General features: G+C 44.7%; 2 protein-coding genes, 1 long non-coding RNA gene and 1 other non-coding gene across 6 annotated transcripts; 1 reads left to right on the top strand and 3 right to left on the bottom strand.

Annotated features, from left to right (window-relative positions):
- Positions 1–23,425: 23,425 nt before the first annotated feature.
- LOC139413815 (vitamin D3 receptor B) lies at positions 23,426–153,450 on the bottom strand. 3 transcript variants are annotated; one of them, XM_071161599.1, is made up of 12 exons: positions 153,175–153,426; positions 152,833–152,890; positions 152,508–152,587; positions 79,102–79,249; positions 55,352–55,482; positions 53,659–53,855; positions 52,445–52,544; positions 45,044–45,227; positions 38,819–38,970; positions 35,425–35,541; positions 34,337–34,581; positions 23,426–25,323 (listed from the first exon to the last, which is right to left on the bottom strand). In XM_071161599.1, the coding sequence occupies exons 3-12, from the start codon at positions 152,569–152,571 to the stop codon at positions 25,300–25,302; spliced, it is 1,362 nt and encodes a 453-aa protein (XP_071017700.1). In that variant the 5' UTR covers positions 152,572–152,587; positions 152,833–152,890; positions 153,175–153,426; the 3' UTR covers positions 23,426–25,299. The 3 variants fall into 3 exon arrangements, with proteins under 3 accessions (XP_071017700.1, XP_071017699.1, XP_071017701.1); XM_071161598.1 differs by having other exon boundaries at positions 152,833–153,450; XM_071161600.1 differs by lacking the exon at positions 23,426–25,323 and having other exon boundaries at positions 34,268–34,581; positions 152,833–153,419.
- An 11,278-nt stretch (positions 153,451–164,728) lies between these two features.
- On the bottom strand, positions 164,729–174,812 carry LOC139414444 (uncharacterized). Its single transcript, XR_011634879.1, has 6 exons — positions 174,412–174,812; positions 172,148–172,230; positions 166,818–167,003; positions 166,679–166,701; positions 166,484–166,614; positions 164,729–165,876 (listed from the first exon to the last, which is right to left on the bottom strand). It is a non-coding gene; the product is annotated as an uncharacterized lncRNA (long non-coding RNA).
- Positions 174,813–183,126: 8,314 nt separating this feature from the next.
- On the top strand, positions 183,127–183,198 carry trnaq-uug (transfer RNA glutamine (anticodon UUG)). Its single transcript has one exon. It is a non-coding gene; the product is annotated as a tRNA-Gln (tRNA).
- Positions 183,199–184,496: 1,298 nt separating this feature from the next.
- LOC139412677 (tensin-2-like) lies at positions 184,497–226,654 on the bottom strand. The gene is made up of 23 exons (XM_071159336.1): positions 226,610–226,654; positions 223,681–223,858; positions 222,618–222,668; positions 213,827–213,949; positions 213,619–213,683; positions 213,455–213,538; positions 213,205–213,320; positions 212,761–212,821; positions 212,409–212,484; positions 208,790–208,919; positions 207,643–207,708; positions 207,348–207,464; positions 203,332–204,735; positions 193,268–194,063; positions 193,014–193,231; positions 192,472–192,600; positions 187,901–187,993; positions 187,539–187,616; positions 187,119–187,187; positions 186,611–186,779; positions 186,387–186,455; positions 185,974–186,003; positions 184,497–185,661 (listed from the first exon to the last, which is right to left on the bottom strand). Exons 2-23 carry the CDS (start codon positions 223,840–223,842, stop codon positions 185,511–185,513), a joined length of 4,257 nt encoding a protein of 1,418 aa, XP_071015437.1. The 5' UTR covers positions 223,843–223,858; positions 226,610–226,654; the 3' UTR covers positions 184,497–185,510.
- Between the last annotated feature and the right edge of the window lie 940 nt (positions 226,655–227,594).

Raw genomic sequence — 227,594 nt, 5'->3', positions numbered from 1 at the left:
GAAGCTTACAAGAAATCCTGCTATGCCCTGTGACGAACCATCAAACAGGCAAAGCGTCAATACAGGACTAAGATTGAATCATACTACACCGGCTCCGACGCTCGTCTTATGTGGCAGGGCTTGCAAACTATTACAGACTACAAAGGGAAGCACAGCCGCGAGCTGCCCAGTGACACGAGCCTACCAGACGAGCTAAATCACTTCTATGCTCGCTTAGAGGCAAGCAACACTGAGGCATGCATGAGAGCGTCAGCTGTTTCGGACGACTGTGTGATCCCACTCTCCGTAGCCAACGTGAGTAAGACCTTTAAATGGGTCAACATACACAAGGCTGCGGGGCCAGATGGATTACCAGGACGTGTGCTCTGGGCATGTGCTGACCAACTGGCAGGTGTCTTCACTGACATTTTCAACATGTCCTTGATTGAGTCTGTAATACCAACATGTTTCAAGCAGACCACCATAGTCCCTGTGAACACAAAGAACACCGGCCTAAATGACTACAGACCCGTAGCACTCACGTCTGTAGCTATGAAGTGATTTGAAAGGCTGGTAATGGCACATATCAACACCATTATCCCAGAAACCCTAGACCCACTCCAATTTGCATACCACCCAAACAGATCCACAGATGATGCAATCTCTATTGCACTCCACACTGCCCTTTCCCACCTGGACAAAAGGAACACCTATGTGAGAATGCTATTCATTGACTACAGCTCAGCGTTCAACACAATAGTACCCTCAAAACTCATCACTAAGCTAAGGATCCTGGGACTAAACACCTCCCTCTGCAACTGGATCCTGGACTTCCTGACAGGCCGCCCCCAGGTGCTGAGGGTAGGTAGCAACACATCTGCCACGCTGATCCTAAACACTGGAGCCCCCCAGGGGTGCGTATTCAGTCCCCTCCTGTACTCCTTGTTCACCCACGACTGCATTGCCAGGCACGACTCCAACACCATCATTAAGTTTGCAGACGACACAACACTGGTAGGCCTGATCACTGACAACAACGAGGCAGCCTATAGGGAGGAGGTCAGAGACCTGGCCGGGTGGTGCCAGAATAACAACCTATCCCTCAACGTAACCAAGGCTAAGGTGATGATTGTGGACTACAGGAAAAGGAGGTCCCCATTCTCGTCAACGGGGCTGTAGTGGAGCAGGTTGAGAGCTTCAAGTTTCTTGGTGTCCACATCACCAACAAACTAGATTGGTCCAAACACACCAAGACAGTCGTGAAGAGGGCACGACAAAGCCTATTCCCCCTCAGGAAACTAAAAAGATTTGGCATGGGTCCTGAGATCCTCAAAAGGTTCTACAGCTGCAACATCGAGACAGGATGGTCTGGTTGCATCACTGCCTGGTACGGCAATTGCTCGGCCTCCGTCCGCAAGGCACTACTAAGGTTAGTGCATACAGCCCAGTACATCACTGGGGCTAAGCTGCCTGCCATCCAGGACCTCTACACCAGGCAGTGTCAGAGGAAGGCCCTAAAAATTGTCAAAGACCCCAGCAACCCCAGTCATAGACTGTTCTCCCTACTATCGCATGGCAAGCGGTACCGGAGTGCCAAGTCTAGGACAAAAACGCTTCTCAACAGTTTTTACCCCCAAGCCATAAGACTGCTGATCAGGTAATCAAATGGCTACTCTGACTATTTGCATTGTGTGCCCCCCCAACCCCTCTTTTACGCTGCTGCTACTCTCTACTCTCTACTCTGCTACTCTCATATATGCATAGTCACTTTAACTATGCATTCATGTACATAGTACCTCAATTGGCCCAACCAACCAGTGCTCCCGCACATTGGCTAACCGGGCTATCTGCATTGCGTCACGCCACCCACCACCCGCCAACCCTTCTTTTACGCTACTGCTACTCTCTGTTCATCATATATGTATAGTCACTTTAACCATATCTACATGTACATACTACCTCAATCAGCCTGACTAACCGGTGTCTGTATGTAGCCTCGCTACTTTTATAGCCTCGCTCTGTATATAGCCTGTCTTTTTACTGTTGTTTTATTTCTTTACTTACCTATTGTTCACCTAATACCTCTTTTGCACTATTGGTTAGAGCCTGTAAGTAAGCATTTCACTGTAAGGTCTCCCTACACCTGTTGTATTCGGCGCACGTTACAAATAAACTTTGATTTGATTTGACTTGGTGCTGCCTATCTTGGCCAGGACACTCTTGAAAAAGACATTTAAAATCTCAGTGAGCCCTTCCTGGTTAAATAAAGGTTAAATAAACAATTTTTAAAACTCTGCGTCGTGCCTAAGGACAGCCCTTAGCAGTGGTATATAAAATAAAACAATTTATAAATAAAGTTCTTATTTATTTATAATCAGTTGCTCAGGGAGGATATCTCATAAACCATGATCAATAAGTTAACCAGATAACTTTTTCTTACATTTCTGAAAAGCATGATCTGTCCTAGTTCATTGTGAAAGATTAACTTAAAATGGTCATGGCAACTTTTTCTGGCTAACTTATTGATGCTGCTTTCTGAAATGCAACCCAGGAATGTAACTATGACAGTGTAAAGACACAAATGGGCCATTCTGTGTAATCACAACCACGAGGCAACATCTTTCACTTTGCTAATTACATTTCAGCATGAGTGAAAGTGAACAATAGGGAAAGTTGTGTGGGTGATAGGGAGAAAACGATGGCGTCAGGAGTTAGAGGTAGTGATCAGACAAGGAAATATATTTTTTGGTTCTAGGAATTGTTGAAATTATGTGGTTTACTTGTTTATAAAGAAATATTTGCCTTAAAGTCACTGTAAAATACTTTTAGAGTGGCAATTGAGGAAATGTTGGAAGTACATGCAGCAATAGTCCTTTCTCGATTGGGTTACTGCTGTAGATAATCCTCAAAATGTTATTAATATACATAATCCTCAAAGGTGCTCTGGTTATGGATTATGAAGGACAAAGATCGACTCAGTCGCACACATGTGCACACATACACACAGTAATACAATCTTGCATTGAGAAACACTGCACACCAAGGACATGTAGGCTACAACACCCCAGAAGTAAACTAGGCCACCTGTATTTTTAATAAATCAACATTATGCTTTCATCTCACCTATCAAACAACTCTATCCAGACATAACTCAAGGACAGTGACAGCCAAAACAAGTCAACAACAACTGCCATGCTAAGGCTACACTAGACAATGCTAGGCTAATTAAAGGCAGGCACGTAGCTAATGCTAACATTAGCCGTGTTATTGTGTTTTTTGGAAGGGAGCACGTGACCTTGAACTTGCTCTGTCAGTCGATTAAAACAGCAAACGCTCCCCTGGATAGGTGAGCAGTGGTGAATGTCGAGAACTGGCCTGAGCCTCTGTGTGGTCTGGCTCTCTGCGCTAAGGCACTAGCCACTGTTGATTAAATGTAATGCTTTGGGAAAAAATGAAGGCAACCGGTGTTTGTGGGTTCTGACGTTTTGTCCTCTTGGCGAAGCGAAAGGATTCTTGGTTAGGCTTCCACCTGGTTTTAAATTCTCCCAAAACAAACAAGTTTGAAACAGCAGAATGTTGACTACAGTAGAAAATTGTCCAGGGTGAGCTATAAAATAATACATTTTAGGTTTAAAGTTCAAATTAAACTTAGTTTCAAAGAAGGTTTACATTTAACTAGAATTAATTTAAAACTAGGTTTAGGGGCCTCCCGAGTTGCACAGGGGTCTTAGGCACTGCATCGCAGATCGGTCGCGGATCCAGGAGACCCGTGAGGCGCCGTACAATTGGACCAGCGTCACCTGGGTTAGGGGAGGGTTTGGCCGGCCGGCCGGGATGTCCTTGTCCCATCGCACTCTAGTGACTCCTTGTGGTGGGCCGGTGTTTCCTCCACATTGGTGTGGCTGGCTTCCGGGTTAAGAAGCAGTGTGGCTTGGCAGGGTTGTGTTTTGGAGGTCACATGGCTCTCGGCTTTCACTTCTCCCGAGTCCGTACAGGATTTGCAGCGATTGGACAAGACTGTAACTACCAATTGGATATCACAAAATTTGGGAGAAAAAGGGGTAAAGAGTACACTCAATCTTTTTTTTAAAATAAATTGTTTTAAAGTTTGGTGCAACAAGATTTATAGATAAACCTTGATTTAACCTAGTTTAAAAGTTAATCGATTTTGGTGAAACTAATTCATTAAGAAATAATTGTACTTCAGAACAAATAATGTTAAACTATAGCCTACAACATAGACCAATCGTAATAAGGATGAACTATTACTATTAATACCGAAGCATGGGTGTTTACACAGTGGAAAAACCTGCCCCAGTTACTGGTGAAATGTGTGAACATTGGTGAGGATATGGTTAATGTGGCTAGTTGAGTTAAAGCAGCTGTGTTCTGAATACCCATAACCACATGCACAAGATTACTGTAAGTGTGCCAGCATGGTGAAATTAACTCTACCATACTGTGCCTGCACCATACTGTACCAGTATCATACTGTACCTGCACCATACTGTACCAGCACCGTACTCTACCTGTACCATACTATACCTGCACCGTACTGTAACTATACCATACAGTACCATATTGTACCATGATCTACATACACCATACTCCATCATACTCTACCCGTACCATACCATACACTACCTACTGTACACCATACTGTACGTGTACCATACTGTACCATAAACTACTTGCAGCATACTGCACCATACACTACCTACTGTACACCATACTGTACTTGTACCATACTGTACCATAAACTACTTGCAGCATACTGCACCATACTCTACCTATGCCATACTGTACCATACTCTCCTATACTGCACCATACTGTACCGTACTCTACTGTATTGCGCCATACATCCTACTCTACTATCCTGCACCATACTGTGCCATACTCTGCTTGTGCCATACTCTACCTAAACCATATTGTACACGTACCATACTGCACCGTACTGTACCTGCACCATACTGGACCATAATGTACTATACTGTACCATACTCTACCATACTGCACCATATTGCACCATACTGTACCATACTCTGGCTTCACCATATTGTCCCATACTGTACCTGCGCCATACTCTATCTGCATCATACTGCACTATAATTTACCTGCACCATACTATACCTGCACCATACTCTAGCTACACCATACTATCCTGCACCATACTCAACCTGCACCACACTATACCTGCAACATACTCTACCTGCACCATACTATACCAGCACCATACTCTACCTGCACCATAATCTACCTGCACCATACTGCACCACACTCTACCTGCATCATACTGCACCATTCTCTACCTCCACCATACTCTACCTGCACTATACTTTGGTTGAGCATCACTGATAGTCTGTCTAAATTTGTTGTCATGGTCAAATTACCTGCTGGGAAGGCTCCATTGATTTTGTCAGTCAGTCTCACTCAGATATAATATAAAAAACTGCAAACATTTCTCTCCACCCTATGAAATAATGTCTAGAATTGCAGGAAATTATCTGTAAATTAGCTGCAAAACAGCTCATTTTCATCTCCGCCCCATGTCAAAATGAGTAAAATTGAGTGAATTGAGTTATAAAATTGCAAATCTTCTCTCAGCCTCATGCCAAAATGTGTAGAATTGCACGGAATACACTCAAAAATGTTAAAAACAATTCTCCGCTGTCAAGGACGGGAGCCATTCAAATATTTTGTTTGCAATGTGGGGGTAGAATGATGAGTAGAATCAGTTGACTGGAGACTGATGAGTTGATGAGTAGAAACAGTTGACTGGAGACTGATTAGTTGATGAGTGAAATCGGTTGACTGGAGACTGATGAGTTGATGAGTAGAAACAATTGTGCTACTGTCTGGCTGGAACAAAAGCCTGGAGCAATGCTTCTTGCAGGGTATTGCCAACCCCTGCCCTAAACTATAGCCCAAATAAACAAAAATGAAATTTCAACACTAAAGTTTGGGGCACATTGGAAAAATGTTTCAAGGCCTAATGGAAAATAATAATAATAATGAGACTTATATTGACAGATAGATGTAAAAGTACAAAGGAGTTTACTACTAGGTGCATTTACACTGCCTTCGAAAGTATTCAGACCCTTCGACTTTTTCCAAATGTTGTTACGTTACAGCCTTATTCTAAAATGTATTAACTTGTATTATTTCCTCAGCAATCTACACACAATACCCCATAAAGACAAAGCGAAATCAGGTTTTTAGAAATGTTTGCAAATGTATTACAAATGAATATCAGAAATACCTTATTTACATTAGAATTCAGACCATTAGCTATGAGTTTCGAAATTGAGCTCAGGTGCATCTTGTTTCCATTAATCATCCTTGAGATGTCACTACAACTTGATTGGAGTCCACCTGTGGTAAATTCCATTGATTGAACATGATACCAGTATCGCCATACTTGTTAGTATCGTGTCAAGGAAACAAAACTTCTTTAGGAAAACAGCCTTAGTGTTGGAAACACAATATTTTACATATAGCAGGTTTTTAAAGGGCCAAAGAGTTTTTGGTGTGCTTTGTGTATAAATCACAGCCCAAGTTTAAAGTGAAAGAGAAATAGAGAGCGAAAGAGAGAGAGAGCGAGAGAGAGAGAGAGAGAGGGGGGGGGGGGGGGAGAGAGGAAGTGTTGGGGACTTTATGAACATTGTCAGACAGAGGGAAAGCCTGAGGGAGGTGAAAGTATTTTAAACAGCCTGGAGAACAAAACAACACACACACATACACACACACACGCACGTATGCATATGCACGACAAACCACAGTTCCCTATGTGGGTGGGTGGGCTGGGAAAAAAATGATGGCATCATGGTAAGGTGGCATTACAAGCATTTTGGGGCCATGATCAATGTACTACATGTGTTCATACTGTAACCTGGAAAAACTGATCAATGTGCTACATGTGATCAATCCGCCTGTTACCAACCCTAAGTAAACTTCTGGAAAAAATTGTGATTGAGCAGATACAATGCTATTTCACAGTAAACAAACTAATAACAGAATTTCAGCATGCTTATAGGGAAGGACACTCAACAAGCACAGTACTGATGATTGGCTGAGAGAAATTGAGAAATTGATGATAAAATTATTGTGGGGCTGTCTTGTTAGACTTCAGTGCAGCTTTTGACATTAATGATCATAGTCTGCTGCTGGAAAAACTGATGTGTTATGGCGTTACACCCCCTGCTATAATGTGGATAAAGAGTTACTTGTCTAACAGAACACAGAGTGTTTTTTAATGGAAGCCTCTCAAATATAATCCAGTTAGAATCAGGAATTCTCCAGGGTAGCTGTTTAGGCCCCTTGCTTTTTTCAATTTTTACGAACAACATGCCACTGACTTTGAGTAAAGCCAGAGTGTCTATGTAAGTGGATGACTCAACACTATACACGTTTGTCACGTTTGTCATAACGAGGAGACCAAGGCGCAGCATGAGATGAATACATTCTTCTTTTATTAAAATGAAGAACACTGAAGAACACTAAACAAACTAACAAAATAACTAAACGAACGTGAAGCTATAAACACGAGTGCTGACATGCAACTACACATAGACAATAACCTACAAAAAAAACAAAATGGAAAATGGCAACCTAAATAGGATCCCCAATCAGAGACAACAATAAACAGCTGTCTCTGATTGGGAACCAATTCAGGTCACCATAGACCTACATTTACCTAGACATACTAAAACCCCATAGATATACAAAAACCCTAGACAGGACAAAAACACCTAGACAATTTTTATTTTTTATTTATTTCACCTTTATTTAACCAGGTAGGCTAGTTGAGAACAAGTTCTAATTTGCAACTGCGACCTAGCCGAGATAAAGCAAAGCAGTGTGACACAGACAACAACACAGTTACACATGGAGTAAACAATAAACAAGCCAATAACACAATAAACAAATCAAAAAATAAAGTCTATATACAGTGTGTGCAAAAGGCATGAGGAGGTAGGCAATAAATAGGCCATGGGAGTGAATAGTTACAATTTAACAGATTAACACTGGAGTGATACATGAGCAGATGATGATGTGCAAGTAGATACTGGTGTGCAAAAGAGCTGAAAAGTAAATAAAATTAAAACAGTATGGGGATGAGGTAGATAGATTAGGTGGGCTATTTACAGATGGACTGTGTACAGCTGCAGCGATCGGTTAGCTGCTCAGATAGTTGATGTTTAAAGTTGGTGAGGGAAATAAAAGTCTCCAACTTCAGCAATTTTTGCAATTCGTTCCAGTCACTGGCAGCAGAAAGCTGGAAGGAAAGGTGGCCAAATGAGGTGTTGGCTTTAGGGATGATCAGTGAGATACACCTGCTGGAGCATGTGCTACGGGTGGGTGTTGTTATCGTGATCAGTGAACTGAGATAAGGCGGAGCTTTACCTAGCATAGACTTATAGATGACCTGGATGGCCAGTGGGTCTGGCGACGAATAGCGAGGGCTAGCCGAATAGAGCATACAGGTCGCAGTGGTGGGTGGTATACGGTGACTGCATCCAGTTTTCTGAGTAGAGTGTTGGAAGCTATTTTGTAGATGACATCGCCGAAGTCGAGGATCGGTAGGATAGTCAGTTTTACTAGGGTAAGTTTGGCGGCGTGAGTGAAGGAGGCTTTGTTGCGAAATAGAAAGCCGATTCTAAATTAGATTTTTGATTGGAGATGTTTAATATGAGTCTGGAAGGAGAGTTTACAGCCTAGCCAGACACCTAGGTATTTATAGTTGTCCACATATTCTAGGTTGGAACTGTCCGTGGTGGTGATGTTAGTCGGGCGGGCAGGTGCAGGCAGCGAATGGTTGAAAAGCATGCATTTGGTTTTACTAGCGTTTAAGAGCAGTTGGAGGCCACGGAAGGAGTGTTGTATGGCATTGAAACTCGTTTGGAGGTTAGTTAGCACAGTGTCCAAGGAAGGGCCAGAAGTATACAGAATGGTGTCGTCTGCGTAGAGGTGGATCAGGGAATCGCCCGCAGCAAGAGCGACATCATTGATGTATACAGAGAAAAGAGTCGTCCTGAGAATGGAACCCTGTGGTACCCCCATAGAGACTGCCAGAGGTCCGGACAACATGCCCTCCGATTTGACACACTGAACTCTGTCTGCAAAGTAGTTGGTGAACCAGGCGAGGCAGTCATTAGAAAAACCAAGGCTATTGAGTCTGCCGATAAGAATACGGTGATTGACAGAGTCAAATGCCTTGGCCAGGTCGATGAACACAGTACTGTCTTTTATCGATGGCGGTTATGATATTGCTTAGTACCTTGACCGTGGCTGAGGTGCACCCTTGACCGGCTCGGAAGCCGGATTGCAAAGCGGAGAAGGTACGGTGGGATACGAAATGGTCAGTGATCTGTTTATTAACTTGGCTTTCGAAGACTTTAGATATGCAGGGCAGGATGGATATAGGTCTGTAACAGTTTGGGTCTAGGGTGTCACCCCCTTTGACAATACAAAAACTAAACCAACCACCCTTGTCACACCCTGACCTAACCAAAATAATAAAGAAAACAAAAATAACTAAGGTCAGGGCGTGACAACGTCAGCTACTACTGAGACTGCAGTTAGTTTCAGAGTGGTTGGCAAGGAATAAGTTAGCCTTAAATATTTCTAAAACTAAAAGCATTCTATTTGGAACAAAACACTCACTAAACCCTAAACCTCAACTAAATCTTGTAATAAATCATGTGGAAATTGAGCAAGTTGAGATGACTAAACTGCTTGGAGTAACCCTAGACTGTAAACTGTCATGATCAAAACATAGTGATGCATTAGTAGCTAAGATGGGGAGAAGTCTGTCTATACTAAAGCGATGCTCTGCCTTCTTAACAACACCATCAACAAGGCAGGTCCTACAGAACCTAGTTTTATCGCACCTTGACTACTGTTCACAGGAAATGGCGCCGGAGGAGGAGACGGCCGCCGTTTTACAGTCTCCTAACCAATTGTGCTATTATGTGTTTTTTTCGCAATATTTGTAAATTATTTTGTACATAATGTTTCTGCAACCGTATCTTATGGAAGAAAAGAGCTTTTGGAAATCAGGACAGCGATCACTCACCTCGGATTAAGACAAAGATTTCTTCAACAACAACAACAACAAGCAGGACTCACACGATATTCTCCAAACACCCCACAGGGCAGACATCCCAATTATTCGCAAAAGGAAAAGACGCAGAGGACGAAGAGCCGGATGCCTCGTCCGGACCTGCAGTAGGCAACTAGGAAAGCTACCGTTACCGTCAATATTACTCGCCAACGTGCAATCATTGGACAATAAACTAGACGAGGTACGATCACGAATATCCTACCAACGGGACATCAAAAACTGTAATATCCTATGTTTCACGGAATCGTGGCTGAATGACGACATGGATATTCAGCTAGCGGGATACAGGCTGCACCGGCAAGATAGAACATCACACTCCGGTAAGACGAGGGGGGGGGGGGGGGTCTGTGCATATTTGTAAACAACAGCTGGTGCACGAAATCTAAGGAAGTCTATAGATTTTGCTCGCCTGAAGTAGAGTATATTGTGATAAAATGCAGGCCACACTAATTGCCTAGAGAGTTCTCAGTTATACTTTTCGTGTCTGTTTATTTACCACCACAGACAGATGCTGGAACTAAGACCGCACTCAGTCAGCTGTATAAGGAAATAAGCAAACAGGAAACCACTCACCCAGAGGCGGCGCTCCTAGTGGCCGGAGACTTTAATGCAGGGAAACTTAAATCAGTTCTACCAAATCTCTATCAACATGTTAAAGGTGCAACCAGGGGGAAAAAAATTCTAGATCACCTGTACTCCACACACAGAGACGCGTACAAAGCTCTTCCTCGCCCTCCATTTGGTAAATCCGACCACAACTCTATCCTCCTGATTCCTGCTTACAAGCAACAATTAAAGCAGGAAGCAACAGTGACTCGGTCTATACAAAAATGGTCAGATGAAGCAGATGCTAAACTAGAGGACTGCACTTACTTATTTACCTTTATTTAACTAGGCAAGTCAGTTAAGAATAAATTCTTATTTTCAATGACGACCTAGGAACAGTGGATTAACTGCCTGTTCAGGGGCAGAACGATAGATTTGTACCTTGTCAGCTCGAGGATTTGAACTTGCAACTTTCTGGTTACTAGTCCAACGCTCTAACCACTAGGTTACCCTGCCGCCCCATTGCTGTCACAGACTGGAACATGTTCCGGGATTCTTCCGATGGCATTGAGGAATACACCACATCAGTCACTGGCTTTATCAATAAGTGCATTAAGGCTTGCAAACTATTACAGACTATAAAGGGAAGCACAGCCGCGAGCTGCCCAGTGACATGAGCCTACCAGACGAGCTAAATCACTTCTATGCTCGTTTCGAGGCAAGCAACACTGAGGCATGCATGAGAGCGTCAGCTGTTCCGGACGACTGTGTGATCACGCTCTCTGTAGCCGACGTGAGTAAGACCTTTAAACAGGTCAACATACACAAGGCTGCGCGGCCAGACGGATTACCAGGAAGTGTGCTCCGGGCATGTGCTGACCAACTGGCAGGTGTCTTTATTGACATTTTCAACATGTCCCATTGAGTCTGTAATACCAACATGCTTCAAGCAGACCACCATAGTCCCTGTGCCCTAGAACACAAAGACAACCTGCCTAAAGACTACAGACCCGTAGCACTCACGTCAGTAGCCATGAAGTGTTTTGAAATGCTGGTAATGGCTCACATCAACACCATTATCCGAGAAACCCTAGACCCACTCCAATTTGCATACCGCCCAAACAGATCCACAGATGATGCAATCTCTCTTACACTCCACACTGCCTTTCCCACCTGGACAAAAGGAACACCTATGTGAGAATGCTGTTCATTGACCACAGCTCAGCGTTCAACACCATAGTATCCTCAAAGCTCATCACCAAGCTAAGGAACCTGGGACTAAACATCTCCCTCTGCAACTGGTTCCTGGACTTCCTGACAGACCGTCCCCAGGTGCTGAGGGTAGGTAGCAGCACATCTGCCAGGTGGTGCCAGAATAACAACCTATTCCTCAACGTAACCAAGACTAAGGAGATTGTGGGGCAACTGTAGATTGTGGACTACAGGAAAAGGAGCACCGAGCACGTGCCCATTCTCATCGACGGGGCTGTAGTGGAGCAGGTTGAGAGCTTCATATTCCTTGGTGTCCACATCAACAACAAACTAGATTGGTCCAAACACACCAAGACAGTCGTGAAGAGGGCACGACAAAGCCTATTCCCTCTCAGGAAACTAAAAAGATTTGGCATGGGTCCTGAAATCCTCAAAAGGTTCTACAGCTGCAACATCGAGAGTATCCTGACCGGTTGCAGGCACTTCAGAGGGTAGAGCGTACGGCCCAGTACATCACTGGGGCTAAGCTGCCATCCAGGACCTCTACACCAGGCGGTGTCAGAGGAAGGCCCTACTCATCACTTGATTTGTCTTTACTTGGACAACAGATTTAGCAGCAGAAAGTACTTTGTAGCTACATGTACTAACATGTTGCATGCAGTGTTACATAATTTGTTCCCATACAATTGCCCTGGCATAATGCCTATGTACAGTAGTACAGTTTACATCATTTGATCCCATACAGTTGCCCTGGCATAATGCCTATGTACAGTAGTACAGTGTTACATCATTTGTTCCCATACAGTTGCCCTGGCATAATGCCTATGTACAGTAGTACAGTTTACATCATTTGTTCCCATACAGTTGCCCTGGCATAATGCCTATGTACAGTAGTACAGTTTACATCATTTGTTCCCATACAGTTGCCCTGGCATAATGCCTATGTACAGTAGTACAGTTTACATAATTTGTTCCCATACAGTTACCCTGGCATAATGCCTGTGTACAGTAGTACAGTGTTGCCTCATTTTTCTATCAAACCCCTCCCTTCTAACGATTTCAGTCACTTGGAGCTCGTTTTCCTGACTTCTGGGTTGCTTTGCCTTTTCCTGTCGTAGTGGAGATAAGCAGTAGAGAGCACCTGTATGTCTGCGGTTGACACGCTAACTCTTAGCAACATTACCAAGAAAGCAGCACACACGCACCGAGCCATCAAAAGAGGTTTTGGTTTTGAGACCTCTGTGAAATCCCCCCTGTGGTTGTTCTACTGAACCATGTACACTAGTGTTGCCTACAGTGGTAGCTGTGACTTTTTCTCAGTTAGTGTGTGTGTGTGTGTGTGTGTGTGTGTGTGTGTGTGTGTGTGTGTGTGTGTGTGTGTGTGTGTGTGTGTGTGTGTGTGTGTGTGTGTTTGTGTTTGTGTGTGTAGTTGAGGGGGAACAGGGGCGACACATTGACACACCTGCATACTGCCGGAAATGCAACCCCCACCTTACCAGACACACACACACACACACACACACACACACACACACACACACACACACACACACACACACACACACACACACACACTTTCTCTCTCTCTCTCTCTCTCTCTCTCTCAAATTATGGAAAATGAAACTATAACTAACTTATAACTAAATAACGGTTATCTTCTCCTTTATATCAGTACTACAACTACCATCATCATTACTACGACTACTACTACCATCACTAAACTGTTATCACTACCATTACCACCCATATTTGGAATGATAAACAGCAATGATAATAGTAATAACAATAATAGTAATAATAAGTAAGTTACTGCTTACTATGCAGATGTTATTATTCAGTGTCCCTCAGGCTATGGCAGGCAAATACATATTTGGCTGCAAGAGGAGCCATTGCTCCTTCGCCCATGAGTATTTTTAGTTTTTCCTCTGGGTTCAATTTGTAAAAATTTGGAATAAATGTAGTCATTTCTGTGAATAATGAATCTCTTTGTGAGAAATATTTATCACAGTAAAGGAGAAAGTACATCTCTGTCTCTACCTCCCCTGTCATGCAGTGACCACATACACGCTCCTCTTTGGGTAGCCATGTCTTTTTATGTCTGCCGGTTTCTATTGCCAATCGGTGGTCACTCAGCCTGTACTTGGTAAGGATCTGTCTCTGCTTCTTATCTCTGACAGAGTAGAGATAATCAGCCAATTCATATTCTCTGTTTAGGGTCAGATAGCAATTTAGTCGGTTTTGGGATTTTGTTTCGTTTTTACAATGTTGTAAATATGATTCCTTTGATTTGTTCATGATTTTGCTTATTGGAATTCTTTCTTTTGAAGCAGGTTGGTGAGGTCCAACACCAGCTGACTGAGAGGGCTCGTTTCTGGGCTCAGCTCTTGGGTTTGAAGTGCTATAAATTGCAGACTTGAATTTGGACTTGAATTTAGATGTAGCCAAAATGTTTATGATATTTTCTGCATTTTCATTATTACTGGAAAACGGCCCAATTCTGCCCTACATGCATTAGTTGGTGTATTTCTCTGGACTTGTAGGATTTTCCGACAGAATTGTGCATGTAGGGCTTCAATTGGATGTTTGTCCCACATTTTAAAGTCCAGTTTATTGAGTGGCCCCCAAACCTCACTTCCATAAAGAGCTATTGGTAGGATTACACTGTCTAATATTTTAGTCCAATGTTAAATAATTTCATTTCTATTGCATACATTGCTCTGCGGGCTTTCTCTCTCTCTCTCTCTCTCTCTCTCTCTCTCTCTCTCTCTCTCTCTCTCTCTCTCTCTGTCTCTGTCTCTGTCTCTGTCTCTCTCTGTCTCTCTCTGTCTCTCTCTGTCTCTGTTAAGTCTATGTAGGTCGTGTAGCCACAGGGCTGGAGTGGATCTCTACAGGTGTCCTGGTCCAGAGCTGTGAAGCACAGGGGGGCCTGTGGTTTTTATACAGAAAACACCCTGCCACAAGGCCCATATCACACAGCCAATACACACATACATATGCATATACAGGCACACACAAACACATTCATGCGCACACACACACACACGTGTGCAAAGGCCTTCCCCTCTCAGTCACAGTCCTGTTGCAGGGAAAACCTCATTACATCCTGGACACACACAGACACACACATAAACAAACACACAGAAACACACACACACCACGCGTACACAGAGAGAGAGAGACACACACAGACACACACAGACACACACATAAACAAACATACAGAAACACACACACACCACGCGTACACAGAGAGAGAGAGAGAGTGCGTGAGAGGTAGACACACACACACACATGCTTAGTTCACACACTAGAACACAAACATCCATGGCTTACTGTAATGCTCTGGGGTTTTCTAGGTCCTGCCTAGGACTTCTGGAAATTTTTGCAGTAACATTCACAGGCCTGGGTGCACTTGCTACACATCTTCTACATCTTTCGCTTCATCCCATCCCGCTTCCTTCACTATCTTACATTCAGAGATTATCTGCCATAATAGCATCGCTATCCCAACGAAAGGTAACATAGAACAACATTTTAAAACCACACACAAAACCCAGGAAAGAATTACGAAGAAGAAAGGTACAAGAACTAAAAAAATCAACTGGCAGCGCAGCAGTCAATTTTCACAAGGCCTGTGACCAAAGGGAAGGTGGCAACCATAGCATCTTATTGTGTGAGTCGCGTTCTTGCTAAGCATAAAAAGTCATTCAAAGATGTGGAGATTATCAAGGAAGCATTTATTGAGGCTGCTGACTCGCTGTTTGTAGATGTTTTGAATAGGACAAATTATGGCTGCCATCAATGACATTCAGTTGTCCAGAAATACGGTGACAAGAAGATGTGAGGGAATAGCGGAGAACCTCGAAGATCAACTGAAGAAGGATATCGACAACTGCGAGTGTTATTCCCTCCAGTTTGACGAGTCCACAGATATGGTAGATGAGGCACAGTTATGTATTTTCATCAGAATGATATTTGACAACATGAGTACAAAGGAGGAACTACTCATCATTTTGCCACTGCAAGCACATACAAGGGGCAAATAAATTTTTTCAAGCTTTTATGGAGTTTGCTAACATATTCCAACTGCCCTTTTGTAAGCTTGTTTCCATTACAACCGATAGGGCACCCGCTATGGTAGGCCGCATTAGTGGGTTCGTTGCATTGTGCAAACGAGATGATTCTTTCCCGGACTTTCTTAGTTATCACTGCGTAATTCATCAGCAAGCTTTGTGCATGAAGATGTTAAACATGAAAGAGGTGATGGATGTTGCGATGAAGATTGTGTGTTCTATTTGCTCAAGAAGCCTACAGCCGAGGCTATTTCACGCTCACTTAGGAGAGACTGAAGCTGAGCACACAGACCTGCTACTGCACAACGATGTGCGGTGGCTGAGCAGAGGGACATTTTTAGGAAGATTCAGTGAGTTGTTGCCTGAAATCAAGGAGTTTCTCAAGGTCAGACATGCAGAATATGCACAGCTAGAGGACACACAGTGGATTTAGCTTTTCTCACTGACATAACTTACATGTTTAATGAACTGAATGTAGAGCTGCAAGGAGAAGGCAAACATGTAATGGACATGATCAGCTCTGTGAGCTGCAAACTACATAATCTGCTCTAAAGAACGATGCAATGTAAGGAGCTGCACTTCTTTCAATACATGCATTCAGAACCTGAACGTCAGGCCAAGGACACAGCACAGCTTGATAGTGGACGTTAGATGGAGCAAGTCCAGAGCATCTCATCTGAGTTCGACAGTCGTTTCACTGACTTTGCACCACTTGAGCCTATTACCACTTATATGTGCTTTCTGTTTGGCACAGACATAAATGTGGAAGCCATTGCCTCCAAAATGGGATCCCTTTTTCAGTTGGACACACAACTACAGCAGAAACCGAAATTCTCCCCCTTCAAAATGACACTCAGCTGAGATGAAGCAGGAGTTCTGGGAGCTACTGCTAGAGAAGTATCCCAACATAAGAAGATGTGCTCTCAATTTATCAACCCTTTTTGAGTCTGTATTTTCTCACATTAAGATAATGAAGTCCAGGCACAGATCTACTATGACTGATGACCACCTTGTGGCCTGCATGAGACTGGAAACAAGCTGCTACCGACCTGACTCTGAAAAACTACTTGCCTCCACCAATGATAAAAGTCACACTAAGGTAGGAAATGGAATTAGTTGCACTTATTTGTGTGAAAACATGTTATTGGTCCACATATTTGGGTGTCATAGCAACAGGTCCAGTGGTGTGTTGCGTTTCATACATTTTGTTGATTAGTTTAGGTTTAGACTGGTAGACTGGTAGATCTCATCAGGCTGGCAAATGAAAAAGTAGATCTCCTGTCAAAGAAGGTTGGGCACACCTGCTATACAGGTTTCCTTCTTTTCACTCTGTCAATTAGGTTAGTATTGTGGAGTAACTACAATGTTGTTGATCCATCCTTACTTTTGAAATCCCTGAATGGTTTCATTCCTCTCCGGTAACTGAGTTGGGAAGGACGCCTGTATCTTTGTAGTGACTGGGTGTATTGATACACCATCCAAAGTGTAGTTAATAACTTCACCATGCACAAAGGGATATTCAATGTCTTCTTTATGGGTCATTGGAAAACCTCCTTGGTCTTTGTGGTTGAATCTGTTTTTGAAATTCACTGCTCGACTGATTGATCTTACAGATAATTGTATGTGTAGGGTACAGAGATGATGTAGTCATTACGAAATTATGTTAAACACTATTATTGTACACAGAGTGAGTCCATGCAACCTATTATGTGACTTGTTCAGCAAATTTGTACTTATTTAGGCTTGCCTTAACAAAGCTGTTGAATACTGATTGACTCCAGACATTTCAGCTTTTCATTTGTATTTATTTATTTTAATTAAAAATAAAATTTAAATAAAAAATAAAAACATAATTCTACTTTGACATGATTGGGTATTGTGTGTAGGCCAGTGAGACAAAATATCAATTGAATCCATTTTAAATTCAGGTTGTAACACAACAAAATGCAGAAAAAGTCAAGGGGTGTGAAAAGGTAACATTTTTATGATACAGTATTAACCAACTGGAAAGAGAGACTACTTACTACAGGATATCCTCTTAAGTTGACATAACATGTAGCCTACAGTTAAATCTCATCACCATCCTGATTGATTCCTCTTGTATAAGTTTTATTTAACTTTTCTTTACAAGTTAAAAATAATTTTAAAAGTGTAAAATGGCAATATGACAAATTAGCAGATCATTTTGCCACATCTACTTACACTTATACAATTATTTTGTGTAGCTTACTTTATTTATAGGGTTACTAATCAGGTGTTTACTAAGAAATTACATGGCAAAAACTGTATTATACATTATCGGTAACAAACTATTAATGACTTTCTTTGGGATGTATTAAATCAATCAGCATTAGGCAACATTTGGTACCCCTAGTAATGTACCAGCAAGTCAGCAAATGTGTTTAAACTCATATTGAATTCATTTATATATTGTTACAACATAATTTACTATTACATACTTTCCCGTGGAAAGAAGTACCATAAAAACTTCCTGACTTGGATTATGTTTTAGTCTGTCTGTCTTGAGTAGTCTTATCTGTTTGGTTTCTCATAAAAGAGTAGCTTACTTAGAATTCGTCAGGTGTCTATTGATGGTGTAGCTCAATGAAGTCACTTTAAACTGATTTGGACATGCTAATATTGGGGATATTGACTTACATTAGTTTTGTACCACAAATGTTAGAAAGTTAGCATTTGGAGACAGTGGCCAGGTACACAAAACCAAAGCATAGTTTGCTGTCTTTAATATTTAATATGTATTAGCATCCCCATTAGTTCTTTCCCTGGGTCCAAATGTAATTAAAACAATTACATTGCACAAATGGCAATAGCCTAAATCTGAAATAAAACAGAACATTATACAATAGATTATTACATCATTACTCTAATATGAAACATTTACAACATATGTACAATACTACAATACAACAATATTACAATGTGTGTGTGTATGCGTGTGTGTGTGTGTTCGTGTGTCTCTTCACATTATGCATTGTGCCGTAAGGTGCTGTTTTATCTGTTTTTAAAATCAGATTTTACTGCTCGAGTTCCATGTACTCATGGTTCTATGTAGTACTGTGCGTTTCCCGTAGTCTGTTCTGAACTTGGGGACTGTGAAGAGTCTCCTGGTGGTATGTCTTGTGGGGTATGTATGGGTGTCTGAGCTGTGTGTTAGCTCTTTGAACAGACAGTTTGGTTCTTTCAACACATCAATACCTCTCACAAAGACAAGTAGTGATGAGGTCAATCTCTCCTCTACTTTGAGCCAGGAGAGATTGACAGGCATGTTATTGATATTTAGCCCCCCGTGGACATTTAAGGGCCATATCTTGCTGCTCTGTTCTAGGCCAACGTCCTTCTTTGTGGCACTTGGCCATATAACTGGGCAATAGTCCATGTGTGATAAAGCTAAAGCCTGTAGGGCTTGTTCAGTTGATTGTGACGTCAAGATAGCAGAGCAGCACTTTATCACGGATAGACCTCTCCTCATTTTAGCTACCATTGCATCAATATCTCTTACTTTGTGCATAGACTGCGTACAGGGTAAGGAAACCAATATTACTATTCTTTATGTGGGTGAACTATCCCTTTACGGCAGTGGTCACCAAACTTTTTGGAGTCAAGATCACTTACGCAGTCAAAAAGCAAGCCAACATCTAAAACTCAGATTTGTTTTAAACATGACCTAAAAAAATGTAACATTAAACTAATAAAAGCAGTTGTGCAGGAATGAGGTTTGTGCAGTATGCCTAACACATTATCACAGCACATTGGCTATATGCCTGGCCTGACAATATTGTTCTTCTCTATTTCAAAATTCAAGCTTTGATAAGAAAATAGATGTTGGTGTAGCACTTGCGAGGCAAAGTTGAGCATTAAATGAAATCATTTGCAAATATTTTGCTTTTAAATTTTACTGAACTGTTGGTACCTGTACATGATGATCATGTTGCTTTCAAGACAACTGAGAACTCAGAGAAAACAAGGTTAAATCATCCACAGGAGACATTGATGCAGCTTAAGCCCCACACTCTTCAACATATATATCAATGAATTGGCAAGGGCACTAGAACAATCTGCAGCACCCGGACTCACCCGACTAGAATCTGAAGTCAAATGTCTACTGTTTGCTGATGATCTGGTTCTTCTGTCCCCAACCAAGGAGGGCCTACAGCAGCACCTAGGGCCCTGACAGTTAATCTCAGTAAGACAAAAATGATGGTGTTCCAAAAACGTCCAGGTGCCAGGAGAACGAATACAAATTGCATCTAGACACCGTTGACCTGGAGCACACAGGCAGCTTGGCCCCAGTGATGTACTGGGCCGTTCGCACTACAGAAGGCCAAGCAGTTTGTTAGTGGTGTATTGGAGGCAAAGTCAGGTGCAGGAGAGCAGAATATAATGAACAGGCACATTTTTATTATAGTTCCAAAAACGAGAGCACTACATAAATCAAACGCGCTTAAAAAACGGAACATAAAAGTAAAGCGCGTAAACTAACACCACATAACATGAAACAGTTACACATAAAACATGATGGGGAAACAGAGGGTTAAATACAAGTAGATTGATTGGGGAAATGAAAACCAGGTGTGTATGGAAACAAGACAAGACAAATGGACATATGAAAAATGGAGCGGTCATGGCTAGAAAGCCTGTGACGTTGATCGCTGAACGCTGCCCGAACAAGGAGAGGAGCCGACTTCGGCGGAAGTCGTGACACAGTTGCCGTACCAGGCAGAGATGGAACCAGAGGATGCTCTCGATGGTGCAGCTGTAGAACCTTTTGAGGATCTGAGGACCCACGCCAAATCTTTTCAGTCTTCTGAGGGGGAATACATTTTGTCGTGCCCTCTTCACCCCTGTCTTGGTTGTTGTCTGTGTCACACTTCTTTGCTTTATCTTGGCCAGGCCGCAGTTGCAAATGAGAACTTGTTCTTAACTAGCCTACCTGGTTAAATAACAGTCATTTCAGTCTCTGCAGTAGCTGACATACATAGACAAGCCATGTCATACGTAAAGATTTTACATAAGGGGCCTACACAGCTGCCCTGGAGAATTCCTGATTCTACCTGGATTGTGTTGGAGAGGCTTCCATTAAAGAACACCCTCTGTGTTCTATTAGACAGGTAACTCTTTATCCACAATATAACAAGGGATGTAAAGCCATAACACATATGTTTTTCCAGCATCAGACCATGATTGATAAAAAATATATTTTAAATTTGAGATACTTCAAAGTAACCACCCTTTACCTTAATGACAGCTTGCCACACACTTGGCATTCTGTCAACCAGCTTCATGAGGTAGTCACCTGGAGTGCATTTCAATTAACAGGTGTGCCTTTTAAGTTAATTTGTGGAATTAAAGAGAAACGACAGTCCAGTATTACTTTAAGAGGGATCATCAAATAGATTCAGCCGCGGGGAGATTTTTTTCTTGAGCGGATGGTCATAGGGGTAGGAACATTATTGCAAATAATTTGTAGACTGCAAATTGACCCCAAAAATCCCAAACAGATATAATATTTGATACAAATATAATCATTTCAAACAGTGCATACATTTGTGAAAACAAATCACCAGTTGGGAACCCTGGTCCATACTAACAGTACTGATGTTGCATGGTTGTGGTGTCACTATATGACAGATTTCATGGTCAATTTCCCAACAGATGGCGGATGAGCACCACAGCACAAAATACAGTGAGCTCCAAAAGTATTGGGATAGTGACACATTTATTGTTGTTTTGGCTCTGAAATTATTCTGCAAAAATATCATACCACACCCAATATGTTAATGTCCCCTGTTATTGTAATGGTGAGAGGTTAGTATGTCTTGGGGGTATGATATAAAATGCTAACCTCCCCTGTTATTGTAATGGTGAGAGATTAGCATGTCTTGGGTATATGATGTGTCTGTAACTTTCTCAGGTGTAGGCCTAGATAGCTCATACTGTCTGTAGGCCTATGCTCAGAAACACACTGTACAAAAGCACAGTGGGTAAGAATGCTTCACTAGGAAAATACCGTTTTAAGATAATGCCTCGCCTAGAAGATGGTCGCCTCATCCAACCCTTATAGAGGTATAACGGTTCACCCTCCAACAAACCGCACATACTCGGCCTTCTCAGTGCACAAACAAGTGCCACCCCTTGATTAAAACACTGACAATTAACCGACACAACGCTGACTGGATGCTCGGACAAACTTGTATTTTTTCTCTTCTCAACGTACTTGAAATCACACAGCAGTGTGCAAGGCCTAACTGAAAACCCACAAGGGGCCTTATTTAGACTGAATGGAAGCACCTTGGAATCAGAACAGCCCTGGAATTTGTATAATGCTTTGAAAGGGGAGCCATCCAGTGTGATTTAGTTTAACCACCAAATTATAGCTAAGTGGGCACACTATTAACACAGTATACACACCTATTCCTCTGTTGAACTCAAAGCTGAAAAAGAAGGGTCATAGGGTTAATGTATTTATTAAAACGTTAAACAGTTAACAGTAGGACTGCCCTCTGCTGGACAATAGATGAAATGATACAGAGTGCAGACGGTGATAGATTCAGTGAAAACACCTCAGCAATGGAGGTAGTTTTGAACACAGAAATGTTTGCAAGTTAACTCTCACCAAAGCTTTAAAGGGCCAATCTGCAGTTGAAACAATAACAAAGTGTCACCCCACCTATTGTTTGGTAAAAAGCTGAGGGATGGGCCTGGATAAATGTAACCACTCTCAAATTCATTGGCAGAGCTGTGGATGTCAGGACTGACCATCCATGATATACAAATGATAGTTGAACCCTGTTTTGAGGCTATACAGTGTTGGTTTGCATTTACTTTGTTTTCAAAGCTTATATTAAGCTTATATTTTGCGTTTTGATTGGGCACAAGAGTTGAACTAAGTGTATGAGGAATTTATAAGTAATATTCTTCAATAATCAATAACTAATTTAGAAGTCCAAAAATGGATGAAGCAATTTAAAAAATGTCAGATGTCTTTTTTAAGTATTCAGATAAGTAGTCTGTACAGTAATTCTGCCACCTTGCAGTCTTCCCCATTAATCTTCGCTAAATCAAACACACATTTCATCTATTCCAATAATACTTTACAGTATGGTTCTCAACTGAAATGTGTATGAAGACTATTAAATAGGAGTTCCCCACATTGGTGTGATTTCACTAAAACACTGGATAAAGTTGCCACCACAATAGTTTGGTACACTGCTTGTATACTATTTCACCACATGAGATGTTATTTTCATACTTTTTTATATAACTTTTTTGTGTTTGATAAATCATGTTTCGACACCACCCATTCAGTTGATAGTCATCTCTGTGTTTCTACTGTAATTGTATTTTAGTTGTACTGACCAGACTATTCACTCATGTAGCACTGTGTGTTGAAACAATTGAACATGGGTGTTTAATTTATATTAAATCCATCAAATATATGTCATGCATACAGTAAACATCAAACAGACACACAACACTACACAGTTGTTTATTATTTGATTTGCAAAACATCTGACAAAAATAACATTACATAAACACCAATTTATAATGTCTGTTGTAATAGAAAGAAAAAAATATCTTAAATGAAATAAAAACACAAATATACATTGCAAGAAATTAGATGAATTACTTTGATAATTGCAGCCACATAATGCTGAAATGGACAGGCATTCATGTAGAGCATATTCATCCAAATGTATGCATTGTGTTACAAACAATACCTTAAGTGCTTCTGTTGTTTCTGGCTTTCCATGTGAAGTGGTGCAGTGTGTTAAAAACAGGATTATTCACTTAACAATCTAACATTTTAGTTTAACAATTCTTCTTCAACTAGATTTTCTTGCCCACAAAGATCGGTAAAGTAGAATCGCAGTTAGCTGCAAGAATAATAGGTAAGGAAGTACTATTGACCAATCTTTGAAATTAGCTGTCTCGAGAATCAAGAACAAATTTGAGTTGTTTTACGATACTTGGAAAAGATACTTGGAAAAGCTAGTTTGCTAACTTTCTAATTTTGCTTTGCGAAACACTCTCCAGTCGTTACAAGGTTCATATAGGCACTCAATTCAGGCTCCGAGGGACCACAGTGTCTGCTGGCTGTCAATATCTATAGCTAATACATAGGTAACACAAAGCTAGCTAATCTGAACTCCTTTCACTCCCTGCCCTGTACTCCAAAGTGTAGCTTGATGAGTACATGGGAGCCAATTCCCCCATTTTCATTGTGAAAAAGGAATTATTTGTGCATGCAGGTCACTTTGGTACTCTTATTTGCATTAGTTTATATCGACTTGATGTCTAGTGAGGTACCTCCAATAGCTAGCCTCCAATAGCTAGCACGACAACTGATTATCAATCTGACTGCTTTTGCTGGACACATTTTTATTTTTTAAAGTTCTGTTTGAATACAAACTGTCAAAGTCGAGACAGTTAGTTGGAAAGATAGTACGAAGCATTGTCAAAAACTATTCAAAAACTGTATTCACAGATATTAGTAGCATCTTAAAGTGGTACTTACTGAGCAATGTCAACCAAATGGTGCACATCCAGTTCACCAGAGGGAGTATGCTCAAAGACTTAGAGTGTCTGGTCAAAAAAAGAAGAAAAGTGCCTTCAAGTTGGAAAGTGGAGTAGCTGGTGATTAATATTACACAATACTTGCCGCCTCATTGATAGATTCAAGTGGTTTAATCAAAGTCAATAAATGGACATCAACCTCCTCAAGTCTACATTGTTCAAATAGGAATTTGCTTTTCTAGAACCAGCTTCCTATAGCTTTATACCAACCTAAACTACTTGGCTTTAAAAAACTACATAACACGACAGACACTGTGGCCTCACATGTCCTGGTTAGCATATATCTGCTGGGCGATACCCAACCGTGCCAATGTTAGTAAGAATAACAACACACTGATCGATCTGTGATGCTCTTGATAAAAGCAGCATTAAATGGATACTGATCTTTGTCCTGTCAGAACTTCTGCCCTTTCCTGAAAATAAGATCTATACAGAAGAGTTTACTCTAAAAAGGTGGGTTGGGGGATATGAGAGTGGAGAAAACTTAGTAGCTGATAGAGGGAAAGAAGGAAAGAGAGATGGATAGGGGACAGAGTGAGAAACATCTAGTAAGGGCAAAGACCATGCCAACTGTACCAAGAGGAGCAGACGCATCAACTCTCCGACCGAAACCATACGACTCATGACCCCTCTATACAGAGGTCACAATTAAGTCTCTCGTAGCGTTTCATTCCAGGAAGTTGCTCCCTCCCTTCTGTCCTTGTTCACTGTAAGCTGAATATGGCGGAAACCAGGTGGAGGTATTCCTTACATACAACTACCCAGTTGTATCAGATGGGCGAAACGCGAGTGAACTAAGAGAAAAAGGGAGGAAACCACGTATTAGAATGAAACACAACCCCGGTCGACCAGAACCCAGCCTGGACCCCCATTGGTCAGAATGCAGGCACAATTAAAACACAACCTCTGGTGGGTGTTTGTTCGTTACTTTTAAAAAAGGCAATGTTTTTAGTAAAAAAATATTGTACAAAAAAAACTACCAATGACTTCATTAGCTGTATAGTCTCCCAGTCTGCATGGTGAGACATCTTTGAGGTAATCATTGATTCATTAGACAGCAATAAATACCAACACATATTACAAAAGTAAAAACAGAGGAAACTCCTTTAATGCTAAAGCATAATCTGTAGCTAAAAGAGGTAGATCATTGTTGTGTACATCCATTGTGGACACTCCTTTTAATGTTTGAAGAAAAACAACCTACACGTGAATATCAACAGTACTGTACAGTATATCGATCCCTTTCACATTCTGAAACTGTATTGAAAGGCAAATCTCACTCGATCAAAAAAATGTATATTCTTTTTTTGTGAGTTACAGTTCAATTCATTTCTCAAACTGGATTCGTAATTGCTTTGTGCAACCTTTATACAAGAACACACTCTAAAACAAAAAAATGAGACCGTTATGCTAGCTGATGCTAGTGCACCACACACACCCTGTATTCTAGGTATTCGCCCCGTTTGATATAGATAAATAAACAAGTAAGGAAAAGAGACAGCCAACTGTAAAAACTCTAAATGATCCAAGTTCTAGTTTAATTTAATTTCATTAATGGTTCCTACGTTCCAGTTGGGAGTTCGATCAAAATGTCACAAAAATGTAGACGTTCTAAATCGATGAATGAAAAGAAAAAATGCTTAACCAAGACTAATGACATAACATGGATTTAAATAAAAATCTGATTTTGCTTTTGTTCTTCAACTCATAATTACTGCTATTGAACAGCTTTTGAAATGTCTGGAGTTGAAATCAACTGACTGTAGGTCATGAAGCCACATTATGCCTTTTCTTCATAAAGCGTTTTGGAAAATCCACTACATTTGACTGAATATTGAGCAGCTATAACTGTACAAAACCAGACCTGAGAGAGAGAGAGAGAGAGAGACCTCTCCTTACCCTGTACTTCTCTAAAGGGAGATTTGTGACAACATCCTGCCCTGTGGCACTTACATGATAACCAAGTCTTATACATACAGTGCCTTAGGGAAAGTATTCAGACCCCTTGAATTTGTCTACATTTGGTTACATTACAGCCTTATTCTAAAAGTAATTAAAAAAAAGAAAATCCTCAGCAATCTACACACAACACACCATAATGACAAAGTGAAAACAGGTTTTTAGAAATGTGTGCAGATGCATTAAAAATAACAAACAGACATACCTTATTCACATAAATATTCAGACCCTTTGCTATGAGGAACGAAATTGAGCTCAGGTGCATCCAGTTCCCATTGATCATACTTGAGATGTTTCTACAACTTGTTTGGAGTCCACCTGTGGTAAATTCAATTGATTGGACATGATTTGGAAAGGCACATAACCGTCTATATAAGGTCCCACAGTTTACAATGTATGTAAGAGCAAAAACCAAGCTGTGAGGTTGAAGAAGTTGTTGGTAGAGCTCTGAGACAGGATTGTGTTGAGGCACAGATCTGGGCTGGGAAAGGGGACCAAAAAATGTCTGCAGCATTGAAGGTCCCTAAGAACACGGTGGCCTCCAACATTCTTAAATGGAAGAAGTTTGGAACCACAAAGATTCTTCTTAGAGCTGGCCACCCGGCCAAACTGAGCAATCGGGGGAGAAGGGCCTTGGTCAGGGAGGTGAACAAGAACCCGATGGTCACTCTGATAGAGCTTTAGAGTTCTCCTGTGGAGATGGGAGAACCTTCCAGAAGGACAAGCATCTCTGCAGCACTCCACCAATCAGGCCTTTATGGTAGAGTGTCCAGACGGAAGCCACTCCTCAGTAAAATGCATATGACAGCCCGTTTGGGAGTTTGGCAAAAGGCACCTAAAGACTCTCAGACCATGAGAAACAAGATTCTCTGGTCTGATGAAACCAAGATTGAACTCTTTGGCCTGAATGCCAAGCGTGACGTCTGGAGGAAACCTGGCAACATCCCTACGGTGAAGCATGGCGGTGACAGCATCATGTTCTGGGGATGTTTTTCAGCAGCAGGGACTGGGAGACTAGTCAGGATAGAGGCAAAGATGAATGGAGCAAATTACAGAGAGATCCTTGATGAAAACCTGATACAGAGCATTCAGAACCTCAGACTGGGTCAAAGGTTTACCTTCCAACAGGACAACGGACCTAAGCACACAGCCAAGACAAGGCAGGAGTGGCTTCGGGACAAGTCTCTGAATGTCCTTGAGAGGCCCAGCCAGAGCCCAGAGTTGAACCCGATCGAACATCTCTGGAGAAACCTGAAAACAACGCTCCCTGTCCAACCTGACAGAGCTTGAGAGGGTCTGCAGAGAAGAATGCGAGAAACTCCCCAAATACAGGTGTGCCAAGTTTGTAGCGTCATACAAAAGAAGACACAAGACTGTAATCGCTGCAAAAGGTGCTCCAACAAAGTACTGAGTAAATGGTCTGAATACTTATGCAAATGTTATATTTTCAGTGATTTATTTTTAAGAAATTTGTTAACATTTCTAAAAACCTGTTTTTGCTTTGTCATTATGGGGTATTGTGTGTAAATTGATGAGGGGAAAAAACTATTTAATCAATTCTATGTGGTAAATGGTACGTGTGTATATATAGATTGTGTATAGGCTTGTCTCCCACATGAATCTCCTCTTTGTGCCAGACTGGGTTCAAATGCATTCTGTTTACTTTTTTCTATATTCATTGATCTGTACACGTTATGTATGCGTGTGTGTGTGTGTGTGTGTGTGTGTGTGTGTGTGTGTGTGTGTGTGTGTGTGTGTGTGTGTGTGTGTGTTTGCATGTATGCATGTATATATAGTATGTGTGTATGTACAGTTAAAGTCGGAAGTTTACATACACTTAGGTTGGAGTCATTAAAAGTCGGTTAGGACATCTACTTAGCGCATGACACAAGTAATTTTCCCAACAATTGTTTACAGACAGATTATTTCACTTACAATTCACTATATCACAATTCCAGTGGGTCAGAAGTTTACATACACTAAGTTGACTGTGCCTTTAAACAGAATGGAAAATTCCCGAAAATTATGTCATGGCTTTAGAAGCTTCTGATAGGCTAAGTGACATCATTTGAGTCAATTGGAGGTGTACCTGTGGATGAATTTCAAGGCCTACCTTTAAACTCAGTGCTTATTTCCTTGACATCATCGGAAAATCAAAAGAAATCAATCAAGACCTCAGAAAAAAAATTATCGACCTCCACAAGTCTGGTTTGTCCTTGGGAGCAATTTCCAAACACCTGAAGCTACCACGTTCATCTGTACAAACAATAGTACGCAAGTACAAACCCCATGGGACCACGCAGCCGTCATACCGCTCAGGAGGGGGACGCGTTTTGTCTCCTATAGATGAACGTACTTTGGTGCGAAAAGTGTAAATCAATCCCAGAACAACTGCAAAGGACCTTGTGAAGATGCTGGAGGAAACGGGTACAAAAGTATCTATATCCACAGTAAAACAAGTCCTATATCGACATTACCTGAAAGGCCGCTCAGCAAGGAAGAAGCCACTGCTCCAAAACCGCCATAAAAAAAGCCAGACTACGGTTTGCAACTGCAAAGTTGTGGCAAAATGGCCTAAGGACAAAAAAGGCAAGCCATTGGAGGGGCCATCACAAAGCCCTGACCTCAATCATATAGAACATTTGTGGGCAGAACTGAAAAAGCGTGTGTGAGCAAGGAGGCCTACAAACTTGACTCAGTTACACCAGCTCTGTCAGGAGGAATGGGCAAAATTCACCCAATTTGGAAGCTTGTGGAAGTCTACCCAAAATTTTTGACCCAAGTTAAACAATTTAAAGGCAATGCTACCAAATACTAATTGAGTGTATGTAAACTTCTGACGCACTGGGAATGTGATGAAAGAAATAAAAGCTGAAATAAGTAATTCTCTCTACTATTATTCTGACATTTCACATTCTTAAATGTCAGGAATAGTGAAAAACTAAGTTTAAATGTATTTGGCTAAGGTGTATGTAAACTTCCGACTTCAACTGTATGTATGTATGTATGTATGTATGTATGTGTCTTCTTTTACTGCTCTAGGGATATAATTATTGTTTGGACAACCATATTTACTATTATGTATTGATTTTTACCTTACATTTTTTCATTCTTTATGCGATGCGCAATGCAGAGAACACCGGAAGAAGAATTATAATTTAATTACATGAGTGAATTATTGTAATGTTTGTTTATGTGTCAATTAATCTCATATGGGATGGGTTGCCAATAGGCGATTTGACACCCCAACATTTTTTTCATTCTTTAATTTAGAGTAAGGATGTAACCTAACAAAATGTTGAAAAAGGCAAGGGGTCTTTCCAAAGGCACTGTACATAATGAAAATCAATACACAAAGAGCTACAGTGGGGAGAACAAGTATTTGATACACTGACGAGTTTGCAGGTTTTCCTACTTACAAAGCATGCAGAGGTCTGTAATTGTTATCATAGGTACACTTCAACTGTGAGAGACGGAATCAAAAATCCAGAAAATCACATTGTATGATTTTTAAGTAATTAATTTGCATTTTATTGCATGACATAAGTATTTGATCACCTACCAACCAGTAAGAATTCTGGCTCTCACAGACCTGTTAATTTTTCTTTAAGAAGCCCTCCTGTTCTTTACTCGTTACCTGTATTAACTGCACCTGTTTGAACTCGTTACCTGTATAAAAGACACCTGTCCACACACTCAATCAAACAGACTCCAACCTCTCCACAATGGCCAAGACCAGAGAGCTGTGTAAGGACGGAGTAGGTTACATTTAGAAAGTAGCCCCATCAGTACGAGGGACATTTCTTTAGAACAGGTAATAGGACATTCATTGTGGTCAACAGGTTCCCCGTAAAGACTATCGTATCCATGACGGCCTTTAAGTACTCTGTAGAGTAGACTAAATAGTTAATAATAACGGATTGGATTTAAGCGCAGCCAACATGTTGCACCCACTTCGGTGTCCTTATCACACAAGGCTCTTGTACGGACAAGGGAATGAGATGATTGAAAGCATAGGAGTCGGTTCTACTCTATACATGTCTAATAGAATATCTGAGCCATAGAAATACACGTTCTAAATATATAAACTGTGTATCTCCATCCCCATCAATACGAAGGACATTTCTTTAAACTAGCTTTGTTTGTTTTTCTCTCCCTCCATATGGCTTATATTAGAGAGCAGCACTGTATATTTAGCTTGTAGAACATCCTCATTCTCCCAAATGATTAACCAACGATGTCAAACGTCCATCAACGACACAACTTTAGTCAATAGGTTAATTCATTTGATTTGGAGATTAGACCACTAGGCATTGCCAATCACTCACTCGTCCCCACCTAAACATATATAGATCCATCTTTATATACTTAACAAAAATATAAAAACAACGTGTTAAAGTGTTGGTCCCATGTTTTATGAGTAAAATAAATAATCCCAGAAATGTTCCATATGCAGAAAAAGCTTATTTCTCTCAAATTCTGTGTACAAATTTGTTTACATTTCTCCCTTGCCAAGATAATCCATCCACCTGACAGGTGTGGCACATGAAGAAGCTAATTAAACAGCATGATGAGGAGTATTTCTGTCTGTAATAAAGCCATTTTGTGGCTGGGCCTGGCTCCCTAGTGTGTGGGCTTGTCTTCCAGGTGGGCGGGCCTATGCCCTCCCAGGCCCACCCATGACTGCACCAATGCCCAGTCAGTTGAAAAGCATATTTCCTTATATGTAACTCAGTCAAATCTTAGAAATTGTTGCATGTTGCATGCGTTTATATTTTAGTTCAGTATATATAGAAAGTTGAGAAAGTGTTTCAGAGAGAGAAAGTGAAAATAAGTCGGTCATCAATATCATGTTGTTTGCATATATAATCCAAGAATTTCCTTACTAAGAGTTAGTAGTAATAATATCTACACTCACCGGCTAATTTATTAGGTACACCACCTAGCTCCCACAGACAGTGGTCACATGGCCGTGGCTTGCTATATAAAGCTGGCAGACAGGCATCGAGGCATTCAGTTACTGTTCCATTGAATGTTAAAATGTTAAAATGAGTGACCTAAGTGACTTTGAGCGTGGTATTGTTTAACTTTATTTAACTAGGCAAGTCAGTTAAGAACATATTTTTATTTTCAATGATGGCCTAGGAACAGCGGGTTAACTGCCTGTTCAGGGGCAGAACGGCAGATTTGTACCTTGTCAGCTCGGGGGTTTGAACTTGCAACCTTTCGGTTACTAGTCCAACGCTCTAACCACTAGGCTACCCTGCCGTTGGCTACCCTGATCGTTGGAGCCAGGCACGCCGGATCCAGTATCTCAGAAATTGCCACCCTCCTGGGCTTTTCATGCACGACAGTGTCTAGGCTTTTACAGAGAATGGTGTGACAAACATAAAACATCCAGTCATCAGCAGTCCCGTTGGCAAAAACAACTCAGTCGAAAGACAGGTTGAAAGAGAATGGCAAGAATCGTGCAAGCTAACAGGCGGGCCACAAACAGACAAATAACAGTGCAGTACAACAGTGGTGTGCAGAACGGCATCGCGGAAAGCACAACTCGACAATCCTTGTCACAGATGAGCTATTGCAGCAGTCGACCACACCGGGTTCCACTCCTATCAGCTAAGAACAAGAAGAAGCGGCTCCAGTGGGCACACGGTCACCAACACTGGACAATTGAAGAGTGGAAAAAGATCGCTAGGAACATGACAGCGAGTTGGCCTGCACAGCCCCCAGACCTCAACCCAATAGAGCATCTTTGGAACGGGCTGCTCTCACTAATCTGCAGCAACTGCGTGATGCCATCGCGTCAGCATGGACCAACATCGCTGTGGAACGTTTCCGACAACTTGTAGCATGCCCCAAATAATTCAAACTGTTCTGGAGGCAAAGAGGGGTACTAGATGGGTGTACCTAATAAACGGTGTATGTAGCCCTATGTACAGCTGCGGTTATTGTATTGATACATAGTATTTACAGGATGCAGCCACTGGAGGGCTGCGCAGCATACAACATCAAACCGGAGGACTCGGACATGTCAAAAAACTAAACAGAAAACGGTCCATCTGAGTCCTCAAGACATTCTTTTCAAATAATTCCACATCGCAGTCGGAAATTAAAGGAGTGAAATATGCGGAGAGATTAAGAACAAGCAGCTTTGAAACACTCCACGTACTAAAAACTGTAGTCTACATATGAGGGAAAAAATGAACAATTCATGTAATTGTTTTAAGATGCTGTCCAGATTACTCGCAGGGATTGTGGCTATAAGACGTAGCCAGTAGAGTAACCGGCCTAACTATGCATTTCCAATCACATTTTGGCATTGTAGCCCTTTGAAAACGGTGATAAAACTTAAACATAGACATACTTTAATAGATACACTTGAGTACAGGTGGTCTAATAGTGTTTGGGATACATAGAATTTGCAGCTACATTTATTTGCAGCTATCATAATTCTTCCCCCGCCCCTTCTCCAAGAAACAAAGAAACTAACCAACCAGAGCTCTGGCTTGGTTTGATTGACAGCTTGCTTTAGTGGCTAAACAACCACAGCCACCCACACACTACTCCACAACCAAACTACTTCCGGGTTACAGAAAATATTCTGTATGCTGTATAGTGTATACGTTTCCTTCATCAATTCCTAGATGATAGCACAAATGGTGAAAAGTGTGCTCATAGAAGGCGTCACAAGGCGACACTCGAAGCAGACCGGAAACTTTGAGAACACAGACAATGGGCGCGTTCGACATTGCAGCCGTCTTCAAATGAAGTCATGATCGACTGATCTACAAATCACCTTGCGTCATAAATAACTACTCAATATTATTTGTAGATCAGTCAGTCACAATTGACCCATGTTCACTCTTTTGATGCTCTCGAACACGGCCAATACCTTTGGCAGAGATTAATGGGAGCGTGTTTTGTGGCGTATACGTACCCACACACACACTTGCCCTTGAGGAAAGCGACTGAGCAGAATAACAAGAGGATGAGAGAAACAAATGGAAATGCTTTACTGGTACTGTTCTTGCCCTTGTGACGCTCTAGCATCAAATAGCTATCCCGGATTTAAATGTCCTCATGCATTTTTAAGGTTCTATGCTGTGTATTTGTGAACAGAAAGGTATTTGTGAATACAAAAACAAAACAAAATCAGAGGTAGCTCCAACGTAATGACTGACTGTATTAGTGAGTGAGTAGGCTTGTGTGACTGTGTGTAATCATACACTGCCATGCATAAAGCAGCACTTGCATGACACGCACAAAAAGCACACAATGCACTGTATATACCGGTATACAAGATGCAATACTGTTTTTCAATATACTGTCCCTTCAATACGAAGGTAAGCGTACATGTCAAATATAAGCAGAATTTCCATGTATGTATGGTTCTGAAGTAAATTCTGCTGTTTGTATCATTCAATTGCCATCACTTTGCATGTGCCAGTCAACAGCTGGAACATGTACCCAGTCTCAGGTCGCTGCGTCTGACCTACCGAAGGCACACACACACACACACACACACACACACACACACACACACACACACACACACACACACACACACACACACACACACACACACACAGGGCAGGGGAATTCCTAACACACACACTTCCATATCCCCCCTTGCACCCAACCACCCCCCCCAACCCCCGACCCCCACACCATCTCCCTCCCTCAATCTCTCCTCACAAACTAACACTCACACCATCCATAACACGTCTAACCACGTTCCTATAGCTCCCACCTCATACCCTCCTCCCACCCCTCCTATGACCTTTCGTCCACCTCTCCACCTCCATGAAAGGTCAAAGATCACCAAAATGTGTTAATTTAGGAGACCTCGCTGCCGAACACCTCCAGCACCAGCGGGGTGAGCTGCATGCTGTGCTCTGGCTGGAAGGACAGCGAGCGGTACTGCTTGGAGTGCTCTTCGTTCAGGCTGCGCAGGTCCGCCAGCTTCTGGATCATCCTGGCGTACACCAGGCGGCCGCCTGGGTGGTGCAGCCGGATGTAGGCCTGCAGCGTCTCCGACAGACGGTCCTGCAGTGCCTCGATGCGCCCGTGGTCCTGCACGCCAGGACGGTCTGCAGGGAGGGAGACACAGATGTTAAAACTTTATGTCTCATCTCCAGCACCACAGTGTCTATTATGTGAATGGAGGGAGGACATAGGCGGTAAGACTTCAAAGGGACACTTCATCCCTTTTGAACGTCATATTCATCATCTCCAGCACCATACAAGACAGTGTTTACATTTGAAGGAAGGGAGTAGACATGGCTGGTAAGACTTGACAAGACAGTGTTTACATTTGAAGGAAGGGAGTAGACATGGCTGGTAAGACTTGACAAGACAGTGTTTACATTTGAAGGAAGGGAGTAGACATGGCTGGTAAGACTTGACAAGACAGTGTTTACATTTGAAGGAAGGGAGTAGACATGGCTGGTAAGACTTGACAAGACAGTGTTTACATTTGAAGGAAGGGAGTAGACATGGCTGGTAAGACTTTAAAGCCAATAGCCATGAGAAAAAGTGTGTGTTATCCTTATACCTAAAACTAAGCATATGTGTGGTTTCATGACAAAATATATCAATTAGGCTAATATTATGTCACGTACAAAAACAGGCATACTTGAATGTAGATTTTAGCCAACGGTAAATGGGAAATCTACATACACACAAATGTTCAAAATCGATTCATACAATGTCATGTGCAAACACAGGCACGCCATGCATGTATACGCACACGTTATCATCAACCCCACTGACGAAAATAAATGGACAAGATACACACTCACACACACATGCGTAAGCAGCCACTGAGACTGGAGTGTGTTGACTTCAGCACAGACACACAAGAACACCCACCACAAGAGAACTGATCCTCACATAAACAATTCATGACACACACACACACACACAGTGTGTACCTGGGGAGAGGAGGCAGATGGCCATGAGTAGCACATGTTCCTCCTCGTGGAGGTTGAGTTTCTTAAGGCCCACCTGGAATTTAACCAGGGGCTCCAGCAGCTCCAGAGTGTGGCCCGCTGCAGGAGGCAACCCATACATACACACACACAAATACACGTTGATCAGATCAGATAGCAATCACAATATATATCTTTATATACTTGCCTAAACCTAAGGATGTGTGGTTTCACGAGATAAGACATGTATTCACATTATACTATGTACTGTACAGTGCCTTCAGAAAGAATTCAGACCCCTTGACTTTTTCCATATTTTGTTACGTTACAGCCTTATTCTAACATTTATTAAATAAATAAAAATACTCAGCATTTATACACAACACCCCATGATGGCAAAGCGGGAAAAAGGTTTATAGATATACCTTATTTACATAAGTATTCAGACCCTTTGCCATGAGAGTCGAAATTGAGCTCAGGTGCATCCTTGTTTCCATTGATCATCCTTGAAATGTTTCTTGATTGGAGTCCATCTCTAGTAAATTAAATTGATTGGACATGATTTGGAAAGGCACACACCTGTCTATATAAGGTCCCACAGTTGACAGTGCATGTCAGAGTACAAACCAAGCCATGAGGTCCAAGGAATTGTCAGTAGAGCTCCGAGACAGAAAAACATTTCTGCAGCATTGAAGGTCCCCAAGAACACAGTGGCCTCCCACATTCTTAAATGGAAGAAGTTTGGAACCACCAAGACTCTTCCTAGAGCTGGCCCCCAGGCCAAACTGAGCAATCGGGGGAGAAGGGCCTTGGTCAGGGAGGTGAACAAGAACCCGATGGTCACTCTAACAGAGCTCTAGAGTTCCTCTGTGGAGATGGGAGAACCTTCCAGATGAAAAACAATCTCTGCAGCACTCCACCAATCAGGCTTTTATGGTAGAGTGGTCAGACGGAAGCCACTCCTCAGTAAAAGGCTCAAGACAGCCCGCTTGGAATTTGCCAAAAGGCACCTCAGACCATGAGATACAAGATTTTCTGGCCTGAATGCCAAGCGTCACGTATGGAGGAAACATGGCACCATCCCTACTGTGAAACATGGTGGTGGCAGCATCATACTGTGGGGATGTTTTTCAGTGGGAGGGACTGGGAGACTAGTCAGGATTGAGGCAAAGATTAATGGAGCAAAGTACAGAGAGATCCTGCTCCAGAGTGCTCAGGACCTCAGACTGGGGCGAAGGTTCACCTTCCAACAGGACAACGAACCTAAGCACACAGCCAAGACAAAGGAGGAGTGGCTTCAGGAAAAGCCTCTGAATATCCTTGAGTGGGCCAGCCAGAGCCCGGACTTGAACACGATCGAACATCTCTGGAGAGACCTCAAAATAGCTGTGCATCAGCGCTCCCCATCCAACCTGACAGAGCTTGAGAGGATCTGCAGAGAAGAATGGGAGCAACTCCCCAAATACAGGTGTCCAAACTTGTAGCGTCATACCCAAGAAGACTAATCTGTAATCGCTGCCAAAGGTGCTTCAAGAAAGTACTGAGTAAAGGGTCTGAATACTTATGTAAATGTGATATTGCGGGGGGGGGGGGGGTTCATACATTTTCTAAAAACCTGTTTTTGTTTTGTCATTATGGGTATTGTGTGTAGATTGATGAGGGAAAAAACTATTTAATCCATTTTAGAATAAGGCTGTAACGTAACAACATGTGGAAAAAGTCAAGGGGTCTGAATACTTTCTGAAGGCACTGTATATCATGTGTGTGATATATCATATGTCTATGTATACGAACAGTGATTATTTTAAGCTAGCAGTGATTGTTATCAGCTAACAGTGATTATTTTAAGCTAACAGTGATTGTTATCAGCTAACAGTGATTATTTTAAGCTAACAGTGATTGTTATCAGCTAACAGTGATTGTTATCAGCTAACAGTGATTATTTTAAGCTAACAGTGATTGTTATCAGCTAACAGTGATTATTTTAAGCTAACAGTGATTATTTTAAGCTAACAGTGATTGTTATCAGCTAACAGTGATTATTTTAAGCTAACAGTGATTATTTTAAGCTAACAGTGATTGTTATCAGCTAACAGTGATTATTTTAAGCTAACAGTGATTGTTATCAGCTAACAGTGATTATTTTAAGCTAACAGTGATTGTTATTAGCTATCAGTGATTGTTATCAGCTAACAGTGATTATTTTCAGCAAACAGTGATTGTCATCTCAGAGTAGGATCCAGGATCAGCTCTCTCATTCATTATGATTTAAACTGATCCTAAATCAGCACTCCTAGATAATGGCAGTTAGGCTAGTGGTTAAGAAATTGGGTCAGTAACCCTAATTGCTCCTGTAAGTCTCTCTGGATAAGAGGGCCTGCTAAATGACTGTAATGCGAATGTGAATATAACAAGGGCCCAGCTAATTAATCACTGTTGATATATGGTTTCCCTAACTAAGCATTTGTGTGGTTTCATGAGATGAGAAATGTATTAACAGGAAATCATACATGATATAGCGTTATGGATGGAAACATATAGTTCACTTTAGTTAGGTGTTAATTGATAGATAAAGAAACAGGCCTCCTGTTTGTAATTTCTGGATCATAAACACCTTTTTTCATTTGTTATGATCCAGAAACTGGAAAGGAGGCTGCTAACTTCACAACCAAAAGGTATGCTTATGTGTTATCAATTGTTTAATTGGTAACTATTGATCACCTCTATTTGAAGAGTTTATTTCCAAAACCCTATATATACATTTTCTGAAATGTTTGTAATTTAGCTTTTATTGTTTAAAGAACTTATGAAAGAGATTGGAGTGTTTTTGCATCATATGATGCAAAACGCAGTGGCTGTATTTCTTTATTCTGAAAGTTATATATCATGAAAACTTGATTGCTGACATACAAAACATTTTGGGAATATATCAACAATGGACTAACGAAACAAATACCAAAAGATAATAAAATAATAATAATTAATATTGATTTCACATAATCAACTAATCATCAAGCTTTGATCATTTGAATCAGCTGTGAAGTGTTAGGGCAAAAAACAAAAGTCGCACACATTGGGGTCCCCAGGACTGAGATTGGGGAACGCTGCACTAGATGCTTTGTGAGAGAGTCTAGGTCAGGAGTGATATTCTTTGGTTGATCTGTAAAAATACCCTGGGCTTGTTTGAAAAGCAAATGAAAGCCTTGGGGGTCTGTGGATGGGTCCGACTGGCTCTGCTGCCCAAGTGTCTTAGCTTTTTAGAGTACGTACTCCTAGTTGGAAAAGGTGTATCTGTGTGTGTTGTGTGTATGCACCTGTATGTGTTATCCTTTTCCACTCACCTACAGCAACATCGATGGTTGGAAAGGGTGTGTGTGTTAGCCTGCCTCAGTCTTACCTTTAGTGACGTCGTTGACGCAGTACTTGAAGTCGGGCCCACCACAGCTCCAGGACATATCCTCCAGGTTGAAGGACTGGTTTGAGCGCAGCATGATCACCTCGATAGCGCTTGACTTGAGCAGGGCGATCTGGTCCTCAGCCGTCAGCTCCCTGGAAGGATTACAACCAATGGTGTATTCATTAGTGTACACCGTAGCAAACAAAGCTAAACAAATGTTTCTCATTGGACAAGTTCAGGTAGTCCCCCTCCCTGTTTCAGTCCGTTTCTTCTGTTTGGTACTTAATGAACGTGGCCCAGAAAGATGGCACCTATGAAAAGAAATAAATCCCGTTTGACAGTGGCCATAAACAGTGGGCTTACGGTCCGGTTATGATCAGACAAAGGTTTAAAGGATGGGGTTGTAGATTTTTTAATTTAGGAGACTGTTCAGTTACTGTTTGATTGAACATTAGAATGGGCAAAACTAGTGACCTAAGCAACTTTGAGTGTGGTATGATCGTAGGTGCCAAGCGCCCCTGTTCCAGTATCTTAGAAATGTCGAGCCTGCTGGGATTTTCACGCACAACGGTGTCTAGGATTTACCGATAATGGTGCGACAAACAAAAAACATCCAGTCAGCGGCAGTCCTAGGGGCGAAAACAGTTAGTTGATGAAAGCGGTTGAAGGAGAATTGCAAGAATCGTGCAAGCTAACAGGTGGGCCACAAAATACAGGAGCAGTACAAAAATGGTGTGCAGAATTGCATCTCGGAACACACAACTCGTCGGTCATTGTCAGGGATGGGCTTTTGCAGCAGACGACCACACCCTGTTCAATTCCTATCAGCTAAAAACAAGAAGAAGCGGCTCCAGTGGGCACATTGAGGAGGGGAAACACATTGCCTAGTCCGACGAATCCCGGTACCTGTTGCGTCATGCTGATGGAGCAAGCAGCATGAGTCCATGACGCTATCCTGCCTGGTGTCAACAGTACAAGCTGGTGGTGGTGTAATGGTGTGGGGAGTGTGTTCCTGGCACAAGTTAGGTCCCTTGATCCCAAATGAGCAATGTTTGAATGCCACACCTAGTAGAATCCATGCCCCGAAGAATTCAGGTTCTTCTGTATGATGTCCGACCTGCTACTAGATGGTTGTACCTTATAAACTGGATACTGAGTGCATGTCGATTGGTTTGAGCGCTTGTGTTGTGCAATCGAGATAAATAGTTGTCTGGGCTTTGTAAGGCACTGTATCTCACGCATGTACAGTCGTGGCCAAAAGTTTTGAGAATGACACAAATATTAATTTTCACAAAGTCTGCTGCCTCAGTTTGTATGATGGCAATTTGCATATACTCCAGAATGTTATGAAGAGTGATCTGATGAATTGCAATTAATTGCAAAGTCCCTCTTTGCCATGCAAATGAACTGAATCCCCCAAAAACATTTCCACTGCATTTCAGCCCTGCCACAAAAGGACCAGCTGACATCATGTCAGTGATTCTCTCGTTAACACAGACGTGAGTGTTGACGAAGACGAGGCTGGAGATCACTCTGTCATGCTGATTGAGTTCTAATAACAGACTGGTAGCTTCAAAAGGAGGGTGGTGCTTGGAATCATTGTTCTTCCTCTGTCAATCATGGTTACCTGCAAGGTTACCTGAAACACGTGCCATCATCATTGCTTTGCACAAAAAGAGCTTCACAGGCAAGGATACTGCTGCCAGTAAGATTGCACCTAAATCAACCCTTTATCGGATCATCAAGAACTTCAAGGAGAGCGGTTCAATTGTTGTGAAGAAGGCTTCACAATGTCTCCTAAAGTTGATTCAGCTGCGGGATCGGGGCACCACCAGTACAGAGCTTGCTCAGGAATGGCAGTAGGCAGGTGTGAGTGCATCTGCACGCACTGTGAGGCGAAGACTTTTGGAGGATGGCCTGGTGTCAAGAAGGGCAGCAAAGAAGCCACTTCTCTCCAGGAAAAACATCAGGGACAGACTGATATTCTGCAAAAGTTACAGGGATTGGACTGCTGAGGACTGGGGTAAAGTCATTTTCTCTGATGAATCCCCTTTCCGATTGTTTGGGGCATCCGGAAAAAAGCTTGTCCGGAGAAGACAAGGTGAGCGCTACCATCAGTCCTGTGTCATGCCAACAGTAAAGCATCCTGAGACCATTCATGTGTGGGGTTGCTTCTCAGCCAAGGGAGTGGGCTCACTCACAATTTTGCCTAAGAACACAGCCATGAATAAAGAATGGTACCAACACATCCTCCGAGAGCAACTTCTCCCAACCATCCAGGAACAGTTTGGTGATGAACAATGCCTTTTCCAGCATGATGGAGCACCTTGCCATAAGGCAAAAGTGATAACTAAGTGGCTCAGGGAACAAAACATCGATATTTTGGGTCCATGGTCAGGAAACTCCCCAAACCTTAATCCCTTTGAGAACTTGTGGTCAATCCTCAAGAGGCGGGTAGACAAACAAAAACCCACAAATTCTGACAAACTCCAAGCATTGATTATGACACTTATGAAATGCTTGTAATTATACTTCAGTATTCCATAGTAACATCTGACAAAAATATCTAAAGACACTGAAGCAGCAGACTTTGTGAAAATGTATATTTGTGTCATTCTCAAAACTTCTGGCCACGACTGTACACCCTCACACACACATACAATATTATGCACACACACAAGCACACCACACACACACTTTGGGTGGTTTCAAAGCTTAGATATCAGATCATACATGTGTAAACACTCCAGAGTTATTCCGGTAGCATCCGTCATCATCATCCCAAGAGAGAGGAGAGAAGGGAATGGTGATGGTCTGGAAAGACAAGCCATAGCTAGTCTGGACGTGCCCTATCCCTGGCCTCTGTGACACTGAGTGATGGCCCCCGTCGACAAACTCCACAAGAGTAAACACTGTACAACAACAGAGCCCTTACGTCGTGGGGCAAAAGAAAGCAATCAAAGAAGTTTCCCAAGAAACCTATGACATATCCAGCATGGCAAAAGTTACGAGTTTCCAAGAAACTCTGTCATATCCCCACGGCAGGATTTACATGTCATACTGGTTACGGCTGATGTGGTGTGTTCAGTGGCCTTCCCTTCAGTGGCCTTCCCTTCAGTGTCCTTCCCTTCTGTGGCCTTCCCTTCAGTGGCCTTCCCTTCAGTGGCCTTCCCTTCTGAAGAGATATTATAGCCCCTCAAGGGATAAAATACAGTTGTTTTGACAACATTGAATTGAAACATTTTGTTGTATTACTTCAGGGTAAACGTAATTCTTTAATGACATACGACCTCGTCAACCAATCACATATTCGGTGTGATGTTAAAGGCACAAGCTTTAATTGCAGACTGCCTCTGCCACTTGGTACTGGAGAAACATAACCACTCTCAAATGCATAAACGTAGCTATGGATGCAAGGACTAGTTTTAAACATATTTTGAAGCACGACAAAAACAGCAAAAACATAAACAATGAAGTAATACAACTGAAGAATCAGTTGTAGTAAGACATTCATTATGTATATTTATTCTGAGAGAAGCAATTACTATATAATGGCTATATAATTGTGCAGCACTGACAAGCCTCAATGCTCTTCTTCGATCAGAAGACCTACATGAACATTACTAACAATGCCTGACCGTATCCTCGACCTTACTTTGCCACTTTACTCTGTCAAACATCAATCTTTATGACATATCATCTGATGATAACAAAAGATAACAGAAATAATTGCATGTGTAGGCACACTTGTCCTTCTGTGAAGGAACACTCAGACTCTTAACACTTAAACTGCTGGGCCTCGCTACCCCCCTGTACTCCATTAATAAGCAGCCATTTTGACTGCAACATAAATGTATTTCAAAGAACACAATAACATTTTCATTAGTGTACGTTACTGTAATCCATCTGCTGCCGTGTGCTCAGGTTATTCTGCCGTGTGCTCAGGTTATTCTGCCGTGTGCTCAGGTTATTCTGCCGTGTGCTCAGGTTATTCTGCCGTGTGCTCAGGTTATTCTGCCGTGTGCTCAGGTTATTCTGCCGTGTGCTCAGATTATTCTGCTGTGTGCTCAGGTTATTCTGTCGTGTGCTCAGGTTATTCTGCCGTGTGCAAAGGTTATTCTGCCGTGTGCTCAGGTTATTCTGCCGTGTGCTCAGGTTATTCTGCCGTGTGCTCAGGTTATTCTGCCGTGTGCTCAGGTTATTCTGCCGTGTGCTCAGGTTATTCTGCCGTGTGCTCAGGTTATTCTGCCGTGTGCAAAGGTTATTCTGCCGTGTGCTCAGGTTATTCTGCCGTGTGCAAAGGTTATTCTTGGAAACGGTGTACTTTGAAAGTTATTTGGTAAAGGAAAGAGTTTTGGAGACCTCAGAATCTGCTCTTTCTGAAACTATATAGAAATCAAAACATCGTACCTGCATGTGACTCTGCAGGATTATTTGAAAAGGTCACTTTTTGGAGCACTGAGAGAAATGACACATCCTCCTAAATCTGCATATACAGTTGAAGTCAGAAGTTTAGTCAAATACATTTAAACTCAGTTTTTCACAATTCCTGACATTTAATCCTCTTAAAAATGTCCTATCTTAGGTCAGTTAGGATCACCACTTTATTTTAAGAATGTGAAATGTCAGAATAGTAGAGAGAATGACTTATTTCAGCATCTTCACAAGGTCCTTTGCAGTTGTTCTGAGATTGATTTGCACTTTTCACGCCAAAATATGTTCATCTCTAGGAGACAGAACACGTCTCCTTCCTGAGCGGTATGATGGTTGCGTGGTCCCATGGTGTTTATACTTGCGTACTATTGTTTGTACAGATGAACGTAGTGCCTTCAGACGTTTGGAAATTGCTCCCAAGGATGAACCAGACTTGTGGAGGTCTACAATTTTCTTTCTGAGGTCTTGGCTGATTTCTTTTGATTTTCCCATGATGTCAAGCAAAGAGGCACTGAGTTTGAAGGTAGGCCTTGAAATACATCCACAGGTACACCTCCAATTGACTCATATGATGTAAATTAGCCTATCAGAAGCTTCTAAAGCCATGACATAATTTTCTGGAATTTTCCAAGCTGTTTAAAGGCACAGTCAACTTAGTGTATGTACACTTCTGACCCACTGGAATTGTGATACAGTGAATTATAAGTGAAATAATCTGTCTTTAAACAGTTGTTGGAAAAATTACTTGTGTCATGTACAAAGTAGATGTCCTAACCGACTTGCATAAACTATAGTTTGTTAACAAGAAATTGGTGGAGTGGTTGAAAAACAAGTTTTAATGACTCCAACCTAAGTGCATGTAAACTTCCGACTTCAACTGTAACACAAATTCTATTTGTGATACCAAATTTCTAACAGCATACCTCTGTTAAATAGACTTATTCAGGAAAAGTCAAGAACGGAGAGGGCATGACTTAAAAAATTGCTGAGATATTTCAATTTGAACCTGCAAATGCAGTCAAAATGTCTGCCTCGGCACTTCTAGTGTTAAACGAGTAAACCCACAAATAAGACCTTATTTATATTCGTGACAAATAGACTTCATGAATCGATTATTGGAAATCCTGTAATTCAGGGAAACTTCATACATGCACTAACACACACACACACACACACACACACACACACACACACACACACACACACACACACACACACACATACGCACACGCACATGCACAAACACACCAGCAGGCACATACAAACACACACACAGGCCCGCACAAACACACACACACACATATGCAGGCACACACAACCACACACACACACACGCAGGCACGCACAAACACACACACACACATGCAGGCACGCACACACACATACACACATGCAGGCACGCACAAACACACACATGCAGGCCCGCACAAACACACACACATGCAGGCCCGCATAAACACACACACGCAGGCACGCACAAACACACACACACACACATGCAGGCCCGCACAAACACACACACATGCAGGCCCGCACAAACACACACACACACACACGCAGGCCCACACAAACACACACACACACACACACACACACATACACATGCAGGCCTACACAAACACACAAACATACACACACACGCATGCACACATTTTTGGTATTTAAATGTGCTGTAAATTCAGTTCAACACATTTAAAAAATCACATACTTTAACTAAACACACACATACACCCTTTACCCTCCTCAGCCCACCCATCCACACAAACCACCCATTAACCCACACACACTCACCTGAAACCGGGGATCATCTTAGCGAAACCAATGACCTTCTGGATGCTGTAGCTGACCAGGTCGGCCAGGTGGGGCAACATGGAGAGCTTGGAGCCGTCATCGTCGTTAGAGTCCGGGCTGCTACCCTGGTCCTGGTACATCATCAGCAGGTTACTGAAGTTCATCAGCTTAGTGTCCACAGACTCTATATGGAGGGAGGGAGGGAGGGAGGGAGGGAGGGAGGGAGGGAGGGAGCAGGAGGGAGGGAGGGAGGGAGGGAGCAGGAGAGAGGGAGAGGGAGAGAGTTAGAAACTCATAGGAGAAAAACAACATTCCCGTCAGATTAGTATCCATTGATTCTTCTGAAAAAGGGGAAAAGGAATGGAACACGGACAGAGAAGGCTAGGGAGTGAAAACATGGAGAGAGAGAAAAGGCTAGGGAGTGAAAACATGGAGAGAGAAAAGGCTAGGGAGTGAAAACATGGAGAGACAGAGAAGGCTAGGGAGTGAAAACATGGAGACAGAGAAGGCTAGGGAGTGAAAACATGGAGAGACAGAGAAGGCTAGGGAGTGAAAACATGGAGAGACAGAGAAGGCTGGGGAGTGAAAACATGGAGAGAGAGAGAAGGCTGGGGAGTGAAAACATGGAGAGAGAGAAAAGGCTAGGGAGTGAACACATGGAGAGACAGAGAAGGCTAGGGAGTGAAAACATGGAGAGACAGAGAAGGCTGGGGTGTGAAAACATGGAGCGAGAGAGAATGCTGGGGAGTGAAAACATGGAGAGAGAGAAAAGGCTAGGGAGTGAAAACATGAAAACACAAGAAAGACATCCCTTTCGGTCAGAGACAAACTTACATGTGGTAAACCACACACACACACACACACACACACACACACACACACACACACACACACACACACACACACACACACACACACACACACACACACACACACACTTAAATCTAATGAATGAGCAAGGTTTGTTCATGGAGGAAGAGATCACGATGACCGTCGAAAACAACTTAGATGAGAGAGAGAAATAAATAGTGAGAGAGAAAGAGAGGGAGAGAAAGAAAGAATGATAGAGAGACATGACGCAGGCTGGGAGGGCCGTGCCTCTCTGTGTGTTGGCTCCATTATGACTGGTTGTCTTAATGATCTCTTGTTAACTCCTGGCAGACAGTGGTCTGAAAGGTCTGCAGGGGGTCCAGAGAAACCTCTGGGGATTCTGAGTAAAACAGCATGAAGGATTGATACACACACACACACAATCACACATACGAGTACACAGGAAGCAGTCACTGATGGCAAATAACACCAATAAGTGTGAGATCTCCTTCATCCCCTCTCCTCTCTATGAGATCTCCTTCATCCCCTCTCTGTGAGATCTCCTTCATTCCCTCTCATCTCTGTGAGATTTCCTTTATCCCGTCTCTGTGAGATCTCCTTCATCCCCCCTCGTGAGATCTCCTTCATCCCCTCTCTGTGAGATCTCCTCCATCCCCCCTCTGTGAGATCTCCCTCATCCCCCCTCTGTGAGATCTCCTTCACCCCCCCTCTGTGAGATCTCCTTCATCCCCCCCTCTGTGAGATCTCCTTTCCCCCTCTGTGAGATCTCCTTCACCCCCCACTCTGTGAGATCTCCTTCATACCCTCTCTGTGAGATCTCCTTCATCTCCCTCTGTGAGATCTCCTTCATCCCCTGTGAGATCTCCTTCATCTCCCCTCTGTGAGATCTCCTTCATCCTCCCTCTGTGAGATCTCCTTCATACCCTCTCTGTGAGATCTCCTTCATCCCCCTCTGTGAGATCTCCTTCATCCCCTCTCTGTGAGATCTCCTTCATCCCCTCTCTGTGTGAGCTCCTTCATCCCCTCTCTTTGAGATCTCCTTCATCCCATCTCTGTGTGATCTCCTTCATCCCTTCTCTGTGAGATTTCCTTCATCCCCTCAATGTGAGATCTCCTTCATTCCCTCTCATCTCTGTGATATTTCCTTCATCCCCTCTCTGTGAGATCTCCTTCATTCCCTCTCTGTGTGAGCTCCTTCATCCCGTCTCTGTGAGATCTCCTTCATCCCCCCTCGTGAGATCTCCTTCATCCCCTCTCATCTCTGTGAGATTTCCTTCATCTCCTCTCTGTGAGATCTCCTTCATTCCCTCTCATCTCTGTGAGATTTCCTTAATCCCCTCTCTGTGAGATCTCCATCATTCCCTCTCTGTGTGAGCTCCTTCATCCCCTCTCTGTGAGATCTCCTTCATCCCCTCTCTGTGTGAGCTCCTTCATCCCTTCTCTGTGAGATTTCCTTCATCCCCTCTCTGTGAGATCTCCTTCATTCCCTCTCATCTCTGTGAGATTTCCTTCATCTCCTCTCTGTGAGAACTCCTTCATTCCCTCTCTGTGTGAGCTCCTTCATCCCATCTCTGTGAGATCTCCTTCATCCCCCCTCGTGAGATCTCCTTCATCCCCTCTCTGTGAGATCTCCTCCATCCCCCCTCTGTGAGATCTCCTTCATCCCCCCTCTGTGAGATCTCATGCATCCCCCTCTATGAGTTCTCCTTCATCCCCCCTCTGTGAGATCTCCTTCATCACCCCTCTGTGAGATCTCCTTCATCCCCTCTCTGTGAGATCTCCTTCATCCCCTCTATGAGATCTCCTTCATCCCCATCTGTGAGATCTCCTTCATCCCCTTTCTGTGAGATCTCCTTCATCCCCTCTCTGTGAGATCACCTTCATACCTTCTCTGTGTGAGCTCCTTCATCCCCTCTCTGTGAGATCTCCTTCATACCCTTTCTGTGAGATCTCCTTCATCTCCTCTCTGTGAGATCTCCTTCATTCCCTCTCATCTCTGTGAGATTTCCTTCATCCCCTCTCTGTGAGATCTCTATCATCCCCCCTCAGTGAGATCTCCTTCATTCCCTCTCTGTGAGATCTCCTTCATCCCCTCTCTTTGAGATCTCCTTAACCCCTCTCTGTGTGAGCTCCTTCACCCCTTCTCTGTGAGATTTCCTTCATCCCCTCTCTGTGAGATCTCCTTCAGTCCATCTCATCTCTGTGAGATTTCTTTCATCTCCTCTCTGTGAGATCTCCTTCATTCCCTCTCATCTCTGTGAGATTTCCTTCATCCCCTCTCTGTGAGATCTCCTTCATCCCCCCTCTGTGTGAGCTCCTTCATCCCGTCTCTGTGAGATCTCCTTCATCCCCCCTCTGTGAGATCTCCTTCTTCCCCTCTCTTTGAGATCACCTTCATCCCCTCTCTGTGTGAGCTCCTTCACCCCCTCTCTGTGAGATCTCCTTCATCCCCTCTCTTTGAGATCTCCTTCATCCCCTCTCTGTGTGAGCTCCTTCACCCCTTCTCTGTGAGATTTCCTTCATCCCCTCTCTGTGAGATCTCCTTCATTCCCTCTCATCTCTGTGAGATTTCCTTCATCCCCTCTCTGTGAGATCTCCTTCATTCCCTCTCATCTCTGTGAGATTTCTTTCATCTCCTCTCTGTGAGATCTCCTTCATTCCCTCTCATCTCTGTGAGATTTCCTTCATCCCCTCTCTGTGAGATCTCCTTCATCCCCCCTCTGTGTGAGCTCCTTCATCCAGTCTCTGTGAGATCTCCTTCATCCCCCCCTCGTGAGATCTCCTTCATCCCCTCTCTGTGAGATCTCCCTCATCCCCTCTCTGTGTGAGCTTCTTCATCCCTTCTCTGTGAGATTTCCTTCATCCCATCTCTGTGAGATCTCCTTCATTCCCTCTCATCTCTGTGAGATTTCCTTAATCTCCTCTCTGTGAGAACTCCTTCATTCCCTCTCTGTGTGAGCTCCTTCATCCCATCGCTGTGAGATCTCCTTCATCCCCTCTCTGTGAGATCTCCTCCATCCCCCCTCTGTGAGATCTCCTTCATCCCCCCTCTGTGAGATCTCATGCATCCCCCCTCTGTGAGATCTCCTTCATCCCCCCTCTGTGAGATCTCCTTCATCCTCCCTCTGTGAGATCTCTTTCACCCCCCCCTCTGTGAGATCTCCTTCATCCCCCCTCTGTGAGTTCTCCTTCATCCCCCCTCTGTGAGATCTCCTTCATCGCCCCTCTGTGAGATTTCCTTCATCCCATCTCTGTGAGATCTCCTTCATTCCCTCTCATCTCTGTGAGATTTCCTTAATCTCCTCTCTGTGAGAACTCCTTCATTCCCTCTCTGTGTGAGCTCCTTCATCCCATCGCTGTGAGATCTCCTTCATCCCCCCTCGTGAGATCTCCTTCATCCCCTCTCTGTGAGATCTCCTCCATCCCCCCTCTGTGAGATCTCATGCATCCCCCCTCTGTGAGATCTCCTTCATCCCCCCTCTGTGAGATCTCCTTCATCCCCTCTCTGTGAGATCGCCTTCATCCCCCCTCTGTGAGATCTCCTTCATCCTCCCTCTGTGAGATCTCTTTCACCCCCCCCTCTGTGAGATCTCCTTCATCCCCCCTCTGTGAGTTCTCCTTCATCCCCCCTCTGTGAGATCTCCTTCATCGCCCCTCTGTGAGATCTCCTTCATCCCCTCTCTGTGAGATCTCCTTCATCCCCCTCTATGAGATCTCCTACATCCCCCTCTGTGAGATCTCCTTCATCCCCTTTCTGTGAGATCTCCTTCATCCCCTCTCTGTGAGATCTCCTCCATCCCCCCTCTGTGAGATCTCCTTCATCCCCCCTATGTGAGATCTCATGCATCCCCCCTCTGTGAGATCTCCTTCATCCCCCCTCTGTGAGATCTCCTTCATCCCCTCTCTGTGAGATCGCCTTCATCCCCCCTCTGTGAGATCTCCTTCATCCTCCCTCTGTGAGATCTCTTTCACCCCCCCTCTGTGAGATCTCCTTCATCCCCCCTCTGTGAGTTCTCCTTCATCCCCCCTCTGTGAGATCTCCTTCATCGCCCCTCTGTGAGATCTCCTTCATCCCCTCTCTGTGAGATCTCCTTCATCCCCCTCTATGAGATCTCCTACATCCCCCTCTGTGAGATCCTCTTCATCCCCTTTCTGTGAGATCTCCTTCATCCCCTCTCTGTGTGAGCTCCTTCATCCCCTCTCTGTTAGATCTCATTCATCCCCTCTCTTTGTGAGCTCCTTCATCCCTTCTCTGTGAGATTTCCTTCATCCCCTCTGTGAGAACTCCTTCATTCCCTCTCATCTCTGTGAGATTTCGTTCATCCCCTCTCTGTGAGATCTCCTTCATTCCCTCTCTGTGAGATCTCCTCCATCCCCCCTCAGTGAGATCTCCTTCATCCCCCCTCTGTGAGATCTCCTTCATCCCCTCTCTGTGAGATCTCCTTCATCCCCTCTCTTTGAGATCTCCTTCATCCCCTCTCTGTGTGAGCTCCTTCATCCCTTCTCTGTGAGATTTCCTTCATCTCCTCTCTGTGAGATCTCCTTCATTCCCTCTCATCTCTGTGAGATTTCCTTCATCCCCTCTCTGTGAGATCTCTATCATCCCCCCTCAGTGAGATCTCCTTCATCCCCCCTCTGTGAGATCTCCTTCATTCCCTCTCTGTGAGATCTCCTTCATCCCCTCTCTTTGAGATCTCCTTAACCCCTCTCTGTGTGAGCTCCTTCACCCCTTCTCTGTGAGATTTCCTTCATCCCCTCTCTGTGAGATCTCCTTCATTCCCTCTCATCTCTGTGAGATTTCCTTCATCCCCTCTCTGTGAGATCTCCTTCATTCCATCTCATCTCTGTGAGATTTCTTTCATCTCCTTTCTGTGAGATCTCCTTCATTCCCTCTCATCTCTGTGAGATTTCCTTCATCCCCTCTCTGTGAGATCTCCTTCATCCCCCCTCTGTGTGAGCTCCTTCATCCCGTCTCTGTGAGATCTCCTTCATCCCCCCTCTGTGAGATCTCCTTCTTCCCCTCTTTTTGAGATCTCCTTCATCCCCTCTCTGTGTGAGCTCCTTCACCCCCTCTCTGTGAGATCTCCTTCATCCCCTCTCTTTGAGATCTCCTTCATCCCCTCTCTGTGTGAGCTCCTTCACCCCTTCTCTGTGAGATTTCCTTCATCCCCTCTCTGTGAGATCTCCTTCATTCCCTCTCATCTGTGAGATTTCCTTCATCCCCTCTCTGTGAGATCTCCTTCATTCCCTCTCATCTCTGTGAGATTTCCTTCATCCCCTCTCTGTGAGATCTCCTTCATTCCCTTTCATCTCTGTGAGATTTCTTTCATCTCCTCTCTGTGAGATCTCCTTCATTCCCTCTCATCTCTGTGAGATTTCCTTAATCTCCTCTCTGTGAGAACTCCTTCATTCCCTCTCTGTGTGAGCTCCTTCATCCCATCGCTGTGAGATCTCCTTCATCCCCCCTCGTGAGATCTCCTCCATCCCCCCTCTGTGAGATCTCCTTCATCCCCCCTCTGTGAGATCTCCTTCATCCCCCCTCTGTGAGATCTCATGCATCCCCCCTCTGTGAGATCTCCTTCATCCCCCCTCTGTGAGATCTCCTTCATCCCCTCTCTGTGAGATCTCCTTCATCCCCTCTCTGTGAGATCGCCTTCATCCCCTCTCTGTGAGATCGCCTTCATCCCCCCTCTGTGAGATCTCCTTCATCCCCCCTCTGTGAGATATCCTTCATCCCCTCTGTGAGATCTCCTTCATCCCCCTCTGTGAGATCTCCTTCATCCCATCTCTGTGAGATCTCCTTCATCCCCCCTCTGTGAGATCTCCTTCATCCCCCTCTGTGAGATCTCCTTCATCCCCCCTCTGTGAGATCTCCTTCATCCCCCCTCTGTGAGATCTCCTTCATCCCCCCTCTGTGAGATCTCCTTCATCCCCCCTCTGTGAGATCTCCTTCATCCCCTCTCTGTGAGATCTCCTTCATCCCCTCTATGTGAGAGCTCCTTCATCCCCCCTCTGTGAGATCTCCTTCATCCCCTCTCTGTGAGATCTCCTTCATCCCCCCTCTGTGAGATCTCCTTCATCCCCTCTCTGTGAGATCTCCTTCATCCCCACTCTGTGAGATCTCCTTCATCCCCACTCTGTGAGATCTCCTTCATCCCCCCTCTGTGAGATCTCCTTCATCCCCCCTCTGTGAGATCTCCTTCATCCCCCCTCTGTGAGATCTCCTTCATCCCCTCTCTGTGAGATCTCCTTCATCCCCTCTATGTGTGTCAGCTTTACCAGTCGATTCTTCATTTTTTGCACATTTTTCTGTCTGTCTGTGTGTGCGTGTGTGTGTAACAGAAGTAAGAATGTGCCATAAAACTCACTCCACAGCTAGCTTGAAATGGCGCTATCGAATTGGATACTTTCCTATAAAACAACTATCGGTATGTTGTCAAGGAGGGCGGTCACCTGTGTTTGCGATCAGAGGACCACCGGCTTCGAGCCTAGTAAGGGGACAGGGACATTGGAGGAAGAGGAGCTGTTAGCAGCACACTGACGTCGGTTTCACTTGTGAGTGTGGTTTACCTGGAGAGTGGCTGAAGGAGTCAGATGAGGCATCAGACAGAGAGTGGAGAGAAGCAGCTCTGCTTGCACTGCGTGTCACTGGGCCTTCACGGACCGGAGGCTAAAGGAAAACACACATGTAATATAATATATATGGTAATATATGCCATTTACAGATGTGGGATCTTAATTTGTTTGTTGGTAAGAATTGTCCTGCACAGCGGAAATGCAAACTTATAGTGTATTTGAGTACTAAAAAGGCTTATAAAGCTTGAAATGCCAGACTTGATTTGCCCTAATGAAAATTGTATCAACCCCTACAAAAAGAATCCTGGTGTTGCAAGCGCCATGCTATATCTACTGAGCCAATATAGTCTACATCATTACCATCAGACAATTAAATCCAGTGCTTCACACTTTGGGAGGAGTGTCACATCAGGGCCTATCACCACTAGGAACAACTGTCCTCCTTTAGGTGTCGGTGTGGGGAACTATTCATGTCTGACTCTTACTATTGTTTGTTTACTGCTGTGTTTGACTTGTGGTTTGTGTATGTAATGTATAAGGTGTGCTAAGATGTTCCTGTTCTAGGACAATAAACTTAAATCTAACTTTATGTACAGTACATACTTTAACTTCAAGATCAGATATCCCATTGGACAAAGTGCACACACGTTAGGTGACAACGCAATCCAGTCTAAATTTAAACTAAAAGTTGAACTGATGCCTGTGCCCAGTTGGATTGAGTGGAGTATGTTACGGGCTTGGCACTGGTGTTACAGGGTGGAGACTGGTGTTACACAGTGAATACTGGTGTAACGGAGTAGAGACTGGTGTTACACAGTGAATACTGGTGTAACGGAGTAGAGACTGGTGTCACACAGTGAATACTGGTGTAACGGAGTAGAGACTGGTGTTACACAGTGAATACTGGTGTAACGGAGTGGAGACTGGTGTTAGAGGGTGGAGACTGGTGTTACACAGTGAATACTGGTGTAACGGAGTAGAGACTGGTGTCACACAGTGAATACTGGTGTAACGGAGTAGAGACTGGTGTTACACAGTGAATACTGGTGTAACGGAGTGGAGACTGGTGTTAGAGGGTGGAGACTGGTGTTACACAGTGAATACTGGTGTAACGAAGTGGAGACTGGTGTTACACAGTGAATACTGGTGTAACGGAGTGGAGACCGGTGTTACTGAGTGGAAACTTGTGTAACGGAGTGGACACGGACCCTGAAGCGGTTGAAGTCGGAGTAGGAGTCGTCGTAGGTCTTGTGGTGTGCCTCCACCAGTGTGGCGATGACCTGGCTCTGGTCCTCGCTCAGCCGGGGTCGCTGCGCCTCCCTCTGCGCCTCCCGCTGCGCCTCCTCATCCTTCCTCCGTTGGATCAGATCTTTCTTCCGCTGCACCTCCTCATCTGTCAGAATGACTGGGAGGGAGCGAGAGAGAGAGAGAGAGAGAGAGAGAGAGAGAGAGAGAGAGAGAGAGAGAGAGAGAGAGAGAGGGAGGGAGGGAGTAGGATGAGAGAGAGGGGTTTAGAAAGAGAGTGATGAAAGAGAGTGAAGAGTGAGGAAAGAGATACGGAAAGACAAATATCAGGGTTAGAAAAAGGAGTAGAAAGAGAGAGGGTTAAAGAAAGAGAAAATGTTTTATTGAATGAGCAGAAAGAAGGCTTCAGAGGAGGGAGAAACGCTTAAGAAAGAAGTGGTGCGACAGAGAGAAATGCAGATACCCCACCCTGACTATTTCAGACTGAAATGATTGGAACATAGGCAAAATAGAGATGTTAATGCTGATGCTGTGTGTGTGTTTGAACTAGCATATGTAAGTGTGTGTGGGTGTTTAAGAAAATTAGCATATTTAAGTTGTGTGTGTGTGTTTGAGAAAGTGAGTGTATTTAAGTTGTGTGTGTGTGTGTGTGTTTGAGAAAGTGAGCGTATTTAAATGTGTGTGTGTCAGTGTGTGTACACAAGCGCGAGCCAGCGTGTGTTCTACAACGTGACTAGGTTGCGCTGCGCATGCATCGTCCTGTCGTCAACACACAAAGCATTATCTCCACTCCGTTCCCCCTGTTGTTGTTCCAGCCACTGAATTAGCTCACACTCTTCCACACTAAAACAGATTGTTGTCATAGCAGCAGCAGCATAAGTGCACTGGCTCCTATTCATGTACGGTGTTGGGAGCACTGTGAATTCACTCTCTGGGAATTCACTGCTTCAAATACAAATTTCATGGGGAAAACAAAAGAACAACTAAACCTTCTATTAACAGACTGAAAACAGAGTCCATTTGAAGTGTGGCGAAAACATCCGCAGGTCTCTAAAGTTCAAAAGGGAGCATAATGTACAGGCCCTCCCAGAATTGTCTAGTACTCCTGGTGGATGTTATAAACATTCTTATGAGGGAAATGACCTAGAAGGTCTTGACCGGGTCCAAATGCTTCTATAGGTAAATATGGTGTGTGCCTTGCTCTCTATGGGTACAAAAGAAGGGGGCAGGGTTAGATCAGGGGTGTCAAACTAATTTTGCCCCAGATGCCCCATTCGGTCTTCAATGAGATCCGTGGGGCCGCACAAATAATTGGTTAGGTTTCCTCTGCGTTTAGTTTTTAACTCAAACTACCCGGGGGGGCGGGATTAGACCCCCCCGCAGTCCGGATTGGACCCTCCCGCGGGCTGGCAAAAAATGAAATGTGCACCCCTTCGAGTCCCCTGGACCAGGGTTAAAGTAACACTGAATCTAGCCTGCAAGGCTATCCTCTGACAGTCAAAATGAAAAATTATTTCTGACAGAAGAGTTGAGTGGGACGACGTTGCCTCTAGGTACTGATCTAAGGCCAGTTTTGCATTGTTCCCCCTTAGTTGCTGACATTAGGATTTGGGGAAGGGGAACCTAATCCTACATCTGTGCAGAACGGACACTCACACTCCTTCATCATTCCGATGTCCACGCAGCGTTTGAGCCGGCAGGCCTGGCAGTGGCGGCGGTTGTCCTTGGTGATGGTGCAACTGCCGTTGAAGGGGCATGTGAAGCTAGCCTTACGCTTCATACTGCGTCTGTAGAGGGGGAGAGGAAAGAGAGAGAGTGGCGGTGGGGGGAGAGAAGTAGAAAGAGAGAGAGCGGGGGGAGAGAAGTAGAAAGAGAGAGAGCGGGGGGGAGGGAAGTAGAAAGAGAGAGAGCGGGGGGGAGAGAAGTAGAAAGAGAGAGAGCGGGGGGGAGAGAAGTAGAAAGAGAGAGAGCGGGGGGGAGAGAAGTAGAAAGGGAGAGAGCGGCGGCGGCGGGAGGAGAGAAGTAGAAAGAGAGAGAGAGCGGGGGGAGAGAAGTAGAAAGAGAGAGAGCGGGGGGAGAGAAGTAGAAAGAGAGAGAGCGGGGGGGGGGGAGAAGTAGAGAGAGAGAGAGTGGCGGCGGGGGGAGAGAAGTAGAAAAAGAGAGAATGGTGGCAGCGGGGGGAGAGAAGTAGAAAGAGACAGAGCGGGGGGGAGAGAAGTAGAAAGAGAGAGAGCGGGGGGGGAGAGAAGTAGAAAGAAAGAGAGCGGGGGGGGAGAGAAGTAGAAAGAGAGAGAGCGGGGGGAGAGAAGTAGAAAGAGAGAGAATGGTGGCAGCGGGGGGAGAGAAGTAGAAAGAGAGAGAGCGGCGGCGGCGGGGGGAGAGAAGTAGAAAAAGAGAGAGCGGGGGGAGAGGAGTAGAAAGAGAGAGAGCGGGGGGGAGAGAAGTAGAAAGAGAGAGAGCGGGGGGGAGAGAAGTAGAAAGAGAGAGAATGGTGGCAGCGGGGGGAGAGAAGTAGAAAGAGAGAGAATGGTGGCAGCGGGGGGAGAGAAGTAGAAAGAGAGAGAGCGGGGGGGGGGGGAGAAGTAGAAAGAGAGAGAGCGGGGGGGAGAGAAGTAGAAAGAGAGAGAGCGGGGGGAGAGAAGTAGAAAGAGAGAGAATGGTGGCAGCGGGGGGAGAGAAGTAGAAAGAGAGAGAGCGGGGGGAGAGAAGTAGAAAGAGAGAGAGCGGGGGGAGAGAAGTAGAAAGAGAGAGAATGGTGGCAGCGGGGGGAGAGAAATAGAAAGAGAGAGAGCGGGGGGGGGGAGTAGAAAGAGAGAGAGCGGGGGGGAGTAGAAAGAGAGAGAGCGGGGGGGAGTAGAAAGAGAGAGAGCGGCGGCGGGGGGGGAGTAGAAAGAGAGAGCGGGGGGGAGAGAAGTAGAAAGAGAGAGTGGCGGCGGGGGGAGTAGAAAGAGAGAGAGTGGCGGCGGCGGGGGGAGAGAAGTAGAAAGAGAGAGAGCGGGGGGGAGAGAAGTAGAAAGAGAGAGAGCGGGGGGAGAGAAGTAGAAAGAGAGAGAGCGGCGGCGGCGGGGGGAGAGAAGTAGAAAGAGAGAGAGCGGCGGCGGCGGGGGGAGAGAAGTAGAAAAAGAGAGAGCGGGGGGAGAGGAGTAGAAAGAGAGAGAGCGGGGGGGGGGAGAGAAGTAGAAAGAGAGAGAGCGGGGGGGGGAGAAGTAGAAAGAGAGAGAATGGTGGCAGCGGGGGGAGAGAAGTAGAAAGAGAGAGAATGGTGGCAGCGGGGGGAGAGAAGTAGAAAGAGAGAGAGAGCGGGGGGGGAGAAGTAGAAAGAGAGAGAGCGGGGGGGAGAGAAGTAGAAAGAGAGAGAGCGGGGGGGAGAGAAGTAGAAAGAGAGAGAGCGGGGGGGGAGAGAAGTAGAAAGAGAGAGAGCGGGGGGGAGGGAAGTAGAAAGAGAGAGAGCGGGGGGGAGAGAAGTAGAAAGAGAGAGAGCGGGGGGGAGAGAAGTAGAAAGAGAGAGAGCGGGGGGGAGAGAAGTAGAAAGGGAGAGAGCGGCGGCGGCGGGAGGAGAGAAGTAGAAAGAGAGAGAGAGCGGGGGGAGAGAAGTAGAAAGAGAGAGAGCGGGGGGAGAGAAGTAGAAAGAGAGAGAGCGGGGGGGGGGGAGAAGTAGAAAGAGAGAGAGTGGCGGCGGGGGGAGAGAAGTAGAAAAAGAGAGAATGGTGGCAGCGGGGGGAGAGAAGTAGAAAGAGACAGAGCGGGGGGGGAGAGAAGTAGAAAGAGAGAGAGCGGGGGGGGAGAGAAGTAGAAAGAAAGAGAGCGGGGGGGGAGAGAAGTAGAAAGAGAGAGAGCGGGGGGAGAGAAGTAGAAAGAGAGAGAATGGTGGCAGCGGGGGGAGAGAAGTAGAAAGAGAGAGAGCGGCGGAGGCGGGGGGAGAGAAGTAGAAAAAGAGAGAGCGGGGGGAGAGGAGTAGAAAGAGAGAGAGCGGGGGGGGAGAGAAGTAGAAAGAGAGAGAGCGGGGGGGGAGAGAAGTAGAAAGAGAGAGAATGGTGGCAGCGGGGGGAGAGAAGTAGAAAGAGAGAGAATGGTGGCAGCGGGGGGAGAGAAGTAGAAAGAGAGAGAGCGGGGGGGGAGAAGTAGAAAGAGAGAGAGCGGGGGGGAGAGAAGTAGAAAGAGAGAGAGCGGGGGGAGAGAAGTAGAAAGAGAGAGAATGGTGGCAGCGGGGGGAGAGAAGTAGAAAGAGAGAGAGCGGGGGGAGAGAAGTAGAAAGAGAGAGAGCGGGGGAGAGAAGTAGAAAGAGAGAGAGCGGGGGGAGAGAAGTAGAAAGAGAGAGAATGGTGGCAGCGGGGGGAGAGAAGTAGAAAGAGAGAGAGCGGGGGGGGGAGTAGAAAGAGAGAGCGGGGGGGAGTAGAAAGAGAGAGAGCGGGGGGGAGTAGAAAGAGAGAGAGCGGCGGCGGGGGGGGAGTAGAAAGAGAGAGCGGGGGGGAGAGAAGTAGAAAGAGAGAGTGGCGGCGGGGGGAGTAGAAAGAGAGAGCGGGGGGGAGAGAAGTAGAAAGAGAGAGAGCGGCGGCGGCGGGGGGAGAGAAGTAGAAAAAGAGAGAGCGGGGGGAGAGGAGTAGAAAGAGAGAGAGCGGGGGGGGGAGAGAAGTAGAAAGAGAGAGAGCGGGGGGGGGGAAAAAGTAGAAAGAGAGAGAATGGTGGCAGCGGGGGGAGAGAAGTAGAAAGAGAGAGAATGGTGGCAGCGGGGGGAGAGAAGTAGAAAGTGAGAGAGCGGGGGGGGGAGAAGTAGAAAGAGAGAGAGCGGGGGGGAGAGAAGTAGAAAGAGAGAGAGCGGGGGGGAGAGAAGTAGAAAGAGAGAGAGCGGGGGGGGAGAGAAGTAGAAAGAGAGAGAGCGGGGGGAGAGAAGTAGAAAGAGAGAGAATGGTGGCAGCGGGGGGAGAGAAGTAGAAGGAGAGAGAGCGGGGGGAGAGAAGTAGAAAGAGAGAGAGCGGGGGAGAGAAGTAGAAAGAGAGAGAGCAGGGGGAGAGAAGTAGAAAGAGAGAGAATGGTGGCAGCGGGGGGAGAGAAGTAGAAAGAGAGAGAGTGGTGGCAGCGGGGGGAGAGAAGTAGAAAGAGAGAGAGCGGGGGGGGAGTAGAAAGAGAGAGAGCGGGGGGGAGTAGAAAGAGAGAGAGCGGGGGGGGGGAGAGGAGTAGAAAGAGAGAGAGCGGCGGCGGGGGGGGAGTAGAAAGAGAGAGAGCGGGGGGGAGAGAAGTAGAAAGAGAGAGTGGCGGCGGGGGGAGTAGAAAGAGAGAGAGTGGCGGCGGCGGGGGGAGAGAAGTAGAAAGAGACAGAGTGGTGGCAGTGGGGGGAGAGAAGTAGAAAGAGAGAGAGCGGGGGGGGAGAGAAGTAGAAAGAGAGAGAGCGGGGGGAGAGAAGTAGAAAGAGAGAGAATGGTGGCAGCGGGGGGAGAGAAGTAGAAAGAGAGAGAGCGGGGGGGAGAGAAGTAGAAAGAGAGAGAGCGGGGGGAGAGAAGTAGAAAGAGAGAGAATGGTGGCAGCGGGGGGAGAGAAGTAGAAAGAGAGAGAGCGGGGGGAGAGAAGTACAAAGAGAGAGAATGGTGGCAGCGGGAGGAGAGAAGTAGAAAGAAAGAGAGCGGGGGGAGAGAAGTAGAAAGAGAGAGAGCGGGGGGGGGGAGAGAAGTAGAAAGAGAGAGAGCGGCGGCGGGGGGAGTAGAAAGAGAGAGAGCGGGGGGGGGGGAGTAGAAAGAGAGAGAGTGGCGGGGGGGGTAGAGAAGTAGAAAGAGAGAGAGCGGGGGGGGGGAGAGAAGTAGAAAGAGAGAGAGCGGGGGGGGAGGGAAGTAGAAAGAGAGAGAGTGGCGGCGGGGGGAGAGAAGTAGAAAGAAAGAGCGGGGGGAGAGAAGTAGAAAGAGAGAGAGCGGGGGGAGAGAAGTAGAAAGAGAGAGAGCGGGGGGGGGAGAGAAGTAGAAAGAGAGAGAGCGGGGGGGGAGAGAAGTAGAAAGAGAGAGAATGGTGGCAGCGGGGGGAGAGAAGTAGAAAGAGAGAGAGCGGGGGGGGGGGGAGAAGTAGAAAGAGAGAGAGCGGGGGGGGAGAGAAGTAGAAAGAGAGAGAGCGGGGGGAGAGAAGTAGAAAGAGAGAGAATGGTGGCAGCGGGGGGAGAGAAGTAGAAAGAGAGAGAGCGGGGGGGGAGAAGTAGAAAGAGAGAGAGCGGGGGGAGAGAAGTAGAAAGAGAGAGAGCGGTGGCAGCGGGGGGAGAGAAGTAGAAAGAGAGAGAGCGGGGGGGAGAGAAGTAGAAAGAGAGAGAGCGGGGGGGAGAGAAGTAGAAAGAGAGAGAGCGGGGGGGAGAGAAGTAGAAAGAGAGAGAGCGGGGGGAGAGAAGTAGAAAGAGAGAGAATGGTGGCAGCGGGGGGAGAGAAGTAGAAAGAGAGAGAGCGGGGGGAGAGAAGTACAAAGAGAGAGAATGGTGGCAGCGGGGGGAGAGAAGTAGAAAGAGAGAGAGCGGGGGGGGGGGAGAGAAGTAGAAAGAGAGAGAGCGGGGGGGGGGAGAGAAGTAGAAAGAGAGAGAGCGGCGGCGGGGGGAGTAGACAGAGAGAGAGCGGGGGAGAGAAGTAGAAAGAGAGAGAGTGGTGGCAGCGGGGGGAGAGAAGTAGAAAGAGAGAGAGCGGGGGGAGAGGAGTAGAAAGAGAGAGAGCGGCGGCGGCGGGGGGAGAGAAGTAGAAAGAGAGAGAGCGGGGGGAGAGAAGTAGAAAGAGAGAGAGCGGGGGGGAGAGAAGTAGAAAGAGAGAGAGCGGCGGCAGCGGGGGAGAGAAGTAGAAAGAGAGAGAGCGGGGGGGGAGAGAAGTAGAAAGAGAGAGAGCGGCGGCGGGGGGAGTAGAAAGAGAGAGAGTGGCGGCAGCGGGGGGAGAGAAGTAGAAAGAGAGAGAGCGGGGGGGGAGAGAAGTAGAAAGAGAGAATGGTGGCAGCGGGGGGAGAGAAGTAGAAAGAGAGAGAATGGTGGCAGCGGGGGGAGAGAAGTAGAAAGAGAGAGAGTGGTGGCAGCGGGGGGAGAGAAGTAGAAAGAGAGAGAGCGGGGGGGGAGTAGAAAGAGAGAGAGCGGGGGGGAGTAGAAAGAGAGAGAGCGGGGGGGGAGAGGAGTAGAAAGAGAGAGAGCGGCGGCGGGGGGGGAGTAGAAAGAGAGAGAGCGGGGGGGAGAGAAGTAGAAAGAGAGAGTGGCGGCGGGGGGAGTAGAAAGAGAGAGAGTGGCGGCGGCGGGGGGAGAGAAGTAGAAAGAGAGAGAGCGGGGGGGGGAGAAGTAGAAAGAGAGAGAGCGGGGGGAGAGGAGTAGAAAGAGAGAGAGTGGCGGCGGGGGGAGTAGAAAGAGAGAGAGCGGGGGGGGGCGAGTAGAAAGAGAGAGAGTGGCGGCGGCGGGGGGAGAGAAGTAGAAAGAGAGAGAGCGGGGGGGAGAGAAGTAGAAAGAGAGAGAGTGGCGGCGGCGGGGGGAGTAGAAAGAGAGAGAATGGCGGCGGCGGGGGGAGAGAAGTAGAAAGAGAGAGAGCGGGGGGAGAGAAGTAGAAAGAGGGAGAGCGGGGGGAGAGAAGTAGAAAGAGAGAGCGGGGGGGAGAGAAGTAGAAAGAGAGAGAGCGGGGAGGAGAGAAGTAGAAAGAGAGAGAGCGGGGGGGAGAGAAGTAGAAAGAGAGAGAGCGGGGGGGAGAGAAGTAGAAAGAGAGAGAGCGGGGGGGAGAGAAGTAGAGAGAGAGTGGCGGCGGGGGAGAGAAGTAGAAAGAGAGAGAGCGGGGGGGAGAGAAGTAGAAAGAGAGAGAGCGGGGGGAGAGGAGTAGAAAGAGAGAGAGTGGCGGCGGGGGGAGTAGAAAGAGAGAGAGTGGCGGCGGCGGGGGGAGAGAAGTAGAAAGAGACAGTGGTGGCAGCGGGGGGAGAGAAGTAGAAAGAGAGAGAGCGGGGGGGGAGAGAAGTAGAAAGAGAGAGAGCGGGGGGAGAGAAGTAGAAAGAGAGAGAATGGTGGCAGCGGGGGGAGAGAAGTAGAAAGAGAGAGAGCGGGGGGGGAGAGAAGTAGAAAGAGAGAGAGCGGGGGGAGAGAAGTAGAAAGAGAGAGAATGGTGGCAGCGGGGGGAGAGAAGTAGAAAGAGAGAGAGCGGGGGGAGAGAAGTACAAAGAGAGAGAATGGTGGCAGCGGGAGGAGAGAAGTAGAAAGAAAGAGAGCGGGGGGAGAGAAGTAGAAAGAGAGAGAGCGGGGGGGGAGAGAAGTAGAAAGAGAGAGAGCGGCGGCGGGGGGAGTAGAAAGAGAGAGAGCGGGGGGGGGGAGTAGAAAGAGAGAGAGTGGCGGGGGGGGGGGAGAGAAGTAGAAAGAGAGAGAGCGGGGGGGGAGAGAAGTAGAAAGAGAGAGAGCGGGGGGGGAGGGAAGTAGAAAGAGAGAGAGTGGCGGCGGGGGGAGAGAAGTAGAAAGAAAGAGAGCGGGGGGAGAGAAGTAGAAAGAGAGAGAGCGGGGGGAGAGAAGTAGAAAGAGAGAGAGCGGGGGGAGAGAAGTAGAAAGAGAGAGAGCGGGGGGGGGGAGAGAAGTAGAAAGAGAGAGAATGGTGGCAGCGGGGGGAGAGAAGTAGAAAGAGAGAGAGCGGGGGGGGGGGAGAAGTAGAAAGAGAGAGAGCGGGGGGGGAGAGAAGTAGAAAGAGAGAGAGCGGGGGGAGAGAAGTAGAAAGAGAGAGAATGGTGGCAGCGGGGGGAGAGAAGTAGAAAGAGAGAGAGCGGGGGGAGAGAAGTAGAAAGAGAGAGAGCGGGGGGAGAGAAGTAGAAAGAGAGAGAGCGGTGGCAGCGGGGGGAGAGAAGTAGAAAGAGAGAGAGCGGGGGGGAGAGAAGTAGAAAGAGAGAGAGCGGGGGGGAGAGAAGTAGAAAGAGAGAGAGCGGGGGGAGAGAAGTACAAAGAGAGAGAATGGTGGCAGCGGGGGGAGAGAAGTAGAAAGAGAGAGAGAGGGGGGAGAGAAGTACAAAGAGAGAGAATGGTGGCAGCAGGGGGAGAGAAGTAGAAAGAGAGAGAGCGGGGGGGGGGAGAGAAGTAGAAAGAGAGAGAGCGGGGGGGGGGGAGAGAAGTAGAAAAAGAGAGAGCGGCGGCGGGGGGAGTAGACAGAGAGAGAGAGCGGGGGGGGGGGAGTAGAAAGAGAGAGAGTGGCGGGGGGGGAGAGAAGTAGAAAGAGAGAGAGTGGTGGCAGCGGGGGGAGAGAAGTAGAAAGAGAGAGAGCGGGGGGAGAGAAGTAGAAAGAGAGAGAGCGGGGGGAGAGGAGTAGAAAGAGAGAGAGCGGCGGCGGCGGGGGGAGAGAAGTAGAAAGAGAGAGAGCGGGGGGAGAGAAGTAGAAAGAGAGAGAGCGGGGGGGAGAGAAGTAGAAAGAGAGAGAGCGGCGGCAGCGGGGGAGAGAAGTAGAAAGAGAGAGAGCGGGGGGGGGAGAGAAGTAGAAAGAGAGAGAGCGGCGGCGGGGGGAGTAGAAAGAGAGAGAGTGGCGGCAGCGGGGGGAGAGAAGTAGAAAGAGAGAGAGCGGGGGGGGAGAGAAGTAGAAAGAGAGAATGGTGGCAGCGGGGGGAGAGAAGTAGAAAGAGAGAGAGCGGCGGCGGCGGGGGGAGAGAGGTAGAAAGAGAGAGAGTGATGGCAGCGGGGGGAGAGAAGTAGAAAGAGAGAGAGCGGGGGGGAGAGAAGTAGAAAGAGAGAGAGCGGGGGGGGGGGAGTAGAAAGAGAGAGAGTGGCGGTGGGGGGGAGAGAAGTAGAAAGAGAGAGAGTGGTGGCAGCGGGGGGAGAGAAGTAGAAAGAGAGAGAGCGGGGGGGGGGAGTAGAAAGAGAGAGAGTGGGGGGAGAGAAGTAGAAAGAGAGAGAGTGGCGGCGGGGGGGGAGAGAAGTAGAAAGAGAGAGAGTGGCGGCGGGGGGGGAGAGAAGTAGAAAGAGAGAGAGTGGTGGCAGCGGGGGGAGAGAAGTAGAAAGAGAGAGAGTGGTGGCAGCGGGGGGAGAGAAGTAGAAAGAGAGAGAGTGGTGGCGGGGGGAGTAGAAAGAGAGAGAGCGGGGGGGGGGGGGAGTAGAAAGAGAGAGAGCGGCGGCGGGGGGGGAGAAGTAGAAAGAGAGATAGTGGTGGCAGCGGGGGGAGAGAAGTAGAAAGAGACAGAGTGGTGGCAGCGGGGGAGAGAAGTAGAAAGAGAGAGAGCGGGGGAGAGAAGTAGAAAGAGAGAGAGCGGCGGCGGGGGGAGTAGAAAGAGAGAGAGCGGCGGCGGCGGGGGGAGAGAAGTAGAAAGAGAGAGAGCGGCGGCGGGGGGAGTAGAAAGAGAGAGAGTGGCGGCGTGGGGGGAGAGAAGTAGAAAGAGAGAGAGTGGTGGCAGCGGGGGGAGAGAAGTAGAAAGAGAGAGAGCGGGGGGAGAGAAGTAGAAAGAGAGAGCGGCGGCGGGGGGGGGGGAGAGAAGTAGAAAGAGAGAGAGTGGTGGCGGGGGGAGTAGAAAGAGAGAGAGCGGGGGGGGGGGGGGGAGTAGAAAGAGAGAGAGCGGCGGCGGGGGGGGGGGAAGTAGAAAGAGAGAGAGTGGTGGCAGCGGGGGGAGAGAAGTAGAAAGAGAGAGAGTGGTGGCAGCGGGGGAGAGAAGTAGAAAGAGAGAGAGCGGGGGAGAGAAGTAGAAAGAGAGAGAGCGGCGGCGGGGGGAGTAGAAAGAGAGAGAGCGGGGGGGAGAGAAGTAGAAAGAGAGAGAGCGGCGGCGGGGGGAGTAGAAAGAGAGAGAGCGGCGGCGGCGGGGGGAGAGAAGTAGAAAGAGAGAGAGCGGGGGGAGAGAAGTAGAAAGAGAGAGAGCGGGAGGGGAGAGAAGTAGAAAGAGAGAGAGCGGCGGCGGGGGGAGTAGAAAGAGAGAGAGTGGCGGCGTGGGGGGAGAGAAGTAGAAAGAGAGAGAGTGGTGGCAGCGGGGGGAGAGAAGTAGAAAGAGAGAGAGCGGGGGGGGAGAGAAGTAGAAAGAGAGAGAGCGGCGGCGGGGGGAGTAGAAAGAGAGAGAGCGGGGGGGGGGGAGTAGAAAGAGAGAGAGCGGGGGGAGAGAAGTAGAAAGAGAGAGTGGCGGCGGGGGGGGGGGAGAAGTAGAAAGAGAGAGAGTGGTGGCAGCGGGGGGAGAGAAGTAGAAAGAGAGAGAGTGGTGGCAGCGGGGGGAGAGAAGTAGAAAGAGAGAGAGTGGTGGCAGCGGGGGGAGAGAAGTAGAAAGAGAGAGAGCGGGGGAAGAGAAGTAGAAAGAGAGAGAGCGGCGGCGGGGGGAGTAGAAAGAGAGAGAGCGGGGGGGAGAGAAGTAGAAAGAGAGAGAGCGGCGGCGGCGGGGTGAGAGAAGTAGAAAGAGAGAGAGCGGCGGCGGCGGGGTGAGAGAAGTAGAAAGAGAGAGAGCGGGGGGAGAGAAGTAGAAAGAGAGAGCGGGGGGGGAGAGAAGTAGAAAGAGAGAGCGGGGGGGGAGAGAAGTAGAAAGAGAGAGAGCGGCGGCGGGGGGAGTAGAAAGAGAGAGAGTGGCGGCGGGGGGGGAGAGAAGTAGAAAGAGAGAGAGTGGTGGCAGCGGGGGGAGAGAAGTAGAAAGAGAGAGAGCGGGGGGAGAGAAGTAGAAAGAGAGAGAGCGGCGGCGGGGGGAGTAGAAAGAGAGAGAGTGGCGGCGGGGGGGAGAGAGAAGTAGAAAGAGAGAGAGCGGGGGGGGAGAGAAGTAGAAAGAGAGAGAGCGGCGGCGGGGGGAGTAGAAAGAGAGAGAGCGGGGGGGGGGGAGTAGAAAGAGAGAGAGCGGGGGGAGAGAAGTAGAAAGAGAGAGAGTGGCGGCGGGGGGGGGGGAGAAGTAGAAAGAGAGAGAGTGGCGGCGGGGGGAGAGAAGTAGAAAGAGAGAGAGTGGCGGCGGGGGGAGAGAAGTAGAAAGAGAGAGAGTGGCGGCGGGGGGAGAGAAGTAGAAAGAGAGAGTGTGGTGGCAGCGGGGGGAGAGAAGTAGAAAGAGAGAGAGCGGGGGGAGAGAAGTAGAAAGAGAGAGAGCGGGGGGAGAGAAGTAGAAAAAGAGAGAGCGGGGGGAGAGAAGTAGAAAGAGAGAGAGCGGGGGGAGAGAAGTAGAAAGAGAGAGAGTGGTGGCAGCGGGGGGAGAGAAGTAGAAAGAGAGAGAGAGTGGTGGCAGCGGGGGGAGAGAAGTAGAAAGAGAGAGAGCGGGGGGGGGGAGAAGTAGAAAGAGAGAGAGAGCGGGTGGAGAGAAGTAGAAAGAGAGACGGCGGGGGGAGAGAAGTAGAAAGAGAGAGAGCGGGGGGAGAGAAGTAGAAAGAGAGAGAGCGGGTGGAGAGAAGTAGAAAGAGAGAGAGTGGTGGCAGCGGGGGGAGAGAAGTAGAAAGAGAGAGAGCGGGGGGAGAAGTAGAAAGAGAGAGAATGGCGGCAGCGGGGGGAGTAGAAAGAGAGAGAGCGGGGGGAGAGAAGTAGAAAGAGAGAGAGCGGGGGGAGAGAAGTAGAAAGAGAGAGAATGGCGGCGGGGGGAGAGAAGTAGAAAGAGAGAGGCGGAGGAATGTGATGAATGTCCTTAAATATGGTGCTGAAAGCAGCGTGACCCTTTTGCCACACGTTATACTGGATGACCTATGACCTTCCTTGTGACTATCTGAGCTGAATTATTACAATAATGACAAATAGAACAATACGTTTATAACATTCATGTGCATCACAGTTACTTAAAACTCCAACTACTACTTCAATGTTATACCTATCAATTGACAGTAAGCACATACAGTGCCTTGTAAAAGTATGCACCGTGCAGACCAAGGAGCTCTCCAAACAGGTCAGAGACAAAGCTGTGGAGAAGTACAGATCAGGGTTGGGTTATAAAAAAAGATCAGAAACTTTGAACATCCCACGGAGCACCATTAAATACATTATAAAAAAATGGAAAGAATATGGTACTGCAACAAACCTGCCAAGAGAGGGCTGCCCACCTAAAATCACGGACCAGGCAAGGAGGGCTCAGAGAGGCAACAAAGAGACCAATGATAACCCTGAAGGAGCTGCAATGCTCCACAGCGGAGATTGGAGTATCTGTCCATAGGACCACTTTAAGCTGTACACTCCACAGAGCTGGGCTTTACGGAAGAGTGGCCAGAAAAAAAGCCATTGCTTAATTAAAGAAAAAAATAAGCAAACATGTTTGGTGTTCGCCAAAAGGCATGTGGGAGACTCCCCAAACATATGGAAGAAGGTACTCTGGTCAGATGAGACTAAAATGTAGCTTTTTGGCCATCAATGATATAGCTATGTCTGGAGCAAACCCAACACCAACAACATCCCTAGAGTGTAGCATAATGGTGGCAGCATCATGCTGTGGGGATGTTTTTCCATCGGCAGGGACTGGGAAATTGATCAGAATTGAAGAAATGATGGATGGCGCTAAATACAGGGAAATTCTTGAGGGAAACCTGTTTCAGTCTTCCAGAGATTTGAGACTGGGATGGAGGTTCACCTTCCAGCAGGACAAATGACCCTAAGCATACTGCTAAAGCAACACTTGTGTGGTTTAAGGGGATTTGGCCTAGTCAAAGCCCAGACCTCAATCCAACTGAGAATCTGTGGTATCACTTAAAGATGTCTGTACACCAGTGGAACCCATACGACTTAAAGGAGCCGGATCAGTTCTGCCTTGAAGAATGGGCAAAAATCCCAGTGGCTAGATGTGCCAAGCTTATAGAGACATACCCCAAGAGACTTGCAGCTGTAATTGCTGCAAAAGGCGGCTCTACAAAGTCTTGACTTTGGGGGTGAATAGTTATGCAGACTTAAGTTGTCTGTTTTTTTGTCTTATTTCTTGTTTCACAATAAAAAAAAATATTTGAATCTTCAAAGTGGTAGGCATGTTGTGTAAATCAAATCATACAAACCCCCAAAAATCTATTTTAATTCCCGGTTGTAAGGCAACAAAATAGGAGCCAAAGGGGGTGAAAACCTTGCCAAATCACTGTACTAGCAGACGCATTTCATTTCAAACTTCACATTTCTCTAGTATAGGCTACTTATATTTAACTATATCAGCATAAGGTGCTTGATAAGTGGTCTGTTCGGTTGGTGTTGGTCTTTTCCGGTTTATCGTCCCGGCACTACTATCAATCAGTTAGTAGTGACCGAAATGTGTAATCACGGTGTCATTCCATAAATATTGATGTCCTTCACCTCTTCTCTGGTTCCTACTCAAAGAAGCACAAACATGCACACATGCCAGTAGAGGGAAAGAGAGAGAGAGAGGGTCATGCTACAAAGATATTCAGTGCAACACACGCATATTACCGTAAATATGTTAGGACATACAGTGCCTTCAGACAGTATTCATAACCCTTGACTTATTCTACATTTTGTGGTGTTACAGCCTGAAAACAATTAAATACACCTTTTTCCCTCCCATCTACACACAATAACCCTTAACGACAAAGTGAATTGATTTATTTTGAAATTTTTGCACATTTATTGATTGTTCAATGTTTTAATTATTTTCTTCATTTTATTTTTTATTTTTATTTTACCTTTATTTAACCAGGCAAGTCAGTTAAGAACAAATTCTTATTTTCAATGACGGCCTGGGAACAGTGGGTTAACTGCCTGTTCAGGGGCAGAACGACAGATTTGTACCTTGTCAGCTCGGGGGTTTGAACTCGCAACCTTCCGGTTACTAGTCCAACGCTCTAACCACTAGGCTACCCTGCCGCCCCATTCATTGGCAACAAACTGAGAGAGAAGTAGAAAGAGAGAGAGCGGGGGGAGAGAAGTAGAAAGAGAGAGAGCGGCGGCAGCGGGGGAGAGAAGTAGAAAGAGAGAGAGCGGGGGGGGGGGAGAAGTAGAAAGAGAGAGAGCGGCGGCGGGGGGAGTAGAAAGAGAGAGAGTGGCGGCAGCGGGGGGAGAGAAGTAGAAAGAGAGAGAGCGGGGGGGGAGAGAAGTAGAAAGAGAGAATGGTGGCAGCGGGGGGAGAGAAGTAGAAAGAGAGAGAATGGTGGCAGCGGGGGGAGAGAAGTAGAAAGAGAGAGAGTGGTGGCAGCGGGGGGAGAGAAGTAGAAAGAGAGAGAGCGGGGGGGGGAGTAGAAAGAGAGAGAGCGGGGGGGAGTAGAAAGAGAGAGAGCGGGGGGGGAGAGGAGTAGAAAGAGAGAGAGCGGCGGCGGGGGGGGAGTAGAAAGAGAGCGGCGGCGGGGGGGGAGTAGAAAGAGAGAGAGCGGGGGGGAGAGAAGTAGAAAGAGAGAGTGGCGGCGGGGGGAGTAGAAAGAGAGAGAGTGGCGGCGGCGGGGGGAGAGAAGTAGAAAGAGAGAGAGCGGGGGGGGGGGAGAAGTAGAAAGAGAGAGAGCGGGGGGAGAGGAGTAGAAAGAGAGAGAGTGGCGGCGGGGGGAGTAGAAAGAGAGAGAGCGGGGGGGGGCGAGTAGAAAGAGAGAGAGTGGCGGCGGCGGGGGGAGAGAAGTAGAAAGAGAGAGAGCGGGGGGGAGAGAAGTAGAAAGAGAGAGAGTGGCGGCGGCGGGGGGAGTAGAAAGAGAGAGAATGGCGGCGGCGGGGGGAGAGAAGTAGAAAGAGAGAGAGCGGGGGGAGAGAGGTAGAAAGAGGGAGAGCGGGGGGAGAGAAGTAGAAAGAGAGAGAGCGGGGGGGAGAGAAGTAGAAAGAGAGAGAGCGGGGGGGAGAGAAGTAGAAAGAGAGAGAGCGGGGGGGAGAGAAGTAGAAAGAGAGAGAGCGGGGGGGAGAGAAGTAGAAAGAGAGAGAGCGGGGGGGGAGAGAAGTAGAGAGAGAGTGGCGGCGGGGGGAGAGAAGTAGAAAGAAAGAGAGCGGGGGGGAAGAGAAGTAGAAAGAGAGAGAGTGGCGGCGGGGGGAGAGAAGTAGAAAGAGAGAGAGCGGGGGGGGGAGAGAAGTAGAAAGAGAGAGAGCGGCGGCGGCGGGGGGAGAGAAGTAGAAACAGAGAGAGCGGGGGGAGAGAAGTAGAAAGAGAGAGAGCGGGGGGAGAGAAGTAGAAAGAGAGAGAGCGGGGGGGGAGAGAAGTAGAAAGAGAGAGAATGGTGGCAGCGGGGGGAGAGAAGTAGAAAGAGAGAGAGCGGGGGGGAGAGAAGTAGAAAGAGAGAGAGCGGGGGGGAGAGAAGTAGAAAGAGAGAGAGCGGGGGGAGAGAAGTAGAAAGAGAGAGAGCGGGGGGAGAGAAGTAGAAAGAGAGAGAGCGGGGGGGAGAGAAGTAGAAAGAGAGAGAGCGGGGGGAGAGAAGTAGAAAGAGAGAGAGCGGGGGGGAGAGAAGTAGAAAGAGAGAGAGCGGGGGGAGAGGAGTAGAAAGAGAGAGAGTGGCGGCGGGGGGAGTAGAAAGAGAGAGAGTGGCGGCGGCGGGGGGAGAGAAGTAGAAAGAGACAGTGGTGGCAGCGGGGGGAGAGAAGTAGAAAGAGAGAGAGCGGGGGGGGAGAGAAGTAGAAAGAGAGAGAGCGGGGGGAGAGAAGTAGAAAGAGAGAGAATGGTGGCAGCGGGGGGAGAGAAGTAGAAAGCGAGAGAGCGGGGGGGGAGAGAAGTAGAAAGAGAGAGAGCGGGGGGAGAGAAGTAGAAAGAGAGAGAATGGTGGCAGCGGGGGGAGAGAAGTAGAAAGAGAGAGAGCGGGGGGAGAGAAGTACAAAGAGAGAGAATGGTGGCAGCGGGAGGAGAGAAGTAGAAAGAAAGAGAGCGGGGGGAGAGAAGTAGAAAGAGAGAGAGCAGGGGGGGAGAGAAGTAGAAAGAGAGAGAGCGGCGGCGGGGGGAGTAGAAAGAGAGAGAGCGGGGGGGGAGTAGAAAGAGAGAATGGTGGCAGCGGGGGGAGAGAAGTAGAAAGAGAGAGAGCGGCGGCGGCGGGGGGAGAGAGGTAGAAAGAGAGAGAGTGATGGCAGCGGGGGGAGAGAAGTAGAAAGAGAGAGAGCGGGGGGGAGAGAAGTAGAAAGAGAGAGAGTGGTGGCAGCGGGGTGAGAGAAGTAGAAAGAGAGAGAGCGGGGGGGGGGGGGAGTAGAAAGAGAGAGAGTGGCGGTGGGGGGGAGAGAAGTAGAAAGAGAGAGAGTGGTGGCAGCGGGGGGAGAGAAGTAGAAAGAGAGAGAGCGGGGGGGGAGTAGAAAGAGAGAGAGTGGGGGGAGAGAAGTAGAAAGAGAGAGAGTGGCGGCGGGGGGGGAGAGAAGTAGAAAGAGAGAGAGTGGCGGCGGGGGGGGAGAGAAGTAGAAAGAGAGAGAGTGGTGGCAGCGGGGGGAGAGAAGTAGAAAGAGAGAGAGTGGTGGCAGCGGGGGGAGTAGAAAGAGAGAGAGTGGTGGCGGGGGGAGTAGAAAGAGAGAGAGCGGGGGGGGGGGGGAGTAGAAAGAGAGAGAGCGGCGGCGGGGGGGGAGAAGTAGAAAGAGAGATAGTGGTGGCAGCGGGGGGAGAGAAGTAGAAAGAGAGAGAGTGGTGGCAGCGGGGGAGAGAAGTAGAAAGAGAGAGAGCGGCGGCGGGGGGAGTAGAAAGAGAGAGAGCGGCGGCGGCGGGGGGAGAGAAGTAGAAAGAGAGAGAGCGGCGGCGGGGGGAGTAGAAAGAGAGAGAGTGGCGGCGTGGGGGGAGAGAAGTAGAAAGAGAGAGAGTGGTGGCAGCGGGGGGAGAGAAGTAGAAAGAGAGAGAGCGGGGGGGGAGAGAAGTAGAAAGAGAGAGAGCGGCGGCGGGGGGAGTAGAAAGAGAGAGAGCGGGGGGGGGGGAGTAGAAAGAGAGAGAGCGGGGGGAGAGAAGTAGAAAGAGAGAGTGGCGGCGGGGGGGGGGAGAGAAGTAGAAAGAGAGAGAGTGGTGGCGGGGGGAGTAGAAAGAGAGAGAGCGGGGGGGGGGGGAGTAGAAAGAGAGAGAGCGGCGGCGGGGGGGGAGAAGTAGAAAGAGAGAGAGTGGTGGCAGCGGGGGGAGAGAAGTAGAAAGAGAGAGAGTGGTGGCAGCGGGGGAGAGAAGTAGAAAGAGAGAGAGCGGGGGAGAGAAGTAGAAAGAGAGAGAGCGGCGGCGGGGGGAGTGGAAAGAGAGAGAGCGGGGGGAGAGAAGTAGAAAGAGAGAGAGCGGCGGCGGGGGGAGTAGAAAGAGAGAGAGTGGCGGCGGGGGGGGAGAGAAGTAGAAAGAGAGAGAGTGGTGGCAGCGGGGGGAGAGAAGTAGAAAGAGAGAGAGCGGGGGGAGAGAAGTAGAAAGAGAGAGAGCGGCGGCGGGGGGAGTAGAAAGAGAGAGAGTGGCGGCGGGGGGGAGAGAGAAGTAGAAAGAGAGAGAGCGGGGGGGGAGAGAAGTAGAAAGAGAGAGAGCGGCGGCGGGGGGAGTAGAAAGAGAGAGAGCGGGGGGGGGAGTAGAAAGAGAGAGAGCGGGGGGAGAGAAGTAGAAAGAGAGAGAGTGGCGGCGGGGGGGGGGGAGAAGTAGAAAGAGAGAGAGTGGCGGCGGGGGGAGAGAAGTAGAAAGAGAGAGAGTGGCGGCGGGGGGAGAGAAGTAGAAAGAGAGAGAGTGGCGGCGGGGGGAGAGAAGTAGAAAGAGAGAGTGTGGTGGCAGCGGGGGGAGAGAAGTAGAAAGAGAGAGAGCGGGGGGGGAGAGAAGTAGAAAGAGAGAGAGCGGGGGGAGAGAAGTAGAAAGAGAGAGAGCGGGGGGAGAGAAGTAGAAAAAGAGAGAGCGGGGGGAGAGAAGTAGAAAGAGAGAGAGCGGGGGGAGAGAAGTAGAAAGAGAGAGAGTGGTGGCAGCGGGGGGAGAGAAGTAGAAAGAGAGAGAGAGTGGTGGCAGCGGGGGGAGAGAAGTAGAAAGAGAGAGAGCGGGGGGGGGGAGAAGTAGAAAGAGAGAGAGAGCGGGTGGAGAGAAGTAGAAAGAGAGACGGCGGGGGGAGAGAAGTAGAAAGAGAGAGAGCGGGGGGAGAGAAGTAGAAAGAGAGAGAGCGGGTGGAGAGAAGTAGAAAGAGAGAGAGTGGTGGCAGCGGGGGGAGAGAAGTAGAAAGAGAGAGAGCGGGGGGGAGAAGTAGAAAGAGAGAGAATGGCGGCAGCGGGGGGAGTAGAAAGAGAGAGAGCGGGGGGAGAGAAGTAGAAAGAGAGAGAGCGGGGGGAGAGAAGTAGAAAGAGAGAGAATGGCGGCGGGGGGAGAGAAGTAGAAAGAGAGAGGCGGAGGAATGTGATGAATGTCCTTAAATATGGTGCTGAAAGCAGCGTGACCCTTTTGCCACACGTTATACTGGATGACCTATGACCTTCCTTGTGACTATCTGAGCTGAATTATTACAATAATGACAAATAGAACAATACGTTTATAACATTCATGTGCATCACAGTTACTTAAAACTCCAACTACTACTTCAATGTTATACCTATCAATTGACAGTAAGCACATACAGTGCCTTGTAAAAGTATGCACCGTGCAGACCAAGGAGCTCTCCAAACAGGTCAGAGACAAAGCTGTGGAGAAGTACAGATCAGGGTTGGGTTATAAAAAAAGATCAGAAACTTTGAACATCCCACGGAGCACCATTAAATACATTATAAAAAAATGGAAAGAATATGGTACTGCAACAAACCTGCCAAGAGAGGGCTGCCCACCTAAAATCACGGACCAGGCAAGGAGGGCTCAGAGAGGCAACAAAGAGACCAATGATAACCCTGAAGGAGCTGCAATGCTCCACAGCGGAGATTGGAGTATCTGTCCATAGGACCACTTTAAGCTGTACACTCCACAGAGCTGGGCTTTACGGAAGAGTGGCCAGAAAAAAAGCCATTGCTTAATTAAAGAAAAAAATAAGCAAACATGTTTGGTGTTCGCCAAAAGGCATGTGGGAGACTCCCCAAACATATGGAAGAAGGTACTCTGGTCAGATGAGACTAAAATGTAGCTTTTTGGCCATCAATGATATAGCTATGTCTGGAGCAAACCCAACACCAACAACATCCCTAGAGTGTAGCATAATGGTGGCAGCATCATGCTGTGGGGATGTTTTTCCATCGGCAGGGACTGGGAAATTGATCAGAATTGAAGAAATGATGGATGGCGCTAAATACAGGGAAATTCTTGAGGGAAACCTGTTTCAGTCTTCCAGAGATTTGAGACTGGGATGGAGGTTCACCTTCCAGCAGGACAAATGACCCTAAGCATACTGCTAAAGCAACACTTGTGTGGTTTAAGGGGATTTGGCCTAGTCAAAGCCCAGACCTCAATCCAACTGAGAATCTGTGGTATCACTTAAAGATGTCTGTACACCAGTGGAACCCATACGACTTAAAGGAGCCGGATCAGTTCTGCCTTGAAGAATGGGCAAAAATCCCAGTGGCTAGATGTGCCAAGCTTATAGAGACATACCCCAAGAGACTTGCAGCTGTAATTGCTGCAAAAGGCGGCTCTACAAAGTCTTGACTTTGGGGGTGAATAGTTATGCAGACTTAAGTTGTCTGTTTTTTTGTCTTATTTCTTGTTTCACAATAAAAAAAAATATTTGAATCTTCAAAGTGGTAGGCATGTTGTGTAAATCAAATCATACAAACCCCCAAAAATCTATTTTAATTCCCGGTTGTAAGGCAACAAAATAGGAGCCAAAGGGGGTGAAAACCTTGCCAAATCACTGTACTAGCAGACGCATTTCATTTCAAACTTCACATTTCTCTAGTATAGGCTACTTATATTTAACTATATCAGCATTAGGTGCTTGATAAGTGGTCTGTTCGGTTGGTGTTGGTCTTTTCCGGTTTATCGTCCCGGCACTACTATCAATCAGTTAGTAGTGACCGAAATGTGTAATCACGGTGTCATTCCATAAATATTGATGTCCTTCACCTCTTCTCTGGTTCCTACTCAAAGAAGCACAAACATGCACACATGCCAGTAGAGGGAAAGAGAGAGAGAGAGGGTCATGCTACAAAGATATTCAGTGCAACACACGCATATTACCGTAAATATGTTAGGACATACAGTGCCTTCAGACAGTATTCATAACCCTTGACTTATTCTACATTTTGTGGTGTTACAGCCTGAAAACAATTAAATACACCTTTTTCCCTCCCATCTACACACAATAACCCTTAACGACAAAGTGAATTGATTTATTTTGAAATTTTTGCACATTTATTGATTGTTCAATGTTTTAATTATTTTCTTCATTGGCAACAAACTGACACTACACATCCAAGTATATCTGACCAAATTATGAAAGACAAGCATTGTACTTTTGAATTCTGTAAAGTGAGTGTGGAAGAGACAACCATTTTTTCACCTATCAACAATGACAAGCCACCGGGGTCTGACAACTTGAATGGAAAATTACTGAGGATAATAGCAGACGATATTGCCACTCCTATTTGCCATATCTTCAATTTAAGCCTACTAGAAAGTGTGTCCCCTCAGGCCTGGAGGGAAGCAAAAGTCATTCCGCTACCCAAGAATAGTAAAGCCCCCTTTTACTGGCTCAAATAGCCGAACAATCAGCCCGTTACCAACCCTTTGTAAACTTTTGGGAAAAATTGTGTTTGACCAGATACAATGCTATTTTACAGTAAACAAAGTGACAGACTTTCAGCATGCTTATAGGGAAGGATTTTCAATAAGCACAGCACTTACACAATTGTCTAATGATAGGCCGAGAGATTGATAAAAACTATTTTGTGGGCTGATTTGTTAGACTTCAGTGCGGCTTTTGACATTATCGATCATAGTCTAGTGCTGGAAAAAACAGGTTATGGCTTTACACCCCCTGCTATATTGTGGATAAAGAGTTACCTGTCTAACAGAACACAGAAGGTGTTCTTCGATGGAAGCCTCTCCAACATAATCCAGTAAGAATCAGGAATTCCCCAGGGGAAGTCTATTGTAATATGGTGGTATTTTATATTTTGTATTGTAGATACAGTTGAACTTCGGAAGTTTACATACACCTTAGCCAAATACATTTAAACTAAATTTTTCACAATTCCTGACATGTAATCCTAGTAAAAATTCCCTGTCTTAGGTCAGTTAGGATCACCACTTTATTTTAAGAATGTGAAATGTCAGAATAATAGTAGAGAGAGAATGATTTATTTCAGCTTTTATTTCTTTCATCACATTCCCACTGGGTCAGTACTCAATTAGTATTTGGTAGCATTGCCTTTAAATAGTTTAACTTGGGTCAAACGCTTCGGGTAGCCTTCCACAAGCTTCCCACAATAAGTTGGGTGAATTTTGGCTCATTCCTCCTGACAGAGCTGGTGTAACTGAGTCAGGTTTGAAGGCCTCCTTGCTCGCACACATTTTTTCAGTTCTGCCTACAAATGTTCTATATGATTGAGGTCAGGGCTTTGTGATGGCCGCTCCAATACCTTGACTTTGTTGTCCTTAAGCTATTTTGCCACAACTTTGAAAGTATGCTTGGGGTCATTGTCCATTTGGAAGAACCATTTGCAACCAAGCTTAAACTTCCTGACTGATGTCTTGAGATGTTGCTTCAAGATATCCACATAATTTTCCTACCTCATGATGCCATCTATTTTGTGAAGTGCACCAGTCCCTCCTGCGGCAAAGCACCCCCACAACATGATGCTACCACCTCATGCTTCACGGTTGGGATGATGTTCTTCGGCTTGCTAGCCTCCCCCTTTTTCCTCCAAACATAACGATGGTCATTATGGCCAAACAGTTCTAATTTTGTTTCATCAGACCAGAGGACATTTCTCCAAAAAGTACAACCTTTTTCCCCATGTGCAGATGCAAACCGTGGTCTGTCTTTTTTATGTCGGTTTTGGAGCAGTGGCTTCTTCCTTGCTGAGTGGCCTTTCAGGTTATGTTGATATAGGACTCGTTTAACTGTGGATATAGATACTTTTGTACCTGTTTCCTCCAGCATCTTCACAAGGTCCTTTGCTGTTGTTCTGGGATTGATTTGCACCAAAGTACGTTCATCTCTAGGAGACAGAACGCGTCTCCTTCCTGAGCGGTATGATGGCTGCGTGGTCCCATGGTGTTTATACTTGCATACTATTGTTTGTACAGATGAATGTGGTACCTTCAGGCATTTGGAAATTGCTCCCAAGGATGAACCAGACTTGTGGAGGTCAACAATTTTTTGGGGGCTGATTTCTTCTGATTTTCCCATGATATCAAGCAAAGAAGCACTGAGTTTGAAGTTAGGCCTTGAAATACATCCACAGGTACACCTCCAAATGATTCAAATTATGTCAATTAGCCTATCAGAAGCTTCTAAAGACCGTTTAAAGGCACAGTCAACTTAGTGTATGTAAACTTCTGACCCACTGGAATTGTGATACAGTGAATTATAAGTGAAATAATCTGTTTGTAAACAATTGTTCGGAAAAATTACTTGTGTCATGTACAAAGTAGATGTCCTAACCGACTTGCCAAAACTATAGTTTGTTAACAAGAAATTTGTGGAGTGGTTGAAAAACAAGTTTTAATGACGACTTCAACTGTATGTAGATGTGTAATACTGTTATATGATACTGTTTAATCTTTTTTTTAATCTTTTTTTATTTATATGTAGTGTAAGTGACTTAATGTGCTTGGATGCCAGGAAGAGTAGCTGCTGCCTTGGCAACAGCTAATGGGAATCCCTAATACATACAAATACCCAAAACATGATGCAGCCACCAATATGCTTACAAATATGGAGAGTGGTACTCAGTAATGTGTTTTATTGGATTTGTCCCAAACATAACACTTTGTTTTCAGGACAAAATGTGAATTGCTTTGCCCCATTTGTTGCAGTATTACTTTAGTGCCTTGTTGCAAACAGGATGCATGTTTTGGAAATGTTTTATTCTTTACAAGATTCCTTCTTTTCACTCTGTCATTTAGTTTAGTATTGTGGAGTAACTACAATGTTGTTGATCCATTCTCAGTTTCCTCCTATCACAGCCATTACATTCTGTAACTGTTTTAGTCACCATTGACCTCAGTTTATTCCCTGAGCGGTTTCCTTCCTCTCCGGCAACTGAGTTAGGAAGGAAACCTGTATCTTTGTAGTGACTGGGTGTTTGTACACCATCCAAAGTGTAATGAATAACTTCACCATGCTCAAAGGGATATTCAATGTTTTACCCATGTACCAATAAGTGCCCTTTTTTGCGAGGCATTGGAACATCTCCCTGGTCTTTGTGGTTGAATCGGTGTTTGAAATTCACTGCTTGACCTTACATATAATTGTATTTGTGGGGTAGAGAGATGAGGTAGTCATTCAAAAATTATGTTAAACACTATTATTGCACACAGTGATGCCATGCAACTCATTATGTAACTTAAGCACATTTTTACTCCTGAACTTATCTATGCTTGCCATAATAAAGGGGTGGAATATTTATTGACTGAAGACTTTTCAGCTTTAAATTTTTTATTAATTTGTAAAAATGTTTTAAAAAAAACATAATTCCATTTTGGCATTATAGGGTATGGTGTTGAGGCCAGCGACCAAAAAAATCGAAATGTTATACATTTTCTATTCAGGCTGTAACACCACGTGGAAAAATTCAAACGCGTGCACTCACAAACACACGGACGTGCACACACACCCCCCCGCATATATCCCCCTCCCACACACACACAAACACCCATACGTGTAATTACTGTAAATATGTTAAGAAATATCTTCTTCCTCCTTCTCTGACACACATACAGATGTAGAATCTTAATTTGAGCCAGTTCGCTACAGCAGGAAAATAATCCTGCAGCATGAGGAAATGTGAATTATTATGTGGATTATAATTAATGGACATTTTTCATTTTTCATAAGGGAAAATCAAGTCTGAAATGTCAAAGTGGAAATAGAAAAGTTCAGAAGCCTTTTCATATCTCAAATACATGTTTTACATTTCCTGCATTGTAGGAACATTCTCCTGCAATAGGATGATCAAATTAATATCCTACATCTGTAAACATGCGCACACACACACCTGCCTGAAAACAAAGTGTAAGCCAAGGGCTGCTGGGACATAAGTATGGAAAGAATACTAATTTTTCAGTCTTTGTCTTTATACATGAACTGGGTTGACACAGGCTTGTCTGAAGGAAGAACAGTACTGGCTCTCCAGCAGCATGTTTACAAGCAGTGTCTGTGTGGAGTCTGAAGTCGCTAGGGAAATGGGCCTGCCTGCTCTACTCTGAGAAGAGGTGTTACACATGAGCTGTGGAAAAATGGACCCATGCAGGAAAACAGACATGCACACATTCACACACATAGAGGAGAGGTCATTTGGTGCATCTTACTTTAAATAGTTGAGTGTACAGTGCGTGTGTGTGCTTCAGCGTGTGATGAACTGTAAATGTATGCATGTCTGGGCGCTTGAACAAGCATGCATAGTATGACACAGTATGTTTTTGCGTGCTCTTATGTAAGCGTGGACGACTGGGCGTAAAGTAGCTTTCTGTGTGTGTGTGTGTGTGTGTGTGTGTGTGTGTGTGTGTGTGTGTGTGTGTGTGTGTGTGTGTGTGTGTGTGTGTGTGTGTGTGTGTATACCCACAACAAAAGGGCTTGTTGTTGCCAGGAGTGTGTGTGTCCGTACCTGAAGAAACCCTTGCAGCCCTCGCAGGTCATGGCATTGAAGTGGAAACCGGTGGCCTTGTCCCCACACACACCGCAGATCCGTGGTACGTTTCTGTCAAACTCCTCATTGGCCAGAGTGGAGGTACTCACAGCCGTATTTTCCATCACTACAGAGAAAGAGAGAGAGAGAGAGGGAAAGAGAGAAAAATGAACTTTTGTGACCATTGACCTGGTGGATTAGTCAGTATGTGATCTGTCCTATGACCTCTGGTGGATTAGTCAGTATGTGATCTGTCCTATGACCTCTGGTGGATTAGTCAGTATGTGATCTGTCCTATGACCTCTGGTGGATTAGTCAGTATTTGATCTGTCCTATGAACTCAGATGGATTAGTCAGTATGTGATCTGTCCTATGACCTCTGGTGGATTAGTCAGTATGTGATCTGTCCTATGAACTCAGATGGATTAGTCAGTATGTGATCTGTCCTATGACCTCCGATGGCTGCATTGTGGCTCCTGTATATACAGTGCCTTCGGAAAGTATTCAGACCCCTTGACTTTTTCCACATTTTGTTACGTTACAGCCTTATTCTAAAATATATTAAATAAATAAAAAAGAATGGGAGAAACGCCCCAAATCAGGTGTGCCAAGCTTGTAGCACAAACAGACAAGAGTATCAAAGGTTGTGTGTGTGTGTCAGGGGTGTAGGCATGGGAGCTATTTTTTTTATGCTCTTCATTTGTCTGTGTTCCAAAGAGGACATTACTTGTATTTTTAACTAAACATGCAAACACCATAGGATGGAATGCATACCAAGCAGTGCACTGGGTTTTTCATATTTTATGAAATATATCAGAACAGGTGAACTGGAATAACATTCACTCTCACAAGATGGGTGTGCGTGTGCGTGTGCGTGTGCGTGTGTGTGTGCGTGTGTGTGTGTGTGTGTGTGTGTGTGTGTGTGTGTCAGAGAAGAAGGTAGTACATTTCCAGGTGCAAATTGTTTGACGTAACGAGTCTAATTTCTTGCCCAAAATGTTATAGTCAACGCAGAACAGTGTCACAGGCCACCAGTTGCCAAAATCCCACAGGCAAGTCAGGTTTGCTAGAAACCTTTTCAGCAACAGCGTGAGAGTTGTCTTTCTCCTGATTAAATCAAAGACTACAGGTGATTCAATACCTTCAGAACGCAGTAATTGACTTGTTAGGTCGAGGTGACTCAAAACCCAGATCCACATTTTGTAAACATGTTTCTGATGGCCTGAAAGAGTAGCATCACAACCACGAGAGTAGCATCTCCACCTCAAGAGTAGCATCTCCACCTCAAGAGTAGCATCTCCACCTCAAGAGTAGCATCTCCACCTCAAGAGTAGCATCTCCACCTCAAGAGTAGCATCTCCACCTCAAGAGTAGCATCTCCACCTCAAGAGTAGCATCCCCCACCTCAAGAGTAGCATCCCCCACCTCAAGAGTAGCATCTCCACCTCAAGAGTAGCATCTCCACCTCAAGAGTAGCATCCCCCACCTCAAGAGTAGCATCTCCACCTCAAGAGTAGCATCCCCCACCTCAAGAGTAGCATCCCCACCTCAAGAGTAGCATCCCCCACCTCAAGAGTAGCATCCCCCACCTCAAGAGTAGCATCCCCCAGCTCAAGAGTAGCATCCCCCAGCTCAAGAGTAGCATCCCCCAGCTCAAGAGTAGCATCCCCCAGCTCAAGAGTAGCATCCCCCACCTCAAGAGTAGCATCCCCTACCTCAAGAGTAGCATCCCCCACCTCAAGAGTAGCATCCCCCACCTCAAGAGTAGCATCCCCCACCTCAAGAGTAGCATCCCCCACCTCAAGAGTAGCATCCCCCACCTCAAGAGTAGCATCCCCCACCTCAAGAGTAGCATCCCCCACCTCAAGAGTAGCATCTCCACCTCAAGAGAAGCATCCCCCACCTCAAGAGTAGCATCTCCACCTCAAGAGTAGCATCCCCCACCTCAAGAGTAGCATCCCCACCTCAAGAGTAGCATCCCCCACCTCAAGAGTAGCATCCCCCACCTCAAGAGTAGCATCCCCCAGCTCAAGAGTAGCATCCCCCAGCTCAAGAGTAGCATCCCCCAGCTCAAGAGTAGCATCCCCCAGCTCAAGAGTAGCATCCCCCACCTCAAGAGTAGCATCCCCTACCTCAAGAGTAGCATCCCCCACCTCAAGAGTAGCATCCCCCACCTCAAGAGTAGCATCCCCCACCTCAAGAGTAGCATCCCCCACCTCAAGAGTAGCATCCCCCACCTCAAGAGTAGCATCCCCCACCTCAAGAGTAGCATCCCCCACCTCAAGAGTAGCATCCCCCACCTCAAGAGTAGCATCCCCCACCTCAAGAGTAGCATCCCCCACCTCAAGAGTAGCATCTCCCACCTCAAGAGTAGCATCTCCATCTCAAGAGTAGCATCTCCACCTCAAGAGTAGCATCTCAAATCAAATCAAATCAAATGTTATTTGTCACATACACATGGTTAGCAGATGTTAATGCGAGTGTAGCGAAATGCTTGTGCTTCTAGTTCCGACAATGCAGTAATAACAAGTAATCTAACTAACAATTCCAAAACTACTGTCTTGTACACAGTGTAAGGGGATAAAGAATATGTACATAAGGATATATGAATGAGTGATGGTACAGAGCAGCATAGGCAAGATACAGTAGATGGTATCGAGTACAGTATGTACAAATGAGATGAGTATGTAAACAAAGTGGCATAGTTTAAAGTGGCTAGTGATACATGTATTACATAAGGATACAGTCGATGATATAGAGTACAGTATATACGTATGCATATGAGATGAATAATGTAGGGTAAGTAACATTATATAAGGTAGCATTGTTTAAAGTGGCTAGTGATATATTTACATCATTTCCCATCAATTCCCATTATTAAAGTGGCTGGAGTTGAGTCAGTGTCAGTGTGTTGGCAGCAGCCACTCAGTGTTAGTGGTGGCTGTTTAACAGTCTGATGGCCTTGAGATAGAAGCTGTTTTTCAGTCTCTCGTCCCAGCTTTGATGCACCTGTACTGACCTCGCCTTCTGGATGATAGCGGGGTGAACAGGCAGTGGCTCGGGTGGTTGATGTCCTTGATGATCTTTATGGCCTTCCTGTGACATCGGGTGGTGTAGGTGTCCTGGAGGGCAGGTAGTTTGCCCCCGGTGATGCGTTGTGCAGACCTCACTACCCTCTGGAGAGCCTTACGGTTGAGGGCGGTGCAGTTGCCATACCAGGCGGTGATACAGACCGCCAGGATGCTCTCGATTGTGCATCTGTAGAAGTTTGTGAGTGCTTTTGGTGACAAGCCGAATTTCTTCAGCCTCCTGAGGTTGAAGAGGCGCTGCTGCGCCTTCTTCACGATGCTGTCTGTGTGAGTGGACCAATTCAGTTTGTCTGTGATGTGTATGCCGAGGAACTTAAAACTTGCTACCATCTCCACTACTGTTCCATCGATGTGGATAGGGGGGTGTTCCCTCTGCTGTTTCCTGAAGTCCACAATCATCTCCTTAGTTTTGTTGACGTTGAGTGTGAAGTTATTTTCCTGACACCACACTCCGAGGGCCCTCACCTCCTCCCTGTAGGCCGTCTCGTCGTTGTTGGTAATCAAGCCTACCACTGTTGTGTCGTCCGCAAACTTGATGATTGAGTTGGAGGCGTGCGTGGCCACGCAGTCGTGGGTGAACAGGGAGTACAGGAGAGGGCTCAGAACGCACCCTTGTGGGGCCCCAGTGTTAAGGATCAGCGGGGAGGAGATGTTGTTGCCTACCCTCACCACCTGGGGGCGGCCCGTCAGGAAGTCCAGTACCCAGTTGCACAGGGCGGGGTCGAGACCCAGGGTCTCGAGCTTGATGACGAGCTTGGAGGGTACCATGATGTTGAATGCCGAGCTGTAGTCGATGAACAGCATTCTCACATAGGTATTCCTCTTGTCCAGATGGGTTAGGGCAGTGTGCAGTGTGGTTGAGATTGCATCGTCTGTGGACCTATTTGGGCGGTAAGCAAATTGGAGTGGGTCTAGGGTGTCAGGTAGGGTGGAGGTGATATGGTCCTTGACTAGTCTCTCAAAGCACTTCATGATGACGGATGTGAGTGCTAAGGGGCGGTAGTCGTTTAGCTCAGTTACCTTAGCTTTCTTGGGAACAGGAACAATGGTGGCCCTCTTGAAGCATGTGGGAACAGCAGACTGGTATAGGGATTGATTGAATATGTCCGTAAACACACCGGCCAGCTGGTCTGCGCATGCTCTGAGGGCGCGGCTGGGGATGCCGTCTGGGCCTGCAGCCTTGCGAGGGTTAACACGTTTAAATGTCTTACTCACCTCGGCTGCAGTGAAGGAGAGACCGCATGTTTTCGTTGCAGGCCGTGTCAGTGGCACTGTATTGTCCTCAAAGCGGGCAAAAAAGTTATTTAGTCTGCCTGGGAGCAAGACATCCTGGTCCGTGACTGGGCTGGATTTCCACCTCAATAGTAGCATCTCCACCTCAAGAGTAGCATCCCCCACCTCAAGAGTAGCATCCCCCACCTCAAGAGTAGCATCCCCCACCTCAAGAGTAGCATCCCCCACCTCAAGAGTAGCATCCCCCACCTCAAGAGTAGCATCCCCCAGCTCAAGAGTAGCATCCCCCAGCTCAAGAGTAGCATCCCCCACCTCAAGAGTAGCATCTCCACCTCAAGAGTAGCATCTCCACCTCAAGAGTAGCATCTCCACCTCAAGAGTAGCATCCCCCACCTCAAGAGTAGCATCCCCCACCTCAAGAGTAGCATCCCCCACCTCAAGAGTAGCATCCCCCACCTCAAGAGTAGCATCTCCCACCTCAAGAGTAGCATCTCCCACCTCAAGAGTAGCATCTCCCACCTCAAGAGTAGCATCCCCACCTCAAGAGTAGCATCTCCACCTCAAGAGTAGCATCTCCACCTCAAGAGTAGCATCTCCACCTCAAGAGTAGCATCTCCACCTCAAGAGTAGCATCTCCACCTCAAGAGTAGCATCTCCACCTCAAGAGTAGCATCTCCACCTCAAGAGTAGCATCTCCACCTCAAGAGTAGCATCTCCACCTCAAGAGTAGCATCCCCCACCTCAAGAGTAGCATCCCCCACCTCAAGAGTAGCATCCCCCACCTCAAGAGTAGCATCTCCATCTCAAGAGTAGCATCTCCACCTCAAGAGTAGCATCTCCACCTCAAGAGTAGCATCTCCACCTCAAGAGTAGCATCTCCACCTCAAGAGTAGCATCTCCACCTCAAGAGTAGCATCTCCACCTCAAGAGTAGCATCTCCACCTCAAGAGTAGCATATCCACCTCAAGAGTAGCATCTCCACCTCAAGAGTAGCATCTCCACCTCAAGAGTAGCATCTCCACCTCAAGAGTAGCATCTCCACCTCAAGAGTAGCATCTCCACCTCAAGAGTAGCATCTCCACCTCAAGAGTAGCATCTCCACCTCAAGAGTAGCATCTCCACCTCAAGAGTAGCATCTCCACCTCAAGAGTAGCATCTCCACCTCAAGAGTAGCATCTCCACCTCAAGAGTAGCATCCCCACCTCAAGAGTAGCATCTCCACTGCAAGAGTAGCATCTTCACCGCAGGGGTAGAATCCCCAATGCAGGGGTAGCATCCTCAACGCAAGGGTAGCGTTTCCTCCACCACCTCCTCAGAGTGAAAATAAAGCCGAGGCAGAGATGGAGGGACGGAGGAAGGAGGGATAGAGGGGAGACAAAGAAGGGTGACAATCTCAATACTGTACTGATGTGAATATAAACACACTTACAAATCATGAGCAATGAGGTAAGGAGGCAAGCTGAATAATGTAAGCTGTTTTGACAGAGCTCTCCATCACCACTTGCAGCAAAGTGAATACGCCAGAGGTGTCTGAAAGACTGGGTGATAAACTCCTCCAAAACACATATGGGGCTATATGTATCACTTTTGCCTTTAAGATCACAATCAATAAGATTATATGGATGCTCTATAGATACAAATGTAAAACGTGATAATATGTGTTTGATAAAAATATTTGAGAAACATCCATTGAAGCTTAGATTTATTAGGATCCCCATTAGTCAATGCCAATGGCAACAGCTAGTCTTACTGGGGACTGTGAATAGACCACTGGTGGTATGTTTGGTGGCGTAAGTGTTAGACTTGGGCGCTATCCCATATATACTGTATACCGGGAAATTTGGAAAAAGCCACAAGATAGAGTTTTTCAATACCATCAATAACGTTGAAAGTATTTATTTAAAGTTTTTAAATACATTTTCATATTTGTAGCAATTCTTTAAGTAAATACCTGGAGTCAACTTGTGCAATGTGTTAGAAGATGAAGCAGATTGCGATCTTCATTTGACCTGTCTCATTATTTTACATTATGAAGCTTACCGTAGTTCCCCAGAACCATTTAGTCCATAATCACATTCGGTAGCTCCTACCTATATACAGTTGAAGTCGGAAGTTTACATACACACATAGATATTATATAGAGTATGGGGAACATAATCACTATAATGAAATATGTGGACCAATAGGCAATAAGACACTCAAACCACAGCCACAGCATGTCATAGCAAACGTAACATACACATAGGCTATGCTAATACATTGTACGCCTCAGGTATATACAGTGGGGCAAAAAAGTATTTAGTCAGCCACCAATTGTGCAAGTTCTCCCACTTAAAAAGATGAGCTACATCATAGCTACACTTCAACTATGACAGATAAAATGAGAGAGAAAAATCTAGAAAATCACATTGTAGGATTTTTAATGAATTTATTTGCAAATTATGGTGGAAAATAAGTATTTGGTCAATAACAAAAGTTTATCTCAATACTTTGTTATATACCCTGTGTTGGCAATGACAGAGGTCAAACGTTTTCTGTAAGTCTTCACAAGGTTTTCACATACTGTTGCTGGTATTTTGGCCCATTCCTCCATGCAGATCTCCTCTAGAGCAGTGATGTTTTGGGGCTGTTGCTGGGCAACAGGGACTTTCAACTCCCTCCAAAGATTTTCTATGGGGTTGAGATCTGGAGACTGGCTAGGCCACTCCAGGACCTTGAAATCTTCTTACGAAGCCACTCCTTCGTTGTTTGGGATCATTGTCATGCTGAAAGACCCAGCCACGTTTCATCTTCAATGCCCTTGCTGATGGAAGGAGGTTTTCACTCAAAATCTCACGATACATGGCCCCATTCATTCTTTCCTTTACACGGATCAGTCGTCCTGGTACCTTTGCAGAAAAACAGCCCCAAAGCATGAGGTTTCCACCACCATGCTTCACAGTAGGTATGGTGTTCTTTAGATGCAACTCAGCATTCTTTGTCCTCCAAACATGACAAGTTGAGTTTTTACCAAAAAGTTATATTTTGGTTTCATCTGACCATATGACATTCTCCCAATCCTCTTCTGGATCATCCAAATGCTCTCTAGCAAACTTCAGACGGGCCTGGACATGTACTGGCTTAAGCAGGGGGACACGTCTGGCACTGCAGGATTTGAGTCCCTGGCGGCGTAGTGTGTTACTGATGGTAGGCTTTGTTACTTTGGTCTCAGCTCTCTGCAGGTCATTCACTAGGTCCCCCCGTGTGGTTCTGGGATTTTTGCTCACCGTTCTTGTGATCATTTTGACCCCACGGGATGAGATCTTGCGTGGAGCCCCAGATCGAGGGAGATTATCAGTGGTCTTGTATGTCTTCCATTTCCTAATAATTCCTTCCACAGTTGATTTCTTCAAACCAAGTTGCTTACCTATTGCAGATTCAGTCTTCCCAGCCTGGTGCAGGTCTACACTTTTGTTTCTGGTGTCCTTTGACAGCTCTTTGGTCTTGGCCATAGTGGAGTTTGGAGTGCGACTGTTTGAGGTTGTGGACAGGTGTCTTTTATACTGATAACAAGTTCAAACAGGTGCCATTAACCTCTTGGATCTCTAGGGGCGCTATTTCATTTTTGGATAAAAAACATTCCCGTTTTAAGCGCAATATTTTGTCACGAAAAGATGCTCGTCTATGCATATTCTTGACTGTTTTGGAAAGAAAACACTCTGAAGTTTCAGAATCTGCAAAGATATTGTCTGTAAGTGCCCCAGAACTCATTCTACAGGCGAAACCAAGATGATACGTCAACCAGGAAATGAGCAGAATCTCTGAAGCTCTGTTTTCCATGGTCTCCTTATATGGCTGTGATTGCGCAAGGAATGAGCCTACACTTTCTGTCGTTTCCCCAAGGTGTTTGCAGCATTGTGACGTATTTGTAGGCATATCATTGGAAGATTGACCATAAGAGACTACATTTTCCAAGTGTCCGCCTGGTGTCCCTGCGTCGAAATTGGAGCGCAAAGCCAGGTACAATTATTTTTCCATTTGAGAGCAAGGAGAAACCAGGCTTCCACGAAGGATATATCATCGAAGAGATATGTGGAAAAACACCTTGAGGATTGATTCTAAACCACGTTTGCCATGTTTCAGTCGATATTATGGAGTTAATTTGGAAAAAAGTTCGCGTTTTGAGGGCTGAATTTTATTTTTATTTTTATTTTTATTTTTTTTTGGTAGACAAATTTGATGTACAAAACGGAGCTATTTCTAATACACAAAGAATCTTTTTGGAAAAACTGAGCATCTGCTATCTAACTGAGAGTCTCCTCATTGAAAACATCAGAAGTTCTTCAAAGGTAAGTTATTTTATTTGAAGGCTTTACTTGTTTTTGTGATAGTTGCCTGCTAAATGCTAACGCTAATGCTAACGCTAAATGCTACGCTAGCTAGCTACTGTTACACAAATTATTGTTTTCCTATGGTTGAAAAGCATATTTTGAAAATCTGAGATGACAGTGTTGTTAACAAAAGGCTAAGCTTGAGAGATAGCATATTTATTTCATTTCATTTGCGATTTTCATGAATAGTTAACGTTGCGTTATGGTAATGAGCTTAGGTCTATAAATAGAATCCCGGATCCGGGTTTGGTCGTCGCAACAGGTTAATACAGGTAACGAGTGGAGGACAGAGGAGCCTCTTAAAGAAGAAGTTACAGGTCTGTGAGAGCCAGAAATCTTGCTTGTTTGTAGGTGACCAAATACTTATTTTCCACCATAATTTGCAAATAAATTCATTAAAAATCCTACAATGTGATTTTCTAGATTTTTCTCTCTCATTTTGTCTGTCATAGTTGAAGTGTACCTATGATGAAAATTACAGGCCTCTCTCATCTTTTTAAGTGGGAGAACTTGCACAATTGGTGGCTGACTAAATACTTTTTTGCCCCACTCTATATACAGTTGAAGTCAGAAGTTTACATACACTTAGGTTGGAGTCATTAAAACTCCACAAATTTCTTGTTAACTAACTATAGTTTTGGCAAGTCGGTTAGGACATCGACTTTGTGCATGACACAAATAACGTTTCCAACAACAAAGACAGATTATTTTACTTATCATTCACTGTATCACAATTTCAGTGAGTCAGAAGTGTACATACACTAAGTTGACTGTGCCTTTAAACAGCTTGGAAAATGCCAGAAAATTATGTCATAGCTTTAGAAGCTTCTGATAGGCTAATTGACATAATTTCAGTGAATTGGAGGTGTACCTGTGGATGTATTTCCAGGCCTACCTTCAAACTCAGTGCCTCTTTGCTTGACATCATGGGAAAATAAAAATAAATTAGCCAAGACCTCAGAAAAAAAAAGTTGACCTCCACAAGTCTGGTTCATCCTTGGGAGCAAATTCCAAGCGCCTGAAGGTACCACGTTCATCTGTACAAACAATAGTACGCAAGTATAAACACCATGGGACCACGCAGCCATCATACCGCTCAGGAAGAGATGCGTTCTGAATCCTAGAGATGAACGTACTATGGTGCAAAAAGTGTAAATCAATCCCAGAACAGCAAAGGACCTTGTGAAGATGTTGGAGGAAACAGGTACAAAAGTATCTATATCCACAGTAAAACGAGTCCTATATCGACATAACCTGAAAGGCTGCTCAGCAAGGAAGAAGCCACTGCTCCAAAACCGCCATAAAAAAGCCAGACCATCAACTTGTTCAACAGCCAAACCATGTATTACTAGATTCAGCTGAAGTTGATAACTTCTGGAAGGATTTGTACCAAATACAATGCACTTAGATTTAAAAAGATGATCCAGCCTACGTTTACAGAATTTGACCACTAAGCTAGTGGAACTGCATAATTAGTGTTACTGCATAAAAACATTCTCAGATGAAAAGGGAATCACGCTGATAAATACAGACTGGGTGTGGGCTGTATGAGGGAAAGATGCATCCTCAGAAAATGAACACATATTTGTGGGAATATGGCTAAAAGATGGCCTGAGCTAGCCTTTGCTATGCAACCCTTGGCAAAGAAAGACCCAATGTCGACGAGTAACCACAACTATGAGGCAGATTGTTTTTACAACGATGAACGGCAGAAGAGCTAGAAGCTTGACTCAACACCGTAATGCAGAATGCAGCTCTACTCAACGCTATAACACCGATTGGAAGAGCCAGTCAATATCACGGCCCAGATAGTGAGCAATACTCAATACCATGACACAGCATGAGACTTCTACTACCATGACACAGCATGAGACTTCTACTACCATGACACAGCATGAAACTTCTACTACCATGACACAGCATGAGACTTCTACTACCATGACACAGCATGAGACTTCTAATACCATGAGACTTCTACTACCATGACACAGCACAATACTTCTACAACCATGACACAGCATGAGACTTCTACTACCATGACACAGCATGAGACTTCTACTACCATGACACAGCATGATACTTCTACTACCATGACACAGCATGAGACTTCTAATACCATGAGACCTCTACTACCATGACACAGCACAAGACTTCTACAACCATGACACAGCATGAGACTTCTACAACCATGACACAGCATGAGACTTCTACTACCATGACACAGCATGAGACTTCTACTACCATGACACAGCATGAGACTTCTACTACCATGATACAGCATGAGACTTCTACTACCATGATACAACATGATACTTCTACTACCATGACACAGCATGAGACTTCTACTACCATGACACAGCCTGAGACTTCTACTACCATGAGACTTCTACTACCATGACACAGCATGAGACTTCTACTACCATGATACAACATGATACTTCTACTACCATGACACAGCATGAGACTTCTACTACCATGAGACTTCTACTACCATGACACAGCATGAGACTTCTACTACCATGAGACTTCTACTACCATGACACAGCATGAGACTTCTACTACCATGACACAGCATGAGACTTCTACTACCATGAGACGTCTACTACCATGAGACTCTACTACCATGAGACTTCTACTACCATGACACAGCATGAGACTTCTACTACCATGAGACTTCTACTACCATGACACAGCACGAGACTTCTACTACCATGACACAGCATGAGACTTCTAATACCATGAGACTTCTACTACCATGAGACTTCTACTACCATGACACAGCACGAGACTTCTACTCCCATGACACAGCATGAGACTTCTACTACCATGACACAGCATGAGACTTCTACTACCATGACACAGCATGAGACTTCTAATACCATGAGACTTCTACTACCATGAGACTTCTAATACCATGACACTGCATGAGACTTATACTACCATGACACAGCATGAGACTTCTAATACCATGAGACTTCTACTACCATGACACAGCACGAGACTTCTACAACCATGACACAGCACGAGACTTCTACTACCATGACACAGCACGAGACTTCTACTCGTCAACACCACCAGGGCCAGAAACTATCTTTGGCCAGAAACTACCAGCCACTCAGATTATTTACCAAACAAAATCGTTTTTTTGCCATAATTACAACAAAAACAGATGAGCACGCTTAGAAATGCTTCTAAAAACAAGAAATGTATTACTAGTAAGAAGTAATGTGATATATTACTCAATTTAATGTAATATTCTGTGTCTTTTAACCAAAATATCACGGATGAGAAAAACAAATTCAGCTGCACCTTTAAGGGGTAATGAGGCCTCTCTAATCCTCATTTGTGTCTGTGACCATCTCACTAGTAGAGGCCAATTATGTATCTTTGCTAGCAGTGGAAGCAAACTCAAACTTTGAAAATCAACCTACCATGTCAACAAAACAATGTAAATAGCCAAGAAACACGAAGACAAAGTTTTACTTTAGAAGACTTTGGAGTAAATTTGACCAACTTTCATATCTGTGCGCATTTCTTCTAAAAACAAATCTTTCAGCACTCCACTCACAGTGCGCAGCTCCCCAGACAGGTGGTGTTGCTGCGCAAGGTTGTGTTATGGTGGTGACAGGACTGGGCCTTGTGGTGGAAAAGTCAAAGTTATATCTTCTATTTTCCCCAGATTATTTTACCGTACAGATATTGTGTTGCTCGCCCCCCACCCCAGCTCAACTCCCACGTAACCCTCACCTTCCACAAGTGCAGATGTAAAAGTACACACAAAGGGTTAATGGTCACAGAGAACGACAACACGCTGGGTGCACCAAGCCACCGGGGGGCCATTTTAGGGCAGGTGACTAATTGGCATATAGTGGGACCAAAGCCTATCAATCATACATTAAACGTTAATATGTTTAAAGAGCACTAGGTCTATATGGTAACTTTATAATATGGCTTATCTGTGGCCAAATATAGATAAGGACAGTATTTAGCCTACAATATGATCGTTTCCATGGATGTTACGAAAGAACAACAATCAAACCATATCATGGAAAAGTACACAGTAATATAGTCAAGTGTAGCCCAGTGTTTAGACCTATAACAAAATAGTTTAACCTGTTGGATCTCTAGGGGCGCTATTTCATTTTTGGATAAAAAACGTTCCCGTTTTAAGCGCGATATTTTGTCACGAAAAGATGCTCGACTATGCATATTCTTGACAGTTTTTGAAAGAAAACACTCTGAAGTTTCAGAATCTGCAAAGATATTGTCTGTAAGTGCCCCAGAACTCATTCTACAGGCGAAACCAAGATGATGCGTCAAGCAGGAAATGAGCAGAATCTCTGAAGCTCTGTTTTCCATTGTCTCCTTATATGGCTGTGCTGGCGCAAGGAATGAGCCTACACTTTCTGTCGTTTCCCCAAGGTATTTGCAGCATTGTGACGTATTTGTAGGCATATCATTGGAAGATTGACCATAAGAGACTACATTTTCCAAGTGTCCGCCTGGTGTCCTGCGTGGAATTCGGTGCGCAAACGCCAGCTGCTTGTACTTTTCCATTTGATTGAGGGGAGAAACCATGCTTCCACGAACGATATATCATTGAAGAGATATGTGAAAAACACCTTGAGGATCGATTCTAAACAACGTTTGCCATGTTTTCAGTCGATATTATGGAGTTAATTTGGAAAAAAGTTCGCGTTTTGAGGACTGAATTTTCGTTTTTTTTTTGGTAGCCAAATGTGATGTACAAAACGGAGCTATTTCTAATACACAAAGAATCTTTTTTGGAAAAACTGAGCATCTGCTATCTAACTGAGAGTCTCCTCATTGAAAACATCCGAAGTTCTTCAAAGGTAAATGATTTTATTTGAAGGCTTTTATGTTTTTGTTGAAATCTTGCGTGCTGGATGCTAACGCTAATGCTAACGCTAAATGCTACGCTAGCTAGCCACTTTTACACAAATGATTGTTTTCCTATGGTTGAGAAGCATATTTTGAAAATCTGAGATGACAGTGTTGTTTACAAAAGGCTAAGCTTGAGAGATGGCATATTTATTTCATTTCATTTGCGATTTTCATGAATAGTTAACGTTGCGTTATGGTAATGAGCTTAGGTCTGTAAATAGAATCCCGGATCCGGGTTTGGTCGACGCAACAGGTTAAAGACTTAGGCCTTTCTAGTTACAAAAATGATTTTACCGATGCATTATGTGTAGTCCACATGAAGGCTCTGTTTAACATACATTTAACCTCCAAAACAGGACATTCCCAATGCAAACAGGATTACAGAATGAAAATACAGTGTCAACTTTCCAGGTCAGACGTTCCTTAATAACACTGATTTCATGGGGAAAATGGCTTCTTTTAGTGACAATAAACAGTTGACATCAGAGACTGTCTCACGTACAGTGCGAAGCGGGAGGTCATCCGGAGTCCTGCTGAGTTTTTGAATGGTTTGCCATTTGAACATATCCTATATACAGTGCCTTGCGAAAGTATTCGGCCCCCTTGAACTTTGCGACCTTTTGCCACATTTCAGGCTTCAAACATAAAGATATAAAACTGTATTTTTTTGTGAAGAATCAACAACAAGTGGGACACAATCATGAAGTGGAACGACATTTATTGGATATTTCAAACTTTTTTAACAAATCAAAAACTGAAAAATTGGGCGTGCAAAATGATTCAGCCCCCTTAAGTTAATACTTTGTAGCGCCACCTTTTGCTGCGATTACAGCTGTAAGTCGCTTGGGGTATGTCTCTATCAGTTTTGCACATCGAGAGACTGAAATTTTTTCCCATTCCTCCTTGCAAAACAGCTCGAGCTCAGTGAGGTTGGATGGAGAGCATTTGTGAACAGCAGTTTTCAGTTCTTTCCACAGATTCTCGATTGGATTCAGGTCTGGACTTTGACTTGGCCATTCTAACACCTGGATATGTTTATTTTTTAACCATTCCATTGTAGATTTTGCTTTATGTTTTGGATCATTGTCTTGTTGGAAGACAAATCTCCGTCCCAGTCTCAGGTCTTTTGCAGACTCCCTCAGGTTTTCTTCCAGAATGGTCCTGTATTTGGCTCCATCCATCTTCTCATCAATTTTAACCATCTTCCCTGTCTCTGCTGAATAAAAGCAGGCCCAAACCATGATGCTGCCACCACCATGTTTGACAGTGGGGATGGTGTGTTCAGCTGTGTTGCTTTTACGCCAAACATAACGTTTTGCATTGTTGCCAAAAAGTTCAATTTTGGTTTCATCTGACCAGAGCACCTTCTTCCACATGTTTGGTGTGTCTCCCAGGTGGCTTGTGGCAAACTTTAAATGACACTTTTTATGGATATCTTTAAGAAATGGCTTTCTTCTTGCCACTCGTCCATAAAGGCCAGATTTGTGCAATATACGACTGATTGTTGTCCTATGGACAGAGTCTCCCACCTCAGCTGTAGATCTCTGCAGTTCATCCAGAGTGATCATGGGCCTCTTGGCTGCATCTCTGATCAGTCTTCTCCTTGTATGAGCTGAAAGTTTAGAGGGACGGCCAGGTCTTGGTAGATTTGCAGTGGTCTGATACTCCTTCCATTTCAATATTATCGCTTGCACAGTGCTCCTTGGGATGTTTAAAGCTTGGGAAATATTTTTGTATGCAAATCCGGCTTTAAACTTCTTCACAACAGTATCTCGGACCTGCCTGGTGTGTTCCTTGTTCTTCATGATGCGCTTTTAACGGACCTCTGAGAATATCACAGTGCAGGTGCATTTATACGGAGACTTGATTACACACAGGTGGATTGTATTTATCATCATTAGTCATTTAGGTCAACATTGGATCATTCAGAGATCCTCACTGAACTTCTGGAGAGAGTTTGCTGCACTGAAAGTAAAGGGGCTGAATAATTTTGCACGCCCAATTTTTCAGTTTTTGATTTGTTAAAAAAGTTTGAAATATCCAATAAATGTCGTTCCACTTCATGATTGTGTCCCACTTGTTGTTGATTCTTCACAAAAAAATACAGTTTTATATCTTTCTGTTTGAAGACTGAAATGTGGCAAAAGGTCGCAAAGTTCAAGGGGGCCGAATACTTTCGCAAGGCACTGTACTTATAATACCACAACCCAACTAACATTAGGTTAGCAACACGTAGGCAACAACCACACATACACACAGCACAAACTTAGGTCTAATTTTCTGACTGACCCCCAAATCAGTGAACACCTATTATGAAAATATTATTAATTACTTCCTAAATATCATTCTACTCAGAGAAAGTCGATTTTTTTTTTTTTTTTTTTTTTTTTTTTTGCGATTCCATTTGGCTTTGACAATCTATTACACTAAACTCACAATAGCAAACAGAGGAGCTCTAAATAATGAATGAGTGCACAATTAGAGCGAATCCACTGCCATTCGAGTGGACACACAGAACACAGTGAATAATAGTAAGAAAATCTAGTGCCCCCATCGTAACTTTCCCAGTATAGATGAATTAATATGCATATGATGTATGGTCTGGCCAGACATTGGAGCAGTATCAATCAAAGTTCCTAATATAAACAGACTATACCAAACATTAGGAACACCTTCCTACTAGGTAAACCCCCTTTTGCCCTCAGGACCGGCTCAATTTGTTGAGGAATGGACTCTACAAGGAGTCGAAAACTTTCCACAGGGATGCTGGCCCACGTTGACTCCAATGCAGTGTTGTGTCAAGTTGGCTGGATTTCCTTTTGGTGGTGGACCATTCTTGATCGACACAGGAGACTGTTGAGTGTGGAAAAACCCAGCAGCGTTACAGTGCTTGACACAAACCAGTGAGCCTGGCACCTACACTGAACAAAAATATAAATGGAACATGCAACAACATCAAAGATTTTACTGAGTTACAGTAATCAGTCAATTGAAATAAATTCATTAGGCCCTAATCTATGGATTTCCCATGAATGGGATATGCATCTGTTGTTCACAGATATCTTAAAAGGTAGGGGTGTGGATCAGAAGATCAGTCTGTATCTGGTGTGACCACCGTTTGCCTCATGCAGCACGACACATTTCCTTGCTGTCCCCAGTCCACCTGGCCGTGCTGCTGCTCCAGTTTCAAATGTTCTGCCTGCGGTTATGGAATCCTGACCTGTTCACCGGACGTGCTACCTGTCCCAGACCTATTATTTGACCATGCTGGTCATTTATGAATATTTGAACATCTTGGCCATGTTCTGTTATAATCTCCACCCGGCACAACCAGAAGAGGACTGGCCACCCCTCATAGCCTGGTTCCTCTCTAGGTTTCTTCCTAGGTTCTGGCCTTTCTAGGGAGTTTTTCCTAGCCACCGTGCTTCTACACCTGCATTCTTGCTGTTTGGGGTTTTAGGCTGGGTTTCTATACAGCACTTTGAGATATCAGCTGATGTACGACAGGCTATATAAATACATTTGATTTGATTTTGATCCTTCGCATATAATTGAACAGGCTGTTGATTGTGGCGTGTGGAATACTCCTTTTCAATGGCTGTGTGAAGTTGCTGGATATTGGCAGGAACTGGTACACGCTGTCGTACACATTGATCCAGAGCATCCCAAACATGCTCAATGGGGGACATGTCTGGTGAGTATGCAGGTGATGGCGGCAGATAAATGGCATGACAATGGGCCATCAGCAAACAGCTCGCCCACACAACACCATACACGGTACAGTTGACACTGGGATTCATCCGAGAAGAGCACACTTCTCCAGCGTGCCAGTGGACATCAAAGGTGAGCATTTGACCACTGAAGTTACGAAGTTGAACTGCAGTCAGGCCGATGAGCACGCAGACGAGCTTCCCTGAGACGGTTTCTGACATTTTGTGCAGAAATTCTCCAATTTGTGAAAACCCACAGTTTCATCAGCTGTATGGGTGGCTGATCTCAGATGATCCAGCAGGTGAAGAAGCCGGATGTAGAGGTCCTGGGCTGGCGTGGTTACACGTGGTCTGTGGTTCTGTGGTTCTGAGGCGGGTTGGACGCACTACCAAATTCTCTAAAACGATGTTGCTAGAGAAATGAACTTTCAGCAATGTGGCAACAGCTCTGGTGGACATTCCTGCAGTTAGCATGTCAATTGAACTATGGAATTGTGTTGTGTGACAAAATTCCACATTTTAAAGTAGGATATTTTAGAATATACCGGTATTGGTGCACGGACCGGTTTGGGTTTTTACTTTACCTTCTATAACAGTATTTGAATGTTTGGTTTGTTAAATGTGATATGCTGTGTGTAACGTACATTTTTATAATTTACTACTTGAGTCATCTCTCTCCGCTCTCTCTCCATGCCGCTTTCCACACAGACCTAGCTCTGCCTCCTCTGACTCAAAGAGCGCATTTATTGCTGCTCAACCACGAGACACTTCTGTTCAGTCTGCATGGTCAATGCAGCACATGCAACAATGTTGATTACAATGATGCTGTTTTCACTTTGCTTCTTAACCTCTCTAGGCTAGGAGGCGGTATTTCACGTCCGGATGAAAAGCGCGCCCAAAGTAAACTGCCTGCTACTCAGGCCCAGAAGCTAGGATATGCATAATATTAGTAGATTTGGATAAACACTCTAAAGTTTCTAAAACTGTTTGAATGATGTCTGTGAGTATAACAGAACTTATTTGGCAGGCGAAACCCCGAGGACAAACCATCCAGGAAAATGCTTTTTTTTTAGGTCACTATCTTTTCAATTACTTTTCTATGGGGATCTATATTTCTAAGGCGCTTGCAGTTCCTATAGCTTCCACAGGATGTCGACAGTCTTTAGAAATTGGTTGATGTTTTTCCTATGTGTAGCTCGCTCCACTTTGTTTTTATCTGTTATTGAACGCAGTTTATCCCGTCTTAAATTTGATCAATTATTTACGTAAAAAAATACCTAAAGTTGTATTAGGAAAGTTGTTTGAAATGTTTGGACAAAGATTACAGGTAACTTATTAGATATTTTGTAGTCATGTTGCGCGAGTTGGAACCGGTTGGAACCGGTGTTTTTCTGGATCAAACGCGCCAAATAAATGGACCTTTTGGATATGTAACGACGGAATTAATCGAACAAAAGGACCATTTGTGATGTTTAAGGGACAAATTGGAGTGCCAACAGAAGAAGCTCGTCAAAGGTAAGGCATGAATTATATCGTTATTTCTGAATTTTGTGTCACGCCTGGCGGATGAATTATGATTGTCTGTGTTTGTTTGATGGGGTGCTGTCCTCAGATAATAGCATGGTTTGCCGTAAAGTCTTTTTGAAATCTGACACGGTGGCTGGATTAAGAAGAAGTAAAGCTTTAATTTGGTGTACTGCACTTGTGACTGTATGAAAGTTAAATATTTCTAATAATTTAATATGAATTTTGCGCACTGCCATTTCACCGGATGTTGTCAAATCGATCCCGTTAACGGGATTTGATCCCTAAGAAGTTTTAATATAAATGTTCTATAATTACACTATTAGTTTGTCTTTCTTACATCGGCAAACAGCTAGTTTGTCTTTTCTTAGCAAGTTGGGCCTAAATTTGGTTAGCCGCTAATGCTAATCGCTAACTAGCTAATAAATATATTGAGTCAGAGCAAGCTGTACAGCCTGATAATACCAGTGATGGTGTAGACCTGAATCAGCATGTTGTTTGTGTAACAGTATCTTCTAAATCAAAGAGGCGAAGCAAGAATATGTTGCTACATGATGTAGCTACATTCAATGTAGTAGTGATGGGTCGTTTGCGAACAAGTCGGCTCTAAGTAGGTGAATGTTGGGAGCCGGCTCGCATATCAGAAGAGCCAAATCTATTTATAAAAATATAAAATAATTCAGATTTGAATAATCAAAAGATTTAAATGGATACAGTTAACTAATTCAAAGAACGAAAGATAAATAAAATAATATAGGCCTAAATGATCAAGCGCACACATTTGTTCTGACTGTCTGCTCAGACGAACAGCCTCACCTGTTGTTCCTGTCAATCAGACAAGCAGTGTCAACCAATGAACCAAAGATGCATGAGGGAGGGCCGAGCCAACTCACTCACAGTCACACACTTAGCAGCCGAGGAGAGAGAGGAAGGACAGCTGTGGAAACAACAGCTGGAAAATGAGTCGGAAGCACAGTAGCATTTGGATGCATTTTAATAATGTAGACAATGTTAGAGCACAGTGTAGAATTTGCCAAAACAAAATCTCATATAAAGCCGGTTCTACGCCCTACCTACACTGGCATATGCGAACTGTGCACCCAACTGTGAAGTTAGCTGTAGCAGAGCTTCGAGAAACTAGCGGGCCTGCTAGTGATAGTGGTGGAGCCAGAACCTCCACACGTGGAGATGTATCCACTCAGTCAAGTAGGCCTACTCCGCGACCCACAGCAACTCAGTCTTCTATGGACCAGTTTATGCCAATGTCTGTAGCAAAACAAGGCCAAATTGATATTGCATTGGCTAAAATGATTGCCACCGATTTCCAGCCATTTTCGATCGTGGAGGACAGAGGTTTTAGAAATTAGAGCAATGGTCTAAATCCAATGTACACCAAGCAGGAAAACCCTTTCAAATCACTTATTCCACAACTGTACGAGAGCACACAGGCTTCAGTGCGGGAAAGAGTCCAAAAAGCTACTGCAGTTTGCCTTACCACTGACTGCTGGACATCAAGGGTAACCACTTCTTACATGTCAGTTACATGTCACTTCATTTAAGATTTTTCAATGTCTAGCTGTCTTCTGGACTGCTTTGAGTTCAGCAACAGACACACCTCAGAGAACTTGGCAGAGGAACTGTTGAGAGCGGCCAGAGAATGGCAAGTAGATGGAAAAGTGGTCTGTTGTGTCAGCAACAATGCAGCTAACATAACCAAAGCCATGAACATTTTAAAATGGACCCATCATCCATGTCTTGCCCAAACAATCAACCTAATTGTAAGAGATGAAGGTGATGAAGCCCACTGTGGACAAAGTGAAAGTAGCTGTAGAATACTTCCACAGGAGCACAGTAGGTTGCTGAAAAACGAAAGTCTACACAACGCCAGATGAGAATGCCTGAGCTGAGGCCTAAACAAGACAGCACTACAAGGTGGAATTCAATATTTTATATGTTTTTGTGGTTTCTTGAGTCAAAGGATGCCATCATCTCTACCCTGGCCATTGTCATTGCACCTGTTGATGCTCTGACCCAAGAGGAATGGGAGGTGGTGGAGGAGGTGTGCAGAGTCCTGGAGCCCTTTGAGCAGGTCACTGTGGAGATCAGTGGAGAGAGGTACAGTAAGAACTAATAAGTTACTGTTCTCTCTTTCTAGCTATGAGACAGCCTCAAAAATGATACTCCTGTGTGAGGGTCTGCAGCGAATCACAGCCAGCCGCCAGAGAGAAGCAAATGTAACCACAGGACATGTGGCAGAGTTGATGGACACCCAATGTTCATCAATGGACAGAAAGTTCCACAGAATGGAATATAATCACGTGCTATCAGAAACTGCTGCACTTGACCCCAGGTTTAAGAAGTTAGCCTTCACTGATGCCAGAGCGATTGATCAGGCTCTTCAAATAATAACCTCAGCAGCAGGGAGGGACAGCCCCAGCAGTCAGCTGGCTCAAGCACAAGGGCAACATGAAGAAGAGGGATCAGATGGAGCAGAAGCACCAGCAGTAGTGCCACAACCGTCTGCTGTTTTACGAGAGAGCAACTGGGGATGCAGCACGAAGGAATCCCTCAGCAGATGCCATAATGGAAGTCCGATCCTATTTGGAGGAGCCCCTCCTCTGCAGATCCTCTGAGCTGATGGAAGAACAAGGCCTCTGTCTACCCACGGCTTACCAAAGTCATGACAGGGAGACTCTGCATAGTGGCCACATCCGTTCCCTCAGAGGGTCTTCTCAAAAACGGGACAAATAATTACTGAGAGAAGAAACCGCATCAGCCCCTTGAAAGTGAGGCAGCTTGTATTTCTGAATGCAAATCTCTCATAAAAGCTAAATATGGTCAGCATTTCTGTGTGCTGCTGGTTATAACATGGCAATAAAGAAGAGAGAGAAAAGAGGGACCAGTTTCATGTTTTAACTGGGATGCTGCAGTTTTGCACATTGTTATTTATTTTTCTTTGATATGGTGCAATATTAAATTATTATGTTGTTCAGATTGTATTAGTTTTGAATTGTTACATTTATAGGCACTTTGTTTATATACATTAAAAAAGTTACACTTTAATAAATGCAAATGTTTAATAGCATTATTTTTCATAAAACCAATGCATTTTTAAATACATTGTGGTTAAGGTAGAGTATGATTTAATTTAATCATTTAATTAGAATTGTTTTAACACCAATCATAGTCAAACGATCGCAAACTGTTTGAAAAAATACCAAAACATTTTTTTTTTTTAAAGAGCCGTTTGGGAGCCAAACGAGCCGGCTCACAGAAAAGAGCCGGAATGCCCATCACTATAATGTAGCCAAAGATTATAGTGTCCCCTAGGGAACACTTCACAACACTTTCGTTCCTACCCTGTCACAATAACTCCTCCCTTGCATTTCCATTAGTTGTCATGTCAAACAACACTGTATTCAAAGTGCCGACTATTATATTCTAACTATTAGAATAAACAATCTATTTCCATGATTCTGAAAGTTCTCCCAAGTGTTTTGCTCTAAAGAGCAAGTCAAATCGCAACTGCAACATTTGGTAAAAAATAAGGTCAAGATGGCTAAAAATCATTTTGGGTTGAGGTTGAATTAAACAGTATAAAACAATCAGAATGCGGAGAGACTCATTCAAATCACTTAGAATGTGTGTGTTGCCACCCTGGGATCACTCACTACTCATAAAGCACCCTAGGATCACTCACTACTCATAAAGCACCCTGGGATCACACACTACACATAAAGCACCCTGGGATCACTCACTACTCATAAAGCACCCTAGGATCACTCACTACTCATAAAGCACCCTGGGATCACACACTACTCATAAAGCACCCTGGGATCACTCACTACTCATAAAGCACCCTGGGATCACTCACTACTCATAAAGCACCCTGGGATCACACACTACTCATAAAGCACCCTGGGATCACACACTACTCATAAAGCACCCTGGGATCACTCACTACTCATAAAGCACCCTGGGATCACACACTACTCATAAAGCACCCTGGGATCACTCACTACTCATAAAGCACCCTGGGATCACTCACTACTCATAAAGCACCCTGGGATCACTCACTACTCATAAAGCACCCTGGGATCACTCACTACTCATAAAGCAACCTGGGATCACTCACTACTCATAAAGCACCCTGGGATCACTCACTACTCATAAAGCACCCTGGGATCACTCACTACTCATAAAGCACCCTGGGATCACTCACTACTCATAAAGCACCCTGGGATCACTCACTACTCATAAAGCACCCTGGGATCACTCACTACTCATAAAGCACCCTGGGATCACTCACTACTCATAAAGCACCCTGGGATCACTCACTACTCATAAAGCACCCTGGGATCACTCACTACTCATAAAGCACCCTGGGATCACTCACTACTCATAAAGCACCCTGGGATCACTCACTACTCATAAAGCACCCTGGGATCACTCACTACTCATAAAGCACCCTGGGATCACTCACTACTCATAAAGCACCCTGGGATCACTCACTACTCATAAAGCACCCTGGGATCACTCACTACTCATAAAGCACCCTGGGATCACTCACTACTCATAAAGCACCCTGGGATCACTCACTACTCATAAAGCACCCTGGGATCACTCACTACTCATAAAGCACCCTGGGATCACTCACTACTCATTAAGCAATGTAGAACTTTTATTATTCAAAAATATATATATATTTATTAAATACCGTGATTTTATATTTTGGCCATTTCGCCCAGCACTATTTAAGAGTGGCCTTTTATTGTCCCCAGCACAATGTGCACCTGTTTAATCAGCTTCTTGATATGCCACACCTGTCAGGTGGATGGATTATGTTAGCAAAGGAAAAATGCTCACTAACATAAATGTAAACAAATCTGTGCATAACATTTCAGAGAAATATGTTTTTGTGCATATGGACATTTTCTGAATGGCACACATACACAATCCATGTCTCTATTGTCTCAATGCTTCTTAACCTGTCTTCTCCTCTACATCTACACTGATTGAAGTGGATTTAACAAGTGACATCGATAAGTGATAATAGCTTTCACCTGGATTCACCTGGTCAGTCTATGTCATGGAAAGTGCAGGTGTCTTTAATGTTTCGTGAACTCAGTGTCCTTAATGTTTTGTGAACTCAGTGTTCTTAATGTTTCGTGAACTCAGTGTTCTTAATGTTTCGTGAACTCAGTGTCCTTAATGTTTTGTGAACTCAGTGTCCTTAAAGTTTTGTGAACTCAGTGTCCTTAATGTTTTGTGAACTCAGTGTCCTTAATGTTTTGTGAACTCAGTGTCCTTAATGTTTTGTGAACTCAGTGTCCTTAATGTTTTGTGAACTCAGTGTCCTTAATGTTTTGTGAACTCAGTGTCCTTAATGTTTTGTGAACTCAGTGTCCTTAATGTTTTGTGTACTCAGTGTCCTTAATGTTTTGTGTACTCGGTGTATGTTTATGCAGGGGCTTTGCTTAATCAACTACTGCCAACTCACAAACAGGTTGTAGTACTTCTGTATACCATGTAGTCTAACTGTAATAGGAGTCTACCTGCTCTGTTTACAATACAAAGCCTTATGGGATTTCCCTTGGAAGAAGAACGGTTATGTTTATGCCAATGAAACAGCAAATCTCACTGGATCTGATTCTGGACAGATAAGGGAATGGAGCCTATGGCTTTAACTCTGTTATGCTCCCAGTCCCAACTGATTTATAAATGAGGCGCATAAGATGTGGACGATTGAGAACTGAAATACTGCGTGTTGTTCCTGCATATCCGCGGACATCCTGCAATATTTGACTGTTGAGACTGTTCTGTTTTTATTTATTAATGGGAATTCACTACAAATCTGTTGGAATCTTGGTCAGGATGTTGATGTGCTACTGTCTGCATAAATATTGATATGTAGTGATGTATCATGGAATAGAGTCCTGAGGCTACTTAGTGCTGCCTGGTGGAAAGTCCCTACTGGTTTCTACTGCGTTATCACATGTAATTTTGTGATACCTACAGCTAATTGACCATCAATGGCCTTCATAAGCAGAGCTAATCCAGCTCAGTTATAGGTCAGGGATAGCAATGTAAAGACACAACTACAAGTCATGGGGGTCCACCGTCCAAGGATGGAGACGAGAGTGTGTCTTTGGTTTGAGTTAGCGAAGCATTGCGTAATTGTGCTCTTGAACATTACACTGCCTGGGATCTTGGCTTGAAACTAGGCCAAAGAGCTACGAAAGATAATGCAGCCTTACGGTCATCATCTATATAAAGTGTGTCACGGTCACTTAGTGTTACACATTTTCTGTTTGATTGGCGAGCTACTCTGGGTTAGCTCAGGTATCTCTACAGCTCTACAATAGGTGGATACATGGTCTGTTGGAGACTGGACTGACACTAACACAGTGTGACAACAGTAGGATTTGGGCCAGAGTCCACCAACATAAACAATGGAACAATATTCCAAGATGCATTCGTAATAACAAAAACATGTGTATAATTTCTGCCTGAGACTTGCAGTAGGTGGTTGGTTGGATCTCTGAACGTACTAGAAGAACCCAATTTGAAAAACAGCTGTGATAGTTTTATGTTAAGCAACAAACGTAGACCACATCGTGGAATCAATCACTTCCGTTGCTGTGAATATTCACTCTAGTGAGTACCTCTGCATCTCACTGGTGTGGTCAAAGTGGAGCAGTGAATGTGGCCTCCATCATTTCACAGCCTAGTGGAGAATCCAAGATAGCATAGTTGTGTCCCAAATGACATCACATTCCCTTTATAGTGCACTACTTTTGACCACGGACCATAGGGTTCTGTTCAAAGGTAGTGCACTATATGGGGAACAAAGTGCCATTTAGTACGTATTCCATCTCTTGCACCCCCTTGAGTTTGACACTAGGAATTCCTCCCACACATAAACTGCATTGATTCAAATGTTAATTCATACCGCATTTCTCTAGAATCCCTTCATCACATTATAAATGAACTGCGAATGAGACACAGGGACACAGTGCTCCTCCTAACAACTCTACTATTGCTTCAATGAGATACGAGTCAGGACTTCAGGGTCTCCGTCCCAAATGGCACCCTTTTTCCTGTATAGTGTACTACTTTTGACCAGCCAGGGACCGTTGCCTCTCTACAGGGACTATTGGCCTTAGCCCTCCACCTAAGCTGCTGCCCTCTAAATGACCTCTCACTGTTGACAGCCAGGGAGAAGAAGTGGTGGCCCACGGACTGCAGCAAGGGCAGAGCTGGCATAGGAAGGAGAGAGTGAGAGTAGAAGAAAGAGAGAGTGGGGAAAGAGACAGAGAAAGAGAGAGACCGAGAGAGCTGAAGAGGGAGAGACAGAGAAAGAGAGAGACCGAGAGAGCTGAAGAGGGAGAGACAGAGAAAGAGAGAGACCGAGAGAGCTGAAGAGGGAGAGACAGGGAAAGAGAGAGACCGAGAGAGCTGAAGAGGGAGAGACAGAGAAAGAGAGAGACCGAGAGAGCTGAAGAGGGAGAGACAGAGAAAGAGAGAGACCGAGAGAGCTGAAGAGGGAGAGACAGAGAAAGAGAGAGACCGAGAGAGCTGAAGAGGGAGAGACAGAGAAAGAGAGACACACAAAGAATTTGAAAACAAATCTCATTTTATATCTATTAGGTGAAATACCACAGTGTGTCATCACAGCATCAAGATGTGTGACCTGTTGCCACAAGCAAAGGGCAACCAGTGAAGCACAAACAAAACTAATCTTTATCTATGTATTTATTTTCTGTTTTGTACTTCAACTATTTAGATTAGATTAGAGATTATTAGTCACATGCACAGGGTCTGAGATGTAATAGCATGGTACAATGACATTCTGAAGCAGTGCAGGTCAAAAGGAAAGGGAAGTGAATGAAACAATAATACAAAACGAGGGTAAATAAATGTCCATCAAGGGGGGGGGGGGGGGGTGGCAGGGTGAATACATTTCCATGGGGGCGGGGGGGGGGGGGGGGGGGAATGGTGACAGGGTAAATAAATGTGTCCATGGGGGCGGGGGGGGGGGGGGAATGGTGACAGGGTAAATAAATGTCCATGGGGGGGGGGGGGGGGGGGGGGGGTAGCAGGGTAAATAAATGTCAATTTGGGGGTGGTGGCAGGGTAAATAAATGTCAATTTGGGGGGGGTGGCAGGGTAAATAAATGTCCATGGGGGGGGGTAGCAGGGTAAATAAATGTCCATGGGGGGGGGGGGGGCAGGGTAAATACATTTCCATGGGGGCGGGGGGAATGGTGGCAGGGTAAATACATTTCCATGGGGGCGGGGGGAATGGTGGCAGGGTAAATAAATGTCCATGGGGGCGGGGGGGGGGGGGGAATGGTGACAGGGTAAATAAATGTCCATGGGGGGGGGGGGGGGGGGGGGGTAGCAGGGTAAATAAATGTCCATGGGGGGGGGGGGGGGGGGGGGGGGTAGCAGGGTAAATAAATGTCAATTTGGGGGGGGTGGCAGGGTAAATAAATGTCTGTAAGCCGTCTCGTCAGAGTGCTAAACCCCTCTCTGTAAGCCGTCTCGTCAGAGTGCTAAACCCCTCTCTGAAGGCCGTCTCGTCAGAGTGCTAAACCCCTCTCTGTAGGCCGTCTCGTCAGAGTGCTAAACCCCTCTCTGTAGGCCGTCTCGTCAGAGTGCTAAACCCCTCTCTGTAGGCCGTCTCGTCAGAGTGCTAAACCCCTCTCTGTAGGCCGTATCGTCAGAGTGCTAAACCCCTCTCTGTAGGCCGTCTCGTCAGAGTGCTAAACCCCTCTCTGTAGGCCGTCTCGTCAGAGTGCTAAACCCCTCTCTGTAAGCCGTCTCGTCAGAGTGCTAAACCCCTCTCTGTAAGCCGTCTCGTCAGAGTGCTAAACCCCTCTCTGTAAGCCGTCTCGTCAGAGTGCTAAACCCCTCTCTGTAGGCCGTCTCGTCAGAGTGCTAAACCCCTCTCTGTAAGCCGTCTCGTCAGAGTGCTAAACCCCTCTCTGTAAGCCGTCTCGTCAGAGTGCTAAACCCCTCTCTGTAAGCCGTCTCGTCAGAGTGCTAAACCCCTCTCTGTAGGCCGTCTCGTCGTTGTTGGTAATCAGGCCTATGTGTAGGCCTGTGTAAGGCCACGCAGTTGTGGGTATACAGGGAGCACAGGAGGGGGCTGAGGATGCACCCTTGTGGGTCCCCCGTGTTGAGGACCAGTGTGGAGGAAGTGATGTCACTTACCTTCACCAACTGGGGACGGCCCATCAGGAGGTCCAGGACCCAGTTGCATAGGGAGGAGTTCAGTCCCAGGGCTGTGAGCTTTGTGGTGAGCTTAGAGGGCGCTATTGTATTGAAGGACGAGCTGTAGGCGATGAACAGCATCCTCTCATATGCATTCCTCTTGTCCAGGTGGGTGAGGACAGTGTGTAGGTCAGTGTCGATTGTGTCATCCCTGGATCTGTCGGGGCGGTGAGCAAATTGGAGAGGGTCGAGTGTGTCGGGGAGGGAGGGGGTGATGTGGTCTTTGACTAGCCTCTCAAAATACTTTATGATGACGGAAGTGAGTGCTACAGGTCAATCATTTTATTTTACCTTTATTGAACTAGGCAAGTCAGTTAAGAACAAATTCTTATGATGGCCAAGGAACAGTGGGTTCAGGGGAAGAACCTTGTCAGCTCGGGGATTCGATCTTGCAACCTTTCAGTTACTAGTCCAACCTGCCGCCCAGGTAGCCTAGTCATTCAGTTCAGTTACATTCCCTATCTTTGGCACCGGAACGTTCCTCTTGATTCTTTATTTGCAGGAGAAACAAAATAGTTGTGGTCTGATTTTCCAACAGAATGATGGGAGAGGGCCTTATACCAATGTCGAAAAAAAGGCCTGTAGAATTGCTCATGAGTAGAATTTCCAAAAGTTGAACAGTCAATGTGTTGATAGATCCAATGAAGATCCATGCAAGCATTTTTGGTGTCAGCTTGGGACAGGATATTTATTGATTTATTTGTATTTATTTATTTCACCTTTATTTAACCAGGTAGGCAAATTGTGAACAAGTTCTCATTTACATACACAACCGTGGCGAAAATCTCGGCGATTTCGGAGAACTCTGTCGGAAGGGAAAAAAGGGTGACATCTGATGACCAAGTATTCCAAGTCAGAAGAGCACAAGCAAGTTCCTGTTAGTGTCCCCCATCACACCACCTATTGGTCATAAAGCAGAGCCCTACGCCGTTGTTCTCTCCAGAGTGCCTGCTTCCTATCCACTCGATGAACTATAAAACCCATTGGTTCAATATCATCTGCTTGGATGTCGGAGAAAAGCCAAGTCTCAGAAAAACAGAGTACATTGCGGAATCTGATGTCCCTCTGGAAGGAGATCCTTGCTCTGAGTTTGTCAAGTTTATTCACTAATGATTGAACATTGGCAAAAGCATGCTCAGTGTCGGCGACTTCGTTTCCGTCTCTCAGGTAAGACTCCCAGGCCACACGGTGCCTCACCGAAGAGGCTAGACCATTGTTCCGCCGTCTCCGGGAATTCGGGAAGGTCGGGTGGAAGGTGAGTACAGAGAGATTCATATACCAATAGTTCTACCCGGATGTATGAAGTCATGCACAAAAACAAACTGAGTAAGACAATTAGAGAAAAACACTGGGAAAAAACTATAAAAAGAAGCCTATAACGTTTTGTATGAGTTTGAGGCGAGGCTACCATATTCGTCGGCGCCATCTTGCCATTGGTAAAATACTGTACATAGCCATAATATAACATGTCTCGATTCTTTTGAAACTTTTGTGAGTGTAATGTTTACTGTTAATTATTAATTGTTTATTTCACTTTTGTTTATAATCTATTTCACTTGCTTTGGCAATGTTAACATGCCAATAAAGACAATTGAAATGGAGAGAGAGAGAGAGCGAGAGAGCGAGCGAGAGAGCGAGCGAGAGAGCGAGAGAGCGAGAGAGAGAGAATGCCAGCAACAGATTAAGACAGAGGGAACTAGAGAGAGTTCAGATACAGAGGGAACTAGCGAGAGGTCAGACACAGAGGGAACTAGCGAGAGGTCAGACACAGAGCAAACTAGAGAGAGGTCAGATACAGAGGGAACTAGAGACAGTTCAGATACAGAGGGAACTAGAATACAGAGGGAACTAGAGAGAGGTCAGATACAAAGAGAACTAGAGAGAGGTCAGATACAGAGGGAACTAGAGAGAGGTCAGATACAGAGGGAACTAGAGACAGTTCAGATACAGAGGGAACTAGAATACAGAGGGAACTAGAGAGAGGTCAGATACAAAGGGAACTAGAGAGAGGTCAGATACAGAGGGAACTAGAGAGAGGTCAGATACAGAGGGAACTAGAGAGAGGTCATATACAGAGGGAACTAGAGAGAGGTCAGATACAGAGGGAACTAGAGAGAGGTCAGATACAGAGGGAACTAGAGAGAGGTCAGATACAGAGGGAACTAGAGAGAGGTCAGATGCAGAGGGAACTAGAGAGAGGTCAGATGCAGAGGGAACTAGAGAGAGGTCAGATGCAGAGGGAACTAGAGAGAGGTCAGATGCAGAGGGAACTAGAGAGAGGTGAGATGCAGAGGGAACTAGAGAGAGGTCAGATACAGAGGGAACTAGAGAGAGGTCAGATACAGAGGGAACTAGAGACAGGTCAGATACAGAGGGAACTAGAGAGAGGTCAGATACAGAGGGAACTAGAGAGAGGTCAGATACAGAGGGAACTAGAGAGAGGTCAGATACAGAGGGAACTAGAGACAGGTCAGATACAGAGGGAACTAGAGAGAGGTCAGATACAGATGGAACTAGAGACAGTTCAGATACAGAGGGAACTAGAATACAGAGGGAACTAGAGAGAGGTCAGATACAAAGGGAACTAGAGAGAGGTCAGATACAGAGGGAACTAGAGAGAGGTCAGATACAGAGGGAACTAGAGAGAGGTCAGATACAGAGGGAACTAGAGAGAGGTCAGATACAGAGGGAACTAGAGAGAGGTCAGATACAGAGGGAACTAGAGAGAGGTCAGATACAGAGGGAACTAGAGAGAGGTCAGATACAAAGGGAACTAGAGAGAGGTCAGATACAGAGGGAACTAGAGAGAGGTCAGATACAGAGGGAACTAGAGAAAGGTCAGATACAGAGGGAACTAGAGAGAGGTCAGATACAGAGGGAACTAGAGAGAGGTCAGATACAGAGGGAACTAGAGAGAGGTCAGATACAGAAGGAACTAGAGAGAGGTCAGATACAAATGAAACTAGAGAGAGGTCAGATACAGAGGGAACTAGAGAGAGGTCAGATACAGAGGGAACTAGAATACAGAGGGAACTAGAGAGAGATCAGATACAGAGGGAACTAGAGAGAGGTCAGATAAAGAGGGAACTAGAGAGAGGTCAGATACAGAGGGAACTAGAGAGAGGTCAGATACAGAGGGAACTAGAATACAGAGGGAACTAGAGAGAGATCAGATACAGAGGGAACTAGAGAGAGATCAGATACAGAGGGAACTAGAGAGAGGTCAGATACAGAGGGAACTAGAGAGAGGTCAGATACAGAGGGAACTAGAGAGAGGTCAGATACAGAGGGAACTAGAGAGAGGTGAGATACAGAGGGAACTAGAGAGAGGTGAGATACAGAGGGAACTAGAGAGAGGTGAGATACAGAGGGAACTAGAGAGAGATCAGATACAGAGGGAACTAGAGAGAGGTCAGATACAGAGGGAACTAGAGAGAGGTCAGATACAGAGGGAACTAGAGAGAGGTCAGATACAGAGGGAACTAGAGAGAGGTCAGATACAGAGGGAACTAGAGAGAGGTCAGATACAGAGGGAACTAGAGAGAGGTCAGATACAGAGGGAACTAGAGAGAGGTCAGATACAGAGGGAACTAGAGAGAGGTCAGATACAGAGGGAACTAGAGAGAGGTCAGATACAGAGGGAACTAGAGAGAGGTCAGATACAGAGGGAACTAGAGAGAGGTCAGATACAGAGGGAACTAGAGAGAGGTCAGATACAGAGGGAACTAGAGAGAGGTCAGATACAGAGGGAACTAGAGAGAGGTCAGATACAAATGGAACTAGAGAGAGGTGAGATACAGAGGGAACTAGAGAGAGGTGAGATACAGAGGGAACTAGAGAGAGATCAGATACAGAGGGAACTAGAGAGAGGTCAGATACAGAGGGAACTAGAGAGAGGTCAGACACAGAGAGAGATAGAGAGAGGTCAGATACAGAGGAAACTAGAGAGGTCAGATACAGAGATAACTAGAGAGAGGTGAGATACAGAGGGAACTAAAGAGAGGTCAGATACAGAGGGAACTAAAGAGAGGTCAGATACAGAGGGAACTAGAGAGAGGTGAGATACAGAAGGAACTAAAGAGAGGTCAGATACAGAGGGAACTAAAGAGAGGTCAGATACAGAGGGAACTAGAGAGAGGTGAGATAGAGGGAATGAGAGAGGTCAGATACAGAGGGAACTAGAGAGAGGTCAGATACAGAGGGAACTAGAATACAGAGGGAACTAGAGAGAGATCAGATACAGAGGGAACTAGAGAGAGATCAGATACAGAGGGAACTAGAATACAGAGGGAACTAGAGAGAGATCAGATACAGAGGGAACTAGAGAGAGATCAGATACAGAGGGAACTAGAGAGAGGTCAGATACAGAGGGAACTAGAGAGAGGTCAGATACAGAGGGAACTAGAGAGAGGTGAGATACAAAGGGAACTAGAGAGAGGTGAGATACAGAGGGAACTAGAGAGAGATCAGATACAGAGGGAACTAGAGAGAGATCAGATACAGAGGGAACTAGAGAGAGGTCAGATACAGAGGGAACTAGAGAGAGGTCAGATACAGAGGGAATTAGAATACAGCGGGAACTAGAGAGAGATCAGATACAGAGGGAACTAGAGAGAGGTCAGATACAGAGGGAACTAGAGAGAGGTCAGATACAGAGGGAACTAGAGAGAGGTCAGATACAGAGGGAACTAGAGAGAGGTCAGATACAGAGGGAACTAGAAAAAGGTCAGATACAGAGGGAACTAGAGAGAGGTCAGATACAGAGGGAACTAGAGAGAGGTCAGATACAGAGGGAACTAGAGAGAGGTCAGATACAGAGGGAACTAGAGAGAGGTCAGATACAGAGGGAACTAGAGAGAGGTCAGATAAAGAGGGAACTAAAGAGAGGTCAGATACAGAGGGAACTAAAGAGAGTTCAGATACAGAGGGACCTAGAAAGAGGTCAGATACAGAGGGAACTAGAGACAGTTCAGATACAGAGGGAACTAGAGAGAGGTCAGATACAGAGGGAACTAGAGACAGTTCAGATACAGAGGGAACTAAAGAGAGGTCAGATACAGAGGGAACTAGAGACAGTTCAGATACAGAGGGAACTGGAGAGAGGTCAGATACAGAGGGAACTAGAGACAGTTCAGATACAGAGGGAACTAGAGAGAGGTCAGATACAAAGGGAACTAGAGAGAGGTCAGATACAGAGGGAACTAGAGACAGGTCAGATACAGAGGGAACTAGAGACAGTTCAGATACAGAGGGAACTAGAATACAGAGGGAACTAGAGAGAGGTCAGATACAAAAGGAACTAGAGAGAGGTCAGATACAGAGGGAACTAGAGAGAGGTCAGATACAGAGGGAACTAGAGAGAGGTCAGATACAGAGGGAACTAGAGAGAGGTCAGATACAAAGGGAACTAGAGAGAGGTCAGATACAGAGGGAACTAGAGAGAGGTCAGATACAGAGGGAACTAGAGAGAGGTCAGATACAGAGGGAACTAGAGAGAGGTCAGATACAGAGGGAACTAGAGAGAGGTCAGATACAGAGGGAACTAGAGAGAGGTCAGATACAGAAGGAACTAGAGAGAGGTCAGATACAAATGGAACTAGAGAGAGGTCAGATACAGAGGGAACTAGAGAGAGGTCAGATACAGAGGGAACTAGAGAGAGGTCAGATACAGAGGGAACTAGAGAGAGGTCAGATACAGAGGGAACTAGAGAGAGGTCAGATACAGAGGGAACTAGAGAGAGGTCAGATACAGAGGGAACTAGAGAGAGGTGAGATACAGAAGGAACTAAAGAGAGGTCAGATACAGAGGGAACTAAAGAGAGGTCAGATACAGAGGGAACTAGAGAGAGGTGAGATAGAGGGAATGAGAGAGGTCAGATACAGAGGGAACTAGAGAGAGGTCAGATACAGAGGGAACTAGAATACAGAGGGAACTAGAGAGAGATCAGATACAGAGGGAACTAGAGAGAGATCAGATACAGAGGGAACTAGAATACAGAGGGAACTAGAGAGAGATCAGATACAGAGGGAACTAGAGAGAGATCAGATACAGAGGGAACTAGAGAGAGGTCAGATACAGAGGGAACTAGAGAGAGGTCAGATACAGAGGGAACTAGAGAGAGGTGAGATACAAAGGGAACTAGAGAGAGGTGAGATACAGAGGGAACTAGAGAGAGATCAGATACAGAGGGAACTAGAGAGAGATCAGATACAGAGGGAACTAGAGAGAGGTCAGATACAGAGGGAACTAGAGAGAGGTCAGATACAGAGGGAATTAGAATACAGCGGGAACTAGAGAGAGATCAGATACAGAGGGAACTAGAGAGAGGTCAGATACAGAGGGAACTAGAGAGAGGTCAGATACAGAGGGAACTAGAGAGAGGTCAGATACAGAGGGAACTAGAGAGAGGTCAGATACAGAGGGAACTAGAAAAAGGTCAGATACAGAGGGAACTAGAGAGAGGTCAGATACAGAGGGAACTAGAGAGAGGTCAGATACAGAGGGAACTAGAGAGAGGTCAGATACAGAGGGAACTAGAGAGAGGTCAGATACAGAGGGAACTAGAGAGAGGTCAGATAAAGAGGGAACTAAAGAGAGGTCAGATACAGAGGGAACTAAAGAGAGTTCAGATACAGAGGGACCTAGAAAGAGGTCAGATACAGAGGGAACTAGAGACAGTTCAGATACAGAGGGAACTAGAGAGAGGTCAGATACAGAGGGAACTAGAGACAGTTCAGATACAGAGGGAACTAAAGAGAGGTCAGATACAGAGGGAACTAGAGACAGTTCAGATACAGAGGGAACTGGAGAGAGGTCAGATACAGAGGGAACTAGAGACAGTTCAGATACAGAGGGAACTAGAGAGAGGTCAGATACAAAGGGAACTAGAGAGAGGTCAGATACAGAGGGAACTAGAGACAGGTCAGATACAGAGGGAACTAGAGACAGTTCAGATACAGAGGGAACTAGAATACAGAGGGAACTAGAGAGAGGTCAGATACAAAAGGAACTAGAGAGAGGTCAGATACAGAGGGAACTAGAGAGAGGTCAGATACAGAGGGAACTAGAGAGAGGTCAGATACAGAGGGAACTAGAGAGAGGTCAGATACAAAGGGAACTAGAGAGAGGTCAGATACAGAGGGAACTAGAGAGAGGTCAGATACAGAGGGAACTAGAGAGAGGTCAGATACAGAGGGAACTAGAGAGAGGTCAGATACAGAGGGAACTAGAGAGAGGTCAGATACAGAGGGAACTAGAGAGAGGTCAGATACAGAAGGAACTAGAGAGAGGTCAGATACAAATGGAACTAGAGAGAGGTCAGATACAGAGGGAACTAGAGAGAGGTCAGATACAGAGGGAACTAGAGAGAGGTCAGATACAGAGGGAACTAGAATACAGAGGGAACTAGAGAGAGATCAGATACAGAGGGAACTAGAGAGAGGTCAGATACAGAGGGAACTAGAGAGAGGTCAGATACAGAGGGAACTAGAGAGAGGTCAGATACAGAGGGAACTAGAGAGAGGTCAGATACAGAGGGAACTAGAATACAGAGGGAACTAGAGAGAGGTCAGATAAAGAGGGAACTAGAGAGAGGTCAGATACAAAGGGAACTAGAGAGAGGTCAGATACAGAGGGAACTAGAGAGAGGTCAGATACAGAGGGAACTAGAGAGAGGTCAGATACAGAGGGAACTAGAGAGAGGTCAGATACAGAGGGAACTAGAGAGAGGTCAGATACAGAGGGAACTAGAGAGAGGTCAGATACAGAGGGAACTAAAGAGAGTTCAGATACAGAGGGAACTAGAGAGAGGTCAGATACAGAGGGAACTAGAATACAGAGGGAACTAGAGAGAGATCAGATACAGAGGGAACTAGAGAGAGATCAGATACAGAGGGAACTAGAGAGGTCAGATACAGAGGGAACTAGAGAGAGGTCAGATACAGAGGGAACTAGAGAGAGGTCAGATACAGAGGGAACTTGAGAGAGGTGAGATACAGAGGGAACTAGAGAGAGATCAGATACAGAGGGAACTAGAGAGAGGTCAGATACAGAGGGAACTAGAGAGAGGTCAGATACAGAGGGAATTAGAATACAGCGGGAACTAGAGAGAGATCAGATACAGAGGGAACTAGAGAGAGGTCAGATACAGAGGGAACTAGAGAGAGGTCAGATACAGAGGGAACTAGAGAGAGGTCAGATACAGAGGGAACTAGAGAGAGGTCAGATACAGAGGGAACTAGAATACAGCGGGAATTAGAGAGAGATCAGATACAGAAGGAACTAGAGAGAGGTCAGATACAGAGGGAACTAGAGAGAGGTCAGATACAGAGGGAACTAGAGAGAGGTCAGATACAGAGGGAACTAGAGAGAGGTCAGATACAGAGGGAACTAGAAAAAGGTCAGATACAGAGGGAACTAGAGAGAGGTCAGATACAGAGGGAACTAGAGAGAGGTCAGATACAGAGGGAACTAGAGAGAGGTCAGATACAGAGGGAACTAGAGAGAGGTCAGATACAGAGGGAACTAGAGAGAGGTCAGATACAGAGGGAACTAGAGAGAGGTCAGATACAGAGGGAACTAGAGAGAGGTCAGATACAGAGGGAACTAGAGAGAGGTCAGATACAGAGGGAACTAGAGAGAGGTCAGATACAAAGGGAACTAGAGAGAGGTCAGATACAAAGGGAACTAGAGAGAGGTCAGATACAGAGGGAACTAGAGAGAGGTCAGATACAGAGGGAACTAGAGAGAGGTCAGATACAGAGGGAACTAGAGAGAGGTCAGATACAGAGGGAACTAGAGAGAGGTCAGATACAAATGGAACTAGAGAGAGGTGAGATACAGAGGGAACTAGAGAGAGGTGAGATACAGAGGGAACTAGAGAGAGATCAGATACAGAGGGAACTAGAGAGAGGTCAGATACAGAGGGAACTAGAGAGAGGTCAGATACAGAGGGAATTAGAATACAGCGGGAACTAGAGAGAGGTGAGATAGAGGGAATGAGAGAGGTCAGATACAGAGGGAACTAGAGAGAGGTCAGATACAGAGGGAACTAGAAAAAGGTCAGATACAGAGGGAACTAGAGAGAGGTCAGATACAGAGGGAACTAGAGAGAGGTCAGATACAGAGGGAACTAGAGAGAGGTCAGATACAGAGGGAACTAGAGAGAGGTCAGATACAGAGGGAACTAGAGAGAGGTCAGATAAAGAGGGAACTAAAGAGAGGTCAGATACAGAGGGAACTAAAGAGAGTTCAGATACAGAGGGACCTAGAGAGAGGTCAGATACAGAGGGAACTAGAGACAGTTCAGATACAGAGGGAACTAGAGAGAGGTCAGATACAGAGGGAACTAGAGACAGTTCAGATACAGAGGGAACTAAAGAGAGGTCAGATACAGAGGGAACTAGAGACAGTTCAGATACAGAGGGAACTGGAGAGAGGTCAGATACAGAGGGAACTAGAGACAGTTCAGATACAGAGGGAACTAGAGAGAGGTCAGATACAAAGGGAACTAGAGAGAGGTCAGATACAGAGGGAACTAGAGACAGGTCAGATACAGAGGGAACTAGAGACAGTTCAGATACAGAGGGAACTAGAGAGAGGTCAGATACAGAGGGAACTAGAGAGAGGTCAGATACAAAGGGAACTAGAGAGAGGTCAGATACAGAGGGAACTAGAGAGAGGTCAGATACAGAGGGAACTAGAGAGAGGTCAGATACAGAGGGAACTAGAGAGAGGTCAGATACAGAGGGAACTAGAGAGAGGTCAGATACAGAGGGAACTAGAGAGAGGTCAGATACAGAAGGAACTAGAGAGAGGTCAGATACAAATGGAACTAGAGAGAGGTCAGATACAGAGGGAACTAGAGAGAGGTCAGATACAGAGGGAACTAGAGAGAGGTCAGATACAGAGGGAACTAGAATACAGAGGGAACTAGAGAGAGATCAGATACAGAGGGAACTAGAGAGAGGTCAGATACAGAGGGAACTAGAGATAGTTCAGATACAGAGGGAACTAGAGAGAGGTCAGATACAGAGGGAACTAGAGAGAGGTCAGATACAAAGGGAACTAGAGAGAGGTCAGATACAGAGGGAACTAGAGAGAGGTCAGATACAGAGGGAACTAGAGAGAGGTCAGATACAGAGGGAACTAGAGAGAGGTCAGATACAGAGGGAACTAAAGAGAGTTCAGATACAGAGGGAACTAGAGAGAGGTCAGATACAGAGGGAACTAGAATACAGAGGGAACTAGAGAGAGATCAGATACAGAGGGAACTAGAGAGAGATCAGATACAGAGGGAACTAGAGAGGTCAGATACAGAGGGAACTAGAGAGAGGTCAGATACAGAGGGAATTAGAGAGAGGTCAGATACAGAGGGAATTAGAATACAGCGGGAACTAGAGAGAGATCAGATACAGAGGGAACTAGAGAGAGGTCAGATACAGAGGGAACTAGAGAGAGGTCAGATACAGAGGGAACTAGAGAGAGGTCAGATACAGAGGGAACTAGAGAGAGGTCAGATACAGAGGGAACTAGAATACAGCGGGAATTAGAGAGAGATCAGATACAGAAGGAACTAGAGAGAGGTCAGATACAGAGGGAACTAGAGAGAGGTCAGATACAGAGGGAACTAGAGAGAGGTCAGATACAGAGGGAACTAGAGAGAGGTCAGATACAGAGGGAACTAGAAAAAGGTCAGATACAGAGGGAACTAGAGAGAGGTCAGATACAGAGGGAACTAGAGAGAGGTCAGATACAGAGGGAACTAGAGAGAGGTCAGATACAGAGGGAACTAGAGAGAGGTCAGATACAGAGGGAACTAGAGAGAGGTCAGATACAGAGGGAACTAGAGAGAGGTCAGATACAGAGGGAACTAGAGAGAGGTCAGATACAGAGGGAACTAGAGAGAGGTCAGATACAGAGGGAACTAGAGAGAGGTCAGATACAAAGGGAACTAGAGAGAGGTCAGATACAAAGGGAACTAGAGAGAGGTCAGATACAGAGGGAACTAGAGAGAGGTCAGATACAGAGGGAACTAGAGAGAGGTCAGATACAGAGGGAACTAGAGAGAGGTCAGATACAGAGGGAACTAGAGAGAGGTCAGATACAAATGGAACTAGAGAGAGGTGAGATACAGAGGGAACTAGAGAGAGGTGAGATACAGAGGGAACTAGAGAGAGATCAGATACAGAGGGAACTAGAGAGAGGTCAGATACAGAGGGAACTAGAGAGAGGTCAGATACAGAGGGAACTAGAGAGAGGTCAGATACAGAGGGAACTAGAGAGAGGTCAGATACAGAGGGAACTAGAGAGAGGTCAGATACAGAGGGAACTAGAGAGAGGTCAGATACAAAGGGAACTAGAGAGAGGTCAGATACAAAGGGAACTAGAGAGAGGTCAGATACAGAGGGAACTAGAGAGAGGTCAGATACAGAGGGAACTAGAGAGAGGTCAGATACAGAGGGAACTAGAGAGAGGTCAGATACAAATGGAACTAGAGAGAGGTGAGATACAGAGGGAACTAGAGAGAGGTGAGATACAGAGGGAACTAGAGAGAGATCAGATACAGAGGGAACTAGAGAGAGGTCAGATACAGAGGGAACTAGAGAGAGGTCAGATACAGAGGGAATTAGAATACAGCGGGAACTAGAGAGAGGTGAGATAGAGGGAATGAGAGAGGTCAGATACAGAGGGAACTAGAGAGAGGTCAGATACAGAGGGAACTAGAGAGAGGTCAGATACAGAGGGAACTTGAGAGAGGTGAGATACAGAGGGAACTAGAGAGAGATCAGATACAGAGGGAACTAGAGAGAGGTCAGATACAGAGGGAACTAGAGAGAGGTCAGATACAGAGGGAATTAGAATACAGCGGGAACTAGAGAGAGATCAGATACAGAGGGAACTAGAGAGAGGTCAGATACAGAGGGAACTAGAGAGAGGTCAGATACAGAGGGAACTAGAGAGAGGTCAGATACAGAGGGAACTAGAATACAGCGGGAATTAGAGAGAGATCAGATACAGAAGGAACTAGAGAGAGGTCAGATACAGAGGGAACTAGAGAGAGGTCAGATACAGAGGGAACTAGAGAGAGGTCAGATACAGAGGGAACTAGAGAGAGGTCAGATACAGAGGGAACTAGAGAGAGGTCAGATACAGAGGGAACTAGAGAGAGGTCAGATACAGAGGGAACTAGAGAGAGGTCAGATACAGAGGGAACTAGAGAGAGGTCAGATACAGAGGGAACTAGAGAGAGGTCAGATACAGAGGGAACTAGAGAGAGGTCAGATACAGAGGGAACTAGAGAGAGGTCAGATACAGAGGGAACTAGAGAGAGGTCAGATACAGAGGGAACTAGAGAGAGGTCAGATACAAAGGGAACTAGAGAGAGGTCAGATACAAAGGGAACTAGAGAGAGGTCAGATACAGAGGGAACTAGAGAGAGGTCAGATACAGAGGGAACTAGAGAGAGGTCAGATACAGAGGGAACTAGAGAGAGGTCAGATACAGAGGGAACTAGAGAGAGGTCAGATACAAATGGAACTAGAGAGAGGTCAGATACAAATGGAACTAGAGAGAGGTGAGATACAGAGGGAACTAGAGAGAGGTGAGATACAGAGGGAACTAGAGAGAGATCAGATACAGAGGGAACTAGAGAGAGGTCAGATACAGAGGGAACTAGAGAGAGGTCAGATACAGAGGGAATTAGAATACAGCGGGAACTAGAGAGAGGTGAGATAGAGGGAATGAGAGAGGTCAGATACAGAGGGAACTAGAGAGAGGTCAGATACAGAGGGAACTAGAGAGAGGTCAGATACAGAGGGAACTAGAGAGAGATCAGATACAGAGGGAACTAGAGAGAGGTCAGATACAGAGGGAACTAGAGAGAGGTCAGATACAGAGGGAATTAGAATACAGCGGGAACTAGAGAGAGATCAGATACAGAGGGAACTAGAGAGAGGTCAGATACAGAGGGAACTAGAGAGAGGTCAGATACAGAGGGAACTAGAGAGAGGTCAGATACAGAGGGAACTAGAGAGAGGTCAGATACAGAGGGAACTAGAGAGAGGTCAGATACAGAGGGAACTAGAATACAGCGGGAATTAGAGAGAGATCAGATACAGAAGGAACTAGAGAGAGGTCAGATACAGAGGGAACTAGAGAGAGGTCAGATACAGAGGGAACTAGAGAGAGGTCAGATACAGAGGGAACTAGAGAGAGGTCAGATACAGAGGGAACTAGAGAGAGGTCAGATACAGAGGGAACTAGAGAGAGGTCAGATACAGAGGGAACTAGAGAGAGGTCAGATACAGAGGGAACTAGAGAGAGGTCAGATACAGAGGGAACTAGAGAGAGGTCAGATACAGAGGGAACTAGAGAGAGGTCAGATACAGAGGGAACTAGAGAGAGGTCAGATACAGAGAGAACTAGAGAGAGGTCAGATACAGAGGGAACTAGAGAGAGGTCAGATACAAAGGGAACTAGAGAGAGGTCAGATACAAAGGGAACTAGAGAGAGGTCAGATACAGAGGGAACTAGAGAGAGGTCAGATACAGAGGGAACTAGAGAGAGGTCAGATACAGAGGGAACTAGAGAGAGGTCAGATACAGAGGGAACTAGAGAGAGGTCAGATACAAATGGAACTAGAGAGAGGTGAGATACAGAGGGAACTAGAGAGAGGTGAGATACAGAGGGAACTAGAGAGAGATCAGATACAGAGGGAACTAGAGAGAGGTCAGATACAGAGGGAACTAGAGAGAGGTCAGATACAGAGGGAATTAGAATACAGCGGGAACTAGAGAGAGGTGAGATAGAGGGAATGAGAGAGGTCAGATACAGAGGGAACTAGAGAGAGGTGAGATAGAGGGAATGAGAGAGGTCAGATACAGAGGGAACTAGAGAGAGGTCAGATACAGAGGGAACTAGAATACAGAGGGAACTAGAGAGAGATCAGATACAGAGGGAACTAGAGAGAGATCAGATACAGAGGGAACTAGAGAGAGGTCAGATACAGAGGGAACTAGAGAGAGGTCAGATGCAGAGGGAACTAGAGAGAGGTCAGATACAGAGGGAACTAGAGAGAGGTCAGATACAGAGGGAACTAGAGAGAGGTGAGATACAGAGGGAACTAGAGAGAGGTGAGATACAGAGGGAACTAGAGAGAGATCAGATACAGAGGGAACTAGAGAGAGATCAGATACAGAGGGAACTAGAGAGAGGTCAGATACAGAGGGAATTAGAATACAGCGGGAACTAGAGAGAGATCAGATACAGAGGGAACTAGAGAGAGGTCAGATACAGAGGGAACTAGAGAGAGGTCAGATACAGAGGGAACTAGAGAGAGGTCAGATACAGAGGGAACTAGAATACAGCAGGAATTAGAGAGAGATCAGATACAGAAGGAACTAGAGAGAGGTCAGATACAGAGGGAACTAGAGAGAGGTCAGATACAGAGGGAACTAGAGAGAGGTCAGATACAGAGGGAACTAGAGAGAGGTCAGATACAGAGGGAACTAGAGAGAGGTCAGATACAGAGGGAACTAGAGAGAGGTCAGATACAGAGGGAACTAGAGAGAGGTCAGATACAGAGGGAACTAGAGAGAGGTCAGATACAGAGGGAACTAGAGAGAGGTCAGATACAGAGGGAACTAGAGAGAGGTCAGATACAGAGGGAACTAGAGAGAGGTCAGATACAGAGGGAACTAGAGAGAGGTCAGATACAAAGGGAACTAGAGAGAGGTCAGATACAAAGGGAACTAGAGAGAGGTCAGATACAGAGGGAACTAGAGAGAGGTCAGATACAGAGGGAACTAGAGAGAGGTCAGATACAGAGGGAACTAGAGAGAGGTCAGATACAGAGGGAACTAGAGAGAGGTCAGATACAAATGGAACTAGAGAGAGGTGAGATACAGAGGGAACTAGAGAGAGGTGAGATACACAGGGAACTAGAGAGAGATCAGATACAGAGGGAACTAGAGAGAGGTCAGATACAGAGGGAACTAGAGAGAGGTCAGATACAGAGGGAATTAGAATACAGCGGGAACTAGAGAGAGGTGAGATAGAGGGAATGAGAGAGGTCAGATACAGAGGGAACTAGAGAGAGGTGAGATAGAGGGAATGAGAGAGGTCAGATACAGAGGGAACTAGAGAGAGGTCAGATACAGAGGGAACTAGAATACAGAGGGAACTAGAGAGAGATCAGATACAGAGGGAACTAGAGAGAGATCAGATACAGAGGGAACTAGAGAGAGGTCAGATACAGAGGGAACTAGAGAGAGGTCAGATACAGAGGGAACTAGAGAGAGGTCAGATGCAGAGGGAACTAGAGAGAGGTCAGATACAGAGGGAACTAGAGAGAGGTCAGATACAGAGGGAACTAGAGAGAGGTGAGATACAGAGGGAACTAGAGAGAGGTGAGATACAGAGGGAACTAGAGAGAGATCAGATACAGAGGGAACTAGAGAGAGGTCAGATACAGAGGGAACTAGAGAGAGGTCAGATACAGAGGGAATTAGAATACAGCGGGAACTAGAGAGAGATCAGATACAGAGGGAACTAGAGAGAGGTCAGATACAGAGGGAACTAGAGAGAGGTCAGATACAGAGGGAACTAGAGAGAGGTCAGATACAGAGGGAACTAGAGAGAGGTCAGATACAGAGGGAACTAGAGAGAGGTCAGATACAAATGGAACTAGAGAGAGGTCAGATACAGAGGGAACTAGAGAGAGGTCAGATACAGAGGGAACTAGAGAGAGGTCAGATACAGAGGGAACTAGAATACAGCGGGAACTAGAGAGAGATCAGATACAGAAGGAACTAGAGAGAGGTCAGATACAGAGGGAACTAGAGAGAGGTCAGATACAGAGGGAACTAGAGAGAGGTCAGATACAGAGGGAACTAGAAAAAGGTCAGATACAGAGGGAACTAGAGAGAGGTCAGATACAGAGGGAACTAGAGAGAGGTCAGATACAGAGGGAACTAGAGAGAGGTCAGATACAGAGGGAACTAGAGAGAGGTCAGATACAGAGGGAACTAGAGAGAGGTCAGATACAGAGGGAACTAGAGAGAGGTCAGATACAGAGGGAACTAGAGAGAGGTCAGATACAAAGGGAACTAGAGAGAGGTCAGATACAAAGGGAACTAGAGAGAGGTCAGATACAGAGGGAACTAGAGAGAGGTCAGATACAGAGGGAACTAGAGAGAGGTCAGATACAGAGGGAACTAGAGAGAGGTCAGATACAGAGGGAACTAGAGAGAGGTCAGATACAAATGGAACTAGAGAGAGGTGAGATACAGAGGGAACTAGAGAGAGGTGAGATACAGAGGGAACTAGAGAGAGATCAGATACAGAGGGAACTAGAGAGAGGTCAGATACAGAGGGAACTAGAGAGAGGTCAGATACAAATGGAACTAGAGAGAGGTGAGATACAGAGGGAACTAGAGAGGTGAGATACAGAGGGAACTAGAGAGAGATCAGATACAGAGGGAACTAGAGAGAGGTCAGATACAGAGGGAACTAGAGAGAGGTCAGATACAGAGGGAATTAGAATACAGCGGGAACTAGAGAGAGGTGAGATAGAGGGAATGAGAGAGGTCAGATACAGAGGGAACTAGAGAGAGGTCAGATACAGAGGGAACTAGAATACAGAGGGAACTAGAGAGAGATCAGATACAGAGGGAACTAGAGAGAGATCAGATACAGAGGGAACTAGAGAGAGGTCAGATACAGAGGGAACTAGAGAGAGGTCAGATACAGAGGGAACTAGAGAGAGGTCAGATGCAGAGGGAACTAGAGAGAGGTCAGATACAGAGGGAACTAGAGAGAGGTCAGATACAGAGGGAACTAGAGAGAGGTGAGATACAGAGGGAACTAGAGAGAGGTGAGATACAGAGGGAACTAGAGAGAGATCAGATACAGAGGGAACTAGAGAGAGGTCAGATACAGAGGGAACTAGAGAGAGGTCAGATACAGAGGGAATTAGAATACAGCGGGAACTAGAGAGAGATCAGATACAGAGGGAACTAGAGAGAGGTCAGATACAGAGGGAACTAGAGAGAGGTCAGATACAGAGGGAACTAGAGAGAGGTCAGATACAGAGGGAACTAGAGAGAGGTCAGATACAGAGGGAACTAGAGAGAGGTCAGATACAAATGGAACTAGAGAGAGGTCAGATACAGAGGGAACTAGAGAGAGGTCAGATACAGAGGGAACTAGAGACAGTTCAGATACAGAGGGAACTAGAGAGAGGTCAGATACAGAGGGAACTAGAGAGAGGTCAGATACAGAGGGAACTAGAGAGAGGTCAGATACAGAGGGAACTAGAGAGAGGTCAGATACAGAGGGAACTAGAGAGAGGTCAGATACAGAGGGAACTAGAGAGAGGTCAGATACAGAGGGAACTAGAGAGAGGTCAGATACAGAGGGAACTAGAGAGAGGTCAGATACAGAGGGAACTAGAGAGAGTTCAGATACAGAGGGAACTGGAGAGAGGTCAGATACAGCGGGAACTAGAGAGAGGTGAGATACAGAGGGAACTAGAGAGAGGTCAGATACAGAGGGAACTAGAGAGAGGTCAGATACAAAGGGAACTAGAAAAAGGTCAGAAAGGGAGTAAGAACAAGGGATGGAACAAAAGATAGTCAGAATCACAGAGTGAGAGATAGTGAAGGGCATAAAACAAATCAGATGTAGAAACAAAAACTAACAGAGAAAGACAGGTGGAGGCAAACAGAGTGAAACAGAGATGGAGTAGTATAGATAGAGGGAAAAAAGATAGAGAGAAAATCCAAATCAAAGAGAGAAACGGAGAGGGTGAGGGAGCGGTGGTGACCTCCTTGTCTCAGTGACATTGTGTGTCACAAAGCCCCAGTGTCCCCAAAGCATATACAGAGCAGAAGCTAGAGGCAGCCCAGGAAAAGGACCTGTGGGCCAACAGCATAAGGGAATAGAGTAGTGACGAGGACAAACAGTATGTGATGGTGTGTGTGATGTGATGGGACTTGTCTTTCAGTGTGTGTGATGGTGTATGTGATGTGATGGGACTTGTCTTGCTGTGTGTGTAATGTGTGTGTGATGTGATGGGACTTGTCTTGCGGTGTGTGTAATGTGATGGGACTTGTCTTGCGGTGTGTGATGTGTGTGTGATGTGATGGGACTTGACTTGCGGTGAGTGTGATGTGTGTGTGATGTGATGGGACTTGACTTGCGGTGTGTGTGATGTGTGTGTGATATGGTGGGACTGGTCTCGAGGTGTGTGTGATGTGTGAGATTGCACACATTTTATTACGTTTGCAATCGCAACAAATAATCTGCTCAGACCCCAACCAAGGAGCATCAAAAGTCGTGCTATAAGTTCTCAGACAACCCAAAGGTTCCTAGATGCCCTTCCAGACTCCCTCTGCCTACCCAAGGATGTCAAAGGACAAAAATCAGTTAACCACCTAACTGAGGAACTCAATTTAACCTTGTGTAATACCCTAGATGCAGTTGCACCCCTAAAAACAAAAAACATTTGTCATAAGAAACTAGCTCCCTGGTTTACAGAAAATACCGTAGCACTGATGAAAGCTCCCAGATAATTTGAAATGAAATTGCTCTGCACCAGTCTTCCAACTAGCTTGGAAAGACAGTACCGTGCAGCCCTCACTGCTGCTCGATCATCCTATTTTTCCAACTTAATTGAGGAAAATAAGAACAATCCCAAATTTATTTTTGATACTGTCGCAAAGCTAACTAGGAAGCAGCATTCCCTAAGAGAGGATGGCTTTCATTTCAGCAGTGATACATTCATGAACTTCTTTGACTAAAAGATCATGAACATTAGAAAGCAAATTACAGACTCCTCTTTAAATCTGCATATTCCTCCAAAGCTCAGGTGTCCTGAGTCTGCACAACTCTGCCAGGACCTAGGATCAAGAGAGACACTCAAGTGTTTTAGTACTATATCTCTTGACACAATGATGAAAATAATCATGGCCTCTAAACCTTCAAGCTGCATACTGGACCCTATTCCAACTAAACTACTGAAAGAGCTGCTTCCTGTGCTTGGCCCTCCTATGTTGAACATAATAAACGGCTCTCTATCCACCGGATGTGTACCAAACTCACTAAAAGTGGCAGTGAAAAAGCCTCTCTTGAAAAAGCCAAACTTTGACCCAGAATATATAAAAAACTATCGGCCTATATCGAATCTTCAGTTCCTCTCAAAAAATTTTGAAAAAGCTGTTGCGCAGCAACTCACTGCCTCCCTGAAGACAAACAATCTATACAAAATGCTTCAGTCTGGTTTTAGACCCCATCATAGCACTGAGACTGCACTTGTGAAGGTGGTAAATTACCTTTCAATGGCGTCAGACCGAGGCTCTGCATCTGTCCTCGTGCTCCTAGACCTTAGTGCTGCTTTTGATACCATCAATCACCACAGTCTTTTGGAGAGATTGGAAAACCAAATTGGTCAACACGGACAAGTTCTGGCCTGGTTTAGATCTTATCTGTCAGAAAGATATCAGTTTGTCTCTGTGAATGGTTTGTCCTCTGACAAATCAACTGTAAATTTCGGTGTTCCGCAAGGTTCCGTTTTAGGACCACTATTGTTTTCACTATATATTCAAAAACATAATGCTAACTTTCACTGCTATGCGGATGACACACAGCTGTACATTTCAATGAAACATGGTGAAGCCCCAAAATTGCCCTCGCTAGAAGCCTGTGTTTCAGACATAAGGAAGTGGATGGCTGCAAACTTTCTACCTTTAAACTCAGACAAAACAGAGATGCTTGTTCTAGGTCACAAGAAAGAAAGAGATCTTCTGTTGAATCTGACAATTAATCTTGATGGCTGTACAGTCATCTCAAATAAAACTGTGAAGGACCTCGGCATTACTCTGGACCCTGATCTCTCTTTTGACGAGCATATCAAGACTGTTTCAAGGACAGCTTTTTTCTATCTACGTAACATTGCAAAAATCTGAAACTTTCTGTCCAAAAATGATGCAGAAAAATGAATCCATGCTTTTGTTACTTCTAGGTTAGACTACTGCAATGCTCTACTTTCCAGCTACCTGGACAAAGCACTAAATAAACTTCAGTTGGTGCTAAATACGGCTGCTAGAATCCTGACTAGAACCAAAAAAATGTATCATATTACTCCAGTGCTAGCCTCCCTACACTGGCTTCCTGTCAAGGCAAGGGCTGATTTCAAGGTTTTACTGCTAACCTACAAAGCATTACATGGGCTTGCTCCTACCCATCTCTCTGATTTGGTCCTGCCGTACATGCCTACACGTATGCTACGATCACAAGACGCAGGCCTCCTAATTGTCCGTAGAATTTCTAAGCAAACAGCTGGAGGCAGGGCTTTCTCCTATAGAGCTCCATTTTTATGGAATGGTCTGCCTACCCATGTGAGAGGCGCAGACTCGGTCTCAACCTTTAATTTTAAGTCTTTACTGAAGACTACTCAATCATATGACCTACCTATCATATGATCAGCTGATGTAAGAAGGGCTATATGAATAAATTTGCTTTGATTTGTGTGATGTGATGGAACTGGTCTTGTGGTGTGTGTGTGATGTGATGGGACTGGTCTTGTGGTGTGTGTGTGATGTGGTTGGTCTTGTGGTGTGTGTGTGATGTGATGGGACTGGTCTTGTGGTGTGTGTGTGATGTGATGGGACTGGTCTTGCGGTGTGTGTGTGATGTGATGGGACTGGTCTTGTGGTGTGTGTGTGATGTGATGGGACTGGTCTTGTGGTGTGTGTGTGATGTGATGGGACTGGTCTTGTGGTGTGTGTGTGATGTGATGGGACTGGTCTTGTGGTGTGTGTGTGATGTGATGGGACTGGTCTTGTGGTGTGTGTGTGATGTGATGGGACTGGTCTTGTGGTGTGTGTGTGATGTGATGGGACTGGTCTTGTGGTGTGTGTGTGATGTGATGGGACTGGTCTTGCGGTGTGTGTGTGATGTGATGGGACTGGTCTTGTGGTGTGTGTGTGATGTGATGGGACTGGTCTTGTGGTGTGTGTGATGTGATGGGACTGGTCTTGTGGTGTGTGTGTGATGTGATGGGACTGGTCTTGTGGTGTGTGTGTGTGATGTGATGAGACTGGTCTTGTGGTATGTGTGTGTGACGTGTGCGATGTGAGTTGACGGAATGCGATGCAGACAGAGGCCTGTTTTTCCACACCCTGGCCAATCCGGCCATACAGGAAGGAGCTGAACGATCTAGGGCACACAGGGGCCACTAAGGGAGCCGGGATGACATGTTACAGACCGACACGCCCCTTCACGCCATGGGTCAGGGGGTCAAAGGTCACTCACTGTACAGTGTCAGTATAGGGTCTCAGGTAGGGCTGTGGCGGTTACTGTCATGCAAAATACTTCTGGTCTCACGGTAACGGACCGTTAATTAACATAAACATGTTTAACATCTCCAGGCAAAAGCTGCTGATACGGGCCTTTGGAACATCTACATTTTAAAAAGTCTAATAAATCTATTTAATATAAATCCATTATTTATTGTAGTCAGGTCTAAGAAACATTATGATATGAAGAAAAAGTATTTCAGAAGAACAGAATATGAGTTGGTCTACTGTGTGTTATCTGGCTGTGCTCCTGCCATAGGCTGTAGGCTTGTTTATTTAGTACCATTATTTTATATTATATAGTAAGAATATTAGAATTGAACTTAGCTGAATAAAATAGAAAGGATATTTTTCCCATTCCGGAGTGAGTACCCATATGAGTGGCTATGTTGAGCATACGTGATCATTTGAAACAGGTCCAATATGCTAGATTTTAGAGTTATTTGGAAACTTAAGTTGTGAATGATACAAACCTTAGAATGTCTTCAAAACATATATGAGTTGCATGATGTGACTATAGGCTATTGATGATTTGAGAAAGTAGCAAAAAAAGCTTGGGTATGTTCCTTGCCTCTTCTTCCACCCTGTTCTCTCATCAAGTGATCATATTTTCACCCATCAGACTTTTTTTCAATTTAATCTTGTCTTTCCTAATATGCCAAATTAGTTTTGATTTAGAATGGTCCATTATTAACTGGGAAGGAATATGTCAGGGGGAAAGACATGGTGCTGTGCACTTTCCAACCAAGCTACTTGGGTTTTATAGCGGAACATTTGTTTCACATGATTAGCTGAGAAATAAATATGACACTTATTTTACTCCACACATCAACCACTGTTTGAGGAGCATGCTCTCACTGCACAACAGGTGATATTACGCCCAAATGTTATATGCCATGGGTTCTCCAACCCTGGTCCTGCAAAACATTCCTTGTGAAATCCATTCGGGAACATCGATAGTAACATGTTTTCAAAAAGAAACCTATTTCACTAAACTGTTGACAGCCCCTCTGCCTGCTCCAGAAAGTAATTAAGGAGAGTGGAGGAGATTGAAAGGCACAGTGGTGAGATATTCTGTATAGCTAAAGTTAATGTTTTAGCCTATGAATTATGAAAACATTTTTTTTAAATGCTCTATTACTAATTACAAATACACTATCATTGTAGGCTAACTGTATGCCGCCCTGCACATTAAATTAACCAAGAGCATTGCCTAGGGCAATACAGTGCCTTCGGAAAGTATTCAGACCCCTTAACTTTTTCCACATTTTGTTACGTTACAGCCTTATTCTAAAATATATTAAATTGGTTGTATTGCTAATTTATTAAAAATAAAAAACATAAATACCTTATTTACATAAGTATTCAGACACTTTGCTATGAGACTCGAAATTGAGCTCAGATGCATCCTGTTTCCACTGATCATGTTTCTACAACTTGATTGGAATCCACCTATAGTCAATTAAATTGATTGGACATGATTTGGAAAGGCATACTCCTATCTATATCAGGTCCCACAGTTGACAGTGCATGTCAGAGCAGAAACCAAGCCATGAGGTTGAAGGAATTGTCCGTAGAGCTCCGAGACAGGATTGTGTCGAGGCACAGATCTGAGGAAAGGTAAAAATAACATTTCTGTAGCATTGAAGGTCCCCACAGTGGCCTCCATCATTCTTAAATTAAATAAAGTTTGGAACCACCAAGACTCTTCCTAGAGCTGGCCCCCCGGCCAAACTGAGCAATCGCAATCGGGGGAGAAGGGCTTTGGTCAGGGAGGTGACCAAGAACCTGAAGGTCACTCTGTCAAAGCTCTAGAGTTCCTCTGTGGAGATGGGAGAACATTCCAGAAGGACACCCATCTCTGCAGCACTCCCCCAAGCATGCCTTTATGGTAGTGTCCAGACGGAAGCCATTCCTCAGTAAAAGGCACATGACAGCCCGCTTGTAGTTTGCTCACTATAACTATGTGCTAGACAGCAAAATCACATACAACATGAGATTTCAAGTGGGTGGTGAAAGTTACAAAATGAAGGACATCTGAAAAAACAGGGGTCTGTTCAGAAGTGTGCAACATTCACATATAAATATGTTTTGTAGAACAGAAGTGATGTTCCGTCGTGTAGAATTAGCCATAACAGCAGGTCTACTCTTTCTATTTCTATGTGCAACATTCTGAGCAGGGAAGGTGGAAAAATATTCCATTCTTCCCATGAGCAAGGCATTTAACCCCAGTGTTGTGAAGTACTTAAGTTAAAATACTTTAAAGTACTACTTAAGTAGTTTTTGGGGGTATGTGTACTTAACTTTACTATTTATATTTTTGACAACTTTTGCTTCTACTTCACTATATTCAGAAAGAAAATCATGTTCTTTTTATTTCATACATTTTCCCTGACACCCAAAAGTACTCGTTGCATTTTGAATGCTTAACAGGACAGGAACATTATAAATTTCACGCACTTATCAAGAGAACTTCCCTGTTCATCTCTACTGCCTCTGATCTGCTCTGTTTGTAAATTGTTGGGAGCGTGCCCCGGGTATCCTTTTCCACCACTATTTAACACCAAACAACAACTTCTCCTTGGGCGCCGATGACGTGGACATAAATTAAGGCAGCACCTGGAAGACACATTTCAGTTGAAAGCATTGTTGTGCAACTGACTAGGTATTCCCTTTCCCTTCTGTAAACCTGACCACAACGTTCCATTTGGAGTGGGTGGTAAAAGCAACACTGTGAACCATTGAACTCAGTTGAATACACCCCAGGCCCAGGTAGTCAATCTAGCCGCACCGACTAACTAGTCGACAGGAAAGAAGAGCTTGTGACAGAGTGACTCATCCTCTCCGCTTCTGATTTCCTCATTCAAATTACTGAAATAACATGCATGAGTCACAACCATAATGATGCATAATTATCTATGGCCAAGACTAAGGAATGGTATCCGGAAGCATATTAGGAACTGTATCCGGATCAGTTGGATGTTTTCAAAGATGATCTGTGCTGGTACTGAAAAACAGTGACAGAGTAGAAGTGCTGATCTAGGATCAGGTCCTCTCTGTCCCTATAGCCTAATTTAATGAACTATGTTCTAAAAGACTGATCCTAGATAGGCACTCTGCTGTGATACTTTGAGCTCTGGAGGACATGGTACTCACGGGACATCTGAACCTAGACCAGCACTTAAACGCTGTTCATTACCAGCAACTGGGACTGTGATAACCAATAATTTATTACATTATGTAAGCCATATTACTATAGAGCCTAACTATCGTACTGAATTATTGAACAACACCAGGCAGTGGTGGTGTTTGTAGACGAGAATTCTACTCTTGGAGGAAGTAAAGGGTTTGTTCATCCAGAAATGTGACATCTTTGATGTTTTCATACCTCAAGAAAAGGTTGGGGAAAGGATGCTTGTTGCACCATCAGTATTGTAGGTCCTGCGACATGCATGTCTCATTACAAAATGAATGAGGAAGTTTGACACCATCTAATTAGATGAAATTAGATGACATTAGATATAATTAGGCCAACCTTTATCATTTCTTTAGTTTCCATGTCTCCTAATACAAATAGCAGGATCATATAGGCCTACACAACAGATGGCAATAACAGGTTAAGCGTTCAGCTACACCTAGGACAACTTTTGTAAACATCTGACAAACTTTGACTAACGGATGAACTATCCCTTTAAAACTCATGCAATCCCTTTAAAATGGTCAACTAATAGGCTGTAATCTAGGTGCTGTATTTATGCTAAAACTGAAAAGTAGTATATCAAACACCTGAAGACATTCAATGAAAACGGTAGATGCACTCCCACAATTTCAACCAATTTAACACGGTCAATAAATCAGGGGTGCATGGTGGTTTGAATCTTGTACGGAGGTGTGTACATTTCCAAACATTGTTGCTGTTCGCTGTATCTTCTAGCCATTGGCACTGTTGCAAGCTCCTATTGCAAAGAGTAGAGCAGTATAGTTGTGGGCAAGCTCAAAACTGACCATGGCAGTGTTCCAACCCTCACAAAATACCTCATTTCCTTGTCTCTTTATTGTTACTGAGCATATAAAGGACAGGTAAAGGGAAACTAGCCATTGGTTTCACCTATCCAGTCGTTCCAGGCTTGTGGTCAAGCAATAAAGGAGATAAGGAGGCAAGGAAGGGGCACTCTGAATGACCGTATCCTGGGATTTCTTTATTCTGTATCTGCTAAAAATATTTGTATCACTTATACAGCGCACTGGCTTTTAGTTTGGCAACCTTTTACACCCCTGCTGGCTTACCCCTAGAAGCCTTGAAACACATCACTTATTAGCAGTTCAGCACATCAGCATTTCTCCTAAACCTTTACCATCATAGTAGACATTGAACGCTTATGACCAAACTGGCTAAAACTCTGTTGTTAGCTGATGGTAGCTATTGCTACCCACATGCTAACCTGAGTGCTAACGTTACTAGCAGCAGTAATAGTAAATCCAGGTATAGTGGATAACACAAACATTGGCTACCATGATATCCTACAAGTTATATTGGCCAAAGATGATCAGGCAGTTCAACTAAAATAAAGACATACCTTGAAATAAACAATTACATGAATCATATTTGTATTTGACCCTTCATTTCTGCAAAACGTGCCATGTTGATGGAGTTGTTGTAGCTTGCTAGCTTATTGCATGCTAGACCCGAGTGGGCCAGTTCATTATGCATAGACCGGTGCACTTAGATAGCTGGCTATCTTTGATTGTTATCATCTACTAGCAAAATAACATGACAAAACTTTTTGGGTACTTTAGTACCTACTTATCCGATTCACTCCATCACCGAAGCCACCAGCAGGCTGTTTCTTTCTTCATGTCAAAGCCACAATGTATTGTTGGTACTGTATATGAGTTTTTGATAAATGTAATTCAAAATGCGAAAATAGAAATGTATAATTATTATTATTTTTTTTTTAACTTTTGACATTTTTTAGATGGAATATAATTTGTGAAATATATATTGTGAAGAGAGGATTTTCTAAAAGTGATCATTTGCCCTAACTTAATGAGAAGGGGAAGGGGGAGAAGGATGCAGAGAGGATTTTCTAAAAGTGATCATTTGCCCTAACTTAATGAGAAGGGGAAGGGGGAGAAGGAGGCAGAGAGGATTTTCTAAAAGTGATCATTTGCCCTAACTTAATGAGAAGGGGAAGGGGGAGAAGGAGGCAGAGAGGATTTTCTAAAAGTGATCATTTGCCCTAACTTAATGAGAAGGGGAAGGGGGAGAAGGATGCAGAGAGGATTTTCTAAAAGTGATCATTTGCCCTAACTTAATGAGAAGGGGAAGGGGGAGAAGGATGCAGAGAGGATTTTCTAAAAGTGATCATTTGCCCTAACTTAATGAGAAGGGGAAGGGGGAGAAGGATGCAGAGAGGATTTTCTAAAAGTGATCATTTGCCCTAACTTAATGAGAAGGGGAAGGGGGAGAAGGATGCAGAGAGGATTTTCTAAAAGTGATCATTTGCCCTAACTTAATGAGAAGGGGAAGGGGGAGAAGGATGCAGAGAGGATTTTCTAAAAGTGATCATTTGCCCTAACTTAATGAGAAGGGGAAGGGGGAGAAGGAGGCAGAGAGGATTTTCTAAAAGTGATCATTTGCCCTAACTTAATGAGAAGGGGAAGGGGGAGAAGGAGGCAGAGAGGATTTTCTAAAAGTGATCATTTGCCCTAACTTAATGAGAAGGGGAAGGGGGAGAAGGAGGCAGAGAGGATTTTCTAAAAGTGATCATTTGCCCTAACTTAATGAGAAGGGGAAGGGGGAGAAGGAGGCAGAGAGGATTTTCTAAAAGTGATAATTTGCCCTAACTTAATGAGAAGGGGAAGGGGGAGAAGGATGCAGAGAGGATTTTCTAAAAGTGATCATTTGCCCTAACTTAATGAGAAGGGGAAGGGGGAGAAGGATGCAGAGAGGATATTCTAAAAGTGATCATTTGCCCTAACTTAATGAGAAGGGGAAGGGGGAGAAGGAGGCAGAGAGGATTTTCTAAAAGTGATCATTTGCCCTAACTTAATGAGAAGGGGAAGGGGGAGAAGGATGCAGAGAGGATTTTCTAAAAGTGATCATTTGCCCTAACTTAATGAGAAGGGGAAGGGGGAGAAGGAGGCAGAGAGGATTTTCTAAAAGTGATCATTTGCCCTAACTTAATGAGAAGGGGAAGGGGGAGAAGGAGGCAGAGAGGATTTTCTAAAAGTGATCATTTGCCCTAACTTAATGAGAAGGGGAAGGGGGAGAAGGAGGCAGAGAGGATTTTCTAAAAGTGATCATTTGCCCTAACTTAATGAGAAGGGGAAGGGGGAGAAGGATGCAGAGAGGATTTTCTAAAAGTGATCATTTGCCCTAACTTAATGAGAAGGGGAAGGGGGAGAAGGAGGCAGAGAGGATTTTCTAAAAGTGATCATTTGCCCTAACTTAATGAGAAGGGGAAGAAGGAGGCAGAGAGGATTTTCTAAAAGTGATCATTTGCCCTAACTTAATGAGAAGGGGAAGGGGGAGAAGGAGGCAGAGAGGTTTTTCTAAAAGTGATCATTTGCCCTAACTTAATGAGAAGGGGAATGGGGAGAAGGAGGCAGAGAGGATTTTCTAAAAGTGATCATTTGCCCTATCTTAATGAGAAGGGGAAGGGGGAGAAGGATGCAGAGAGGATTTTCTAAAAGTGATCATTTGCCCTAACTTAATGAGAAGGGGAAGGGGGAGAAGGATGCAGAGAGGATTTTCTAAAAGTGATCATTTGCCCTAACTTAATGAGAAGGGGAAGGGGGAGAAGGAGGCAGAGAGGATTTTCTAAAAGTGATCATTTGCCCTAACTTAATGAGAAGGGGAAGAAGGAGGCAGAGAGGATTTTCTAAAAGTGATCATTTGCCCTAACTTAATGAGAAGGGGAAGGGGGAGAAGGAGGCAGAGAGGATTTTCTAAAAGTGATCATTTGCCCTAACTTAATGAGAAGGGGAAGGGGGAGAAGGATGCAGAGAGGATTTTCTAAAAGTGATCATTTGCCCTAACTTAATGAGAAGGGGAAGGGGGAGAAGGAGGCAGAGAGGATTTTCTAAAAGTGATCATTTGCCCTAACTTAATGAGAAGGGGAAGGGGGAGAAGGATGCAGAGAGGATTTTCTAAAAGTGATCATTTGCCCTAACTTAATGAGAAGGGGAAGAAGGATGCAGAGAGGATTTTCTAAAAGTGATCATTTGCCCTAACTTAATGAGAAGGGGAAGGGGGAGAAGGATGCAGAGAGGATTTTCTAAAAGTGATCATTTGCCCTAACTTAATGAGAAGGGGAAGGGGGAGAAGGATGCAGAGAGGATTTTCTAAAAGTGATCATTTGCCCTAACTTAATGAGAAGGGGAAGGGGGAGAAGGAGGCAGAGAGGATTTTCTAAAAGTGATCATTTGCCCTAACTTAATGAGAAGGGGAAGGGGGAGAAGGAGGCAGAGAGGATTTTCTAAAAGTGATCATTTGCCCGAACTTAATGAGAAGGGGAAGGGGGAGAAGGATGCAGAGAGGATTTTCTAAAAGTGATCATTTGCCCTAACTTAATGAGAAGGGGGAGAAGGATGCAGAGAGGATTTTCTAAAAGTGATCCTTTGCCCTAACTTAATGAGAAGGAGAAGGGGGAGAAGGATGCAGAGAGGATTTTCTAAAAGTGATCATTTGCCCTAACTTAATGAGAAGGGGAAGGGGGAGAAGGAGGCAGAGAGGATTTTCTAAAAGTGATCATTTGCCCTAACTTAATGAGAAGGGGAAGGGGGAGAAGGAGGCAGAGAGGATTTTCTAAAAGTGATCATTTGCCCTAACTTAATGAGAAGGCGAAGGGGGAGAAGGATGCAGAGAGGATTTTCTAAAAGTGATCATTTGCCCTAACTTAATGAGAAGGGGAAGGGGGAGAAGGATGCAGAGAGGATTTTCTAAAAGTGATCATTTGCCCTAACTTAATGAGAAGGGGAAGGGGGAGAAGGAGGCAGAGAGGATTTTCTAAAAGTGATCATTTGCCCTAACTTAATGAGAAGGGGAAGGGGGAGAAGGAGGCAGAGAGGATTTTCTAAAAGTGATCATTTGCCCTAACTTAATGAGAAGGCGAAGGGGGAGAAGGATGCAGAGAGGATTTTCTAAAAGTGATCATTTGCCCTAACTTAATGAGAAGGGGAAGGGGGAGAAGGATGCAGAGAGGATTTTCTAAAAGTGATCATTTGCCCTAACTTAATGAGAAGGGGAAGGGGGAGAAGGAGGCAGAGAGGATTTTCTAAAAGTGATCATTTGCCCTAACTTAATGAGAAGGGGAAGGGGGAAGGGGGAGAAGGAGGCAGAGAGGATTTTCTAAAAGTGATCATTTGCCCTAACTTAATGAGAAGGGGAAGGGGGAGAAGGAGGCAGAGAGGATTTTCTAAAAGTGATCATTTGCCCTAACTTAATGAGAAGGGGAAGGGGGAGAAGGAGGCAGAGAGGATTTTCTAAAAGTGATCATTTGCCCTAACTTAATGAGAAGGGGAAGGGGGAGAAGGAGGCAGAGAGGATTTTCTAAAAGTGATCATTTGCCCTAACTTAATGAGAAGGGGAAGAAGGAGGCAGAGAGGATTTTCTAAAAGTGATCATTTGCCCTAACTTAATGAGAAGGGGAAGGGGGAGAAGGATGCAGAGAGGATTTTCTAAAAGTGATCATTTGCCCTAACTTAATGAGAAGGGGAAGGGGGAGAAGGATGCAGAGAGGATTTTCTAAAAGTGATCATTTTCCCTAACTTAATGAGAAGGGGAAGGGGGAGAAGGATGCAGAGAGGATTTTCTAAAAGTGATCATTTGCCCTAACTTAATGAGAAGGGGAAGGGGGAGAAGGATGCAGAGAGGATTTTCTAAAAGTGATCATTTGCCCTAACTTAATGAGAAGGGGAAGGGGGAGAAGGATGCAGAGAGGATTTTATAAAAGTGATCATTTGCCCTAACTTAATGAGAAGGGGAAGGGGGAGAAGGATGCAGAGAGGATTTTCTAAAAGTGATCATTTGCCCTAACTTAATGAGAAGGGGAAGGGGGAGAAGGATGCAGAGAGGATTTTCTAAAAGTGATCATTTGCCCTAACTTAATGAGAAGGGGAAGAAGGATGCAGAGAGGATTTTCTAAAAGTGATCATTTGCCCTAACTTAATGAGAAGGGGAAGGGGGAGAAGGATGCAGAGAGGATTTTCTAAAAGTGATCATTTGCCCTAACTTAATGAGAAGGGGAAGGGGGAGAAGGATGCAGAGAGGATTTTCTAAAAGTGATCATTTGCCCTAACTTAATGAGAAGGGGAAGGGGGAGAAGGATGCAGAGGATTTTCTAAAAGTGATCATTTGCCCTAACTTAATGAGAAGGGGAAGGGGGAGAAGGAGGCAGAGAGGATTTTCTAAAAGTGATCATTTGCCCTAACTTAATGAGAAGGGGAAGGGGGAGAAGGAGGCAGAGAGGATTTTCTAAAAGTGATAATTTGCCCTAACTTAATGAGAAGGGGAAGGGGGAGAAGGATGCAGAGAGGATTTTCTAAAAGTGATCATTTGCCCTAACTTAATGAGAAGGGGAAGGGGGAGAAGGATGCAGAGAGGATTTTCTAAAAGTGATCATTTGCCCTAACTTAATGAGAAGGGGAAGGGGGAGAAGGATGCAGAGAGGATTTTCTAAAAGTGATCATTTGCCCTAACTTAATGAGAAGGGGAAGAAGGATGCAGAGAGGATTTTCTAAAAGTGATCATTTGCCCTAACTTAATGAGAAGGGGAAGGGGGAGAAGGATGCAGAGAGGATTTTCTAAAAGTGATCATTTGCCCTAACTTAATGAGAAGGGGAAGGGGGAGAAGGATGCAGAGAGAATTTTCTAAAAGTGATCATTTGCCCTAACTTAATGAGAAGGGGAAGGGGGAGAAGGATGCAGAGAGGATTTTCTAAAAGTGATCATTTGCCCTAACTTAATGAGAAGGGGAAGGGGGAGAAGGATGCAGAGAGGATTTTCTAAAAGTGATCATTTGCCCTAACTTAATGAGAAGGGGAAGAAGGATGCAGAGAGGATTTTCTAAAAGTGATCATTTGCCCTAACTTAATGAGAAGGGGAAGGGGGAGAAGGATGCAGAGAGGATTTTCTAAAAGTGATCATTTGCCCTAACTTAATGAGAAGGGGAAGGGGGAGAAGGATGCAGAGAGGATTTTCTAAAAGTGATCATTTGCCCTAACTTAATGAGAAGGGGAAGGGGGAGAAGGATGCAGAGAGGATTTTCTAAAAGTGATCATTTGCCCTAACTTAATGAGAAGGGGAAGGGGGAGAAGGATGCAGAGAGGATTTTCTAAAAGTGATCATTTGCCCTAACTTAATGAGAAGGGGAAGGGGGAGAAGGATGCAGAGAGGATTTTCTAAAAGTGATCATTTGCCCTAACTTAATGAGAAGGGGAAGGGGGAGAAGGATGCAGAGAGGATTTTCTAAAAGTGATCATTTGCCCTAACTTAATGAGAAGGGGAAGGGGGAGAAGGATGCAGAGGATTTTCTAAAAGTGATCATTTGCCCTAACTTAATGAGAAGGGGAAGGGGGAGAAGGAGGCAGAGAGGATTTTCTAAAAGTGATCATTTGCCCTAACTTAATGAGAAGGGGAAGGGGGAGAAGGAGGCAGAGAGGATTTTCTAAAAGTGATAATTTGCCCTAACTTAATGAGAAGGGGAAGGGGGAGAAGGATGCAGAGAGGATTTTCTAAAAGTGATCATTTGCCCTAACTTAATGAGAAGGGGAAGGGGGAGAAGGATGCAGAGAGGATTTTCTAAAAGTGATCATTTGCCCTAACTTAATGAGAAGGGGAAGGGGGAGAAGGATGCAGAGAGGATTTTCTAAAAGTGATCATTTGCCCTAACTTAATGAGAAGGGGAAGAAGGATGCAGAGAGGATTTTCTAAAAGTGATCATTTGCCCTAACTTAATGAGAAGGGGAAGGGGGAGAAGGATGCAGAGAGGATTTTCTAAAAGTGATCATTTGCCCTAACTTAATGAGAAGGGGAAGGGGGAGAAGGATGCAGAGAGAATTTTCTAAAAGTGATCATTTGCCCTAACTTAATGAGAAGGGGAAGGGGGAGAAGGATGCAGAGAGGATTTTCTAAAAGTGATCATTTGCCCTAACTTAATGAGAAGGGGAAGGGGGAGAAGGATGCAGAGAGGATTTTCTAAAAGTGATCATTTGCCCTAACTTAATGAGAAGGGGAAGGGGGAGAAGGATGCAGAGAGGATTTTCTAAAAGTGATCATTTGCCCTAACTTAATGAGAAGGGGAAGGGGGAGAAGGATGCAGAGAGGATTTTCTAAAAGTGATCATTTGCCCTAACTTAATGAGAAGGGGAAGGGGGAGAAGGATGCAGAGAGGATTTTCTAAAAGTGATCATTTGCCCTAACTTAATGAGAAGGGGAAGGGGGAGAAGGATGCAGAGAGGATTTTCTAAAAGTGATCATTTGCCCTAACTTAATGAGAAGGGGAAGGGGGAGAAGGATGCAGAGAGGATTTTCTAAAAGTGATCATTTGCCCTAACTTAATGAGAAGGGGAAGGGGGAGAAGGATGCAGAGAGGATTTTCTAAAAGTGATCATTTGCCCTAACTTAATGAGAAGGGGAAGGGGGAGAAGGATGCAGAGAGGATTTTCTAAAAGTGATCATTTGCCCTAACTTAATGAGAAGGGGAAGGGGGAGAAGGATGCAGAGAGGATTTTCTAAAAGTGATCATTTGCCCTAACTTAATGAGAAGCGGAAGGGGGAGAAGGATGCATAGAGGATTTTCTAAAAGTGATCATTTGCCCTAACTTAATGAGAAGGGGAAGGGGGAGAAGGATGCAAACAGGATTTTCTAAAAGTGATCATTTGCCCTAACTTAATGAGAAGGGGAAGGGGGAGAAGGATGCAAACAGGAATTTCTAAAAGTGATCATTTGCCTTAACTGCTCACAGACAAGCAGGAAAGAGAAGGAATAAAAACTTCACGGCATCATGTCTCAAAAATGTCAGCAATGAGCTTACGGACCACATCCCTTACGGACCACATCCCGACACACAACAGTCGGAGACGGAATCACATCCAGACCTATAACAAAGCTGGAAAAACGAGAGGGTGGAATGCTGGTGGAGTGAGAGAGAAGGGGGCCTTCTCCGAAACGATGGAGCCCAATGAGCGGCTGGCTCCCTATCACATCACATGACGCAATACCAAAAATGGCTCAGAAATGGCTCCCGACTGCCAAGAAATTCCGAAAAGGAACGAGCGAGAGACAGAGCAAGAGAAAACACAAGGCGATGTGTTTTACTGCATCTCTGGCTGGGTCACTACAAGTACAGAACAGACATAAAACAAATCAGACCTGGAATGACCCTCTCCATGGAAAGAGAGAGGGATAGAGAGAGAGACAGAGAGCGCGTGAGAGAGAGGGAGGGAAATAAGCAACTTTACAAGGCGAAGAGATGTGGGGGAGGGGGAGAAACGGAGAGAAAGAAAGAGTCGGAAACAGAAGCAAACAGAGAGAAAATAAGAAAGGAATACATAAAAACAGGGATAGAAGTGTCAGAAAGAGGGATAGGGGATGCAGGAAAGAAACACTAAAAAGACAGTGATCGACTGATGGGGAGGAAAGAGAGAAACTGGAACAACAGAATAGGCCTGGATAGACACCAGTGATTCAGAAAACTTGAATGTCCTCAAATGTCCACAATTCATCTTGCAGCAGTCATAAAACATATAACATTGACAAATGTCAAATAAATAGCAAAGGATATTTACAAAAAAATAGGCAGGGTAAGTGCAATTTCATAGTACTAGTGCTAAGGGGCGGCAGGGTAGCCTAGTGGTTAGAGCGGTGGACTAGTAACCGGAAGGTTGCAAGTTCAAATCCCCGAGCACTAGTACAAATCTGTTGTTCTGCCCCCTGAACAGGCAATTAACCCACTGTTCCTAGGCCGTCATTGAAAATAAGAATTTGTTCTTAACTGACTTGCTAAATAAAGGTTTTCAAAAAAAAAAAAAAGTGCAATTAGTCCAACATTTGTTAAGTTGCAGAATTGCATTTGGAATAAAATTTCACTCTTAACTCTCCTTCATTTCCCTCTGTCATAAACCTCCATTGTCATATTTTGCAGTTTTAAAAGCTAATTTCCTGCAATTCTACACATTATTCCAACGAACAAGAAGAAAATTTGCTGCTACAGCCATTGTTCACGCTCATGCTCCTCGCTCACCCAATTCTTTACTACTAGCTAGTGATAGTGAGGCACAAGCTAGGCCTACTTGAAACATCGCCATCTACTGGCAGCATTTACCCGCCAGAAGATCAAAAACCCCATAATAAAAAGATGCTAGAAAACCCTACTAGATTTCTGCACAACTAAACAGAATTTATTATGTGTTTTATTTTATTTCGTTTTTGAAGATAAGCTATTTTCTTCATTATTATATTTTAATAAACTGTTTTTCGCCCCCCAAAATTATTTGTTTCAGTTCACATTTACTATAATAACCTTGGTCTCCACACACACACCCCTCTCCAGGCCCCACCGCGAAGCGAGAGAGGCAGGGGCGGCCTGCCCATTTGCTGGGTCCCTTGCTGGGGGGAAAGGGGAATGACAAAGAGGCAAGGAGAGCCCCCCCCCCCCCACACACACACACACACACAGCCCTGTCTCTCCAGAGCTCGGGAGGGGTTAAGTGCTATCGCTCTCTCGCAAACACACACACACACACACTAGCACACACACACTCTGAATTAGCAAGGACAGGACCTGACAGACAACAGACATGTGGGTGACGTGAGTGTGTAAGCACTTAGCTCTGGTCCCAGTTACATAACCAAAACCCAAAAGTACAAACCTTGGCAACGTGTACTATGCCTCAATCACCTGCAGGTAATTATGTTGTAACACCTTCTTTGTATCATCATTATGGCCGGATGCAAAAGCATTCTATTTCCACTAACTCATACTTACTCACTCATACTATTTACAATGTAACTAACTCATACTTACTCACTCATACTATTTACAATGTAACTAACTCATACTAACTCACTCATTCTAACTCATACAGGGACCAAACCAAGCCAGGTGGGTTTCTCCTTTTTCTCAACCCACTGGTGGGCCCTGCATGCAACACGTTTCCAAGAAGTCACATTATTCTACATGACTAGCCCGGCTATACTTACACACAGTATGCTTTACCTGTGACGTGTTGAGTGTTCGAACCATCAATCACTGGACATTTCAACGTGTGCCAAACACTAGTAGGTGGAACTTAACGTGTCATTACTCCCAACAACAACTTAACACGTGCACTATATACAGCATATGGCAAACACCCACACAAAAGCCCAGCTTTCTGTGTCAAATAAAGGGTAGCTCTATAGGAGGCCTAAACTGTTACATATGGGAGAGGAGGAAGTAACCAATTACAGTGATCATGGAGGGGGTGGGTTGGATCACTGTACTGCTGTCGCAGGGTGGACAGAAAGCTAATAGACTGTACCAACACGACTGCTCGACCCTCGTACACAACCTGCCATTGTTGTGGCTGTGAATGGCTGGAACGTGAGCCTGCATTACAATGCCCTCGGCTACTGTTCTGGGTTCAGCTCTGGTTGTCCAGCTTTTTGGCATACGACCCTATTTTGAAAATTCTTGCGACCCCAACCATGTGAAAAGTATTACACAATTAACAACCAATGTTTACTTTTTTTATTTGGGGCTAGGGCAGTCAATAGAAAAACAGTCTAACAGTATTTCTGATTGTCTTCTCAACTCACCATCACATACTTTTAATGTGGGGCTACGACAGTCACTTACAAATGAGTCTGACATAATGTATCTTATCTCACCTCCACTAATGAGATGGGTGTGCTGAGATGGGTGTGCTGAGGTGGGTGTGCTGAGGTGGGTGTGCTTGATGCATGTCACGTCGGAGCTTCTAAAAGTCAGGGGTCAACAGTGCGCACCTCATCTCTGCAGTCACATCCAACCTGGTTCAATATTTGGTTTTAATGCAGACGAGAGTACTGATGGTGCTTTCAAAACAACTGAGAAAAATACGAGATCAAATCATGACATCAGTGGTCTTCAGGTCAGAAAGTCAGGGCTCCAGAAAGAATTCAGTTGGATGACCGTTCAAAAAAAGATTTTTCCCAGTCTTAGCATGTTTTTTTCCAGAGTTCCCAGTTGTCTTGAACGTGGCATTAATGCTCAGAGGGAGACGCCAGGGTATATTATATTATATTATATTCCCTTTGAGTCAGGAACCAAAACTCCGTAGTGACACGCGAATGCGTTCGGTCACATGACAGCTCGACCAGCTGTTTGATTTCACTTGCCGGCATGTTCAATTGACCCAGGATCACAGTCAAATGGATTGGGAAGTAGGTCCCAAAAGTAGGGTTGGGCGGTAACCAGACGTTCATATCCTCATACCATCCTTCTCTCACGCTGGGATTTACGGTATTACCAGCTTAGTACACAAGGGGCTCCAAAACCCCCCGCAAAAAAATCCCATTGGCAGTCTACTGCAAGAATGCTAACAAATTGTGCACAAATAATGGGGAATTTCCATGGAGGCTGCTAGCTAAATATGCTAACGAGCATAAACGGAAATGAACAAATTGCAAAGACAGGCAATCCAGCTATACATTATAGGTAGATTATACATATATAGGTAGGAGCTACCAAATGTCATTTTTGGTGAGTGTGAATGAGATACATTGTGAAAATTAACAAAGTTTTGAGGCAAGCTTGTCTGACGGAAGAACAGTACTGGGTACACACTGTTTCTGTTTGGAGTCTGGGAGTTTCTAGGACAAAGGGCCTGCCTGCTCTGCTCAGAGAAGATAGGGGAGGAGCATATGGGCCCAGAACTGAGAGGAGAAAAAAACACAAGGAAATCAAGCTGCAGTGGCAGCTGTACAGATAACTCATGCAAAGGTTTTTGACCTCTCAAACACTGCAGAAAGTTAAAACAATATGATGCGCCGTGACCTTATTCATTCAGCAACTTACTTACAGTACCAGTCAAAAGTTTGGACACCTGCTCATTCAAGGGTTTCTCTTTATTTTGACTATGAAACTATGAAATAACACATATGGAATCATGTAGTAACCAAAAAAGTGTTAAATGTGGTAGTCACCTGGAATGCTTTTCCGATTACCAGGTATGCCTTGTTAAAAGTTAATTTGTGGAATTTATTTCCCTCTTAATGTGTTTGAGCCAATCAGTTGTGTTGTGACAAGGTAGAAGGTGACAGAAGATAGCCCTATTTGGTAAAAGTCCATATGGTGGCAAGAACAGCTCAAAAATGCAGAGAAACGACAGTCCATCATTACTTTGTCAGTTTCTTCAAGTGCAGTCGCAAAAACCATCAAGCGCTATGATGAAACCGGATCTCATGAGGACCGCCACAGGAAAGGAAGACCCAGAGTTACCTCTGCTGCAGAGGATAAGTTCATTAGTTACCAGCCTCAGATATTGCAGCTCAAATAAATGCTTCACAGAGCTCAAGTAACAGACACATCTCAAAATTAACTGTTCAGAGTTGTTCATACGTATTCTGTATATACAGTATAGTGCCCAAACCTAGTACAATGTTACCACTGTGCCAGCTCCCCCTAAATGCTTTCTAATAAATGGCCTAAAGAAAAGCCCTGTCTGAAATGAAAACAACCCCCTACACCTTTGGTGTTTCAGACCGGAAGGAACTGGATAGGTGTAAGATTAAGTAAGCGATATGGTCGAAGCTCCCATAAGACCATTGCAAAAGACTAGAGGGAATCGCCACCATCACATTGCTGACTTAAGGCATCAGCATGCTCCAATTCGGCTGGCGCCTAGCCGAGTTCCAAACGAGTGTGCTCGCATACACCTTTAAAAGACCTTCACTTGACAAATTATTAAAAAGCTGCAATAGTACTGATTGTCCATTTTGAGACGCCATAGCCACTTCCTCAAAACAGTCATAATTAATATAAGATAACTCAAGAAATCTGTCATTAATTTTAAAGTTTTTGCCGAGGAGATCTTAGTTTGGTATAGTATTTCTCAATGAAAAAATTTGCATGGAAATTACCTGTCTCTCATTGAATGAAAACAAAGTCTTTATTGAAAAATCCATACTATTGACCAGTCACCAATGAAGGGGCATAGACTTGCGACTTAGGCTTGCCTCAATAAAAAAATGTATGTGCCTAAAGAGCCGAAAAAATCCTTACTGAAGTCCATAATGAACAAAAACATCACAAACTTTCTACATTAGAAATGCAAACTCTTCCGAACTATTTTGACTGGGAAGCAACCGGATGCACTTATCCACTCAGTCAGATCTGAAAAAACTGAAGACGTGGGGGCTAGGGGAAGGGAATAGGCCAAGGAATGCGTTTTATTCATCCTGCTTTCTTTCGATCGTATCATGTTTATCCAAGATCTCCCATTCTCTGGGCTAGAGCTGCATGTACCATACATTGATTCTACAGGCCTCCAAACATGTCTGCTAGGCGACTTGACATCTCTACTTCCCTCATCATTACCTCTTTGGCAGAGGAAATGTGATTGAGCGAGGTAGTGTTGTGGGGAGAAATTTGGCATCCCGACTAGGTTCAGATAATCTTATTACACGGTCTTATACATAGCAACAAGGAACTGCACGTTCTAGCACGTTCTAGCAACAAGGAACTGCACGCATGTTGCTGTGTGCCACCGACTTAATTAGAGGCGTGCCGCTGTGTATCTTTTCAGTACGTTATCATGCGCTTATAAATGCTCTCGAGTGCATTATGAGGTGATAGTGATGGCAGAGAAGTAGGCATTGGTCGAAAAAGAAAGGAAATTCACGAGCACCACAATAACTACTCCACCCATGCTCTACCAAGGTTTTCCAGCACACAGCTTTGACCTGCTACAGTAGTTATGTTTGTCTATTGTATTTCAAACTATGTGTAGGCAGGCTGCTTAGGATTCAAACTCTGGGTGTGCCGACATGGCCATACTCGTGTTCGGAATCGTATCCGCAAGTTGACAGTTGATAGTCGGATCGGATGATACATATAAAAGTGTTTTAATATACCTAATTAGATGTTGACAAAATAACTCACTGCACATTCTCACTGCAAAAAAAGCTGCAGATTTGGAGCAGCGTGCAGAGGGGTGGGTCTGTGTGCCTTCAACTTGCAGCAGGCAGCCAAGTTTGCTGTCACTCGGTCAGAATGTGCATCACCGGTTAAAATGTTCCCTACACTTGCCTCGCTTGTTAGATATTATGCACATTGATAGTTTAATAGCAAACGTCCTTGCCATGTGATTTATCATAGTAGCAGGCAGCAGCAATCTAAATTATCAGACCACATACGAGGAAAAGTGATCGGGTGAAATTATGAAGTGAGTGGATGGAGAAACAACTTCAATCGATCCAATCAAAGCAGCAGGATCAATGTACAGACCGCCCTTCTCTTTACACACAGGCAAACGAGCCAGTTAAGGTATTTCGACCACGTAGAACCTCACATGAATCAAATCCAATTTTATTTGTTACATACACATGGTTAGCAGATGTTAATGTGAGTGTAGTGAAATGCTTGTGCTTCTAGTTCCGACAATGCAGTAATAACCAACGAGTAATCGAACCTAACAATTTCACAACAGCTACCTTATACACACAAGTGTAAAGGGATGACGAATATGTACATAAAGATATATGAATGAGTGATGGTACAGAATGGCATAGGCAAGATGCAGTAGATGGTATAGAGTACAGTATATACATATGAGATGAGTAATGTAGGGTATGTAAACATTATATTAAGTGGCATTGTTTAAAGTGGCTAGTGATACATGTATTACATAAAGATGGCAAGATGCAGTAGGTGGTATAGAGTACAGTATATACCTATGAGATGAGTTATGTAGGGTATATAAACATTATATTAAGTGGCATTGTTGAAAGTGGCTAGTGATACATTTTTTACATGTATGGCAGCAGCCACTCAATGTTAGTGGTGGCTGTTTAACAGTCTGATGGCCTTGAGATAGAAGCTGTTTTTCAGTCTCTCTGTCCCTGCTTTGATGCACCTGTACTGACCTCGCCTTCTGGATGATAGCGGGGTGAACAGGCAGTGGCTCGGGTGGTTGTTGTCCTTGATGATCTTTATGGCCTTCCTGTGACATCAGGTGGTGTAGGTGTCCTGGAGGGCAGGTAGTTTGCCCCCGGTGATGCGCTGTGCAGACCTCAATACCCTCTGGAGAGCCTTACGGTTGTGGGCGGAGCAGTTGCCGTACCAGGCGGTGATACAGCCCGACAGGATGCTCTCGATTGTGCATCTGTAAAAATTTGTGAGTGCTTTTGGTGACAAGCCAAATTTCTAAGCCTACTGAGGTTGAAGAGGCGCTGCTGCGCCTTCTTCACCACGCTGTCTGTGTGGGTGGACCATTTCAGTTTGTCCGTGATGTGTACGTCGAGGAACTTAAAACTTTCTACCCTCTCCACTACTTTCCCGTCAATGTGGATAGGAGGGTGCTCCCTCTGCTGTTTCCTGAAGTCCACGATCATCTCCTTTGTTTTGTTTACGTTGAGTGTGAGGTTATTTTCCTGACACCTCCTCCCTGTAGGCCGTCTCGTCATTGTTGGTAATCAAGCCTACCACTGTAGTGTCGACTGCAAACTTGATGATTGAGTTGGAGGCGTGCAAGGCCACTCAGTCGTGGGTGAACAGGGAGTACAGGAGAGGGCTCAGAACGCACCCTTGTGGGGCCCCAGTGTTGAGGATTAGCGGGGTGGAGATGTTGTTACCTACCCTCACCACCTGGGGGCGGCCCGTCAGGAAGTCCAGTACCCAGTTGCACAGGGCGGGTACTATGTTATTAAATGCTGAGCTGTAGTCGATGTCAGGTAGGGTGGTGATATGGTCCTTGACTAGTCTCTCAAAGCACTTCATGATGACGGAAGTGAGTGCTACAGGGCGGTAGTCATTTAGCTCAGCTACCTTAGATTTCTTGGGAACAGGAACAATGGTGGCCCTCTTGAAGCATGTGGGAACAGCAGACTGGGATAAGTATTGATTGAATATGTCCGTAAACACACCAGCCAGCTGGTCTGCGCATGCTCTGAGAACGCGGCTGGGGATGCCGTCTGGGCCTGCAGCCTTGCGAGGGTTAACACGTTTAAATGTTTTACTCACTTCGGCTGCAGTGAAGGAGAGTTCGCAGGTTTTGGTAGCGGGCCGTGTCAGTGGCACTGTACTGTCCTCAAAGCGAGTAAAGAAGTTGTTTAGTCTGTCTGGGAGCAAGACATCCTGGTCTGCGACAGGGCTGGTTTTCTTTTTGTAATCCGGGATTGACTGTAGTCCCTGCCACATACCTCTTGTGTCTGAGCCGTTGAATTGCAACTCTACTTTGTCTCTATACTGACGCTTAGCTTGTTTGATTGCCTTGCAGAGGGAATAGCTACACTGTTTGTATCTGTTTGTATTCGGTCATGTTTCCGGTCACCTTGCCCTGGTTAAAAGCAGTGGTCCGCGCTTTCAGTTTCGCGCGAATGCTGCCATCAATCCACGGTTTCTAGTTGGGGAATGTTTTAATAGTTGCTGTGGGTACGACATCGCCAATGCACTTGCTAATGAACTCGCTCACCGAATCAGCGTATTCGTCAATGTTGTTGTTTGACGCAATGCGGAACATATCCCAATCCACGTGATCGAAGCAATCTTGAAGCGTGGAATCAGATTGGTCGGACCAACGTTGAACAGACCTGAGAGCGGGAGCTTTCTGTCTTAGTTTCTGTCTATAGGCTGGACGCAAAGACAGTACAGTATGGTTTAGAAACTCTGTGACTGACAGATATGAGAAAGATGCTTGCTGGCACCCGAATACAAACAATACTCGGCTCACAAACGGATCCAGAAAATTGCCCATATCCGTTACTTGTTTTGTCCGACTAATCAGCACACCCCTCATTCAAACCTTTTCAAACAGCCTAATTTATTCAAAGTGTCTATAACATGCCACTCTGTACATCCCACACTTGACATATACATAATACAAGCCTATATTGCATGTTACACCCTGACTAGACCAGCCACATCGTGTGCGCAATCATTGCAAAATAAATGTACACATACAGTATATGTTATTCCGTCATTTCATCCAAACTGCTCACAGGCGTCTGCATAGCCAGGCGCTAAAATAAAACATTTATTATATTTGAGACGCTAGACGTGCTGCAAGTACTGCCTCTCCCATCTACTCATTGGGTTTCAGGAGAATACTAACCCACGTGGGTGAGAGCTTATTCATAGAAAATTAACTAGAAACTAACTTAGTAGGTTTCCCCTTTAACTGTGGATTATTTGTCAGAGTAGAGACTCGAGGTCAAAATTATACAAAGATCCAACAACAAAAAGGCCCATTCATGACACACAGGTTAAGGTAAAATAACAACCCAATGTTCACCTCCCAGGACAAATTAGTTAGCAACAGCAAGCTAGCCAAATGTCCATGGATGTTTAATGTGTGTTTCAACCTGTCCCCAAAGGAATATAGTTGGTTCACAGTTGCTTTTGCTATTTTAACCTACGTGCCATGAACGCGTCTGGTGGGGACTGACAAAATCAACATGCACACGATACCGCATGCGCAGGCCCGGTTTGGTCAAGGTGTTACCCGGCATACACATCATAGAGATCTATCTCTAGGGGGTAACATATAACTTTAGTCAGCAGTAGGCCTACCCATATCCCATCATCAAGAAAACAAGGGGGTCATACTTTACATTACAGTGCTCTTAGGACTCGCTGTAATTACTAACAGTAAGTGTACACAGAGTACAGGGTAAATGCTATTGTCATGACTTATTGTTACAATGTACTCGCACTGTAAGTAGGATTATGGTATGGGTTTGGGGTAGGGCTAAGTTTTAGATTAGGTATACTGTTGTAATACAGTAAAACAATGAGTAGGCCTGATGCTCTTTACTATACTGTACTTACAGAAATATTTACACAGGAATAAGAACATGGTTATGTAAAGTGTTAATACATGAGGATATTCTAATCTGGTTGAAGAGGTTTATGGGTCTAAACCTTTTCAATCATCTAGGCCTGAGTAAAGATCTATCAGAGTCAACATATGAGAGTCAACATATGAGAAATAACATATCAAAATCACAGAGAGCTCAAGCACAAATAAGGTACCCTGATATCGCTCCACTAATCTTAATAGCTCGGGGGAAATATCAAATTCACATTTTCGTTGGATTCATTAGTGCCAACGAAAGTGTGCTACCTACAATAACATGACCTGTTGGGTCAGTTGACTCAATTCCCTTAGAGAGAGGCAGTATTTTGAATTCTCGTCATTTCTAATAGTGAACACTTATACGGCATCACTCGTCAACACTTTTGGCTACAAAGGCTGCGTAGAAGGAAAACAAAGGACATTACCCACTTCTAAATGGAAACCGGAGCCATGTTCAGTAGGAGCAAATGGGACAAAACGTTTTGAAACAGAAAAGGTGCTGCATGTGAACGTGTCCAATAAGAGCAATGATTTGTTTTCAGTTTGAAGTCGTTTTCCGACCTTGTGTCCTACTGTGACTAAAGACACAACTGTGACAGAAAAAAAAGAATGTGAGGTAAGGTTACTTACACGTCATCTATTTCCAGGATAGTTTTAGGCAGATGGTGATACATTTGACAAGAAAAACAAATATAAGCCCTTACTGATTTTATTTAAACATCAGTGGCAGTCAGTGCTGTTTAATATTTGGGAGGAAAACATTTTTGATTTATCAGCATGGCCTTATTTCTATTAAAGCATATTGAATGACTGTCTTTCATGTTCCATTCACCCAGCTCAATGTAGCATCAATAGGTTTAGTCTACTAGATGATACTCAAATTTTCCCTATACCCATCATGAGGTTGCTACAACCTAGCCTACGAATTAAAGTTTATAAGGTAGAGACAAATTGGATTAATCAAGGTGACAGATAGTGAGTGACACATTCAATATTGCCTTGAACACTCTTGCCTGCATCTAGCTGATCTAGGATGTCCAAACAGTTGCAAACGAGAGTTTCTATTGGACAAATTCAGGTAGGTTTACCCGTTTCATTCCATTGTGCAATTGTCATCTCAGTCTCCAGACTTGAACCCCATTGAAAACCTGGGGTTTGAATTGAAGAAGGCAGTCCACAAGGGCAGACAAATGATATCAAGGATCTGGAAATATTCTGTATGGAGGAATGGTCTAAGACCCCTCCCAAAGTGTTCTCCAATTTCATAAAACATTTTAGAAAAAGGCTCGATGTTGTTATCCTCGCAAGCGGACGGTGGAAACAGGGGATCCAATAATTTGGATCCCTACCTTCTTAGGTTTTTTTTGTATTAATTGTTAAACAACACCTATTTTTCAGCACAATTGTATTAGTATAAAATAATATCATTGTTTTCTCTTTTGGACCATACAATACAGCTCAGTATTTGTATTATTTATTTGATACAGTATTTTTTGATCATCTCCATCGAGGGACTCAATAATTCTGGACCCCAGAGGATTTGATTTAACCTACGTATTGAACCCATTAAGAACATGGTAGACGTTAAATCAGAGGGAAAAGTTGCCAGTGTGAGACACGGGAGGCCCATTTTGAAGGTCTAGTAACAGAAGCCTAAAATGTAACTCATGTTATGTCAAATAGTAATAGTCTGGCATATTTGGGGCATGGGTGTCTGCAATACACTCCAGCTTTTAAAGTGCTTATCTAGCTACATTTTTTCAAAGCTATGACAGATAATAAATATTTTGGGAATCTGGAGCTGAGCTTAATTCCATGAATGTATTGCATGAATGTATATGAATGCATGGATTTAAATCAGATCAAAGTACCTTACCTGAGATTGTGGCATGCCGTTGTTTGTAGATGGAGGATAAAGACTTGACAACTCTCTTAACCATTTATATATCTCTAATCCTGAAAAAGTAGAAATTGGCTTAATCAATTCAGACTTTGTTTCAGACAGTTTGGTTGCTTGAATAATACATTTTCTTTACAGAGATACAAATTGTAAGACAATCATTTGAGCAGCATGCGTGCAATGGTTGGATTGTAAAGATCATTTTGGTACACTGACATCCTTTAACACTGCGTTAATTTTGAGCTCGAGCAGCAGAATAGTTGTAGCTTTCACATTCCTTCTCTGCATGCGAGTTTCATACCTGTGTACAACTTTTCCCAAGACCAAGTTGCCCTTAGTCCGTTTTTCGTCGTCAATATCTACAGAAAAAAATTCCTCTCCATGTTGAATTGCAGTAAATATGTTCGATACTGTGTATAACTGCGTATTACAAAGACCCGTACGTGATCGACTCGAAATGTCAAAACTATCACGCCCAAACGAAGGCTCTAAATGCTGGCTCTAGAGCTGATACTGATCGTTAGCGTGTAGGGCTGGTTAACCCTAATTGCGCAATCAGTTTCAGGCGATGTATCAATTGTATTCAGACAGAACGCGACTGCTATGAACGAAAACACCTAGTAATAATGGTTACGGTATTTACCTTTTTGTCATGCTCTAGAAACGGCGAATTCTATAGAATAACTGTGAAATCCACTGTCTTGCCAGACCCTAAATAAATGGCCATTACTTTTTGTTATGCCCCGCCCATGGACGTCCACAGTATATAATATGTTCCGTAAACCTCTCCAATAGCCAATCAAAGGTGCAATCTGCGTTAATCCCGTGTTTTGGTTGGTGGCATTTTACACCAACCCTGCCATGCTTGGTCGAGCCAAATGCTCGTAACGTGTGCGAGCTAGTCCCCTTCCCCCAAACACAGGGGTGTGTCATGACGTCAGAGGTAACGAAGAGGTAAACAACTTTGACCGCGTGAGCTTTAAAGCAACATTGTTTCACCGCAAGCACTGATCTGCTACAGCGCTACCTACTATAACGTTGTAACAATATGATAATATATGCACTGAAAAGGAAACGATATGATTATCTGCCACAAATATGTGCTATGCACTACTCTTTGTTATGTGGCCACATGTTTTGTGAGGTGGCAGCATTGTAATAAAGTATTGCGTTACAGGCTAGGAATTGAGCGTAGTAGTGTCGGGATGGATACATGACACCGATCATTTCATTGTCTCTGTGTTTGTATTATTATTTTAATCTTACTCAGCATTGTGCGTATGCAGAAGCGTGTGCGCATGAGAGCAAGAGGGGTGTGTCTGCAGTGTGCTGCGGATATCGTGTCAGCTGCCTAAAGTAGCAGAAACATGCTTTGATGCCAAGATTGTTATGTAAATGGTTGAAACTATAGTTTACCTTGATATTCTCTCCCTCTCATTTCGGACAAACCAGGATACCCACGGAAGGAGGGTAAGGACTTAAATCCGACGTTACATCCTGCAATTTATATTTTTAGGTGGTTTCAGTTCGGTTCACTTGCATCGTCATGATTGATTGTAGAGTTTATTGATTTATTGTGTCAGTGACATACACGTTGTGTGTGTGACAGGATTGGGGGAGGCGGTTCGGTTGAAGGTCTGGGGTGTGTCCACTGTGTAAACACAGCAAATGCGACATAAAGAAACGAGAGAGGGGCCCCATTGGCCCATACCCTTCGAGGAATAGGTGCTACTAGAAGGTATGATTTGTTAAGGAATAGGCTACATATTCAAGGGATGTTGGGAATTGTGTCTTTCAATGAAATGTTATTACATTTAAATGCCAGGTCAATGTAACAATACAGTAATACATTGAAGCGTTCATGGCCTACTCAAACTGGTTCATATTTTTATTCTGGGGTCTATTTTGATGACATATTCACCTAATCAAATAAGATAGTGTCTTCATATTGTGTGTTTATTAATGCACCATGTACTCCAAAGAGGACCAAATGAAGCGGTATCTTCTTTCAAATCTACTTGTGCCATATTGTGTTTCTCCAACACCCATCAAGTGTATTGTAGCCTCATCACTTTCCCACTTATCTCAGGAACGATCCAGCCATCAGCACAAGGTTCGTGCTATCCTAGGGACATTACTACTCCATTGAAGTTGAAATGTTAAATGATTAAGGTAAGGGTTAAGGTTAGGGTTAGGTATGGATTTTGGTTAAGGTAAAGGGTTAAGGTTTGGGTAAGGGTTTTAAGGGCAGGCACGTCCCAAGCACCCCAGATAGCATTGATCATCAGCACAATGCTGGGGGCTCAATGTCCCCCCTGCTGCTTCGGCACCACTGACCGAAGGTTTCACTTGCATCTGGAACCTGGGCCATTTTCTGCAACATAACAAATTCCATTAGATTCCACAATCTCAGCCCGACATCTGTGTGGTTTAAAGTGATGGGACATCATGTCAATTCAAATCATAAAATGGAATCACTTCATCCATAGATATAATTGACCGTATGCGACGTGCTAGGCCTACAGGTAGGCAACATGTTTAGAATGATCTATTAATTCATTATTTTTAATCTCATCCTAAACTTTAGAAATACTGGATCTGACATTGAGTGAGTGTTAATACATTAGGGTTTATCTCATAACTATGAGTGTTGAAGTTTAGAAGCCTTGGAAAGTGTGGAGTGGAGAGTTGATCCTTGTCCTGAGGCTTGTGTCGCCTTCAAACTGGCACCAGCTCAGGATCAAGCTTTTCTGTTAATGGGGATTTATTTGGCTCCATGACACCTCAGTCAGACATATTTTCTGGCACAGCCATTTTCTGTCCTCAAATACCCAGTAGCCAGGTTGGCAGTTAAGCAGGTTGGCAGGGAGTAACCTAACGTGGCATGGAGTGACGAAATAAGCTCTAGTGGGCCAGAGTTGAGTGGGTGGGGCTAATGCTGGGACACATGTGAATGGAAATATAAATCGTGTCTGTTTCTGGAAATCACTTCCAGATCACTTCAAACTTCTACGAGAGTTAGATACATTTTTCACAGAAAGTGGGGAAAAAAACGGGCTTTTAAAGAATGGCAAGCATATGTGCCACTGTGAACCATTTAAAATCATGCTGTTTTGTTTTATTTTGCCCCAAAATTGTGTAATAATCTGAAAAATTCCCTGCTATTAGATGTGCTGGTGCCACTTAGGCAGTTTAAATTATTGATTGTGTATGTAGTTGAATGTGATTGCTTTTATTAAATGTTTTTTGTTATTTTTTATTGTGCTCAATTTGATTGTTTTATACACGCGTATGTTTTAATATTATGTTTTTATTGTCATTTGTACAGTGCTCTCTTGAAAAAAAAGATTCTAATTTCAATGTGACTCCCTGTTTAAATTAAGGTTAAATAAAAATATTTTAAATCCCATCTAGGGTACCATCAATTTATTTTCAAAGTAATTTTATTCTAGGGTCTGACTCTGGGAATTACTACAAAAGCATTATGGTGTTATGCATCTTATGTTTCCATGTGTCCGCGTTTTATTTGTATCTGTCCCTATTCAAATAAATTAGTATGAAAATATATAGCTTTGTATGTTGAGTCTTATCTCTAGGTTTATCAATCATACAAATTGGGATGCTACAGTACAATCTCTGTCTTGCATTGGACATTTTCAAAACCTCAGGAGAGGGGAATGATATTACATTAATGAACTGTATGAATCAAATATCTGTATACCCCTATAAGCACCAATATGTAGACATGCATTGTTCTGCGAAAACATGACCACATGACACATTTACTAAGGTTCGGTATCTCTCTAAGGTAATATCATTATGATATATGGATATATCTGCCTTTTCAGGGAAAACATCCTTAAAATAAATTATCCGGTACTTTTGTATACATTTTAGCCAGTAGTTCAGAAAATAGCGTCTCACAAGCCAAAATTGGTACTTCGTCACATATGTGTCGATATGTGCGCCACATCATTGCTCTCGCTCTCGTTCTGCTGTTTGTGCATCTTGCTAGCTGTCACTCAGATAGCTCATTATATAGAACTCGAATTGCTAGGGGGCTGGCCCACGTGGGGAAAAATGCAAGGAAAATGGCGCAGCTTCCAGAAAAACTGTCCCTTTCAAACTAGGGATTATGTGGCTAATTGGGGTAAAACAGTAATTCTGCTAATATATTATGCATGTATGAACTACACATTGATTATGAATGGACATTTGAAATAACTTCACTATTCAAATAGTATCATACATTTTTGTTGGATATCTGGATATATTTTTTTTAAACGTACGTTTTAACCTGAGGACTGCTGCACACCGGAGAGAGGCTGGCGCTCTATTGCTGCAGTTGTGGAGGGGCCTGTGTGTGATCAGATGGGAGCGATCGGTGGTAGAGAGAGAGAAACTTGGCTAGAGCCAAGACTAGCTAACCTGTAGCAGCCACAATGTTATTTATAATCCCATATAACAGTGCCTGTTTTGACTGGAGTAGCCCAGAGAAGCTAGCTAGGCTAATTGAGGCAACATGCTGCGCTTTCTCCCCAACCCCATTTAGATAAAACATCAGCATACCTGTTGGTTGCTTGTTGTAGCCTACTCCTTCTCATTTCGCTAACTTTTAATTCTGTAACTTTATTCCATCTTGCATTGCATTAGTGATCTCTCACTCTACTTGCTAGACATTGAGCCTGTTTGCCGCTTTGTTTGGCCAACATAAACAACAAGCTACACACATGAGAGCTACCAGTCAGCTACCGGCCTTTTTATGGGAAGCACGTTATAAAAACTAAATAAAAACGTTTGTTGTTTTATTAAATTAATACTTTGTAATGTCATGGTAAATCCTTGTATGTAAAAATGTCACATTTTCATTTAATTTAGAAAAAAGCCATTAGTGTTCAAATATATTTTTTAATTCTCACTGAATTTAGATACTAACGTCTGTTGGGATATTGAATATTCAAATACGTGCACATCACTAACATTGACACATCCAGCCCAAAGCAGGAGGTTTAAAAATAACTAAGTAGTCTCCAAAGTTCCAAAGCATGTCTTTAAAACGTGACATTGTATCATCACATGTTTTTTATGTTCAAAACAGAATGGTAAACACATATAGACTTTGGAGAAAAGTCATAATCGTCCCTATAAACATCAAAGTCCTTAACACAGCCACAATATAATGCCGCCTTTATGGTGTTGCATGTCTTTAGTGAACTTAGGAGTGAAGACACTTCAGTCGCAGATGGAGATAGGAAAGATTTATCTGTAGCCTAAGAATATTTTCTTCAAATCCTTACAATGTACTTGAACTTGAGTTTCTAGTGAAACAAAATATACCTATATTTTCTCATGACCTGCCACCTCTTTTCCTCACTGTGGTAATATGTGCATTTTTGCTGAAATGTAGCTGTTGAATTAATAATGATTATAATTATGATACGATCAGTAGACCTATCCATTTCCATATTAGCAAAATGGACCAGAGGGGTATCCTACATACCTGGTTTGAGGAGTTAGCGAGGTAACTTTGGTCAACTCTGAGTTCAGCTCAGGATAACCAGTACCACAAATGTGGCTCACCCTTTAGCCTGGTAAATTTCTGTCAACGAATGCTTAAGAAGTAATCCACTGGGCACAAGACGTCAGTTCAACATCTAGTTTCGATTTATATTTTGTTGAGTTGTCAACCAACTTGAATTCATTGTGAAATCGTTGGATTAATGTTAAAAGTTGGGTAAAAAAAAAAGACGAAAAGGATAAATTGATGACTTTTTGCAAATCCAATCAGTTGCCTACGTTGACTCAACGTTAGTTTTTGCCCAGTGGGAACCTGCTCCGGGACAGGCTAACTCGTTGCTAACTCCATTTATCCTGAATGAAGAGTCTGAGCTGTGAGTTGAGGACCAATTCAAACAGATTCCCTCCCTCTAGTAAAGATTGCATTTTCTATCCCTTCATTTGAGGAAGATGACCGATTAAATATTTTATTAATCTTTTTTTGTTGTGTGTAACAAAAACAGTCATTTTTAAATACCTATCACATACATTTAGTAATATGTTAGTAATGTTTATTTTGGCAAAAATGAAAATGTCGCACTGACTTGCCAATGGATTGATGTTTCAACATTGCCTCAATGAAGAGTTCGGCCTTCGACTAGCCACATGCAACATGCACGTGGTGTTGCAAACCTGCTAGATTTAGCAGCATGTGGACAAGCAATATCAACCATGGTAGATCGAATGAAGTCTGAGCTGGAATGTGAAGCTAGCTAATTTCAGAAAAGCCTGGGTACATCTAGCTATGTACTACCCCTCAGTATTTGCAGACTGTATGTCGGATTCAGTCTTTTACGATGATAACGTCATACTGTGCGAAGTTACCAAATTAAAATCTTGATATCAACCTGGACAGATTGTACGATTTGTTTCAGTTCTATCGTCACATTCTGCGATTGAGTTGAGAAGCTACGTCAACTACAAGCAGTGTATTTGATCTGCGCATGTGCCCGCAGCTCAGGCCTCTCTTTATACTCATGCACGAGTGAAGTGAGTTCGAAAAAACTGAAAGTATGCAAAGTTTTCACATACACACTTTATATGTCTGAACTCAAAATCAAATAGGCTACCCCAAAATAACATGGTCTCTGTGGTAGAATGTTTATTTTGATTGGCAATGTTGTGCATATATCAAAATCCCATCAGGTAACCAGATTTCAGATGTCAGGGAAATCATTGTTCTTGCAAGGCATGTAGACATTTAAATCAAACTCATATTGTTCTGACTACTAAACAATAACCATATTATAACAAAATGGTGACTGTCTTAACAATGGAACACTCGTAGGTGCTTTGGTGTCACATGCAATTATGTCAGTCTTATTAAGAATGCAGAACTGGAAGTGTACAAGCTTGACATTTACAACAGAATAGATGAACTAACATGACACTTTCACCCACGGTTTTCACAACAAAGCTAACCTAAGGCCACGCCTCCAACAAGCCACACCTCCAGATCCTCTAATAGGCTGCTGCCGCTACATAGCCCCCTCCTGAGGGGTCAGTTGTCACCGACAACCCCGAAATCCTTCACAAAGTCCTGTAACCTGGACGGGGGTAATCGGCGGCTTGATTGCTGTGAAGGAGTGCAATCCTGACCTTGAGATGTGAGCCTGCATCAGTGGTGCTCTGGTGGCATGGTCCTATGGTCCAGGGCTGTGAGGAGGAGTAACCACCACATCATCCTTGCTTTCCACTTCACAAGGTATACAAGGTTGTTAAGGCGCCAGCTGATCTTGATGGAGGACCAAAACTCGTCCACGAATCCGAAGCTGGATGCGGTACATCACGTCAGAAAGTCGTTCAATAACCATTCATGGGCCTTCCCAGTGACTCGTTAGTTTCGGCCTCAGACCATGCTTGCACCGGGCGCTGTACACCCACACTTCTTGGCCAGGCTGGAAAGGCTGACCTTGACAGCGGGTGTAATGTGCCCTCTTCTTTACCCCTGCTTCCATCAAGCGATGCCGTGCAAAGTCGTGGGCTGTGTCCAGGTGTTGCTGAAAGTGGTGGAGGTACTCCAAGCCTGCGGCTCCAGGAACCTCGGGCTCTGGAGGTCTTCCAAAGGACAAGTCCACTGGAGTGCATAGTTCTCTTCCAAATATCAGTGCTGCTGGGGTGCAGACTGTGAACTCCTGCACTGCTGACCGATAGGCCCACAAGCCCACTGGCAGATGTCAGTCCCAGTCCTTCTGGTGGTTAGAGGTGAGAGTGGCCAGCTGTATCATCAAAGTCTGACTAAACCGTTCGATGAGCACATTGCTTTGGGGGATGCAGGGGGGTGGTCCTTTTATTGCACGCACCCAGCTTCTCAATGACTTTGTTGAACACCTTAGCATCAACATTTCTCCCCTGATCAGTCTGGAGTTCTTCCACCAGCTTGTTGGCATTGGCTGTGGTACCCTGGTGGTCTGCCCCCACCGACCCATGGACAGCTCGTTCCATGGGCACACATGGAACGAGGCACCAGCCGCTGCCACCGAGCTTTGTGTTGGTTCCCTCCATCTTCAAAACAGCACCCCATTGTGAATGGAAAGGTTGTCCCACTGGCAGTAGTAGGCCTTGGCTTTGGGGCACAGGGGTGAGACTCTGTTCCAGGCAGGTTGCTGGCCGGTCTCCAACCAGTACCGAACAGTTTCCAACGTCGGGTCACCTCCTGCTACCTCTTCAGGTCTTTGTCATTCCGGTGCTGAGATCCTGTCTGCCGCCTGAATTGCCGCCACTGTGGACAGGAGACTCTCCTTTTGTTCCAAGCGTGGGCAGTGCTTGCAGTCTTCCTCTTCTCATGGCTGGCTACACAACGCATCAGCATTTGTGTGGAGACGACAAGCCAGGGTCAGAAATTATGGAGTGCATCGACCACAGCCAACAACTCTCGCCAGGTGATACAGTAGTTGCGCTCGGCACGGTTGTGGCTCTGACTGTAAAAGGCCACCACCCGTAATAAGAAACTAGGCCAACGAGTAGAACCTTCTCTACTTAGAGAGGTCCTTGGGTGTTGGCCAGTGCCCCGACAACATAGTCTTGGAACTTGACCACCCACTGCAGTAGGTGACACTTCTTGAGGTGGAGCTTGAGTCCTACCTGCCAAATAGCAAGTAGAACCTTCACCAGAGATCCATGGAAGTCTACTGCATGAACAAGGAGGTTGTCCAGGTAGACCACACACTTGTTGCGGGGGATTGTAGCCAGCAGTTGCTCCATAAGACGCTCTAAGGTTGGCAGAGCGTTGCAGAGCCCGAAGGGCATCATGGTGAACTGCCACAGTCCTTGTCCAATCGAAAAGGTGGTGTTCGGCCTGGCTTCAGGGGCAAGCTCCAATTGCAAATAACTACTGCGGAGGTCGAGGGAACTGAATCACATTGCCCCACATAGGTCAGCTGTCTGTAGTCCGCCAAGAAGCGCCATGAGCTGTCCTTCTTCTTGACAATGACTACTAAGGGCTGTTGGATGGCTCGATTAACCCTGTCTTCGCCACCTTAACCCTGTCTTCACCACTCTGTCAATTAGATTAGAATTGTGAAGTAAGTACAATGTTGTTGATCCATCCTCAGGAGAAAACTATCAGAGCCATTAAACTCGGTAACTGTTTTAAAGTCACCATTGGCCTCATTGTGAAATCCCTGAGCAATTTCCTTTCTCTCCGGCAACCGAGTTAGGACGCCTGTATCTTTGTATTGATACACCATCCAAAGTGCAATTCATAACTTCACAAATGGGTATTCAATGTTTGCTTTTCATATTTTTCCTTTCTACGAATAAGTGACCTTCCTGCATTGGAAAACCTCCCTAATATTTGTGATTGAATCTGTGTCTCCTTGGTCGACTGAGGGACCTTAAAGATAATTGTATGTGCGGGGTACAGAGATGAGGTAGTCATTCAAAAATCATATTAGACACTATTATTGCACACAGAGTGAGTCCATACAACTTATTATGTGACTTGTTAAACACATTTTTACTCCTGAACTTATTTAGGCTTGAGATAATAAAGGGGTTGAATACTTATTGACTAATTTCAGCTTTTCATTTTTAATGCTGGACTCTGGACTCAGGACTCTGACTGGGCCAATAGTTTTCTGTTGAAGCCATTCTATTGTTGATTTACTTCAGTGTTTTGGGTCATTGTCCTGTTGCATCACCCAACTTCTGCTGAGCTTCAATTTGCAGACAGATAACCTTACATTCTCCTGCAAAATGTCTTGATAAACTTGGGAATTCATTTTTACATCAATGATTTCAAGCTGTTCAGGCCCTGAGGCAGCAAAGCAGCCCCAAACCATGATGCTCCATCCATCATACTTTACAGTTGGGATGAAGTTTTGATGTTGGTGTGCCTTTTTTTCTTCACACATAGTGTTGTGTGTTCCTTCCAAACAACTCAACTGTAGTTCCATTATTTTACCAGTAGCACTGTGGAACATCCAGGTGCACTTGTGCAAACTTCAGACATGTAGCAATGTTTTTTTGGACAGCAGTGGTATTGGGATATTTTAGACCTGAGGAAAGAGCGCCTCCTTCTGGCCCTCCAACACCACTTCCAGCAGCATCTGGTCTCCCATCTAGGGACCGACCAGGATCAACCCTGCTTAGCCTCAGAAGCAAGCTAGCAGTGGTATGAAGGGTGGTATGCTGCTTGCTTAATCAGCAAACATTTAACCAATTTCCTGCATCTTCCCACAAAATATGTGCAGGTTGTCAAGGTGCTTGGCCACATGGATCAGTGCTCCTGAAACCTTCTGGATCCGACAGTGTGCGCTGGAAGAATATTCAGGAGTTAGTTCTACTGTGGGGTTGGGTTAAGAATAATCTTAGCACCCTAGGTTAAGAACCTGCAAGAAGAGAGGGAGACCAGACGCTTACCTTTTCACTGAAGACCAATAATAAATCACATGAGGTGAAATCAGTTCATCAGTAAATGTATCTCAAATAATGTCTTGTTGTCACAGAGCTGTTGGTTCTTACCTGTAGTAATGAGATATATTGTGGTTTCAGCTCCTCCTCTATGATGTAATAATGAGATATATTGTGGTTTCAGCTCCTCCTCTATGATGTAATAATGAGATATATTCTGGCTTCAGCTCCTCTTCTATGATGTAATAATGAGATATATTCTGGTTTCAGCTCCTCTATGATGTAATAATGAGATATATTCTGGTTTCAGCTCCTCCTCTATGATGTAATAATGAGATATATTCTGGTTTCAGCTCCTCCTCTATGATGTAATAATGAGATATATTCTGGTTTCAGCTCCTCTTCTATGATGTAATAATGAGATATATTCTGGTTTCAGCTCCTCTATGATGTAATAATGAGATATATTCTGGTTTCAGCTCCTCCTCTATGATGTAATAATGAGATATATTCTGGTTTCAGCTCCTCCTCTATGATGTAATAATGAGATATATTCTGGTTTCAGCTCCTCTATGATGTAATAATGAGATATATTCTGGTTTCAGCTCCTCCTCTATGATGTAATAATGAGATATATTCTGGCTTCAGCTCCTCCTCTATGATGTAATAATGAGATATATTCTGGTTTCAGCTCCTCCTCTATGATGTAATAATGAGATATATTCTGGTTTCAGCTCCTCCTCTATGATGTAATAATGAGATATATTCTGATTTCAGCTCCTCTATGATGTAATAATGAGATATATTCTGGTTTCAGCTCCTCTATGATGTAATAATGAGATATATTGTGGTTTCAGCTCCTCTATGATTTAATAATGAGATATATTGTGGTTTCAGCTCCTCTATGATGTAATAATGAGCTATATTGTGGTTTCATCTCCTCCTCTATGATGTAATAATGAGATATATTCTGGTTTCAGCTCCTCCTCTATAATGCTGATTGTCTGAAAGGAGCAGTATGCTTGTCTTGTTTAGTCATATGTGCTTTCAAGTCTCAGTATTGATGCAGTTTTATCCTGCTCTTCAGAGTTGCTATCTTGTAATGGTAGAAAAAGTTAGATTAACTTTGAGTCCTATATCGTATCCAATGTCAGGACCCGGTTTCCCAAAGTCATCTTAAAGGCTAAGTTCATCATTACAACCACAGGATCCTAAAATCATCTCAATTACTGTAATATGATTTTGGGAAACCGGGCCCTGGTAAACTACACCTATAACTGATGCAAGTTGAATGCTACAGTGTGAGGGACTTTACCCAGGACAGCTGGCATGAATTCACTGTCAAAGTAAGTCACATGTAAAGTATTTTGATGACCTATCACTACTCACACAAACAAACATGAACACACACTATGTTTGGAAATAGAAAATCCGCCAGTGGAAAGTCCTTGAATTCAATGCAGTTAGGTTCAGCCAAAGATGCTTTATTTCCTGAATATCCCTCGCTGGGTGAGCGTTATTGGTGACCATTGCCTGACCCTGGCCCGTGACCGTAACCCCCTCTACAGGCTATAACTACATAAAATTGACATTTTATGGGCATTTCTGAAGAAACTTTCTGTGCTTGCTCCAGCTGTCAAAAAGTATGCTATACTAGTGTGAGAAGATTAAATAATGGGATTACCAGTGGGTTAGGATAGTAGTTTGGTGTAACATTATGGTAAGACATGATCAGCTTTTACTGTGCTACATGTAAGCCGTTCCACACTTACAGATAGAAACAAAAAACAATAGCATGTATTTGCTTTAATCATAGAATAAGGAATGACAGTTACAGTATGGCTTTGTATTTATATGTAATTGATCAGCAGTCATGTACATAACTGTATTCTTAAGACAATAAGAGCTAATGATTAACAAATCAAACATATCTACGAAAAATAAATAACAGGTTTATACTCCACTAAGCTTAGACTAAATCAAATCAAATGTTATTGGTGGCATACACATATTTTGCAGATGTTATCGCAGGTGCAGCGAAATGCTTATGTCTCTAGCTCCAACAGTGCAGTAATACCTTACAATAAACACAAATCCCGCCCCCCAAAAAATTAAGCAATATCAGAGTCCGGAATACATATATATAAAAAATAATGGTATGTATAGTCAGTATATGAATAGAAAAGGTGTGTACAGCAGTAGTTATATAGGATGAGCCTTAACTAGAATACAGTATATACATATGAAGTGGGTAAAACATTAGGTAAGTATAATTAAAGTGACTAGTGTTCAATGACTATGTCTTTAAGGTATAGGGCAGAGTACTAGGTGTTTTTGAATGTTACGTTCAAATCGATCAAGTCACTATAATATCTTAACTTGTTTTCAAGCAGTAGCTAGATGGTTGATTCAACATTGTATAGTAAGAAACTATAAGCTCTTAACTATTTTTCCATTGTCATGGCACGATCTTTAGAGGCTTCCGTTTAGAGAAGTTACAAAAGCAAGGAAAGACTGTCTCATTAAAAGTTTGTGTGATTGTGTGTAGTTGTGTTTTATTCTTAGGATCAGAGAATGACAGCTCTCCTCTGTCCCAGTCCAGCTTCACTCTGATCCTCTGGGGTGTCTGTCTCACTGTGAGGGGAATGGTTGGCTTTGGTGGGGATTCTGCTGACTATTCACCTTCAGAATTATAATCCACTGCGTATACGCTGTACAGATTCTGTGATCACACCCAGAGCCCATGCGTTTTCCCCAACCTCAACATCCCAGAAGTGTGTCCCTGAGTTAAAGCCCTCAAAATCCAGGACAAATGCACGATCAAACCTCTCTGTGATGTCAGGAATCTTTTGAGCCACACCGAATCTCACACTGGTCAAATCCTTAGACAGGATGAGACTTGGGTGAGCAGTCTTGGGGTTCAGAGTCACAGAAGCTAGACAGGAAGTAGACTGTCAGACCTGGGTTCAAATACATGATTTATGTATTTGAGTTTTTTCAAAAACATAGCTCAAAACAACTACCCTATTTGAAGTATTGGAATGTCTACTTGTAAAACTCTACCAAAAGGTTTTTGAAAGTGTTGTCAAAGACTTTCCTGTTTCCAAATACATTCCAATATTCTCAAATCACTATATCTAGATCAGTGGATGCTGCTGAGAGAAGGATGGCTCACAATAATGACTAGAACGAAGCGAATGAAATGGCATCAAACAAAAGGAAACCATGTGTTTGAGGTTTTTGATAACATCCCACTCATTCCGTTCCAACCATTACCACGAGCCTGTCCTCCCCAATTAAAGTGCCACCAACCGCCTGTGATCTAAATACTTTTTTAAACATGTATTTTTCAGTAATTGAAGCACTGCATTATATGTAATTGATTCAGGCCTAGACTCTAGAGGGCGCTTTCACGCAACACATTTTTCGTCTTAGTCCAGGACCAAGCAGCGTCTCACAATTGCATACTTTAAAAAAAGGGGCATTTTGTATTCACTTCAGTTAGTAAATAAATGTGTTCATTGTAACATAATCATACTCACTATATTGAAAAACCTCTAACAATTTCCTGCATCTTCACACAGGATCTATGCAGGTTGCCAAGATGCTTGGCCACATGGATCAGTGGTTCTGAAACCTTCTCTGGATTCGGCAGTGTGCACCATCAGTTGTACTGTGGGGTTGGCATAACTTTGTTAAGAACCACAGAGAAGAGAGACAAGAGGCAGATCACTTACCTTTTCACTGTGGCCTTATAGTTCTGCAGAATAACAAAATACCAAATTAATTATACATGTAAACAGTGCAATACATGATATCAAATTAGTTCATCAATAAATGTATCTCAAATAATATCAACAAGTTATTGGTTTTTACATGCAGGAATGAGACGTCTTCTGCTTTCAGCTCCTCTACGGCTCTGTGTCTGAAAGTGATGATATCCCTCCACTGTTCTTCTCTTCCTTCTTCAGAGTAGCTAGTCTGGCTGCCTTGTCCTCTCAAAGTAACTGGTGAAGCTTCTCAAACTCCTTCTCAATCTGCCTCTGTGTCCTGGGCCTGTAGCTGGAGGCCGTGAAAGAAATATGTCAAATATACTTGAATATTGTTACGGTGCGTGAATGAGGACCCAAAAGCGAATCAACTTAAACAGAGCTTCTTTAATTACCAAACATAGGTAGGCTCAGATGGACCGGCAGATTCCGACAGGACAGGACAAGGTTACAGCAAACATGACGACAGTCTGGTTCAGGCATGAATGACACAAACAAACAAGAATCCGACAAGGACAGGAGCAGAAACAGAGAGAGATATAGGGACCTAATCAGAGGGAAAAAAGGGAACAGGTGGGGAACGGGGTGAATGGGTAGTTAGAGGAGACAAGGGACAGCTGGGGGAAAGCGGGGGAGAAAAGGTAACCTAACACGACCAGCAGAGGGAGACAGGGTGAAGGGAAAGGACAGAGACAAGACAACATGACAGTACCCCCCCACTCACCGAGCGCCTCCTGGCGCACTCGAGGAGGAAACCTGGCGGCAACGGAGGAAATCATCAATCAGCGCACGGTCCAGCACGTCCCGAGAGGGAACCCAACTCCTCTCCTCAGGACCGTACCCCTCCCAGTCAACTAGGTACTGATGACCACGGCCCCGAGGACGCATGTCCAAGATTTTACGGACCCTGTAGATAGGTGCGCCCTCGACAAGGATGGGGGGGGGGGGGGGGAAGACGAGCGGGGGCGCGAAGAACGGGCTTAACACAGGAGACATGGAAGACCGGGTGGACGCGACGAAGATATCGCGGAAGAAGAAGTCGCACTGCGACAGGATTAATGACCTGAGAGATACGGAATGGACCAATGAACCGCGGGGTCAACTTGCGAGAAGCCGTCTTAAGGGGAAGGTTCTGAGTGGAGAGCCAAACTCTCTGACCGCGACAATATCTAGGGCTCTTAGTTCTACGCTTATTAGCAGCTCTCACAGTCTGCACCCTATAACGGCAAAGTGCAGACCTGACCCTCTTCCAGGTGCGCTCGCAACGTTGGACAAAAGCCTGAGCGGAGGGGACGCTGGACTCGGCGAACTGAGATGAGAACAACGGAGGCTGGTACCCGAGGCTACTCTGAAAAGGAGATAGCCCGGTCGCAGACGAAGGAAGCGAGTTGTGGGCGTATTCTGCCCAGGGGAGCTGTTCTGACCAAGACGCAGGGTTGCGAAAAGAAAGACTGCGTAAGATGCGACCAATAGTCTGATTGGCCCGTTCTGCTTGACCGTTAGACTGGGGGTGAAAGCCGGAAGAGAGACTGACGGAAGCCCCAATCAAACGGCAAAACTCCCTCCAAAATTGAGACGTGAATTGCGGACCTCTGTCCGAAACGACGTCTGACGGAAGGCCATGAATTCTGAAAACATTCTCGATGATGATTTGTGCCGTCTCTTTAGCAGAAGGAAGCTTAGCAAGGGGAATGAAATGAGCCGCCTTAGAGAACCTATCGACAACCGTAAGAATAACAGTCTTCCCCGCTGACGAAGGCAGTCCGGTGACAAAATCTAAGGCGATGTGAGACCACGGTCGAGAGGGAATAGGAAGCGGCCTGAGACGGCCGGCAGGAGGAGAGTTACCGGACTTAGTCTGCGCGCAGACCGAACAAGCAGCCACGAAACGACGCGTGTCATGCTCCCGGGTGGGCCACCAGAAACGCTGGCGAATGGAAGCAAGCGTACCCCGAACGCCAGGGTGGCCGGCTAACTTGGCAGAGTGAGCCCACTGAAGAACGGCCAGACGAGTAGGAACGGGAACGAAAAGAAGGTTCCTAGGACAAGCGTGCGGCGACGGAGTTTGAGTGAGTGCTTGCTTTACCTGCCTCTCAATTCCCCAGACAGTCAACCCGACAACACGCCCCTCAGGGAGAATCCCCTCGGGGTCAGTGGAGGCTACTGAAGAACTGAAGAGACGAGACAAAGCATCAGGCTTGGTGTTCTTAGAGCCCGGACGATAAGAAATCACGAACTCGAAACGAGCGAAAAACAGCGCCCAACGCGCCTGACGTGCATTAAGTCGTTTGGCAGAACGGATGTACTCAAGGTTCCTATGGTCAGTCCAAACGACAAAAGGAACGGTCGCCCCCTCCAACCACTGTCGCCATTCGCCTAGGGCTAACCGGATGGCGAGCAGTTCGCGGTTACCCACATCATAGTTACGTTCCGACGGCGACAGGCGATGAGAAAAATACGCGCATGGGTGGACCTTGTCGTCAGAGAGGGAGCGCTGAGAAAGGATGGCTCCCACTCCCACCTCTGACGCGTCAACCTCGACAACGAACTGTCTAGAGACGTCAGGTGTAACAAGGATAGGAGCGGATGTAAAACGATTCTTGAGGAGATCAAAAGCTCCCTGGGCGGAAACGGACCACTTAAAGCACGTCTTGACAGAAGTAAGGGCTGTGAGAGGAGCTGCCACCTGACCGAAATTACGGATGAAACGACGATAGAAGTTCGCGAAGCCGAGAAAGCGCTGCAGCTCGACGCGTGACTTAGGGACGGGCCAATCAATGACAGCTTGGACCTTAGCGGGATCCATCTTAATGCCTTCAGCGGAAATAACAGAACCGAGAAATGTGACGGAGGAGGCATGAAAAGTGCACTTCTCAGCCTTCACAAAAAGACAATTCTCTAAAAGGCGCTGGAGGACACGTCGAACGTGCTGAACATGAATCTGGAGTGACGGTGAAAAAAATCAGGATATCGTCAAGGTAAACGAAAACAAAGATGTTCAGCATGTCTCTCAGGACATCATTGACTAATGCCTGAAAGACAGCTGGAGCGTTAGCGAGGCCGAAAGGAAGAACCCGGTATTCAAAGTGCCCTAACGGAGTGTTAAACGCCGTCTTCCACTCGTCCCCCTCCCTGATGCGCACGAGATGGTAAGCGTTACGAAGGTCCAACTTAGTGAAAAACCTGGCTCCCTGCAGGATCTCGAAGGCTGAAGACATAAGAGGAAGCGGATAACGATTCTTCACTGTTATGTCATTCAGCCCTCGATAATCTATGCAGGGGCGCAGAGACCCGTCCTTCTTCTTGACAAAAAAAAACCCCGCTCCGGCGGGAGAGGAGGAGGGGACTATGGTACCGGCGTCAAGAGCTACAGACAAATAATCTTCGAGAGCCTTACGTTCGGGAGCCGACAGAGAGTATAGTCTACCCCGGGGGGGGGTGGTTCCCGGAAGGAGATCAATACTACAATCATACGACCGGTGTGGAGGAAGAGAGGTGGCCCTGGACCGACTGAACACCGTGCGCAGATCGTGATATTCCTCCGGCACCCCTGTCAAATCACCAGGCTCCTCCTGTGAAGAAGAGACAGAGGAAACAGGAGGGATAGCAGACATTAAACATTTCACATGACAAGAGACGTTCCAGGAGAGGATAGAATTACTAGACCAATTAATGGAAGGATTATGACAAACTAGCCAGGGATGGCCCAAAACAACAGGTGTAAAAGGTGAACGAAAAATTAAAAAAGAAATGGTTTCACTATGATTACCAGAAACAGTGAGGGTTAAAGGTAGCGTCTCACGCTGAATCCTGGGGAGAGGACTACCATCCAGGGCGAACAAGGCCGTGGGCTCCTTTAACTGTCTGAGAGGAATGTCATGTTCCCGAGCCCAGGTCTCGTCCATAAAACAGCCCTCCGCCCCAGAGTCTATTAAGGCACTGCAGGAAGCTGACGAACCGGTCCAGCGTAGATGGACCGACAAGGTAGTGCAGGATCTTGAAGGAGAGACAGGAGTAGTAGCGCTCACCAGTAGCCCTCCGCTTACTGATGAGCTCTGGCTTTTACTGGACATGAAGTGACAAAATGACCAGCAGAACCGCAATAGAGACAGAGGCGGTTGGTGATTCTCCGTTCCCTCTCCTTAGTCGAGATGCGGATACCTCCCAGCTGCATAGGCTCAGCACCCGAGCCGGCAGAGGAAGATGGTAGTGATGCGGAGAGGGGGGCAACGGAGAACGCGAGCTCCTTTCCACGAGCTCGGTGACGAAGATCAACCCGTCGCTCAATGCGAATAGCGCGTTCAATCAAGGAATCCACGCTGGAAGGAACCTCCCGGGAGAGAATCTCATCCTTTACCTCTGCGCGGAGACCCTCCAGAAAACGAGCGAGCAAGGCCGGCTCGTTCCAGCCACTGGAGGCAGCAAGAGTGCGAAACTCAATAGAGTAGTCTGTTATGGATCGATTACCTTGACATAGGGAAGACAGGGCCCTGGAAGCCTCCTCCCCAAAAACAGATCGATCAAAAACCCGTATCATCTCCTCCTTAAAGTCCTGATACTGGTTAGTACACTCAGCCCTTGCCTCCCAGATTGCCGTGCCCCACTCACGAGCCCGTCCAGTAAGGAGAGATATGACGTAGGCGACACGAGCAGTGCTCCTGGAGTAAGTGTTGGGCTGGAGAGAAAACACAATATCACACTGGGTGAGGAACGAGCGGCATTCAGTGGGCTCCCCAGAGTAACACGGCGGGTTATTGATTCTGGGCTCCGGAGATTCGAAAGCCCTGGAAGTGGCCGGTGGATCGAGGCGGAGATGGTGAACCTGTTCTGTGAGGTTGGAGACTTGGGTGGCCAGGGTCTCAACGGCATGTCGAGCAGCAGACAATTCCTGCTCGTGTCTGCCTAGCATCGCTCCCTGGATCTCGACGGCTGAGTGGAGAGGATCCGAAGTCGCTGGGTCCATTCTTGGTCGGATTCTTCTGTTACGGTGCGTGAATGAGGACCCAAAAGCGAATCAACTTAAACAGAGCTTCTTTAATTACCAAACATAGGTAGGCTCAGATGGACCGGCAGATTCCGACAGGACAGGACAAGGTTACAGCAAACATGACGACAGTCTGGTTCAGGCATGAATGACACAAACAAACAAGAATCCGACAAGGACAGGAGCAGAAACAGAGAGAGATATAGGGACCTAATCAGAGGGAAAAAAGGGAACAGGTGGGGAACGGGGTGAATGGGTAGTTAGAGGAGACAAGGGACAGCTGGGGGAAAGCGGGGGAGAAAAGGTAACCTAACACGACCAGCAGAGGGAGACAGGGTGAAGGGAAAGGACAGAGACAAGACAACATGACAAATATAACTACCATTCTTACATTCAGTACACAAACTCACTTCTGCGCAGTTGTATTGAACAGCATTATTCAGCAAACTCACCTTAATTTATGTTTCATCACAGGTTAGTTTTACTTCTTTAAAGACCTTCAACTTTCACAGCAGCTTAGAATGATGGTACAGGGCTTCAATGGAGTTGTGAGTTCCGCATGGAATGAAAAATGGACACTACTTTGAAGAAAGTCTATTTGGGTTTTTATTACTTTATATAAATATGCTGGTATAAAATGTCCAAACCTCAGCAGATAAAGGTTGTAGTCATAAATGTATTGTCTTATAGTGTTTGTGAGTAGTGAACTACAGGTAATTCAACTAGTAAATTGAATTACGTTTTGCAGTAGCTTCGTGGTAGTTTAACTAAATTCAAATCTTGGTAGTGTTTTCAGTAGTTCATTACTTAGTGGTGTATCTAACTACTAAAGAACGACACTACTTTTTTTTGCTAAAATGTAATATGGGTGAAGTAGGCAAGAATTCCCTTTCTTTTTCGACATCAGACCTGTCTTATTCTCTCACTTGATACACTGTGTGTGAAACACTGTATACATCTGTCATTCTCATTGAAAGCAAGTCTAAGTAGCAGTAGCTCTGTTCTATGTGTGCTATTTCTATCCTTCTCGTTCTGGCTGAAATTACATTTTTGCATCTACCTATCAATTCTGAGATTTGTTGGTATTTTGGCCCATTAATATTAGTATGTTCAAAAAGTAAACATAAAAATGTCAAATTTGGTTTATTTATCCTTACATATATTCTCCAGACTTGCCCAATTTATTTTAAATCAGATTTTATTTTAAACAATTTGACATATGTCTTTAGTATTTTACAGATTGAAAGCTGAAAACAGTATTCATCCACAATCTGTTCTGGACAAGTCTGGTCCTGAAGTGTCTTAACAAAATGAAACAATATTATTTTGTCTGACTTCATCCGGTGTCCAGAAAAAGGGATTTGCTAAAATGCAAATACTGTATGTGCATATTTAATCTGATATCACCACATGTGCATATTTTAATACAATATGCTCTTTAATTACTTTTTACTTGTATTTCTTATTCTTATCCGTATTTTTTAAAACTGCATTGTTGGTTTGGTGCTGTAAGTAAGCATTTCACTGTAAGGCCTACACCTGTTGTATTTGGTGCATGTGACTAATAACATTTTATTTTGATTTGACAATATTTCAGAGAAATTTTAATACAAAAACTATCAAATTTGTGTCTACATTCAACTGGTAAAACCTGATTGCGATATGATTATGGAGGACAAATACCCTCAGGTGCGGTGGCTGGCCTTAAGTTTCGTTTTTGCGTCTTTTACTTTCGGTTTTGTACACCAGCTTCAAACACTGAACATGTTTGGTTATACCATGGCATTGTTGAATACTCGTTTCTGATTGGCAGTATAGAGCGTGCATATTTAAACGGTATAATTCAATAACTATAGTTCATTCTTACATGTTATATGTTTGAGCTGCTTTTGAAAGCAAACGTCAAATTGCTTTCTTAACAGCAAGCTGGGACTGATGGTTTGGTTATCTAAACTAGCGAGTCTGATTGTTTGTTTGTCTGTTTGTTTACCAAGGCAACTACTGTGTATCTCGTAAACTTTCTAGCTACTTCACTGGACGTTGAATGTGTTAAATTACAGCCATTGTATGAAAGGGATAATAAATTCGTGGCTCTGCGTTCTCTGGGAAATAATGCAACTCCGTAGAAGGTTAGTTACACTCCGCTGGCGCGTGGTGGAACACCTTCCACGTTGTTCATTATTTTGCATAGAACGCATAACCTCTTGTTGATTAACCCTTAATGTTACTTATTGAAAATATATTTCACAGCGGCTTAGAATGATGGTACAATGACTTTCTACACTTGCTTATTTTGTCACAAACTGATATTAGGCTAACTAATATCTGACTCCAGTGATCTGTTCTTGCAATTTAGTCTATGACATTTACATATTTCACGAAGTAGTGAAATACTTTTTCAAACATTACTTTATTTAGCATTCAATGTAGCTTAACTTTTTCCAGTGTTAAGTAATTGTTAGCTTTGGTAAACTACAGTATAATTTCAGAGTAGCTTCCCCTACTTTATAATTCTGTGCAGCTTCATTGATGGGACAGAACTTGTGGATTGCATGTTGATGTTTTTTAAAAGTATGACACACCAAACACACTGGCTGTTTATCATACCAACAGAAAGGTTCGAGTTTCTCGCCATGCAGACCGCAGAGCACCTTAGACCCTCTCATCTGAGAAGCCCACACACAACTTCTTTAAAACCAGGTTAAGGAGGTTCTACCTTTGAGGACATTCCCGAGATGCCTTTTTGTCTCCATAATTCCTTCAGACAGTCTATACAGAAGATGTGGCTACTCTACAAGAGTATGGGATAAATCATCTTATTGGAGAGAATGTTTGGAAGCGATTTTCTTTAAGAAATCCCACCCTTTCACGATATTCTGTAATGGCCTCTGAAGGAAGCAGTATACTTCAGTTTTGTTTAGTCAGACGTGATTTCAAATCTCAGTATTGATGCAGTTTCTGTTCAGAGTTGCTATCTTGTAGTTGTAGAACGTTGGTTACACCGTATCGTATGTACAACTTTTAGCCGATACAAATATAAATATCCCCCAAACTCTTCCCGAATGACACTTCAAACAAAAACTAGTCATCCCCCATTTTTTGTTTCCTGCAGGGGGCGGAACTGCTTCTTCTTCTTTGACATTATGGCGCTTACACATTTTGTTTGTGCATGCCGCCACCTACTGAGCGGGAGATCACATTTACATTTTAGTCATTTAGCAGACGCTCTTATCCAGAGCAACTTAACAGTAGTGAGTTCATATATTTTCATATGTATTCATACTGGTCCACCGTGGGAATCAAACCCACAACCCTGGCGTTGCAAGTGCCATAATCTACCAACACAGGACCATGTTACATTTTGTGACACAAAAATACAGTGGTGTAAAGTACTTAAAGTAAAAATAGTTGAAAGTACTACTTGAGTGTTTTTTAGGGGCATCTGCACTTTACATTACTATTTATATTTTTGACAACTTTTATTTTTACTCCACTACATTCCTAAAGAAAATTATGTACTTTCTACTCCGTACATTTCCCCTAACAACCACTATTCCATAACAATAAAAACATTCCATTACTTTAACCCTAACTGATAATACATCTGGCTGACTGCCTGGGAGGGGCTGGACTCTTTCTTCAACACTTCTTACCTCTTCTGCAGTAAAATCTCATACACCCAAGTACTTCTCTGCAGCTGCCATCACAACATATACAGTGGGGCAAAAAAGTATTTAGTCAGCCACCAATTGTGCAAGTTCTCCCACTTAAAAAGATGAGAGAGGCCTGTAATTTTCATCATAGGTACACTTCAACTATGACAGACAAAATGAGGGAAAAAAATCCATAAAATCACATTGTAGGATTTTTAATGAATTTATTTGCGAATTATGGTGGAAAATAAGTATTTGGTCACCTACAAACAAGCAAGATTTCTGGCTCTCACAGACCTGTAACTTCTTTAAGAGGCTCCTCTGTCCTCCACTCGTTACCTGTATTAACGGCACCTGTTTGTAACTTGTTATCAGTATAAAAGACACCTGTCCACAACCTCAAACAGTCACACTCCAAACTCCACTATGGCCAAGACCAAAGAGCTGTCAAAGGACACCAGAAACAAAATTGTAGACCTGCACCAGGCTGGGAAGACTGAATCTGCAATAGGTAAGCAGCTTGGTTTGAAGAAATCAACTGTGGGAGCAATTATTAGGAAATGGAAGACATACAAGACCACTGATAATCTCCCTCGATCTGGGGCTCCACGCAAGATCTCACCCCGTGGGGTCAAAATGATCACAAGAACGGTGAGCAAAAATCCCAGAACCACACGGGGGGACCTAGTGAATGACCTGCAGAGAAAATTACAGGCCTCTCTCATCTTTTTAAGTGGGATAACTTGCACAATTGGTGGCTGACTAAATACTTTTTTGCCCCACTGTATTTTCTGTGATTCTGTGAGCATGGCAATGAATACTAAGAAGCCAACCTTACTGAAGCACAAATTCACAATGTACCCATCCCTTGACCCATCATCCTGTACTCTGTTCACTGCCTCAGCATATGACACCTTGTATTCTACTCTGACATTGGCAACCTCAACCGGTCTCTCTCGCACTGGACACTTCTGATCCCCAGCAACATGGGCACCCCATGACTCCGTTTTCTCCCACCAATACTACACATTCATTTGGCCCATGACCTCCTGCACAATTCTCACATCTCGGGAATCTCTGTCCTACACACTATAGCAACATGACCATAAGCTTGGCATCTGAAACACCTTAGTGGGTTCGGCACAAAAGCTCTCACGGGATAACTTGACATATCCTAACATGACTTTGTCAGGTAAAGACAGACAGTGTCTTCTGAGTTTCCTCATGCTTGCCACCGGGTCTGTGTAGCACAAACGGCGGGAGTCACAGACACAGGGAATCTTCCATTTCAGTTGCTCCACCTCAACACTTAACCGCCACCCCAGTAATCACTCCTTTCAAAGGTACCCTGCTCCAGAGAGCAAAGCAAGTCACAGGTCTTCTTCCTCAACACACATCTTCCCTCTGCACTCCGCTCTTCTCCTTCTTCCAAGCTGTCCATTACCACACTCTTGCCGTGCCTTGATCCACTATATTGTTTGCACAACACGCAGTAATGTCCTTTCTCCAATACCCAACTTCTGTTCCTTAGCCCAATTTACTAGTCTAGGAAAACTCTGGCCTCTCCATGCTCGCAAGCAGTGGTGTAAAGTACTTACAGTAAGTAAAAATACTTTACAGTACTTAAGTAGTTTTGAGGTATCTGTACTTTACTATTTATATTTTTGGCAACTTTTACTTTTACTTCACCACATTCCTAAAGAAAATAATGTACTTTTTACTCCATACATTTTCCCTGACACCGAAAAGTACTCAGTACATTTTGACAGGACAATGGTCCAATTCACACACTTATCAAGAGAACAGCCCTGGTCATCCCTACTGCCTCTGATCTGGCGGACTCACTAAACACAAATGCTTCGTTTGTAAATTGTGTTGGAGTAAGCCCCTGACTATCTGAAATAAATACAAAACAAAAACAAAACACTTCTGGTTTGCTTAATATAAGGAATTTAAAATTATTTTTACATTTACTTTTGATACTTAAGTATATTTAAAACCAAATACTTTAAAACTTTTACTCAAGCAGTATTTCACTGAGTAACTTTCTCTTTTACTTGAGTTATTTTCTATTAAGGTATGACAATTGAGTACTTTTTCCACCACTGCTCGCAAGACAAATAACCAGATGGGTTTTCCTAGTCGATCACCAAACATTACTGTAAAAAAAAACACCTCACAAGTCATACAACAAATGATCAGTGTGATCATATACCTAACATTTTTAAATACAATTTCAAAATGGTCAGAGAATAACAACATTGGTAGGGAAATTCAAGTGTAGCCAATGTGCAGTGATAATGTATTGGGCCAATTGCTAAAGAACTGTTTTTAATTGGATGCATTTTGACTCAGGAAGTGATGTTGACTCACAAAAAGGTTGGTGACCATTGCCTTAAATAGTCTCATCGGTTGTTAAAGAGCAGGATTTTAATGAACTGATTTTAGCTCTGAAAGACTCCAATAAGTGTCCAATTATATCAGGGCTGTGCCTTCGCTGGGCCACAACAGCAAAAAATTCAGCAGGTTACTGGCATTATACATCTGGCTAAAAGACTACCGTAGCTATGTTGGCATAACTTTTATACATAACTTTGACACCTTTTGGAAACAGAAGATGCTCTACACAGGAATGACTGAGTCCATCCAAATCATCTTGATGCCTGGACCCTGTCTGCACATTTCAAGGCCGCGTTGAGACAATTATTTACCAGTGACCCAAGCCCTGCTCTGATAATTGTGTCGCTGAGCTGTTGTAGTGCTGCTGTAAATGTACATTTTCCCAGGAGTGTTGTCAGTCACAATGTCAGTAACCTGATTCATGTTCCTCTTAATGCCTCTGTCAATTCGACAGCTACTGTCAGCAGTAATCATGGACCTATGAACCTGAGGTATACTGTTAGCACTGAGACTGTTCGGAAACCCACTGTGAGCAGGTCACCCCACACTATCAGCTCAAATATCAATATCACTGTAATGTCTACCTCTGATAAGCCTCCCAGCAAAACAATAAAAACAATAAAGAAACTCAGAAAAACACTAAAAATATCCCACATTAACACATGTAGCCTAAGCAACAAGGTTTTAATGAAATAGATAACTTCGTAGAAACAGAGAGCATACTAAGCTGTAAAGCTTAGAGAGGGTATGATGTCAAATGCTGTTGAAGTAATATGGCTACAGGTTCACCTACCTCACCTAAAGCCTATTCATGTGGGAAGTTGCTGTAGACCATCACCAAGTGTTAACAGTCAGTAGCTGGATAATATGTGTGAAATGCTTGATAACGTATGTGACATCAACAGAGAGGTACTGTACATTTTCTGGGTGACCTAAATATTGACTGTCTATCATCAAGCTGTTCACTCAAGAAAAAGCTTCAAGCTGTTACCAGTGCCTCCAACCTGTTTCAGGTTATCAGTTAACCTACCAGGGTATTTACCAACAGCATCCATGTGTATTGATCACATCTGTACTAATGCTGCAGAGGTCAGCTCTAAAACAGTATCCACAACTAACCGATGTAGTGATCATAATATAGTAGACATATCTAGGAAAAACAAACTTCCAAAGGCTGAGCCTAATTGAATGTAGAAGAGGTCATACAAGAGGTTTTGTAGTGATTCCTATGTTGAAGATGTAAAGAATATTTGCTGGTCTGTATTTGTACAATGGATCCCCATTAGTTCCTGCCAAGGCAGCAGCTGCTCTTCCTGGGCTCCAGCAAAATGAAGGCAGTTATACAATTTTAAAAAATATTACAATGCATTTCACAACAGATTTCACAACACATTAAATGTGTGCCCTCAGGTCACTAATCTACTACCACATATCTACAAAACAAAATCTGTGTGTATAGTGCATATGTTATCATCCGTGTGTATGCATGTGTCTGTGCCTGTGTGTGTCTCATCACAGTCCCCGCTGTTCCATAAGGTGTATTTGTATCCGTTTTTTAAATCTAATTCTACTGCTTGCATCAGTTACTTGATTTGGAATAGAGTTCCATGTAGCCATGGCTCTATGTAGTCCTGTGTGCCTCCAATAGTCTGTTCTGGACTTGGGGACTGTGAAGAGACGTCTGGTCGCATATCCAGTCCTTAATTTGAGCCGGATCCTGTTCCACCTCTCCGTTTTGGACTATTTTGTTCTGGAACCTATCCGGTACCTCTTGTGGCATGAAAATTCATTTTCACTTTTCGCAAAGTAATTTTTTTATTTAAAGTGATTGAAGTTTATTCGAGTTGACTTTTCATTAATTCTCCTGCCCCCACAAAACAGGTTATGTGAAAAAGTCCATTTTCAGCCCTGGCCTAATATTCTATAAATTGATTCGGGTTTGGTCCCGGGTTTATGGTTTGCGCAAAATTGTAACCTATGTTTGAGACCAAAGCTTGGTCTTGGCTGTGTTAGAAGCACACAAGTAACTCTTACATAACTACAATGAGATTAACTTTGTATGATCTCTCTCCCTCTCTGCTCTGATAGACATGAGCCTGCAACTCTTATCTCTCCAGCGTTGCACTTAATTAATTTTCTTATAGAATCAAAGTCGCGCGTAGGGTTCTGAAGGAACTGCAGCGCCCCTGATCAATTGAAATACATTTCCCAAAATTATAGAATTACTGCTGTCTGTTCAGAATTCAATTAAATCATTCAGAATAGCCTTCTACACCATGAGAAGGACGATAATTCACCCACAGAGGATCAATAGCTTAATCTTTTTTTAATAGCCTAGCTGTGGATTGTAGCCCAATAACAAGGAATAGACTATAGTCGGGAACATGCTACAATGTAGGAGAAAAAGCAGCATGCAGACAAAATAGAACTTTTGCAATATTTGAAATACAATCGGGGAAAACACAGGTTGGAAAGCTCACTGGTTACCATAACAACACCCACCCATAGCCTTTCCTTCCAGTTCTATGCTGCCAATGACTGGAATGAATTGCAAAAATAGCTGAAGTTGGAGATCTCCCTCATTAAATTTAAGCATCAGCTATCTGTACAGTTTACCGATCGCTGCAGCTGTACACAGCCCATCTGTTAATAGCCCATCCAACTACCTACCTCATCCCCATATTGTTTCATTTACTTTTTTGCACACCAGTATTTCTACTTGCACATCATCATCTGCACATCTATAACTCCAGTGTTAATTTTCTAAATTGTAATTACTTCACCACTATTGGCCTATTTATTGCCTTACCTTCTTTCGCCATTTGCACACACTGTATATAGACTTTTTCTATTGTGTTATTGACTGTACGTTTGTTTATCCCATGTGTAACTGTGTTGTTGATTGTGTCACACTGCTTTGCTTTATCTTGGCCAGGTCTCAGTTGTAAATGAGAACTTGTTCTCAACTGGCCTACCTGGTTAAATAATGGTGAAATATATATATTTTTTTAATCAGCTAATGTCACTTTTTGTGTTAACCTCAGAGCTTATTTTCACCGTTAATTTATCCCATAGGAATGAATGGCTGAACAAACCAGAATTCATGAATGGCTGAACAAACTAGTTTCATTTCCAGTTTTTAGGTTGAGGATGACCAAAGACAGTACAGTATAAATTCTATGGCATTACAGTCATTTGACCCATCCTACCCTTGCACCTTGACTTTCTGATTAGTTTAACGCGGCACGTGTTTAATTTAACACGGCATGTGTATAAGTACAACCAGTTAGCACATTTCCAAGTTTCCTAGTTACGACCAAGCCAGTTGGCTGACGAGACGGCACTTTTTCTGAAAGACGCTAACCAAATTCCCATATCGATCAATGTGATACAATCCTTTTCCAAAGCGTCTGGTCTATATCTTAACATTAATAAATGTGAACTCATGGCTGTCAAAGATTGTGTGACACCTTCATATTATGGTATTCCAGTAAAAGAATAACTTACATATTTAGGCATAACCATTACAAAGAATTTGATTCCTTATCATGTCTTCTCTACTTTTGGTGGCCAACTTCATGTTGGTTTGCAATTATAATATTGACAAAGTTCCAGTGAAACGTTCTGCTTTTCATCGGCAGGTTTTCTTGTCATGGTCCTTAATTTATAAGCATCATTTTTCTCCACACAGATATATTTGGAATAATCGGGATATATTGTATAAAAATACTTTTTTGTTTTTAGAATATTGGTCCTGAAATAATATCCTATTGGTGAGCCAACTTGTAAATGCAGAGGGTCTTTTACCACATTATACGGAATTCTTATCACTTTACAAGGTCCCTCTAACACCTAAAGATTTTGCAATTGTTTTAGATGCCATTCCCTCAGGTGTTGCTTTATTATTCAGGAACGTGTCAAGACCTGACCCTCAGAGCCTACCTTCCATTGACCCTGTTGACTCATCAGTAGGAAAGATTTGTTTCTCTTTTGGTCCATTCAACAATGCACCGTGTTTCAGCAGGATGTTGTATCTATATACCGTATGTCATGCCTTATTGGAATGGATTTATTGATAATATCTATTGGAAAAAAGTTTGGATGTTGCCACACACATACCTACTTGTTCAAAAAATTAAGGAAGTTTCCTTTAAAATTATTCATAAATATTATCCTGCCAACCACAATATGAAGAAGTTTAAGGAAACCATAAACTCAAAATATTCATTTTGTAATGACCACCCAGAAACAGTGTTGCATCTTGTTTGGCATTGTATTCATGTAAGATAACCGTGGCAAGACATCAGTAGGTTTATAATTGAACACATTTATGAAGATCTTACACTATTGTGGAGAGATGTAATGCTTGGATTCTTTACCTACAATAGAAATAAGCTGAAACATTTTTATGTAATTCATTTAATTATTCTTTTGGCCAAATGTCATATTCACAAATGTAAATTTACAAACAAAACGCCACATTTTCTTACCTTACAAAAAGAAATTGAACTGCATTTTAAGACAATTAAATACACTACTAACAAAAAAGCTGTTAGAATTATAAGTGTATGTACGTCCCTTAAAGTCCTTGTGTAATGTGATATTTTACCCCTTAGCCCCGCCCCAAGCCCAATTGTTCTTTGTATATTATTTATACTTCCTGTATTGATTTGTTGTTAATAATAATAATAATAATAATAATAAATAGTTACGAACTTAACGTGAACGCGACATCTATCCCACTCAAAAGGGCTGTATATGTCAGCTGCAACATAACCAGGGCCGGAAGCAATACCATCATGAACATGCAGCATACACACTTGCAGCGCAGCTAGCTAGGCTAATTGAACTTTCCTAGTTGTATGCCGTATTATGTCCAGCAGAAACCAGTATTCGTCTTCTACATTTACGAACCGTAATGCCTTTATTGGTTCAATGTAGCTAGCTAGCTAACAGATAGCCTAACTATGCTGACGTTAGCTGGATGGTGACGTTCGCTTGCTAGGAGAAACCCTCAGCTAGCGATTAAAATTGTGAAAATAGAATCGAGGACGAATTAATTCATAAGATCGGTGTTATTTTTTAGCTGTACGTAGATAACTAGCAGAAAACTAGGAGGGGAAAGCTAGCTACTGTTGCTGCTCTATTCAGTAGCTGGTCAACTAGATAATTAGTTTGCTAGCTAACCATGTCTTTTTCTTTTGCCCTCATTCAGGCTTGTATCTTTTTGCAATTCCACGTTGTAAATTACTGCTGTCAAAGCTGCAACTATAAACTTGAATTGCGTTAATAAAACACGAGGAGCGAGCAATTTGTTTCCAGGGTAGAATAGCAACGACTGCATAACAGCACTAGTTGTAGAGGTTTAAGCCGAGAGCGGTCCTATGGTGTAATGGTTAGCACTCTGGACTTTGAATCCAGCGATCCGAGTTCAAATCTCGGTAGGACCTCGTCCTTTTGATTTAAAATATCCTTAGTCACACAATTTATAAATTGCCCATCTTATTAACATTACAATTAATGGTGGTTATATCTCAGATTTAAATCATGGATGAATGTGAATTTGTTGTCTCATATCCATTCTCTGATATCCCCATAAATAGTCTACCACCACAGGCCTATTTTGATGGATCTAATAAAATCCCAAGGAAATATCCAATTTTTCAGAGGGAATTGCAATAAAGGCAGACATAATTAATTTTCAACCCTTTTATTTACTACATTTTCAGTAAAAAAAGATACATGTTTTTCTTACACCATTTGTAGGCCTATAAACTTTCTCAGACACTTAAAATATATTATTCCTGTCATATAAACTCCATATGAAAAATACAAACACGTACTTATTCAAAATATGTTTTCTTCATATAAAACACTCGATAACAAAACAGCAAAAAGAGTATAAAATAACCAAGTCTCAATAATGCAGTATACCTATACAAAACAAAATATGAGTGCTTGGTTATTGTCTTTGGCTTCAGTGAAACTGATTTGCATACCTAGGCAATTAGACAATACGAATTTGTACCCCTTTAGTGTTGATGGAAGACTTTTTCTAATGTGATATTATAGTTGTCCTCAGATACCAGTAAGTGACTTCTTTCTCCAAGATAACGCAGTAAAAATAAGATCATACAACTATTCAGTCTTTTCTTGCTGTATCCCATTCTGTGAAGCATGTTGAGCTGGGACTATTTTAAAGCTACAGTTGACTGCATGGTTCATTAGCAGGTTGATTTCATTTGCATATGAAATATAGTTTGATATCATATCAAAAACAAGTTTATCGGGGGAAGGATTCTTTCCTGATTCTCAATGCGAGACCAATATCACTTACATGCTCACATTTAATAATTGCTACACAAAACTGGATAATGCACAATCATTAATAATGCATGTAGAAAAGCTATTTTAAGGTTTGGAAAATATTATTTGGGATACTGTGTGAATTAAACAAAGTCTTTGTTATGGTTTCTATGGTCATGTTCATTAGGACACGCAAGGAAAACCTTTTCAAAAGGTTTTCCAACAGCAAGTCCAGGTAGTCCCTCCCTGTTTCAGTTCGTTTGGTTATTAATGAACATGACCCAGGAAATGCTGACCTTTCAGTGCAACTATAAATGCAGTAAAATGACTCCCAATCCGCTTCCTATTTCTGACATTCCATTACACACACATACACACAGTGTATAAAACATTAAGAACTCCTTCCTAATATAAAGTTGCACGCACCCTTTTCCCTCAGAACAGCCTCAAATTGTCAGGTCATGGATTCTACAAGGTATCGAAAGCGGTCCACAGGGATGCTGGCCCATGTTGACTCCAATGCTTCCCACAGTTGTGTCAAGTTGGCTGGATGGCCTTTAGGTGGTGGACCATTGTTGATACAAACGGGAAACTGTTGAGCATGAAAAAACCCAGCAACGTTGCAGTTCTTGACACAAACCGGTGCGCCTGGCACATACTACCATACCCTGTTCAAAGGCACTTACATTTTTTGTCTTGCCCATTCACCCTCTGAATGGCACACATACACAATCCATGTCTCAATTGTCTCCATGCTTAAAAATCATTCTTTAACCTGTCTCCTCCACTTCATCTACACTGATCGAAGTAGATTTAACAACTGACATCAATGACGGGTCGTAGCTTTCACCTGGTCAGTCTGTATCATGGAAAGAGCAGGTGTTCCTAATGTTTTGTCCACAAAGTGTATTTACTGTATAACCCCCTTCCAGACTGTTTTCTCTTCAAAGAGGTTGACTATACAGACATTGGGTAACATAATACTGACCAACAAAACAAGTGATTTTCCATATCTGCATGTGTGCAAACTGGGTAGTCACTGACACCGTACAGGCTTTCACAATCCTTTCCTATTTAAAATGACAAATACTTCATAGTCATGAATAACATGATTAAATGAAAGGTGATGGCAAACAGTAACTGAATTGACGTTACAAAATAATGAAATGCAAAATCTCCCCTGGCAGAGGTGGTGTTAATCCACTCAATTGTAGAGGAAAAGCTTAAAGCTATCACCTCAAAAGTTATTCTGTACCTTTGTAATATACCGTCCTGATGGACATGATTGTGCCCAATCCGGTTCCTCACCAGTTGACAGCTGTCTTCAAACATGCAAAAACACACACAAACACACTGACCAATTTTGCAGACACACATACCCAAACCACCAATTTCCTTCCACACACCGATTTACACCCAGTTATGCCCTTTCTCTGTGGCCCCTGGGAGTCCTAACTCATCTGCGTTGCTGCTGCTGGGGCCCCAGCATGACCTTGTTGATGAAGTTGACGATGGCCACAGCCGGCTGCTCTGGGTCCATCTCGGCAAACAGGTGACACACATTCTCCGATGTGCTGCCAGTCCGCCTGGCCACGAAACCAAACACCCTGCAGGAGTGAGGGAAGAAGAGAGAGAACGAGGGATGAGAGGAGGTGAAAGAGAATAGGATTTTTTTTTATATCTATGATGGTAGAAAACAGTTTTTTCAATGCACTCTTCTCATGAGAAGCACAGATATTACAGGAAACTCTGGAGCATCACATTACTATAGTCACTGTAGTTCTCTTCAGGTTCATTCAATGTAGGGATCTATTTGATAAGAGTCATCATTTTATAAAATGAGAACACTATGATAAATTGCCATGATGCACACACAATTATATCCACACACAGTCAGAAGCAGAGAAACAAGCACTTACTTGCTTGACTTGTTATCAGAATTAGTCCACCTGAAGCAGACAGACAGGGACATACAGACAACATGTCTTAGATGCATTGAGAAAGAAGAGCAGTCATACTGTCATGGTTGTTGTTCTAAATCAAAAAAGGCATACTATACTGTAGTTGCACAATACAGAGATTAATTGACCCAACCCTGAACCACAACGAAGTAGTGTTCAGCCTGTCAAAATACAAGGTCAACATCTCTACACAGCACGTACAAGTCATTGCTCACGACACGTCACATTTCAACTTTCATTCGGTGGTATTCACATGTGCACAAGGTCTATGTCGCAGTGATTGCATATAGGCCTAAAGCCAGAGCATCAGACCCCATTGTTCCATGCGTTGTCTTAAGGCTACTCTAACGTTAGCCTGACGTTGGGCCCACCTCTTGTCCTGAGGATCCACGCTGCTGAAGGTCACACTGTTGATGGGGTAGTGTCTTCTGAAGAAGAGTCTGCATAGTGGTTGTATTCAATAGGCACCAAACGGAAGAAAACAGAATCAAACAAGGAGGGCGTGGCAAACAAGGAGGGACTGCCTACACGTACAATATGGTCCAATAAGAAAAGCGTATTTTAGTGTTCTGTTGCAAAATGTTTTAAAACACACCTCCTTTGACTGTCGGTCAGTGTGATGCCCTGAGTGGACACTTTGAAGTGGACCATGGTGGCCATGGGCTGAGGGTTCTGGGTCAGAGTGCACCTGGTCGCCTTGGAGACAGCCTGAGGCCCCGTTAGTGACTCTGTCTCCACAGAGTTTAGGTAGAGCACGTTACAGGCTGGATGGAGGGAGGGAGACAGAGAGAGGGAGGATGGGAGAGGATGGTGGGAAGGAGGGAGAGAGAGAGACTGAGAGATTAGGAATGATGGATGAACAGTATTTCGAGATGTAGATGGGTCATGTCACACCTACACAAGGCCCCATCGAACTTGAGATAAGCTTGCCGAGCTCAATGCATTGATAGAATGTGAGTGTTAGTTGATGTAAATGGGGTATATTTTACTAAGTCATGCTAGCATTCCACTCTGTTTACCCATCTCTCTACATGGACCTTGAGCGGCCACTACTGGCCAAAGCCTGCATTGCAGCTGTATTTTACCCTCAAACTTTCTCTCACCTGCGCCCTGTTTGAGGAGGTCAGCTGCTGTACTGGTGTTGCTGACACTCTGCAGCTCTCCGACCAAATCTGGAACACCACAATATCGTTAGGACATTTCCCCATGACACCACTAAACCATGCCAACTCTCTGTGTACGTACATGCACAACACGCATCCATACTTACACATTATACACTCCCAATACACATTTCTCATAGACACGTTTACACCATACACTCTTTTAAGTGTAAACTATACATTGAGTGTACAAAACATTAAGAACACATTCCTAATATTGAGTTGCATAATGTACACTCAGCGTCTATTTGTATATTGTGTCGTGCACACACACACACATAGCCCATGCCATATTGATACAAGTATAGTATAGAAAGAGAATCGGGCCCCATACTGTTTGATACAAACACAGGGATTTACCTTTCTCAGGGATGCATAGAGCGCATGGCAGGGAGATAGGGGTGAGTGAGCGCTGGTACACCAAGGCAGATAAACTTCCTAAAACACATACGCATAGCAGATCAACACAGGTGAAGGAGCGGAGACGAGGAAGGAAAGTCACTTTCTAACTATTTCCACACTACTGAGCCGGGCAGAGCTGTACTGCGCTGACCTGGTTACGCATACACAATAGTTCCTGGAAATGTCCTGTGAAGCATAACGTGAAGTGAAATATCTGAGCCAGCACTGAATTCCATGATAGTGTAAAAAGGGTATTAAAGCAATGATAAACTTAATTGTGAGGCCTACAGTGACATCTGCAGGACAGAAATAGGACTCACCGAAATAGGACTCATTCTGACAGCCCTTTATCTTGACCCCCCGAGAGCCTGTCTCAATGAGGAAGTGTCTGACCAGATGCTCCTGATCAACCACTGAGACAGAGAGAGAGAGAAAAGGAGGGAGGAAGAGAGAGAGGAGCGAGGGATAGGGAGAGACAGGGCGACAGAGACACAGAGAAAGAGACACAGGGGGATAGGGGGAGGGATAGTGAGGGAGGGAGAGAGAGAGAGAGAGGCTGAGAAAGATATATATACATACACTACCGGTCAAAAGTTTTAGAACACCTACTCATTCAAGGGTTTTCAGTCATTTTTACTATTTTCTACATTGCAGAATAATAGTGAAGACATCAAAACTATGAAATAACATGTTGAATCATGTTGTAACCAAAATGTGTTAAACAAATCAAAATATATGTAATATTTGAGATTCTTCAAATAGCCACCCTTTGCCTTGACAGCTTTGCACACTCTTGCTATTCTCTCCACCAGCTTCATGAGGTAGTCAGCTGGAATGCATTTCAATTAACAGGTGTGCCTTGTTAAAAGGTCATTTGTGGAATTTCTTTCCTTCTTAATACGTTTGAGCCAATCAGTTGTGTTGTGACAAGGTAGGGGGGTATACAGAAGATAGCTCTAAAATACCATATCATGGCAAGAGCAGCTCAAATAAGCAAAGAGAAACGACAATCCATCATTACTTTCAGACATGAAGGTCAGTCATTGCGTAAATTTCAAGAACTTTGAAAGTTTCTTCAAGTGCAGTCGCAAAAACCATCAAGCGCTATGATGAAACTGGCTCTCATGAGGACCGCCACAGGAATGGAAAACCCAGACTGAGGTTCAAACACTTAAAAAAACACACCCTATCCCCTCAGAAACTGGCTCTCATGAGGACCGCCACAGGAATGGAAGACCCAGACTGAGGTCCAAACACTTAAAAAAACACACCCTATCCCCTCAGAAACTGGCTCTCATGAGGACCGCCACAGGAATGGAAGACCCAGACTGAGGTCCAAACACTTAAAAAAACACACCCTATCCCCTCAGAAACTGGCTCTCATGAGGACCGCCACAGGAATGGAAGACCCAGACTGAGGTCCAAACACTTAAAAAAACACACCCTATCCCCTCAGAAACTGGCTCTCATGAGGACCGCCACAGGAATGGAAGACCCAGACTGAGGTCCAAACACTTAAAAAAACACACCCTATCCCCTCAGAAACTGGCTCTCATGAGGACCGCCACAGGAATGGAAGACCCAGACTGAGGTCCAAACACTTAAAAAAACACACCCTATCCCCTCAGAAACTGGCTCTCATGAGGACCGCCACAGGAATGGAAGACCCAGACTGAGGTCCAAACACTTAAAAAAACACACCCTATCCCCTCAAGGGGTGAGGGAGGAAGGACTTATTTTTAAATGGACCACACTTGGCCGGAAATTCGTCACTCGCTCATCCCGCCATGATTGTGTTTTCAGCCACCGGTAGATTGTGGGAGCTTTATATGCGTTACAGTCAATTTTGAGTGCATGTCTACTTATATTAAATATATAATTATTAATATTAAGGAATATTATAATATATATATTATAATAAGGAAAATGTTTTATTTCTACAATTTCCAAAGATAAGCATTCGTTTTAACTTACACTTGCATGTTGACTTCTCCATTAATGTTGTTTTTAAGTTTTCGTTGACTTTTTATGGCCGATGTACAATCGTCGCAAATTTAATTATGGGTAGTTTTAGGCCCCGGAGTGAACATAATAGTACACTCGCAAAGCCGACTAAAAACGAGGGCTGAGGGGCTTACGTTGCAAACTTCCCTTGCTTGGCTAATCATTTGGACCGACCTCCAAGAAAGCGATGGGGATTCCCCCAAGGGCATAAGGTAAGTGGACGAGGGTAAGTGGACGAGGGTGTGTCTTTTAAGTGTTTGGACCGCAGCCCCATAGTTACCTCTGCTGCAGAGGATAAGTTCATTAGCGTTACGAGCCTCAGAAATTGGAGCCCAAATGAATGCTTCACAGAGCTCAAGTAACAGACACATCTCAACATCAACTGTTCAGAGGAGACTGTGTGAATCAGGCCTTAATAGTCAAAATGCTGCAAAAAAACACTACTAAAAGACACCAATAAGAAGAGACTTGCTTGGGCCAAGAAACACGAGAAATGGACACCGGTGGACATTGGAGTCCAAATGTGAGATTTTTGGTTACAACTGCCATGTCTTTCAAAGACGCGGTGTGGGTGAACGGACAATCTCTGCATGTATATTTCCCACCGTAAAGCATTGAGGAGGAGGTGTTACGGTGTGGGGGTGCTTTGCTGGTGACGCTGTCTGTGATTTATTTAGAAATCAAGGCACACTTAACCAGCATGTCTACCACAGCATTCTGCAGCGAAACACCATCCCATCTGGTTTGGGTATAGTGGGACAATCATTTATTTTTCAACAGGACAATGACCCAACACACCTCCAGGCTGTGTAAGGTCTATTTTACCAAGGAGAGTGATGGAGTGCTGCATCAGATGACCTGGCCTCCACAATCCCCCGACCTCAACAAAATTGAGAAGGTTTGGGATGAGTCGGACTGCAGAGTGAAAGAAAAGCAGCAAACAAGTGCTCAGCATATGTGGGAACTCCTTCAAGACTGTTAGAAAAGCATTCCAGATGAAGCTGGTTGAGAGAATGCCAAGAGTGTGCAAAGCTGTCATCAAGGCAAAGGGTGGCTATTTTGAAGAATCTCAAATATTAAATATATTTTGATTTGTTTAACACTTTTTTGGTTACTACATGATTCCATATGTGTTATTTGATAGTTTTGATGTCTTCACTATTATTCTACAATGTAGAAAACAGCAAAAAATAAAGAAAAACCCTTGAAGGGGTAGGTATTCTAACACCAATAGTCTGTGTGTGTATATATATATATACACACAGTTGAAGTCAGAGGTTTACATACACTTAGGTTGGAGTCATTAAAACTTGTTTTTCAACCACTCCACAGATTTCTTGTTAACAAACTCTAGTTTTGGCAAGTCGGTTAGGCCATCTACTTAGCGCATGACAAGCAATTTTTCCAACTATTGTTTACAGACAGATTATTTTACTTATAACTCACTGTATTACAATTCCATTGGGTTAGAAGATTACCTGTGCCTTTAAACAGCTTGGAAAATTCCAGAAAATTATGTCATGGAAGTTTCTCATAGGCTAATTGACATCATTGAGTCAATTAGAGGTATACCTGTGGATGTATTTCAAGGCCTACCTTCAAACTCAGTGCCTCTTTGCTTGACATCATGGGAAAATCAAAAGAAATCAGCCAAGACCTCAGGAAAAAAGATTGTAGACCTCCACAAGTCTGATTCATCCTTGGGAGCAATTTCCAAACGCCTGAAGGTACCACGTTCATCCGCACAAAAAATAGTATGCAAGTATAAACACCATGGGACCATGCAGCCGTCATACCGCTCAGGAAGGAGACGCGTTCTGTCTCCTAGAGTTGAACATACTTCGGTGCGAAAAGTGCAACTCAATCGCAGAACAACAGCAAAGGACCTTGTGGAGATGCTGGAGGAAAGAGGTACGAAATAATCTATATCCACAGTAAAAACGAGTCCTATATCGACTTAACCTGAAAGCCCGCTCAGCAAGGAAGAAGCCACTGCTCCAAAACTGCCATAAAAAAAAGCCAGACTACGGTTGGCAACTGCACATGGGGACAAAGCTTGTACTTTTGGGAGAATTGTCCTCTGGTCTGTTGAAAGAAAAATAAAACTGTTTGGCCATAATGACCATCATTATGGTTGGAGGAAAAAGGGCGAGGCTTGCAAGCCGAAGAACACCATCCCAACCATGAAGCACGGGAGTGGCAGCATCATGTTGTGGGGGTGCTTTGCTGCAGAAGGGACTGGTGCACTTCACAAAATAGATGGCATCATGAGGATGGAAAATGATGTGGATATGTTGAAGCAACATCTCAAGACATCAGTCAAGAAGTTAAAGCTTGGTCGCAAATGGGTCTTTCAGATGGACAATGACCCCAAGCATACTTCCAAAGTTGTGGCAAAATGGCTTAAGGACAACAAAGTCAAGGTATTAGAGTGGTCATCACAAAGCCCTGATCTCAATCCAAAATAACATTTGTGGGCAGAACTGAAAAAGCGTGTGCAAGCAAAGAGGCCCACAAACCTGACTCAGTAACACCAGCTCTGTCAGGTGGAATGGGCCAAAATTCACCCAATTTATTGTGGGGAGGTTGTGGAAGGCTACCCAAAATGTTTGACCCAAGTTAAACAATTTAAAGGCAATGCTACCAAAAACGAATTGAGAGTATGTAAACTTCTCTTCTATTATTCTGATATTTCACATTCTTAAAATAAAGTGGTGATCCTAACTAACATAAGACAGGGAGTTTTTACTAGGTTTAAATGTCAGCATCCGACTTCAATTGTGTGTGTGAAAAAAAATATATATATATGATATTACTTCTAACAAAATAGAATAGGCAATGCATTTTTTTCAATGCTTTGTCAAATAAATAATTAATTCCCCATTACCTATGTTGTTGTTGATGTTGTTTGAAGGATGGCTGGCCACCTTGAGGGCCAGACCGTAGGCCCCTTGAAAGGAGTTACTGTTCCTGATCAGGAAGGAGCCGGGCTCTTTGTCCTTCAATACAGCGATGGCTACAAGGGGGACACTAGAGTAAGTATTACTACGGTAGAAATTAGTTACCTTAGTTAATTCAAGTATACACTACAACAGTATTTCTCAAATCAAGATGATCGTACATTTATTTGTACCTTTATTTAACTAGGCAAGTCAGTTAAGAACAAATTCTTATTTTCAATGATGGCCTAGGAACAGTGGGTTAACTGCCTTGTTCAGGGGCAGAACGACAGATTTGTACCTTGTCAGCTCGGGGATTCGAACTTGCAACCTTTCGGTTACTAGCCACTAGGCTACCTGCCACCCTGTTTGCTTGTCAACACAGTTGCAATTGACACTAGTTGCTGAGAGTGAGCTTCTCTAGATCTGTGGGGGGGGATCTAAATAAAGGGCAATCCTTCAAAACTTTAACCCAGGCCTGTGCCCTTACCTTGGTCTCTGGAGATGCCAGGCTTGTACCAGAACTTGGAGCTGTCCTGTACAAACTTGGATTTGACTTTGCTGCTTTCCTCTCTGACAATAGGGGGCGTCAGTCTTCGTCCGACCAGTGGGGGGAGCCCCCCCACCCCCACCGAGTGGGAGACAGTGACGTGGAGGGGGCTAGATTGGGGAGAGGTATCCATGGGTCCTATGGCACCCAGCGAGGAACTAAGGATGGACTGGGAGCCATGCCCGCTGCGGTACCCTGGCATGGAAGACAGGCGCCTCTTTTCGGGGAGTGGGGGCTGGGCGGCAGGGATAGTGACAGCGGTGTACCCCGAGTATGGGATGTGGGGGATGTTGAGAAGGGGATAGTAGTAGGACGCCAGGGGGAAGGTGGGGGTGTTGTACCCGTCAGGGACAGGGGATGGGGTTTTGGGGTCACTGTCATTCACAGGGGTAAGTCTTCGCCCAGCTGGGTCCATGGCCAATGGAGAGGGCTGAGGGGAGGGACGTCGCTCTGGGGAGCCAATGTAAAGGTGTGGTGAGGGAGGGGCAGAGCTGAGGGTAGAGCAAGGGCTCGGTGATGCACTGCAGCCTCTTCCTGATTGGGGTGAGCCGCTGCCATTGAGTTTCACTTGGACAGGGACGATTGAATGCCTTGAGCTCGGGACGGCAGTGGTCTGAGTGGACATCTCTAGTACTCTCTCCGCGACCTTCAATTCCCCATCCTCAGCTGTAGTGGGAGGTGGATGCACACTTGCACTTATAGTGTGCACCTCCATGTGCACTTGTTGTGAGTCACTAGGGTTCACACATTCACTCAGCTTCTGTATGGACTCTTTAGAACAGCTGTCACTGCCTTGCTTTTGTGAATCTGTTGATGGTGTTGTTGTGGATTTTACAGCTTGGTGCGGTGTCCTTTCGATCTCCGGCGTGATACTGTTACTATTGGTGTTAAGCTCCAGGATGGTGGAGGTGGAGGCTGGCTCTGCAGAAATGGGGGTCCCACTGAGGGGCTCTATCTGCTGGGGCCCTTGACTTGGCTCCTGGTGACCATCTGGAGGACTCAGGGGGAAACCTTCTACAGTGTCGTCAAATGTCTGTTCATCTGGCTTCCTCTCACTGGAGGAGAGCGAGAGAGAGATTTGTTTCTGCTCATTTACACATTTCAAAAGTGCTGAAGACAACATAGTATAAAAGGTACATAATGATTTTCCAGTATTCACTAAGAACCAAACGGAGGCAAGCGGGCCAAAATGGGGAGGGACCTAGCTGAATTTGTCAGGTTTTTAGATAAACTCAGAAAATAAGGTCTGAGGTGAACACAGGCTTAAGAGATCTTATACTTTTTGTTCTATGAGATAATCTTCATCAGCTAACGTCACCGTTGGTGAATTTTGAATGATTTATGTAATAAAAAAAACACACGAAGGCTTCCTAATTCATAAAGGTCATGTTAACTGACTGATATTATCTTCTAGAACAACACGTAGAAGATCTCCTAACCCTGTGTTCAACTCAGACCTTATTTTCGGCGTTTATCCCAAAACCCTATTCTTTCCACATTCATTTTCCCCATGGGAATGGCTGAACAAACCAGAAGTTATTCATTTTCCCCATGGGAATGGCTGAACAAACCAGAAGTTATTCATTTTCCCCATGGGAATGGCTGAACAAACCAGAAGTTATTCATTTTCCCCATGGGAATGGCTGAACAAACCAGAAGTTATTCATTTTCCCCATGGGAATGGCTGAACAAACCAGAAGTTATTCATTTCAGTTTTTTAGGACTACAAGCTGGCGAGCTCCATTGGCAGAATACATCACTGGTTTATTACTGGTTTAATATATAACTGTATACAGTGTTGGGGAAGCTACTCTGAAAATATAGTTTACCAAGCTACCAATTACTTCACACTGGAAGAAGTTAAGCTACCCGTAAGAAAAATATACACTGCTCAAAAAAAATAAAGGGAACACTTAAACAACACAATGTAACTCCAAGTCAATCACACTTCTGTGAAATCAAACTGTCCACTTAGGAAGCAACACTGATTGACAATACATTTCACATGCTGTTGTGCAAATGGAATAGACAACAGGTGGAAATTATAGGCAATTAGTAAGACACCCCCAATAAAGGAGTGGTTCTGCAGGTGGTGACCACAGACCACTTCTCAGTTCCTATGCTTCCTGGCTGATGTTTTGGTCACTTTTGAATGCTGCCGGTGCTTTCACTCTAGTGGTAGCATGAGACGGAGTCTACAACCCACACAAGTAGCTCAGGTAGTGCAGCTCATCCAGGATGGCACATCAATGCGAGCTGTGGCAAGAAGGTTTGCTGTGTCTGTCAGCGTAGTGTCCAGAGCATGGAGGCGCTACCAGGAGACAGGCCAGTACATCAGGAGATGTGGAGGAGGCCTTTGGAGGGCAACAACCCAGCAGCAGGACCGCTACCTCCGCCTTTGTGCAAGGAGGAGCAGGAGGAGCACTGCCAGAGCCCTGCAAAATGACCTCCAGCAGGCCACAAATGTGCATGTGTCTGCTCAAACGGTCAGAAACAGACTCCATGAGGGTGGTATGAGGGCCCGACGTCCACAGGTAGGGGTTGTGCTTACAGCCCAACACCGTGCAGGACGTTTGGCATTTGCCAGAGAACACCAAGATTGGCAAATTCGCCACTGGCGCCCTGTGCTCTTCACAGATGAAAGCAGGTTCACACTGAGCACATGTGACAGACGTGACAGAGTCTGGAGACTCCGTGGAGAACGTTCTGCTGCCTTCAACATCCTCCAGCATGACCGGTTTGGCGGTGGGTCAGTTATGGTGTGGGTTGGCATTTCTTTGGGGGGCCGCACAGCCCTCCATGTGCTCGCCAGAGGTAGCCTGACTGCCATTAGGTACCGAGATGAGATCCTCAGACCCCTTGTGAGACCATATGCTGGTGCGGTTGGCCCTGGGTTCCTCCTAATGCAAGACAATGCTAGACCTCATGTGGCTGGAGTGTGTCAGCAGTTCCTGCAAGAGGAAGGCATTGATGCTATGGACTGGCCTGCCCGTTCCCCAGACCTGAATCCAATTGAGCACATCTGGGACATCATGTCTCGCTCCATCTACAAACGCCATGTTGCACCACAGACTGTCCAGGAGTTGGCGGATGCTTTAGTCCAGGTCTGGGAGGAGATCCCTCAGGAGACCATCCGCCACCTCATCAGGAGCATGCCCAGGCGTTGTAGGGAGGTCATACAGGCACGTGGAGGCCACACACACTACTGAGCCTCATTTTGACTTGTTTTAAGGAAACAAACATCTTTCTGGTAAGAAGAGGGGCGGGGGCGTATGCTTCATGGTTAACGAGACGTGGTGTGGTCACAACAACATACAGGAACTCAAGTCCTTCTGTTCACCTGATTTAGAATTCCTCACAATCAAATGTCGACCGCATTATCTACCAAGGGAATTATCTTCGATTATAATCACAGCCGTATATATTCCCCCCCAAGCAGACACATCGATGGCTCTGAACGAACTTTATTTGACTCTTTGCAAACTGGAATCCATATATCCTGAGGCTGCATTCATTGTAGCTGGGGATTTTAACAAGGCTAATCTGAAAACAAGACTCCCTAAATTGTATCAGTATATCGATTGCGCAACCAGGGCTGGAAAAACCTTGGATCATTGCTATTCTAACTTCCGCAACGCATATAAGGCCCTGCCCCGCTCTCCTTTCAGAAAAGCTGACCACGACTCCATTTTGTTGATCCCTGCCTACAGACAGAAACTAAAACAAGAAGCTCCCGCGCTGAGGTCTGTTCAACGCTGGTCCGACCAACCTGATTCCACACTCCAAGACTGCTTCCATCACGTGGACTGGGATATGTTTCGTATTGCGTCAAACAACAACATTGACGAATACACTGATTCGGTGAGCGAGTTCATTAGAACGTGCGTTGAAGATGTCGTTCCCATAGCAACGATTAAAACATTCCCAAACCAGAAACCGTGGATTGATGGCAGCATGAAACTGAAAGTGCGAACCACTGCTTTTAATCAGGGCAAGGTGACCGGAAACATGACCGAACACAAACAGTGTAGCTATTCCCTCCGCAAGGCAATCAAACAAGCTAAGCGTCAGTATAGAGACAAAGTAGAATCTCAATTCAACGGCTCAGACACAAGAGGTATGTGGCAGGGTCTACAGTCAATCACGGATTACAAAAAGAAAACCAGCCCCGTCACGGACCAGGATGTCTTGCTCCCAGGCAGACTAAATAACCTTTTTGCCCGCTTTGAGGACAATACAGTGCCACTGACACGGCCCGCAACCAAAACATGCAGACTCTCCTTCACGTGAGGAAAACATTTAAACGTGTTAACCCTCGCAACATATTCAATCAATCCCTTTCCCAGTCTGTTGTTTCCACATGCTTCAAGAGGGCCACCATTGTTCCTGTTCCCAAGAAAGCTAAGGTAACTGAGCTAAACGACTACCGCCCCGTAGCACTCCCTTCCGTCATCATGAAGTGCTTTGAGAGACTAGTCAAGGACCATATCACCTCCACCCTACCTGACACCCTAGACCCACTCCAATTTGCTTACCGCCCAAATAGGTCCACAGACGATGCAATCTCAACCACACTGCACACTGCCCTAACCCATCTGGACAAGAGGAATACCTATGTGAGAATGCTGTTCATCGACTACAGCTCGGCATTTAACACCATAGTGCCCTCCAAGCTCGTCATCAAGCTCGAGACCCTGGGTCTCGACCCCGCCCTGTGCAACTGGGTACTGGACTTCCTGACGGGCCGCCCCCAGGTGGTGAGGGTAGGCAACAACATCTCCACCCCGCTGATCCTCAACACTGGGGCCCCACAGGGGTGCGTTCTGAGCCCTCTCCTGTACTTCCTGTTCACCCACGACTGTGTGGTCACGCACGCCTCCAACTCAATCATCAAGTTTGCGGACGACACAACAGTGATAGGCTTGATTACCAACAACGACGAGACGGCCTACAGGGAGGAGGTGAGGGCCCTCGGAGTGTGGTGTCAGGAAAATAACCTCACACTCAACATCAACAAAACTAAGGAGATGATTGTGGACTTCAGGAAACAGCAGAGGGAACACCCCCCTATCCACATCGATGGAACAGTAGTGGAGAGGGTAGTAAGTTTTAAGTTCCTCGGCGTACACATCACAGACAAACTGAATTGGTCCACCCACACAGACAGCATCGTGAAGAAGGCGCAGCAGCGCCTCTTCAACCTCAGGAGGCTCAAGAAATTTGGCTTGTCACCAAAAGCACTCACAAACTTCTACAGATGCACAATCGAGAGCATTCTGTCGGGCTGTATCACCGCCTGGTACGGCAACTGCTCCGCCCACAACCGTAAGGCTCTCCAGAGGGTAGTGAGGTCTGCACAACGCATCACCGGGGGCAAACTACCTGCCCTCCAGGACACCTACACCACCTGATGTCACAGGAAGGCCATAAAGATCATCAAGGACAACAACCACCCGAGCCACTGCCTGTTCACCCCACTATCATTCAGAAGGCGAGGTCAGTACAGGTGCATCAAAGCTGGGACCGAGAGACTGAAAAACAGCTTCTATCTCAAGGCCATCAGACTGTTAAACAGCCACCACTAACATTGAGTGGCTGCTGCCAACACACTGACTCAACTCCAGCCACTTTAATAATGGGAATTGATGGGAAATGATGTAAAATATATCACTAGCCACTTTAAACAATGCTACCTAATATAATGTTTACATACCCTACATTATTCATCTCATATGTATACGTATATACTGTACTCTATATCATCTACTGCATCTTTATGTAATACATGTATCACTAGCCACTTTAACTATGCCACTTTGTTTACATACTCATCTCATATGTATATACTGTACTCAATACCATCCACTGCATCTTGCCTATGCCGTTCTGTACCATCACTCATTCATATATCTTTATGTACATATTCTTTATCCCCTTACACTTGTGTCTGGTCTATAAGGTAGTAGTTTTGGAATTGTTAGCTAGATTACTTGTTGGTTATTACTGCATTGTCGGAACTAGAAGCACAAGCATTTCGCTACACTCGCATTAACATCTGCTAACCATGTGTATGTGACAAATAAAATTTGATTTGATTTGATAAATCAAAGTTGGATCAGCCTGTAGTGTGGTTTTCCACTTTAATTTTGAGTGTGACAAATCCAGACCTCCGTGGGTTGATAAATTTGATTTCCAATGATAATTTTTGTGTGATTTTGTTGTCAGCACATTCAACTATGTAAAAAAAAAAGTATTTAATAAGAATATTTCATTCATTCAGATCTAGGATGTGTTATTTTTGTATTCCCTTTATTTTTTTGAGCAGTGTATTTTACCAAGCTACCAATTACTTCACACTGGAAGAAGTTAAGTAGTTGAGTTTACATAACTAAAGTTTGAAAAAGTAGTTCACTACATCCAAACTACTTTGTAATTTTTTTTTAATGTAAATCTGAAATGTCATAGACTACAAATTGCAAGAACAGTTCACTTTGGGGTCATATGTTAACAGAATGTGTAATTTAGCTTATTAAACTAGAGAGAAATAAAGAGAGTGAGCGACAGAGCGACAGAAGGAGAGAGGGGGGAGTAAAATGAGAGAGGAGAGTTCAAGAAAGAAAGTCCAGTTGCATTTTATCCGTCTAGTGTAAACATGTGCATAATACAGTACCTGTGAGATCAGTGTGGAACCGTCAGGGCCTTCTAGGCCTTCAGAGAAGCTCTTAGGATTTATAAAAATTTATCATTTAAAATTGTTTAATGTTGTTTTAATTTCTTTTTCATCTTTACAATAATTGTAATAATTTCCTGATTTCAACTCTTCAGTTTGTGATGGAAAGAGAAGGGTTAATACTGAATAGAACAAATAATCCAATCAGGATTTTCTTTGGTGGTCTCTGGGTAGATAAAACTAGCTAGCTCAGCCAACAATTGGCTGACCTTCAGAAACTGGACAGAAGGCCTCTGCCATTCAACTGTATTAGTGCAGAATTTTGGCGTGACAGTGGCATTAACCAATCATATTTTGACTTGCAATGGGTGGGACAAGGCCTCGACAGGACACTACTGAGAGCGTAAGAGGTAATGAATTCAATATACAGAATAGTAGGCTGATAGTAGCCAATACAGTAGGTGGTGGCAATACACTAATAGGTTGTAGTCTGCCATAAAACCTTAAAAAAGAAGAAGAGAGAGCGCAAGACAACAAAAAATCTGCTGCAAGCACTAGTTCACACGCTAATGCTAGTTATGTTAGCCAGCTTCCGTTGTAATAGTGTGACAATGGTGACAGCGGCTGCAGCAGCGGTTGTTAGTTTGTTAGCGTAACCCTTTTCAAGATTAACTTTCAAACTTCATTTACAATTTATTGTTATCTGGTGAGTGAAACTGTTTGTTGTTGCAGCTCGCTTGCTGTTAGCTATCTCTTTGAAAATCATGACCGTGAAACATTGTTGCATTTAAACTTTAGATCACTGGTTAGTGTGATGAACGTGATAAAATATATTTGAACTGGGAAGAAATAGCTGGTTTGTTAATAAAAATGTTGGCGTGAACTGCTTGCGATTTTGTAGTGGTATGATTTCATGGGGCCTACTGGAGTGAATGGGCTGCTTATCCTTTAACATTATTTGATGCTGTGTGTGACTACTGTCGCCTGTCTATCAGCCCTGTCTATGTGTTAGACCAAAACTGTCTCTCCTTCAGCACCATGGAGTGGACACGTATTACAGTCGCTGTACTTTTAGTTCTTGTCGCTGTTGGTGATTGTGGTGTTGGCCAGAGGTGGGGACTCGAGTCACATGACTTGGACTCAAGTCAGACTCAAGTCAGAAATACGATGGCTTGCAACTCAAATTTGACTTCAACACCAATGACTCGTGACTTGACTTGAACTTGAGCCTTTTTTAAATGATGCTATTAAAAAAGTGTGCAGCGCATCAACTCTTCATTTGTCAATTTACAGTTTGAATTGGACAGCAGCCAATCAAATTATGCCAGCTGAGAAAAAGTTGTGTGTGGCAGTGCAGAGGAACGTCGGCAGGTGAATTCAGATGCAGGCCTTGAAAAAATGGTACCCAAAATGATTATTTTGGGATATAAAGACGACGCTGTATCAACAAAAAACGGATTGCAACTTGCAAAACACACGGGAAGAAAATTACAGACGGAGGCGCAACAACTTCCAACTTTGTTCGACATTTGAAGCTGCACAAAGAACAGTAAGTCGTGGCTAATATAGCCGACAGCTATATATTTTATTACTTTACTGGTGTATCATGTAGGCTAGCGTAACGTTAAATCAATGAGCCTCCACACAGTCAGTCAGTGCGGGAATATGATCATTGCACCCAAGATTGAGCTACAAATGGCTAGAAAGTTGGTAGCCAAAATCCTGCCTGATGTTTCTGCTGTTCCTAAAACCATTAACATACGTTAGCCTACTGTAACCACACAGAGTGTGTGTGTGTGTGTGTGTTAAGTTTGGGCGACTTGTTCAAGCCTACATCGCCGAATTGCGATCCTTGATAGTCGATCACTATTGGGGGGGTGTCTTTCTCATGGCTACCCATGTATTTCCATGGAAATATGACGTTTATTTGGAAAGTAATAAATATATAGATATTTTGAAAAGCATTCATGATCTGCGTAAATGTAATATACTATTACTCTTGTTAAAAATATGAAATGGTATTACATTTGGTGAAGAGCACATTATGACTTGTTTAGGAATCAACTCAAAGTTAAGGACTTGAGACTTGACTTGATGGTCTTGACTTGAGACTTGACTCGGACTTGCCTGTCTTGAGACTTAACTTGATGGTCTTGACTTGGGACTTGAGTGCTAAGACTTGAGACTTATTTATGACTTGGTCCCAACTCTGGTCGGCTACCAAAAATGGTGTAAACAATGCATTATTTTATGCTGTGTGTCATGTTGTGTCCATGCCCGTTCTTTCTCTGTGTGTGTGGCAGCCCGAAGCGCAGCCAGGCATGTGTCATCAAAAAGTATTGCTCCTCCTTCACTACAACTAGATGTAATGTCAGGCGCATTAACCTCTTTGATCTCTAGGGGCGCTATTTCATTTTTGGATAAAAAACGTTCCCGTTTTAAGCGCAATATTTTGTCACGAAAAGATGCTCGACTATGCATATTCTTGACAGTTTTTGAAAGAAAACACTCTGAAGTTTCAGAATCTGCAAAGATATTGTCTGTAAGTGCCCCAGAACTCATTCTACAGGCGAAACCAAGATGATGCGTCAACCAGGAAATGAGCAGAATTTCTGAAGCTCTGTTTTCCATTGTCTCCTTATATGGCTGTGATTGCGCAAGGAATGAGCCTACACTTTCTGTCGTTCCCCCAAGGTTTTAGCAGCATTGTGACGTATTTGTAGGCATATCATTGGAAGATTGACCATAAGAGACTACATTTTCCAAGTGTCCGCCTGGTGTCCCGCGTCGAAATTGGAGCGTAAAGCCAGGTGCAATTATTTTTCCATTTGAGAGCAAGGAGAAACCAGGCTTCCACGAAGGATATATCATTGAAGAGATATGTGGAAAAACACCTTGAGGATTGATTCTAAACCACGTTTGCCATGTTTCAGTCGATATTATGGAGTTAATTTGGAAAAAAGTTCGCGTTTTGAGGGCTGAATTTTCTTTTTTTTTTTTTTTTTTTTTTTTTTTTTTTTTTTTTTGGTAGCCAAATGTGATGTACAAAACGGAGCTATTTCTAATACACAAAGAATCTTTTTGGAAAAACTGAGCATCTGCTATCTAACTGAGAGTCTCCTCATTGAAAACATCAGAAGTTCTTCAAAGGTAAGTTATTTTATTTGAAGGCTTTACTTGTTTTTGTGATAGTTGCCTGCTAAATGCTAACGCTAATGCTAACGCTAAATGCTACGCTAGCTAGCTACTGTTACACAAATGATTGTTTTCCTATGGTTGAAAAGCATATTTTGAAAATCTGAGATGACAGTGTTGTTAACAAAAGGCTAAGCTTGAGAGATAGCATATTTATTTCATTTCATTTGCGATTTTCATGAATAGTTAACGTTGCGTTATGGTAATGAGCTTAGGTCTATAAATAGAATCCCGGATCCGGGTTTGGTCGTCGCAACAGGTTAAGTGATGCTATGTTTTCTGTTATTTTCTGGATTTTTTTGTTTGATACAACATATTGGAAGATTTTTGGTCCCTCTGAAGGCCTAGGTCCTGTAGTCACGGTTCACCACTGTGTGAGGTTGCATCACTTACAAGTGTCAGTCTGTTGCTGCAGGTCGGTGGGTGGTTCCGATTGGGAGTCACCAGGGTTTGGGCTACCAGGGGGCAGGGGTAAGGTGGACCCAGACTGGTACCCCGAGGCATACCTCGGGCTCCCGTGTCTCCTTGAGGGGGAGTTCTGCTGGTAGGGAGAGCAAGGGCAGGAGTGGCAGGGGGGTAGGGGTGTGTTGTACCCACTGCTGCCACCGGGGTTGTCCAGGAGGGGTTGGGGGCTGGGGTACCCGGGACCCTGACCCAGGGGGGAGTGACAGCCTATATAGGGTGACATCCCTCTCATTGACCTCCGTTGCCAAAACTCTGCCTCTCTCTCCGCCTCCCACGGATTATCCGGCTCCCATAGCTGAGAAGGCCCCTCCCTCCCCCGCATCAGCCCCGCATCCCTGTCCCACAGCTCAGAGTCCTGCCGTCGGGGCCAGTGCAGGCTCTCTGGTTGGTCCGGGCACAGCGGGTGGAAGGCTCTGGCTGAAGCCGATTGGTGCTCTTGCCTGCAGGTGCAGTCTCGGCATGGGCAGCCATCAGAGCGAGGAGGAGCCGCCGGGCTGAAAAACATCTCCCTATATGGGCTGGAGGGCAGGGATTGGTGGGAGAGGCGAGGTGGGGCAGGGCGGGTGGTGAGGTAATGAAGGACCCGACACTCCTCTCCACCGCAGAAGAGCCTATTGGAGGCTGGGATGGTGTGGGAGTTTGGGGGGGCGTGTTCAGGGGCGGGGTAGGGGTAGCATGGCCGATGGAGACAGGGTAAAGGGGGCGGGGGACATTCCCATGGCAACTTGGGCAGGGGATGGGCACTATGGCGTTGGCACATGTCCAGATGGGGCTCCAGGGGGCGAGGAGACACCGGCTGCTGGGAGGGTAAGGAGGATAATGCTCGGCTCTTTATGTTCCCCTTGGTGCTGTTGTTACAGCGGGCCATACAATGTCCGTTAGCAAAGCACGGCTCCCTCTCCCAACCCGATGCCTCCCCACACTTCTGACATCTTCGACCGTGGCATGACCACTGCTCCCGCCTCAGCCCTCCTTCTGGAACAGAGTCTCCATCATCCAAAATTGCCGTTTCCCGGTCCCTCTCCCTCTGCATTGCCCTGTCTTTCTCTCCACCCTCCCCCCTCCGCAGTAGACAGTCCACCACCTCCTTCTCATTCTCCAGGCGGGACAGGGGGTAAGGAGGGGGGTCCTCCATGTGTTCGGAGGGGGTGGAGGAGTGTCCCGAGTCGGAGCTGAGCGACAGGGGCTGAGGTTGAGATTGAGGCTGGGCCGGTGGAGGGGGCTTGGCTGTGGGGTTGCCTGTGGAGCATGCATTGGGAGAACCCCGGCCTCGATGCTTCTTCACCTGGGCGTACAGGCTGCCATCCAGAGGACCACGCGTGTGGGAGATGTCTGACAACCAGAGAGGGATTCAGGGTTAGCTTGTGTGTATGAGTCCAGGAATGTTGTCTTGGTGGCGTGAGTATGTACACCAGAGATGTGTGGGTATAGTTGCGTGCATGATAAACTATGTACAATGCCTTGCGAAAGTATTCGGCCCCCTTGAACTTTGCGACCTTTTGCCACATTTCAGGCTTCAAACATAAAGATATAAAACTGTATTTTTTTGTGAAGAATCAACAACAAGTGGGACACAATCATGAAGTGGAACGACATTTATTGGATATTTCAAACTTTTTTAACAAATCAAAAACTGAAATATTGGGCGTGCAAAATTATTCAGCCCCCTTAAGTTAATACTTTGTAGCGCCACCTTTTGCTGCGATTACAGCTGTAAGTCGCATGGGGTATGTCTCTATCAGTTTTGCACATCGAGAGACTGAAATTTTTTCCCATTCCTCCTTGCAAAACAGCTCGAGCTCAGTGAGGTTGGATGGAGAGCATTTGTGAACAGCAGTTTTCAGTTCTTTCCACAGATTCTCGATTGGATTCAGGTCTGGACTTTGACTTGGCCATTCTAACACCTGGATATGTTTATTTTTGAACCATTCCATTGTAGATTTTGCTTTATGTTTTGGATCATTGTCTTGTTGGAAGACAAATCTCCGTCCCAGTCTCAGGTCTTTTGCAGACTCCATCAGGTTTTCTTCCAGAATGGTCCTGTATTTGGCTCCATCCATCTTCCCATCAATTTTAACCATCTTCCCTGTCCCTGCTGAAGAAAAGCAGGCCCAAACCATGATGCTACCACCACCATGTTTGACAGTGGGGATGGTGTGTTCAGCTGTGTTGCTTTTACGCCAAACACAACGTTTTGCATTGTTGCCAAAATGTTCCATTTTGGTTTCATCTGACCAGAGCACCTTCTTCCACATGTTTGGTGTGTCTCCCAGGTGGCTTGTGGCAAACTTTAAACAACACTTTTTATGGATATCTTTAAGAAATGGCTTTCTTCTTGCCACTCTTCCATAAAGGCCAGATTTGTGCAATATACGACTGATTGTTGTCCTATGGACAGAGTCTCCCACCTCAGCTGTAGATCTCTGCAGTTCATCCAGAGTGATCATGGGCCTCTTGGCTGCATCTCTGATCAGTCTTCTCCTTGTCTGAGCTGAAAGTTTAGAGGGACGGCCAGGTCTTGGTAGATTTGCAGTGGTCTGATACTCCTTCCATTTCAATATTATCGCTTGCACAGTGCTCCTTGGGATGTTTAAAGCTTGGGAAATATTTTTGTATGCAAATCCGGCTTTAAACTTCTTCACAACAGTATCTCGGACCTGCCTGGTGTGTTCCTTGTTCTTCATGATACTCTCTGCGCTTTTAACGGACCTCTGAGACTATCACAGTGCAGGTGCATTTATACGGAGACTTGATTACACACAGGTGGATTGTATTTATCATCATTAGTCATTTAGGTCAACATTGGATCATTCAGAGATCCTCACTGAACTTCTGGAGAGAGTTTGCTGCACTGAAAGTAAAGGGGCTGAATAATTTTGCACGCCCAATTTTTCAGTTTTTGATTTGTTAAAAAAGTTTGAAATATCCAATAAATGTCGTTCCACTTCATGATTGTGTCCCACTTGTTGTTGATTCTTCACAAATAAATACAGTTTTATATCTTTATGTTTGAAGCCTGAAATGTGGCAAAAGGCCGAAAAGTTCAAGGGGGCCGAATACTTTCGCAAGGCACTGTATGTCTGTAGGGCAGAGTGGGGTAAGTTGAGCCATTTTTTACATTCAGTATCACTCCTTCAAGGGAAATCTATTATTCTTTCTAACAAATATATCTACATATATTTCAGGATGTTAAGTAATGTAACTCTAGAAATAATCAGAATTCATGTAAACATTACATTTTTTTAAAACATAGCTTATCCAAAAGAAAGTGATCTCTTGGCACAACTTATGGGATAAATTGCCGCCTGCAAATTTCTGTACTGAATGAAATATTACCACTACCTTTTAAAACCATGTCTATCTTTATTTCACAAACACAATTCATCACAATCGCTTCGTTGTCTTTGAATCATTTTAAGCATATTTTAACACGGGCTTAACAGAACACACATTTTGTACTTTTTTTAAACACTCATCACATAGGCCATTTTAACCTCATAACCCAGTGATAATGCCTTGCATTATGCCAGTGAAGAAAACGTTTCAATTGGCTCAACTTACCACATGGTCATTGGCTCAACTTACCCCAAGGCAAACATTTTAACAATATAAGACCACACAGTTACAAGGATGCACTTTCATGCTAGGTTTAGGGCCTTATATTGAAGCTTATAGAGATCCCAACTTATGAATAGAACAATCTTAAAATGATCTACTTAGGTTTAGATACAAGCATCATAAAACCTTTAATGCAATAAATACATTTGAAAATCTGTTTTTTGGACATAACTTGCTTACCACTTTTCCCGTGTGGTTTCTTCCTTCACAGACGCCGTGATTCATTTTGAGTATGGTTTCCTAGAAACAAGGGTGACTCAACTGTGTATGGCTCAACTTACCCCACTCTTCCTATGTGTATGAGTGTGTGTGTGTTTCACCCTTACCCTCAGTGCTATCCTGGTGGTGCAGATTGAAGTTCTCATAGGAGTCCCAGCGCATCACTGGGTCTGAGGTGTTGTAGTCCACTGTAACAGATGGATCATTCTTACAGTACTCTCGCCCTGTGAAGAAAGAGATTGATACTAGATATCACACACACCTGGAATTCAGACACACACACTAACAAGGATGTGCACACACAGCTTTGTACGCTCACACACAGCTTTGTACGCTCACACACAGCTTTGTACACACACACACAGCTTTGTACACACACACTCTCTCTCTCTCTCTCAGTACCTTTCATTTTCTCTGGGCCGTAGGAGAAGATAAACTCCACCGTAGCATCTGGAGGGAAGCGGTCATCTACGGAGAGACAAACAGCCCAGACTAAACAACCCAAACATATACAGTGGGGCAAAAAAGTATTTAGCAAGTTTTCCCCCTTAAAAAGATGAGGCCTTCACCAGCTCAGCCTGAATTCACCTGCTCAGTAAGTGACTTCACCAGCTCAGCCTGAATTCACCAGCTCAGCCTGAATTCACCAGCTCAGCCTGAATTCACCAGCTCAGCCTGAATTCACCAGCTCAGTAAATACCCCTCTATCTACTTCTCCCTTGCTCTATTCCGCTACATGTGCAGGAGGCCATCCCCAGTCTCCAAGTGTTGTACTGGCCCACCACAAGGAGTTGCTAGAGCGTAATGGGACAAGATAATCCCAGCCTACCTAACCCGGACGACGCTGGGCCAAACCCTCCCCTAACTCGGACGACGCTGGGCCAAACCCTCCCCTAACCCGGACGACGCTGGGCCAAACCCTCCCCTAACCCGGACGACGCTGGGCCAAACCCTCCCCTAACCCGGACGACGCTGGGCCAAACCCTCCCCTAACCCGGACGACGCTGGGCCAAATGTGCGCCTGGGATCGAACCCGGGTCTGTAGTCACACCTCAAGCACTGCGATGCAGTGCCTTAGACCGCTGCGACACTTGGAAGGCCCAGTGGCTCTTTTCTGATGAGGAGATGGAGAACCTGGAGACCATTCTGGGGATGTTGGAGTTGGCAGTGGAGATGTGCTTACTCTCTGCCTCTGAGCTATCAGTTAGGATATTGGTAGGTATAGGTTTGCTAATAAATTGTTTATTTGTATATCATTATTCTATTTAAAATTAAAATTAAATATTTTATCAAAAATTGTTGCTTCTTGTCAGATTGTGTTGCGTCTTGCCTACAAGTCAGATTTCTGTATGTGTGTGTGTGTTAGTGAGCGAGCAAGTGTGCGTGTGCAAAGGAGTTAGACTGCGTGCTTGCGTGTCTGTCTACCTGACTGCCTCCAATAATAAGCAACTGCATATCATCCTGAAACACAACCATTCCCTGCTCCCCTCCCTCCCCCTCCTTCCTAAACTCCCTGACATCCCCTCTATCCCACCGCTGATAAAGGTACCTGCACAGGCCAGGTCTAGCTCTCCCTTGCCGAACCACAGCTGAGCTCCGTGGACTGTACAGGTGTGGAACTGCAGCCTGAACACTGCCTCCCTCTCTGAGCCACTCGGCCGCCGGTGGTAGCACTTCACCTGGATAGAGGGGGAGAGACCGAGAAGGTTGGGATAGAGAGAGGGGGAGAGAGGAAGAGACCGAGAAGGTTGGGATAGAGAGAGGGGGAGAGACCGAGAAGGTTGGGATAGAGAGAGGGGGAGAGACCGAGAAGGTTGGGATAGAGAGAGGGGGAGAGAGGAAGAGACCGAGAAGGTTGGGATAGAGAGAGGGGGAGAGAGGAAGAGACCGAGAAGGTTGGGATAGAGAGAGGGGGAGAGAGGAAGAGACCGAGAAGGTTGGGATAGAGAGAGGGGGAGAGAGGGAAAGACCGAGAAGGTTGGGATAGAGAGAGGGGGAGAGACCGAGAAGGTTGGGATAGAGAGAGGGGGAGAGAGGAAGAGACCGAGAAGGTTGGGATAGAGAGAGGGGGAGAGACCGAGAAGGTTGGGATAGAGAGAGGGGGAGAGAGGAAGAGACCGAGAAGGTTGGGATAGAGAGAGGGGGAGAGAGGGAGAGACCGAGAAGGTTGGGATAGAGAGAGGGGCAGAGACCGAGAAGGTTGGGATAGAGAGAGGGGGAGAGACCGAGAAGTTTGGGATAGAGAGAGGGGGAGAGACCGAGAAGGTTGGGATAGAGAGAGGGGGAGAGACCGAGAAGGTTGGGATAGAGAGAGGGGGAGAGACCGAAAAGGTTGGGATAGAGAGAGGGGGAGAGACCGAAAAGGTTGGGATAGAGAGAGGGGGAGAGACCGAGAAGGTTGGGATAGAGAGAGGGGGAGAGAGGGAGAGACCAAGAAAGTTGGGATAGAGAGAGGGGGAGAGACCGAGAAGGTTGGGATAGAGAGAGGGGGAGAGAGGGAGAGACCATGAAAGTTGGGATAGAGAGAGGGGGAGAGACCGAGAAGGTTGGGATAGAGAGAGGCGGAGAGAGGGAGAGACCGATAAGGTTGGGATAGAGAGAGGGGGAGAGAGGAAGAGACCGAGAAGGTTGGGATAGAGAGAGGGGGAGACAGGGAGAGACCGAGAAGGTTGGGATAGAGAGAGGGGGAGAGACCGAGAAGGTTGGGATAGAGAGAGGGGGAGAGACCGAGAAGGTTGGGATAGAGAGAGGGGGAGAGACCGAGAAGGTTGGGATAGAGAGAGGGGGAGAGACCGAGAAGGTTGGGATAGAGAGAGGGGGAGAGAGGAAGAGACCGAGAAGGTTGGGATAGAGAGAGGGGGAGAGAGGAAGAGACCGAGAAGGTTGGGATAGAGAGAGGGGGAGAGAGGAAGAGACCGAGAAGGTTGGGATAGAGAGAGGGGGAGAGAGGGAAAGACCGAGAAGGTTGGGATAGAGAGAGGGGGAGAGGGGGAGAGACCGAGAAGGTTGGGATAGAGAGAGGGGGAGCGAGGAAGAGACCGAGAAGGTTGGGATAGAGAGAGGGGGAGAGACCGAGAAGGTTGGGATAGAGAGAGGGGGAGAGAGGAAGAGACCGTGAAGGTTGGGATAGAGAGAGGGGGAGAGAGGGAGAGACCGAGAAGGTTGGGATAGAGAGAGGGGCAGAGACCGAGAAGGTTGGGATAGAGAGAGGGGCAGAGACCGAGAGACCGAGAAGGTTGGGATAGAGAGAGGGGGAGAGACCGAGAAGGTTGGGATAGAGAGAGGGGGAGAGACCGAGAAGGTTGGGATAGAGAGAGGGGGAGAGACCGAAAAGGTTGGGATAGAGAGAGGGGGAGAGACCGAAAAGGTTGGGATAGAGAGAGGGGGAGAGACCGAGAAGGTTGGGATAGAGAGAGGGGGAGAGAGGGAGAGACCAAGAAAGTTGGGATAGAGAGAGGGGGAGAGACCGAGAAGGTTGGGATAGAGAGAGGGGGAGAGAGGGAGAGACCATGAAAGTTGGGATAGAGAGAGGGGGAGAGACCGAGAAGGTTGGGATAGAGAGAGGTGGAGAGAGGGAGAGACCGAGAAGGTTGGGATAGAGAGAGGGGGAGAGAGGAAGAGACCGAGAAGGTTGGGATAGAGAGAGGGGGAGACAGGGAGAGACCGAGAAGGTTGGGATAGAGAGAGGGGGAGAGACCGAGAAGGTTGGGATAGAGAGAGGGGGAGAGACCGAGAAGGTTGGGATAGAGAGAGGGGGAGAGACCGAGAAGGTTGGGATAGAGAGAGGGGGAGAGACCGAGAAGGTTGGGATAGAGAGAGGGGGAGAGAGGAAGAGACCGAGAAGGTTGGGATAGAGAGAGGGGGAGAGAGGAAGAGACCGAGAAGGTTGGGATAGAGAGAGGGGGAGAGAGGAAGAGACCGAGAAGGTTGGGATAGAGAGAGGGGGAGAGAGGGAAAGACCGAGAAGGTTGGGATAGAGAGAGGGGGAGAGGGGGAGAGACCGAGAAGGTTGGGATAGAGAGAGGGGGAGAGAGGAAGAGACCGAGAAGGTTGGGATAGAGAGAGGGGGAGAGACCGAGAAGGTTGGGATAGAGAGAGGGGGAGAGAGGAAGAGACCGAGAAGGTTGGGATAGAGAGAGGGGTAGAGACCGAGAAGGTTGGGATAGAGAGAGGGGGAGAGACCGAGAAGGTTGGGATAGAGAGAGGGGGAGAGACCGAGAAGGTTGGGATAGAGAGAGGGGGAGAGACCGAGAAGGTTGGGATAGAGAGAGGGGGAGAGACCGAAAAGGTTGGGATAGAGAGAGGGGGAGAGACCGAAAAGGTTGGGATAGAGAGAGGGGGAGAGACCGAAAAGGTTGGGATAGAGAGAGGGGGAGAGACCGAGAAGGTTGGGATAGAGAGAGGGGGAGAGAGGGAGAGACCAAGAAAGTTGGGATAGAGAGAGGGGGAGAGACCGAGAAGGTTGGGATAGAGAGAGGGGGAGAGAGGGAGAGACCATGAAAGTTGGGATAGAGAGAGGGGGAGAGACCGAGAAGGTTGGGATAGAGAGAGGCGGAGAGAGGGAGAGACCGAGAAGGTTGGGATAGAGAGAGGGGGAGAGAGGAAGAGACCGAGAAGGTTGGGATAGAGAGAGGGGGAGACAGGGAGAGACCGAGAAGGTTGGGATAGAGAGAGGGGGAGAGACCGAGAAGGTTGGGATAGAGAGAGGGGGAGAGACCGAGAAGGTTGGGATAGAGAGAGGGGGAGAGACCGAGAAGGTTGGGATAGAGAGAGGGGGAGAGACCGAGAAGGTTGGGATAGAGAGAGGGGGAGAGAGGGAGAGACCAAGAAAGTTGGGATAGAGAGAGGGGGAGAGACCGAGAAGGTTGGGATAGAGAGAGGCGGAGAGAGGAAGAGACCGAGAAGGTTGGGATAGAGAGAGGGGGAGACAGGGAGAGACCGAGAAGGTTGGGAGAGAGGGAGAGAATACAATTTGGAGTGTAAATGCTTATTTTTGCGCCACATTGGCAACAAAAGCCCTAATCAATCGCATTCTTATTCAAATGAAATATGGAGGATAGTTTGTTTACTTCTGTAGCTATAATCCAATAGGAGATAGTAGAGTATGAACGACAGGAGTGAAAGCTCGGCACTGGGCATCAATTTTGTGTCTAACAGTGCTCTCTCACCATGATGTCCCCCTTCAACAGTAGCGCTGGCTCGAGCGTCACACACAGCTTCCTCGCCCTGGAGCCCTGGGGGTCGCTATGCATACAGACAGACATAAACATAGTCAAAACACATGCTAACATAGTAAAACACACCTCAACATAGTAACACACAGGTAAACCATGTTCAGTTGGAGTAAACTCAAACCAGCACACATGTAAACACAGACAGTAGCACGTATAAACAAGTCCCAACAAAGGTACACAAGTACCAACTGTGTGTGACGGTGGAAAGGGAACACAGTGAAAAACACAGTAGAGATCATATGCTATTATTCACCACAATCACCGTTAACCACATGAATTAGCTCACTAGATGCCCGAGGTGTAGACCAGCTGTAGAGACTGGTAGATCTTCAGGAAAGGATAGTAACCTGCGCAGAGAGGAGGAGTGTGAGAAAGAAGGAGACAGCAGGGGGAGAAAGAGGGTGTTGATGTGATGTCATTAAAGGAGTTGAAATCTATCCCCCCAAAGTTTTGAAGTTAAATAAAAATACTAGTTCATTCTAAAAATACTCCTAACAGTACTAGACTAATAAGTTCCAACTAATTTCCATCTCAACATTTTCTGTTGTTTCAACTTGAAAAGAAGAGTTCCTACACACATTTGACCTTTCATTTTCAACTAAACTTGATCTTCTGAGTTGACTGAAATTATAACCATTAGGCATCATGGTAATTTATATTTTCAAGTTGAAACAACACAGATTTGACATTGAAGTGTACTACATCACATTGTACAGTACATTGTACTGACCTCCCCTTGCTGCCTGGAAGTTGGGCAGGCTGGGGATCAGAACATGGTGAAGGTACAGAGGACTGCTGTTCATCTTGATCGCCCCCGACAGCAGACCCCCAAAGTAGTACATATACCTGGGGAGGAGAGAGCGCAAGAGAGAGACGGGGGTATAAAATTAGGAGTAAAACACACAAGGAGGAGAAATGGGAGGAATATGCAGGAAAGTTGCATGGCATAAGAGAAAGAGGGAGAGGGGAGATGTTCTTACCTGTTCTGGGAGGGTTGTAGCGAGGAGGAGACTTTATCCTCACAGAACTTCCTCATGGCCAGAGTGGTTAGGGCCTGGTCCGCTCTACACACACACACAAACAGTCTATCAATAAACAGGCTACCCCCCCCCCCCCTCCCCCCGCCCCCACACTCATCACATACCCTGCAGAGATCTTGCTGTAGTGCATGTAGGCACCCACAATGACCCCCATCTTCCCTGTGTTTCCCTGAGAGAGAGAGAGAGAGAGAGAGAGAGAGAGAGAGAGAGAGAGAGAGAGAGAGAGAGAAAATAAATACAATAGAGATGTAAGATAACTGGACATGTTTGAACAGAAAACACAACACAATACATCACTAAACCCTCCCTGACCTTGCAGTGAAGGACGATCACGTTGCTGGGGTCAGAGGTCAGCCAGGTCTCCATGACCTTACACATGGCACAGATCTTGTCCAGCGGAGGGGCGTGCAGGTCGGGCCAGCCAAAGTCTTCAACCTGAAGATGAGAACATGTTAGGTTCTGAGGGCTATTTAGTTAGCCTGCTCCCAGACTTGTTTGTACTTTCTTGCCAGTATATTGTCATGTTTGGAATGACAATATGACCATAGTAGTTGGCAAGACAACACAAACAGATGTGGACCAGGCTATTATTTATCGACTTATTCACACATGAATACTGGACTAGTAGCACTCTGAAGCGGGTGTTTATTAGGTCTGTCCCCCTAAAAAAATCTTGGTTGACCTGGAGTGGTCTGTTCTTCCGACAAATTGATTGGTCTAAATGTTTAAATGTGTATTTTTCCCTATATATAGACACAACCCTATGTGTTTTAATAAAACCAACTATATCTAGGCTACTGAGCTTGTCTGATGCTTTAAGCACACTGTGATTAAATAATTAAGACACACAAATTACTCAATAGGGAGCCAGAGATTAAGATAGCCTAACCAGATTCAGCCATTAAGCTCCTGAAGTTGTTGGTAGATGATAGGCTACACCAGGGGTTGCCACCCTTTTCCATTTGGAGTGCCAATTTATTTCTACCGATCTGCATGCCTTTTATGATTTCCATATGCACATTTTCGTGGAACAGTTTCATTTAAATTATAATAAAGTCTTCATATCTCAAAATCATTATCATGTGGTTTTTCAAAATTCTAAAATTAACTTCTATTGTCATATAGCCTACATAAAGCCAAACAATATAACATTGCACCCTGCATGTAGAAAATATTCAGATAAAAATAAATATCCCATAAATCGCATTGGTTACACATGGCCTGTCTGCAAGGAACTTGAAACATGTTGGGTCCAGCCTGAAGCTCATGCTAGCAAACTTGCAACATTTTATAAAATATTTTGGGCACTCAGAGTTACCTGAGCCAGTGAGTTCCAGACAGACAAAGTTGTAGGCTATTTGTGCAAGGGATAAGAAGTAATCAGGTAGGCCTATTTTATGACAGAGCACAACATTTTTTCCCCTTACATTCGGAGTGAAAGAGAGCTGGAAAGATTTCTCAAATAGGCTACATTGAGGAACTATTGTCATTCTCAATGGATGTAAAAACAGACTTTGTTTACTTGCATTTGAGGTGAAGAAAAACATATTTAAGAAGCTCCACAGTGGTGGTGCGTTAATAAGACAATCAGAAATACTATCAGATCGGGGCGCTAGTGTGCATGCATATGGAGTACAAGCGTTCCTTCAGATCTCCTCTCTGCTTATTTTGAAATCTTTAATTGTTACTGTTTTAGTTCCAAATTTGCAAAAATATCTACACATTTTTTAGTACATAACCCAGGCACTAACCAACAGAACAGCTGATGCAAAACCTACAAAGGCCCAACAAGCTGCAGCTAGCGCCATTGAGTACTGAAGATGACAACTCTTCAGACACCCAGCAACAAGATTATGCCACGGCAATGTGTCAACAAATGAAAGAGGCTGTAATAAAAACTAGCAACAATCGCTTTGACAGGTTCGAAACAAATGTTGAGTCTCTAAAGATGGCACAGGCCGAACTAAAGAGCTGTATGGACACAGCTGAAGAGGCCCTGTCTGACCATGACAACCGGATCAGAGGCCTGGAAACCACATGCACGCAACTTTTAAAAAAGAACAAGGTGCTCCAAGCCAAGGTTCTTGACTTAGAAGGCCGAAGTCGCAGGCTGAACATCAAACTTGTGGGGATTTTGGAGGACGAAGAACATGGTAAACGCACATAATTTGTGTCCAAGCTCATTAGCAAGCTGCTGGGCGATGACAACTTCCCAAAGCTCATCATCATTGACCGTGCACACCACTCTCTACAGATAAAGCCCTCACCAGGTGAGGCTGCACACCATAATTGCAAGGGTACATACATCACTTTAAGGAAAAGGAGCTCATTCTACGAAGATTTTAATCTTCCCCGACTACACCATGGAGGTGATGGAGCAACGGCACACATTCCGAGATGTGTTGCAGACCAATGCAGAGGTGGAGGTGATGGAGCAACGGCACACATTCCGAGATGTGTTGCAGACCAATGTGAGAGGTGGAGGTGATGGAGCAACGGCACACATTCCGAGATGTGTTGCAGACCAATGGAGAGGTGGAGGTGATGGCGCAACGGCGCACATTCCGAGATGTGTTGCAGACCAATGGAGAGGTGGAGGTGATGGAGCAACGGCACACATTCCGAGATGTGTTGCAGACCAATGTGAGAGGTGGAGGTGATGGAGCAACGGCGCACATTCCGAGATGTGTTGCAGACCAATGGAGAGGTGGAGGTGATGGAGCAACGCCGCACATTCCGAGATGTGTTGCAGACCAATGGAGAGGCGGAGGTGATGGAGCAACGGCACACATTCCGAGATGTGTTGCAGACCAATGGAGAGGTGGAGGTGAAATACAGCCTGCGGTTTCCAGCAAAGCTGCATGTTCATCACAACTGCATGACAAAAGTCTTCACTAGGCCAAAGAGGCTGCCACCTACTTAACAAAACTGAAAGTGTGAAATCACAACCCACAAATGTCTGCGATAATGACTGCGGAAACAGTGGATTCTATGTTTATTCATAAGCAGTAACGTATTAATTTGATTTCCAACAACCGTGGAGATGGCCGTTAAGTCTGACTGTTGTTAGCTTAGTAGCATAGTACTGGGTCTGTTCTAGCCATCATGCCCGGCGGTCCACATTTACGTGAGATGGGGAGAACAATGCCTCATTTGGGGAAGCAGTGGGGAGGGCGGGTTTCTCTGGGGAAGCAGTGGGGAGAGCGGGTTTCTCTGGGGAAGCAGTGGGGAGAGCGGGTTTCTCTGGGGAAGCAGTGGGGAGAGCGGGTTTCTCTGGGGAAGCAGTGGGGAGAGCGGGTTTCTCTGGAGAAGCAGTGGGGAGAGCGGGTTTCTCTGGGGAAGCAGTGGGGAGGAGGGTTTCTCTGGGGAAGCAGTGGGGAGAGCGGGTTTCTCTGGGGAAGTAGTGGGGAGAGCGGGTTTCTCTGGGGAAGCAGTGGGGGGAGCGGGTTTCTCTGGGGAAGCAGTGGGGAGAGCGGGTTTCTCTGGGGAAGCAGTGGGGAGAGCGGGTTTCTCTGGGGAAGCAGTGGGGAGGAGGGTTTCTCTGGGGAAGCAGTGGGGAGAGCGGGTTTCTCTGGGGAAGTAGTGGGGAGAGCGGGTTTCTCTGGGGAAGCAGTGGGGAGGGAGGGTTTCTCTGGGGAAGCAGTGGGGAGAGTGGGGTTCTCTGGGGAAGAAGTGGGGAGGGAGGGTTTCTCTGGGGAAGCAGTGGGGAGGGAGTGTTTCTCTGGAGAAGCAGTGGGGAGGGAGGGTTTCTCTGGGGAAGCAGTGGGGAGGGAGGGTTTCTCTGGGGAAGCAGTGGGGAGGGAGGGTTTCTCTGGGGAAGCAGTGGGGAGAGCGGGTTTCTCTGGGGAAGCAGTGGGGAGGGAAGGTTTCTCTGGGGAAGCAGTGGGGATAGCGGGTTTCTCTGGGGAAGCAGTGGGGAGAGCGGGCTTCTCTGGGGAAGCAGTGGGGAGAGCGGGTTTCTCTGGGGAAGCAGTGGGGAGAGCGGGTTTCTCTGGGGAAGCTGTGGGGAGAGCGGGTTTCTCTGGGGAAGCAGTGGGGAGGGAGGGTTTCTCTGGGGAAGCAGTGGGGAGGGAGGGTTTCTCTGGGGAAGCAGTGGGGAGAACGGGTTTCTCTGGGGAAGCAGTGGGGAGAGCGGGTTTCTCTGGGGAAGCAATGGGGAGGGAGGGTTTCTCTGGGGAAGCTGTGGGGAGAGCGGGTTTCTCTGGGGAAGCAGTGGGGAGGGAGGGTTTCTCTGGGGAAGCAGTGGGGAGAGCGGGTTTCTCTGGGTAAGCAGTGGGGAGAGCGGGTTTCTCTGGGGAAGCAGTGGGGAGAGCGGGTTTCTCTGGGGAAGCAGTGGGGAGGGAGGGTTTCTCTGGGGAAGCAGTGGGGAGAGCGGGTTTCTCTGGGGAAGCAGTGGGGAGAGCGGGTTTCTCTGGGGAAGCAGTGGGGAGAGCGGGTTTCTCTGGGGAAGCAGTGGGGAGAGCGGGTTTCTCTGGGGAAGCTGTGGGGAGAGCGGGTTTCTCTGGGGAAGCAGTGGGGAGAGCGGGTTTCTCTGGGGAAGCAGTGGGGAGGGAGGGTTTCTCTGGGGAAGCAGTGGGGAGAGCGGGTTTCTCTGGGGAAGCAGTGGGGAGAGCGGGTTTCTCTGGGGAAGCAGTGGGGAGAGCGGGTTTCTCTGGGGAAGCAGTGGGGAGAGCGGGTTTCTCTGGGGAAGCAGTGGGGAGAGCGGGTTTCTCTGGGGAAGCTGTGGGGAGAGCGGGTTTCTCTGGGGAAGCAGTGGGGAGGGAGGGTTTCTCTGGGGAAGCAGTGGGGAGGGAGGGTTTCTCTGGGGAAGCAGTGGGGAGAACGGGTTTCTCTGGGGAAGCAGTGTGGATAGCGGGTTTCTCTGGGGAAGCAATGGGGAGGGAGGGTTTCTCTGGGGAAGCTGTGGGGAGAGCGGGTTTCTCTGGGGAAGCAGTGGGGAGGGAGGGTTTCTCTGGGGAAGCAGTGGGGAGAGCGGGCTTCTCTGGGTAAGCAGTGGGGAGAGCGGGTTTCTCTGGGGAAGCAGTGGGGAGAGCGGGTTTCTCTGGGGAAGCAGTGGGGAGGGAGGGTTTCTCTGGGGAAGCAGTGGGGAGAGCGGGTTTCTCTGGGGAAGCAGTGGGGAGAGCGGGTTTCTCTGGGGAAGCAGTGGGGAGAGCGGGTTTCTCTGGGGAAGCAGTGGGGAGAGCGGGTTTCTCTGGGGAAGCAGTGGGGAGAGCGGGTTTCTCTGGGGAAGCAGTGGGGAGGGAGGGTTTCTCTGGGGAAGCAGTGGGGAGAGCGGGTTTCTCTGGGGGGGGGGATCTTGGGAATCAGTCAGATGTTAATACTGTCACATTAGTCTCGAGGAACGTGAATGGTCTCGGCTACACACGCAAAAGGGGCATGGTATTAAAGCACTTGAAATCACTTGGTGCTGACAATTTTCCTGCAAGAAACGCACTTTAGCCACGGTGCAGCGGCATCTGAGATCCAACTGAATATCTCAAGTTTATCAATTACCCTTCTCCTCCAAAGCTAGAAGTGTCGCTACTCTCTTTCATAAAAACATCCCTTTTCAACTCTCTTCCATGTCTACATACCCACATGTATCAGGGAACATTCATTATTTTCCTGTCACCTTATTGAACGTCTATGGCCCTAACATTGACAACACACATTTCTTTCGTGATGTTTTTGATTTGCTCCCAGATCTTAGTACCACTAATCTAATAATTAGAGGTGATTTTATTTGTTACCTTGCTCCGTATCTTGACTGACTGTCTACATGTACTACTTCAAATATCACCTCTGACCAGGTTCTAAATAATCTAATCAAATCCAGGAATCTAGTGGACATCTGGAGACTGCAACATCACACAGACAAAGACTACTCATTCTACTGTCATGTTCACAAGTCTTATTCTAGAATCGACTACTTCCTAATAGATTCCAAACTGATGTGCTTAATTCTAAACACCATATCATCTTAATAAGCGACCACAGTCCAATTATGTTGTCCCTCAATCTTTCTTTACCAAAACAGAATTACAGTTGGCGTTTTAACCCCTCCTTGCTCACAGAGTTCCTCAAGAGTTCCTCAATAACACAGGAGTGGTGTCTGATTCTACACTATGGGACACATTTAAAGTGGTTATGAGAGGTCATATTGTTTCAGTCTGCCATAAAAAAAAAAGAGAAACGCAGTCGGTTAGAGGAGACATACAGAATTTCAACAATATTTTGAAATTAAAGTATGAATACAATTCTATTCTTGGTTCACAGGTCAGTAACCTCCTACTGAGACAAAATAATTTGAACTAGGGGACAAACCGGAAAGGTTGCTGGACAGACAACTAAAGGGCGCCCAGGCAAATAGAGCAATCCATGAAATCTGGTCTAGGGCGGGTACTTTGCTGACAGACCCTAAAAAGATAAACAACTGCTTCAAATAATTTTACTCAGAGTTCTATTCTTCCAGATCCGATGCTTCTGGAACTGATGTATCAGCCTTCTTTGATTCCGTCAGCCTGCCAAAAACTTGATGATAGCGCCCAAAAAATAATTGAACTCAAATTTCATAACAGAGGAAATAATGGAGGCAATAAAAGCTTTCCCACCTGGAAAGGCTGCAGGCCCGGATGGTTTTGGCTGTGAATTTTATAAAACCGTCAGTGAAGCTCTCGCTCCCCTCTTACTCAGGATGTTCACTGATTCAACAGAAAATAATATTTTGCCAAAATCATTGTATGAAGCCACTATTTGCGTTATGTTGAAAAAAGGCAGAGAGGCAACAGATCCTGCAAATTATAGACCAATAGCATTGCTTAATTTTGATAAAAACATTATCACCAAAGTGCTTGCTGATAGGTTGAACAAACATGCAACAACCATTATTCATCCGGATCAGACAGGGTTTATCCCCGGCAGGTTCTCTTTCTCTAATGTGCGCAGGCTGCTGAGCATTCTTTATGCAAATCAGGGGAGGGGCTCCAGGGCAGCTGTTATATCGCTAGATGCTCAAAAAGCATTTTACCAAATAGAATGGTCATATATGTTTGAAGCACTCACTAGATTTATCACCTGGGTCAAAATGCTCTACGCCTGCTCAACATCCTCTATTCTGACCAACAATGACACATCCAGTCTCTTTGAACTACAAAGATCTGTTCAAAAGGGTTGCCCACTCAGTCCTTTCCTCTTCGCTGTCACCCTTGAACCCCTGGCGACACAAATAAGGGCTCATCCTAATATCCAAGGTCTTAAAGTAGGAAACATAGAAAGCCATATTTCGTTATATGCCTCTTTTCATGATGTGGCACATTAATGCCATAAAAATGTTCTCTCTCCCCAGGTACCTCTATTTTTGCCAGAATCTCCCAATTTGTATTACCTAATCATTTTTTACAATCTTGTAATTTGTCTGGGGTTACAAAAACCACCGTATTCGTAAAGCACACTTGCAAAAGCCCAAGGAAAGTGGCGGCTTAGGCCTGCGTACCCATCTTCAAGAATTATTACTAGGCTACAAATGCCAGGGCATTAACGTACTGGCAACTGGGCAGTGGCTAAATATGGAACACAAGTATTTCAGGTTATGTCGATTTAGGACTTGTTTTACTGTGGATATAGATACTTTCGTACCGGTTTCTTCTAGCATCTTCACAAGGTCCTTTGCTGTTCTGGGATTGATTTGCACTTTTCGCACCAAAGTACGTTCATCTCTAGGAGACAGAACGTGTCTCTGCCGTGAGCGGTATGATGGCAGCGTGGTCCCATGGTGTTTATACTTGCGTACTATTGTTTGAACCGATGAACGTGGTTCTTTCAGGCATTTGGAAATTGCTCCCAAGGATGAACCAGACTTGTGGAGGTCTACAATTGTTTTTCTGAGGTCTTGGCTGATTTCTTTTGATTTCCCATGATATCAAGCAAAGAGGCACTGAGTTTGAAGGTAGGCCTTGAAATACATCCACAGGTATACCTCCAATTGACTCAAATTATGTCAATTAACCTAACAGAAGATTCTAAAGCCATGACATAATTTTCTGGAATTTTCCAAGCTGTTTAAAGGCACAGTCAACTTAGTGTATGTAAACTTCTGACCCACTGGAATTGTGATACAGTGAATTATAAGTGAAATAATCTGTCTGTAAACAAGTGTTGGAAAAATTACTTGTGTCATACACAAAGTAGATGTCCTAACTGACGTGCCAAAACTATAGTTTGTTAACAAGAAATTTGTGGAGTGGTTGAAAAACAATTTTTAATGACTCCAACCTAATGTAAACTTTCGACTTCAACTGAGAGGGCCATTGACCCATAGGCAGATCTCGCTTTTTTTTCCTGCTCAAAGTCTGTTCTAAGATCGTCATATGAGGAACAACAGGCTCTGATGTTTGGAATGGTGGTTGCAAAGAAGAAACCCTCACAGAATGGAAGTCACCCACCCCCCTTGCTTCAGTAGATGGCTAGCAGAAATTATTAACACCATTAACTTGGAAAATATTTGTTTTTTTAGGACCAACTCCTCCAGCAGTTTTCTCAAGGTTTGGGGTCTGTTTCTGGACCGTCTGGACAGAGACTGACTGTGAACACTAACTAGGAACACTTACTGCTGATGTAACTGTCATTGTTTTTCTCTTGTTGTCCCATGTCTTGCCTAAGCAATACTTCATTTCATATGTCTGGCAGCTGTGTTTTTCTTTCCTTTTTTTTCTTTCTTGTGTGCTTTTGTTTGTACAAAATGGCAAAAGAAAATCCTTTCAAATAATATATATATATATTTAAAACATGCTAACAGATCCCCAAATGGGCACATTTTATAGGCCTATATTTGCGCGCAGGCCATGTAGCCTAGGCCTACTTCTCTGCATAATCAGGTGCCCGTCCTTACTCAACACTGACAGGAGCACTACAAATGAAAGGCAATTAATACATTGACCTCCACAATGGATGGATTAGTCCACTCACACAGGCGTGAATCAGACATCGTGACACCTGTCTGATTTATATATTTGCGACTGTTTGACTAAAAACTTTAAAAAATGTTGGTCGAACAACAGCCTATGGACCAAACAAACGACCAGTTGACTACATGGGGTCAGCCCTAGTGTGTATGTAGTCAACCTACCTTGGGGCTGAGTCGTGTGATGTCATGACGCTTCTCAGACAGGTTTAAGAGCTGGGAGAGGTAGATGTTGAGACAAAAAGACGAGGAAATCAACAATGTCATACCCAGCAAGCACACAACCACAACACAACTTTGTCTCAACGTTGACTGCAAGTTGTGTGGCAAAAATGCACATCACGTATGTGATTACAGGAAACAAAACCATGAGCGTTTGTTTACAAAGAACAATATACTTTTTGCATTGCTTCTTCATAACACCACACAGTAACGTAGTTAATACCGAAACGGAATGTAAGCATGACTAATGGTCTCTTACTAGCTACATAAAAGACTAATGGAAGAAGATGGTATTAACGCTCAATGGTTCGCAGGTTACGATACAAAACACTGTTGTTCACGGATCATTACATTTCTGCCAGAACAAGTAAACAAACAAACAAACAAACACACACACACACACACACCTTTGTTTTTGGTATTATAAAAGTGTAAGGGAGAAATTAAAATTTGTTTCAAATGAAATGTGATCTCCTTTTCATTGCAATTTGTGAGTATAATGTTTGATAAAATGGATCTTACAATTCCATTTAAATGTCCATTTTATCTCCATATGGACAGAAGTGGGAACCCTTACCTTGTAAGGGCCGTTGTGGGTGCAAGTATTTGCTTCACCCGAGTATTATAACGCCCCATTCCAAAAATCAAAGCCTTAATTCAGGACAATGATTTGTTGATAAATTGAATTAGGAGTGTTACTGCTTGGCAGGAGCAAAAGCCTGCACCCATGCCAGTCCTCTCATGGCAGGGTGATAAGACAATAAATTAACTCTGTGGAGTGGCAATACGGTATGTGGGCTTCTTTTTATACATATGTATCGACTGATGTTCCCAGCACCAGGGTCATGTTCATTAGCGCACGCAAAAGTTTGAAAACTATTTGCAAGAACATTTAAACGAGCATAGTTCCTCCCTCCCTGTTTCAGTCTGCTTAGTTGCCAACCCAGTTCACATTTTGGATGTGTGAATTGCTTTTTTCCAAATACAGTAGTCCCCCCCAACTCACCAGGAACTTATCTTGATGTTTGGACTTGAGCATAGCAGCCACTTCCTGTAGGTTGCCACGGTAACATTGTTCTTCCAGGTGAGGCAGAAAGAAGACAGAAATGATCCGCTCAGTGATGTAGGTGAGGTCAAAGTCATAGTGCCTAGCCATCACTCTCTCCATCACATGATTCACACTCCTGGAGGAGAGGAGAGAGGGGAAGGAGGAAAAGGGAGAAAGCGGGTCAATTACTCCATCGATCTCTCCATCATCGCTGCATCTCTTCATTTCTCCTTCACCCACTCAAAGATTCACATTTCTTGCTGTGAAACCACAAAAACAATCACTTTGCGTTTTTCATCTGGCCAGGTCTTGATTACTTCATTGGCGAAGTGGGCAAAATTACGCAGGATATGCCAACAACTAAAAGTGAGCCATCATACTCATGCATAAAAAAAACTAATATTTAAAGAAAAGTCATGTAAGTTAGAATTTTGTAAAGCTAGTGTTGGAGAAGTAGAACAATTATTATTAGTTTTGATCAATAACGACAAACCTCCTGGCATTGACAACTTAGATGAAAAGCTACTGAGGATGGTAACTGACTCTATAGCCACTCCTTTATTTAATCAGAGCCTAGAGGAAAGTCTTTGTCCTCAGGCCTGGTGGGAAGTCAAAGTCATTCTGCTACCCAAGAGAGGTAAAGCAACCTTTACTGGTTCTAAAAGCAGACCTATCAGTTTGCTGCCAGCTCTTAGCAAACATTGTAGAATAATAGTGAAGACATCAAAACTATTAAATATGGAATCATGTAGTAACCAAAAAAGTGTTAAACAAACCATAATATATTTTATATTTGAGATTCTTCAAAGTAGCCACCCTTTGTCTTGATGACAGCTTTGCACACTCTTGAAATACTCATGAGGTAGTCACCTGGAATGCATTTTAATTAACAGGTGTGCCTTGTTAAAAGTTAATTTGTGGTATTTCTTTCCTTCTTATTGTGTTTGAGCAAATCAGTTATGTTGTGACAAGGTAGCATTGGTATACAGAAGATAGCCCTATTTGGTAAAAGACCAAGTCCATATTATGGCAACAACAGCTCAAATAAGCAAAGAGAAACGACAGTCCATCATTACTTTAAGACCTGAAGGTCAGTTAATCTGGAAAATGTCAAGAACTTTGAAAGTTTCTTCAAATGCAGTCGCAAAAACCATCAAGCGCTATGTTGAAACTGGCTCTCATGAGGACCGCCAAAAGAAGGGAAGACCCAGAGTTAACTCCGCTGCAGAAGATTTTCATTAGAGTTACCAGCCTCAGAAATCAGCAACTAACTGCACCTCAGATTGCAGCCCAACTAAATGCTTCAGAGTACAAGTAACATCTCAACATCAACTGTTCAGAGGAGACTGTGTGAATCAGGACTTCATGGTCTAATTGCTGCAAAGAAACCACTACTAAAGGACACCAATGAGAAGAAGAGACTTTCTTGGGCCTAGAAACATGAGCAATGAACATTAGACTGGTGGAAATCTGTCCTTTGGTCTGATGAGAATTTGGGGATTTTTGGTTACAACCGCCATGTCTTTATGAGACACAAAGTAGGTGAACGGATGATCTCCGTATGTGTGGTTCCCACCATGAAACATGGTGTGATGGTGTGGGGGTGCTTTGCTGCTGACACTGTCAGTGATTTATTTAGAATTTAAGGCACACTTAACCAGCATGTCTACCACAGCTTTCTGCAGCGAAACACCATCCTATCTGGTTTGTGCTTGGGACTATCATTTGTTTTTTAACAGGACAATGACCGAAAACACACCTCCGGGCTGTGTAAGGACTATTTGACCAAGGAGAGTGATGGAGTGCTGCATCAGATGACCTGGCCTCCACAATCACCCAACCTCAACCCAATTGAGATGGTTTGGGATTTGTTGGACCGCAGAGTGAAAGAAAAACAGCCAACAAGTGCTCAGGATATGTGGGAACTCCTTCAAGACTGTTGGACAAGCATTCATGAAGCTGATTGAGAGAATGCCAAGAGTGTGCAAAGCTGTCATCAAGGCAAAGTGTGGCTACTTTGAAGAATCTCAAATATAAAACATATTTTGATTTGTTGAACACTTTTTTGGTTACTACATGATTCCATGATTATTTAATAGTTTTGATGTCTTCACTATTATTCTACAATGTAGAACATAGTAAAAATAAAGAAAAACCCTTGAATGAGTTGTTGTGTCCAAACTTTTGACTGGTACTGTATGTGTAACTGATAAATGTGCACACACACACACATTGATGTTTTTACATTCATGCAAATTGTAAAGTATTTTGTCTGTAATGTATTTTTCATTATGTGTCGGACCCCATTAAGACTAGCTGTCACCATTGGCTGTAACGATTGTCTTTGGGAGAAGGAGAAGAGGACCAAAGTCCAGCGTGGTACGTATTCATAATACATTTTAATAAAGTTGAATACTGAACAAAAACAACAAACCCACAAACTAACAGTTCTGTAAGGTGCAACAAAAACACTAAACAGAAAACAACTACCCACAACCCATAGTGGGAAAACAGGCTGCCTAAGTATGGTTCTCAATCAGAGACAACGATTGCCAGCTGCCTCAGATTGGGAACCATACCAGGCCAAACACATAGAAATAGAAAACATAGAACAAAAACATAGAATGCCCACCCCAACTCACGCCCTGACCAAACTAAAACAGAGACATACAAAAGGAACTAAGGTCAGGACGTGACATTGGCGTTGCTTAATGTGGATCCTAATAAATCTAATCACTCCACACTCACACTCATGAGTAAATAATACACTACCTGCAACAGATTGAATCTTGTCCCAAGTCCTTCACTACTGACTGAAAGAGAACACGTCCTTCACTACTAAGTAGAAATATAACAAGTTCTTCACTGGTAAATATGTGATTGGTACCTGGGAAGGGAGTTCCTCTTCTTCTGGGACGAAGACCTTGTGGAGCCCTGCTGAGAATGAGGGAAAGAGATCAACTATTTTAGTTTGGGGCTTTTGTAGTACAGCACTGCAGTGAGTATCAGAATGTAGACAGAGTGGAGAACACCTTACTAATGCCAAACTAAGTTCAAACAAACCAAATTACAATGACAGGGGTACTCTGGAGTCACGACATGAAGGCAGGGGGACAGAGTTAAATGAATCCTCACCAGGTCTGGGGCTGGGACGCAGGTGGATGTCACCTGAAAGACAGAACACAGGTAAGTACAAAATCTACACATCAATATAAACACACTTTTTGAATATAGAGTACTGTACTTTATTAATACATAGGGGTATATCATACATATGTCATACAGAAGATACCTGTTTCATAATGATGGTAACTAAAAACATTCTCGTCCATACCCACATGCTGACCACACAGACACTTTATGCCATGTCATGTGGCTCAGCAGATAGATAGTTCTTGGGCTCGGTCTAGGAGGAATGAACAGGATAGGGGGATGAGAGAGGGAAGTGTTCTAATGGAGGGGAATCTCTCTCTCTCTCTCTCAAAGGCTGGAGAGAAAACACTGCTGCTGTCATGCTGTCTTCAGAGATTTACCCCTTCCATACGACAGACTAGAGGGGCGTGACTCCAGAGTACCCCTTCCATTTGACAGACTAGAGGGGCGTGACTCCAGAGTACCCCTTCCATTTGACAGACTAGAGGGGCGTGACTCCAGAGTACCCCTTCCATTTGACAGACTAGAGGGGCGTGACTCCAGAGTACCCCTTCCATTTGACAGACTAGAGGGGCGTGACTCCAGAGTACCCCTTCCATTTGACAGACTAGAGGGGCGTGACTCCAGAGTACCCCTTCCATTTGACAGACTAGAGGGGCGTGACTCCAGAGTACCCCTTCCATTTGACAGACTAGAGGGGCGTGATGCCAGACTAGACA

Source organism: Oncorhynchus clarkii, chromosome 7 (genome assembly GCF_045791955.1).
Source record: "Oncorhynchus clarkii lewisi isolate Uvic-CL-2024 chromosome 7, UVic_Ocla_1.0, whole genome shotgun sequence".
NCBI classification, from domain to species: Eukaryota; Metazoa; Chordata; class Actinopteri; order Salmoniformes; family Salmonidae; genus Oncorhynchus; species Oncorhynchus clarkii.
The sequence above is the reverse complement of the archived record's forward strand: the minus strand, read 5'-3'. Positions and strand labels throughout refer to the sequence as shown.

Bases quoted from the DNA above. Each gene is read 5' to 3' on its own strand.
- LOC139413815 (XM_071161598.1), bottom strand. From the start codon at position 152,571: ATGGTTAAGAGAGTTGTCAAGTCTTTATCCTCCATCTACAAACAACGG. The intron at 45,228-52,444 runs GTAAACCACACT...CCCTCCATATAG, and splicing joins CTCCTTCAGCCACTCTCCAG to AGTCTGTGGACACTAAGCTG. The intron at 38,971-45,043 runs GTGAGTGTGTGT...TAATCCTTCCAG, and splicing joins AAGATGATCCCCGGTTTCAG to GGAGCTGACGGCTGAGGACC.
- LOC139412677 (XM_071159336.1), bottom strand. From the start codon at position 223,842: ATGGAGAGAGTGATGGCTAGGCACTATGACTTTGACCTCACCTACATC. The intron at 192,601-193,013 runs GTAAGGGCACAG...TCCCCCTTGTAG, and splicing joins TGGCATCTCCAGAGACCAAG to CCATCGCTGTATTGAAGGAC. The intron at 185,662-185,973 runs GTAAGTGCTTGT...TCACTCCTGCAG, and splicing joins TCTGATAACAAGTCAAGCAA to GGTGTTTGGTTTCGTGGCCA.